This window comes from Numida meleagris, chromosome Z, assembly GCF_002078875.1.
Source record: "Numida meleagris isolate 19003 breed g44 Domestic line chromosome Z, NumMel1.0, whole genome shotgun sequence".
In the NCBI taxonomy this organism is placed as follows: domain Eukaryota; kingdom Metazoa; phylum Chordata; class Aves; order Galliformes; family Numididae; genus Numida; species Numida meleagris.
Genome location: NC_034438.1, coordinates 66030500 through 66310912, shown reverse-complemented (window position 1 = coordinate 66310912; position 280413 = coordinate 66030500). Strand labels below are relative to the sequence as shown.

The window sequence follows — 280413 nt, the reverse complement described above, 5'->3', positions numbered from 1 at the left end:
TTATCACTCAAGCAAACCCAGATCTTTGCAGCTTCTGAGGGAGGTTATGGAAAATCAGTGGGATCTTTTGAACCTGCAGTGTTCTTGAAGGTTAGCCTGTGGTACTTAGGAGGAGAGGGGAGGGAATGGACTTTGCCTAGAAAACAAGAATCAGAGGCATACAGTTCCAAAATATGGCTACAGCACACAGGGACATTTGTTAGAGCAGTCTGACTTGACAACAAGAGATGTATTATGAAGGATTCTGGCTTGTACTTGCCGCATCAAACTTAATAGTGGGTGAGATGTCTGTTGGGTGAGAGTGTGAATCCACAAGACCCCATGAAAAAAAATAACTTAGCTATTCACTGAACACGTTCCCTGTTTTTCTCTCCTGGGCCTGCTGTCCTTTCATGCCTGCTAATCTCCCAGGGGCAACTAAGAGATTTCTTTCATGAATATTGAGATGAAAAGCTCAACCTGCAGTGGAGTAGGGCTCCAATGACCATGCTGACATGAACTTCTGTGGGTCAACTGCCAACTCACAGGTATTGGTTTCCACTGGACTTTGTGCAGGATGGAGCCCGGGCCACCCAGCTGCTGGCTCCTGTTTCCTGTTGTCATGAGTTTAGCTGGGCTTATTTCTTTCCTCCCTTTTATCATACCTGGAAATGTGCTCTTATTTTCCTTCACAGAAGCAAAGGCCATGGTCACAGCCATGTTTTGCTGAAAAAATCAGCACAATGCTTAATTTTATGGAAACAACCAAGTACATCAAAAATGAAGGAAAGTAGTACAGAGGCTCAAAACTGGCCTCACTGCAGTGTACTGATGTCTCTGTGTACAGACAGAAGGAAAGGCAGTATGGAGATTTCCCTGCAAGCATATACATAACTAAATAGGAATGTGATGTCCAAGAGTGACAAGGTTGGTGCCACTGGAAGGGATTTGCCTCTAGAATAATTCAAGTGACAGAGCTGATGGTCTCAGGGAACATGCAAGCTTTTTCATTTGAGTAATTTTGAACAATCTTTGAGTTCAGGGATCAGCTGCTTTATATCAGATTCCTGAAGGGGGTGGAAAGGAAGTCCTGCTGACTACATAGAGATTTGCATGCAAACATTCCTACCGGGGAGGGAAGTGAGTGTCTCCACATGGTATCAGGGACTGAAACCTGCACAGGGTTTCCTACATTGTCCAACATCAGGCCTCAGGGTGGATGCTCAGGATGTCCAGTGGTGCACATCAGTGGTTTAACTGGAATGCACAAAGCAAACCATTTTGGTCCATTTGATAAAATTACTTGTCCATTAGAACAAACACTGTTCTTCAGACAGATCAGTGTTCTTTGGAGGAAAAGAGCATTTCCATTTCATGAAGCCTCCATCAGGTTTGCTGAAGTATTCCATGCAGCACCCAACAGAAGTGAGGATTGTTTCTACAGTAAGATCATTAACTTTTTTTTTTTTTTTTTTTTTTTTTTTTTTTTTTTTTTTTTTTTTGCAGAGACCTGAAGGTGGAATACTCTGTACAAATCAGTTGTTGGAGATAATAGGCTTTAAAATTATACTAAAATAGATCATTCAAGCTGCTCTCAGAAACAAACAAGATGAAATTCAGAAAGTTACTGTCAGTTACTGTCATCCCTACAATCATGATTCTGTCTTATTTCTCTGGAAATATGTTGTAGTTTAACCCAGCAGGCAGCTCAGCACCACACAGCCTTTTGCTCACTCCCCAGAGTCCCCAGTGGGACAGAGGAGAGAATCAGAAAAAAAAGTAGAACTCAATTGTTGAGATAAAAACTGTTTTCTAAGACAGAAAAAGAAGATATAAATAATAGTAATAACTATATATGTGTAATATACATATATATATACACGTATATGTTTACAAAACAAGTGATGCACAACAATATGGCCGTTCCCTCCCTGCCTCTTTTGCACTCCTCCAGCCCCCTTGTTGGCAGGACAGTACAAGAAGTCAAAACATCCTCAACAATGACTAAAGCATTGCTGTGTTATCAGTGTCATTCTACTCCTAAAGCCACAGCTTCATACCAGACACTGTGAGGAAAATCAACTCTGTCCCAGCTGATATCAGCACAAAATACCAGCTGATCATATCAACACCAGAGAAGGGTCATCAGATTTATGTCTATAAAACAAAGTGTGTACTACCCCTGCCCTTTTCAACTGGAAGCTAAGCCTGCCTTTGGTGATATGCAACCTCCGAAAACACACGAACTTAAAAATAAAGGGTGAAGTCTGGATTAGTATCAGGGACAAAGTTCCTCTGTGATGAAGATTTGTATTAGGTTTCTAAGATGCTTCCATGACAGACAGTGATTCCAGCAGGAAGACTGCAGTTGTGACTGTGGGACCCTGATAGCGCTTGGGTGAGCAGTGGTTTTGAGCGTCAGACATGGATTTCCAAATGTCTTTCTCATTACCCTCAAAACACTACTGCTTTTTCTTTTTTTTTTTTTTTCTAATGTAATTTTCTTAGTTTGAAATCATACTGACATAATGGCTTAGGCCTCCAAGGAAAAGCTTTCCACATTATGTTGAACGTCTTGTGTAGAATTATTGCTAATTGTGAGGAAATTTTAAAACTTCGTTACCACCAATAAGAATCCCAAACTAATTGTGCAAATATGTTTCAGAGAATCATTTCCACCCTCATCAGCTCCTACAAACCTGCCTCTGCAATTGGTGGGCTGCTCACGTCATTCCCTGGAGGTTTTCAAGACGTGTAGTAGATGTGGCACTTAGGGAGATTGCTACTGGGCATGGTGGTGATGGATTGATGGTTAGACTAGATGATCTTAACCATCTTTTCCAGCCTTAATAATTCAATGATTCTACAGTATGTTTCTGAGACTTCGGAATCAGGAGTAACAAATCCTTTTAGTTATGGAAAAAACTGGAGCTCTAAATTCAGGTGGTGATCCAGTTGGGAAAATGCCTATTTCTAGGCACATTCTCATCCCTGGAGATTGTCTGGAGAAACAGCATCCTGAAAACAAGAGAATTGTTTGCATTATCAAGGGTAGTTTTCAAAGTAAGTAAAAGTAAAATTAATAACCATTTAGTTTGATATTGGCTGATTTTCACAGAATCACAGAATTGCTCAGGTTGGAAAAGACCTTCAAGATCATCAAGTCCAACCACAACCTAACCATACTACCCTAACTCTAAGAACCCACTGCTAAATCATGTCCCTGAGCACCACATCCAAGACACATCCAAGGTGCTGAGAGCCATTGAGACCACATCCAAGGTTTTACCTGCTCCCTAGTTGGGTATCGAACTACTTTAAGCTGCTGGGAAATGTGATTTTCTTTGGGATATTCCTTTTTCAACAAATTATCTGGCATCCAAAAAAAAAGTGAAGAGGACAACAGCAAATACAGGTGCTGTGTTTGGCCTTCTTGTCCCTTCTTCACCTACTGAGAAAAAGCCTCCAAGTTGGGTCAGCAGCAGGTTGTCCTTGAGAGGTGTCAGCAAAGTTCATAGATCTGCTGAGAGGGAGACTCACTGTGTCATGCAAAAATCCTCACTGTGTCATGAGGTTTGTGATAAGCAGAGAACTGTGGAGTGAGTGGAAAGCTGAAGGAATGGATGGGAGATTACTGGAGGATATGTTTGGCCTTCGCTTTATAGATCAAAAGAGACTTTCTGAAAGAGGAGGGGAATGCTCAGAATTCCAGGCATGAAGATGGGGCTGCCTATAGCAAATACCTAGCATTTTTGACTCCCAAGGTTCATCCCAGTGTATCAGCAGATCCTAGAAAGGTCCTCTTTGCTCCTACAGCTGTAACAGGAGCATTTAGGAGACAGAGCCGCTCTATAACTGCTCACAGCAGCAGCCTCTGACATAAGAAACAGCAAACTCTGACAGGGTGAACAGAAATAAAGTGTCTGAATGAGGCCAGGCTGCTGGAGGTCTTTCCAAAAATGATCCATCATTCATAAGCACAGACATGTCAGGAGTGCTGACTGCATTTCCTATCATTTTGTGAATGAACACCAGCAGCTGATGAGGGAAGACTAGAAGTGAGCTGAGTGATGACTCTCGGAAAGGAACAGCATGATGACACTCAACATACTGAAAGGTGTTAACACCAGGATGGGAGAAACTTTTGGAAAAAGGAAGTGTGGAGGCTGTAGAGAGGAAATGGAAACTGAAAGCACAGCCCTTATGGTCAGAGGGCTCTCTGTCCATCTGATCCAGGGAGTGATGTCAGCACAAAGAGATTTGAGTCCTGTTGCCTTTGAGCCTCCAGCCCAGTGCACACACTCTTTGCAACCAGACACAGTTCTCTCTTACACAGTTGCTTAATACAGACTTCCTCATGATTCCTGAGGAGTTTTCTTCCATGGCACTTGGTCTTACCCTGCCTCTCAGAAAGAGAAGAGTTAGCCCAGTGCTGGATAGTTTTCAAATTCTCATCCTCCATGCTCTGATTAGTGACAGCAGGTGACATGTTCTGGCTCTGTAGGCTTCAGTGGTAGTCAAAAGAGGTAGATATCACACATGTACACCCAAACATCAGCAAAAAATACTGTTGCCAGTCCTTTACCTGTTGGTTTGCTAAAAATCAGTGTCCCCTCAGAATCCTGCTCAGAGCTGGTCTTCCAGCAGAAGGTGCAAAGATAGGTACAAGCAGCTCAGTAGGAGAGGACTTATCAATATCCAACATGAAAAATGTCATTCCCCTTCCTGCTTAATGCACAAAAAAAAAAAAAAAAAAAAAAAGAAGACAAGAGAGGAAGAAGAAGAAACCAATGCTGATAGTGCCATTAGTTTGACTTTCTATGAATAACTGTTTTTATTTTCATACAGGTCTAATTCACAGTATTTTGTGCAATACCATTCAGAATGTAAAGTCTGCAAGCTGGTCAAAAACATCAGCATCTAGGGAGCTTGGAGACTCACCCAGTGCATGTGTGACCCAGAGATTTTATTTCTAAAGGCACACAAGCTGCCTACAGCAGGTCTCACAAAGTCCCAGTGGATGGAAATGCTGTAGAGGTGGTGCAGCACGGAGGACACTACAGCTCCAGGAGCTTCCCCCAGGACGAGGTACTCTGCTGCTCCAGCTGTGTCAGGAGGTTGTGGCTGCACACTGGTCTGTGCCACGCTGTCTTGAGACTGCAGGGCCAACCAACTCTTGTCAGATGCCATCAGCACAGATGCTGACCTTTGAAAGCTGGAGTTCAAGATCTTGAGTGGAAGAAGTAATGCAAAAGGTAGGATTGCTATTCTGGACTTTCAGAGAGCCAATGTCGACCTTTTCCGGGGCCTACTTGGAGGTATCTCATGGGCTAGAGTGCTAGAAGGTAAGGGGGCCCGTGAGTGCTGGGCAACACTTAAACAGCACTTCTTCCAAGCTCAGGATGCATCCCTAGCAGTAGGAAATTGGGGAAGGTAGGCAGGAGACCTGCGTGGACGAGCAAGGAGCTCATGGATAAGATCAAAGGGAAGAAGAAGGTCTATGAAATGTGGATAAAGGGCTTGTCCTCTTGGGAGGAGTATAGCAGTGTTGTTAGGGCCTGCAGGGATGAAGTGAGGAAGGTAAGGTCTGCTGATGATACAAAGCTGTGAGGAGTGGCTGACACACTGGAAAGCTGTGCTGCCATTCAGTGAGACCTGGACAGGCTGGAGAGTTCGGCAGAGAGGAATCAGATGAGGTTTAAGAAAAGCAAGTGTAGAGTCTTGTTCCTGGGAAGGAATATCTGCATGTATCAGTACAAGCTGGGGGACGACCTGCTCGAGAGGAGCTCTGTGGAAAAGGACCTGGGTGTCCTGGTGGACAACAGGTTGGCCATGAGCCAGCAGTGTTCCCTGGAGACCAAGAAGGCCAATGGCATCCTGGGGTGCATTAAAAAGAGCGTAGTCAGCAGGTCAAGGGAGGTGATCCTTCCCCTCTACTCTGCCCTGGTCAGGCTTCACCTGGAGTACTGCATCCAGTTCTGGGCTCCCCAGTGCAAAAAAGACAGGGATCTCCTGGAGAGAGTCCAGCGGAGGGCCCCAAAGATGATAAAGGGCCTGGAGCATCTCCCCTGTGAGGAAAAGCTGAGTGACCTGGGTCTGTTCAGCCTTGAGAAAGGAAGACTGAGAGGGGATCTGATCAATGTTTATAAATATCATAAGTGTGGGAGACAAAGGGCCATGGCCAACCTCTTTTCAGCAGTCTGTGGGGACAGGACAAGGGGAAAGAACTTCTTCACAGTGAGGGTGATGGAGCATTGGAACAGGCTGCCCAGGGAAGTTGTGGAGTCTCCTTCTCTGGAGATATTAAAGACCTGCCTGGAGATATTTAAGATCCTGCCTACCTGTGCAACCAACTTGTTGTAGGGAGCCTGCTTTGGCAGGGGGGTTGGACTCGATGATGTCTAGAGGTCCCTTCCAAACCCTACAGTTCTGTGATTCTGTGATTCTGTGATTCTGTAAATGATGTGTCGGCTGTATTTCCCTGGAAGCAATGTCTGTTTCTGCCAAGGGATACAACAGCAAAACCAATTTGAAAACTTTTTTTTTTCTTTTTTTAAGGTGATAATTCATTGGTTAACATGGGCTGGAGTTAGTATTTAACTCCTGTGCTGACACAGACACAACAACGGTGGTCAGGAAATGCTTGTAATACCATCTGAAACCTGAGTGAGTGACAGACCAAAGAGATGGAAAGCAGGCACCGATCTGTCCCAAAGCACATGTGAGGAGCAATAGAACATGAATGTAGCAACAGAACAACATCGTATCTTCCAAAGTCCTTACACACCTGAAGCACTTGACAGACCATGTGCCAGCACGTCAGCCCTCCAGAACAGTAACGATGACTGACCTTAGCAGGAGCAGACCCAGCTTGGTGTGTGAATGCAGAAGGATCTCGTCATGCACAGCTGTTGTCTTGCTGATGCAGCGGGAATCTGGAAATCTATTAACATCACATATCTTAGCACTGCCCAGAACAGGCAAATTAATCACCTAGTCCATATTCTAAATTATTACAGTGAATCAAAACATGTGTTTCTGAGAAAACTGTCCAAAGCACCACAGGCATGTGAACTGTGCTGTAAAAAGCTATCCCAGAATTTGGGACTGCTCAGCTTAACAAGTCTCTTCCTACATCTGGAGAATCCATATTTAAGCAATGGGAGCCAAGGGATTATCGGAAATTCTTGTGGGATGGATTCTTGCAAGAAGATGTGTTATTAAGAGACCTTTTCTCTCATAAATGTCTAGAGGTGATCTGGAAAATCTGCCTGCCTGGAAAAATATCAAGCCTAAAAGGTAGCCTGACCATTGCAGATGCAAAGTGTCATTTTCAAAAACAGAGTATTCTTCATTTTCCATCATCTGGGGATGTTGATTTCTTCAGCTCTGCTGCCACGTAACAGGCCCCTTCCCCTCTCCACCTCACCTTCTCACCTCTTCTTGACTATGTTTGGAGACAGGCCTGGCTGAACAGAGATCTTTGGCTGGAACTCAGGAACAAAATGAAAGTTTATGATCTTTGGAAGAGGGGGCAAGCAGCTTATAAGGATTACAAACACAGAGAGAAGCTGTGCAGGGAGAAAATTACAAAGGCCAAAGCCCAACTAGAACTGAACTTGGCCACTAAGTTGAAAGACATCAATAAATGTTTCTACAAATACATTAGCAGTAAGAAGAAGGCTAGGGAGATTCTCCATCCCTTGATGGACACAGAGGGGAATACAGTGACCAAGGATCAGGATAAGGCTGAGATACTTAATGCCTTCTTTGCCTCAGTCTTTAATAGTAAGACTAGTTGTTACCTGGGCACACAGCTCCTTGTGCTGGAAGAAAGAAATGGGGAACAGAACAGGCCCTGCATAATCACGAGGAAATGGTTTTGGACCTGCCCCGAAAGCTGGATGCTCACAAGTCCTTGAGGTCAGATGGACTGGACCCTAGAGTGCTGAGGGATTTGGCAGATGTGGTTGCCAAGCCACTCTCCATTATCTTTCGACAGTCCTGGCTAACTGGGGATGTTCTGCTGGACTGGAGACTAGCAAATGTGATGCCCAACTTCAAAAAGGGCCAGAAAGATGATCCTGGTAGCTACAGACCTATCAGTCTCACCTCCGTGCCAGGGAAGGTGATGGAACAGATAACCTCAGGAGCCATCACAGATCAATTAAAGATCAACCAGGTGATCAGGCCCAGTCAGCATGGGTTCATGAATGGTAGATCCTGCTTGACAAACCTGATTTCATTCTATGACAAGGTGACCCGCTCAGAGGATGAAGGTAAGGCTGTCGGTGTGGTCTACCTGGACTTCAGTAAGGCCTTTGACACTGTCCCTCACAACATCCTCAAGGAGAAGCTGGCTGCCCATGGTTGGGAGGGGCATATGCTCTGCTGGGTGAAACACTGGCTGGATGGCCAGGCCCAAAGAGTTGTGGTCAATGGAGTTAAATCCAGTCGACAGCCAGTCACAAGTGGTATCCCCAGGGCTCAGTACTGGGGCTGCTCCTATTTAACATCTTTATCAAGGACCTTGGTGAGGGGATCGAATACACCCTCAGTAAGTTCGCGGATGACACCAAGTTGGGAGGAAGTGATGATCTGCTGAAGGGTCTACAGTGGGACTTGGATAGGCTGGATTGACGGGCCAAGGCAAACTGTATGAATTTCAATAGGCCACGTGTCAGGTCCTGCATTTTGGTCACAATAACCCCAGACAACCCTACAGGCTTGGGGAGGAGTGGCTAGAAAGCTGTCTGACGGAAAGAGACCTTGGTGAACTGATGGACAGTCGGCTGAATATGAGCCAGCAGTGTGCCCAGGTGGCCAAAAGACCAATGGCATCCTGGCTTGGATCAGGAATGGTGTGGTGAGCAGGACTAGGGAAGTCATCCTGCCCCTGTACTCAGCATTGGTGAGGCCCCAACTCAAGTGGTGTGTTCAGTTTTGGGCGCCTCAGTACAGAAAGGACATTGAGGTGCTGGAGCAGGTCCAAAGAAGGGCAACAAGGCTGGTGAAGGGCTTGGAGAATATGCCCTACGAGGAGCGACTAAAGGAACTGGGGCTGTTTAGTCTTGGGAAGAGGAGACTGAGGGGAGACCTTATTGCTCTCTTCAAATACCTGAAAGGTGATTGCAGTGAGAGCGGGGTTGGTCTCTTCTCAGTGGTGACAGGTGACAGGACAAGGGGAAATGGCTTCAAGCTGCGCCAGGGGAGGTTTAGGTTGGATATCAGGAAAAACTTCTTTACAGAAAGGGTTGTTAAGCACTGGAACAGGCTCCCCAGGGAAGTGGTTGAGTCACCATCCCTGAATGTGTTTAAAAACTGTTTGGATGTGGTGCTCAGGGACATGATTTAGTGGTGTATTATTAGAGTTAGGGTACTATGGTTAGGTTGTGGTTGGACTTGATGATCTTGAAGGTCCTTTCCAACTTGAGCAATTCTATGATTCTATGATTCTGTGTTCCTCCTCTCTTAAGCGTTTCCTAACCAAGCAGTATTCTACCTTCTCCCTTTGGCCAGAGCCAAACAAAAAGAAACCTGTCAGGGTTTCTTTCTGTTAGTGCATTTCTCCCATTTCTGGGTTACCTCATCTGCCAAGACAAGAGCTCAAGATGAAATAATAACCGGTATTCTTACATCAGTTCTTTTTAAAATAATTCTCTCTCTGTTTTGAGATCCCATCTCAATCACATGAAGGAAGCTCTCAACTGTAGCTCCACATGACTCAAGCATAATTTCTGAGGAACTTCAGTGTCTTAGCAACTCCTGGTGCTCAAATGCTTAGATAAAGGCAGAGACAGTTTGCATGGGCCAGAAGGAAACAGGCCTGCAGAAGGCTGCCTTCTGGCAGCAAGCTCCCAAGTTCAGGAAAGACAGGCAGCTGCTGGGAAGAGTTCAGCAGAAGGCCACAAAGATGACCAGGGGCCTGGAGCATCTCCCTTATGATGAAAGGCTGAGAGACCTGGGACTGTTCAGCCTGGAGAAAACTGAGAAGGGATCTTATCAACATTTATAAATATCTAATGGGCAGAAGTCAAGTGAATGTGGCCAGGCACTTTTTGGTGTTGCCCGGTGACAGAACAATGGGCAATGGGCACAAACTGGAACACAGCAAGTTCCATCTGAACAGCAGAAAGAAATTCTTTACTGTGTGAGTGAGTGATAGAACACTGGGACAGGCTGCCCAGAGAGGTTGTGGAGTCTGCCTCTCTGGAGATATTCAAGACCCTCCTGGACGCTTTCCTGTGTGACCTGATGTAGGGAACCTGCTTTAGCAGGGGGTTCGACTAGGGGATCTCCAGAAATCCCTTCCAGCCCCTACGATCCTGTGATTCTGTGAGTTAGCTGCACTTATTTGCATGAAAACATGCTTATAGCCCTATCCTGTTCTCTCCACCTGCCACATGTTGCCATTGAAGTGGAGTGAAAATATTCTCTTCCCTGCATGTTTGTGCAGCACTTACTGAAAGTTCAAGCTTTACAGGAAGACCCTAATCACTGCCTAGAATTTCACAGCAACTTTAGATGTGCTGGGTTAGGGCCAAGGGATATGTCATGAGGATTTACTCTGGCATGAATAAATAAAATCTTGGAATTTTGCACCTGTGTAGCAATCACTGCAAAATCAGATTTTCTTCTAAACTAGCCCACCCTACAGGAAGGTGTTCTGCCAATTCCTGTGCACTTAAGGAGAGGAAGACAGGTTGTTCTCAGAGAAATGGCATGCTAAACTCATGAGCTGCATACTTGGTGCTGTGGAGTGTCATGGATGAAGTTCTGTCTCAATCTGTTGCTAAGGCTTTTATAATGCTTTTGGACAAATGTGCAGTTACTTCTCCAAGGACACTGATTCAGTTATAAAACTGTCTATTGGATCTGTAAATATATGAATCAGACCTGATGTTGTCTGATGCTCTGTGGATTCCACAACTTGAAATAATCTTTCTGGAAAAAACAAAGTCAGGACTGTGGGGAGCAGTTAACGTGTGTTTGAGAAGATGCATGATAGATGGTTATTTCCAGGCCTTTTTTTTTCCCCTTTGTTTCCCAGTTCTGTTCATGCACATCAGAATTTTTTCCTTTTCTGTTTCTTATGCTTCCCTCTCTGTAGCTGTGTGCAATCAGCAAAGAAGAAACATCTGTGCAAACAGTCATACAAATACCTTCCCATCTACCAGTCTCATTCAACCTGGTCCTCTGCGGCAGCCTACAGTGCTGGTGTGAGTGGGGCTGAGTGAGCAGGTAAGCGTGATGCAGGTGAGGAGTCCATCCCTGCCCTGCAGCAGGCATGCAGTCACTCCTGCAGTTCCAGCAAAGGACCTTGGTGCACAGAGACTGTGCCAGCAATATGGAAAGCTTTGGGGTTACTTCATTCAGTTAATTCAAGACTATTCCCAGCCCACTTCCTATCAGCAGTCTGGTTAATGAATCAAAACTCTACGAGCTGGCAACTGTTTTCCACAAAGCTGTTCTGGGAGGAATTTTTGGCTAATCACAGAGGCTCTTCAGTCAAAAATTTTCTGAGTGAAGAACTAGTATGGGAATTTTGTCCCTTTGCAGAGGTAAAACCATATGCAAAGATAAAAAAATGTTTCCCAATGTGAATTAAAGAAGGAAAAAAAAAAAACAGGATGACTCTATACCAAGCCTCTTTTTACAGCCACATGCCTTGAATCTTTAGGAAATCATTATCAGGTTTAGTAATATCTCCCATAACCTATAATGGAAAGGTGCTATAACCACAACTCCTATACACCAGCACAGCCTCATCAGTGTCACTTTTCAGTTTCCCAAACCTGGCATACTATCCTGGAGAAGATTAAAGGAAAGTCCAGTTGTCTTACCCTATGTCCTCCTAATGGCATAGATCCATTCTGCAGGATGTTCTGAAAATGTATCCAGACAGGAATGGCATTGTGCACTGCAGAATAGTCCTACCTTGCATGAAAGTTATGTGGGAAAAGATTAATCATAGACGAATGCATGATTTAAAGTTTTTCATGTCTCATGTGTGCCACAGTGGATTTCAAGTAACTTGGAAATAATTGATGGCTAGAAGCAACTCATTGCCCTTTGGACTCTTTAAAAAATCATTACCAGTCACTAAGGAAATCTATTAAGTATCCATGAGCAACCTTTTTAGAATTATTTGTGTATGAAACTCCGTGAAAACTACGACCTACATTCAATTTCTAAACCTTCTTCATCTGCAAAATGCTGCGTTTTCCAGCCAGCTGCTGCCTTTACTCACTTGGAGCTCATGGTATGATTCACCAATTTCAAAGCAGCTGTTCTCCAAGGCAAGTGCAACTTAGACTGACAAAGGATGGCGAAGTCTTTCTCACTACCTCTGTTATTCTAAAACCAGACCTTTTTCCATAGTTTGGAGAAAATTTGCTGCATGCTCACAGGGAGACAGCATGGCAGGAGATGTTTTCAGCCTCTGGCTATGCAGAAGGCAGGACCAGGATGGGTGAGACTCTCTGGCTGCCAGGCAGGAGCAGATGCATGCTCCTCCAGATAACAAAACCACCTGCCCTGCCACTGGAAAAGGCATCTGCATTCTGACTGACTCATTAAACCTAGCCTGCTGTGTTGCTACTCCGCTGCAATAAAGCAGCCTGTCCATCTTCACAGAAGGAAAGAGCATAAAAGAAGGCAGTGAGGTAGTTTTAATGGCTTGGCTAGCCAAGCTAGGAAAAACCCCAGCACACAGTTAGGAACATATTCTGCATTTCAGCTCAGATGATGAACACTCCATGGTGAATGCATGAGAAGATGTCTGGGCGAGAACTAGTTCCCAGGTTTCTGCACAAAGCTGGCTCCCCACAGCTTGCTGAGGACAGAGCAGCATGAACCAAGGCAGCAGCACCTGGGAGGGATTTGAGGAGCCCATGTTTGTGAGTGAGGCATTGGTAGCACAGGACGCAGCAGGGATGCATTTGGGGAGAATAGGTCCCAGGGTAGCAGGGAAGGGAAGGACTGGTCTCGAAGTCCTGTGCTCAGCTAGAGGAGCTTCTGCTTTATACATTGCCTTTCTTTTATTTTCAGCTCAAATTTATCTCCAGAATTTCTTTTTCCCTCTAGTTGGATTTTTCTCAGTAAATCTTCTCAGTGCAATAGAGAACTTGGAAGTGTCAGCGTCTCCTCTCCTCTTTCCCTGCACAGGCTGCTCCATTCCAAAGCATCCTTACCAGGAGGCAGTACATGCAGCCACAGTGACTGTGTGCCCTGTGAATGCTGGGGTTTGGAAAGTGAGCCACTTTCTAAATCTTTCAGGTGGAGATTTAGGTGTCACCATAGTTAAATGCCATGCACTTAGCACCATTTCTTCTGCTGTCAGAAAACAAACTACAACAGCAAGACCAACAGCAGAAAACCTGAAGAGGGAAAAAAGGCAATACACAGATGGGGCCATGGAGTGTGAACCACAGGGCTGCCCAAGATGGCTGTTCCAGCCCCCTGCACTTGATCTGTTTATGGTGAAGCAACAGAGCTTGAGCCATTTGCCATGTGCCGAGACCCAGTGGAATAGCACAGCCCTGTCATTTGGCCTTTCAGCATCTTTCTCCTTCATTAGCTCTCCATACCTTCTCTCTCCTCACTTTTACCTCTGCATTTTGCTTTTCCTCTCTGATTTCAATTTTGTGTACATGAGAAAGAGCAGAGCAAAGCGAAGTGATGCTGAATGGCAATGGCTGCAGAGGATTCCCACACAGAGCCAGTGCAATGTGGCCAGATAGCTGTAAAACTGTTCTCCTCTTTTTTTGGTTGGGGAGAGACTGGGGAAAATGAGGATAGGCTTTGTGTTGTGCTTTTTTTCTTGGAAAACACATGGTAAGCCCCTCTGTTTTGCTAATTGTGAAGTTTCCCAAGCTGCTTAATACATTCATCTTATTATTTTGTAACACAGCCTTCAAAAACTGTCCCTGGCTGTCTTTGCTGACTCTCTTACCCTTTCAGTCAGACCTTCTGGATAATGGATGTCTGTGCTTTTTGCCATTGAAAATCAGAGCAGGGATCCCTTTGTTACTTGGATCAGTGTGTTATTCTGGCCTTTGGCAAGAGACAAAAAAGAAAAAAAATATTAGTTTGCATGCGTGCAGAGACTTTCAACCATTTTTCATTTTCACCCGGAAAATGTATCCTGCTATTTTCACCCTTCTCAGCACTGCTGCCATCAATCTGTGCCTGCTCCCACTTGGCAAATTGAAGACACATCTCATTTTCAGTGGCAACAAGGTTGGGCCCAGAGCCCTGAAAGGCAAGTTTGGACCAGTCCCCTGTGCTGAAGTCAGGACCCACCCAGCACAGCACCAATGTTTTCAGCTTCTCCTGAACTGCATTACATTACGGATCAGAAATAGTTGGTTTCTTTTTTTTTCCCCTTATTTTTTCAGACTTACTTACAATTATTTTAAGTAGAAGGAACAAAATAATTTTTAAGTGAATCTATTTATTTTTTTTTAATTTCTGATTCACTTAATCCTCTGACAAGAAAACAAATGCACATTTCTGTTCTGTCCCAAAGTAGTTATGTCAGCTTTGGTTTGGGATGTTGGGAAACCTCCTTCCTCAATGTTTCACGATTTCAAGTTGATGATTGCTCTGACATAGCTGTTTGTGTGTAATGAATGGTTGCGTAACAGTATAAGCATAACATGAGATGTTTAAGAACTGAGACGGACAATATACGGAAGCATTAAAAATCTGCAGGGTGAAACTGCATCAGTGCTTAAATGCTGGAGATTTGATGTGGGACCAGGGCCTCTGTGCAATGAAGACCATATTTGTTTTACATGGTATTTCTAGAGGTATTTCAGAATACTTTTCTTAGGTATCCAATCTTAGCAGTTATTCCCAACCAAAATATCCACAAGTCACCTTAAAATTAGAAACCATGAACAGTTAAAAACTATACCTCTAGGGCACTTCTGCTGGCTGGTTATTATTCCTTCAGGTCTTGCAACCCTTTCCCAGCATTTTTACATCAGCTGCACGAAAGTTCAGAGCTTGTTTCTGGCTTCAGACAAACTCTTCTATTCAGGGGATACCTGGGATGCAGGCTTCAACAAAAAAAAAAAACAGCCCTTGTTGAATTCGTAATCTGAAGCTGAATGGCAGTGAGCCTACACTTGAAACCAGATGGAGAGAGTTCTTCAGGGGAGAGAGCACTTTTTACCTGCTCCAGGGACAGAAAAGGGAAGCTTTCCCCTTTTCCAGCAAAAGGAGAAAGCAAGTTTTACCCTCCCCACCCCATGTCAGCCTTTCTCACTCAGACCCTTTGTGCTCAAGTCTTGCAATCTGCACTGAAAACTCCAATCTACATTTTGGATCTGAGTTCATTGCACTATCCCCTGTCAGCAGCATCTGTGCAGTAGTCTGGAGAGTCAGACACAAAGACTTCCCTGACCTGACTCATACCTTCAGAGGCTTGTTTACGGACAGATTATCTTTGTCCATGCATTGCTAGAGGTTGACGAAGAGCATCAAAGAGGGCTTTCATAAAGTGCAGGCCTGGGGCAACCTCTCTCTGTGCCTGGTAGATAGAGCATTTATTACTATTTTCTTAAGGAAATAGCAGCAAAACTTTTAAATTTGAAGTTAACAGCACTGCCAAAGCTGTCCTCTCCTGTCTCTGGAGGCATGCCCATAGCTTGCAGTGTAGGCAGTTGTGTGTGGTCCTGAATACTGTCAGAGATGAAGAGGTGTCTATTACTTTTGAAGAATCTTTTCTGACCTCTGATTTCTGAAAAAACACTTTCTCCAGAGCCTGGACACCAGAGCAGCAACACCACAGAGGTGGATGAACTGAAGGAAGCCGGTGTTTAGTATGGAGGCTGCTGACTTACTGTTGCTCCTTGGGATTTGTTTTGGCTCAGCCCAGGCTCCATCTTCCAGTGTCCTGAACATTCCTGCCAGGGATCAGGCCTTATTTTGTTTTCAGCTGACCACAGTGTTTTACAGAACTCCTGGAACATTTCCCACTGACAATATTGTTTAATTGTTTATTTGCAAGCCTCTCCTGGCCAGCGGTCAGGGAGCTGAGGAGCCGAGGGCTTCCAGGGATGAAAACAGAGCAACGTAGCAGCCGGAGCTTTGTAACAGCTTCCATCTTCTGTGGTGTGAAACACAATGTGTGCTCCCCCCTGGGAGGTGTACTTCCTCTGCACAAAAGACATTGTTCCCATTGTTTGGGGCCTGCCATGTCTCAGAGGCTGCGGCCTCCTTCTGCACTGTGGCCACCACTTGACCCCATGTGAGGCCTGCCAAGCTCTACAGGCCCTGGTGCTTCTCTGGGAAGTGCAGGAGCTCAGTGCTTCATGCTCTAGGCAGGGAGAAGCATGAGGAGCTTACATGTACACGTGCACTTCTCCTTTGCCCACAGTTTTACTCCAGCCCATCACTGCAGCATCTAGTCCTTGTGCCTGTCTTGCTGGTGGGGGCACAGTAAGCACAGCAGCAGGCTGTCAGACCTCTGGGGCTGCATTTCATGGGGTTTCATTAATTACATTCCCAAAGTGATTTTGTTTTTGTGTTCTCTCTGTAGAACACAGAATTTATTCCAGCCTTTTTCCAGCACTTACTGGTTATTTTAATCAAACCCAGCACCGAACAGAGCAGAAAAAGAAGCATGGAGGGGATGTAGTCATTTTTGCACTGGGCAGTGCTGGCAGATCTTGTCTTTGCTTTAGGGCAAGGATTTATCTCTCATCTGCAGCAGAAGCTGAGCTGTGAAATTCCTGTGGCATCTTCAATGAAAAAAGAAGTTGGGATGAACTCAACCAGGTATGCATGAATGAAAGGGCTGCATATGTCTTACCAAAGTGACATCTTACTGACACGTGCCTGTTGACAAAGTGGGATGATGTGTATGTTAGATGCACGTGGATGATGGCCTGCAAAGGAAACTTGCTTCATTAAGACAGGAGAGGCCTTAAGAGATCATGTTTCTTAAACAAATCCTGCAGTGCCTCTATAAGCTGTGTGTATGATTTAATTAGGGGAGAAGCAGTGGCTGAAGACCATCTATGCTCTGGGTCTTTTTCTGTTTGGGGCTGTTGGTGTGAGTTACTGGTGCAGAAAGCAGGGGAAAGGATGAGAAAATAAAGGGCTTTGGTGACATCATGTTGTCCTCTAAAGACCATTACCTCTATCCCGCTCTTTTTAAGTCCTTCAACAAAAACAAGCGGCTATGAAATGCAGCTTAAATAGAATATGTATACTTCCTGCACTTGTTCTGTCCTGTGAAGGTTTTCAGTTCACACCACAGCAGGCACTCCTCCTGCTCAGAGCCATGTCCAGATGCATGATACTGCCAACAGCCCAATAGCCCTGGTACTCAGCACTGGGGAAACAGAAGAGATCCAGACAAAGATGGCACGGCAGCTTCCTGGGACCATCTGTGAGCATGGGACACAGAGCTACATTTAATCTCCTGCTTTCTATTAAAGAAAAGAGCTGAACTCCTCACACACTGATCAGCTCCTGCAGGGCTCCTACCGCAACTCGAAGTGGGGAAGTCATGGAGGCACTCTGATGTCCAGGTGTCACAGCAAAGGTTAGCAAAGGCTCTGCTCCAGCAAAGCACTGAAGCATGTTCTTAAAATCAAACAGATGTTTTTCTGTTCTGCTGAGTGGGTACAAATTGCAGAATTAAGGCCAGAGAGGAGAAGAAAGTGGTTTTTTGAAGTATAACAGGTCAGGTTAAGTCATGGAGCTATACAGCATTTTCTTCCTATCAGGATAGTACTTTTATTTACATGTGAAGTAGACAAACATAAGCATGCATTTCAAAAGTTTCTAGTCCCAGAGCTGATTGACGTAGTTTTTGCTCTGCTTATTTGTAGGACCTGACGCAGTACTGATATTAGGCTGTGTCTCCTCAACAAAGTGCTTATCTTGCTTACAGGTATTTCTTGGTTTTGCAAAATATCAGCTGCATTCACCATAGTTCTTCAGAACTTTCATCAGACATCTAGTTTTATCTTTAAAGATCTGGTATTATCTTCCTCTGCCTTTGCAAAAACGCTATGGATTCAGAAGATGGAAACAAGATTGCTGCCTTTCAGTTCAAAAGACTGCTCCCACCAAAAATTGTGTGGGTTTTTTATCTTGTTCCCCAGAAAAATAAATAAATAAATAAATGAGTCCTTGCATATCATGGCTTTGATTTTTGTAACACCTTTCCAGATTTTCTATCATAACTTACATTCTGAAGGAAGATTCATTGAAGAAGCAGCTCCAGATGTGCTAGGTCCCAGCTCACTTCAGCAGCTGACAGGGCACAGAGCTGACAGTGCCAGGCTTTCTGTGCTGCTGAACTTTGCGCAGTCCAGTCCATAGCACACAGCATCTTGTCTGTCTGACTGCATTGTTTTGTTCAGGCCTTTGTGTTCTGCCCAAGGCTAACGTGGATTGGATTGGATTGGATTGGACTGGACTGGACTGGACTGGATTGGGTTGGGTTGGGTTGGATTGGATTGGATTGGGGAACACAAGATGATCCATGTCAGCTCTCTAACTTCCCCAGATGCTGGAGTCCCTTGCCTAATTACTGTGGCCTTTCTATCCTTTGGATTACCGTGCAGTATTTCTGCTTAAAACATTGTGTCATGCCTTGGGATCCTTTACCATGTAGCCATTAAAAAAAAAAGAAAGAAAATAAAAGCTTTCTAATACTTAACACTAAACATTTACAGAAAAAAAATCTTCTTAAAAACAGAATCTCTTTAATTTTAAGGCAGGTACTGATTTTTCCAAGGGTCTATCCTCCAAGTGTGCAACTTGTCTCCTTCAGACAAGGACAGCAACCATCTTGCAGCAGTGAGTTTCTGGTTCTGTGGAGGCAAGCATAGCCCTCAGAGATGTGATTTAGTGTCTGCAGATGTGATTCAGACACACAGAACTCCAGGAAAGATTGGGAGCAAGTCATCACCCAGAGATGTGAGTGCCTTGCTGTCACAGCCCTGGACTGCTCTCCCAAAGGACAATCACCATTTATCCCTTTGGGAGATAACCAACATGGCCATGTCTCCTTGTTAAGAGCAGGATGGCTGAGATGAGCTTGGAGCATTGTCTTGGGACCCTGGAGGGCTCTTTGGATCTCTCCTGCTGGTGCTTGCCCAGGCTATGTGACCTGGGACTTTGACCATCAAATAAGTGTTCAGGCTTGGTTTCTTAAAAAAACAGGAGGTGTCATCTGTGGCAACTGAGGCATGGACTCTGTTGCTAGTGCAGGATGAAGACCATTATTGTACGTGCTCACAACCTTTTATCCCCACGCAACAACCCCTTGGTCATGTGTACAAGCTGGGCACCTCATGCGTGTTTACATCTGTCGTGAGTAGCTGCCGAGCTTGTTTACTCATCCCAAGGTCTTTTGTTCATCAAAGTGAGAATGTCTTTGTTTTCTCACATCTCCCCCTTCTTTATTAGCTTGAACAACAAGCACTTGGTTGATCACCTTATTAATCATGGCTCTAAGGCACAATATAATACAAGGAATACATACCAACAAGCGTGCAAAAACTGAAAGACATATTAACCAAAGCTTCATCACTTTTTGGACCCACGGTCCCAAACCTTGAAACCACCCATTAAACCAACCCCATGAGGTTACAACATGTAGCTTTTGAACCCTTTCCCGCAGCTGTCTAATGCTTTGAAGTACTGACACAGAATAGCATAGTCATACTGGGTATCAGAAGTGTTAGTCTGCCTAATGAGCACGGTCCTCCCATTACATAAGCGGGAGTGCCCTACCACGGACAGTCCCCACAAATAAAAAAAAATTCCCTAAGGTAGTTGTTGCATTGCTTGATGCTGAGAGATTGGCTGCCGTATAATTACATCAAGTGGATCCATAGTCAAGTTGCCTCAGTAAGCCTTCTCTGTACAAGTGACTTAGCTTTTGTTGCTAACGCCACCAGTTCCCACCAATCCTGTTTGAGGGGGACCCCAACCAGGCACGTGGTAAACGGGTTGCCAGATGATGATATGGACAGATAGATGGTGTCTTGGCCTGTGGCGTTGGCAAGTGTATTCTCTATCACCTTTTGTTGTACAGATTCTCTCCACAAGCCCATCCAGATTGCGTGTTGAGTACTTGTCAAAATCAGTTGTGCCAAGCTGTTGCAATCATAAGGACAAAGAGTGTAACTTTTCATAATAGAGCCCAACAGATTACTGGTATAGGGGGAGCCAAGCCCAAATTCAAGGACTGCTTTCCGGAGCTCTTTTATTATTTGAAAGCTTATACCCTCCCATCTGGGGTGCCTGTTAGGTTCGTAAATCACAGGGCAGATGAGGGCCGAATGCAATCTCTGAACCATGTCAGAATCCCCCTCCTGCTCTGCCTCTTTGCAGATCGCATGCCAAATGTCCCCTGGGTCGGGGGGGTACAAGTCTGGTTCCTTCTTTGGAGTCACTGGTTCAGGGTCTAAAGGGTCACTATCCTTGTCACTGCAGCTGTCTGCAGCAGCCCCCACTACAGGAGGAGCGGTGGGCTCTATTGGCGCAGTGGATTCCGCGTGTTTTTTCAGCGACTCAAAAACCGATCTCCAGGGCCCCAAAATGTCTTCAGCCACAGGGTCAGAGTGTGTAGTTGCATCCCACAGCCTCAGTCCTGCTTTGTCCAGCGTCTCTGTGTCATAAATCGTAGTCCCATCTTCTCCCTCTACAATACGAGAGACCAAACCAAAAGTCACCTTAAATCAAAGCCCTCCACTTTAGCATGGTGCTTCTGCAAAATCACTTCCATTATTTGGCAGACCACCTCCTGTTCCTTTGTCATGCTTGTTCCCATTGTTCCCTGTTGCTCACCTCTGTCCTGCAGAAGTGACTGTGTCTGTGCAGCCTGGTTCTGCTTCATTTCAGCAGTCCTGGGTCCTGCTTCTTTTCATCTGCCCTGGGTCCTGCTTCCTTTCAGCAGTCTTGAGTTCAACAGGGCTTGCCACTCGCCAGCTTCATAGCCGATTCTCTCCCAAGTCTGGTTCCTTGATTCACGCTCCCTGTTCAGGCGCCATTTGTGTCAATTGAGGCATGGACTCCATTGCTAGTGAAGGACGAAGACCTTTATTGTCTATGCTCGCAACCTTTTATACCCACACAACAACCCCTTGGTCACGTGTGCGAGCCAGGCGCCTCGTGGTTGTTTATGTCAGGAGCAAGTAGCTGCCGAGCTTGTTTACGCATCCCAAGGTCATCAAAGTGAGAATGTCTTTGTTTTCATATGGCCCCACAGTCATCCAAACCTATAAAAGAGGGAAGGAGGGAAAGCTATTTAGCCCTTCTAAAAAAGAGGTGCGGTTAAATTTTGGTTGAAAAATGCAGTCTCAAGGGTTTGCATTTTCTGCCCTCTTCCAATGTGCATTCTTGATTTATTTGCAAAACTGAGGGAAGCAAGCAGCTTTCCTTGCACTCATAAATGATTTTGCTGGGCAAATACCAGGCTTAGTCAGGCATGCTGAACCCTCTTTTCCAGTATTTTGATCAGAACTGTCTTGCTAATAGCTCTGAATTGCTGCAACTAGCAGTCCTGTAAATATTTATAAGCTAATTCCCTCCCCAGAAAGGCAATGGTTGTTATTTCTGAGACCCCACAGATGCTGCATGTGGCCAGAGCATTCTCAAGTTGCAAGACATTGCTTCTTGCTTGCAAGCAAACACACAGACATAAAACATGCTAGCAAAGAAAAATCCGGTCCAAAAATAAAGCACCAAATGTAAGCAGTAAGCCTCTGCAGCCCTCTCCCAGTGGGGGCACCGGCAACATGAGCATATTGTCTGTCACCCTCTCAAGATGTGCAAGGAGAACTGAACCGAAGGAACCTGTAAAAGACTTTCTGTGAGATCCCACTTCCTGACTTATGCTCTTCTGGCTCTTCTGATTTCATTCTCCTCCCAGAAAAATATGCTGTGCTATCTTTTCCCTCGTGGCAACACTGTCTGCGGCTGCAGTATGAGTGAGCATCATATTTTGGCAGGCCAGCATCCCCCAAGGAACTGACACACGCCCTGCCGAAACTCCCACAAACCTGTTGTCACTGTGCACCTGTGTTGCTCTCACTGCTGTCATCCCCTGCTCAGTCCACTTAAAAAAGCCATGGAGCTCATCAGATACAGCCCCTCCTCCTTTCATCTATGGTGGTGGGTCTTTTTTTGTTTTTTTTTTTGTTTTTTTTTTTTTGTTTTTTTTTTTTTTTTTTTTTTTTTTTTTTTGTGGGGAAAATCATGTCTCTTCCTGGCATTTCTTAATCCCTTCAGTTTTTAACTTTCTGTGTTTCCCATTGATGAAGATACAACCTGAAGCTTTATATATAGCCAAGAGGTAATGTCTCTGCTTGTGGCTCAGCCTACACAAACCTCACTGCTGTTAAATACAAATTTTTGCCTTATCTTGTCCTCAATTCTCCACTGCAATGAAAGAAGGGAGGAGAACAGGAACCGAGCCTGGTTCTGAGAGGTGTTGAGTCACGCACGTTATTGCCTTGTTTTCTCAGGATCCAAAAGGAGGAGAGGAGAGGACATCTCCATCAGTCAGGGCTGTCAAGATTTTGGGCCATCAGCGCAAGAGGTGATGAGCTGATTCTCCCACCCCGGTAAACAAAACCCAACCACAGGGAGCACAGAGGTGCTCCACCAGAAGCTGTCTCTTCTAATGGTGATGCAACCTGTGTGGTCTGAGCCTCGTCCAGCTCCACAGCATGGAGCAACAAATAATTTTGTTCAGTATTTACCAAAACGGCACCAATTTTTGCTCCAAGATATCTACAGAAATGTTATCACTTCTGTGACAGAGAAAGCACAGAGAAAGGGACAGCCAGTGCCAACATCCAGGGAAGTGATGCATGTAGGAGTGAAGGAAAGCAGCAAAGATACTGAACAAAACAGCCTCACCGTCTGTCTTCAAGAGTTTCACAAACACCATTCTAGCACTCATTTAATCTGGCTGATTTAGTGTAGTACCTAAATAAGCTGGTTCAGCTCTGGAAGAAGATGCCCTTGACAGGGAATGTTTTCTGTGAAAGAACTTATCCCACAAAGGTCCAGGCACATGTGTTCTCTTGCACTCCTTAGGATGCCAGCTCCAGGGAAAAACAGTCATCTTATGCCCCTCGTTGCTTTATGAACGCTTGGGTTTGTGTTTAACTTAACTACTGACTTTAATGGAGACTGGATCAGACCTCATTATGCTATGTATAATGAATTGTTTTAATGATGTGCATCATATTTTCATTTACATTTTACCCAAGATTGTGAAAAAAATAATAATGTGAGAATAGGGTGAAGAAAATGGCAGAGCATGTCTCAGAGATATATCTGATCTGTTTGCTACTAGGTTTTTGGTTCCTAGTCATCTGTTTACAGGCAAGTGCTTTTGTCAAATACAGATCTTTTGTGCTCAGAAAGGGATAAACTGTTCTCATCCTTATGGCAAGCACTGTTAGGTATTCTCACCTACTGGCTCCACAGAAATAGCTCTTAGCAACTTGTACAAAATACACAACAGGGATTAATCACTAGCTTGATACTGACCCATTCACAACAGCAGCAGAGCTCTTTGCTCACCATCAGAGAGACCAAGCCCTTTTGTATGAGCCTCAAATGAGTTGGCTGTGGTGGGTCTAGCAACATTTCCACTGTGCTGCTGTGGGTGTATGTTTGATGCATCTGATGGATAGAATCTGGAAAATGTTTTTTAGACAAATTAGTACATCAGTGAACATTGCAAGGCAACTCACTGTGTCCCTAAAGCCAGTTTGCTTGTTCATTCAGGCTAGAGTTGTGATAAGTAAAACTAAGGGTGAAGTGTCTCAGCACCCTTTGTCTGCTGATTCCCCATGGAGTCAGGAGTGCATCTCCACTTCCTTTCCTATTTGCTTTTCTCTTGCTTCAGGGATGAGCACTGTGTCATAAGCATTATGAGGAAGCAAGGGCCACACAGTGTCCTCTCACTTGACATGAGAGCCTCCCAGCATAAACTTGCTCTGGTGTGGGTGGCAGATTGCAGCACTTTGACCACAACAAAACATACCTTTGATTTTCAAGAAGGCAAACCTCAAAGGAGAGGCAATTCCTCATATGAAGGTGTCATTACAACCTATTATTTCAGATGGATGACAGCACCTTGATCTATCTCCAAGGCGAAGGGAATGGAAAGGAAAGAAAGGGAAGGGAAAGTAATGAGTAATTTTCCCTCTCTGCCTGCCACCAAGTGCCTGAGCCTCCCCTGCAGTGAGGCTCCAGAAGCCACACCAGGCTGCTTGGAGCCCCAGCTTGCCAAAAACAAGTATCTGGAATTCACCAAACTCCTCGGATCCCAGCATGAATTTGTTGACAGGAGATCTCTAATTACACGGGAGGAACAGCCAGGGAAGGTCAGGTCCAGGTCACACTTATATAACCCCATCACAAAAATGCAGCAACTCAAAAAGCTGCTGTACATGATCAGAACCATCAGGATTTGCATCAGCAGTGATGCTGTAAATCTTTGTCTTGCATAACCACTGGCATTAGGAAGAGCTTGCTGCTGATGGGGAGGGTGGCTTTTCCAGGCCTGCTCTGAGCAAGCCAGCTTCTATTGCCAGCTGCAAGATCAGTGGAAGGTCAGCCTGCAGGGTGAGCAAGCTGGCATGAGGACCAGAGAAATGGTTTGGAACTGAACTCCTGCACTGGAACAGCACAAGTGCCTTCTGTCACTCCTGGCTCTGGTCCCTCATCCCCTGATGTGTCTTCAGGGCATGCTACTTTCTACCTCCCCACTAAGCATTGAGCCCCAGGTAAATGGGAAGCACGAGGTCACCAGTGTGAGGATGTGAAAGGGCGCTGGCTTCATGTTGTGGGCTCACTGCTGAGGTCACTGGTTTCCTTGGCTGAGGTTGGAGCTGCCTGCCAATCCAGGGAGCCATCTGTAGATGAATCATGGAGTTCCTTGGAAGAGGACCTGCCCTGGGGAGATGAGGCAGCCAGCTGCTGAGATCAATGGCTTCAGGGCTTGGAAGCAAAAAAAAAAAAAAAAAAAAAGAAAAAAGCATCTGGCTGCAGACATTTGAAGTAGAGGGACTGATAGCTAAGAGTGACTGAATGGAAAATGCACTTGCTGAGAAATGCCATTGTTGGTGCTTTACAAATATCAGTACAGCCAAGGGTGCAGGAAGAAAGTGGTTTGGTCCCAGAATGTCTGTGCATCAGATAGTTTCACACAGCAGCTATCCAGAGGGACCTGGACAGCTTGAGAGGTGTGCCCATGCCAGCGTCACAAAGTTCATCAAGGCCAAGTGCAAGGTTCTGCACCTGGGTCGAGTCAATCCCAGGCACAGATACAGGCTGGGTGGAGAATGTCTTGCGAGCAGCCCTGAGGAGAAGGATTTGGGGGTGTTAGTTGATTAAATACTCGACATGAGCTGGCAACGTGCACTTGCAGCCCAGAAGGCCAAGCATATCGTGGGATGTATGGAGAGAAGTGCGTTCAGAGGAGGGCAGTGAAGCTGGTGAGGGGTCTGGAGCACAGGCCTTATGAGGAGCGGCTGAGGGAGCCGGGGTTGTTCCATCTGGAGAAGAGGAGGCTCAGAGGTGACCTTATCATTCTCTATAACTACCTGAAAGGAGGTGAGCTGGGGGTCGGCCTCTTCTCTTGTGTAACTAGTAACAGGATGAGGGGGAATGCCCTCAAGTTGCGCCAGGGGAGATTGAGGCTGGACATTAGGAAACACTATTTTTCTGAAAGAGTGGTCAGGCGCTGGAATGGGCTTCCCAGGGAGGTGGTGGAGTCACCGACTGTGGAGGTGTTAAAGGAACATTTAGATGTTGTGTTGAGAGACATGGTCTAGGTGGATGGTTGGACTGGATGATCTTGTAGGTCTTTTCCAATCTTGGTGATTCTATGAATCTATGATTCTACAAAAAGATGGAGAACAGCCCTGCTGGAAAGGACTTAAGGGTACCAGTAGATGGCAAGGTGGACATGAGCTAGCAGTGTGCCCTCACAGCCCAGAAAGCCAACCATATCCTGGGCTGCATCAAAAGAAGCGTGGCCAGGAGGGCGAGGGAGGTGATGCTCTGTGCTGGTGAGACCTCACCTGGAGCTCTGCGTACATATGTGGAGTCCTCAGTACAGGAGAGATGTGGACCTGATGGATTGTGTCCAGAGGAGGGCCACAAAAATGATCACAGAATGGAACACCTCTCCTACAGGATGAGAGAGCCGGGGCTGTTCTGTCTGGAGAAGGCATCAGGGAGACCTGATAGTGACCTTTAAGAACCTAAAGGGGGCTGTAAGAAAGAAGGGGACAGACTCTTTAGGAAGGTCTGTAGTGGCAGGACAAGGAGAAACTGTTTCAAACTAAAAGAAGGGAGATTTACATTGGCGATAAGGAATAAATTTTTTACAATAATGGCGGTGAGGCACTGGCACAAGTTACCCAGAGCAGTGGTGGATGGCCCATCCTTGCAGACATTCAAGGCCAGGCTGGACCAGGCTCTGAGGACCTGATCGAGTTGTAGGTGTCCCTGTTCATTGCAGGGGAGTTGGATTAGATGACCTTTAAAGATTTCTTCCAAGTGAAACGGTTCTAAGAATATTAGATATTGCAATCTGTTTAAAGTAGCCAGATGTGTAGTTCGAAGTTTTCTTGAAAGATTTATTCCAAGAAATTATTATAATACACTCGACCCCAGAGTCACACCCCTTGAGTATGCGTAGGGCCTCCTGGTGGTTGTCATTGGGTGTTGTTGGGATGAAGGCCATATATCCTCCTACTTGGTACTCTCGACCTTGTCACGGTTGAAGAGGGTGATCCAGCTTCGGCTGGTTTTTCTTCAGGATGTAGTCTCCAGTTAACTTCCAACAATCAGTCAGCAACTTCTAGGTTTCCGTGCCCCATTAACCCACATCCATCTCTTATTGTTTGTTTTTAAACCGTATTTTAACCCTTTCCTCCCTCAGGCCACCCTTGGAAGTTGCCACCATCTGCGTCATCCTCCTCCACACACCTCTCTACCACGTTCAGGCCTCCATCGGCTTCTGCAGAGGTGAGCTGCAGCTGTGGAGGGGCAGGCTGCAAACCAAGCCAGGGGCTCAGGGGGTTTGTACCATCAGCTTCAGTTGATGAGCTCATGAGGAGAAAGCTTAAAGGAAACCTACAAAACAAAGCCTCAGTCCCCTTCGTACAGACAAGTCTACTACGTGCATTCCCCAGTTCATTCCCACCTCACTTTGTGAATTCTCTCGCCCCAGCTTCCCCCGTTCCTGCCTTGGAGCTCACAAACCTGTGAGCAAAAGTGCTGCTGAGCTGACAGCGAGTCTTTGTCTTCCTCCTCTGTCCTGCTGCGGCCATCTCCAGCCTCACAGCAGAAGCACGAGAGCCTAGGCAGCCCGGCTGCTCTCCAGCCCACTTTTGAAGCTTTCTGGGTAAGCAGGCGCACACATCCCTCCTGCTGACGGAGTTTGGTCTGTGCCATTTCAACTAGAGGCCCACAGCCAGCCCCACCCGGGCGGGGCAGCGGGTCACAGTGGGGCCCTTTGTGACCCGTCCCTGGGACACCCAGGGGTAGCTGGCACTGACACGGCGGCCCCGCAGTGTCCGGCAGGACAGCGAGGGGACAGGGCAGGAGTGTGCGGATCTGTCGAGGAGCCCTCACGTGCAGCCCACGTCGTTTCCCTCTTCCTCTAGCAGCCCCACAGCTGCCCCCTCCCCACCCTCAGCCCTCATCCCGCAGGATGGAGGAGAGACCGCCCAGCCGCCCCAGGGTGGCCTGGGAGAAGAGTGGGGCTCCCCAGGATAGAAGACCTCCACCGGAGCCCTACGAGGTGACCGAGGTGCAGCCGCTGCATGCCGGTGAGTGAGGGTCCCCAGCGGGCTGGGCAGGGCTGGGCCAGCAAGTGCCCCCTGCTCAACACCAGGGCCTCTTGTCCTGACAGCCACAGGCAGGCTGTGCCAGGGAAGCGGGCACAGGAGAGGGCAGAGCTCCTTCCTCTGCTCCCGCCTGCCTTTGGCCCCTCTACGGTGCTGCTCACTCTCCTCCTTGGTTAGATGCTGTCTGGGATGCTGTGTACGAAGAGGAAAAGGAGGCCATAGATTGCATTGAAGCCTACGTCAACAGCACGGAAAAGGTAACAGCAACTATCTCCATCTCAGCTGTGCCTGCGTCTCCGGACAGTCCCTCTGGCCCTGACTTCAGGCTGCAGAAAGGCAGCTGGCCGGCCAGAGCTGCTGCCCTGCAGGCGTCCCGCACTGCTCCACACCCCGCAACATTCAGTCCCCCTGGCCATGGCTCTCCCTGCTCACACTCCTTGGTCTCTGTGTGCCTGCCAGGATCTGGTGCAGAAGATGCAGTTCCTGAACAGCATCTGCACACTGTGCAGCAATGCTGGAAACAAGGGCTCGACAGAGGGCCTGGATGTCTTCTGCTTCACAAACAAGCTGGCAGAGAACATGAGGGTAAGGGGACATGGCCCCCAGGTATCTCTACCCTGCGAGGACAGGCTGGGGGAGGGGGAGGCAAGGAAATAGTGCACAGACACCAAGGTGCCCCAGACGGGACTCAAAGTGTTGCTGAGGCCTCAGCAGTGGAGGTGCACGGCAGCATAGAATCATAGCATCATAGAATGGCCTGGGTTGAAAAGGACCTCAAAGATCATCCAGCCTCAACCCCCCTGCTGAGTGCAGGATCGCCAACCACTAGACCAGGCTGCCCAGAGCCACGTCCAGCCTGGCATTGAATACCTCCGGGGACGAGGCATCCACAACCTCCTTGGACAACCTGTTCCAGTGCGTCCTCACCCTCTGAGTGAAAAACTTCCTCCTAACATCTAACCTAAATATCCCCTGTCTTAGTTTAAAACCATTCCCCCTTGTCCTATCGCTATCCACCCTCATAAACAATCGTTCCCCCTCCTGTTTATATGCTCCCTTTAAGTATTGGAAGGCCACCATGAGGTCTCCCCGGAGCCTTCTCTTCTCCAAGCTAAACAAGCCCAGTGCCCTCCACCTTTCTTCACAGGAGAGGTGCTCCAGCCCTCTGATCATCTTGGTGGCCCTCCTCTGAACTTGTTCCAAGAGCTCTGCTTCTCTCTTGTGCTGGGGGCCCCAGGCCTGGATGCAGTACTCCAGATGGGGCCTCACAAGAGCCGAGTAGAGGGGGACAGTCACCTCCCTCTCCCTGCTGGCCGCTCCTCTTTTAATGCAGCCCAGAACATAGTTGGCCTTCCGGGCTGCCAGCGCACACTGCTGGCTCATGTCCAGCTTCTTGTCCACCAGAACCCCCACCTGTGTGCCAGTGCTGGGTTAGTGGCACGAGGGCTTCTCAGGCTCTGCCAACCAGTGCCAGGTTTGCTGGTGCTGGGTGCTGGCAGCTGCCAGGTGCCATCCTGGTTGTGCTTTGCAGGTTCTGTTGTCCAAGGAGCCCATGGAGCAGCTGTGCACAGCACTGCGATACCACACCATGAATGCTATTGCTGCCTTGAGGTACCAGCCCAGCCCCTGGTTTTCCCAGCACATCCCCAGGGCACGATCCCGGTGGCCCTGACACAGCTCCTCGCTGGGTCTTGGCTCTTGTCCTAAAGCAGGAGGCATCAGGACTGCCCTCTGACCCAGGCCAGCCCTGTGGCAGGGCTCCCCATCTCTCCCAGGGAGTCCTGTTCAGGGGTAGACCTGTTCCACCCCCACCTCAGTATCAAGGCACTGCTTCTAGCATCAAGATCTCTCTATTTGCAGCAGTGTGAAGGCACTTTCAGAGGATGAAATATTACGTCTCTTAAACGTGTGCTTCCAAGTTGTCTTCTACCTTCCTCCAGAAGAGGACTTGAACACTTGCCTCTACAACCACGTACGTACTGGGCGAACTACCAGAGACCTCACGCCTCTGGGCTGCCCCTTTGGATTATTTGTGTCCAGAGATTAATGAAGACATTTGTGTGGCAGGGTCTCGTTTCCCTTCACCCCTTCCCTCTCACTCTTGCCATGGGCCTGGCAACACCCTGTGCTTGCAGCCTGGTCTGCACACAGTGGCTCTGCAGCCCTGGGGCCTTCCCCAGACTGTGCATAGATCTGCAGGTGTCTTTCCTTGACTGTCAAAGGGGTTCCTGGGGTGAGAGGGACCTCTGAGAGACTTCCATGTCCCATTGTCCTCTTTGCAGACCCTGCGTGCTATGGACAACATGCTGCAGATATTGCTGGTCAGCCATCCCACCTCCAGCGTCAGTAAGGAGCTGCAGAATATCTTGGAGGTCTGTCTATTGCAGAGCTCTGCTCCCAGAGCACTCTTTGGTAGAAGTTGAGCCCTCTCCATGGAAATAGCACTGGGAGCAGCTGAAGCCAGCAAGGGACCCCAGTGGCAGTAGTCCCATGATGGGCTTGGCTCTAGCTCAGGGGAAGCCTGGATGAATGCTGCGATTCCAGACAGGAGTTCAGCACAGCTGCTTCTGCTGGAGTGGGCATCAGCAGCTCCCAAGCTAACCAGCAGCTCCTCTCCTCACAGGTGCTGCTGCCCTTCACTGTCTCCCAGAGCAAAATTGTGCGTGAGAGGGCCATGGAGCGGATGTGGAACCTTTGTGGTTTCATGGCCAGCACTTGCTGGCAGAAGGTAAGGAGACAGGAACTTTCCAGACAGGCTATCTGTCTCCCCTTCCCTGCATCCCAGAGCAGCCTATAGCTCAGGGCTACCTGAGACAAGCTTGGGCACAGCTGGGAGCACTCAGCATGCTTTTGCCCTGAAGCGAGGGTCTTTATCTTTCCTTTTCCTCCAGTCTTGCACCCCAGACCCCAGACCATGTTCTCTCACTCAGTTTGACACGTCTTCCCTCCCTTCCTTCCTTCCTAACACAGTCACTTGGAAAAAGCCTCCTCCCTTCTCAGAGGACAGACATCATCCTGAGAACCCTTAAGAAAATCATTGAAGACTGCAGCATTAAGGACAAGGAGAGAGCCAAGATTATACTGGATGTGGTTCTGAGAGAGCCCGCCACCTGGCTGATGGATGTAAGCAGTCTGAGGCTGGATTGCCGAGCCCTGCCCTGCTCTCCACAGCTCTTGGGCATCTGAAGCCATTTTAAGCAAGCAAAGAGTAGTGGGAAGGGCAGTAATAGCAGTGGCTGCGGGGCAAATGGCTGCAGTACAGCGGCAGCAGCAATCTCCCTGTGTCATCCAACCAGGTACCCAACATTCTGAAGTTCATCCATAGAAACCTGGAAAGTAACAGCACACCAGTTCAGCAGATTCTCTTCTCAGTGCTTGACGTGCTCACCAACCAGTTTCCCAGGGATGTGCTGACAAGTGTGTTGACAGACCTCCCACAGAGTGACAGGTACAAGCCCTGACAGCCCCGCACGCTCGTTCCATGTGAAGAGTGGGGCTCAGAGAAGCTCTGCCTGCCAGAGCCAAGGAAAGCTGCAAGACATCCCTGAGGAACAGGCCCTCCATCCCACTGTGCTTTCCAGCGCTGGTGGGCCGCTCAGGGCTGCAGCAGCCAACGCCGACCATGGCAGCCCAGAGCCCCCACCAGGCTCCTGCCCTGCCCCTTGGGAAAGGCCATCTCAGCCCCTCCTGCTTGCCCAGGCTGGGTCCCCAGGCCTCCCCAAGCACGCAGGGCAGCAGGGCCGGGGCTGCAGCACAGCCTGGGGCCTGCCAGGCCTGCCTGAGCCATGGCGCTGTGGCTGAGGCAGCCCTGCTGACACAGCATTGCTCTTTGCAGCACTACCCTGGACATCTGGAAGACAGTGTTCCAGCTGACAGAGACTTCTGGGAGGATCTTGGAAGAACTGTGCCATGTTCTCCAGGACCAACAGCTGTGCGGGATCTTTAACAGCACCACAGCGGAGTTGGGCCTCCTTCGCCTGACTGTGAGTTATCAGACAAGGCACCGTGCTCTCCTTCAGGGCTCTCTTTCCCCAGCTCCCTGCCTCCTCCTGCCTTGCCCCCCAGCCCGGAAACCTGGGGTCAGGCAGAGACAGAGCTGGGGCTGGGGCAGGGGCAGGGATGAAGCCATGGCCTCCGCACAGGCTGAGCAGGATGCGGGGCCGAGGAGGGGAAGTCCCCATGGCCACCCAGGTCTGGTGCCGTTTTTTGTGCTACGTTCTGCTGGCCAAACGCTCCTCAAAGGCTGTGGCTGGTCAGAGGGCAAGAGAAGCAGGCCTGTGTAGTGCTAGGCCTGGGGCACAGAGGGACCATCGTGCCTTCCAAAGGCACTGCTGCCTCAGGCCAGGCTGTGCAGCCCCAGTGTCCTGCCCAGAGCTGCCAGAGGAGCCAGCAGCTGCAGGGTGCAGGGAGGCCTGCTGCCTCTGTCTGGCTCTCACTGCTGCATTTGTTTCAGGTGATGCATCCTACTGATGAGATCCTGAAAGAGTTATGTAAGCCAGCACTGCTGCAGAAGTGTCTGAAGATGGAAAGCCTGCCAATACTCTGGCTGGTGCTCAGAGGCCTTGGCCTGCTGTCAGAGAGACCTGAGATGGTGAGCAGGACCTAGTCACATGAAGCCCTGCTGGCAGCCTGGCACTGGGGCAGTGGGCAGTGTTGTGCCTTGGCCTTGCCTGAGACTCAGGAGTTGGGGTGATGGCCATCGTAAGGCTTGGTGGCTGCACGGGGAGATTTCCAGGAGCTTTCCAGATGGGTTACTTGGCGGCCTGTTGGAAAAGGGGGTGGCTGAGCACGGCACACAGTGCTTGCTCACCTGCCCTCCTTCTCCTACCTTCCCCATCCCTATCAGTGTGCCCACGGACACCACCTGTCCAGACTTTGCTGTTGGCATTCCTGTGGCAGCTGCCAGGAAGCAAGGCGTGTGTCTGGTGCTCTTTAATCAGAGCTTTTAGGCCAGGGTGGCCATTGCCTGCTTGATGAAAAGGAAATTGTGTGTTTTGTACAGGCAAGAGAAATACGGGCTCTGCTGCCCAATGTCATGAATACCATGAGGTCTGCCAACGCACACATCACTGTGAAGGCGCTGAATATCTTCAGAAACGTGATGAGTCATCTGGGGAAGAGAGAGGCTAGTGCCATTGCCCTGGAGCTGGCTGAGGAGCTCCTGCCTCTTTTTGATCATGTAAGTCTGCTCTGGGAGGCTGAGCTCTGTGGATGGGTACTCAGCAGGAGGGCCTTCTCCTCTCTCTCTCCACTCCTCTGGGCTCTCGTGGGATGTCTTCTGGGCTCTGCATCACAGCCAGCCTTGCCCCTGGCAGCTTAGTTGTTATCAGCAATGTGAGGCCCCTGTGCGGTGGCCCAGACTGACCCCTGAGCAAAGCACCTTCTGCCAAGGGTTGCTTTCAGACCCTCGAGCACTCCCTTTACCAGGCATTCTCCCCAGGTGCCATAGCAGGGAGGTGGAGGCTAAGCAGGCAGCGTGTGCCCTGGAGGCATTGCCAAGGGCCAGCCCTGTCTCCTCCTTGGCCTAGTGAGCTCTGCTTTGACCTGGTGGTGTGGCTGGGGGAGCACTCTGTGGCACAGGCACCCAGTGCTGGAAACCTGTTGCATTTCTTTGCATGACTGCACAGTGCCTTTGTGCAGAAGGTGACTCCGAAGCTTCTCCCTTCACATCTGCCATGTCTACGCTTGTGCTTACCATGGGCAGCAAGAGTGTGTTGCTGAGGTCCTCCTGTTCTCCTCCCTCAGGTATCAAGTGAAGTGCGAGAGTGTTCCATCCGCCTCTTCAAAGATGTGACAGAGGCTGTGGTGTGGTGGCAAAAGGGAACCATGAAGAAGAACGTACACAGGGGCCTGCTCCCTCTGCTGCTTCACATGAGTGATGAGACCCCGAGTGTTGCACAGGTACGAATTTCAGACCTGACCAATATGCAGGCAAGGGTGTGCTGACCCCTCGGGGTGGTCTGGGAATTGAGGATGAGGGCAGCAAGCATTCAGATTCTTGGGATGTGTGTCTGTGGTGCCATCTCCCAGCATCTGTTCTCTGTAGGCCTCTAGGGAAACCCTAGTCACTTGTGCAAAGTTCCTGAAGTGGAAGGAGCTCAAGCGCCAGGCCCGGGCAGAGAACACTGTGGAGATCAGGGAGTGCTTGGTAAGGACAGCCCCTCCACTGGGGGGAAGGGGATGCTGGCAGAAGAACCTGCAGCAGTAGCTTGTGGGGGTCTGCAAGCCCCATGCCTCTGTGTTCTTCTCCAGGTGCAGAAGGACAGGAAGAGAGTGGATGAATACCTGTGGCAGAGCCTGCCGTACCTGAAGGATTCTCAGGCCTCTTTACGATACGAGGCTGTCAAATTCATCGGTGAGCCCAACCCCTGGGTCCTTCTTTGGGCCCTGCCCTGGCAGCGATGCGCAGCCCTGCAGCCCCCAGATACGCCCTGCCCATGCCGGTAGCTGTGATGGGTGCCTTGCTCAGGTCCCCCCTCGGCCACCTTCCCTGCCTGGGGCACAGGAGGGGAAGCAGCTGGGCTGGCTGGGCTGCAGTCTGCGCTCCTGGGAGCGTGCTGGGGAGCGGGGGTCTGACAGGAGCTCTTTACCTAGGGGTAGTTGTGCGGTACTTCTGGGAAGAAAGTGAGGAAAAGGTGTTTGAAATCTGCAGTGGTGAGTGAGGGTGGTGCTGTGTGTGCTGGGGCTGAGGGCAGGGGGCAGGGCCTGGGAAGTGTTCAGCCATTGCCTTGCCCTGTTGCAAGGAAATGCTGCAGGGGCAAGGGAGCATTCTTGGTGCAGGTGGGGCACTCCTGAGCAGTGGCCTCCAGCTGATCCCTCAGTCTCACGTGCTCCTCCTAGCCAGGAAAAGCAATGGGTGGGGCCAGCATGGTCCGGAGGGGATGCTCGTGGATCTCTGCAGGTCGGTGGGTTTCATCTCTGCTCTGTTCCCCTCTGTTGCAGCCCTTCAGCCTTTGGAAGATGACCCTCATCTGGCAGTCCGTTCCCTGGCAGCTGGGACAATCCTGAGTCTGAAACGTGAAATGCGTCCAGCAACAGCTCGGGACTGGCTCGTACAGCTGTGCTGCTGGCACCACTAAACCACCTCTTCTAGGGCGGATGGCTCTAATCAATAAACTTTGATTACAAAGCTGTTCCCTTGTTGTCCTCCTGTGTTGAGCTTACATGCCAGGTTTCTGTAGCGGTGGGCTGCAAGTGCGACCAGCATGAGGAGAGCCTGGGAGCTGTCCCATAGCAGAGAAGAGCGTGCCCCAGCTGCCTCCAAATGGGACCTGCCCCTGGAGGAGCCCACATAGAAGCAGCTGGATCGGGGCTGAAGGAGGCAGCAGCCCACGAGGAGAACCGTGGTGGTGCAGACTGTCCCTCTGCAGCCCGTGGTGTCAAGAATGGACAGAACTCAGAGGACTGGTCTGGATGCAAAAGTAGAGTGCATCCTCAGCATGTTTGCTGACAAGACTCAGCTGGGAGCTGCTGCTGATCCTCCAGAGGGCAAGAGGCCTTGCATGGGGATGCAGATCCATTGGAGGACTGGACAGTCAGCAACAACATGCAGCTCCACAGAGAAGTTAAAAAAAACCCTAAACCAGAATTCATCATTCCTAAGAACCACGTGGCCTTTCTTCAAGGTCTGTCAAGGCCACTATCCCCTAAGCGTACAAAACAAGACTAACTCACGGCGGGCACTCTGTGAGCAACGTATCTGCTCATTTGGCTGGACCTTTGATTGATACTAAGCAAGAAAGTAATTGTTCTCCTAACTTCTTGCAAAGCGGAAGTGTTGGTCAGTAAAGTCCGTCCTGAAGGGGACAAACTTTTTAGCAGGGTCTGTGGCAGCAGAACAAGGGGAAATGGCTTCAAGCTCAGGGACGGTAGACTGAGGTTAGGTATGCAGAAAAAATCTCTTAGTGAGGGTGGTGAGGCACTGGAACAGTGTTGTGGTTGACGCCCTATCCCTGGAGACTTTCAAGGTGAGGCTGGATCAGGCCCTGGGCAACCTGATCTAGCTGTGGTGTCTCTGTTCATTGCAGGGGGGTTAGACTAGGGGCCTTCACAGGTCCCTTCCAACTCTAAGGATTCTATGATTCTATAATTCCATAATAAAGCTCCTATTTGCTCAGTAGTGCTGTGTGACTAGGCATACGTGTCATGTATAAGAAGACAAATGGGCTTTTATTGCAAGGGGAAGAAAACATAGAATCATAGAATGGCTTGGGTTGGAAGGGACATTGAGGATCATAAAATTCTAATCTTCCTGCCACAGGCAGGGTTACCAACCACTAGACCAACTCCTAGATGAGACTGCCAAGGGCCCCATCCAACCTGGCCTTAAAGACCTCCAATGTCAGGGCCTCCACAGCCTGTCTGGGCAATGTGTTCCAGCACCTCACCACTCTCTCAGAAAAAAACTGTCCCCAACATCTAATGTAAATCTCCCCTCCTTTAGTTTAAACCATTTCCCCCTGTCCTATCATAAACTCCCTTGGAATGTTGGAAGGCCGCAATGAAGTCTCCCCAGAGCCCTCTCTTTTCCAGGCTGAACAAGCCCACTTCCTTCAGCCAGTCTTCATAGGAGAGGTGCTCCAGCCCTCTGGATCATCTTCATGACTCTCCTCTGGACCCTCTCCAAAAGCTCCACATCCTTCCTGTGTTGGAGGCCCCAGACTTGGATGCAGTACTCCAGCTGCAGAGGGCAGAGTAGAGAGGGACAATCACCTCCTTCGCCTTGCTGGTCACCTCTCTTCTGATGCAGCCCAGGGTACCAGTGGCCTTGTGGGCTGCAAGCACATGCTTCCGGTTCAAGTTTAGTTTTTCACCAGCCAGGACCTCTGAGTTCTTCTCCCAGCTTGTATACCTATCTGGAATTACCTCGACCCAAGTGCAAACCCTTGCGCTCTACTTTGTTGAACCTCACCAGGTTCACAAGGGCCCACCTTTTGAGTTTATCAAGGTCCCTCTGGATGGCATCCCTTCCTTCTGCTGTACCAACTGCATCGCTCAGCTTGGTGTCATCAGCAAACTTGCTGCAGGTGCACTCGATCTCATCATCTGTGTCACTGATAAAGACCTTAAAGAGTACCAGTCCCAAGATGGACCCTTGTGGGGGACACTGCTCATTATCAGCCTCCACGTGAGCATAGAGCCATTGACCACGACCCTCTGGCTGCAACCTTCCAGCCAATTCCTTATCCATCCAATAGTCCGCCTTTTAAATACATTTATCTCCACTTTAGAGAGAGGGATGCGGTGGGGGACCATGTCAAAGGCCTCGCAAAATTCCAGGTAGGTGACATCAGTTGCCTTCCCTCTGTCCACTCATGCCATCACTCTAACATAGAAGGCCACCAGACTGATCAGGCATGACCTTCCCTTGGTGAAGCCATGGTGGCTGCGTTGGATTGTCCCTCACATGCCATAATATGTCTTCTAGGAGGATCTCTTCCATGATCTTCCCAGGCATAGAGGTAAAGCTCACCGGCCTGTAGCTCTCCACGTCCTCCTTCTTCCCTTTCTTGCAAATGGGAGTTATGTTTCCCTTTTCCAGCGCTCAGAAACTTCGCCTGATAGTCACAGCTTTTCAAATATGATGGAGAATGGCTCAGCAACCACATCAGCCAGCTCCCTTAAGACCCTGGGAAGCATGTCATCCAGCCCCATGGACTTGTACACACTCAGTCTCATGAGCTGGCCCTGGACTTGCTCCGCCCTTACAGCTGGGGGAGTTTGCTCCCCTAGTTCCCACCTAGAGGTTCAGAACCTCCAGTGAAGAACTCATTAAGTACCTCAGCCTTCTCCACAACTGCTGTAGCCAGTTCTCCTCTCTCATTTAGCAGAGGAGGTATGCTCTCTTTGGGCTCTCTCTTCTGACGTACATTCCTGCAGAATCCCTCTTGTTTTTAACATCCCTCGCTAAGTTCAGTTCCATCTGTGCCTTGGCTTTCTTAATCCCACCTCTGCAAGTCCAGACAACACCCCTGAATTCTTCCCAGGTGACACGTCCTTCCTCCCACTGCCTGTACTTGCCCTCCTTTTCCCTCACTTTGACCAACAGGTCCTTGCCAAGCCATGTCAGTTTTCCTGCCTCCCCTGCCTGCTTTCTTATTCTGAGGGATGGAGAGCTCTTGCACTGTCAGAAAGGCATCCTTAAAAAGAAGCCAGCTTTGTTCCACTCAGTTGTTTCTTAGGACTCCTTCCCTGGAGATCTTGTCCAAAAATTCCCTGAATAACTTGAAGCTTGCTCTCCTGAAGTTCAGGGTCCTGACTCCACTCTTTGCCAAGCCCACATTCCTTGAGATCATGAGCTCAACCAGGGTAGGGTTGCTGCAGCCCAGGCTGTCTCTGATCTTCATATCTTCAGTGATCTCCTCCACATTGGTGAGCACCAGGTCCAGCAATGCTTCACCTCTGGACAGTCTGTCCAATGCTTGAATCAGAAAGTTATGGCAAATGGTGTTCCTTAGGGATCTGTTGTTATTTAACATCTTTGTAGGCAACAAGGACAGTGGGATCAAGTGCACCCTTGGCAAGTTTGCAGATGACACCAAGCTGAGTGGTGCAGTTGACACACCAGGGGGAAGGGATGCTATCCAGAGGGACCTGGACAGCTTGAGAGGTGTGCCCATGCCAGCGTCACAAAGTTCATCAAGGCCAAGTGCAAGGTTCTGCACCTGGGTCGAGTCAATCCCAGGCACAGATACAGGCTGGGTGGAGAATGTCTTGCGAGCAGCCCTGAGGAGAAGGATTTGGGGGTGTTAGTTGATGAAATACTCGACATGAGCTGGCAACGTGCACTTGCAGCCCAGAAGGCCAAGCATATCGTGGGATGTATGGAGAGAAGCGTGACCAGCAGGGCGAGGGAGGTGATTCTGCCCCTCTACTCTGCTCTCATGAGACCCCACCTGGAGTACTGCGTCCAGTTCTGGGGGCCCCAACGCAAGGACATGGAGCTGTTGGAGCAGGTCCAGAGGAGGGCCACGAATATGATCAGAGGGCTGGAGCACCTCCCCTACGAGGACAGGCTGAGAGAGCTGGGGCTCTTCAGCCTATAGAAGCAAACATTCTGAGGGGACCTTATAGCAGTGTTCCAGTACCTGAAGGGGGCCCACAGAAAAGCTGGGGAGGGACTTTTTAGAAGCACATTTAGCGATAGGATGAGGAAAAATGGCTTTAAACTGGAAGAGGGTAGATTTAGACGAAATATTAGGAAGAAATTCTTTACTGTGAGGGTGGTGAGACACTGTAACAGGTTGCCCAGAGAGGTTGTGGATGCCCCCTCCCTGGAAGCGTTCAAGGCTAGGCTGGATGGCGCTGTGAGCAACCTGGCCTAGAGGGAGGTGTCCCTGCCTATAGCAGGGGGTTGGAACTAGATGTTCTTAAAGGCCCCTTCCAGCCCAAACTATTCAGATTATATGATTCCACAGACTATGGGAGTCTCCTGAGTGGCTCATAGCTCTCCATGCTGTCTTGCCAGCAGATATCCCAGCGGTTGAAATCCCACATCAGGATGACAGCCTGTGAGCACGAAGCAGGAAGGCCTCAACAGCAGGTTCCTCTTGATCAGGTGGTCTGTAATAGACCCAACCAGGAGCTGTCCTTTATTGGTCCCACCCCTAATTTTAACCCACAGGCTCTCCACCTGTTCCTGACTGTTTCTCAGACGGAGTGCCTGGCAGTCTATGCACTCCTTAACACAGAGAGGATCTCCCTTGCCGTCCTACCTTGACTAACCCTTATCAAAACCTTATAGCCCTCAATGGTGCTGTTCCAATTATGTGAATCATTCCACTGTGTTTCCATGATGGCAATAAGATCAAAGTTTTCAGAGTGCCCCACTGTTTCCAACTCCCCTTGCTTGTTTCCCATGCTGCATGCATTGGTATAGGGGCACTTCAGCCACGCTTTTGGACACACTGCCTTCCTAGAAAAGCCCTCCCACAAACCTCTGGGACAAATATGAAGCTTTCCCCCACTGCTTCCTAGAGCAATAGCGTTCCCATCTCTTCTCTGTTACTCAGCAGTACATCCCCTTCCCCCAGCAGCTCTACTTTAAAGCCCTTGCAGTGAGTGCAGCTAGCTTGTTGCTAGTATATTCTTGCCTCTCCTGGTCAGTTGCATCCTGTCCCACGTCACCATTCCCAGTTTGTCAAAGATGCTACCTAGATCACAGAAGCCATAGCCTTGGGCATGATACCACTCCTGCAGTCATTCAGCTGGACAGTCCTCCTGTTTCTGCGCAGATCCAAGTCTCCATCTGAGAGGACTGAGGAGAACACCACCTGTGCTCCTGACCCCTTCAACACTTTCCCAAGGGACACAAAGTCCTTTCTGATATTTTTTAATTTCCTGGTCACAGCCTTGTGTGACCTGGCTTGAAAGACCAGGAGAGGATAATAGTCGCCCTGTTTTAACATACCAGGTATTGTCTTCTTGATGTCCCTAAAACATGGGCTCCCAGCAGGCAGCAAACCTCTCTAGAGAGGTCATCCAGATGGGTGCTTCAGTGCCCCTCAGCAAAGAGTCTTCAATTACTAAGATCCTTCAACTTTTTTTCAGTGGCACTGATCGTGATATGGGTCCTCGGCTGAAATTCCTTAATGTCATCACCCCTTTCCAGTTCTAAGCTCCTGTCTGTAACTTCTTTCTCGCACCAGAGCTGGAAATCTATTAGTTAGTGGGACTTCAGTGGCAAGGGTGAGGCTTCTCCTTTTGCCCCAAGCTGGCATGAGAGTCCAGGCACCCTCACCCTGCATTTGTGTCTCACTCCAATTATTGGAGGAGATGGTTCAGTGTAATATATATATATATATATATATTTACCCAGTGGAAGATGAAGGCAGCAAATGAGGCCAAATGTTGTCCAATGATTTCTTACAAATTGTAAGCTACTAAGGGATGTGGGGAAGATGGGGAAATGGGTGATAGTAAAGAGAGGAATTCTAGCAAATCGTTTACAAAGCGGGGATAGTCACCACCAGGGATCCAGCAATGTCTTGTTGGTCCACAGGGAGGCAGCAAGTTGGTCAGTGATGTCTCGTTGACCTGCACGGTTGCAGTTCAGCGGAGGGAGTACCTGTTCTTCCTCAGAACTCTTCAGGTTTTTATCCTTTCCATAGCATCCTTTTGTTACCAAGGGCAGCAGCTGGTTGTCAGGGACACTCCTGCCCTACCTCACTTATCAGGGGCATCATGCCCTGTTCATCACAGTGATGGTAGCTGTCAGGGTGCCCACATTGTGTTCATCAGGAGGAAGAGCACATCTGTCCTCTTACTGCTGTGCTCACGGTAATTAGCCATTAACTTCAAAAGCTTGTTGAGCAGGTTGTGTCTCAGATGGGTGCCGATGAACAAGCTTTGAGCCAAACATTGTTCTTGCTTCTCACAATGTGTTTATCCTGTCTGGTCAGAAGCCTGCTTATCACCCTCCCCTGACTGGGCCCCAAGACAGGGCCGTCTGTCTGCCCATGCAGCCATGCAATACCCAGCATCAATTTTGCTCTCAGGTGGCTGAAAGTATCTCAGCCTGGTGACCTCCTCTCTCAGCTTGGTCAACTGCTCAAGAAGATGATCCACTTGGGCACATCTGCACCCAGAAGACCCCTCACCTACCTAGGTCCCATGGGTGACCTCTAGATTCCACAGCTCTGCGGGGCCAAAGGTCCGAGCAGCCTTCCTGCTACTCGGGAGGTCTGTCTGAGTGCACGTGTCAGCCCAGAGAGGTTGTGAACAAACGGTAAACAAAGAAGACTGAAGACAGAGGTATACAGAGCTGCACAACATAATAAATGACCACCCACAGGATACACTGTGGGCAAAATTTTGCTGAGCTATCCCAGTGGCGATATCCTACTTTGGAACAGAAATTCTTGCTTTGCATCTGCAAATGGACGCATCTGTGACTTGAGCCTCAGTTTCACAGCTCGGGCCTTTTGCAGACAAATCTCAAATGTAAGTTGTAAATGAGCCATCAGAAAGTCAGACACTTGGTATCCTCACTCCAACAGTGGTCAGCAAATATTTTAAGAAAAGAAGCAAGGTAGGTCACACCTACACCTATCCAAGCTGTTTTTTTGCCCTCTATTTCTCACGTTCCTAGAAATAAGCACTGTAAGGCATTTAGACCACCGAGTGACAAATGGCAAGTAACAACCATCAAGCAGCAACCAGCAGGCCACACCTGTATGAATTTTTTGCAGTCTTTATTTTTCCTTTAATTTTTTTTTCTTACGTTTTGTTTCTGCAGCCTCCTGTGCATATAATTATGCCCTGTGTAGATTGTTTCTTCGATTGCTCTTAGCGTCATTGGAGGCCTCTTGAACCCTGTGTAGGGAAAAGCACTGAATAATGGTCAGCCCCACTAAACTCTGAGTAAAATTAGGACTGCCAAAGAAGCCAGAGAAGATCTCGGACTCCCAAAGGAAGAACTGTGGGAGTTTTTTCTCATAGACAGAGATACTTTTATCTCATATGGAAGATTTTGATATATCATTTTTCTTGAGATATTTTAAACATGATTTTGCTAACAGATAATCCTTCGTCTGAAATGGCATAAAAGGGCAAATGCATAGTAGCAACTACTTGACTGTATGGTAGCTGTCCAAAGAAAACATTTGTACAAATCTTGCTGAGTCAGTGTGTGTTTCTAAACAGGCAATGTGTCCCTTCCACTGACAGGATTTATCTCATGCAAACTGAGTCCAATAGTCTGTTGCCCTGCACACTCAGGGAAGAGTACACCTGGGCTCCAAAGGAGACAGAGACCCAGTTTCTTTGTTCAGCATGGAGCACAGGTTCTGTAGTGTCATCTCTGCCCAGTAAAGTCAACTGGCCAAAGTATGGTCCCATCTAGAGCGATGCCACCTGATGCCCAGATAATATTTCAGTTTTTTCATACTAGATTAATGAGAGGACAGACCATTAACATGCTTTGCTATTGCCTTGAAGATCTCGCGTACAAGACATGCTGATACCAAGTCATCTCATCCATCCCCTGTGATCCCCTGCCACCCACAAGGCTGTAAATCAGGCCAGCTTCCCTTGACATAGAGCCCAGAACTGCCTTGTGGCTTGCAGATCCCTTGGCCTTTGGGGCAAGCAGCATCACCCAGACACACACAGAGCGGCATTGCTGGAGGCCTTGGTCTGGACAGTGCACCTACGTGCATTCCTTGGTTTATTCCCACCTCACTTTGTGAATTCTCTCATGCCAAGTTCCCCCATTCCTGCCTTGGAGCTCACAAGCCTGTGAGCAAAACAGTTGGTCCGGACAATGCACCCCATCCCCACCAGCAGCTCCTTCTGAGGCAGGAGCAGCTGCCCAAACACAGGGAGACAAGGCGTGCTCTGCACCCCTCAGCCACTGTGCGAGGGCTGGGTGTGCAGCCACCTCCTCAACAGGAACACAGGAGGCCTGGAGCCAAAGGATGAGCTGTGTATGGTGCTCCACAACAGGAGGGATGACAATGAAAGCTCTGGGATTCAGTCCGAGCCAAACACAAGCAAATCCAGCACAGGACCTGCTATTACATCCCTGGGGAAAACAAGGGTCCTCCAGCAAGCAGTGCAGTATTCCCTGTCCTGTCCATGCAGAGACACTGTGTTGAAGCCTGCCTGTTCTCCCTTGCTGCTGCCACATCATCAGTGCTGCTTTAAATTTAGCAGAGAGTGAGCTCACCAACCAGGGGAATGAATAACCCCCATTCATTCATTCACCAAGTACTTCACCTTTCGGCACAGGTCTTCTTGTCCATTAAGTTGTTTGTTAACATGAATGTTTGCTCGCTCGTGTAAACTCCTGAGCAGAAACATCTCTTTGCTTGAGAACCACGGAAAGAGCAGACACACAAGCAGCCCAACACATTCACTCCTGCCCAGCAGAAATAAGTTGTGCAGTTATCTCAGCAACAAAGTAAATGGAATGTGATTTACAGTGTCCCAGCAGATGGAAGAAAACAGTTCTTCCATAAGCATAACCAATTAACTGATTGGTAGCCTGTTAGTCCAAACCTGTTGTAGAACACCCTGTCTATCAGCTGCTGATTAAACTTCTATTGATGTAGGTTGCTCTGAAAGTAATCCCTCCTATTTATTTTCGTGGGAACTACAATAGCTATAAAAAGCACAATAACACTGTTTGATAGTACAAATTCTCAGCTACAGAACACTTTTTCAACATAGTCACAACCATTTGATATGCATTTTCAACTGCAATGAACAAGAGCCTGCATGCCGTGTAAAATTCTGCACCAGCAGAGATGACCCTCTGTTACACAGATGCTGGATGTGCCAGCATTGCTAGGACTTGCCCATGCAGTCCAACTATCATTTGCCCAAGCAAATGGAAGTCAGAAGGTGTCAAATCCAGACTATATGGTGGGCATGGTAGGACAGTCCAGCCAAGATTGGCAATGTTCTCCAAGGTCTTCAAACTGGTATGAAGACTGGTGTTATCATGTTCAGTGGCTGTCCAGACAATGGCTTATCTATCTTTCACATCACTGAGCATTTGTTGGACTCACCTGGCACAAACTTTTTGAAATTCCAACATTACCACCATCATCTCCAGCCCAGTGAAGCTGATATTCAGCTCTGTACACAATTCCCTGGTTATAATCCACTGATTAGTGTGGATAAGCTAATTGAGACACTCTTCATTTCATGGTGTGACAGCTGTGCATGGCTTTCTGGAAAGTGTCTTTTGTGTTGTTATCACCACTGCTGAAAAGCACCACCCACCTGTCACTCTGCTCACACCCATGGTTGGTCTCCATAAACATTCAGCAAGTATTGATGAATGTCAGTGGGCACCACTTTTTCCACATGGAGGAATTCAGTTCTGTCCCTTTGCTTTATATACATCCATACCAGATGCCATTCTGTCAGACTGCCCCTCTGGTGCCATCTGTCCCACAGCAACTAGATGTGATGGGATATGTGTGGGAAGGTTCAGCCTTCACTGCCATACCACCAACGCTTGCCTCTGACGTCATGGGCCAACATCACAAAAGAGGAGCCATTACTTTCAGAACAGCCCTCATACTTACCCCTAAATTGTCAGGTCATCAGAAAGTGAACAGAAAGAACGTACTTCACATTCTCCCTGTCTGGTTGTAGACAGGATGTTTGGTTTTACTTTCTGATTGTTAAGTACTTGCAAGGACTTTTAGAATAGGCAAAACGTCAGCAGAGTTGATGGGGGACTATTGAACAAATTCACACTCAAGAATCACATGCAGGTAAAGGAGCTGTAACTTTATTTAAAGACAAACACATCAGTGACAAGCTATTATCTCAGCTGTTCTCTACAGACAGAAAATCCAGTTCCCTTCTGATTTTATACATCACTTTCATTCCACTTTTTTTCATTTTGGTGTGGGAGTCCAGGCATAAGGACCAGCAGGAATCGAGAGTGGAGCAGATGCCATTCCCACCTACCTGAGACATCCTTGACATTGCTGCAACAAGGGAAAACATCCAGGAGCTCCACCCTGCACTGCTGCAGTGATGTCTTCCTACTTCTCCTCCTCATGCCACTGGCCTCAGGATGGGGACTGCCATGCTGAGAGTTCAGCGCTATCCCGTTCCCACCTAAATGCTGCCCTGCAAGAAGCCTCCTCCAGCACAACCTGAGCAACTTCTTCTGTAGTGCCCTGTTCTGTTCGTAGTGCCTTGATGCATCCCTACAGCATGCAATTTAAATCACTGGTGTACAAAAAAGAATGCCTTCAAGGGCACCTAATAGGCTAACTGCAGCAAACCTTGATCTGAGAGCCTCTGCAAACATCTGACTAATCTCGTACAGTACAACCATCATGATATTAAAGCAGTACTACAGCTTTTCTAATAAGATGAAATAGATCAATTTTCAGTAATAAATCCAGTGCTGGTGAAGGAAGAGAAGAGAGAGCTCAGGATCAGTATTAATCCTTTTCTGATATCTCTTTATTATATAAAATATTACACACATGAGCTATGCAGGTGGAGATAGGAAGAGTTATACATCTCTGCTTGAGGCATAGTTCAAAACCTTCATTCATGAAATGTGTAACAAACAGCAAAAGAGGAGCAGTGACTGTATACCCTTGGAGTACTGAAGCCACTGAGTATTTGAGAGCAGCTCCTCCAAACCAAATTTGATCACATCTCAGGCAAATCAGTGAGGGAATTTATGCTTTACTGCACAATTAATGCAACTGTTAAGAAATAGGAGAGTATTGCTATGCTGTTTGGTTGGTCAAATTGTCTTAGGATGCCGCTCAGGATAAGTACTGCAGATGCTCAGCCAGAATACTCAGAGAGGGAGCAGGTATATCAGCTGTGCTGTAAATTCTCTCCTTCTCCGCAGGATTCTCATCCAGTGCCGCTGACTGCAAGGTTCCTTCTGTCATTGGTGGGAAGGGGAAATGAAGTGCCAAAATGCTTTAGTTTGGTACAACCTTTCCCTCTGCATGAACCTGTAAATACAGCCTTGACACTGCGAAATATTCTCGCTTTCAAACAGTTTTTTGATTTACGTATTTTCCTTTCTTTCTCCTCTCTCACACTCGCATTACTTACTCCCATTCAAAATAGTTAGTTGTGTGGTAGATATACAGAACTGCCTATAAATCTCTGCAGTAGCACAATGTGTAAATCCACAGAGGAAAGCAGACCTCTCAAACCAAGGGAGAAAAAATAAAGGTGTGAAATAAGCCTCCAGATTTCATCAGTCTGGACAACAGGAGGACAGTAGGACAAGAAGGAGGAAACTCTCAGGGCAAGATCCAGACACAAGCCAGGGCAGCAGAAGACCTGTCTACCGTGTAATCCTCAAAGGACACTGCCATTGGGGCACTAAGCCCTCCAGCTAGACTGCACTGCAGACGCAATTATCGTCTTCCCAGAGCATGCTACACAGAGCTGCTTAGCAAGGTGATCTTGAAAAGATCTTTTCTCTTACAACAGGTGAAGCATTTTCCATCCTAACTTGCAGTCACTAACCAACACAGGTTTCAACACACGTTTACAATGCAAAGAAAAACAAGCAAGGAAAACCAGATTTTCCACTCCTGCGATGGCAGGCCCACACTGGCTGCACAGGATGTACTGAGAGAAAAGTTTGGCCAGGGAACTGCAACAAAAAGTGTTGTCCTTCCATCTGCAAGTGTGTCTGCTCAGACTAGCAGGTGGCAAACACTTCACACCAACATCTCTCGACTTTTTCTTGGTGTAGGACATCTTCCATGTAGGTAAGGATCCATGTAGGATCCTTCCATCCTTGTGCAGGAGCCACACCACTCTCTAGCCCAAGGCCTGATCCTGCTCTCTCTAAAGAGAATGGCCAAATCCATGGAAGGCACATGTTTTCCAGTTTTGAACTACATAATGGTTGGCAAAACTTTCCAAACTTATCTCTTAGGAACCAAGGCTGCTCCAGGCAGCCCTGTGGACAGCATCTCTCCTCTGCTGTTCACTGAGTGAGCTCAGCCAAGGTGTCCCAATTACAGATGACACACCAGCCACTCAGTCACTCGTGCTTGTGTTCTGTGGAGAGAATGCTCATCCCCATTGCTGAGCCTCTTTCTGGTAGCAGTGAGGCTGAGATACTTGCTCCTCAGTGCCCAAGGAAGCAGACAGTAAAATGTGTCCTCAAAGGAGCTTGATTTCCTCTGGCAGTGATATATGCATTATGATTTAGATAACTTTTAGTAGAGAAATGACATATGGTGTTTGCAAGTGGGATGAGGACCATACATAGAGAGGGAGTCTCATCTCTGACCTGTGAACGGGCAGACTGCAACACTTCATTTGTTGAAGAGTGAAGTCCTCTTTTAGACACGTGTCTCTGGCTGGCAGGTTGTCTCTGAAGGCCACTAATAGTACATATCACCCTGACTTCCTTCTGCAGCACAAGAGGCGGTGTCCAACAAAAGCTGCCAAAGAGCTTACAGGGATAAAGAGATTCTGTCAGAAAAGGAAAACCAGAAACACAGGGGAAGGACCAAAAGGGAAATACATAACACAAGCTGACATGTTTCTGCAAGGGAGGAGGATGTTTTCCTGAGGTATGGCACGATGTCTGCTGATGGGTCTTACCTCAAAGGAGGAAACAGATCCTAGCCTATGAGCTAGCAGGGCTCATTGAGAGGCCCTAAAACTAGGTATGAAGGGGGGAGGGGATAGAACCAGGCTCACTAGAGATGAGCCTAGGGGAACTATGATGGTCCTGGGGGTGAGGCAGATGGCTCAGCTGAAGTGCATCTACACCAGTGCATGAAGCTGGGGCAACAAACAGGAGGAGCTGGAAGTTATCGTTCGGCAGGCAAACTATGACTTAGTTGCCATTATGGAAACATGGTGGGATTACTCCCACAGCTGAAGTGCTGCAGTGGATGGCTATAAGCTTTTCAGAAGGGATAGGCAAGGAAGATGGGGTGGTGCCATGGATCTCTATGTTAGAGAGCGTTTCAATGTCACAGAGCTGAGGGCTGGGAATGATAAGGTTTAGTGTCTACAGGTAAGGATCAGGGGGAGGGCCAACAGCTGGACATCCTGGTGGGGTCTGTTATAGACCGCCTAACTAGGATGAAGAGACAGATGAGGTGTTTTACGAGCAGCTGGCAGAAGCTGCACAATCACCAGCCCTTGTCCTCATGGGAGACTTCACCTTCCTTGATCTACACTGGAAATACAATACAGCCCAGAAGAAGCAGTCTAGGAGGCCAGCAAAACTGCTACCTTGGACTTCTGGAATGTGAACTTTGAACTGTTCAGGACACTGGTAGCGAGGATCCCTTGTTGTTCAGTCCTGAAGGGTAAAGGGGTCCAGGAAGGCTGGAGACTCCTACCAAGGAAGTTTTAAAGGTGCGCGAGCAGGCTGTCCTCCTGTGACATAAGATGAGCCAGCGGTGAAGAAGGCCAGTGTGGATGAACAGGGAATTTTTTCCTGAGGCTTCCGGAGAAAAAGTGAATGTACCTCCTGGGGAAGAAGGGACAGGCAACTCGGGGAGACTACAAAGAAGTTGTTATGCAGGGAGAAAATCAGAAAAGCAAAAGCCCAACCTGAACTTGTCTGCTGGGGTAGAAGAGAACAAAAAACTTTTTAAAAAATATATTAACAGTAAGAGGAGGGATAAGGAGAATCTCCACCTTTTACTGGATGTGGCTGCGAACATGACCACTGAGGATAAGGAAAAGGCTGAGGTTCTCAATGCCTTCTTTACATCTGTCTTCAAAAGTCAGACCAGTTATCCTCGGGGTACTCTACCCCCTGACCTGGAAGTCTGGGTTGGGGAGCAGAATAAACCCACTACAATTCAGGTGCAAATGGGTAGAGACCTGCTACTCCATCTAGACTGCAACAAGCCCATGGGGCCAGACGGAATCCACCCAAGAGTGCTGAGGGAGCTCAGGGAGGTGATAGCCAACCCACTTTCCACCGTCTATCAACATTCCTGGTAAATCAGAGAGGTCCCAGAAGACTGGAGGCTTGCCAGTGTGACTGTCATCTACATCAGGCCCTGCCAGCAGTGATTCACAAAAGGCAGGTCCTGCTTGACCAACCTGATTTCCTTCTATAATCAAGTAACCAACCTGGTGGATGACAGAAAGGCTGTTGATGTGGTCTACCTAGACTTCAGCAAAGCCTTTGACACTGTCTCCTACAGTATTCTCCCAGGGAAGCTGGCAGCCCATGGCTTGGACAGATATACTCTTTGCTAGGTAAAGAACTGTATGGAGGGCTGGGCTCAGAGAGTGGTGGTGAATGGAGTTAAATCCAGCTGGTGACCTGTCATGAGTGGTGTGCCCCAGTGGTCAGTACTGAGGCCTGTCCTGTTTAATGATGACCTGAATGAGGGGACTGAGTGCACTGTCAGTAAGTTTGCAGACAATTCGGGAGGAAGTCTGCCTGAGGGTAGGAAGGCATTACAGAGGGATCTGGACAGGCTGGATTGCTGTGCTGAGGCCAATGGGATGATGTTCAACAAGACCAAGTTCAACAAGATCAAGTTCAACAAGACCAAGTGCCGGGTCCTGCACTTTGGCCACAACAACCCCAGGCAATGCTACAGACCTGGGGCAGAGTGGCTGGAAGGCTGTGTGGAAGAAATGTACCTGGGGGTGTTGGTCGATGCTTGGCTGAGCATGAGCCAGCAGTGTGCCCAGGTGGCCAAGAAGGCCAATGGCATCCTGGCTTGGATCAGAAATAGTGTTGCCAGTAGGAGTAGGGAAGTGATCATCCCTCTGTATTCAGTAGGAGTGGTTAGGTGCTGGAATGGGCTGCCCAGGGAGGTGGTGGAGTCACTGTCCTTAGAGGTGTTAAAGAAACATTTAGATGTTGTACTAAGGGCCATGATTTAATGGGGAAATATTGGTGATAGATGGACAGTTGGACTGGATGATCTTGGAGGTCTTTTCTAACCTTGGTGATTCTATGAGTGAATGAATCTATGTTTTTCCCTGATCTCAGCATGGTGGGCACTGTGCTGCAGGCAGAGGGAAATAAACACAGCTGAGAGACTAGCTGGGTGCAGGACTGGGCCTTTAGGATTAATTTGTCCTCTAATAACCAGTGGCTTTGTTGTAGAAACTTCTGGTGAGATCTTAGCAAAAATTAAATGACCCTCAATGTGGACTTCCCTCGTTTGAATATATAAATCCTAGGATAGGATTTTGTTTAACATGACATACTGGCTACCACTTGTGGTCCTGCAGGCTCTTGATTTGCCTCTGTGTTGTGTTCATGAGCAACAAACAGAAAGTTAAAAAGTCAGTGGACTATGCCTTCAGCAATATCCTTCCTCTACAAAATGAAGTGAGCATGCGAAAATAAAATGGTAAGCAATATCCAAAAGAGGATTGATTTCTGCAATCTTTTTTTTTCTTTTTTTTACAAGTAGTAGTTGAAGACATGTAAGGAAGGGAAAAGGAAGTTAAAAGCCAGGTGCATAAATGCAGAAGAACAGGGAGAAAACTGGTGGGAAGTTCCCCCAGGAAGAGGTTGGTCTGCTTTGCCTGGGGAACTCTGTGCTCCTGGAAATGACTAAAGCAGGTCCTGAGCTAGCACAGCCAGCTCGCCAGCCAACCCAAGGAGCACCAGCTTGGTGGCTGGGAGCTATCCCCATAATCTGGGAGGTATAGTCCACCTCAAGGAGGTACAGTCCACCCCAAGGGGGGTGCAGTCCACACTCCTTGCTTGGTAGAGGAACAAGGTGTTTCTCCTCCCTCTAAATCAGAGCTCTGAGCTCAGGAGCCTGCAGTTGGATAGACATGGGGGCCTCCTCACCACATCCCTCAGACCTGTGGGGAGGCCACGGCCCTCTCATACATGCGCTCCAGGATGCGGTGGATACTGGCAAAGCTTGGCCGGTCAGCTGGCAGCTTGCTCCAGCAGAGACGCATCAGGTTGTAGAGCTCCAGAGGACAATTGTCTGGGCAGGACAGGATGTTCCCATCCCTCACATAGTAGATGACCTCCTCATGAGCCATCCCATAGTAGGGCTGCATGCCATAGGAGAAGATCTCCCACAGCACCACTCCATAGGCCCACACATCAGACTCTGTGGTGTACCGGTTGTAAAAAATGGATTCGGGTGGCATCCAGCGGATGGGGATGGCATCATTCTCATTGGCTTTGTAGTAATCAGCTGAATACATGTTCCTTGAGAGGCCGAAGTCAGCAATTTTGACCACCATGTTCTCCCCCACCAGGCAGTTCCTGGTGGCCAAGTCCCGATGAACAAACTTGCGCTCAGAGAGGTAGGCCATGCCTGCAGCCACCTGCTTAGCAATGCAGAGCTGGCTGGTGCAGCATAGTGCCAGCGGATTGGGGAGGCAGGCCCGTCCCTCCAGGCCACTCTGCACCAGGCTGCAGAGGTTGCGGGGCGAGCGGTCGCGCAGGTACTCGTTGAGATCACCATAGGCCATGTACTCAAACAGCAGGCACATGGGTTTCCCAACAGCACATACACCTGGAAGAAGATACATGTACCATTCGGGTCATTTGTAAAGAAAGAAGTTTCTGCTGTGGCAAGACCAAAAATATCCAAGAATACATAATACAAAGGGGAGATTCCCAAGAATGCATGTGGGGACAGAGGAAAATGTGAAGCATGCAAATACCATCAGATTTCATCAGGTTTCTTTGTGTCTTCGAAGCTCCTTCAACAGGAATCTAAATCTGAGGTCTGTGAGAGACACTAACAAGTCACTAACCCAGTCTGATGGGCAGGCACATGCTAGGTTCTACACCAGTTTTACCTGGGACCAGCATGAGTAGAGGACTCTACTCCCACATACAACAGGATTTAATGTGACTCAGTTGCACCATGCTAGTCTGTAGAGAAGCGTTCACCTTGCTTTGTCCAAAGTTTTCTAATGATCTACTTGTGTGTTTCAGATCAGACACACCAATTAGATGTACGTAATATACATATTTTAACATGAAAATTTTGTAATAGAAGAGTCTCTACTGCATTAGTATTGTGAGTGCGGGTAAAGATCACCAGTTTATCACATAAATTCCCAAACCTAACTTTTTAACCAGATTTACAGAGCACAAAGTGACATTAAGCCAGTTAGAGAGATAAGCAAAAACGTTTGTGTGCCTGTTATTAACTTGTCAGCTAGTAAAAGCCAGCATTTGAAGTGTATGTGTTTTGCTTCCTTAGGGGCATTTATTTAGCAAATGGTGATCCAAGTTACTGTGAAATCTGAACTTCATGTTGATGACCTAACATATGAATCTTTGAGAAAAAGCAGATAGCTGTTCGCAGTGTGATAAAATCAGGATCTGACAAGCATGAGAATCGTGTGTGAGAGCTTTATCGTCTAAGCTGTGGTCAAAAACATGTCCACTTTCCCCACACTCCCTTAATGTGAGGCTAGTTTGTTCCTGTACCTTTGCCCTTTGCTGACCTATAATGTGTTGACAGTAAATATAATGTTTACTTGAGATTGGGGCATTTCCTGCTGTTCTTTTCTGTTGCCAAAGTGCTTATGTCAACCCAATTTTCCCAAACCTGGGGTTTATGCATTTCCAGATTTTGTGGAATTTCCTTTTGAAATAAATTAGGATCTTAGCTGCTTTTTCACAGGGATCAGGTCTGCCTACAGCAACCCTGAGTGGGACTGCCAGGTGATGGTGGAGAGCATCATCCACTTCAGTCAGAAACTAAAGATTTACTGAAATAAACTCCGGTTGGCAGCTTTCTGTGTAGAGGAATGACCTATTAGCCAAACTGTGGAACCAAGTCTTTCTAAAAAACCCAAGAAAACATAGTTTTGTTTCAGCTGTGAAGGGAGGGGAAGGAAGAGACTGTTGTTGTGGTTGGCTTTTTTGTTTGTTTGTTTCACTTTGTTTTTCTAATGCTGGTGAATGTTCAGACATGACAATAGTAAGCGGGATCCATAAAACGAACAAGACATGTGCTTGTTTTTTTTCTTAAGTACCCGCAAAATAAATCACAGCTTCAGGAAGCCCATGTCTTCCCTGTAAGACATCTGCCCCAGTGTTATGAAGCTGGAAGCAGATCTAAGGAGCAAGATGGTCAGCAGCTGGCTCTAGCACAGGATGAGGAGGCTTTGTTATGAGGTGCTGTCCTGCTAAGGCAGCTGCTTAAGACCCGTATTTCCAGACCTGTTCAGGTGAAGAATTTAGCAGAGCATGCAGTGACTCATAGCAAAGCTCACCCCTTTTGAACAAGCTATTTTCTCTTGTAGAATAGTCCATCGTCATTCAGCACTGGTCATGCATGCGGGTTCACCCCTGCGCCCCTAGCAAAACTCCAGCAGATTTGCAGGAGGAGGTACCCCCATACATGGACACCTCGTTCAGATACCTAAGAGCTTGACAATGTTTGGATTGTCAAATTCAGCCATGAGGGCTGCCTCCCTCTGGAAGTCGGCCTGCATGTCCGCTGATGCTTCCTCCTTCAGCATTTTCACTGCCACCATTGTGAAAGATTCATACGGCAGCAGTCCTGGGGCCCTGGAAGAGAGGGAAGTATCGATGAGAGTTGCATGCACACTAAACACAGGCTGTTTCTGATGAAAAATGATGAAGCGCTGGCTCAAAAATAAACATATTTTATATAAAAATGTTGAAAGAGCCTCCTTACAATTTTGTTCCTCGCCCTGCACACTTGTGGCACTGGTATATCTAGCTACTATCAGAGAACAACAATTACAGTAAGCATGTTCCCTGGGATTTTTTAGGAAAATAACCCTTTGGCACAGCTCAGGGGACAGGCAGAGAGGTACACCTCTAATTTAACAAGTTTAAAGCCCATTAGCTAATTTTGGTTGCATTTAATGGAGTGGAGCTGAGGTCTGGCAAGTAGCAATGCTCCTGCAAGCGCTGTGGAAATAGGTGCCAAGTAAGAAGGAAGAAAGCACAAATAAGCCCTGTCAAGAACAAGCTTATGCACCAATACACTGTGTTGAACACTGAATCTTCAGCTTTGAGACAGAAATCTGTAGGAAGTGGAGCTTCCTGACTTCGAGCAGTCACAGGCTCATTCTGTTTCACTATCAACAGGTCAGTCTGCCCTCAGCAAGTTTAATTAGGCAGGCTTGCCAAAGACCCAGGGGTAGTGCTCCCAAAACATGGCAACTTTCCATGCTTCAGATGTGGGTCAAGCTTCAGATATGTACTTTGTTGCCCATGCCTCCTCTTTCCAGGGTCCTGCAGTTAAAGCACGCTCCTTAGAGGCAGCTAGAGCCCATGAACAGTGGCACCCATTTACAATTTGTGCTCCTGCCTGACTGCCCTCCCACTGCTCAAATGCCAGGTTACCTTACTGCTCAGTAGTCACAAGAGGAGGTTCAGATTTCCAAAGCAAACTTCCAGTTTCCTTGTCGTCTACTCCAGACATATGGTAGTTGCAACAGATGCACTCAGATGCTGTAAATGTCAAATGTCAGAAGATGGCAGAATGCCCATCTAGAGAGGAATCTCACAGGCGGCCAGATCACAGCTGAAGGGCTTGGACAAGGAGGAGGAGCTGGCTCCACATTTGTCTACTACTGCCTTTGCTCTAGCAGAATGTCCTACTTTTTTACCCTGTGCTGGCAGCAAAGTTCCAGTATAGTAGGAGAGGAGCTATCTTTTAATGCACCCACTGCTTCCTAATTGCAGCACCTGAGAAAGTCAGCAGCAATACTCCGAAGAAACCAGCAGAGCAGTTAAAAGGAGAAAGAAGAGGGCATTTATCTCTTCCAAGCAGCCTCATTGTAGATTACCTCTCATGACTGGCTAGCAGACTAGCACAGCAACAATAGCTTCATACTGCGTGCTTTGGTGAAAGAATCTCACCCTGGGCCAAAGCCTGAAGTACCCCATCCATCTGCTCTCCACTGAGAGTATACACTAACCTAACTGTGTCTTAAGTGAGATTAAGCTGCACAGAGCTTTTACTGGGCCTTCTTCAGCCCAGTTCTTACAGATCTACAGAAACTGCACTGAACAGGGAGAAAGGCTCTGTCACAGTCCTGGCTGGCAGCTGTCGAAGTTGAGACCCTCAGTGCCCAAAAGACATCGTGAACAGAAAGGGATGGAGGGACACATGTAGGGAAGCTCCTGCTTCAGAAATTAAACAGAATTCAAGTTCTAGGCTAGAGTGTGCTTTCTACAAAACAGTTTGTTTTCTTTGAGATATAGGAAACATCAAGAAATTAGTCTGGGTTTCCTCTCTAAAAAACTCCCGACATGCTTTAGGTGAAATACCTCACTGTTCGTGCACAGGACAGACAGCAGCTGTCCTCACTTTCTCCACTATCATTGTATCTCTGCAACACTGTCAGCGCTTTAGGTACCAGCTGTGCAAGAAGAGATTTTGTCCCCATTCTACCCTTAGAGGACACCTGGTTTCCAGCCAGACCTTCTTTCCAGAGCAGTAACTGTGAAAAAATTGTGGAGCTGCTTGAATCTGTATTTCAGTTTGTGTCCTGTCTGCGATCTTCCCCAGTGCCATAGCTGGGTAGCTTTTGTGAGGCCATTAAGTTGTTCCATTAGCATACACTGAGGGGGGTGGAGACCCACCTTTACCCTCTCTACAGGAGAGAAATTTGTGTGGGAGCAGAAAAGTGTTTTGAATGAGTAGGGTATTGTTTCTTTGGGTTTCTTAAACTAACATCTATGCTGTTTTTCATCTGCATTTGAGACAGCAGATCAAATACCCTTTGAACTTGAAAGAACATGAGGAGATCTGTGAAAGAGGAAATCTTCCCACTCTGACCTCTGACCTGCCCGCGACCCTATCCTGGCCCTTGGGGCAGCCTTGTCTCCAAATGAGGCCTAGTCAGGATGGGCCTGTGCTGAGTCCCACATTTTGTTTTAAAGACATCAGGAAACTGGTTACTTCCTCAACCCCTTCAGTGAGTATGAGCCCTTAGTGGACATTGCAGCCCTTCAGGAGGAGCGGGTAAACGATAGCCAGACACTTCCTGTCCTAACATGTTGCTTGACCCAGGAGTGAGTAAACACTGAATCAGGCCTCACAGCAAGCCAACTGGCAAAGGCATCACTGGCACTGCATACAGAGCTGTGTTTACAGGAGCAGGAGAAATATGAGACCAGGAGAAGTAAGAGGGCTGCTAAACTTAGCTCGAGATGTCCACTTAACACATGTAGACAAGTACATTTTACTCATCTGCGACGGCAAGGTAAAGGTTTGATTCATGATGGCGCTCGTGACCTGAGGGATGCGCAGCTGGTGCTGCTGGATGTCAGCACATCAGTCTCTGCTGGTCTGAGAGCTGCGCATAGAAATGCCACAGGCTGAAATTTACCCTGAGAATATAATGCTTCAGAAGGGCTTCTGATGGAGAAGTAGTATTTCTGCAGCTTCTTCCCTGAGCCACAAAGTATCTCTGAGAGAATAGCACTCTGCACATTGCAAAAGCTAGCTAAGAAGACTGTGTTGCTTTCTTTTTTCTTTTGCCATTTTCCACTGACAATAGCAAAAAGGTTTAACTAAAAGGAATTCCAGCACTGGGGTGGATGAAATGCAAAAGGAAGCTCTTTACACCACTTTAACACTTGCTTCTCTCGACACTTCAGTGACATTCAGATGCCCTTTGAGAGGTCCTGCTCAAGGTGGGTGAGAGCCCCTGCTCAGGAGGGCCTGGGCACCACTGCACTGGAGCTTCAGTGCAGGCAGTGTTTGGCAGTAGGACCGCTGCCCTGCTGTCACATCCATGAGAACGCTGCAGATGATGGGACATCCTCAACACTGTGCCATGGCTCTACACCCAGGCAGCAGCTGTGACGCAGTCCTCACTGCTTTGTTCTCAGCTCCAGTTCAGATGTGTTTGGCTCAGCCATCCAGGCTAACAATCAATCACAGGCTAAGTATCTGCGATTTTCCCACTGCCTGCCCTTTAAACTGTTATTTTTAGCTTGCTCTATATTAAAGAAAAGTATGCCTGCGTTTCTTTCATATCCCTTCACTTGGAAAAAAATTCATCACATCTATTGAAATTGTTTTCTCCACTCTAACAATGATTTAACTTGTCCATAACTCATTTCCTAGTGGATACGTCCACAGCATAACTATACATGTTGAAAGTATCTGCACTTATGGCTGCTTTCTGCAGAGTCCTTCAGCTTGGAAGTCACTGCGAGCAATTCCACCAGGCAGGTCATGGATCCGTTAGTCCCCGATAGCTTTGGTCATATGCTACTCCAGACAGTGCAGTGACAGAGTCAGCTATGTCCCAGAGTCATTAGCTCTATGGCACAAAGAATACTCACCCTGAGCAAAAATGGAACTGGACAGTGTGTCTATCTTTTTTCAGGAATTTGGAGGGGGATTTTCTAAGAGCAGATCAGCCAAAGGCTGTCCTGCAGGCATTACAGAATCTGTCAAGTGTACAAGATGCCTTCCATCCACCCCAGTCTGAGCAGGATTGGGTTCAACTCTGGGTCTTCAATGAAACGTGTTTTACATATGAAGAAATACATGACCTCACTTCCCACGAGATTTAACAGAACTGGGACCTCATCTAATTCCTTAAATTTAAAACAGGCAACAATGGTCATGAATTCCAAGAATAAAGACTGAGTAAGTAAGATGCACATGCACACAAAAAGGATGTTGGATCAAGTAGGCTGGGGTTTTAGGGGATTTTTGGTTTAGTTTGGTTTTGCCTCTGAATCAAATGGAAACTGGGTCAGGATTTAACTGCATCATGACACACTGCCCTCTGTGGTAAGTACTGGCCAATGTTGACTTTGTAAAGGACCACACCAGTACACACTGTCAATTTGCAAACACTGGGATATGCAAGCATTTCACAATAGGTCACATGTCACAGGCAATATTCTTGGAAAAAATATAAGGATTATAAATTTAAGCTTTTACACCAGGCTTTGGTATGTGAGTATGACACAGCGTCTGCTAGAGAGAAGAACAGGAGGCTCATTTGTGGCAGTACTGTAACAAATATCAGAGGAAAAAAGTAGCCACAAGAAACAGTTACTCAAGCTTGAGTTTAACTGTTTGGGTCTTCTACCAGTTTTGTTTTGGGTAAATGAACAAAGGATTTCTTGTGTCCAGGCAAATGGATGCCCAGCTGCTTATTTTTTCCAGGTACCTCCAGATGGAGAAGACTCACACATGGATGGCTTACCTTGCTTGGAAAACTCTCCCAAATGCTCCTTCCCCAATATCTCTCACATATTCAATATTGTTCCTGGGATACTCCAGGCTGAGTAGTTTGGGATTGAGGAGAAGAGGCATCCGCTGGTACATGGGGTTAGGGTGCAGCCGGTCCAGGAGGAGTTCAGAGGGCAGAGTGGTGAGTGTCGGTGTTTCTGTCTCTCTGAAACAACAGAGCAGTTGTTGGTCAATGTGCATGGCTCCTGATCTACATCTGTACCTTGAAGCTGGATTTCTCCAGGATGGGAAAGAGAGGTGTGGCAGGGCTGCTGAAAGAACCTTCCAGCAGTCTCACATCATTTCCCCAAAAAAGCCACCAGGCCACCTTCCACAGAGAGACTCCTCAGAACTTGCGCTGGTGCTGCCATAGCATTCTCCCTCTTGTAGGAGTTTGCAGGACTCAGGCAAGTTCTGTTTCAAAGCAGCATTTGTTGCCTTGAACTGAGTCCTGGGCTTTACCTTTTCTTGTTTTTCCACTGCTTTCGGCGACGGCAGCAAACAAGTGTGATAATGCTGAGGATCACGATCAGGGCAATGCTGGAGATGATCGAGATGATAATGTTCATGGAGTATGTGGGGGAATAAGATGAAGGAGGGGGGAGGTTTGGTGTCTCTCCATTTGGTTTTCTTGTTCCTAGCGATAACGATGCTGTAATGCAAACAAAATCAGAAGATGATATCTGTTCTATTAGGGATGGGTCTTTCTCTCAAGATGTACTTGTGTACAACTGACTAGCCTGTTGTCCTGATAATTACTAACATTACAGATACAACAGTATGACTGTATGAGAGGATCATACTAGAGAACTTTTGTATACAGGAAGAAAAACCCATTTCTGCTTAACAAATGTGAAAGTGCAGGGCCTAGTAAAGATGCAGTTCCTGTAGAGCTAGGAATCTAGTTTTGATAAGCAGTCATATAATTTGCAAGAATTACAGGTGAAAGATCATATCCAATGGTCTCAAAGTGTTCAAATAAGCTGATGGCTGTACTGGGAAGGAACTAAACTCCACAATGTGGACCACAATGAATCACATGTCCTAGAAGGATTCTGCAGGTAGGAGCGTCAGCCCAAGGCAAGTATATGGTGATATTTTCCTGGACCATTGTCTTCCCTTCAACAATTTTGCATCTCAGCGACTTTATGGGTAAAATATGGTAAGCTACTGTAAAATTTCACTCTTTTTTTAGGGGAAAAAGGAATCAGGTATCCCTCTACTGGTTGTTTTCTGAGCCATTCTAGAAAATGGTTGAGAACACCAGTAAATTTACATGATATTTTTAAGGCCGGCTAAATTGATACTGACTTGAGTTCCATTGACTGTACAGCATCTCTGTTCTCTGTGCAAGCAGAATTGTCTTGTTTCCAATCCCTGAGATCCTAAAACTTGGTGAAATATTAAAAACTTGTATCTTTGATGACATATGTTTCAAAAATTGTTCTTTGAACAAAAAATAACAGCAAGGCTTTGATTCAACTCCACAGAGTGAAAATGTTTCCATCTTTTTCAGATTTATTTTTAGATAGAAATGGTTTCTTTTAATGTTGAAAAAAAATCACCAAAAGCAAAACAGCTTTGGAAAATTTGCCATAATCTCTACTTTTTCCTTAGAGCACACTGTAGCCAACCTATCCCTCATAATACCACAGGAAATCTGATTTCATCTTTTGGCCTTATTATAATCTCCGGCAAGGTGCTCAATTTCTCTGTCCTCATTTTCCCATCATTAAAGTAGGTATTACACCTTCAAACTGAAGATGCTGAGTGCATCTACGCAAAGAACCAGCACTGGATGAATCTAGAAGACAGAATGAATCAGTGAGGCTGCGAGACCCATGGTGTGATGGTCAGCACGTCAATGCTTTACCAACACTTCCCAAAACAAGCACAATGACAGAAATCATAAACTGCAGTCACCTACCATCTCCACAGGGAGACACGCTGCAGTATTCCCAAGTGACGGATGGGTCTCTTGTGTAGCACCAGGGACGTTCATTTTCGCCTCCTGGGTTGCGGCAGTAATTCTCAGCATCAGACAGCTCGGGGAAGACCTGAGGAGTCCTTCTGTGTAAGTGGGGAGCCTTGGAGTAGGAAACCATTTGGATTAGTGTTTGAGAACCATTTTTCCTGCTGGTATTAACAAAACAAAGGAAAAAAAAAACAGAGACAGGTAGAGGTAAAACAGGCTTGCAGTAGCTTGCAAGAATCACTAAGAAAGAATCTGGCAATGGGAAGGGGAACTCGCAGATTGAAATATGAAGCAATCAAGAATGAAGGTGAGCTGCCATATGCCCAGCCCTTCTGTGGCTCAGGGCTGCCCAGCTCTGGGAAACTTGCTGGAGAAGAAGTCCCCATTTGGCTGATCTCATACTGATGCACACCTGGTCGCTCCACTTCTGGCAGGGGATGCCGGAGGCGGTGATGTTGGCCCAGCCTTGGTAAAACTGGCCATTGCCACTGTAGCAAGTCCCTAGGCAGGAAAAAAAAAAGGAACAAAGTGGGGACAAGCACTGGAGACCATGCCCTGCAGTGAGTAGTGACAAGTCGTGTCCTTACACAAGAGCCAAAACAATTAGCAGCAGATCTGAAGCACACAAAAGGACCAGTGACAGTCACAGAAGAGCTTAGCTTTCTGTTCACACTGAAATAATGGATTTTGAGCTCTGTACATAGGATTACATCTGGTAACACCCCAAGGAAGGGAGTGGAGCTTTCCAGACTGAGAAACAGAGCCATGTGTCTGCGGCTGTCGCTCTGCCCCAAAACCAAACAAAGCAGCACGAGCCCACAGGGATGCTGCAGAGCCAAACCATTGCAGAAAGCAAACTGCAGCGCTGGCTGTGTGGCTCACAGCCTGCACAATGCCAGGGGCAGCTGGAGTGGGAACAGCAAGGTCCTGCAAGGAGCGCTCTCTTGCTGGCCTCTGTGCGGTGCTCGTCGTCTCAGACTGGATGCTTGGGACTGTGGCTCCCAGCATGTGTGGAAACCACAAGCTAAAGGGAGCTACAGATCTGAAGCAGTGGTATCGGCACAAAGCACTGTTATTCATAATGAAGAATGTGCCGTTGACTTCACATACACAAAGCTTACTGTGGCTGCAGAAGAAGTCAGCAGGAAGTCTAGAGAAGATTTTTACTCCCAGAGTAAGTTCCCAAAACATAAATGTGGGCATCACTTATCCTCAGAGGAGAATTTAATGCATGCTGGCATAATCCAGGAAGTAAGAGGGACAACAGAGGAGATGCAGCCTTACATATGTAGCATGTGCTAGCTAATTGTGTGGAAACTGCTGACCATGGATTAGCATTCTGGTTGATGGCATGCATTAGGGTCCTCTTGTTAGATGCTGCATTATTAACCTTATTAAATAAATTAGTAAGTCAGCAAACAGTGCTGTCATAGCTTTATTTTCAGTTGTGTTGAAGTTGCAGCTCATAGAAACTAACACAGGAGGAAAACTGTCTCATTCTAAAACAAAGATTTTTTTAAGCAAATGTTTTTCCACTTCAGTAAAGATTTGTATGAGGTTTGATCTGGGTTTGAGACAAAGGCTACACATTTTAATTCACTCGAGCAGATTGCCCTGTTTCTCCTGTAAGAGAAACTTAGATGATTAATTTTTCCAGGGCTGTAGTTCTAACGAGATGTTTGTTTAGAGCACCTGAGCACTTCAGTAACGACTAGTATAAACAGCAGTTCTCGAGCACATCATGATGGCTGCCTGCTCTTTTTCTCTTGCATCATCCACTCCACACATAATTGCTGTTTCAGAACCTCAGCTTTCTGCACATCCATAGGTGCCAGGCTGTAACCATGGGCAGCAGTGCACCACCAGGTTTACTGTAGGCAGGTGACTTCAAACACAAGGTTGAGCCCCTGTAGCCCAAGATATGGAAGTACCTCAGTTTAGAAATGGCTGCAGACTCTGTAAGAACACTTGGCTCATCATAAGACCAAGGTAAAATGCTGTAATTTGAGCTTCTTTGGCTGGTACGTAAGCTATTTGCAGTGCCTGTAGCACTGCAGAAGTGTAAAACCTTGTTGAGCTGCCCTAAAACACAGGTGTGTGCCTGAGCCCAGAGTTTTCAGTGTTGCCCATTAAAAGGCAAGGAGAGCAATACCTGAAATCCATCTGAACTAGTAGCTGACATGAAAAAAAGCCTTTTTTGCACTGAATGTGACATCAGTGTGATGCAATGTGGAGAGTCTTATGGCACAAAGGGAAGCATCGCTGTCCCCTTAAGGGGCTGAAAAATACAGAGGTCTTATAGGTGGACATGCTGAAAAAGGAGAGGCTGGAACTGCCGCGTGCTCCTGGCACCCTCCTCATGCTCTATCCCCCATGGAGAGCATGGGGCTGGCAGAAGTTGCAGCAAGGGATGGCTGGGATTCAGGGGTAGTTTTGGAGGGATGTTAGAGAAATGGCTTCAGGGACACATGGAGGCAGCTGGATGTGGCACTGGCACATGTTGCCTGGAGAAACTGTGGGTGCCCCATCCCTGCAGGCGCTCCAGGCCAGGTTGGACAGGGCCCTGTTCTGACCTGACCTGCTGGGTGGCAGTGCTGCCCATGGTAGGTGCTCAAGGGTGGTTTGGCTTTGAGGTCCGCTCCAACCCAACCATTCTGTGGTTCTGTGATTCTATGTTGGTAACCACATCAATGACAGCATGTAAGGGTGGGACTGCCCTAACTGCAGTCTCAGAAGTTCCAAACACAGCAAAAAGAGAAAGAATGGGTAGAAAGGCAGGGTAACAGCTGGAGGGGATCTAAAAGCACCATTACTCTCTAATCACCTTCAACAGCTACCAGCCCAAGCTCTCCCTAAAACCTGTGCAGCTGGAGATGTGTTTCCCCATGCCTTGGATGTGAGAGTTCAGTCATCCTCTGGTAACAAACTGAATCCAGCCAGCAAAGACTAGTACAAAACACTAAAAAATGCTGTGCAAGCTGCATCTTCAACAAAAATGCCATGCCCACCCTCTTGAAGAACAGATCCTGGAGAAGTCTACTTACTGGTTATATTCTGCTTCTTAAAATCTGTGAAAAGACAAGACAAGGTGTAAGGAGGAATTGTGACACAGCCAGGTGCTAGCTGCAGAGGCACAGGCAGGATGGTTCCCACTTAGCACACCACATCTGACCACAGAACAGCTACTGAGAGGCTGTCAGGCCTTCACATTGTCTGCAAGTCATGGGTGTCACCATGCCCTCCTCACCAAGAAAGCAGCCCTGCAGATGATGGGCAGCGCAGCCCCTTACCAAAGAAAGGGATGTGGGTGCAGGCGCTGGGATCCTGGTGCAGGCTGGGCAGCCTGTTGCACTCGGGAAGAGCGAGCAGCATCAGCCCCGGCTTGTAAATCCCCCGCTGAGAGTTTTCCTCCATTGAGAGCCATTCCTTAAAGCAGTAGAGATCCTTTACAGCAAGGCAATTCTCTCTACATTATTTTGCAAAAAACAGTGAAATACAGCGGTCAATGGCTTGATAACAGCTGCTGCACCTAGCGGTGGTGTGCAGGGCTTATACAGGCTGACAGAAAACCATTAGTGGGGCTACGCTTCTTTAAGCCAGTCTGTCTGGCTCATAAACCATAAAGGAAATTCTGCATAAAATGTGATAGCTTCCTTTAGGAAACCCACTAAGCTACATTTTTAATGAAGCAGGGTTATGCACAACACGAAACACACGTCACAGACTGTGAAGAGTTCATTTCCATCATTTCCTAGACATTTACTGCCATCTTCTAATAACAAACAGCATGTCTGGGAGTTATCTTAGCATTTTTGGTACATTCTGAAAATCTCACCTGTTGTTCATAAATTTTGTACAAACATGCCATCTGTTCAAAACAAGAGGTGAGCTGCAAATCTTTATCTTTTCTAAGCTAAATATTTGCCTGCATTTTTAATCTCACATAACCAGCTACCCAATTACCTTTTCTCTGCCTTTCTCTTCCCTCTTTTATCTGCCTGCTATCTGCAGCAAAATCTTCGCAATGCTAGGTGAAATAAGAGACCAAACTGCCTCTTACCTAATGTATTGCCTCCCTAACAATGTGAAATATTCACTGGCAAGCCATACTGTGTATGTTTAAGTGTTCCTTAGATCTGAAGCTGCTTTGTGGAGAAGGCCAAGGCAGTAATATCTAGGAAAAAAAAAAATCATAAATGTAACTGTGCCATACTGGAAAGTTTGAGTGTTTCTTGTATTAGTTAATTTGTTGGTGATCTGTTTATTTATTCACTTATTCTTGAGAGCCTGAGTTGCACAACCAGCTTAGAGATAATGTACAGAGATGATTTTTGCTGAACTCAGCTGCAATCCTTTGAGGATGCATGTCCTTCCTGACCACCACAGAATGACACAGTTATGCAGGAATACACTGCTGGCATCCATGCTGAAGGCTTCAGCCAATTTCACCACCTGGCTGGCTGACGCAATTTCGTTACTACCAACAGGTCTGGCAAGAGTAGAAGGTCGTGAGCTTCAGTGAAGAACACCTTCACTGCAAATCTTCTGCAGCACCAGAAGGATGGAGGCCTCTGGGAATTCTTCCAGGGTGACAGATCTTTTGCAGTGGCAGTGGACACTCTTCACATCTGCAGGCTGAAGCTATTGAAGACCCAGCTACCTTGCTCTTGGTTTTATCCACCTCTGGTTGATTCCTTCCTCCACTTTCTGTTTCCATTCTCCATTCAGAGGGAAAGATAAAACTGTTTGCAGATCATGAGTTGTCCCTTTTTGCTCTCTCTCTCTTTTTCTGTTTGTCTCGGCAGCATCTTGTCTTCAGCATTAGAGTAAGGCCTTCAGTTTTTGGACACTCTCTCTCATTTTATTTGATTTATTAGCCTCAATACCAATTATATCGTATTATGTTGTGTGTCATGGTTTTATGATTTTCAGTTATTGGTACTCCACATCATAACATCATGTAGTGAATGTACCTGGCTCTCAGAAGAGAAGGACTACTACATTCCCCACAGCACTTTGCTCCTCTGTTACCATTTTCCAGCCGGAGGGAAAAGATAAAAGCTCGCAGTATAAAAACTTGCAGATCACAAGACCTCGTCCCTTTTTTCCGCCGTCTCTCGTCTTTGCAGCACCTCGCTCTCCAGCCGTCTTATCGTCGGTAGTAGAGTAAGGCCTACCTTGATTTTGGGACGTTCTCTCTCTCTGTATTGGATTTATCAGCTTAAATTGCAATTATATTGTATTATAGTGCATTGTTTTGCATTCCAATATCTTATTTAGTAAATTAGTTTGTTTCTCCTCAGATTGTTGCCGCTGTTCTTTGCTCTCAGGGCCATCTCCCTACCCTTTTCCCCTTTCCCCTTTTCCTGAGACGTGGGCCCGTGGGTCCCCCGTCCCCTTTGTCACGGAATCGGGCCTAACGCCCGTAAACCGCTGACAGTTGTGTTATTTTACATTCCAATATCTTATTTAGCAAATTCGTTCTCCTCCTCAGATCGTTGCCGCTGTTTTGTTTTTAGGCCCATCTCCCTACCCTTTCCCTTTTTCCTTTTTCCAGGGGTGTGGGTCTGTGGATCCCCTGCCTCACTAGTCACAGAACCGGGCCGAACCTGCCCGTAAACTGCTGACACTAGGAAAATGGGAAAACCTGGCATCTGAGGTGCTGACACTGAGAGACCTGGACTGCATTAGCTGCCTTCACTCCTGAAGACAGAGCATCCTTGAACAAGCCTTGTATGCGAAGTGCAGCTGCAGAAAGCCAAAGACCTGCAAGACAAAGACCTCTGCAAGTCTTTCCACTGCCTCTTTAGAAGGAGGTGGTCCTCAGCCCCCATCTCCATGGCTGCTTGTAGGGGAGCATGGCAAGGCAGCCAGAGGGAGGAGCAGTCAGCCTCCTGCAGCTGAGATCATGCCATTGTTATAACGCTTAATCCCCAGCAGCAAGACCTTGATGAGATCATATGCAAAGATTACTTTGGAGTATTTTTAGAAGTTTTATGTAACGTGACAGAGAGACAAAGACCAGGAGCAGCCGAGAAGGACAGGTGGGGCAGCAGCCCACAGGGGGAGGGGACACATGGACCTGACAGAAGTGAAGGATTTCCCAACGTGAGTTTGTGCCCCATCACTTCATATCAGCAGTGACTGAAATAGAAGTGGAGGGGCTTTCTCCTAGTATCACAGAACAGCCCATGGTAAAAGCCAGAAGTAATCAAGAATTATGAGATGAAGTATCACTTTTCTTAAAAGTAGGAAAACTCTTACTCTAATCAATTTGCATCGAATATATGGAAAGTAAAGTTTTTCCCATGTTGTTTTCTTCTGTTTCACTTCATCTTGTTTTGCCAGCATTTATTTTTGTAAAAGTCTTGCTCAGTTTGTTCTAGCTAACTAGCTTCCAAACCAAAACGAACAACAAAAATTACATAGGAGAGAAGAAATGGCACAAAGAAGAAGTAAAAAAGACAAAAGCACATGAAAACATACCAAGAGAAATCCGTCCCTCAAAAGCGAGGTGATTTCTACAGCCTCTGGGACAATTACATTTTTACTCTTGTTGCAGTTCAGCTGAAAGCTGGTGTTGTCTAGACAGTTCAAGCAGAGAGATATAAAGCTATCAGTAGAAAGCAGATAAGATAACTGGAAAGCAACCAAGACTGCGCAAAATGCATTCGGGAGCCCCCCGAGGTCTCAACTGTTCAGAAGGACAGATGATGTCTGAGCTGTCAGACAGAGCGTGGGGCTAACTTGTCCAGCCAATGGGCTCTGGGAACAGGAAACCAGAGGAACGCTGTCCCAGGGCTCTTGTCGTGAAAGAAGCCACATTTAAATTCACAATAAAATCACTGAGAAAAACTCCTGAAGGAAAAAAAATAAATGGATGTATCTGCAGATTGTCTTGTGGATTTGAAGAAAGATGGTGCCAGGCAGATCTGTTAGGATTCAGACACACTGGCATAGGCTTTGCATGCTAGTGGAAGGCCCTTTGGAGACTTGCACCGCCCAGCAGTGCCCCAAGAGGGCAAGTCTTCATTCACACCAGTTCTGATCCCTGCTGGGCCACCCATGAACAGGGTGAAATGAAGCCAGCGCCTTACCCAGCCCTCAGTGACATGTCCTGTGGAGCACCGTGCAAGGTCCTTCACTGACAAATGTGTCGCGCTTGTGTGGCTCAGATATAAATACTGTCACACATCTTGAAAATAGGCAGAGAGATCGTGTACTAAAGGGCACAATGACAAAGAGCAGCACATCAAGGCAGAGGGGAGGAGTCTGCCAACAAAAAGCAACTTCAGCACTTGTCTGCAGGATTATTTACGGATACTTGCAAATACATTTCTTTCTTAGGATACATGTGCTCTGACTGAGGAACACCAAGCAGCTCAGGCAACCAATGGAGAACACAATGCACTGTCAGGCTCCATACTGGTGTTTTCCTCCATGCCTTTGTTTCAGACTTGTGGAAGGAGAAGAGATCAGAAAGGCCTTGAATGCAAAGACAGTGTGCTATTTACTGTCCTAAAAAGCCCCTGCATAACTGGAAAAATAATTGCCACTAGACTACGTCTGGCCCACCTCCAGCTGTCAGAGCGCTGCCTCTGTTCCTGCCGTGTCTGCAGACAAGATGTGCATTTCAGTCCAGGCACCAGAAATGGAGCCACTCTCCTGATAAACGCTGATCTGAATAATCTTGTTTCAGGATGCAGTTCATGAGAGACAAGAGCTGAGCGCTGCATTTAGGCAGGAATGTCAGCTGCCCAAACGTAGAGCAAAGGGCAACCAGACAGCAGTCCTTCACAGACCCGTCATGCTAGACAGCAGTGCTAGGGAAAAGGAGAGCATTGGCCCAAAATATCCACGGGGACTGTTCTCTGCAGCACAACAGGCAGGCCCTGTGCCATCATGGGGAGAAGTAGCATATCCACAATTTTGCTACATATATATGTAGTTGTCACAGAAAAATAAGCTGCAAGAGATACAGAGGGTTGAAAAGCAAGACCTACAGAGAGAGCTTTTAGAAAGCTGGTTTATTCTAGGCTGGGGAAGGCTCATTTATATCTTGCTGCAAAGAGGAAGGAGGAAGCTCTTCTCAGTGGCTGCTGGAGCGGACAGAGTGCAATAGAGAGGGCTGCCCAATGGGCTGCACAGACTGTGTGCCTGGGACGTGCCACACAAGCACCTGTCAGCAGGGGATTAGCTGCTGCGTGAGATGCTTTGGACTCCGCGGGTCCTTGCCAGGTCCGTTTGACTGCGCATTCCTCTGGCCATGAGAGGATACGTGTGCCAGAGGGGAGGTTTGGTTCAGCAGGTGCAGTTACGCTGACACTGTCTCCAGTGCGGTCTTTTTCAATTCCATCGCTGCGGTGGTGGGAAGTGCTGAATGATCAGTGTCCCGCCCTGGCCACATCTGCTGCACGCACTGTGTCCATATTTAGTCAAAATTCCAAACAAGCACATTTTTGATAATAGTAATGAGTACACACTGACCTAGCAAGATCTAACTGGTGGCAATATGTTAATTACTTCTATCAACAATGTCATTCAAAGGGATGTATCTTTTCAATGTCTGCCACCAAAAGCCTGATATAGCACAAATCTCTGGGCCTGAAAGTCACCGCTGAACACTGCATCAGGCCCTCTCTGTGCATGCCGAAGGAGAAGAAAGGAAAAAACACACCAATCCAGAGAGCACAATGCTACTGTGTGGCTGGGCAGACTCTAAACAGCCACATGCCCACAGAACAAAAGTGAAAGAGGAGCACGTTGTGTTTCTTTACCTGCATATGGGTTTGGGGGCTGGCCCCCCTCCCGAAGGCTTGCACTCCTGGAAGATGTAGTTACACAGCAAGGACTCGGCGGCCGGCTGGCAGAACGAACTCACCATTTTCAGCTCTGTCCAGGCAGTGTGAACAAGCAGCTCTTGGGTCTCCTCGGGGTCAGCATAGGAGGAGTTGAAGAAAACAAGAGCATTCCTTGACAGGATGGCACTGCAGACCTCGCCTCTGTAGGTGCTGCAGTAGCCTGCATCACCCTTATACAGTTTGCTGTCAGCGACAAGAGCAAACACGTAGGGTAAACCCACAGCCCTGCACCAGAGGGGAATGGAGAGGAGAGTGCCAGCAGGGGTTTGCGGATGCACTCAGGTCAGGGGGCACTGCTGTGCAGTAGGGCACACCTGGGAAAATGACCCCCCCTGCACCCAAACTGGTGGGGGGAGCTGGGGGTGCAGCTGTCCCCATTGCTCACCCCACCAGTGTAACTGGGGTCAGGGATGTCAGTTCTCAACATGTCAACCATTTGGAGCAGTCAGGAGAGCTATTTGTAACCTTGCCTTTTACTTCTCTGTCCAAACAGTCTCCCATTGTCAATGCTCTGGGGCATTCTTGCTGTTTTTCTTAGGAAAACAGGACCTACATGGGCAACAGAGTACATAGCATGCCCAAATTTCTGCTTTGCAGATGCTGCAATCAGCAGGTGATGCTTTCTGCCCTCAGTTTAGCTCCACTGTTTTGCGGTCAATATTAATCTTTTTTTTTCTTCCTCTTTTTTTTTTGCTCCTAGGTGGCTTCCACACAACAATCCCCACTATGGCAGAGGGCACACCACACACGCTGTCCTGGTGACACCCCATGTGCCTCCCATGCTAAGTGCATCCTTCCTATACCTGAGAGGCAAGAGAGGGCACAGGGCTGAATAGAACAGCTGTGCTGCTGGCTTTGGTGGGCTGTAGCCTGGCAAGGTCCCATTGTTATCAGCACACCAGAGTCAGTATTATGTTTCCTTGCTTTTTCACCATCTGCAGACACAGTCTGCAGAAGCAATGATGTTTCTTGCAGTGCCTTATTACAGAAAGAGGATTTTGTGCAGCAAATGTCAAGAACAGTTGAGAGATAAGGGCTGAGCACTGGATCACAGTTCTTGCACCTGTCACGCCTACACAGGTGAAGGTGCAAGGCATAAGTCTGCCATCATTGCTGGAGTCTCCAAATCCTTTGCAAACGCCCTGAACCAGGTGTGCCAGCAGATTAGCTGAGCCATTTTCTTACATTTCCTCAGGCTCTGCTCTTCGTTCTGAGCACTGCCAGGTCTCAGCTAGCCTTTCCATTTTCTTTTCAGACCAATTTACCCACACCACATGTAGGAATATGCTAGGGTTCTAAAAATAAAAAGTCAGACTAATTGTTCAGCACTCCAGAAAGTAACTGGCAAAAGAGCACCTCTGATCACATACAAGAGGCATTCCTCATCTACAACTTTGCTTCCAACAAATATCTAAATGCTTTTTGCCTTACTCTAGTGATCATTGTACAAAAATACATTTATTGGCTCTGTGTAGACAGGAGCGTAACACACAGCTAGACTTTTGTCTGTAAATTTACAGTGTCAGTCAAGTCATGGGCACATAACTGTGATGTGTGCTCCAGTAGTGGCTCAGTGCAGAGGCATCATTATCTGATGGGCCCAGGCTCTGTTCATGCTTGCATAAAGGATCCCAGTGTACCTTCCAGTGAGTCTCACCCGCATGCTTGCCATTCCAGCAATCTACCCCTTTCCTTTAAGCAAAATTCACCAAATACCCTTAGTTCATCATTGTTACCCTCCCTGACCCACAGGATCCCCAGGCAGACATAAAGCCCATCCTTACCTCCACTCTGCCGGGGAGGCACCAGGCCCAGCAATGGCGATGAGTCAAAAGAAAGAAGAAATGGAAAAGACATCACTGATCTGTCATTGTCACATTTGTGGTAGCTAAAAGTTACGTGGTAGGAAATCTGCCTTAATCTTTGGGCCCTACACAACCACCAGACACTGTCCTCCATTCGCAAGGTGGGTGGCTGCAGCTGCTCCCCCTGCTCGTCCTCTCTTTCTCCCATCAAGAGATGGGGTGGTAGGAGAGATGCAGCCCCTGAGAAGCTTGTGATCTGAGGAAAGCTATTTTCACCTTGCTGTTAGGTGACACCAATGTTGGGCTGCAGCCATGGCTTCCTCCGCATGGATGGACTTACCAAGCACTTCTGGGACACAACGTACAAGACAGCACCAGGCATGCAGGAAGCGACAGCTGTGCCAGTCTCCCGGGTGTAAGAATATATGAGGAAAGAGCCCAGCGGGGCAGGCATTGGTACTGAAATTTAGCCCCCTGTGAACTATGAGCTCTCCAAGGCCTTCCCTCCTCCTCCACCTCATTTCCCAGTAGGAAAGCCAGGCCTGCAGGGAAGGGTAAGTTGTTAACAACCCTTTCCTTCCCAGCATACCTGAAACACTGATGGTTGCGGCGGCTTTGGCGGCACCAAAGGTTTTGCTGTGTTTGTTGGTGGCGAGGCAAGTGAATAGGCCGGGTCGGGTGACATACACCTGCAGCCTTGAGTCAACCACTCTGTCCTTCACACTTTCTGCTATAGACCCTGCAGAAACCTAAGGGAATGAAAAGCCCACTGCAATGGCATTTCCAACAAAGGCAAACAAACAAACCACGAAAAAAACCCCAAGAGATTCACCACTTCACAACAAGCTTGGCAGAGAAAGATGCAGCAAGCAGATGGAAATGGCAGAGAGCTGGAGCTGCTGGCATTATTTTGCTGTTTTCATAGCTTTCATGGACAAAAGCAAATGTTTGAGACTTCTCCTAGTCCATACTTCAACAATACTCTTGCAATTAATTTTCAGTTCCAAAGATCTCAGTTTTGCTCTGACTCCAGTGCTCTAGTGGATACTCCATACATGTTCTTCCCTACTGCCTGGAAATGTTGAAGCAGCAGCAGATGTGGTGGCATTGGTCAGGTCTTTCCCCAGGGGAGAAATTTACAGGTGAATGAACTTGGAGCCTGCTGATTTTGGCCAGTCAGACCTCGTTTTATCTTCAAGCCTTTCCTACCCCTTTGGCACTCGTTAAAATCAGGCACAGCACATCAGGACCATGCTTTGCAAAGGCAATAGCATAGAGCAGCATTGCCTGCTCTGTTCTTCATACCAGTAGGAAGCATCGAAGGGAAAAGTGGCCATCTGTGGACCCCACTGGTATGTCCTGGCCCTAAGGACAGTGAAAGTCGTGTGTCTGGATCTATCTGAGCAAAGTGCTCTATCTACACATCTAGCTGAGAGGTGAGATAGATTAATCTGATCACCCTGGAAGTTAGTGGAAACATGTTTCAATGGGATCTGTGTCTGCTTCCAAAGTTATTATTGGTAATAACTGAAAAGCAAGGAGGAACACATCAGTGTTGCATCTTGTCTTTAGGAAGCACATTGTTTTCTCTCCAAAAAGAAAATACAAAAAGTAATACATTTGTTCTGTCCCACTCTAGCTTGACTCAGATGTATGGAAAGGAGATTTGCGGGGGAAGAAATGACTAAATCACAAGACTAACACAACTATTGTAAATATTTCATCTTAAATGTGTGGCAGGCTGGTCACAGTGCAAAAGCAGGGAGCAGCTTTTTGGCATTATACTATCAAGTCAATTCAGATGAATGAGAACTCAGGATATTTTTTCATGATTGAAGAGTTTCTCTTTAACCGTAGCACTGGTCAGATTTATTTTTACAATTTTTTCCTCCCAGAACCTAGCCAGCACTGAGCAGTATCTGCTGCAATCTGAAATGATTTCCCTGCCTTCATCCAATTTGCTGCTCTTCTACAGATTCTACCAGAGCCCCAGGTCCAACCTGGGACCCTCCACGGGATTTTGCACAGCAGAGGCCTCTCAAGCCAGGAAACCTGACCATGGAGAGCTGAGATTGTTCTTCTTGGCTTGGTCCAGGAAGTGAAGAATGCTCCATGTCAGCTGATGGAGTGAATGCAACATGAACTATGCTTTCACCAGCAGTGACACATCAACCAGCGTACAGCTCTCTACAAGACTCATGCACCAATGGGAGGTTGGCATAGCAGGGTCCTCCCAATCCCACAAGTAGGGAGCCATTGAAAGCAAGGAAGTTGAAGAACTGGCTGTCCTAAAATATAGGTCCTTGAAGCTCTGAGGACCCTTGCTCTTCATCGGCCCTCTGAAAAGAGACCAGTGAATTCTTCATCTTTCTTGTTTCCTCAGCTGCTCTGAAAACTGCCAGCAAGAGCATGACCTCTGGAATAGTCACTGGCAGGAGTGGATAAAAAGGGTCTGGGGGACAGGCATTGTTAATCCAGAGGCCATGGCAGTGGCCAATATGGAAATCTGGAGGATGGACACAAGGGAAGGGACTCATCTACCAGTCTGAGCACAGAATATAACATAGAATATAATGTAGCCATATTACAATAGCTTTAATATGGAAAATAATCATATAAGACTGGAAGACACAAAAAGTGTTCGTGGAGATAAAGAAGGTTAGACAGCCTGCAGAATAGCCCGAGCTCCTTAATGACATATTTTAATAGATGGAGAGAAGAGATATGGAGCAGGACAGGAATAGCATCCTGAAGTAAGAAATTTAAGTGAGAGGATCCTTTGGTCCTGTTGGACAAGCAAGCCAACAGGAATGCCCATGGCCAGCCAGTGCCCAGAAGGATCAGTGAGAAAGAGAAGAGGCAAATCACTGGTATGCACACAGCTGCCTCCACAGCACTGTGCTCCAGGCCACACAACTTTATGAAAACTGTTGGAAGACCATGGAGAATATATAGCATGGCCATTACAAACACGTGAAGGCTGGAGGAAATCCATGTCAAAAAGGGTGTTGGAAGGAATTCATTGTTGCACCTACTGGAGAGCTGCTGTGGTTCTGGCATGCATCTTCACCCCTGAGGGGCTATGCTGGGTGTCAAAGGACTCTTCAGTCCAGCTGAGGAGCACTGCAGTGGCTTACATGTGGACATTAAATTGGGTAAATGCAAAGGAGGCACCCACATTAGATGGCCAGGATGATTAATCCACAGATCGATTTCCTGTGAGCACCAGACGGTTTTCAAGTCCTGGTGCTTACAGCATATTATGCCTCAAAACAAGTTTGCTTTATTTAACTGCCTCAGCTTTTCTAATTTTATCAAGTAAGCCATTTTGTCATGTTATTGCCATCACACTAGGAGAAAGGCCAGGAAAGCTGGCTGTAGAAATACTTAAACTCATAATTAAGTCCTCCTAGACACCCAGGAGGATCTTGCAAGTATCTCACGCGTCCTTCATCTCTGGCATTCCAGATCCTACCCAATTAATCCATGCGACGCTAAGGGACAAGGCAGAGCGTTTCACAGAACTGAGCACTGCAGAGGGGAGATGAGACTGTCTCAGAGTGATTGAACAGCAAGCACTACAAAAGGCAGAAACAGGAACTGGGGACAGAAAAGCAGCACTTACAGCTTTCCCGTTTTCCAGCCAGGTGACAGTGGGAACTGGAGCACCTGCTGCTGTGCAGCGCAGTGTCACCATGGAGCCAAAGGTGATGTTTTGGGATTCAGGACCCTTCAGGATTCTGGCAAAAACTGTGGGAGAAGATAAAGACACTGGGTTGAGTGGGTGCTTATAGCTGAGGCTGGTCTGATGCAGGGGTGTCTCCTCCCAGCACCTCTCCAAACAGGCCAAAGCCTCTCAAAGAAAAGTGAGCAGAGACTAGTGAACAAAAGTTTTAGGAGAGGGACAAGGAGAAGAAATGAAGTAGGCAGTGTGGTCAAATTCCACACATTACAAACCAAAATTTTAGCTCTGGAAATCTATACACAGCCCTTGTTCAAAGGAGGTAACATGCAAAAACCACCCAGATGGTTTGCAGTGAATAGGAGGCATATTACAATTTGAAACCACTGAGGGGACCACCATGGTGGAAGAGGTTAGGGGTCAGATAAGCTCATCTGTGTGATTGCAGCTATTAGGACTCACCACAGAGAGCCACAAACCCTGTTATTTTCTGTGCCATGACAAGCCTGAGTGGTAAGTTTCTATCGCTGAACTATCGGGGCAAGGCCAGCAAAAGCTTTGGGAAGCCAAGACTGCACAGGGCAAGAAGGTTTTGGAGTCACTTTTTACCTCCACAGCTTCTTCTGTGGCAATAGTGTTACTGGGCAGTCTGAAGCCAAGGACTTCCCCCCTCCAAAAGGGTTGTTTTACTTTTTTGATGAGAAGATCTTACATACTTTTGCTGAAAATATGTTTTAATCCAGAAACACAGATCTGACAGGCCTTCACAAGCTGTATTTCAGCTGCAGCGTTTGGACTGCGTAGAGGAAAGCAGAGAAGAGAGGCATTTCCCATGTGGAACATCTGAGTTTCGACCCAAAAATTTTAATGGAGATGCCTGAATGTCTGTACAGAAGCAGGCTGGATAACTCTGTGCCATTTCTTACTCCAGTTTCCCATGCTTAGTGAGCAGTGCTCACCCTCTACCTTCTGGGCAGCACAGCAATGACTAAAAATCTCCATCAGAAATTTTAGTAAGTAGAGGAGTTTCTCTTGGCATTCTTAGGCGAGCATTATATTCTGTTTTCCACTTCAGCCATCCATGTACTCCCCTTATCAAAATATCTGACTGCATTACAGTCTTTTGCTTTTCTGTTTTCCCATTGCCCTTCTTGTCATTGGCCACTGTTTTCTCCCATTTTCCAAATGCATACATCCCAAATAGAGCAGTAAAGAAACCAATAATGGTCTCGTGACACACATTGAATGTTCCTCCTGATAGAGACTTCTTCTATCAAGAGCAGAAAAGCCTTAATCTGCAAAATTTCAATGGGACAAAAAAAGACATTTACTTTCCACATAGTTCTTCCATGCCTACCTGGCCTGTGCAAAGGCTGTGCTTTGTGTTAACAGCGCACCTAAGTCAGTTTTGTTCACAGATAGTCAACAATAGGAACGTATTTCCCACTCTAGGGGCATACCCAATCAGTGGAGTCCCGGGCAGGGATTTTTAGGAGGATTAAATTCAGCATCGGTTGAGCGATGGGGCAGGAGGACACGTGTTGAACTCTCAGCTCCCCCATGCTCCCTGAGCAGTGCCCCATGGATGCTGCTCACAGGGACTGGCATGGGACACAGTCCCACTGCTGGTGAGCAGAGCCGCGGTGCCTGGCCAGGGACTTCTCTGAAGAGTAAGAAGTGAAATTAAGCTTTTGCCCAAGGTTTTGCTCCAGGCCATTAGTATCAGATGGTTGTTAATTCCACCCTGAGCACCACGGGCCAAGCTCATGATTACTTACATACTTCTTTTGAATAAATACTAAACTTTTGGGCCAGTCCTCTGGCAGCAGCTACATGCACATGGCTCCTGCTGAAGCCAGCACTTAACTCCCAGAGCCAGAATACAGCCCTTCAGGCTTTTCTCATGCTGCTATTACCTGTGCAGCATGACATTGGGATCCTGCCTGCACAATAACCCTGCCACCCTGATCCACCCTTGTTAATGCCAGAGCAGCAAATTAACAGCATTACATTAGCTATCGTCAAACACAGGCATTTGTACCATCCCCTCTACCCACTGCTCTCTCAAAATCTGTATGGAACCTTCAGACAGGAGAAAAAAAAAAACACCTTTCAACAGTGGTGGTGGCATGTTCATGGTTAGGGAGCAAAGCTCTATTCATGTATAGGGAGCAAGAACAAGAGCTCCAAGTGCCTCTGGGAAGGCCAAACATCTGAAATCAGCTCCCCTGGCTCCCCAGAGTGCACTGAGCACAATACTTCCCTCAGCAGCAATGGTTCTGTTGGCTTGAGCACAGCAAAGGCAACATGTCAGGCTATTCCAGCCTAAACTACCAAGTATGGGGAGAGAAAACAAAGCGACAGATACGTATTCCTGTATTTCTGGTGTTGGCTGCTCACCAGGGCAGGCTGTGTGCAAGTAGCTAGGGTCACCATCCAACAGTGCAAGCAGGGGCAAGGCCACCAGGGCAAGCTTGAGGTCCATGCTGGCAATGGCACTGGTGACAAAATCTATCCTCGAGAAACCCAGCCCCCCAAAATATGATTTTTTTTTTTCCATTGTCTTACACGATGAAATAGAAGAAGTTAAGGGGAGAAAGAATCAAAGACCTTGATGGTGCCAAGCTAAGCAACCAGGAGGCATAGGGAAATGAAAGACAGGAAAAGGAAGGAACAGGAAATGGCAATAAGTGTTTGTAATATTCACATTATTTGCTGGGCTTAGGACATGGTTTTGTTCTCATTTTACTTCAGAGCGAAAATCCCCAGCAGTCAGATGATTTCTGACACCTCCACTACAAGTCCTCCTTGTCCAGATATTCCCAAACATGGGTTTTACCAGGACTTTCCCTCATTTGGAAGCATCATCACAAGCTATCAGCATCCACACAGTGACCTTGGTGGGGTAAGCAGAGTGGGAGAAGAGGGCTCTGTTTATTTACTTATATATTTCAGCAGAAAATGAAACAGAGTGCCTCACTCAGAGAAGCTGGAAATGAAACCTTGCCAGCTCAAAGCCCAGCCAGCATGCTCAGTTTCACTCCCAAGCCCCCCAATAAATGTCCTTTCTTTTACAGCCCTGCTAAATGATGTGCTGCAAGCCGCAGGGCTTGCTAGGAGGCATCTGTACCACAGCCAGCTGCTCTCATTTCTGAGAATTAGGTAACATCATCCAGTCCAAACAGTAGGGCTTTAACCCAGTCACGAAATTTTTTGTGCTATAAAAAGATTAAAGCAGTGTCCCCCTGGTTCGAGCAGCTAACTCTTTCCAGGTGACTTCACCCTCCCCCTGCCTTTGGCTGCGCTGTCATTAACAGGAGATTTCGGCCGGATCCTGCCAATCCTGCTCAGGCCTGTTTCTCCATGAAAGCTGGCTGGATTGGGCTCCTGGCACCCAGCTGCATCTCTGGAGGGCTGTGGCATTCAGGGAAGGGCCAAGCCATGCTCAGAGCCCCACAGCCCACAGAAACCATCAGCCCCAGCCCCACCACATCAGAACACCTGTAGTGGGTGAGTTTTGCAAGTTCTGTCACTGGCTCTGGTGCATTAGGCCCTGTCAAGCATGGATCTGTGGTGGGGCTCTCTTCACACCTCCACTGGTGTTGGTTGAGCCTTGGCTTCCAATAGGACACAGCCGATGCTTGCTGGTACACGTGAATTCACCTCATTGGTGAATGTGGACACAAGTTCATGCTTCAGGAGCTTGCTTCTGGTGCTGGTACACTGTAAAGCGTGCCTGGCAGTCCAAACTGAGACAAGGCCACAGAGAACTTGGCTCTGTCAGCAACCACACAGCAACAGTAGGTGCTGGCTCTCCCCACCTCTCGGCCTCGCTGAATCCACAAGCAAAACCTGCTTCTCCATGCTGCTGGATCCAACATCCCAGCCTTCCCCACCTCCCTGATAGTTCTGTGTTTATCATGGAAAATAGCCTTCTGGATCAATACGACAATTACATGCTGGAAGTTTTTGCCAGCTAACCTACACAATGCAGTGGGCGAAAGCAACTGCGGTGTGTTGGGAAGTGGTGCTCTGTGCTGCTGAAAAAACTGGCAAGTACACATCACCTCAGGAACCTCCCCTCGGCAAAGCCTTTGCCCTGTGCACCAGTCACGTATTAGCTGTTGGTAACTAGTCTGTAAGCATTTCTTAATTCGTGTTTCACAGTGTTTTGGTAGCTCTTTGGTACCTGCAACATGACAGATTTATATGGCTCCTTCTCAACAGAGCTGTTCTGCAGGCTGGGACTTCACTTGCAAATCTGCATGAAATCATTTATGCTTGCTACCTATATGCTCTGAAGGACCATAAACTTCTGCCAATGTGTTTGCAGCCTTTGCCAGTAAGAAGTCCAGCCATGCAAATCCCCATCCAGATCTATTCCTTTCACATCTGTTCACTCATCCTGACAAATCTAAACCAGACGGCCAAGGAGAAGAGCTAAGCAGAGGTGCTATGGTTTCCTTCCCACCAGTAAGAGATAAGGGGAGATCTGAAAATACATTCATAAATACATAGAAAGCTGCAACACTTGCATTTTCTGACATTTCAAATGAATCCCTGTAAAATCCCAGTGATTTCTGAAAGACGAAGCCTCAAAATCCACCACACATCCGGCTCAATGATGAGCATGTGTGCTAGTGGCACATCAAGCCCCAGGCTAAGCAAGCCAGGCACAGGCCCGGCAGCTGGCATGGTGGGGCTGGATCACAGCTCAGAGAACAGGTTCTTCAGCAGGCACCACAGCAGATCCAAAGGCAGGCTCTGTGCACAGCTCAATGCATACCTCCATGCAGAATGGCTCATGATGTACCTTGGCTGCTGCTCACACCCTTCCAGACACTCCCAAAGTTTCTTGGGTGATGATTAAACCATGAGATAACTGTGAGGTCAGTTTTACTTTGATCGTTGAGTAACTCTCACCAAAACTGCAAATTTTACCTTTTTGCAAGCCTACCAAGTAATCACAAAGAGGAGAAAATTCCCACAGGCAAAGTTGGTATGAGACACTTCTACATATCTCTATCAAATTTTTACCTGTTTCTATTTAACACTCATCCAAACATGCTTATTGCAGAGAACAATGCACATATAGATTATCGAAAGGAAAAAAAATAGATCAAATGTTGTAGAGAATGCATACCACCTCTGTATTATTTCTAAAGGAACAGGACTACTAAGCATTGGCCCTAGACAAGCAGTTTGCAGTGAGCTGTAGGCAAGTGGTCCTTCATCAGCTTGTCCCCTTGGTACCGCTGTCCCTCCGCTGACTATCATGCTAATCTGGAAGGAGAACAAGATTTGAATTCTCAACACTTTCTACAAATCTCACAAGCTCCAAAGCCCTTCTGGCTCTGGATGTGTGATTTGAGAGGTTTGGGGCTTTCATTAGGTCTAAGACCTGCCTAGAAGAGCACAGCACAGCAGTATATATTTACAACCTGGGGCCCGAGGCTGTACAACAACCCTGTGAGATGACAGCCAGAACAATCCAAGGTCTACATGAAAGGGAGGTGGAGGAAATCACATCATCTCCATCCTAAAGCATATGCCTTCAGATTCTCAGCTCTGGTGTCTAATATCAAAGCAAGTTTTTCTTAACCGGGCAACAGCTTTCCAAGGTAACCTTATTCTAGGGAGAGCTCCAGGATTTATGGATAGTGAGACAATTTGCTTCAGCAGAAGGCCTCCCTGAAAGCTAAATGCTCAGGTCAACACTGGAACTTCTCATCTGTGAAAGGCTTTGCATTGCTTGTAGATGGCTCTGGAATCCTAAAGCAGATCCTGCAAATATGCAAAGCTATAATAATCAGGAGTAAAATGTAAATAGATAGCTTATATCCTGTGTAACTATATAAAACCTGTTCTGTACGAGTGTTCATTTCTATATACAGAGCAAACACCAGATTCAAGGACAAGTGAGGATAACATGTTCAAATTACTTCCCAAGGAAATGAATAAGGAAATTCTTTTCATGTCAGTGCTAGCCTTATAGATGTGTAGTACTTCCTTTTGTCCGTTTCAAAATGCTGCTGCAGTGGCTGCGAGGGTTCTTCTTGCACAGGGGTAATAGCTAGTGGCCTGTTTCCTGCTCACCTTACCTATGATACTCATGATCACTCCTCCTTCTGTTTGCTTGGTTTTCAGTGCTGAAAACTCTGCCAGCCCATCATAATACAGGTTAATCTCATGTCCTTATTCTCAACTTCTAATTTGAGGTCCTTTTCAGTTTTGGAGTTGTGCAAGGACTGTTCTTGTCCAGTGGAACAACAGCAAGCACTTTCATTGTGTAGGCACCCTAGAAACATTGTGTGACAATAGAAGTTGTGCTAGTGCTAGGACAAAATCTAGCACCGTACCATTTGGAAGAGCAGTTACAGTGGAAAAAAAGAGCAGGTTATTCATCTCCCACAAGGTTCCATGAACAAGAAAGGTGGGAGAGGTCACTGGGAGATGGGGGGCAACAGCCTTGAGAAAAAAGGATATTGGCCCAAAGGTACCTTACCAAAAGTGTGCATTTAAAGAGATCATATAAAATTTCCATATTACTTGGAAAACCTAACTTCCCATAAGTTCAGCTGTATATTGGTTTCTCATTTTGAAAAGGCAGTCACTCAGGACAGCCATCTCAGTTTGCTCTGGCCCCCTTAGCCTCACAGCTACAGATATTCTCTGTCCTTGACTCTCTTTGTTGTTGTACGGGAAGCACATGCTTCCCAGCTACCCAACATAGGCTAGAGGGAACCATAATTCTTGCGATTACATAAGAGAGAGGTTTTTTTTCAGGAGAAAGAAGAAGCAAGCTCAAACGTCCATTAAAGAAGAACTGATGCTAGGAGTCTTGTGCTTCTAGGAGCACTGCCTTGCATCTCATCAGCACAGGAGGTCATCAGCCAAAAGCACAGGGAGGAACTGGGAGGCACTGTGAGGCACCTTGTGCCCATACTACACCAGTGCAGGAGCACACTGGATGCTTGTGCATTGCTTTCCAGGAGGTCTAGGGCTGTTTTCTTTCTCCTGCGGCTTGCCCCTTTGCCCTGTAATTAGGGCTATGTATCTGCACCATCTGAGAACCTCAGGATGACGATGGTGACTTCAGTAGGCAGGAGGAGATTTAATGAGATATTCTAGGATTTCAGTTCTGCCCATTGTCACCCTGCTGAGACCAGTCAATTACTCTGGTGTAATTACAGGCAAGCTCTGTTCTGTTTTCTTTCCCTACAGTGCTCTCTGCCCCCAAACCCTACGCAATTTTTCACAACGACCTGCAGTATACTCCACTTACTGACACAGGACCCTGCCTGCAGGCTCATGCAGCTACACCACTGCCAACAGGCAGGAATTATTCTCCCTGGCATGGCCAAACACTGCTCACTGTCAGTACTGGAGCTTCCCCGAGGAAACTGAGCCTGGTGCTTAAGTGCAAAAAAGCAGGCTTGTGCTGTCAGTCTGCTTCTCAGCAATGGATCCATTTCCATCTCATCCAAAATGTTCCACCTTGGAAGATGGCACAGACAAAAAATCAGGTTTCATGGCAACAGCCAACATGTGGGCATGACCACAAGAGTCAGGGTAACAGCGCTGACTAGTTGTCACTGTGATCCCTTGGTACCTACCTTTCCTACCTCGTGTATGCAAAGAAGTGCCAAAGTACACAAAAATGCAGAAAACTTGCTGCATGATACATTCGGGGGCCATTTTCATATGAAATTAGACCTGTCTCTGGAACACGGTCCATCCAAATTGACAGATACACTAAAATGCATACTTTCTTTCTTATGACCAGAATTACGGTGTGACTTTCTTTTCTTCTGATTTATCTGTGATGCAAATTTGTCCCAAGACTCCAGAAGATGTTCATAAAACAGGTAACACTTACTGACATTAGCCAGTAATAGTTAACCAAACAGCTAAGGCACTGTTTCTGCTATCCTCTGGTCTGCTGTCCCCACAGTGTCTCCAGTTGTACAGAACAATCTAAAAACATTAAATATCTAGACTGAATCTACTCATACACCGGTAGATCCTTTTCTTTGAAGGGATGATTCTCCAAGGAAGACTTTCCTATTTTTAAGGCTGAGGCAGTTCTCACAAGTGCCTTATAGAGGAACATTTCTGTGGTCTGTGGCAGAGTATTATTTTAGTAGCTAGTAATAAGCAATAAACTTTGGGCAGGAAAAGACTTCTATCTACCAGGACTGGAACGCTAAAACAAACATCTCAGTCAGAGTAGCATGAGGAGCATAGTCTCTGCTCTTGTTATGATTTGTTTCATTTTTCTGTTGTCCACATAGTGTGGCAGAGGAGGAAGTCAAGTAGGAGCATTTCAACAGAGGGATGAATGAAACTGTCTGGATAAAGTAGCTCTCAATCAATGCCTGTGTTTAGCCAACTGGAAACTGCAAGGAAAATATCGTCCAAACATTTCATTATTATGAAATCCCTGGAAGATCCAGTTAGTGTCTTGATGAGAACACTGGATCTTCAAGCACTTGTCCTAGCTAATTTTTTTGTTTGTTTCTTCCTTTCCTGACAGATTTATGATTGTTGATTTCCAGACTTGCCTTTGCACTGTGATGACTTCAAAACCAGGGCTTATCACGTAGTATGCTTCAAAACTCCACAACTCCACAACTCTCTAGTGCCACAGGCTGGAGATCAAGTTCAGCTTCATGTAAATCAAAACATGGAGGTGCATCTATCTCAAAACACAGCCAAGCACGTACTCTTTCAATTTACACCTTTATTTAAATTACACCTTATTTATCACCTTTTTATTTGTTATTCGGGATATCAATCTAAAAATACATCACTGGGCAAACTGGGAATGGTGGGAGTTTCATTAACTGGGTGCAACATCTAGAAAGACACAACATGAAGGTTGTTGCTCATCTTCAGGAGAAGAAAATATCTTTTTTTTTTAAGCTAAAAAGCAAATTGAACAACCAATATTGTTTTCCTACAGCAGAGAACTTACACATGCTACTCTTGGGGTGGAACGACACATCTCCAAAGGGCATTTGACCTTGAATTCTGTTAGTAAATGACTCACCTCAGCCCTTTGTACATGGTAATGGCAATTACACCATTCACTTCCAGAAAATGGCTTTTCCATAGTAGGTGCTATAGAAATAAATTATCCTGTTTCAGGAGCATAAGGTTTATACTTTTATACCTCTTCTATAAACATCTGTTACTTCTTAACTCTACATAATTTGTGGCCAGTTTTCAGTATTTTTTTCTGAGACCTTTTCGTTTTGAAGAATGGAGACCATATGGGGCAGAAGTCCACTCTACCTATTCATGAGGTGGCACTTTGTTTCTCCCAAGGAGACCAGGAAGCATTCTCCAAAACAGAACAAAAAAATCTGCCAGAACACAGAGCCCTGATCAGGTGATCAGGCTTGTAAGTCATCACGAAATGAATTGTTTTCCTGCTGTTTTGCAAAACGAACTTCTTATTTGATGCAGGAATTTGGTATACTTTGTATACTGGTTATAAGAATCACATCTGAAAAAGACAGCGAGAAGAAAAACCATCCTGAGGAATTTTTTCCATGTTAAAAAAAAAAGGAAAAAGATAAGACAACTGGACAACTTCTCAGTCTCTCAGAGCTCTCTCAGAGCAACAAGTGTGCACAAAGTGCAAATATTCTCATGCTTCTTACTAGGCAATGGTTTGTAGCTTCAAATTTATCCTTCAAATGTCATACAATTTATACACAAAGAGTATGGAGAATGTCGCTGTTACACATGTCAAGCCATGGGAACTGCCAAGGGCAGTAAACCTAGAAGCCAAACCTGATCAGCCCCTGTATAGCTTTTGTTGGACTGGACCTATTAATGGCCCAGGTCGGTGCTGCAGCAAATACCAGTCAAAACTGAATATTCCTCCTGTTCTGCAGTTTCTATTACACAAAGAGCTGTGTACTGCATGAAGGGAAGAACCTTGGACATCTCACTAATGTTGCCTAGCACGCAAACCCCACAGATTTCAAATGCTCAGATGAGGGCCAAGAAATACATTCTTGGCACAGCTCAAGGGCTTTTACCCGGCCCACAGCTTCCACTGACACCATTGGGAATATTTGCACTTGAGAGCAGCCCTCAATGTTACTGAAGACAATATCCCTTCTCCTATTCATTTCCAAAGCAGTGATCTTCAGGCACATCCAGATGCAACTCCTTCGCCACCATCTTGTCAATAAGGTTTGCCCTTTGAACATATGTAGGATCTACAAATCACATAAGCAAGTAAAAACTTCTCCCAGAGCCCTGAATTTTGAATTCATCCAGCAGTCTTTCAGCCATAGATTCACTTTGTGCATTGGTATAACAATCAACAGGAAATTTGTATAGAGGTTGACTAACGCCTTGGCAAGCTACTACTTCACAGGGTATATAAACACTCTTCTAGGGCTAGCAGAATTTTTGAAACTGGAAATGTAGTGATTAAACTGCTAGTTAGCAAAATTATTAAGATAGAAAATGAATACAAAACTGCTGTTCAGAAACGCTATCACCAAGAAATTTAAACCACATTTCTTGGCAAGCACGCAAGATGATAATATTGTTCCTCTGTCTCAGTGGACATAGTACCTTCCTGTAGCCACCACTGAACGCATGTGAGTAACTGGAAGTCACCCTCTCTTGCTAACTTTAACAGGATCAGCAGAGGGGCCACTGTTCACTTCTTTGTCTTTGCAGAGCAGTGTGCAGAAAGCTTCCCCCATCCTTCCTCCCCTCCCTGCTCCCTGCTGTCAGCAGCCAGCTCCGTGGTGATCATGTTTCTGTCCCTAAAGGACCATGCATTTTTAAGGGGAGAAAACATTTCACGGGATCATGGAATCATTAAGATTGGAGAAGGCCACTAAGATCATCGAGTCCACTTCCAACTCATCCCCGCCACGCCACTAACCATGTCCTTCAGAGCTACATCCACACATTTCCTGAGCACCTCCAGAGTCAGTGACCCCAGCACCTCCCTGGGCAGCCTGTCCCAGTGCCCAAGCACTCTTCTGGAAAAGAAATTTTACAAAATATCTAACCATCCACCACCACTTATAAAAAAGGAAAATGGGTTTGCCTTGAACTTGGAGCAAAGGAAGAAAAAAAAATACAATCTGGATGGACAGGCATCTTCAACCCTTTTCATTAAAATCATGACCCAGTTCAGGGTATTAAGGCTCATTAACTGATTAGAGTTCATAACATGAACTTTGGAGCCTGAAATCTGAATCTGGCAAACTGAAAATAGTGGCCTTTTTCTGAGGTACCTGTATAAAGGAGCACGTCTGTGTGCAGTCCCGCAAAAGCTGGATGCCTCCGTGCTTTGAACTAATTGCAGGACTAGTGTCAAAAACATTAAAATGCGACAAAAAATTAGAAACCTCATTCAGAAATCAAGACATGCCTGATCTCGATTTAGCTAGGCATAAATATTTGTACTGCTCTTTGAATGGACATCTTCTTCAGGATTAAATATTCACAGCCATGCCTAGTCATTTTATTCTATTAAGCTACACTATGCATGGTGGTAACTCCAGCAAGTGGTAGCACCAAGTTTTAAGGAAAAACACCGTTATGTTACTGCAGTGAATCAGCAAACAGAATGTTTTCATGAATTTTCTGAACACCGAGCTCCAGTGAATGCTCAGAGAAGGCCATCTAAAGTGCCATTTTCTCTGAGTCATTTTAGATTATTATTGACTTGGATCTATCTTAACTTGCTAGCACTGAGAGGGTAGGAACACTAAAAATAACAATAACTTGAGTGAGCTAGGCTATAAGAGAAGCACGAACACGCATGCATACACAGGTACATGCACACGTCTGTATGTTAAATATTCATGAGAGCTGATCTGAAATACTGGGAGGGGACGGGATCTGTGTACACAGCAAGCTGCAGTCCGGATTATTACCTTTGGATTTTGGGAGCCAAAAAAGTAAAACAAACATTCATCAGACTAGTTTGGGTGGCAGCCTGAAACAAGGTGTATTATATGGGTGCCCTACCAGAAAAACCAAGGCGAGCCTGGAGAACAGCATTGCTTTGTTCACACAACACATGAAGGGAACATGAAGGGAGAGGCTGTGCAGGAGCACTGAGCTCCCATTCATTAATTAAGAGCTAATCTTTCTGCTTTTAAAAAGCGCATACACAGACTCTCCTTTGCAAGCAGTGTATTTGTAGATTAATTTGCTATTCCTTGAATTAACCGTCAACTGTATAATTCTGGAGACAGGGACAAAACAAGGTATCAGCCTTAACGGCCCAGATGTTGGTGCAGTTCCAGCCCATTTTTAGGTTCCCAAATGTTCTGGTAAGTCTGAGCAATAAAAACCCAGTGTCTGAGGCTGTTTGCATGAAGCAGGAGGGTCTGCAAGCACAGCACTGAGCATCGGCCTCAGTCAATATTTGGTGAGCCTTGGGCTGCTCCATCAGCAGCAGGGCCAAAGCAGAACCCAGTCCTAGGCCCTGTTCAGCCAAATCTTCGCCTTGCGAAGACTTTCATCAGGAGCTGCACAGCTCTGAATCTAGATTAGAAATAGCTGCCTTCCTGTTTTAAAGCTATTTAAGGAATTTCTAACATACTTAAGTCTGCACATGTAAATATTATTTTAAAAAAAAAAGGAAGAAAGAAAATGATTGCATTTTTTAAGAAAACAGTAATCCTGCAGTAATTTGTAGATAAATCTAATACATCTGACCTCCTTCCGGAAGACAGTCAATGGTCCCTTTAGAAACAGGATTGTACTCTGAATAACCTCTGATAGTCTCAGACTAAATGTAACCTCGACAATCTTTTGGAAATTGGACAAACGGATGGCCTTCTCTATATTTTGCTGTACAGATTATTCAGTTCTGAGTACAAAACAAATGTGAGCTCTTCTGCTGTGTCATCCATCCCTCTCCCTGCTTTGCAAAACCCTGCTTAACCCAGATTCTCTTTTAGGATCCAGGAACACTGAATGCTTCATTGCCTACATTTGGGTGCCCCTGCAGCCCACTGTTCTCAGCACTGGGAAACTGGCTATGATTTATACCAGAGGGCAAACACCTTCTGTAAATAAAAGAAGGACACAGAACACATAAAGACTAGAAACTGAAAAATCAAATCAGTGTTGGGTTTAGTGGGCAGAAAATGTGCAAGTCCTCAAAGAGAACAGCTCTGTTTAGCTGAAAGAATCAACCAATTCAGATGGAAAGTCAAAAGGAAAAGGGAAGGATGTACACATAATGCTGCAAAATGCTGCGCTGCAGCTGCCTCCAACCAGTTTCTTTACAGTGAGTTTCCAGAGCCATCAGCTTCCTACTTGTCCATCTCCACAAATCAAAGGGTACAGCCCAGAGTGCATCAAGGGCACCTTCCAAACAAGAAACAAGCTGACCTCTTGGAACATGTCGGTCAGAAGGGAGAACCAGTTCCTACTCAGACCAATTCCCACCAGAGCAACAGCAGCTGTGGACCATGACTTCTTCACCATCAACAAGCACTGAGCATGAGTGAGGTCAGAAATCCTGTTTCTCACCCCACGCTCCCTTCCTTTCCCTTCCCCCGCCTCTTTGGCCATACTAGGACATTTTTGTCGACAGCGGACTGGAACTTCAGGTTAACCCAAGTTAGCTGTGTAGGCCCATGAGGTCAGCAGATAGAGCTGGATCCCAATGCAAGGGCTACTCACGTTCCACGACCACTGTTGCAGGTTTTGAATAGGCTGTGCCCAGGCTGTTTTTGGCTACACATCGATACTGTCCCGCATCTTCTCTCTGAACATTGTGGATCCTCAAATTCCCTGAATCAAGAACAGCAATGCGCGCATTCTCCTGCCGGAGGAAGGAGAGACTGAGGTGAGAGCTTTGCATACATCCTGCATACAAGTAACACGAATGTCCTCTTGCAAAGTTTGGGCTTACATGCATAGAAATGACTTCTGCTGCCCTGTAACTAAAGAATCTGTGCTCAGATCTTCCTGTTCAGCACTGTCACAACACACTCATGCATCGTTATTTTTGCAGTTCAGTGAATTATGGCTTCAAAAGGGTACTCAGTATTAGCCAAGTGGCTCCCCAGATCCTATTTAGGAGAGACTCACAATGGTATTTTGCAGCATTTAGCCATGCTTAGTAGTAATAAATGAAATGTAAAGAAAACAGAAAGGCAGGATTATTGTGAATCAAAGCATCTATAAGATGAGCCAAGGTTTTTCTAAATGCTTTCTTCCTAGAATGAAGAATTTGGAAATGCTGTAAGTGATGTTAATATTTAATCACAGTAACTTTAGCAAATAGCAATAGCTGATAGAAATAGTGAAATTTCATTCTTTATTCACCTTTACTACTGTTTCTCCTTTGATCCATGAAACAGAAGGTTTGGGATTCCCCATTGTAGTGCATGGAAGAACAGCCTTTAAACCTTCTATGATTTCCACATTTACAGGTGGTCGGGTTATTTTGGGTCCTAAAATTTGAAAAGGCAAATTTTAAACTTGAACTGAAGGTAAGAGATAAAAGAACAGGACAAGTTCAGAGTCATGCCAACAAAATTCCCTGCTGCTTTTTCTTTGCATTGCTGTAGTTAAAAGATAGATCCTTGGTAGGGCATAAGCTGCCCTGGAAAGTAAAAGCTTTCCTTAGTGTGGCAATCAAAGTTGCAATTTATGGACACAAAAACAGCTGTCTTGTGTGGGTCCTTTGTTTTCAGGAGTGGAGTTTGACAGCCATTTGAAGTAGGACCTGGGGCTGAAGTCCAGATCCAGGTAAGAGTATTTCCAATATTGAAGAATGTTTGCATTCCAGGTTCTGACATTCTTTTTTTGCATCAACAATGCCTTGTTTGAAAGCTCAGATCTGGAGTGAATAGATTTTTAACTGATTCAGCCTTGTCTCTAGCTCAACAAGAAGGGCATGTAACCACAATTTATGGCCCTAACTGAAATATTTGTGACCATGTCAGTAGAAAGGATAAAGGTTTCTTAAAGAAAAATAAAAAAATAAAAAATATATTCTAACTCCCTCAAAGGTAATGTGGGGCAAATTTAAACTCCTTTTGCCCAAAGTAAAGACATAACTTAGTCTGCACTCACTGGCAGGAAAAAGGATCTCCTGCTCACCATTTTGGGGGATCTGAGTTTTCCTTCCATGGTGCATCACCGAGCCAGCAGAAAAACATCACCAACTGCTGGCTCCAACCTGTGGGCAACTGGGGGCTGAGAGCTCCTCTGCTTTCCCACTTACGCATTTTGACTTGCAGAGCCCCGCAGCTCTGGGCGGCTGCGCCGACCCCGTTGTCTGCCGTGCAGCAGTACACCCCGTCATCACTGTCCTCCACGCTCAGGATGGTCAGCAGCTGCCCGTTCCTCTGTATGCTGTACCGGGTGTCGAACAGCCTGTGGGGCACAGCACAGGTGGTGAGGAGGCTGTGTCTATAGACTGGCGACTGCACTGTAAGAGTCAATCAGTTGTACTTCTGATTTTCAACATCTGGGGACAAGGAAAGGGACTGAAAACATCAAGATGGGCATTAAGATTTGGCTTGGGCCTCACTGAACCACAGAACCATTAATCATAGAATCAGTGAAGTTGGAAAAGACCACTAAGATCATCTAGTCCAACCACAGATCGTCCAGACCATGCAGATCCTGATGGTGACCAGCACAGTGGCAATGCTGCATCCAGCAGGCACTGGTAGTTGCCACTCTGTCTGTCCAAGGAGAGATGTGAGCACCAGTAGCCCTAATGCAGCTGGGTCCTCTTTTAGGTATAATCACCCAGTGCAAGAGAAGGGCTGCCTACATAAGAAATACCTTTGGCTGAAGCTTTTTAAAGAAACTTTATTCTGATTTTTTTTTACCCACAATAGGTATAATTTACTGGAAATATTTTTATTGTTTGTAAAAAAAAATACAACCAAAAGCCAAGCATTTTTGTGTCTGTATCCAGGTGTGGCTTTGCTTACTTATTTGAAACTGTGAAAGTGTTATTTTTACAGGGAGAAAAAAAAAGAAACATTGGAGAAAATAGAAACATCCAAACACTAGAGAATGTAAGGTTAGCTATAGTTTAATGACAGCAGGATTTAACCCAGGGACCTCAGATAAATCCAGAAAAGCCATGAAGTCAGAGCAGCAAAGGTTTGGGGTTTTGCAGAGAAATCTGTAAAGCAGAGCCAAGTTGTAAAGGAGAGAACATTGCGTGTGAGAGAGAGAGAGAGAGAGAGAAGTACAGACAGTGAAAAAGCAGAGGGCTGCTCTCTGATTTTCCTTGCAAAGCTGGAAAAATATGGTAAAAACTTAGAGGATGATTTGCATAACATTTTGTAAGTTTCTCCAAGTTTGACTTTCATGCTACCATGCAATTCACTCCAACAAGTGGTAGCAAAATGGATCTGACTGGAGGACTGTCTCCCAGTCTGCCACAAATCCCTGAGTGGGCTGCTGAAAAATGTACTCCAGCCACTGTGCAATCTGACTGTGCTGCTCATGATGTTACAACCTGAGCTCAGCCCAAGACACATCACTCTACTTGCACAAGTTTTTGACACCAAAAGGAACATGTAGAGGATCTTCCAGAAGAATAATGCTGACAGTAGGCTCAGTCCTGGCACTTTTCCCATTGAAGCTGCATGTTTACATATTGCTTTGTTTTGAAGGTTAGTTTAGCTGTCTGTTCACAGTACTTCGACCTTGGCAACAGAAGAAAATTTCGTAAACAAAATAACCAATATTTATTGCTTGCTTTAGCTGGCCCCTTTGAAGTCTGATACACACATACTCACACATAAATATACTTTTCTTCAGAAAAAAAGCCTATGATCTGATCCATTTCTATTGTGCAAATACTTTAATCCATGTTCTTGGAAAGTAACAGAGATATTCTCAGCTCGCCTATTTCCCTGCCGCTGGGCCCAGCTTTTGTATCCACTAGCACCAACTGTTAACATCAGTACGGATTTGGGAAAGCGATGCAGTTATTGCTATTGTTGCTTGGGAATGGAGTTTCAGACAGGAGAAAGTGTTAACACAGCAGCTGAGCTCTGCAACCTCACAAACAGATCTTTTTGGACCAAAATTTTCATTTTTGGTCAACATTGTGGGGAAGGCATTGTGTCTCAGAAACAGTGGGATGGTTTTTAGAATGGTGTGTTTATCTTCTGAAAACCAGAGGCAAAAAATGGCCTGTTTTTCTTATGCTCTTATGACCAAAAGAACAAAAAGGTATGTCATCTCCATGGTCCCACATGAATGACTTCCTCTGCCAGTTTTGACTCTCAAGCATGGTGTCACAAGTGGGAAAGGACTTAGGAGAAAGTTGACCTGATTTGGAAATAACAACCATGGAAAATCAGACCTCCACCCTGCACGAAGGGCAGTCAGAGAGTTAGGAGAAGGGTTTCAATGAGGTCGTTTTGCAGGTGATAAATCAGATTTCTAAAGGCAAGCATTGGTACATGTAGATATCTATTTTTTCTCATTCTAAAATGGGTTTCCTAGCAGTAAGACCTCTTCCTGCTGCTAACTTGTCTGGAGTCTTCTGAGTCAACAGATTGCACATGTCTTCAATCTCCAATCCCAGCAGCAAGAACCATGCTGAAGGAGACTATCTGCCTAACATGGAAATCATCCATGGAGAACAGGTCCCAGCTGTGCTATACAGAGACCATTCTGCAGCTTTTCATTACAGAGACAGTCACTAAATAAAACAAAAAAGAGAAACTGGTGTGAAGGCATCCAGTAGGTATGATGTGATTCCAGACTTGGATAACTGGATGGAGTTTACTTTGCAAGAGCCTGTCCACAGCAGTGGGATTATAATAACAGTAGTCATTTCCATAACATGGTCCCAGGGTTGCCTTTTTCAGATGCACCTTGATGCTTCATCTTTAACATATGACATGCGCAACGCAAATAATTCACCTACCATCAGGTGCAGAAGTGAACAAGAATGGCTTGTTGCAACCTTTTCCATGCAAAGTTTCTCAGCATAGTGCAGACGTTCAGGCAGCAGGCCTGGTGAAGCTCTATTCAAATATATATCATACTCCTCTGTCAAGGAGTGAACTGAGGCACAGAGAGAGAACTGCATATTTGTAGCTGGAGAGCAAATTCCTTGCATTACTCACAGCAGAAACCAACCATCTCCAAGCGCAATGTGTGAAGCTGTAAAAGATAGATTCTTCTAACATAACAGAATGAGATTCAAAGAAAATTCATATCCACACACTACCCTTACCAACACAGATTCACTGAAAACAAGAAAATGTCCAAGAAAATGGCTTTCCACATTTACTTAAGAAAGCACATAGCACAGCAAGAGGTTGGACTCCCTGCTCTGAGTATTGATAGCATATTTCTATTTCTGTTGTGGCCAACCACACATCCAAGCAGCACCTGGAGTGCTCCTACCGCTCCTTAAGGAACACAGATTCACAAATAATTACAGCCACACTCCCTGTTCCTCACCGCAGACCCCTTTGATGCTTCCAGATGTCACACCTTTGTTGCGAAGGAAAGCCCTGGCTGTAGTGGAAGGAGGCCCCAAGCAGGCCAAGGAGGCTCCCTACCTGATGGGAATGCTGTTGCGTGTCCACGTGATCTCTGGCTCTGGGTATGACTCCACCACACACACAAACTTGGCAACATCCTCCACCAGTGCATCCACAGTTTCCAGAGGAGTGCTGATAAAGGGGGCTGCACAAAGAGAGAGAAAGCATGAAAAAATCCCTGTGCTCGCTGGAGAGAGGCGGCCAAGAAAGTCATGCCCTGCCAGTCACCCTGTGGCTCTTTGCCTTGCTCTTTGCCTAACCTCATTGAGGTTCTTCACACACTCTCCCCTCTGCTCTCTCTACTGGGCACAACACAGATCAATCTCTTATACAAGACTGATTTTTTCCAAAATGAGGCTTTTAAAGGCCCATCTGCTCTTCCACACTTGTGGTGTGACTGGTGCACATCCTCTCTTTTTCTCAGCTTTTCCAACCAAGTAGCACTGGAGTTAAAAGTGCAATACCTGTGTCTGACGCTTTCATCGCAGAGTTGTGATCGCATATTATCTGAATGTATCTTTAGAAACATTTTCCATCACCCTGGTGAAAGTCTCTGTGAAGTGGTTGATATGTCTTGTGAATTCATTGCAGCCTTTGCATCCCAAGGCACACGAATGACTTTAATGGTATCACTGTGTGGGACATACATCTGATATTTGCTGGGCTGCATTTCATTGACAGCTATGCTGAGATGAACTAGTTTCACGCCATGTTCTTGAAACATCACCTTGCAAATGTTCAGCAGATGCATAAATCTTCCTGTTCCTTGCTTCCTGCAGCAGTATCTGGCAAACTGTTTTTTCACAGGAAAATACTTCTCATATTTTATCTGCTGACTCTCCTCAGTACAATGAGATTTAGCTACATGCCAAAAAAGCACTACCAAATTCTCACCTCTTCCTAAGAAACTAAAAGGTACTCCATCATAAGAGACTGCTAATAATAGAAAGCATTTACCCTAATGCTTTTTTAATTTACATAAGGGTAAAAACTAGGATGTCATTAGAGTTCAGTTGGAATTAAAGTAGGGCAAGAAAGGATCGACTTCCACCACCAGTTTTATAAAAATACCCTGACGCTTTATAAATGTCATTAGCACAAAATTACCTCAATATCATTTCTGGATTATATGACTTCATATTGCATAGCTGGTATGCTGTATTTATATAGAAAGAAGATCTTAAAAATACAGTGAAGATAGTGCTAAATATTATATTATTAAATGTTAATTAAAACACATCTGCATCAGATTTGTTCTTGAGATCACGACTTCGAAGTGTATCAGGTTTCCATGTATTGGGTCACTCTAGGTCATACTAAATAGAAGTAATCATCCACATGGCATCCCTGGATGAATCGCACCTCAGTGAAACCAAGTGGAAAATTTTCAGAAAGCCTAAATTTCCCTACTGCTAGCAGCTGTCCTAGGAGAATAACTTCCACTGATGGTTATCCTGTCTGCCTCAAAGGAGATGCTGTTTTTTCATGACAGAGTTTATGAGGTTTTGATGGAATTAAGACTCACTGAAATAGAGTTTTATTATCCACTTTTATACTGTACGTTTTTACTGCTGTTGTCCACATGCCTCGATCTCTGAGATGATGCCTTTTTAACCCTTAGAAATGTAATTTTTGCAGTAATGAAAATTCAAAGCAGCCAGTTTTGTAATTGCATTGTCACAATGAAAATGGCAACATGATGAATAACAAAGACAGATTTGCTGTATGTATAATGAGTGTTTTGTTCTTTCAGCCGAGTGAGGCTGTCAGTTTTATGTAGTAAATAAATTCATTAGCAACAGATAAGTACTTTCACCATTTCTCCCTAATTTTACTTATGACACAATTACTCTTAGCAATGTTGTCCACCTGGCATCTCCTGACAGCAAACACACAACTCTTGGAACAGAATCCAACCCCCTACTCACGGAGAATGCTGTCCAAACTGGCCATACATCACCTATGGTTAGAACAGAAAGGGAATTTTTTCTATCTTCCTAAACTCTACAGCCTCAGAGAAGGATCGTGAGAACAACAGCGCTGTGTAGTTCTCTTGTTTGTTCTTTTTATTTCCCATACTAAAATCAAATGGAGGGCCAGCAGGGAGGGTGACGCCAGTACTCCTTTCACTGAGGTGAGAAAAAAGGGGACACGAGCCTAGAAGTCGTGTAGCCTATCTTCAGGATGTAGGAAGCAACGGAGCGCGCCGCCATTTTGTCAGTGTGTAGCAAGAGAGCCCCAAAATGGTCGAGATAGTGCCTTCTTACAAAAGCCATCCAAAAAGCTAAGGTATCAGCATCACTCCAAGCTTTCTAAGGAAAGCAATCAAAACTTATGATGCCTTTATTACCAGATTTTAATGTGGGAAAATAAAATCAAAACAGTACAAAATATGTATTTATCAGTATAAAGAAATGGCGTCATGTGCATGCACTGGAGCTCTCTGACATTTTTAGGTAACCCTATGGGATTAGGTAATGCTGAAAATCCGTTAAGCTGCACATCTGCAAAGCCACTCTGGTGCCATTTTTCTGGATGTCAGCTGTAGTTTCCCAAGATAGCAAAATGATCCAATGGCAGTCACGGGGCCCATGGGAAAGCCAAACCCCATGTTGCGCTCACCCACCAGAAGCTACCAGGCCATTTGGGTGTGGGTAATGCAGCCACCCACCATGTTTTAAGAGCGTATGCCTATTTCCTCACTGCACTGTGCCACCAGCCTAGGAAGCAATCACATTCCTCACTGGTTCTCTTGTCCATCTGATCCCATCCTATCAGCACTTTGAAACAAAGTGGGGTTCACTAACTTACACTACTGCCATCACAAAAAGTTGACATTTTGACTTTAAAAATTTTCATTAAAAGCAGGTATTCTTTCCACATTTTGAAGCCAATCTGAGTTCCATTTGTAATGGGTGAAAGCAGCAATCTTGGCCTCTCTGCTGACTCCTGGACTCCTCCTTGAAGTTCATCTTGCTTTTTTTTTTTTTTCCCTGAAGCTGCACAGCCCTGAATGCTTCCTCGTTGTCACTGTGGAATAAAGCCCTTTGTCCACAGGGTTACTGGATGGTAAATCCTGAACACCAGTGTTTATGTTGGCACCTAAGGGACTTTTATGAGCAGATAATTTTTCAGTTCATGCATTGGCTGAATGTATGCATGTGGGCAAGAGAGGAAGTCAAGGCAGTAACTCTCTGCTTCATGTAGTGGACATGTTGGACATTTGTATCCACATACACATGCTTATGCAGACCTCAGAGTGCTATCTTTAAGCCGTGTATCCCCACAGGTGCAACAGTGCTGGCCCTGTGCTCAGCAGCAAGCTCTGCAACAAGTCACATAGATCCCACCCAGGCTGAACCCAAAGCCTTCCTCTTCCCATTGCAACGAGATTCACTGCTATCGCTCCTCCTAGACACAAGCTATTCTCACCACCCCTCACAACAGCAGCCAAGCAACTACTCAACAGACAAAAAAAGCAGTAGATTTTCACCCATTTTTGGCAACACAGTCATGCTGTCCACCCCGCTGTTGCTAGAGATGCCCTCCCCTTTGCGAAACCCCCAGTTGGAGTAGAGCCCTTCCAGCAAACCTTTCTGAAGCGTCTCGGCCAGGCTGAGGGCAGCAAGGGTGAGGACGTGCCCCAGGGGCACCACCAGCAGATCTCTCATCTCTGGTCCGGAGAGCGCCTGGCACCACGGGGCCAGGCCAGCACGGCCCTGGTCCCACTGCTGCACGTCGAGCTGCCCTGCTAATGACGGAGCAGGCTCTGTGGCTCTAAGTATAATCAGGAATTCCGCGTCCCAGCAGCAGTGATGGACGTGGCCAGCTGGTGCGTATCCACTTTGGGCAGCGTGGAAACGTGGGGCTTGTGAAACAAGAGAAAGCAAATCCCTCCTGAATTCCTTCTAAGCAAACAGTGGGGAGGACAATGGGCGAGTGCGTCGCAGGGCCATACCCGACCTCAGAGCTGGGAAAGCAGCAAAACATTTTGCTCTGTGCTATATAAAAGCAATGGAGGGAAAAGTGCTTTCCATGGGACTTTCCTTCAGCTTTGTTCTGCTCTTTTTCATTTTTTCCTCCCCTCCCTCTTGCACGTTCTCTCTCTGTCACCTTCCATGATTCGCTGCAATATACCACCTGTTCCCTGCTGGTGGCCTTTCTTTTCTTAACAGATATCTTTGCTGCAGCAGGAGGCTGGCACTGGGGAACCGAAAGAGCTCTACCAAAGCTGTCATCAGTGTTTGGAAACTGCTGCAGCACAAAAAGGCAGAGTCTTGTCCTGAAACAGACAGAAATGAGTGGGTACATTCACAGAAGGAGTGCTTCACTTCAACATCAGTAGCTGGGCACAGATGAAATACACACGTTGGGTGCCAGTGTTGTTAATCCCTCAGAAATACCTTAAGGTCCAACTGATCTCTGTTTAAAGCAACAGACTGACAGTCAGAGCTTTCTTCAGAGCTCTATGGGAGCACCGGGCTTGAGGGCATCTCCTCACTCAGTCTGCCTCCTCCTGTCCCACCAGCCTGCATCACACGATCTTTCTCAAAAACGTCAAGTCCTTTTTGGTCCCTGCTTCTCCTTTGTAAATATTTATACGAACAGCTTTTGCAATCAGTCTTACCCATGTGGGGACAACATCTGTGTGAGAAGGGGGAACAGTGAATACTTAGCTTGAGAGAATCAGATTGATGGTGATGCCCTGGGAACATGACTCCGGATACTTTTCATCATGTTATCAGCAAAGTGGATGTGAGCTTGGCTCTGCAAAGCACTAAAAAGCCACATTTGAGGAAAGGGAATGTGCGGTCATAACATATCATAATAAAAGGTACTTGGAGATCTCTGGAATTTCCTTTATTTGCCGAGCCTCTCCATCTCAGCCACCTATTAGCAGTCATTTCTGCAAAGAATGTGCACATCCAAGTGATGGTCCCTCTGAGCAGCCAGTGGAGCAAGGCTGGACATGGCTAGGGGTGTGACAGTCCCAGAGGTTCAGCACAATGTGATGATGGCAATGTGAGTTTGGGCTGACTGGGAGCAAAGGCCCCCAACAAGTGATCTCTGTGCGTGGATAAAAACAGACACACTCGATGAACATATGTTAAAGATCTTCCAGGAATTCTGGAACTAGCAACAACAAAGCAAAACAACAAGGCAACAACGAAACAACAAAAGTCCTACCAGGGAACAGAGAAATCCTGACTTATGGCTGAACTCACAAATATTTATTTTGTTTTGTTTAAGTCCAATCACATGCAATTAATCTCCTCAATAGAAATGCAACTTGGTCTTTTAGGGTAAAATTCTCTCCAAAGAGCAAACTGACCAAAGACCTCTACATCACTGGATTCCAGTCTGCACTGTGTTACAACAATTTTGAAGATGCATTACCCTATAGAAGTCCAAGAATTGGCCTTTCTCTTTTATTGGCTGATCAGAGCATTTAGATGTGACATTGGCTGCAATGGCAGTTAAATATAAATAGTACTTTGGCATTTTTAGGATGATCAGATTGCTGGTAACCTCTCAATTCCTCTGCTTTCAAAGATTTTATAAAGGACTGCAGTAAGCTAAGCTGCTCTAAATTGGAAATATGCAAATTTACACTGTAAACATGAGCAGAGAGCATATTGCTGTGGAAGGTAGATTTACTTTGTTCTCCAGCTATGCATGTGGGATGGCTGATGAGCAACACATACTGCAAGCTGCTGACCATCTTTGTCCATCATGGAAAGAAGCTTCATCTTTCCACAAAGGTGAGATGTGTTTGACTTGGAACTGTATAGAGTGAAATCAGAGGAACAAGAACAATGAGAAGACCAGATTTCCTTTGATTCCTAGCTGTTTTCAGGCTTAGCTTCCCAAAATAAATGTTCCTTAACATTTTACACCTAGCAGTTATTAATGTGATATTTTGTTGTCCTTTTTTTTTCCCAACAAAGCTTAGATTCATAGAGCAATAGAATCATTAAGATTGGGAACGACTTCAAAGATCATCGAGTTCAAACACCAACTCACCCCCACCATGCCCAAAACCATGTCCCTCAGTGCCACATCTACATGTTTCTCGAACACCTCCAGGGACAGTGACTCCATCACCTTCCTGGGCAGCCCGTTCCAATGCCTCACATATTTCATTGAGATTCATACAGTTTAAAGCTAATTATTGTTGCTGTTTGTAGACATGACTCCAGGTCTCTACTAAAATGAGGCTCTCAACAGCTCGCAATGAGAAGCAATCCCTGGCTTGCTGGAGTTGCAATCCAAGCTGTGTTTCCATCAGCTAAGCTCTCTGCACTGCAAAGGGATGCACAGGAAGTCCATGCATGAAGTCCCGTGTGCAAAGGTAAGGTGTGCTGGAGAATTCATTGATTTTTCTCTTTGCAGATTGTTTGCCAGGATATTTTTAATAACACACAGTACTAAATCACCCTACCCAGTCTTCATTTCAGTGCAAAGTCATGAATTACACTGGTGGCCACCTGAATGAGTAAATACAGGGGCCATCAATGCATGTGATAAAGAAGTAAGTAACTCTTTGATAGTCTGGTATATAAGCAGTAAGCTGTACAGTGCAGAGGAAAATGCCTGAAAAGGACATGTTTACATTGTTGAAATAGGGGCAGCAAATGGGTAATAGATTTATCCCTAAAATGAATAATTGGATCTATCTATTTACAGATGCATGCCTATCTGTGTATGGATGCAAGCTTCCACGCCGTGGGCTCTGTTTTTCCTCTACTGCTCACTATAAGAAATACATTGAGTCCCTGGAGCATGTCCAGAGAAGGACAACAAAGCTGTGAAGGGTCTGGAGCACAAGTCTTATGAGGAACAGCTGAGGGAAGTGGGATTGTTCATTCTGGAGGAGGATCAAGGGAGACTTTATCACTCTCTACAAATACCTGAAAGGAGGCGGTGGCAAGGTAGAGGTTGGTCTCTTCTCAGGGGTAACAGTGATAGGACTGGAGGGAATGGCCCCAAGTTGCACCAGGGGAGGTTCAGGTTGGATATTAGGAAAAATTTATTCTCCAAAAGAGTGGTCTGGCACTTGAGCAGGTGGCCCAAGGAGGTGTCTTGAACATCCCTGGAGGTGTTCAAGAAACATGTAGATGTAGTACTTACAGACACGGTTTAGTGGGCATTGTGGGGATGGGCTGATGGTTGGACTTAGAGGTCTTTTCTAACCTTAATGATTCTATGATCCTATGATTCTATGATTCTATGCTCTGGCAGCAAAATGAATAAAGCTACTCTGTGACCAGCAGAATGAAGCATCACCACATTGTCACCACAAGGCAAGGCAGAGCCTTGGTCTTGATGGAAAACTGGAATAAACAAGAGCAGAGGCTATTACAGGCAGTGCTGCCTTCAGTGTGGATCGAAAACAATTGCTGGAATGCACAGAGTGGCTGGGGATGAAGCCTGGTACCAGTGATTTTTCTGTACAGTGAAGGTGTTCTTCATGGGGAAGTACACAAAATGCTGCTTCTTTGAAGGCACTGCCTTGTAAATTGGGCCTGCAGGGTGGGTCATGGTTGGAGGCCTCTCTGGTTAGATACAGATTTTGCAGCATGCATCAAAGCCTAACTTGGAAGTAAATAAACCAGGCATACTTCTGCCACCTGCAGTACTGTAGCCTACAAGTAAAGTACATAGATCAGTTTTTTCACTCCTGCACCATTTTTTTTTTCCTCTGACTAATCAGAATGAATGACTTTTTTTAAAAGTCCTCTAAGAAATACAGTCCTAACCCAACTTCTCACATGTCAGTTGCAGGTTTTCAGGACCACTTGGCTTGGGCATTGCTCTCAGCCATCTGAACCAGCTTCTGATCTCCTCCCAGTACTTCTACACTTACTGAGTTCTGATGTCTGATTCCAAAGTATTCCTCCTTCCTTCTCTACATATTTTGGGGATATTGGGAAATCTAAGATTTCCATTCATTTCTTGCTGTATTCATACTACAATATTTTCTGGAATACTTGACTACAGATTTTTTCTGGAATTTTTCAGCTCAAAGGATCTGCTCACACTGATCAAGGCCAATCTAATCTGGTGTCCTGTCTTGCAGTAGCATAATGCAGTGCAATTAGTGCAGTGAAGTAGTGTAAATACTGTAACAAAAGGGGAAGACCCATTGTGATGCAGCTAGCTAACTATGCACCAGTGCTTATGGCACAGAGAGTGAAGAATTCTTTCTCAGCCATTGTAATTGGTGAGCAGAGTGAAATAATGAAATTTTACAGGAACAACTGACTATAAAAAACATAAGATTATTCCTCCACTGTCCATCTTACCTGTTATCATAGACTGCAGCGTCACTTCTGTAGTAATGCTATCATCCATCAGTCATGGTGGCCTCTTGCAGTGTTGGGGTTCAAGGTCAGATTCCACAGAGAGGAAAAAGACTTCCTTCATAGCTGTCTATGTCAGCTTGGTGACATAGGAAACTGCCTTTCATCAACTTATTCAGGCATTTCCTTATTCTTTATCCCTGTGTCAAGTAAAAGAGAGAAATTCAGTCATTATTCTTGGGCCATTCATGATGCAGAACAACTCACACATCATCTATCCCCCGTGGGTCTCTATCTGCAGTGTCTCATTTGCCATCACAACACTGGGTGTTTGATGATGTTCCCCAGCCTCTAGTGTCAGCCTTGCAGACTTAGGACACCATCAGGGGAGTGCAGGCTGCAGAGTCAGTGCTTGATTTCCACCTCTTTAAAGCAACTAAAACTAAAACCAAGGAACAGCACAATTATGCCTTGTGTGTGAGACTGAAAAAGGGCTTTCACTGTTGGACTGTTATGACTTGTTGTTCTTGCTTGTTATTTTGGACTGCAGAGGAGCCAAAGAAAAGAAGCAGGATCTTACAGTTGAGCCATGAGGAAAAGCAAGTTTGGTGTCAAAAATACAGCATCTAGTGCTTTGAGTGGAAGATTGCAGGGTGCAGCAGAGATAAGTTTATCCACATGACTTGTACTCAGAGCCCCACAGATACCTTCTCACCCATTCCTATGGCATCTTGGAAAGGTGGCAGCATCTTTCTGGAGCCAGACAGGATCTAGGAGCTTCTGTGGGACACAGGTGTGACATGAGGAAGCATTCAGGTGTCAGAAGGATCTGCCTCCTTGCAGCAGCTTGTGTACAATATGCAGCATTTGGGGGCCTTCAGCTATATGCATTAAATGCAAGGTACTAAATTCTGTTCCAAGTTAACCCCAGGCAACCCCACTGACGTCAATGGAGTGTAACTGAGAGCAGAAGGTTGCCTGTGATCTTCATTTCTCAGGAGTTCACCTGCTGCTCACTTGAAGCCGTAATCCTTGGTGACATCCCATTCATTTCTATGGGAAAGAGGCTTGAAATGCAGAGACCAGGTCTTGCTGTGAACTCTACCCAATGCAGCGTTTATGGCTGCAGTGATTTGCATTAGCCCCACGCCTATCTGTGACCATAGTCTCACTAGCTGTCATTAAAGAGATGATATTTATTGTCTGAAAGCACCACAATGACCAGGACAGCATGTTTGGGTATGTCCCACTGGGAAAATGGCAGGTTTCTAGCTGAAAGTCACATCCAACACATTCAGCCTATTGAACAGCAATCACTGCCATTGTGATATACACCTGAATGACTGGTGTGAGACAGGAAGCAGGAGTAGAACCAAAGACACGGGCTCCAGGAAAATGTCCTTAGCAATGCACTGCTTCCCTCAGATGATGGATACTCCTGCTTCCTGCGGGAACTACAGGAATTTGCTGTGCCCCAGCAGCAGAACCATGCTTGCACAGCTACCTAAAGCTTTTGCAGCCCTGAAACCCTGATTGCGTGGCACAGAGGGTGTTCACAGAGGGGATGGCCCAGGGAAGCTACACAGGAGGGTTAAGTGTGTGATTTGGCTCATGCCTGGCAAGCCTAGGGAAGACTAGACACCAAGAGGAAATTTCTACAGGCTTTGCATCGCAGGTGGCATTTACAAGCACCCATGGGATATCATGCTGTCCTGCACCACATTTCTAAATATTGGCCAGTATTTTTCCATAGTAATTGGTTTGTTCCTAAAAAAGACGCAGAGCATATAAGGCTGGGCAGAGAATGGACAGAGAGCAGCCCTGTGGAGAAGGACTTGAGGGTGCTGGTTGATGAGAAATTCAGCATGAGCCAGCAGTGTGCACTTGCAGCCCATAAGGCCAACAGTATCCTGTCGTTGCCCGCCACTCTGCACTGGTGAGGCCCCAGCTGAAGTACTCCATCCAGACCTGGAGCCCCCAGCACAAAGAAGTTGTAGAGCTTAGGCCAGGGTGGGTCCAGAGAAAGGCCATGAGGATGATCAAAGGACTGGAGCACCTCTACTATGAAGACAGGCTGAGGGAGCTGGGCTTGTTCAGCCTAGAGAAGAGAGGGTCTAGGGAGGCTTTATTAATGCCATTCAGTATCTAAAGGGGACTACAAGAAAGCTGTAGTGGGATACTATATCAGGGATTGTAGTGATAGGACAAGGAGGTATGGCTTTAAACTAAAAGAGGGGAAATACAGAGTAGATAAAAGAAAAAAAATCTTCACTCAGAGAGTGGTGAGGCCCTGGCATAAGTTTCCCATAGAAGCTGTGGTTATCCCATCCCTGGAGGTCCACAAGGCCAGGTTGGATGGGGCCCTGGGCAGCTTGATCTGGTGAGCGGCAACCTGCCTATGGCAGGGGGTTGAAACCAGATGATCGTCAAGGTCATCTCCAATCCAAGTCATTCTATCATTCTTTGATAAGATCTGGTTCAAAACACTGACAAAAACTGGATTAGTCATTTTAACTTGTGAATTTGGCCTGATGCTCCCTTCCCTGCCTGCTGTCAACATATTACCATTAACCCTGTTTGAAGCAAGGGCAGTGTTCACAGTTTGTGGCCCTGGCCTTGCAGCCCAAGAGCTTGGTCAGCATGGTGTCCTTCTGATGCTGAAGATACTATGAATAATTGATGAATGGTGGACCAGCAGTACAGCTGGACTGGAGATAATGCAAGAGGCTGCACCAAAATCTAACATGAGATTGTTTTGTTTCTAATTGTTTCACATGCAACATTCAATCTGTTGGTGAAAGCGCATCAAAGGAGAGACTTTTCTTTATGTTGTGAAAGGAAAGTCATAAAGTACTTCAGCTCACAAACCGTAGAGCATGGAAGCCACCCTGGATAATGCCGCAAGATGCTGAGACTCAGAAGATGGCCTCAGAACTATCCTGAGAGCAATGGCAGATGCTCTGGTGCATCACTGATACGCTGCCCCCTGATGTGCATGGATCCTTCCTCCCCTTGACCTCCTCTACTCCTCCCAGATTGAGAGGAGCTTTCTGGACACCACTTCAGCATGTTTCCACCCTGTACCACTTTGCCCAACCAGCAGCAGATTTGCTGAAGGCAGGTGATCTCCAGGTGATAAATGGAAACCTACGCAGATTTAGCAAAGTAGATGTTCTAGGAATGGTAGGATGCTTGAGTATCTCTGAAGTAGCAACCAAAGCTCCACTCTGTTCTAGCCACCACACTTGGTAAGTGCCACCAATCTCTCCCCAAAACAGATTGAGATCAGTCATTTGTAAATCTCAGCTTCCACAGCAATCTTTGACTAGAGAGTTTTCAGAATAGTTGCCTTTTTTTTCCATACTAGTGATAGCTTATGATTGTCTGGATAAATAAAAAGTGCATTGGGCCAAAGTCATCTCCAAGGTGTCTTCTCCAACTGCAGCAGGCGTAAATCAAGGCTGGATTTTCCCCTCCCCATGGTAAATCCCACTTTTCCCAACACTGAGAGACAAATTCCTACTGCTGTCAAGAAGACTGTTGAGGATGCAAAGCAGAAAAGGAAGGATGGGCTCAGATTTCCAAAGAACGTCTGCAGACTTCCAGCTGGTGTAAATTGTTATGATTCCCTTGGCAATAGTGGAGCTGTGCCAGTTTGCTCTTGCTGTGGCACTGGGTCTGTGTTTCAGACTCAAATAGCATCACTGAGACTTCAGCTGCTTGTCTTATCTGCACATCAGAAGCCCTCCATGCAGCTGCTATGGTCTGTATGCCATTTGGCTCTCCCATGCCTTACCTCCAGCTGAATAAGTAGTATTTTACCACTTAGAGGCAATTTAAATTAAGCCTCCATGAAGACTTATGCCACAGAGGTGGTGTAGCAACTTAAGTACAGCTCTAGTGGATGTATCCTCTTGGATGTATAACCAAATCATATCAGAAGCCAGATTCTGCAATCTGAACGTGAAGTTTCTACGGAAAGTCTGAATCTTTTGTACAATGTTATTCTCCCAAGTGAGGCAAAATGCCATTTCTCTTCACCAGTATGTAATAGCAAGCATCACTGAAATAAAAATGTAGGGACCAGCCCACAACCCCACTGCTGAACCTGTCCGCCGTACAAGTTGGTCATTTCTCAATCATGCCAAGGACCATGATAAACCCCAAACCACTATCCAAACAGGAGAAAGAAGGAGACAGACTCTTGAGCAGGTTCTGTTGTGGTAGGACAAGGGAAAATGGTTTCAAACTAAAAGAGGACAAATTTAGACTGGATATAAAAAGGAGGTTTTTTACACTAAGCATGGTGAGGCACTGGCAGAGGTTGCCCAGAGAGGTGGTGGATGCCCCGTCCCTGGAGACACTCAAGGCCAGGCTGGACCAGGCTCTGAGCACCCGATCGACCTGTAGGTGTTCCTCCCTTTTCATTGCAGGGGATTTGGACTAGATGACTTTTAAGGCCAATGATCCTTCCTATAGTTGTTGGAATTTGCATCTTAGACAAAGTTTCATCAAGGAAACAGTGCCAGAAGTTATATATCTAGCCACATTTTTCTCTTTTTTTTCCTTCTTTTTTCTATATGCAGACAAGCATGATTTTGAAACTGTAAACGTGCTGTAGGATATTTGTTACAGCACCTCCAACAGCAGATGCGTGACAGAGCTCCCTGGGGCTTGCTCCTGGAATGTCAGAAAGACATGACAGAGCTGCAGCATTCAAAACACTTAGGGAAACAAAAATCCCTGAATTACGCAATGCTGTCAGAGTAACGAAATAAAAAAATCAAGCTCAAAAGTTGAACAAGAGTTTCACTTTTGAAAATACACTACAGCGTCCCTCAGGCACTCAAAAATCATGAGTCAGGTCTTTAAAAAGTTATAGCTGGCTTAAATATGGTGGTGGGGGGAGGTGCTAGCAACTTCGTATTTACTACGTTAAGGGTCACATTTCTGAGTTGTTCTGGAAAAACTGGGAAAAGAACTTTATTTTGTAATAAAATAAGAGATTCTTACATAATTATACCACTCTAGGGGCTGAAGCATTAAGCGGAACTTCAGATTATGTGATAAAATCCCAATGGCTGGAAATACTGGAGCAGAATCTAATTTGTGTAGTGCTTGCAGTAGGTCTGGGACCTGGCTAAGCAGCCCATATCCAAGATTAGCCCGCTCCAATGGAGGGATTCACAGCCATCCTTGTTCCAGGCTGCAGTCTTGGGATGGTGACCATCAGAAGAAATGCCTGGCACATTATAGCCCAGTTCTAGACAATGAAAAAAGTCCCTGTGAATGGGAAAAAAAACTCAGAGGGGTTGAATTCTACAGTGACAAATTAACAAGCACAGCAAAGCATAGTGTTTCAAAGGGCCTTCTGAGCTTTTTCAAGCTTTACTTGGGAAGAAAGAGTCTCACTGTACCTCAGGAAACGCATATGGTTCCTATCACTCTTGTCCCCCATATATCACATTCTGGTGACACTCATATGTAAGATGAGGTTTGATATTAATTAATTTTCTAACAATTTGGCTTTTAGTGGTGACATAAAAAGGTGTGGTTCAAAAACACAGAAAAGTCTCTGCTCCCGGCCCTTTCACTCCCCCCTGCAGTAGCCCAGGCCTCCCGGCACAGATGGGAGCTCATCTCACCAGTCTGCTTTGGGGTTGGGGGACAGTCTAGGAGTCCTGGGTACCACCGAGACAGTGGGAAGTGGACCTATGACAAGTTCCCAGTTCTTTAAGATGTCACTGTGCATTTTGCATGGGGAGAAGAAAATCCCATATTTGGCTCAGGATGATTCCACACGTGACAACACTTCCTTATTTGAGAAGCATTGACTTACCCTGAGTGTCCTATTCCCCCAAATCTTTTTTCTGCAACACAGGTAGCTGTAACCATCTGACAGACCTTTCATTCACCAGTTCTTAGTTAATTACCATATGTCACATTGTCTTCCTGGAAAACTCACAGCACGTTTTTCAGAATTTGTACACCAACATTTCCAGCAAGTGCATTTCATTACAGTTCCTTTGCCAAACTATGCTGCATCTGGCCACAGCTCTGTTACAAAAGATGGAGTACATATCCATTTGCTAAGAAAAGGGACTTGGTTCTTCCTCACTATGCTTTGCCTTTAAAAGCAAAGGTGCTGCCAACACAGCACTCTGTGCTGAAGCCATCCCCATCTGCTGCTATCTGCCTGTTAGAAGCACAAACTTATACAATCTCTCCTGTGTGGCTGGCATCTGAGGAACTGTGGTAATGTCTAGACTATCCTCACTCTCATGTGAGCTCCAAGAACACAGGCTTTGCCCAACCCAAGTTCCTGCGAAGCCTGATAAAAGATTTGTGGCCCTTTGGTTGTTCCAGACAATACCTTATGTCTGTCAGCTCTTTTTCCACCTCCAGGAGACAGGGAAGGGGAAGTAATGAGTCCTAAAAGACCTGCAGTTGGACAGGGGTGTGAAGAGAAACAGAAATCTGCACTGAGAGATGAAGACACTTAGCAGATTAGAGATAGTCTCATAGAACCACAGAATACTCCAAGTTGGAAAGGAGTCATAAGGATCATCCAGTCCAACTCACAGACCAAGGAGGGCCATGCTAATGGATGGGTCAGTGGTAGGGGATGTCTGGCTGAGCAAGACTTGATCTGGCTACCTGACCACACTAGGATACGCAGCCTGCTTGCTGTGTGAAGAAATAGCCTCCCTGCTATGCAAGCAGTCTTACCTAGGCCTTCCCACCAGCTGGTTTCACACCTCACATTTCCAATGCTACCTACACAGGCCAAGGTCAGAAGTTCACGTTGAATGCTACTGTCAAAAGAGCAGCTTAATCTCTTTTCAGCGAAAATTCAGCAAGAGATGAAGAGACTTCCTTTGTTTGATAGAACCACAGAATCATTGAAGTTGGGAAAGACCACTAAGATTGCCAAGTCCAACCACCAACACATTCCCAACATGCCCACTTACTCATGTACCTCAGTGACACCTCCACACATTTCTTGAACACCTCCAGGGAGGGTGACTCCACCACTTCCCTTCCTACAAATTGAAAAGTGTACATGGGCATCTCAGATGAGAAAGCAAGGGCCAATCAAGGGCATCTGAAGTCAATGGAAAGTCCATTAGATCAAAAGCAACAATATTCATAGTGCCTTTCTAATCATCTTTCTGTTGGCAGCCTGATGCTCCCCTTCTACTGCAGCCAGTGAGCACAGTAATGCTCTATAAACCATTAATCTATAAGTATCTATGTCAGCCAGTTGGCACCAGCAGCAAAGTGCCTGTGCAACCGAAGAGGCAGTGACTAAGTTTTGCCAAAATAACAGCTTATCCACTCATTATCCATAGCTTATCTACATTTTAATGCTGGACAGAGAGCAGGGAAATAGAAATCTTCCCAGAATCCCCTGGCTGCTGCTCTCCAAGGTGTGAAAGTATCTCCCTAATGGTACCCAGCACCTATGAGACAACAGAGCCAAAGGTCATGGTGAACGCCCATCACATGATGGAGCATCACTGAGAACTGAGATTTTAACTCTGCTGAAGCTAGTTGGTAACCTGGAAGCCAACACGGGTGGCTTGTTCCTGCTGTGGGATTTTCTGGGGGCCACCCTTCCCACCAGAAGTGTGGCCACAAGGGCACGAAGACCTGCAGTGCTGCCCAGTATTAGAAGATCTGTACTGCATACAAAGTAGTACCCATAGTAAGCAAACCCTGATGCTTGGACAGTGGGGAGTATTTGTGGATAGTTCCAAAACAAATGCCAAGATATTCGAGAGATGCATCTTAATTTTGATGTTGTCATTCATTATCAGCATATTCAAAAAGTTAAGAAATATATGTTATAAAAAATGTTATTTGTAAGTGGATTATGAAGATCTACTCCACTTCTTTTGCAGAGATATACATTAATGTCTAAAGCCTTTGAATTACAACAGAAAGTCATTTAGAGAAGTTTTACCTGCAGAGGTATTTCTATACACTGAATATTGGTCCTGTATATCCTCACACGGGGAATTGGCAGTGAAGAAAAATGAAAGAAAAGCCATTTGATTGGCTCCTCAGTTGGATTCTAGTCAAGTCTTCAGATAATCTTTCCTTAATACTGTGTGAAGTGTGTGATCTGATCTAAAAGCTATTACTTTTTGCAAGTCAGATAATAGGGATCATTGAGCACTGCCAAGTTAAACTCTCCCAAACACCAGGAAAAATAAGTAAGGCCTTAAAAAGAAAAATGCAGTTTGGAAGTAATTCCCAGGAGATTTTTGGCACACTAAGCCTCTGTTAGATTCAATGTGCTGATAATTCTTAGGAGTAGGCCATGGATAATGGTCCTTTGATTTAATTATGGTCTGATTCATGGTAGTTCAAATCTAGCTGAGATTGAACTACTCAGACATCTGCAGTGGGGTTTGGGTTTGAAGAAATGCAACAAGAATGGGATTCTGTGGAGTGGTGTCCATTTGCTGATATGAATAATACCCTTACTTGGTACCAAATGCAACATGCCTTGTGGTTTCATTTCAAAACTTAACCCCCAGCAGTAGCAAGTGTGAACTGAAGTTCAGCACTGAAGTGACTCACTCTGAGCACCGCAATGAGGCAGCACTTCAGGCACACATCTGAAATAGTGCGTCCTGCCTCATTCAGCAAGACATTTTTGTGGTTGATGCTATCTGCATTTCTAGAGATAGAGGCACAAGCAGCCCATGAAGCAGTGTGTTGGGGAACTGCAAGTTATTGAACCAAATACCATTTGAAGGAACTTCGAGGACAAGTTTCAGAGGTTGCCACCAAGTCAAAAGTAGGTGAGAAGTTAAATTGTGCAATAAGGTTACATCCTGTCTGTACCCAAAAGGAGTTTTGTTATTTGAGTTCTCATCTGTGTTCCCATGTGGGCTAAAGACATAAATGCAAAATAAGCTATTTCTTTTGAACACGTTCTCCATGAAAAGGACAGAATTAGTCATTTATTATTATTTAAAATCATTATACTCCTGGACAGCAGGACACACAGTTCCAAAGGAGTCAAGCCTGAGCTCCTTGAAGATATTTCATAGGGAACTCTGAAGCTTAGTCTCATTTTTGTTCTGTGTTGAGGACTGCAGCCTTTTAGAAATAGCATTCTATGACATGAAATTATATAAAGTCTGGTGTGAGTTACAAATTCATATTTTGAACAAGCATTCTTAAAACTCCACAGCTGTCCCACACTGGAGCTCCAGTTCTCAGCCTAAAAGCACTGCCTAGAAACAACCATAGAATTATAGGATCATTAAGGCTGGAAAAGACCTCTAAGATCATCTAGTCCAACCATCAACCCATCTCCACCATGCCCACTGACCTATGTCAGTCAATGTCACATCTCCACGTTTCTTGAACACCGCTAGGGACAGTGACACCATCACCTCCCTGGGTAGCATGTTCCAATGCTTGACCACTCTTTCAGAGAATAAATTTTTCCTGATTTCCAGTCTGAACCTCTCTTGATGCAACTTGAGGCCACTTCCTCTCAGCTTATTGCCATTTAGAGAAGAGGCCAATCCTCACCTCCATCTGGAGGCTGGGTAACGTGGGGGCTCTTGGGATAGAAAAATTAAATCAGAACTATTGAGATATTGGTCTGAGGACATTTTGTGTCAGAACTGGTCGTTATTACAAAATTCCATGAAGAAAAGTATTTCTTCCTATGACAACTTCTTTGTCAGGGCATGTTCTGTTTGACGTCTTGTTGAACAATACCAGATACTCTGGTATGAAACCACAAGAAAATCTGTCTGTGGGATGCTGCAGATAACTCTCTTTCTCGCAGCTGCAGAACCAGAGTCAGAGTACTGGTAGCACATAAGACTGTGAGAAATTAAGGCAATTCAACATGCACAACAGGAGAGAAAAAATCTTGACTGGTGGGGCACCAGTTCCTATATTAACAGTAAGAGGAGAGAGAAGGAGAATCTCCATTCTTTACGTGATGTAGCAGGAACACAACCACAGAGGAGAAGGAAAAGGCTGAGGTTCTCAATGCCTTCTTTATTTCTCAGACCACTTATCCTCAGAGTACTCTACTGCCTGACCTGGAAGTCTGAGATAGGGAGCAGAATAAACCCAACATGATTCAGGTGGAAACAGTTAGAGACCTGCTACTCTATCCAGACTGTCAGAAGTCCATGGGGCCAGATGAGATCCACCCAAGGGTGCTGAGGGAACTGGCAGTGGTGACTGCCAAGCCAGTTTCCACCATCTATCAGTGCTCCTGGTCAATTGGAGAGGTCCCAGAGGACCGGAGGCTTGCCAATGTGACTGTCATCTACAAGAAGTGTCATAATGAGGATTTAGGGAACTACAGGCCTGTCAGCCTGACCTTGGTACCAGAGGAGGTTATGGAACAGCAGAGGGGCCAGGCTCAGCCAGCATGGGTTCACGAAAGGCAGGATCTGCTTGACCAACCCAATTTCCTTCTATGATCGAGTAGCCAATCCGGTGGATGAAAGACGGGCTGTTGACATAGTCTACCTAGACTTCAGCAAAGCCTTTGACACTGTCTCCCACAGTATTCCCCTGGCAAGGCTGTCAGCCAATGACTTGGACTGGTACACTCTTTGCTAGGTAAAGAACACAGTGGTGAACTAAGTTACGTCCAGCTGGTGACAGGTCACAAGTTGTGTTCCCCAAGGGTCAGTACTGGTGTCTGCCTGTTTAATGGTCAGTGACAGGTGCTAGAATGGGCTGTCGAGAGAGGCTGTTGAGTCACTGTCCCTGGAGGTGTTCAAGAAATGTGTAGATGTGGTACTAAGGAACAAGATTTAGAGGGCAATATTGGTGGTAGGTGGATGCCTGGACTAGATGATCTTAGAGGTCTTTTCCAAACTTAATGATTCTATGATTCTTTCCTGCTAGTCTGCCATGATGAAGGCACACGTATCCATCTGAAGAAAGTCACCTGGGCTGGACAGGCCTTGCTGGGGTCCTGCTCCTGCCACCTCTGCCTGCAGCCTGGCTTGCAAAGCAAGGCCATGGCCTTTTTGACACTGGACACGCTGCTGTGAAAAACCTTGCACAAGTCCTCACTGGGGTTTTTCATGAGTTGCTTTCAGATCTGCCTTCCTCCCTGATTTCCTTCACAAGGCATAATTCCGTCATGGGCGCAGGAAGGAAAAAAAGTCCATTCTTTCGAAAGTGGATAATCTGGTTTGTTTCTATATTGGTGTTTATTTTATGACAGTGTAACAAAGCCTGTAAATGTTGTTAAGCCAGAGTCAGTATTAGCAATGGAAATAATTACTACCGCTTTAACTGACGTTTTGTTAATGTTACTGTAGCACTGTCTCATGAGTCATGACAGGATGGAAATTAATTTGTCACTGCTGTAGGTCTCTTTCTCTTTACTATAAAGCCAGTTTCTCTTCTTACATTCATCTGCTTGAGTGTCTGTAACAGAACTAATAAACCAAAAACATGCTTGAACATCCTTGTACGTGCTGCCGACTCCGTGGCCAAGGCATTTTAAATGTCATTTAGCTTAGGTAATGGAACAGTTGTGTGAAAACAGCAGCCCTGGTGAAGGCACCTCTGAAATTCACAGAAAGGCTCTGGACTCCTTCAAGCCAAGAAAAGGTGTATTTCTATAGTTTTGTAAAGAATTTTCCTTCTGAGGGCTTTGTGATATAGAAGATGTGTTTGCTCAAATGCTGAGCCCATTTTCTACCGTTCAAGGCAAAGCCAGCTGTCCTTTGTCCAAATTACCTGCCTTGTGACAGTGCATGGTGCTCACAGGGTTCTTTGAAGTTCTCTTCACACCCTTGTATCTTGTCCAGGATTACTTCCTCTTCTTATTCCGTGGCTTTCTTGATGAAAAATTAAAACACAGCAGGGTAATTAAACAAAGAAGCAAAAAGCAAGACATATTCTCCTTGGTGACCACAGGAAGTCCTTGGAATGCTTGGGGCTGGGGCACAGGGCATGTAAGGAAAGGCAGAGGGTGCTGGGCTGGTTTCGGTTTGCTCCACTCCAGGATCATGGCCCAAGGGGAGGCAACAGAGCACTGGGAATGGGGCCACACCACCAGGGTGCACTGGGAATGCCCTGCATCCTACCACAGTGCCATCAGCACTTGGGCTCTTGGTACTTTCAGCACTTCTACCCCTGAGGGTCTGCACTCCCCTGTTCTCCTGGTCCAGGGATCTGTCTCCCCTGGAGATTCCCCTCCAGCCCAAGAGCAGACACAGTCCCTTCTTCCCATGATAGGATGAGAGGTGATGGCCTCAAGTTGTGCCAGGGGAGATTCAGGTTGGATATTAGGAAAATTTTCTTCTCCAAAATAGTGGTGAGGCACTGGAATGGGCTGCCAAGGGAGGTGTGGAGTCACCATCCCTGGGGGTGCTCAGAAACGTGTAGATGTGATTGATACTAGGGGACACGGTTTAGTGGGGAAATATCAGTGGTAGGTAGATGGTTGGACTAGATGATTTTAGAGGATTGATTCTAGGAAATATTCAATATTTGACTGCATAAGGCATAGAGCAATGTGCTTTAACAGGAAATGCCTTGTGTAGGGGGTTGGACAGCCAGAAGTTCCTTCTCACCTTAGCTGTTCCTTGAGTTAATGAACTCTTTGGAAGGTTGGTTTGTTTGTTCACTTGTGTGAAGTACAGTCTTCTGATCCCAGTTCACGTTCTCTGCTCTGGGTTTAGCAAACTCCCAGTGTTTCAGAATCTCTGACTGTCTTCGCACATAAGGGCTTTTTATTCCTATTTATTTAAAAAATAAAATCCAACAGGAGAAAATAGGTAGGTTATCAAGGAAAAAAAAAAGAAAAAAAACAGCATTAAATTGAAAATCCCTTTTTACTTTTATTTTACCTTGATTGGGGAATTCACTCTATTTGTGCACCCATTTTGCCATTATACGTGGATGTGTTTGGCCCTTTATGCAGTACACTCAAACTTCAGCAGCCTGCTCAGTTCTCAGACAGTGGCATAACCTACACTTCCCAGCATGGATTATTCTTGAGCCAGCTGCAAACTTCGCTGACTTCATCTGGCACTCTCCAGGTTTGCTTCCAAACTCTCTTTTTAAAGGTGAATAAGGAGGAGTGCCAGAGCCAGACTGTTTCTACTGAGGAGCTGTTTCTTATTTTCAGAGCTCAAAGAAGCCTTTCTCTGCTGTTAAACAACTTTATTTTATATATTAAATTTAGCCCTCACTGAAAGTTGAATTTGTTTAAAGTCAGAGGAGCCTATTTTGTGAAGTTTCGTGATGTTTTTAATGTCTGAAAGTGACGCAGTCAGAAAAGCTGGAAGAAATTATACTTGTGATGAAAAATGTCTTTTTTTTGAAAACAGACTCCAGCAGTGAGGTCTGAAGAAGCCTGGGGCTCTCGGCCACATGTGCAGGAATCTAGCTTTGTCCCTGGGAAAATACGTCTGCTTTCTGCAATGAGCAGTGAACCATAACCAACACCAGTCCTGCACTGTACTTCAAGGGCAAGACATGAGCCTGCAGCACACCTCCGTCGGCTCCCCTCACTCAGGCTTGGGCACTGCTCCATAGCCCTGGCACCTCTGGGAAGAGGATTGATCACTCTCACGGCCACTTGCATCCACCCGTGTAAGAGCATGCGGACATCGGAAACGTCAGACCTCATTTCATTGCTTCAAACACATACTTTAATGCACAAATGTTTCATTATCCCAGGATGTGCTTTGACAATGCACAGAGGAAATAACAGTGGGTTTTCCATCTCTGCAAATTCCATATTTTCAGGTGAAATTTCAGCTCTTGAAACCAGATCCTATTGTGAAACTCCTTCCAGAGGGCTTCCTGTGAGACTGATGCATATTCCATAAGCTGTGAAACAATACAATATCCCCCTCATGACATGGATAAACCACACTGTTCCCCTCCTCGCACCATGGGTGTCTGTTTTTTAGCACTGTAGCAATACAGGCCCATATTTAAGACCTGAGAAAACACAGAACATTGATTGTTAGCACGGTACATTGATGGACAGTGAGGCTCTCTCTTCCACCAGACAGAGTAGATTTATGAGAGAAGGACTGGAGGAGAGGAAGACAGACTGGAACATGGACCTACAAGGCTAAGAGGGGTTGGCTCGATATCCTGTCCCAGCAGCAGTTTTGTTAAACACTGTTCTGTTGGAAGACATTTTGACCTGGAGAGTTGTTTCCAAACCTGCTTAAGATTTCTCTAACCGCTGCCTGAGAGAAGTGTGACCGCAATGTTAGGATATTATCCACAGCTTTCATAGCACCCACAAATTAAGACCAGAAAGGCATTTTCTTAAATTAACTGAACAAGATGCCAAGTAGTAGGTAGAAAACTTGAAAAGCAGTCGTTTCCTGGCTGTTTTATGTCTCTTCCTCCACCCTTCAGACCTTTGGTCTCTTGACATGTGGCTTTCACAGCAAACACCTGCATATTGTTTCCTAAATGAATGGATCTAGCAAAACAGTTCATTGAAAAAGTGGAGGAAAGCTGAAAAGTTATTTCTGTAAATGGTGCATTTTAGCATCTGGACACATCACAGGTCAAATGCTGTGTTACTGTGGCAATGGAAGCTGACAGTGCACCTCCACAAGCACAGGAATATTTGCTTAACTAAGCATAATGAAAAAACCTATATTCTTCAGAGGATTTCTGTTGGCTTGGTCTGGACTGCAGCAAAGAGTTTTAAGACAAACAGGATTTGACTCCTGATGGATTTTTTCAGTAATAGATCATCTTGCTTCCTTCCAATACAGAGAGGTTTAGCCACTCTTTTAGAATCAAGCAGTCAAGCCGAGCACAGTTCAGCTAGACATTTCCTAAAGCTCTTGAAGCATCCTTTTTCAGAGGGGCTTTTCTTTTTCTCAGGCTTATATGTGTTTTCATTGAATTACATTTTTAAAGCCATCCAGTATATGATTCGCAACAAGGAGAGCACTCTTGCAATTTTGACTAGGCAAATAACTAAGTCCTATTTGTCAACTTTGATCTGAGTACCTTAGAAAATGTTCTCCCGATACATGAATAAGTTCTGAGATTGTCTTTGCTGCTTCTTTAAGCTGCCTGTAATTGAGCAGCTTGTTCTTTTTGACCACCACTTCTTGGTTTCTTAGAAACACTTGTTTTGGATGTTGTTAGCAGCACTGATTTATGAGATGGGGGTGCCTGTTCATAAGCAATTGCACGGAGATTACCAGCCCAAAGGCCAGGAAACACATGTCAAATGCTAACTATATTCCAGCTATAAAATCTGAGACTTGAGAGCTAGAGATCTAGAGGTCATGAACACTTTCAGTAAAGCCTAGCTCTCATTTCCAGCCCTTTTGTTTTTTCTTTATAAGCAGCCCCTTCACTGAGCATGAACTATAAAGGGGGAACAAAGGGTTGTGTTTTGGAAATAGGATGGTCGCTGCCTGACCTCATACATGAGCAAAACACAGGTGCAGGCATTCTCGTTGTTTCCCTGTGTGAATATTGAACAATTTTAATTCTCTGAGAAGAATCCTTCTACTAATCCATGTCATATATCAAAAACTCATCCAAATATTGGGCTCTCAGTGAAGGCTAAGCATCTGTTCTTCAGAGTCTTCTACTCCTCTTAAAAGCCTACCTCGCACTGTTCTTTATGAGCATACTGACATCTACTGGTTACATCTGAAACTGTGCTACAAGGAAATATTAACTAAAGATGAATTTCTGCAAGAGATACTCTCATTTTTTACACAAAATCATACTGGTTTAGCTTATCTTAGGAAGGTAGACCACTGAGGAAAAAAAAAAAAAAAAACAGATAAGAAGCTTGAAATGCAGCAGAGGTTTTCGAGTTCACTGTTTCTGAAGTGTCCAAACAGACTCTGAAGGATAAAGTTCTCTAGTCCACCCTTTCACAAATCCTGGCACAGCTACCAATGGCAAAACTCAAATCCATCTCCACCATTCACTTCTTGCCTTCAGATGGAGATAGGTGAAGTAATTGCCCAGAAGATGCTGATTCAACGTGACCCCGCCTTCTCCCCAGACCCTCGCAAACATATTTAAATGTGCACCAGCCCAGACCACTGATATGACTACACATGGCTAGGAAATCCATTTTGTTCATATCAGAGTGCATATCCAAAAAGCTGGCAAAATCAAGACAAAAGACAGCTACAACTGAGTGACACATGAAATCCAGGCTGCAAATGATCCCTTTTGCCAGTACTTTAATTAAGTATATGTTTGGTGTTTAGATAAAAGTTTTTTGGAGCAGGGCTGCTTTTAAGAGGTTTCAGACAAAAATTAAACTCCTGATGTATTTTGATTTAGGTAACGGAAATACTTTTTGTGTACCAGAAAGAAGACAGTCAGGTTTTTTATTCTTTCATTTTCACACTGCTCATAGTAGAGCTCTTTCTGAACTTTAACTGCTTGTTTGATAATAAAAATGTATGGATTTTTCAGTGTCTCTATTATATTGATTTATGTCACTAGTAAATACACTTAGCTTTCTGATAAAGCATGGCTCATGGTTAAACCTTCTAGCTATGCCTTACTTTATTGAGGTTTTTGCAATTCTAGTCAAAGAAATGCTGTTCTTACAGGGGAAAAGAGAAGGAAGTTTGGAATGCCACTTTTTCAAAACACTCATCTCTGCATGTAGGGTAAATCGCCTTTACTGGCGATTTCCAAGCCATTCTGCGTAAGATATAAAAAGCCTAAACAACATCTGATTCTGAGCTCCACCTCAGCATGTGAAGTGCTCCCTGGTGAAGGGTGCTATGGAAAGTCTTCCTGTATATAACTTCCATTAATAAGTCTGTTTCAAGCTAATTCAACCCACGGTGCTGGTCATTTGTCACATCCTCTTTGACATGACCGTATCTTCCTCCTTCACAAAGAGCAAAGTCAGCAGAGCCAGGACACTGCAGATGGCTGAGGAGGGCAGACGGAATTATTTTGAGGCGGTGTTGCAGGCAGCTTTTTCACTACTGACCTAAAAAGGGAGGCCTGGCTAAAAGCCTCTGCAGATGCCATTCTTGGCTGTGGAAGTCATCCACATGCTACTGGTTTATCACAGAGGTACTACAACTCAGCCAAACGAGCTGTTACTCACTGGCTTCGTGCAAAGCATCATTTATCTCTGACAACAGCAGTCACATGGAGTGGGAATCGGCAAAAAGCAGGAAAACATGTAGGCGAAATTATAAGGGGTGGGACATTTGGATTGTTTGAATAAAGGAGATCTGGGAGACAAGGAAAGTAAACTATACCATAAACACCAGTCTGGGAAGAAAGTCTAGCAGGGGGAGTTCAGGAGATTATACTGTGCAGATATGTCCATCTTTTGGGGGGAGTGAACAGTAGAGGTGGATAAACTGCTTGGCTGGCATTCAATAATCCTCTTTTTCAAAGAGAAGACAGGGTCATTGCTGATCAGGGCAAGGAAACTATTACTAAGAATGCTGACAAGGCAGCGGTTCTCAGTACATTCTTCACCACTAGAGTAGCTGGAACTAGATCACAGGATCAAGTAGATAAGACAGTTCATATGCCAGCCTTCCAGTACTGGAGGAAGGGCTGGTCTGTGGCCTCTAGCAAGAGCCCAACCAATAGCAAACTGCAGGCCCTGCCAGGATCCATCCTTGGATGTAAGAGAAGTGGCTGATCTTTTTGCAAGGTCCTTGTCTATAATCTCTGAAAAGTCATGCAGGTCAGGAGGACATCTTTGAAGACCAGAAATGTACAAATGTCATACCCTGCCACACAAACGGCGCAAAAGAGGACCCAGGAATCTCCAGAATCATTAATTTCAATCCCTGGGAAAATAATGAAACAAGTTTCCTAGAGACTACTACAAACCAAGTGAGTCAGACAACTAGGAAAAGCCATCACAAATTTAACAAAGGCAAGTCATGCTTGACTAAGGCAATCACCTTTGATAACAAAATAACATTTTCTGTCAACACGGAGAGAGCAGTAGATATGGCTTACCTGGACTTCAGCAAAGTGTTCAACACATTTTCCACAGCCTCCATCTATACAAATTGGCAATACTCAGATTGAGCGGGTGGTCTGTTAAGATAGGCAGAAAACTGGCTAACATGGTTGTACCCAGAGGGTGATGACGGATAATTTTTTCTCAGGCTTGCAGTTTGTCAAAGCTGGGGACCCTGGGGGTCAATACTGGGTCCCAAGCTGTTCAATATCTTCATAAATTACCTGGATGGAGGGGCTGAAGACAGTCCGAACAAGTCTGCTGATGACACAAACCTGGGTCATCACTAAGTGTGGTGGACACATCAGAACAGAGTCACCTTTCATAGAGACCTTGGCAAGCTGAAAAGAGTGGGCAATCAAGAACTATATGAAGTTTGACAAAGACAAGTGCAGGGTTCTGCACTTGGGACAAGAGCTAAGTATAGGCTGGGATCCGAGTGGCTGGGGAGCAGCCTTGCTGAAAAGGGACATGGGGTTGCTTGTGGACAACAATCTGAACATGATTCAGTGGTGCACTGCTGCAGTAATGCAGGCAAGCAGGACCCTGGAGTACTTGGCCTAGTCCTGGCACACAACATTGGAAAAAAAAAGTAGGACAGACTGAAGAAAGCCCAAAGTTCTGCCACAAAGGTCATCAGAGGGTTGAAGAATCTGCTTTGTGAGGCAGGACTGATCTAGTTAGGACTTCTTACCCTGGAGAAGTCTTAGAGGGGACCTCATCACAGTATCCCAGTAATAAGTGAGTGGCTATGAAGAGGACAGAGGCTCTCACTTCATGAGGAGTCATATGGAGAAAGACAGTGGGAGAGGCTTCATCTTGATACAAGAAAGGTTTCAGAGCAAGAACAATTCCTTACTCAAACAACCTCCACAAGAACATGGTAGAAACCTCATTACTGGAGGATTTCAAGATGCTTTTGGACACAGCACTAGATAACATCATCTAGGCTACCTTTTTCAACAAAAGTTTGGACCTTGGACATCTTTTGATGTCTCTTCCAACCTGGACTATTCTGTGATCCTATGATTCTATAACCTTTTAACAACAACTGGTATGTCTGGACATCTGGTGAGCTGCTGTGGCCGAAGGCCAAGCCTGGGGAGCCTGCAGCCACCCACCATGGTGCACAGTGCCTCCATCATGGGTCAAGGTGACACACAGACAGCCACCTTGCCCTCCTCTGGCCAGCCTCCATGGCTGGCACCCCAGAGAAATGGCATTTGAATATATATAAACCCCAAAAGTGTTCATCTAGGGACAGGCAGATATTTCTAAATCCTCTCTCTTGCTTGAGACAGGGGGAAGGTATCTTCCCCCTGGGGGAAGGCCAGAGAGCAGGCCTACAGGATACTTCAGTACCTATATTTTAAAAATACAACATTAAATGCTGTTTAATGGCTGCAATATGTTTCAAGCTCCCTATGAACAGCACACTGGTTATCAGATAAAAACTAGTGTTGAATAGCGTATTTATTACCATTTGTCAAAACTCACAGGAACTCTGTCTAAAGCCAAGCTGGCTTTGGTAGTTAAGAGGCGAGGACAGGTCTGCGACTCAGGCTGTAATTGTCACTCAGTTCCCTATAGTAACACCTATTACATTGTAGCTTAAATTGTATCAGAGAGGAAGGACTGTTAAACCTTTCATTAGCTAGAGGACATTCTCTCCCTTCCAGAAAAGTGCATTCCAGCAGGGCAGAGATAAAAGTAACTTTTCAATGTTTAAAAGCTCAACATGTTTGTTGCGAAGAAAAAGCTGTACATTGTACTTCTGGTCTTACATGATAATGTGCAGGATGTACCTGCCCCAGCTCCAGCCTTTCAGAAGCTGCAAAGAGTGTTTTTCTCCAAAGAAGGCCCGTGGTACAGACCTCAGCTAGGGCTGTGCAATGCCACGTGTCACCTTGGGTCTGCTGAATTTTAAGTATTTCGTGCCAGGTTTTCCTAAGAGCACAAGAACTCACAGGCTTGGACAGAAGATGTGAGCAGTGCTTGGAGGACAGGGAGGTTTCTGTCAAAACCATGTGAGACTTCACTGTTTACAGTCTGCATTTGTACACGTCATAAAATCCACATCAGCCCCTCCTCCCGGCTCTCCTCCTCAGCCTGGCCAAACCTTAATGGTGCCCACACAGATGAGGCCTTGGCAGGACCCGTGGCCACCCACGGAAAGGTGGCCATGTGTGGGCTCCTTTGATCTGGGTGACGGGCATATTTGTGACAGAGGGAGCAATAAGCAAATGTCAAGCGGTCAGCCCCAGCCAGAAAGAAGCCCTGTGGGGATCTGGTACTTGCTGGGTGAGGAGGAGGCCCTGCAAGTTCTGCCTCCCTCAGATCCCTCAGGTGCTCTCCTCACCTTTGTAATGCTCCCTGGGTGACCTCAGAGACCTGAAGGGATCAAGGCTGGGCCACCTCCATGGCTTAGGTGTGACACAAGTGATCATGGATCCTGGAACTTGACAGTCAGATGGGGAGATGAGAAAAGAGATTGGCACAATATCATGTTCCAGTTCACAGTTTACTCTCCTGACATCCTGAAACAGAGAGAAAAAATCCTGAACTTCTGAAAAACAGTAATATTGGGCTGAAACAGAAATAAGATCTCACTGATATTTAAAAAGAAGTGATTATTTAAGGAGTCAGACTCCATTTGGATAAACATACTTTTAAAAGTACTGGACATAAAACAGCTTGCAATTGCTAACAATGGGTGTTTCTAAGGAGGGTGTGCTACACCACCTAACTCCTTGCAGTCTCAAAACAGACTGTTCTTTCTAGAAAAATCTTTGTCAGAAAAACACCACTTTTAGTTGACTACTGGTCAGTGCAGGGCTCTTTCCTACCTCCCAAATAACAGAAGACATGAGACTGGACTTGCAGGCAGAAGTGCATGGCTGCTTGGCTTACTGACTTCCTTCTCCTTTGTGTTGCTTATTTCAAATCACTTCTCGGTGGAAGAAAATTCCCGGAACACTTCTGTAACTTATAGATGCTCAGATTCTGCTCAGAGACTTTGGGCACAAGAGTAATTTCGAATTTCAGCACATCTGAAGTAGGTAAATGTATGAATAATTTTATTGCTGACCTTCTTGGTCTAACATGCATACTTGAAAAATGCCCTTTTTGAAGATATATTGCAAAGCATAGCTCTGAGTCACTCCTTAATCAAGCTTCAGCAGCAGCTTCAAGCATGTCCTGTTCAACAGAACCAGATGTCTGACAAAAAAAAAAGGTTTTCAGGTTTTGTTATTGCTTTCAGAAACTAGCTGTGTTTGTGAATCAAAGCAACCACCGCTGCCTGCGAGCTGCCTGCAGTTTCAGCAGAGCATCACCAGGGGGAAGCAGGAGGCTTTGTTCTAGCTGGTGCTCCTGATGAGCGCCGCAGCAACTGGACTGATTCCTGTGCCCTGCATTCATTTTCTCGATCCACAGGTGATGTTAATTTACCGTCCTTATTCTTTTGAAAGACAACATGGCGCTAAAATCCCCATCAGATGAACCTTAGTGCTCTCACTTGTGCAGGAGTTGTTCAACACTGCTCAGATTCAGTGAAAACACTGGCTTCACTCTTCTCATCCACTAGCAATACCGGTTACTGTTTTCTGATATTCTAGCTTCAAGAAATAGAAACTGAAATAGGAACTTGTCTTCCGTACTTTTCACTGCTGCTTGCATGGAAAGCAATTGATGAAAAGTTAGTTTACAGGATGTGTTTTGCCCCTGCTTTGCACAGTTACTTCTTGAATGTGAGCTGGTGCAGGTCCCTGGGCTCATACATCAGAATTGTTTTCCTCTTGGCAGTGATGATCTTTGGGGATCTCTGAGCTAAGACCAAAGTGCTTCTATCTGAGAAGGAAGTGAGCAAAAGAGAGCCACATGTATCTCCCAGGTGCACTTAAAACACTTCCTGATCTTTGGCAAAGTGATAGACAAAAGCAAAGTTGGTAGGTGCAGTGGCATGGGTTTTCTTCACTGCTGCCTTTCAGGCTTCATTTCAGAGTGTACTGGAGGCATCCTGCAGAGAGTACTCTGTGGAAAGACAGGATAACCTCAACCGAAGATACACAGATGGTATAGCAGCTACTGTACTCAGCTGCGTCTGGCTTGGCTGATCCAAGTTCTTGGTCCTGCTGTTCTTCCTCAGAAACCTTTTCTCACTGGAGGAAATGGGACAACACTGTAAGCCTCATTTAAAAAAAAATAAAAAAAAATGGTGTGGGCACAAAGCTGGATCATAGAACCATTAGCTGAATCATTTCAGTACATTTCCTCTAGATGATGCTGTAGCAACTACAAGGAATAGAGGCTGTAAAAAAATCTACCCTTCATTTCAACTACATATTTAACCACAGCGCTGTTTCTGCTCATCAGTTCACACTCTAGCCCTACTTCTCAGTATTACCCTAAGAGGACTCTTAACAAGATATTTTCCGTGCATGACAACAGAGGTTTCAGCCCAGGTGACCACCCAGCTGCTTAACACTGAGGATAGTCAAGCCTGGGAGATATCAGACTCCCAGAGCTATCCTGCAGCCCCAGCCTTCATTTATCCATCTCCTCCTTTCTTCTGCATGGGACGTTATCTAAAATATCCCAACATCAGACTTTGGTGGTCTATTTCCAGCAGCCAAGCAGGGCAGGTGTCCAAAATTCCTGCTTGAAGCTGAAATTACTTTTCTGATAAATCTGTGATGTGGTAGCAATGGGGACCATAATTTCTGGAAAGCAAACACAAACTCTGATATTTTATATTGTAGCGGTTCAGAGAAAAATGAGAATGTTGTGCACACATCCTCTGTGGAGTCAATTTCTTAATGACACTCTCATTCAGAGTGGGTTCTGAAAAATGCTGTTTATTTTTGCTGTTAAATGTCTGAATTTATCACAAGAAACTCGACTTAAAAGTGAGACTGCTACTCTTCTGCTTACTGAGTGACACAAAGTGTGAGAAACAGCCTGCCTATGGCTCCATCAGGCAGCCCATTTCAGTACGACTTCCCAGAAATAGAAGAATACTGTGCCAAGACTCCATTTTACACCATGGTCTCCCTCTCCTACTGACTTCCCATGGGTGTAGGGGTGCAGAAACATGGCTGTATCATGGAGAAGGCTTTGCTTTATAAGACTTATATGATGACTTTTAATCTGTGGAGAGAAATAAGGCAAAAATCTTAATTCAGCCCAGCTTGGCTAGGTACTGCCTAAGACTGGGTGAAATCAGACCTGAATGGCAATAAAAATGAATGTGGGGGGCACATGAAGCTAGACAGTAGGCAGATGGACTAGAAAAACATGAACAAGAGGTACACCAGATTAAATTAATCGTGGTCACTTCCAGCATCATGAAATGTGTTAGAGGCTTTCATGCACAGTGTTCATGGGCTCTTGGAACAGCAGTCCATAGTCTCACATCCTGTGATTGCTGCCTCCCTCTACAGTGATCTGATCACTGATCAGTTAGTATTGGTGATATTTATTCTGCCTTCACTATCAGGAATGTGTTTTATCACACACATTTAAGTCTCAAACTGCTTTCTGAAGAATAGGCTCAAATTAAAGTTTCTCCTCTGAACTAACCATTCCTTGATAAACTGATGACAAATGGGAAGGAAAAACAGTAATTAAAAGCTATGAATGTAACAGGAAAAGTTTAGTATTGCTAGGTGAGCTCAGGTTCCTCCACATGTGGAGCCAAAGTGATGCTCGGGAGGCTACTGGCCTTCTCTATGCATTATGTATGTCCCAAATAACACCACCCAATTTTCCCTCTGTGCTTGCTAGTGGACAGATGTCTGTGGATGGATGAATGATAGGAAGTAAATATTTTGTGCCTGCCTTTCTCCACTTGACCCCATGGGGAAGGAAACCACTGTTTCTGTTCTGCTCCTTCTCCACCAGCCTGACTCTCTTCTTTAAGAAGAAGGAGCAAGGAAACTGCATAAGCCAACGTATTAAAGCAGAAAATTCCCCTGCTCCAGCTTTGTCCTTGCAGTCAGCAAGGCCATGTACACCTGTCATACAGGCTAGAGCAAAGAGAAATAAATATCTGCATGCATCTGCCTTGAGTGAATTAAAACACACTCTGCATGACACGGATTTTATACATGGGTGATTTGTGACTCTGGTTAGCAGTATTGCCACAGTTCATACAATGAGTTGCTTCACAAGCCGAAGAGCAACCACCCCCATGCTCCGCATTTCCCCAAGGGAAATGCCCATTTCCAACACTTTGCACTTTCTGTTGCTGGAGGTTCCTACTGTGTAATTTGGTCTCTCTAACATCCAGTAAATGTTAAGCTTGTACATCTGACTTTCCCTACTAAAGTGTGGCTCCCTGCAATGTCTGCCTGTCCCCAGGAAGTGTACAGTAGCTCAGAGTCTGCTGGTTTCTTCGAGATTCTCTCATACTGTCATGAAGGGTTGCAATTCTTTCCCAGGTTTGAACTTTATATGGGAAGCACACACTGTGCATCCCCCTGCACTTAGTTTCTGTATGCTGAAAAGGTGATAAACGCATTACAATTATTGACCTGCTAATAACCGGAGTTTGGTTCAGCTCCAAAAGCTTTAAAATATGCATATACGTGAAAACAACCTGGTCTGACTTCAAGTCTGTTTGCAACAGTCAAGGCTACTTGACTGTGAGTTTTGACTGGAGAGCTTACCATTGGGTAGTAGCCTGAGGTGGGACATGGGAAGTACACAGAATGGAAATCACCTGATTACTAGTGAATTTTTTTAACATAAGGCTCTGACTTTAGGTTAGCAGCCCCACTAAACCCAAAGTTTCTCTGCCTGAAATTGATAAAAGTGGTTGTGATTTGAGGAGAGGTTTGCAAGAGACTCTAGATTGTTCTTACAGCTAAAGAAAGCAACTGGCTCGCCAGCTGCCTTGCTTGGGTTGCAAATGAAGGGGGCTGAACACACTGCAGCATAGTAGCCCTTGATTCTCATCTTGGGTATTAACTGCATCACAGTCTTAGAAATCTACGGGATTTTGCACAGCCATCCTCTGCCTTCATGCTGCTAATGCTTTCTCTACAAAATCCTTGTCAGCTTGACAGAAAGAGCTAATTCTATGCAAAGATACTTTCTGATTTAACTGACACTAGAATGGTGAAAATCTGTTTGTTCTCTGGCACCTCGAAGTCTCTAAGTCGGGCCTTGTGGCTGTGATCCTGTCAAGCATTTAGCGTGAATGTGCACTCTAAGCACATGCACTGTCTTATCAGATGCAAGCAGTTGCATAATTAAGAGCTGTCATAACAGAAATGCATTGCATCCTTCAGAAGGATGTTGAATATCCTCTTTGCATGTACTTATCGTTGTTGCTCATCCTTAATAGAGAGCTACTCTTAAAAAATGTTTTGCAATCAATGAACTGAGAGTGAAGGAAAACAGATTAAGAAATGCCCCTGCAAATATGAACAATGCCAGTTTCAAGTTGCTGTGAACTTGTACACAGTCTGTACAAACCTTTCAGAAGTTTGCATGCTGAGGTTTGCGCTGCATTATTTTTGGAAGCTGAGTGGGGTTCCTCCTCTCTTAGATATTTCTAGATTTCTGTTGCACTCTGTACAGGGCTTTCAGGCTATCCCATCTCCTGGGTGGTATCATTAGGTTTGTCTGCTGTTCCAAGGCTCTGACCTAAACATGGTTATGTTTAGACAGTGCCTCTGGGAGTGAGCTCTCCTTCTCAGTCTGTCTTTAAGATGGGTGGGAAACAGACATCCAGCTCTCAGATATGCACAGTGCTCTGTTTCTGCTGACTGTCCAGGTTTGCATGATGCGCAAACACACTCAGGGACACAGCTTCCACAGTGACAAGCAGACAAGGCTTACAGCAGAACACATCCTGCTGCATTAGCAAGTGCCTTGTTCTTTGATAAACTGCAAAGCTGCTCTATCATGTATTTGTTGTACTTTGAGGCACCTGAAGGAAACACAATTTTCCATCCTGGCCCTGTTAACAGCCATGATAAAAGTACTGACCTGCTGACAAGTGGGGGAAACATTCCAGCTATGTAAACAGATGGGAAATATTTCTTCTCCAGCATTCCTCGAGTAAGCTGGCTTTAGCTTAGTCCACAACTTCTGTGCATGATGTTCCTACTTCTGTCTCCATGCACACAAACTGGTTTCTTCAACTTCATGAGCTGTCAATCACAGAAATAAGTGCTTCCACCACATACTTGTAAAGCCTGGCAAAATGTTTTGAGAAGATATCCAGTGACCAGTTATAGAATGCATATCCATAGGATGTAAAACCACCCCACACTGAGTGTGGCCAAGTGCCACTTTGAGCAGCAGCTCACTTCCAACAGTGGCCACCAGTGACAGCTTAAGATCGCTGTGCAACTGGACAGGATAAAATATCTCCTGGTAAACTGTCTCAGTTTCCATCATCCAACAGCACTAGAACTCTTTGTAAAGTGTAAACGTGAAGTGTACACCTGAAGTATTCATTAGTGCTCAATAGCGACACTTAGTTCTCCTCTGAATCTACTCATCCCATTTTAACCCAGTGATATTACTGTCCTCTAAAACAGTCCATGCTAGTTGAGTTCCAGAGTTTAATTTCCACAGTGTGTGTAGTGAGGAGGATATCAAAATAAAGGAGACAGAGTTTTTGTCTTATTTTAGAAATTGGCTGCCTCAAATTTAATGTCTCTTGCCTTTAGTTCTTGAATTATTAACAACAGTATTTTCTCCATCCTCCACACTTAAGCTCCATATAGTTCTGTTCTCAGTCAACACTGATAGAATCATAGAACCATCTGAGTTGGAAGGAATCATCTAGTTCAACTCCCCTACAATGAACAGAGACACACACAGTTACATCAGGGTACTCAAAGAGCAAGCAGAGCTCCCAAGAGCAAGAGTTATTTCATGAATTTAGTGCTTTTTCTATTATTTTGTGTGGTTTGACTTTGAGATGAGGCAAGAGAACAGATATCTGATAACAATGAAGTGGCTACATGAGAGGTTTATATATGTATTAATGTTTGCAATGCTTTTTATTCTGGTCTCTATCTGTACCTGTAAATGGAAGCTGAAAGGATTCCTCTTTTTTTTTCTTTTCAGCATATACAGGGACTTGAAATTCATGAAGTGTAAGAGTATTCTCACAGTACAATGTATAGTGGGCTCTGATATCTCCTCATTTAGATTGGGTCCATCTGGACCACAATAGTGGAAGACAGGTGGAAATTAAACTTGGTGTAAAAACACACATCTGGTAGTTTTCTGGATTCTCATTTCTCCTACAGCTCACTCTCAGTTCTTTGCTTACTCCTACAGGAATGCTGCATTCAATGTATGTTGCAGCCAGTCCAGTTCTAAATCCCACTAAACTGATTGGACTCTGCTAGCAAAGGTTTCATAGATTTGCTGGTCCACTGGCTTTCAAAACCCACTATTAATGAGTAACTGCTGGACTTCTAATCTGGACAGCACCTACTTCACCTTGCCTTGATTCTTGCAGATGCATTTCAAACAAAAACGAGGGAGCAGAAGAGACAGCTTGATTTACCTATTTGCTAAGCAGCGTCAGCATGGTCCTCAAAGCTAGGCTGCTCTGGCCAGAGATAATGAGAGCCCCACATAACTAAACAAACATCTCAGAATAACAAACCAATCCAAACAATTTCCTGCATTGTCTCCCTGGAGTCAGTGGGCTCACGAGGCTCCTAAGACAGCAGGGAAAAGACAACCAGCTCAGCCAAATCCAGCGCTACCGCCATAAAACAAACACTCCGCAAGAGCTATGTCAGCTCAGTGAGTGCTATTTCACCTTTTCAACCTGTAAAAAATAGAGAATACTAGCAGTGATCCAAGAATTTGGATGTATGGGGGTGTCAGACCATGCTCAGAGGTTGTTCTACTTGGGATCCAGTGTCAGAACTTCTACACTGTAAAAAAATTGCAGGCCGTATGAAAACTTGCTTTTTTGGTGCAGACCAGAATTGCATTTGGCAAAACCATGTAGAAGCGAAAGTCATGCTTTCAGGTGTTGAACACTGTACCGTAGGCACAGAGAGCTGCACTCAAGGGCACACTACTTTCTGTGAAGGACTTCTCTTCTGGAGCTTACCTGAGCAGCATATAGCATTATATATGCTCCTGTCTGCAGTAATGACTGAAAATTCACGAATTTGTGGAACTGCAATGAGATGCTTCTTCCCTATGTACACCTGCTGGATTTTCTGTTCAAAATAATAACACAGCAAAAAAGCTGATCCCTTTTCCAATTTGGAGCTGAAGTCTGATGCTTTTTTTAATGAACAGTAAATGATCACTTAGTCCAGTGTGTTTCAGATTTGCCTGTAAGACAGTAAGCCTGATTCAGCATACCTTATTGAAGATACTGCTGCCTTGTTCAGTGAGAGCAGTTGCGTCTAAAGGGTCAAACCCCTTAGCCATGTTATTTCTTAGCTTCTGACTTCTTGCAACTTGAACGGATCCCTCAAACTCTTCAAGCACTCTTAAATATAGAATTAAGGTAGCAGACAGAGACTGCATGTCTCCAGTAACTCTGGAAAAATGGTGTGCTAGACACAATATAAATTTAAAAATATTTGGAAGGCAAAAGTAGCAGAGCCTGCCAGATGATTGTTTCACAACAGCTCTTAAGGTTTCAAAACTTGTTTTCAATGTGTGAGAGAGGAAAAACAAATCTCTTCAAAAGCTTTCAGGAAGTGGAATCACAACAAAATGGCCCTCCCAAGACACAGAAGTCCAGGGTGGACACTTTCTACCTCTTAGCAGCAAATTTGTCATGTTCATTTCAAGAATCCTCTTGCATTTTATCTAAGGTTTTCTCAAAAAAAAATAAGTTTTATTAAATGAGGATGGATTTTTTCCCATTTAAAAAAACCCTTGGGTAAACCTAACAGACCTATCTGCTCTGAACTTTATGACCTTGTGACACAGAAGCTGAATGCTCCACCACACAAGCCTTGCCTCAAAGCCCAAGATGATAATAGCAACATTCATTATCACTTTTCTAGGCTATGAATTCTTTTTTCTTCTATTAAATTCATACCCCTACCTTCATAGCCTGAATGTAACACTCCCTGCTCCCCTTGCTCCCTACCCCACCAGAAACCCTATGGGAGGACAGTGTGTAGAAAGTCATGTCAAAAGAGAAGAGCTATAAGCTTTGCAGAAAGACACACACTGTTTGTGCTGCCTGTATTGGTTTTTGAAGTGTAGGAGCACAGTGCAATTTGTATGTTCTGTATGTTCATACGTGACATGCCAGAACCTCTGCTGGTGAAGTAAGTGTCTTGCCATTTAACCTTTTGCCACAACTATGCAGACTATTTAGCAATCCAAGCCCAGGAAGTTAAATTTTATTAGGCAGTTTGTGCAGTGCTTTTAGCATTTTAACACGTAAATAGACAAATACTCCCATATTCAAAGCCCAGAAAAATAAATGATCTTTCCCATTATGTTTCATATGACTGTTTGAGATTGTTTTATGAAACAATAACCAGTGTGATTTTCCAAGGTCATGTGCATGTTAGTGACAAAATTCAAATATAAAATGTCAACGAACTCTTAATTAGGTCAAGATGTCTAAGCAAAATTCCTTCTGTCCGAAGTGTAATCTTTTCCCTGTGTAGGATAATTAAAATAAATGATGCCCATGAGAAAAGGCATGCTTTAACATCAAAATCCCATTTATCTAGATAAGCTTCAAATCCCTCTTTGTTTTGTTCAGATAAAGTTCATCTGTCTCTATTTGCAACTGATCTGGCTTTTCCTAAGCTTAGCGTAGTGGGGGTTTTTTTTCACCTCTTTAGCCTCCACAGTTAGGTTTGCATAGTTGAAAAAAAGGAATCCTTTGCCCTTTCTGTTTTCCAGCTGTCTCAAAGCTCTTTATCTTAACCATTGTTTCTGATCTTGGTGGCCTACATATTTGGCAATTGTTAAAAAACAAAATCCAACAAACCACCAACAGGTCCTTCTTCACCCTAGTGCTATAGGGTGAGACAATGGTTAGACGGCAGGAAACCACACTTTTCTCACACAAGTAGCAGTGGACAGCCCATTTCACTCCAGTTATGCAGGGAGAGATGACTTGAGACAGTAAGTCATGCCAAAGACATTGGAAGAGGATGAATGTGACTTGAAATGCTCCAGTATTTGTTTTTGTAAAAGATATTTCAGTTCTTTTTCTTCCTTCCCTGTATTTACATTAGAAAGTATCTCCAGGCCTACTCTTTTTATAGGACAGTTCAAGAGTCGTAATCATGTCCATACATATTAGTACATTCAGCACCAAAAAAGACAGTTGGCTCTAGCCTTTAAAAACAGAAAAGTAGCCTCCCTTCCTTCCGATCATTATGAGTGAACAAACTAGCCTCTACACTTCAAGGCAGCAGTTTCCCTTACCCCTTCACTCTCTTCTAGGAGCTCATCATCTTTTTTCTGTGTTTTTCTGAGATGATCTCTTTGGAGTTTTTCCCAAAAACATTATCATTCTAGAAACCTATACTGTTTCTGCAAACTTGTAAATGTGCTTGCAGTAGAAAAGAGCAGAAGTAAATAGTGAAGGTGAAGGGATGGATTAAACAGTAAATTACACTTACTTATTTTTATTTAAGGGAGAAAGAAAAGAATATGAGCGCTCAATAAGAACATAGCTACATTTGCTGCATTGAAAGACTCTTGCTTGCTGGTCTAAAACATACACAACCTGAGACAAATTCATAAAATGAGGATATGAAGTTAGCAAGTTTTAAATCTTAAACTAACTGCTTTGCAGAAAACAACATCTTTGTAATTCTTCACCCTTTCTTCAAGGACAAAAAGCAGTTTCTACTTTTACCTCCCCTCTAGTTCTGCAAGCTTTATTCACAAAATTGGAACTTTTCACTTTTTTTCTAAATCCAACTTTTTAAGACTTTAGTGAGAATCTGAGCTGTCACTGAACTTGGCTTTGATTTAAAAGAGCGTTTTTATCACACAAGTCTTTCCTGACCAGGCAGGGTTATATATCTGAACTGGAGCATTAAGTGAGTGTGTACATAACAATTCCTACATTACTTTCTGTGGGCATGCTGGCAACTCTCTTAGCAGTCAATTCAAGATTGCATAAGATAGAATAAAGAAAAGTAGCCAAATTGAAAATTTTGGTGTTTATAAATCACCATACCTTTAAGAAACATGTGCAGAACCATAACTTATTTTTTTTTAAGGACACCACTGTAGTAAAACTCGTTGAGAGAGTTCACGGGACATTAGACTCTCTTCCTCTTCCCTCCTGTCCATAAAACTCTCTCTTCAGTGTCTTACAAGATCACAGAATTCTTTAAAAAGCATGTGAATGTATTTTCTGCTTCTGTTTTTAACATTAAGCACTTCTCAGGCCATAATAATTTTACATTTGCGTTATATTGTACTCCTTTTCCTTTTCCTTGTATTTATTTAAATACATAGCTAATCAGTTTATTCCTGCAAATAGAACAGGAAAACTTGCAAAAGTAATGGAAATTGTAAAATTCTTTAGAGAGAACAAAAGATTTTGAGCTTAGCACTTCATTGAAAGAAATATTTAGGGAGAGACAGATTCTTTTATAGGAGTGTGTAAGTGATCTGGAAACAGTTTGGCACTCACTTGTCATTTCTTTCTTCCTGTCATTCCAAGCAAGTGGGATTTGTTTTTTTTTAATCCAAATCACCTTGTTTCCTTGGAAGTTCAAATGCTCATCAACTGTGAAGAGAGAGAGAAAAAGAGAAAGAAAGTAAACTTTTACTAGCATGGCTGTAGCCCATGGAAGATGAGAAAAAAGAAGTGAATTTATATATAGTAAAAATCACCATTCTGCGACTATGACGTCCTAGTAAACCTGGTGTGCACTATGTTTATATGCATGGCTAGATATTATGGGTACCAACTCAGGGTATCTGTTACCATTGTAAATCTATCCATTTTTGAATATAAAGACATTGAAGACTGTATATGCCCCCACAGACTAAGGATTAAGTAATAGAATCATTTCTGAAAATAACTCTTTTCAGCTCACACCTTATGCTGTGATACTCACTGTAAACACCTTAACCAGATATATCAATCAAGAGTAGCTCATGGGTTGGCACTTGTATATGCACAAACAATACAATGTAGCATACAAAAAACCCTAATAAATACGTTCCTGGTGGAATAATTTTGCAAGTACCTGCAATTAATTGTTCATAAATAGGAAAACTATGTATATAGCTTTCAGTGCAAAGGACAAATTTAAATTTGGGTGAGATTATCTGAGACATCCAGCATAGTTTCACAAAGGGCAGATCGTGACTGACCAATCTGGTGGCCTTCTATGATGCAGTGATGGCATTGGTGGGTAAAGGTGGATCATCTACCTGTACTTGTGCATGGCCTTTGATACAGGCCCACACCACACCCTTATCTCAAAATTGGCATGACATGGATTTGAGGGCTGGACTATTTGGTGGATAAAGGATTGGTTGGATGGTCATATCCAGAAGGTTGTTGTCAATGGCTCTATGGCCAGGTGGAGGCTGATCACTAGTGGTGCCCCCCAGGGGTCTGTCTTGGGACAGGTGTTCTTCAATATTTTTATCAATGGCATAGACACTGGGATCGAGTGCCCCCTCAGCAACTGATGACACCAGGCTAAGTGGTGCAACTGACACAACAGAAGGAAAGGATTTCATCCAGAGGAACATGAACAGGCACATGAGAACCTAATGAGGTTTAATAAGGCCAAGTGCAAGGTGTTTCACTTGGGTTGGGGCAGTCCCAGATATGAGTACAGACTGGGAGAAAAACTTATTAAAAGGAGCCCTGTGGAGAAGAACTTTGGGTCCTGGTCAGTGAAAAGCTGGACATGACCCAGCAGCATGCGTTTGCAGCCCAGAAGGCCAACATTCTGGGCTGCATCAACAGAAGGGTGGTCAGCAGAGAGAGGGAGGGAATTACTCCCCTCTCTGTTGCCCTTGAGAGGCTCCATTTAGAGTACCATGTCCCAGCCTGGGGCCCCCAGTAGAGAAACAGTACGCAGCTGTTGGAATGGGTCCAGAGGAGGGCCAAAAAGATGATCAAAGGGCTGGAGAACTTCTACAAAGAAAGGCTGAGCAAGCTGGACTTGTTTAGCTTGGAGAAGGCACCAGGGAGAACTCACTGTGGCCTTCGAGTACTTGAGACCTTACAAGCAGGAGGGGGACCAACTTTTTACAAAGTCTGATAGTCGCAGGACAAGGGGAGTGGCTTTAACCTAAAAAGAGATTTACGTTAGACGTTAGGAAGAAATTCTTTACTCAGAGGGTGGTGAGGCCCTGGCACAGGCTACACAGAGAAGTTGTGGATTCCCCATCTCTGGAGGCATTCAAGGCCAGGCTGGATGGGGCCCTGGGCAACCTGATCTAGTGAGAAGCAATCAGAACAAAAAAGATCTCCTGGAAAGAGTCCAGCGGAGGGCCACAAAGAGGATAAAGGGTCTGGAGCACCTCTCTTATGAGGAAAGGCTGAGCAACCTGGATCTGTTCAGTCTTGAGAAAGGAAGACTGAGAGGGGATCTGATCAATGTCTATAAATATCGAAGGTGCGGGAAGCAAAGGGACAAGGCCAGGCTCTTTTCAGCAGTGGTGACAGGACAAGGGAAAATGGCCACAAACTGAAGCATAGGATGTTCTGCACAAATGTGCATAAGAACTTCCTCACAGTGAGGGTGACAGAGCACTGGAACAGGCTGCCCAGAGAGGCTGTGCAGTCTCCTTCTCTGGAGATGTTCAAGACCCGCCTGGACGCCAACCGGTGCAACCTGGTCTAGGCAGCCCGCTTTGCAGGGGGGTTGGACTTGATGATCTCTAGAGGTCCCTTACAGCCCCTACAATTCTGTGATTCTATGATCCTGTGACCTGAAGGAGCTCTTTGAAAGGGCTGAATGAAATCTGGTTAGTGTTCAAGGTATTGAACCAATATGCTTAGAGGAAGGGCAAAATTAAGAGCATATGCTTTGTGTATAAATACAAATCATGAAGAGGGAAAATGTAAACATTAAGTTTGGAAGGAGAACTGAAACCACAAACGAATAAAAAGAAAATAGCAAGAGAGCACCAAAGTACCTCTTTCCATACAGTGTATGATTCAGGGCCTTTTGTCTCTACCTCATTACTACTGAGCTCTGGTGCTTCCCCTCCAGTGCTTGAGTAGATATTTATGAATTCTATTTATAGCCTTCTGGATATAAAAACCATCCCCACACAACACTAAGTGATTCCATCCCATGTTTCTAGTAAAAACAGGTGCTTAAAGCTTTGCTCCTATGATATTAAGAGGTTTGATCTAGGTTAACTTGAAGTGATAGATTCTTTAAAAAGCCTACAAGACTTCTATAAGAATCCACCAGGCTATTAAAAGTCATGTAGAAAATGGGGCTGAAACTGATGATGAACATCGCAAAGCTGCAAGCAGCACTACGTTCTAGTTGGAGTTGAACTTGGTCATGCAGCTGTGTTTAGCACACAGCCCTGATAACAGCTCTGTAATTTAATATGGCCAGGAGTGAAAAACTCTTCAAGCATAATGAAGGTTTGCACTACTGGCTGCCCGCATCCAAAGCTCTTCCAAGCCTCTTTCCTTCTCCACAGTGCTCAACACAGAGGCAGTCCTTGCCTTTACTAATGACAAAGAACACAATATAGTAAGAGCACAGAAAACCTTCAGTGAAATATATCCCAAAGCCTGGTGTCTAATGCAAAGGAAAACATGGTTGGAAGTTGCATAAATTTGAGTGAACATAGGTCTGACAACCAAAATGAAATCACTGTTTCCTGTAACAATAGTTTCAGTTAAGCATCCTTGTAATAAGAACAAAACACCAAGTACACATAAGTAGAACAGCTTTACAAAATGGAGGAGTACAAGAATTGAGTTAGATGGACATGACTCTCCAACATGCCTTAACAACTGCATACCTTGAGCAATTTTAGGAGAAAAAAAATTCATTAATTCCCAGTGATAACAAAAACAGATTTTGTATAGGGTACACTAGAATATATTCACCATATTTCTTTGATGTCTTTTTCCCAAGTTTCATCCATGGGCAGTGATTGCACTATAAAGTTTTTTAGTTTCATAGTAGTAGTTCAGCTTTTAATGCCAAATGTCCATTGACAAAAACTGCACAGCTAACCTTGTATCATACACTACACATAAAGATGTAGCAATTAACTTGTTTGCTTTTCCAAACATTACTATCCTTCATACATTTCATGAGAAAGGATGAAGTCTACTTCTCATATTAGGAAAAGTTGGGGGTCATGGAAAAAGAAGGATCTGAATGTCATTTAATGAATATTATAAGAAACAGAAGTATGCCGGTATACTAATAATAATATACATTAACACATTTGTCTGGAGGCTGGAAATACAACCCCCTAGGAGTCCTTTCCCTCTATCTTTTTTATTAAACTATAAAAGTCATAATCTCCTTACAAATTAATTTCCAAGTTATACAAGAGTTCATGAAAAAGCTGGTAATAAAATATTTTTAAATGCACTTATTTTCAATAGAATATTAAAAAATACATAAAACAAATATTGATTAGCTTCTTATTTCAGCTGAAAATCATGCTTTACCTCTTGAGAAAGTTCATCCAACATCAAACACAACAGCAATGAGAGCACAAGTCAACTGAACGATGTTTGTCTAACTGCCACCACCTGCCCTAGTTTCTCTGAGGACACAGGGGCTGTGGTGGGGTACTCAAGACCCCTACAAAGGATGCCAGGGATCTCTCAGTATTGGGGCCTTCAAGGCTGGTGGAGAAACCTGGGCCAGATGCAAAAGGCTCCTAATAGGAAGCAGCAGGGCTGGGGGTGGCCACGGGGCTGTCCTCCTGCCGTCCTGCAGCACGGACATTCCAGCAGTCCTGCAGTCAGTAGATTTCTGGGCCATACAGGGCTATCAGGATTTTTATGAGCCTCCTCACACTGGCTACAGCACCTGCAGCAATGTACACACACAGGAAGCCCACAGCAGTGCCCTGAATGACAAGCACAAGCACCTCCCACCACTCCTTGCTGGAGAGCCCCTCAATCTCTTGTTGGAACCACTGGAGCAGCGATTCAAGATCTCCTGGATATTCTTGGAAAAAGGCAGCCCTCAAGTGGGAATTTGTGTTCAGGAGCCACAAGCAGTGGCTCTGCAGGCCCCGGCTCATCCTGCAGGCCATCATCTGAGTGTTCTGCTGCTGTGGGACAGAACAATCCAGATTATCATTGTCTGATCTCACCCAGTATTGGATGGTCTCTATGTTGTCCCCTCATAGGGCACAACTCAGCTTCTTCCTCACCCACCAGAGCACACAGCTGTAGCTGTGGAGACGGGATCACATAGGCGACATTGTTCCAGCTATGCCCATGGATGGGGCAAGTCCAGTCCAACACCACCTCTGTGACCCCAGGCTGCGCAGTGGGCTTGGGAGAGCCGAGCTCGTAATGCTGCTCCCCTACTCTGGTGCTTCTGCTAGCAGAGGTTGCCACAAAGTACAAAAGAGAGATAGGCCACAGTCACTCCAGGGCTGGAAGCAGCCATGACCCAGTCCCTCACCAGGAAACCTGCCTGTCCCCTGCTCCCCACCAGCTGCCCAAGGGACCTAGCTGTCCCCACACCACTCACCTCTGCTGCTGTGAGTGTACTCCTCAGGGCCCGAGCTGCCTGAGCCAGGCAGGGCTGGGGGAAACAAGGTGATGCTGTGTGGATGGGTACCAAGAGCACCTGCTGGCAGCCCCACAGCACAGCACAACCAAATCCCCATTCAGTGGTCCAAGACTCACATACAGGCTCAAAGGGAGTCCAGGCATGAGCCAGGCTGCTCTCTGCAAAGGCTAGCAAGGTCACAGTCATCTCTCACTCATATCGTAGTTCCTTGATTAATGACCTCACAACACATCATCACATGTGTTCAGGCAACAGCCTAAACTTCCATCACTCTCCATCATTCATTGATTTTCCTTTGTAACGGTGATATAGTTGGGAAACAAAAATTATATGTTTACTATCTCCACAACAATCATCTTCCATGAATTGTTCAGACTTTCTGAAGACACATTTTTCCCTGTTCTGGTCTGGATGCAATACAAATTGGTAGCAATCTCTATGTCAGGGTTGCTTTTTTTTGTGTTTGTATCACGGGAGGATGTTTGCTTACACTTTCTTAATGCAGGGAATGTGCGTTAGCAGGGGTATTGGACTATATGATCTCCAGAGGTGACTTCAAACCTATATGAGATTCTCTGCTTCTTTGTAAATTCCATGTCCTTTGTGATCACACAATACCTATTCGCTGACACAGCCACAAGCAAATCTTTGTGATGAGACAAAATACAAGACCACAGAAAAGGTAAATAGCAGGATACAGAGCAAGCAAGGAGAGAGGCAGCACACAAAGCAAACATTTTGCCACAGTGCTGATGTGTCTTCATGCACCCTAGGGCCATCAGCCACACATACGTGTCTTTGTGAAAACAAAAGGATCATTATTTAGATAATTTTCTACAGATTCAAATTTGAAATTCTGAAATGGTGTCAACTGTCAAGTTTCCATTGGTTTCACGATTTCCAGAAAAAAATTCAAATGTAGGGGTCTCTTTCTTCCTTAGCACTTGCTTGGGCAAAATTCCTATCAGTAATGGCTGGGAGTTATGCCTGAATATGGATGGAAAGATTAAGCCCAGAACACTCAGCCTCAGTTTGAACATCCTGATGTTGTTTGTTGGTTTGGTTTGGTTTTTTGGCCGAAATTTTAGTATTATTTAGCTTAATCAAACAGAGAAGGAGACACTCGGGGCAGTTAACAGTAAGAGGACATACCCTAAATGTTACTTCAGCCAGAAACAGTCACATGAACAAAATGGATCAGACTACTAAAGGAAGTCGTAAGTTCACTTACCTTTCTGGTTTAACTGCCACAAACACATATATCTTCTAAGTGTGATTTCAAGTGGGCGAGTGAGCTTAACCTAAGACACAATGTGTCCTCCTTTCTGTTTGTCTTTACTCCTGATAGGCTGCTGAAGAAAGGCTGTGAAAGTTCAATCAAGGATTTGTAAACTCTTGAGGAACTAGGAGTACCTCCTGCTCGGACAGAAAGGATGCAGCAGATGTCTAGAAGAGGAGAGAAGGGAGGTGGATGCTCTCCCAGTTCTCTCAGTGTTGTGACATAACTGCTGGCTGGGATGTCCCAGTAACGTCTCCATTAACACATAAAGGAAGAGGTCATTGGACCTTGCCACTGCTCTTGCTCTCATTTCACTACTTTCCTGCTCCCCCTCTAGCACACTGAGTTCAGTGTTGATTACTCACATTTTTTTTTTCTTTCTGTAGGCTCACACTACCTCTTCAGCCTTGTTTATTTTCCCACTCCTGGCACCGCGGTTTTGAGGGCTTTTCGTCCTAATTTCTACTTTCATGTCTTCAGCCTTGGTTTGGCTTGATTTCAAAATAATATTTTGAGTAATATGCATACAAAATCTCATTCTAAGGGAAAGTGGGCTGGTATGAATGCAACGTGAACCATGCCAGGATAGACTAAGATTCTGCCTACTTTTGAATCCTCTCTTCAAATGCCACATTTTACGTAGCAATTTGAATCCAAGCAAGTGTAGTTAACACACTCTCAAAATCTGGGATATGCAACTCCAAGATTTCAGAGATGGAAGTGATATATTTGCAAAGTTGTAAAGCTGTGGATGGACTTTTATTCTGCTGATAAAATTTTAAATAATTAAATAATAACAAGAAGTTGTACCTTAAATTATTTAAATTACTGTTCTTCTTAACGTAAAATTCTGGTGTCCACTGCATTACATGGCTTGGAGTTCAGCTGCTTAGGCAAACACTGTTGTGAGTAGCACCTCCTGAATCATATTCTTGACATTTTCACATAAAGACACTTAATCTTTGCATTGGAAGCAATAGTGGAATTGCTTCATATCAATGTCTCTGTTTCTCTCGTGACTTCCTATCCACCATACGCTTTTACCAATCATATCACTTTTCAGTTGATCATTTTTCCAGGCTAGAATCACTTCCTGTCTGAGAGTGGTATTTTCAAGAATATCACAACATCATAAATGCACATCTAACAAATTTGATCTTCCTGGGTGATGATGAAAGTCATACAAACTTTAATGAGGAAGCTATAGCTCTGGAGACTCGAGTCCTTTCTTACCCATAGAGAAGTTACACTTCTCAACTTGTAAGCTTCAGTTCTGCTAGAAAAGAACTGCTCCACACACTCCAAACCTTTTCTCCTTGACTCTCAATCTTTGGCAATGCTGGAAATAACAGAACATAAGTCCTTCTTCTGAAAAGAGAATTTAGAAATGTATTCTGATTCTTCTACAGCAAGGTCCTACCTTACTGGGTTAGAGGAGAATAAATACCATGTGAAGCAGTCAAGTAGTAACTGCGCACCTTAAGTAAGTGAAGCATAAGTTTGCCAGTGCTTTTTTGTTTCAAGGTTATATTATGCAGCAAGAAAAAGCAACTTGGAACAGCCTGTCTACCAAAACTGCTTTTAAAAGTTGTTAACTTATTTGGGAAAAAAAATAAAGCTCCTGAACAGACTTAATCCTACAGACTTTGCCTGGATCTGTCCTGCTACGCTAGAGCTTTCGAAGCCTCTAGTTTCCCTGCACCTGAACCTGTCTTTTATGACCAAGGATGCCTTTCATAGTTTTCTCATATTTAGAATCTGCTTGGATTTTTGCAAAAATCATGCAACTCATACTTTCGGGTATAGAATATGCTAAAATGTAGTCACTTCAGCATGAAAGTCCTGACTTTGTGTTCAACAGGCAAAGTATGTTTTGTGAACTCTCATGAGCCTAGCCTAAAAGTGTATTCAACATCTGCTGTACAGACAAAGACTAGCAGATGTTTTAATTTTGCCTACCTTTTTTTTTTTTTTTTAATCTTGGAAGCTAGTCATATTATATTCTCTGTGTGCATTGGGCTTGTCTACAAGTGAAGATGAAATTCATTGTCTGAATACTGCAAAGCAATATGAATCTTGTTTTTCTTTTTTTGTAGCTTGAACTAATAACCCATTGCCTGGATCGCTCAAGTGCTTGTTTGCTCTGCTGAAGACTGAAACACCCATCCCCTTTACAGACCTCTGCCTGAAAGCAGAAACTTTTGGCAGACTGACTCTTCTCCGCCTACGTAATAATCCTTTTCCAAAGTCATGCGGACAGACACTTTGCCCTCATTTAAGGGCCACGTACTCTCTTCAGACTGTATCAGAACTCCCAGAGGTGTCAATGGGATCTGCATGCATAAATCAAATCTGACTGCTCTCAATTTGTGTGTGTTTAAACAGTTTATGTGGGAAGTCTGAACTTCAAGTTTCTAGTACTGAACAATTAATCTTAAAATAATTAAAGCCAGTGAGTTTTTGGTATTTGAAAGAATTCCAAAGTATGTATCTATCCTAGCTTTTTAATGATAAAACAAGTGATAATTTAACAGATTAATCTCTCTTATTTTTTTAGAGCACTATTACTCTCACAGAAAAATAGTTAATTTCCTCCAAGCAAGTTGCTCCATATTCTGCTTGAGCCAAGAAGGGCCAAAGCCTAAAAGTAAAAAAAATCACTCACTTTCTATTACTGAGACATGTATTGCCTACTATCAATATCTCAGTTTTAAATGTAAAATACATCCTGATCTCTTCTCTCTACTCGTATCACCATTGCTACTAAAAAAAAAATCCAGTGATTAGAAACTGCTGAAGCAATTTGTTCCAGCAATACAACCCACTGCAGAGAGCTCCCAAGGGCAGATCCTGCTCTTCGTCACAGTTTGGAGACAGCAAATGAAAACTGTAACTAGGGCTGTAGGTAGGCAAGCCACTGGCAGCAGTGCCGCTCTGGAAGAATGTTTTAGGGCTGAGGAGAAAATACGCCTTCCAGCACTCAGGAGCTGGACCTGTCCTCTCTGCCCTTCCTCTCAAAGCTACAGGAGGAAAGAGGAAGAAGTGACTTCCCATAGCTCCTTCTTCCTCTTCCACCTCCTTTCCAGGAAGACTTTGGGCACCACCTACCAGAAACTGCCTCAGGGCACTTCTTCCCTATTACAGTGTTAATGGATCCCCAGTAGGCAGATTTCAGAGGTCATTTTCTAAGAATGCAAGTAGTTCCCATTTCATAGTCTATTCCTGCTAGTTTTACTCCTCATGCAGAGTTTTCAACACCTCCAGATGAAACACTGCCGGACATCTACAAGGGAAGTGGCCAGTGCAGGTTAATCCCGTGCCGTGCCTACAGCTTTTCATCCTTAAGGAAGGACATCTGGCTCTGTTAGCTCCGTATTGTGTGAGGTTTCTTCAGATGGATGCTCTGATGAGCACAGAGGGAGACTCAGAATAAGCTTAAGTAACATCAGGTTCTTATTTCTGTTTGAAAACTCTCATTTTATCTCTAGCTTAGATACAGTTTAGAATGCTGCAAAGTTCCTGCAAATGATGTAATGTTTCAATTGCAGTTGAGTTTCCACCATGGCACAAAGTCACTAACAGAACATCTTCACAGTAAAAACAAAAATGACCTGCATTTCTCCAAAAATTGTAGGGTATGTAATACTGCGGCATTGCCTCTGCAGGCATGAATTCTGCGTGGGTTGAGCACGGGGATGTATTTCATCCAGCTGTATTTGGGGGAACATGAAGGGGGGGGAATATAATGCTTTCCTTCTCCATATTTGGAAAGATGGTTGGCCATGTTTCATTGAGCAATTCAACCAAGAAGCTATTTGGCTAAAGGACAGCAGTCCTCAGACAGTTTGTTTGCAGAAGGGCTTTTAACTGGGGGGTATAGATTTCCCTTTTGTTTAGTAAGCAGGGTGGTGTTAAATGACCATATGATCTTGAGGGGAGACAGCAAAGAATTACTGGAATTTGTGAAGTCTGTGGATTTTAATAAGATAATTAAAGAGATACTGAATGTGATTGTAAGAGTAGCTGAAGTTCTGCTCTTAAACAACCCCTGTCAGGAAGTCAGTTCTCTTTTGTTACATGACAAGGGCACTTTATCCACAAGATCTAGTGTTTTTTTGTTACCTGCTGCTTTGTAATGAAATAGTCGCAGCCCAACACCGCCTTCTCATGCACACTGTCACCACAAAGCCATGTGAAATCCGTACTATCTGTTTAAGTAGTGAAGCCCATAGGAGATATCTTGACCTTCAGGGACACTCAAAGTGGCAAAAAAATTCCTTCTGCTCTCTACTTCCCCATCTGCTACAGATCAGCATGAACCAAAGCACAAATAATATGCACAAATACAACAGGGAAAAGACCATCAAAAGCAGAGGGCTTAAGCATATCAACATGGAAAGGATTTGTAAAGAACTGGCAGGCAGGCTTGGAGAAGGCAATTTCATTACAACAGAGATTTCTACTGGAAATTGTGCTTTCAGAAAAGCTTAGTGAACATACAGTGAACACAATTCTACAGCTCACATGCACACAACCTCATGCTCTGTCACTGACAAGACAAGCTTTTATTTTGCAAGCAAAATCCTTTGGATAAAATACCTTCCTGAGGATTTCACAGCCTGCATCTAAGACTTTTAAAATTCAGTTTATTCCAGAATTTATTCTCTAGTTCTCTCAGCTCAAATCACAATATGAACACACTGGAATACTTTGGACACTGTCCCCATTCTTTCCCCCCTACTCTCGGATTGTGCATATTACAAATGCTAATGCTTCACAGTATCATATAATGCTTTATTTAGGGTCTCCTCTGCATTGCAAGGTTGAGTCCCAATGATTTTAAAGGGAGCTACCTGCGCCATACATGTGGGAGAACACACAAAGATTTTTTACCGGTTACAGGTCACTGATTCTTTTAGAAGTCTTTTGCAATTTAATTATCCACAAATCTAAAGGAAACTCACACTCACCACTTCAAGTTTTGTATCACTACCATGGGAGGGTCTCAGTCTTGCATCCAGTCAGAGCTTTGCTGTTCACCTATTTACTCATTTTTGCTGTGAACTGACTATGTGACTAACATGTTTACATCTTTAACTGATGACTTCACTTTGCTGCCCTTACATATAAGGGCATCTCATACAGCATATTCAGCTTTCTGCTGAACAAGTAAGAGCCTCAGTACAGAATGCAGGACTTGTGTGACCTACGAGAACAAGCGTTTTCACAAATTATGTGTGTATCAAGCACTAATTTATAACTACTCTGTTATTTTGGGGGCTTTCAGTACTGATTAGATCGCTGATACTGAAACTAACTGCTGTACTTTCAAAGTTAGTCCTACCTAGTTGCAGTCTCTCACACTAGCAGTACAGGTGGTGCACAGGGAAAATGGCCACCAACACGAGTTTTTCTTCCTTTGCTAAAAATGTTTCCAGTTCACCCTCCTTTCCTTTTCTTCTGCGTCCTACAATTTATTAAAAATTTGAATCCGGCTAGTGTTACAAAAACGTGGGGGAAAACAAGGGAACTGACAGTTACCTTGCCAACAAACAAAATTGGCCTACATCTCGATTGTGACCTGAACGTTCAGTGTAAAGGGAACATGTCATAACTGCAACTATTCACCTTCACCTAGGAACACCTTGTAGAAACCACTCATTTCATCCACTTTCACCTTCTCTTCTTGGCTACAACTTCCCATTCTGGGTTCTGCAAAGATTGGTATGATCTCTAGCCTGGTACACTGCAGATGAAGAATGCTTCAAGGTACTGCAGTGCCGTTACTCAGCCCACAGTGAATGCAACTCAGGCATCACTTAGTTAATCCCTCAAACGCTAATTAGAGCAAGTCAATTTGCTAGGGGAGGGGAGTGTTGTAGAAGCTTCCAACTGCCCCTTTCAAGGCAAAATGTTGCCTGTCACTACAGGGGCAAAGCCAAGCAGCCCAATGCTGCAACACTTCACTGTCACATAAACCAAGCGAGATGAACTGATTCAACTCATCATCAGCATACGTCTCAGTACCAAAACTCCACTCCACATACACCTCTCTGAGCATGTCCAAATGCTATTTCCATTTCAAGCACCATGTGGCAAAAGTACACCTAACAAATGTATTTTTGTGAAGTACTTAGACATGTTGGAACCACATATCAAATGCATCACTTCCCTAATTAAATGGTATCTCCCACAGCCCCTCGTCAGCTGCAGTGGAATTTGAGTATTGCTGGAAAGCCAAAGGAGCAGCACTGGATTTTCCATCAGCAGTGAAGAAGGACTAAGTAATCCCATTAAATATAAATGCGGGGTTTGACTTGCAAATGTACCACCGTGCACACCATGGCACTGCTGAATGGCAACAAAAGTAAACAACAGCAAAGAGATGGGCTGGAAAATGAAGGCAGGAGGGAGAAATACTGAGGAAAGAGCTGCAATCAACAGGTTTACCTGGCTGATCAGCGCGCTCCAAGGGGATTTTCCTGAGACTGAGCAACTGCTTGAAACGGAGCTGACCAGCTAGAGGGATGGTTAACAACAAATTAGGGAGTGAAATGAGCGGCAACAGCTTAGATAACCGAACCTGCGCAGCAGCGGGCAAGAAGGGGCTCCGCATCGGGGCTGCGGGTGGCCGGCCGCCCCCGGGACTCCCGTCCCTCCCCGCCCCGCCGCCGGGACCCATCGGGGCGGGCCGGGGCGGGCCGGCTGGGCGGGGAGGGAGCCGGGGGTGTCGCTCCCGAGCGGCGAGGGGCCGAGAGCGGGGCGGGCACCTCCGCCGGGGGGGAGGCGTCTGCGGCGCGGCCCGCGGGGGGATTAAAGGGCGCGGGTACCTGCGGGGGCCGGCGGTAGGGAGGCCGCCCCGGCGACGAGCGAGGAGGCGGGAGGTGGGGCGCCAGGGGGCGAGCAGCCGCCAGCCGCCGCCGTCTGCCCTCGCCCGCCGCCCCGCGATGTGGCCCCTGGTGGCTCTGTGTTGCTGGGGGGGACTGTCCCTACCGCTGTCCCTGGCGCTGTCGGCGCCCCAGGGCCGGGCGGCGGCCCTCGCTTCGCCCGCCCTGGCCTCGCCCGCCCCGGCGCCGCCGCTGCCCGACACGACGGAGAGCAAAGTGGAGAAGCTGGGCCGCGCCTTCAAGCGCCAGGTGCGGCGGCTGCGAGCGCGCAGCGGGCGGCTGGAGCTGGTCTTCCTGGTGGACGAGTCGTCGAGCGTGGGGCCGGCCAACTTCCTCAGCGAGCTGCGCTTCGTCAAGAAGCTGCTTTCCGACTTCCCCGTGGTGCCCGCGGCCACGCGCGTCGCCATCGTCACCTTCTCCTCGCGCAGCAACGTGGTGCCGCGCGTGGATTACATCTCGCGGCGGCGGCCGCAGCAGCACAAGTGCGCCCTGCTGGGCCGCGAGATCCCCGCCATCGCCTACCGCGGCGGCGGCACCTACACCAAGGGCGCCTTCCAGCAGGCGGCGGTGAGCGCGGGGCGGCGTGCGACGGGCGGCTGGGTGCGGGCGTCGTGGGTGTGAGCCGTCGTGCGGCGAGGGGCCGGGCTGTGGGCCCCTGTGCTGGAGCGGGGGGTACGGTCCTCCGTGTGGAGGTGGTGTGGTGTGTGATCCTGCGTGTTGCGGTCTGCGAGGTCGGCCCTTCGTGAGGGGGGGTGTTGTGCCGTCCTTCGTGTGGTGCGTGGTTCTTTCTGTGGAGGTGGCAGTGTATGAACCGCTGTTTGGTGGTTGTGTGGTGTGTGAGCCTCCCCTGTGATGGTGTGCGTGTGGAGGTAGTGGTGTGTGATCGTAGGATCAGAGTCCTTGGAGTTGGAAGGGACCTCTAAAGGCCATGCAGTCCATCTCCCCTGCGATGAACAGGGACACCTACAGCTCCATCAGGTGCTCGGAGTCCAGTCCAGCCTGACCTTACTGTCTCCAGGCATGGTGCATCCACTCAATCTCTGGACAACCTGTTCCAGTGCTTCACGACCCTTATTGTAAAAAACTTATTCCTTATGTCCAGTCTGAGGCTGCTCTCTTTTAGTTTGAAACCATTTCCCCCTGTCCTACCACAAGGCACCCTGCTAAAGAGTCTGTCCCCTTCTTTCGTCCAGCCCCCTTTTAGGTACTGAAAGGATCTTCTGTGTGGTGTGGGTCTGGTGTGTGATACTTTGTGTCGAGGTGGCAGTGTTTTTGTTGATGGTCTATGTAGTGTGACCCTTCACGTTTGGTGGAGGTGGCGTTTGAACCTTGTGTGGTGGTCTGGTCTGGTGTGTGATCCTGTGTGGTGCTGATCTTCCATGCAGCGAGGGTCTGGTGTGTGTCTCTCTGGTGGTAGTGTGGTGATGTTTCTCCAGGTGGTGATGGTGTGTTTTGAGGCTTCATGTGGTGTATTGTGTGGTACTCAGTGTAGAGGTGGCACTGTGTGAATTTCTGTGTGGTGGCAGTGGTGCATGCTGTGTGATCCTCTCTGTAATAGTGCTGGGGGGTGTGTGGTGCTCTGTGTGGAGGTAGTGCAGTGTGAGCCTCCATTTGGTGGTGGTGTGGTGTGTGATCCTGTGCGTGATGGTGTGATTCTGTGGTGATGTTGTGTGTGATTGTTCATGTGGTTGTGTAGTTTATGGTCCTCCCTGTGGTGATGGTGGTGGGGTGTGTGGTCCTCTGTGTGGAGGTGGTGTGGTATCTGACCTTCCCTGGAGTGTGGTACTGAGGGGCACCAGGCTGTATGGTGGTGTGGGATGTGGTATAGTCTGGTCAGACAGAGCAACTCATTGTCATTGTTCCATACCGCCTGATCTTTCGGCTCCCCTGTTTTCTGCTGCACTGAAATGCACTTAGAAGGAGCGTGGAGTCAGTGACCTGGTTTCAGAAGTGACAGAGATATAGATGTGAGTCAAGTCTGGCATCTGCCTTGGCTCTTGGCAGCAGAATGTGGTTCCACAATAGCTGTCAGCAGTCAGGGATATCTACATACTGTCGCCAGGTGACTGTTTTAATTGCGAATGACTGACACAGGTGCACTGAGGCTTTGTGTCATGTACCAGTAAATAGAAGTGTGTGTCCAGGAATGCTTCCAGGCACTTGGAATGGGATCCTTTGTGGTGGTATTAAGCAGTCCTATGGCCCAGCATTGGCTGGGCAATGCCTGGCATGCGCTGGCATTTTTGTGTGCTGGAGAGGTTTCCCTGTAGATAGTTGTGGACGGGTGGTCTGCTCTGGAAGCTTTTTTACTAGGGTAGACCTGGCTGTTCCTTGCCACGTGGCCTCTGTGTGTCTGATTTCTGGTAGCGAGCTGTAGCTGAGCACTAATTGTGTTTATCTTCACAATCTTCGTCTTATGCAGTCTCATTTGGAGTTGTTGAGTGAGCTGCAAGATGTCTGTCAGTGTTGGGCTTAAGATGTTGGCAAAGATATTCTTTTCGGCAGGAGGCAGCAATACCATTTTCCATTGTGCTCTAGGTTCCAAATGGAAAACCTTCCTTAGGAAGACACATCCCTGTGTTAGATCTTCAGTCTAGAATCAATATTTGATGTAGATACATCTCAGGGATGCTGTGTGAAAAAGTTAATGATACAAGCTAAAAATACCCTTATGAAAAAAACTAAAGTTGAAAAGATAATGTTTTCTTGGATACACTCTTGTCTAATCGTTCATTTCAGATGGAGTAAACAAAAATTCAGTTCAGAAACCTATAATTTAGTTTTACGAGTAAGCTGAATCTTGTGGGCATAACAGCATTGCTGTAATTTTACACTCTGGTCTCAGAAGAACATGGGAAGAATAATATTCACATGATGGCAGAGAGCATTCGAGTAACAAGGTTAAATTTTGCTTGGTTTGCTGACTTCTTGTTGAAGATACTGTCCTGTGGTTTTGTTCAGTGTGTCTTCCTCGTCTAAGACAAATTACAGCCTCGGGGAACACTCTCCTTTCTAGGACTCCTCAGAAAATGAGTATTGTATGTTTAAAATACCACTACTGGAATAAATTTACAGAAGTATTTTGAGTATAACAAAGTTGATGTTCCCTAGGGACCCTTGTGCTGTTGTCTTTTGTTTTTAACTGTCTTTTGTTAAAATAGTAATTATTTTTTCTTTCACTTTCCTAAAATGTCTCAGTTTTATTCTTATGATTTAATGTGAAGTTTCTTCTGCTTCAAACAAGAATTTTTTGCTTTTTTTTTTTTCCCCGAAAACTAGAAGCATCTGCAAGCCACGACAAACTCCCAGAAATAGTAGCAGTTAAGTATTGTAGTAACAGAAAATGAAGGAAAGCATGTTGTTACAATCATAGAATCATTAAGGTTGGAAAGTTCCTCTAAGATCATCCAGTCCAACCATCAACCCATTACTGCCATGCTCACCAATCATGTCCCGCAGTGCCATATCCACATAGCTCCCTAACGTAATCCTAGCACTCAAGGCTTCATGCAGGTAGGTAGGTCCCAAAGTGATTAACTGAACTCTATGGCAGTTTTATGAAAAGGTGAGGCACAGACAGATAAGTGAATTCTGTAACATTATCAGGGCACTCAAGTGGCTGACCTGGCAGAAGGATGTAGTAAATGAAAGGGAGCTAGATGTACTTATCATTTACTGTTGCAGAAACTGTGGCAGCAAAACTCTGTATTTAACATCCCCTGAAAGCAGAGCTACTCGGTTTCATTGACTGTTGCGTGTCTATGCAATGTCCGTCTTCTTCATAAAGGAGTTCTCACTGGCTCTGCAATTTTGCATCCTCTCCAAAGGTGTTTTGTAGAAAGGTCTCTTGCAGCATTTCTATGCTTTGTCAGAACTGTCCATGCTTACATGTGGACCACACTTTGACGTTTCTTCCCAGCAAATAAAATATGAATCCTACAAGGTACATGGCAGGACAGCAGGCAGGAGACAGTACCATGATAAGGAAGGCTGAACTGCTGTCAGTGTCTGGTTTTGCACCCTTGTTTGGGATTTTACGTAAACTGTGAGCTAGCAAGTGTAAAGTACATTTGCTGGTGTAAGAAATACTAGTGTTTGTGTTACTTTTCTCAGTGATCAAGATATCAGTGTTTCTGCTGCGATAATCTTTGTTCTAGACATCCAGAAGCTGGGCTTAATTGTAGGTATGGTAAAAAACAATCCATTTTGCTTTATCTTCAGTTCATCTAAGAGAGAGATTCATTATAATTACAGTTTTACTCTTAAAATTTTGTTCTCTGCATCTGTAAGAAATATAGTTACACCTTACTATTAACTTGTAAAGTTTGTTGACCTCCAGGCTAACCTTCAGATGCTGTGACTTTGTGTTATTATTTGACGTCTGCTCTTCAGCTTTACAGGTTTCTGGTTTTAGCTTCACTTTAGTATGTGAGGCAGGAGTACAGAGGAAACTGGGTACCAAAACTAGACCTTTGGAGAGTACTGGTCAAAACTCATGTATCCTGCTCCTGAAATTAGATGGTGACGTGACATCTGCTTTGGTATAGCACAAGTTCTACTTTATGAGATTGGAGTTAAGTAACAACTTCGTGGGAGATGCTTGTTTCTGTGTCTTGGATTCCCAAGATGTTAGCACTGACTGTGAAACTGATGATACAGTCCTCACCTTACAGCTGAAAGCTGTAGCTTGGGTAAAAGTGTAAGCTTATTTGACAGTGTTTCCATGCAATAAAATCAAAAATGGCTTGCAGTATCGATATGTCTTTTGTGATACATAGAGTAGTTAAATTAAAAATGGGGAAAGAGTTATAGCATGAAGTCATTCAGAACTCAGTGCTAAGATCCACAAACTTCCTTTGAAGAACATCAGTACTGTGGCTTGCCAGTATTACTATTATTTGTTTAGATTGTAGATCTTAGGAAGAACAGATGTAGAGTTCTATAGAACATACTGAGCATAACAAAATATAGCAGTTAGTTAGAGGTATTAACTTAGAGTTATGAACTCATGTGCAGCAGTCTTTCCGCTAATGCATACATCAACAGAAATAGTGTAAGGAAGGGCAGGAAACTAGATATTCTTTCAAAACTCTTTGGTCCAGTTTTTCACATAGTTGATGGGACAGCACAACCTACGTCCAGTAGATGTTATGCAGATTGCTTACTGCACATTAGACAGCTGTAGAGCTGTTACAGCAGTGAAGAATAGCTGAAGCAGAACTGAAAAAAGTAGGCTGAGGGAGTGTTGTTGCTGCTCTTTGGGGGATACATCTAAAATGAAAATAACTTGGTGGAATGAAGTGCTGAGTTTCCCAGGTGTAGGTACCTGGGACTGTCTATTCCAAAATCTCAGCACACTGCAGGATTAGATAAGAAATTGTATTTCAGTTGGAGCTTTTGATCTTGAGAGGTAACCACTGCCAGCAGCGCTCCTAGCACCTTTTGGGAGCAGTGTGCATCTCTTGCCAGATTAATCGTGAAATAGAAATGAGGCACTGTCGTACTGGGGTAGAAGTTAATGATACATCTTCAGTGCTTGAGAGTCTAACTGTAGTCACCGTTACATATGTGCTGGCAGAATAAAGAGTGCTCCATTGTTATAGATGGACAGTTTATATGTCCTGAAGCTGCACTGATCGTTATGGACTAAAAAAAGATGAAAATACAAATTTAAAGTACTCCATGTAGCAGCCTGTTGACAAAATAATGATTGCTGCTTCTAAGAAGACAGGCTATATTCTGTCTTCCAATGTAACTGAAATAGGATTTTTTTTTTTTCAAAACTGAACTTGGAAGTTGTAGGTTGCAGTGCTCTTGAGTCAGAGTTAAGAAAGGCATAGCCCAACTTAAACAGACAAGTTAATTGTTCTCAGCAGCTTGGCAAAACAGTAGGTGAGGAAGGCTTTGGGAGTTGCTCTTTGTTACTGTGATAATTGCTAATTAAAAAACTAGGTAGGTTTTTTGCCTTTGTAGTTCAGCTTCGCACCACTGAAGTCAGTGGTATATGTAAGTGGAAGGTCTGTCACAGCACCTACAGACTCATCTGACACATTTTCTGACTGTATCTTGTCTGTACTAATAAAATCTGGCTTTTGTATCTAACCTGATCTTGGGGGAGCATGATAAATGGCCAACCAGTATGTCAGATACAGCCTTCTGTTATCATCCCATTAACAAACATGAAGAAAATGGCCCTCAAAAGAATGTAAGCACATATCAATTTAGGGTAAACACTTTTAATGCTTATTTAATGCTTGTTTAAATATGTCATGGTGGCTTTGTTTATTCTATATGTCAAAAGCACAACACATGACATTATTACCCTCTGGAATGGCTGGCTTAATTCAAATGCATTTTCAAATTCAGTATCTCATTTTGAAATTAAGAAAATGTTGAAGCAAAAGAAATCGAAAACAATTTCTTACCATGTAAGTTGGGTACATTTTTTATTTTTTTTTTAAAAAAAGGGTCATTGCACTGAGAAGATGTGCATTTACAGCCATGTGTGTTGAATATTTACTCAAAAATGAGTTTATGGTTTTAAATTCCTGTGACCACTGCAAAATCAGCAGCTAATAATGAGAGAGCAGGAGATCTAGTCTGCCTCTGACAGTGTTCTCCACGTATCAGATGATGGCTTTGGTCAGATGGAACGGATGGACTGTTTGACAGGGGTGGGTCTCTATGGGTTCCGATAACAGCCTTGGAGTCTGTGTTAAAGGTTACAGTGAAGAAGACAGAAGTCAACCTGGTTTACCTCTCTGACCACTGGAGCCGGTTGTTAACAACTGCTGCGCAAATTGGGAGTGGAGTTCCTGTCAGCCATCGTTAGCATCAGCTCTAACTCTGCTTTTAATCTGTGTGGTGGTTGTGAAAAGTAGTGGTTGTGCATGCTGCAGTCTCACATAGGTTTTGCTGACAAGACTAAATGCAGCAGGGTCAGAGGCAGCGTACACATCCGCACGTGGTTCATTGTTATTGAACCTAGCTAAAATGGGAATACCTTAAAAATTTATGAAGAAATTCATTTTTTCTCTGGCTTATTGGCCAGGACTGGCAGAAGGTTTTGTGTAACATCATATATCAGACTAAATGGAGTAATTATTTTCTCTGATGGAAGACTTTTTGTGAAATTGGTCTACTTGTCCTCCCAGGGTTGTCTTGCATTTTGGTCTAAGCGTGTGATTTGGAAGTTTGATATTTAGCAGGTTAGCAATTTATTATCTTCAAATTAAGAGTAATTTTTAGTTTTTAAAATGTTAAAATACGTATCTTAAAGACACACTGAGGGATCTGAAGGATAGTGCTGGATACTATTTTACCTCATCAGCGCAGCAGGGAAGACTAAATTGATTGATGTAAGGTGTAGAAGAGACATAGCTTGCCTTCAGGCAGACTCCAGATTCTCAGCCTGGAGTCTTACGTCGCTGTAGAGATGGGTTGTTCCCATGCACAGCACTTCTGTATGGCAATTCTAGGTCAGGATCTTTATTCCAGCATCTCTCTTTCTCTATTGAGTGTAGGGCGCTGCAGATGCGTAGACAGACTATGTAACTCCAGACTCTGAAGTAAGCTCTTATGTTTCCTCTCCCTTATTCTTCATGGTCTTCTTCCTTCAGTGTCCCTAGAAGCAACAGGTTTGGTAGTTCTGATGGAAAGCAAAAAATACTAGTGAGTGTTCTTCAGTTCTTCATTGCTTTTTAAAGAATTGGTTTTCATGGTGTGAAAATGTCGGCTCTTCTATTCTTAGAATTGTGTTCCTTCCCAAACCACAATTTTTATAGCATTGGATATTCTCCAATAATACATTAATATGAGTAGTAGGGTAAGTAATAGCAATGCAGAACGTTATGTATAAAATAATTGTTATCAAGTGGAGTGACTTACAGTATTTTAATGCCATGTTTGTGCCTTAGTAAAATCTGGTTCAGAAGTTTCCAAGTTACCATCCATGCATACATTTTTGCATAACGTTTGCCTATACATTTGCTTATTCCGCTTTTTCTGAGAATGGCAAACCAATCCACAAAAGAACTAGAAGATGCAGTTCCTTTCTTCTTTTATTTTGAGATGCTTGTTGTGGCGCATGATTTATTGCTTGTTGCACTACTCTGAGTTTGGCCAGTGATACTCAAATTTATGTTTGTGGTTATAGACAGCGGAAATAAGAACTTTGAAGCTGCATGAGATGTACTCTAAATCATACTCTCCATGCAAATCTTGAAGTTTCATGGAAAATGCATCAATTTTTACTAGTTTCCAGTTGACTGTGTTTCCTGAATGGTGTCCTTAGACTTTCAAGTCTAAAAAGACCATTACAAGTGTATTGTTTCATAGAGGGTTTAATGACTTCCACCTGTAAAGACCTAGTGATGCTATGTGGAGTAGGGTTGAATCATGCAGTGATGGGCCAACACTTTCTCATCTGCTTTGAGTAGGGGACTGTGTACACTGCCTTTCAGACTTGGGGAAGCTGTTACAGTGTTTAAGAAAGTCCTCCAGCAGTTGTACAAACGGACAGGCATATTTTAGTAGCGGGGTGGGTTTTGCTGAGGTGATTGAAAGTAATCATCTGAAGTCTAGTTTTTGTCCTCGTGAGAGATGCTTTCACCTGTTCCAGCAGTATTAGCATATTTTACTCTTGATAATGCTCTTGAGGTGTTATATACTAAACATAAAAAACCAAGAAAAAATGACTTTCTGTAAAAAGTGGACAGCTGTAGGAGAATGTGCTCATTTAATCACAAAGGAGGATATTTTGTCTCTTCTTGCTGGATCCAGCAGGGGACTGGCCTCTACCAGTAGGGAAGCCCACGTTACTGAATAGATGTTCCTTGTCTTGCAGCTGTGAGCCTACGTCAGCTGGCTTTCCTGTGCTACAGATGCTGGCCTAACTGTAAATCTTGCAGTGTCTCATGGTCAGATCACACCTAACAATTTTCAAGGCTTTTACCTCTTGAGAGCTAAAATGGACATTCCTGCCTGGAAGGACCTGCACAGCGCAGTGTTCAGTAGGCATGTAAATGATAGCTAAATGAAGGATCTTTTCAAGTAGTGAAACTCCTGCATTTTTTGTCTTTGTAACATTTAGTCTTTACAAATCCCATCCAAACCAGGTATAAAATGAAGAAAACTCTAGTTCTTTTCTAACAAACTGGACAGCAAAAAGTAGTAGCTCTTTTTTAAAAAATTTATAAGAAAAAAGAAAAAACAAGAAACAATGTCTCTCGACGCTATATCTAAACGTTTCTTGAACACCTTCAGGGACGGTGACTCCACCACCTCCCTGGGCAGCCCATTCCAGCGCCTGACCACTCCTTCAGAAAAGTAGTGTTTCCTAATGTCCAGCCTAAATCTCCCCTGACGCAACTTGAGGCCATTCCCCCTCATCCTGTCACTAATTACAAGAGAGAAGACGCCGACCCCCAGCTCACTACAACCTCCCTTCAGGTAGTTATAGAGAGCGATGAGGTCTCCCCTGAGCCTCCTCTTCTCCAGACTGCACAATCCCAGCTCCCTCAGCCGCTCCTCATGAGGCCTGTGCTCCAGACCCCTCACCAGCTTTGTCGCCCTCCTCTGAACACGCTCCAGGGCCTCAATGTCTTTTTTGCAGTGAGGGGCCCAGAACTGGACACAGTACTCGAGGTGGGGACTCACCAGGGCTGAGTATAGAGGGACAATGACTTCCCTACTCCTACTGGCAACACTGTTTCTGATCCAAGCCAGGATGCCATTGGCCTTCTTGGCCACCTGGGCACACTGCTGACTCATACTCAGCCGAGCATCGACCAATACCCCCAGGTCCGTTTCCTCCACACAGTCTTCCAGCCACTCTGCCCCAAGCCTGTAGCGTTGCCTGGGGTTGTTGCGGCCGAAGTGCAGGACCCGGCACTTGGTCTTGTTGAACCTCATCCCATTGGCTTCAGCCCAGAGATCCAGCCTGTCCAGATCTCTCTGTAGGGCCTCTCCACCCCCAGGCAGATCGACACTTCCTGCCAGCTTGGTGTCGTCTGCAAACTTACTGAGGGTGCTCTCAATGCCCTCATCCAGGTCATCAATAAAGATATTGAAGAGGACAGGCCCCAGCACCGACCCCTGGGGAACACCACTGGTGACCGGTCGCCAGCTGGATTTAACTCCATTCACCACCACTCTCTGGGCCCGGCCCTCCAGCCAGCTCCTTACCCAGCAAAGGGTGTACCTGTCCAAGCCACGGGCTGCCAGTTTCTCCAGGAGAATACTGAGGGAGACAGTGTCAAAGGCTTTGCTGAAGTCTAGGTAGACCACATCAACAGCCTGTCCCTCATCCACCAGACGGGTCACTCGATCATAGAAGGAGATCCGGTTGGTCAAGCAGGACCTGCCCTTCACAAACCCATCCTGGCTGGGCCTGATCCCCCGGTTGTCCTGCAAGTGCCGCGTGATCTCCCTCAGGACAATCTGCTCCGTAACCTTCCCTGGCACCGAGGGCAGGCTGACAATCCTGACCTTGAAGTTCAGCATCTTTTCTGACCTGTATTCTGTCAGCCAGCTGAGTAGGTGAGGAGGAGGTCTGGAGTTGCAAAGAGAGAAAGGTATGCCAGCATTTGCTGTGTTGCTTATTTGCTAAGACAAGCCTCTTTTAGAAGGCACTGTTATTATTTTTATCCTGGTATCACAAAGCCTTTAGCCATTTCCTGGTTCAACACACAGAGGCAGAGGAAAGGTGAGAAACATAAGACATTGTTGTGGGAATTAACACAAGTCTCATTGATACATTAGCAGAAGTAACAAGGCAATGAAATAAACTTTTCACCACTATAGTATCTGGATTATTTTTTTGGTAAATGTTTCAAGAATAGAGTTAATTATTCCTGAGAAAACCATTTTCTGTCCTTCTCTCTCATAGCCTTTGGCAGAGTGGCCCAACACCTCTGATCCTCAGTCCTTAAAGTTAGCATCTTCACGGAGAAATATGTTTGTTTTATCATGTTGTTTCCTCCAGAGGCACAAAGCCAAGCCAGAAGCATTATTAAGTAATTCATGAGTGTCCAGCCGTTTAGCTTGCCTGGGCAGCTTTGAGTGAAGAGGGATTGTCTTGGGCCACATATACATGGATCACTCTGAAAGTAATGTCTCCTATTTATTTCCATGGAAACTACAAGAGATATGAAGGGCACAGTAACACTTTTTAATACAGCAGGTTCTCAGCTACAAAACACTATTTTTCAACATAGACACCAACATCAACTCTGCGTTTTCATCAGCAGTGAACCGGGGCCTGCATGCCTCGCTTGTAACAATCTGTGCCAGTGGAGGTAGCCACTGTCACTGTTGCCACTGCTGAAATGCACCACCCACTGCCTCACTGTACTCACATCCACTGTTTGGTCTCCATAAACGTTCAGCATTGATGAATGGAGGAGTTCAGTGACACACCTTTGCTTCAGCTGCACTTGCATATCAGATGCTGTTCTGTCATAGTGCTCCTCTGCTGCCATCTGTGTTGTGGCAACAAAATATAACAGGATATTGGTGGGAAGGTTCAGCCCCTACTGCCATATCACCAGCATCCACCTCTGATATCACAGGCCAGCATCATAAAACAGAAGGCATTACTTTCAGAGCGGCTGTCATAAAATGTATAATACAGTTAATGTAGCTAAGTAACAAAACGTATTTTTAATATTTTTTATTAAAAAGAGCAACAAAGCCGTAAAACTAGTGGGATATGTGACCTTGTGTTTGTGACACTAATGCATCAGTCTGCTTCAGTGGACATAACTGCAATTCTTAATGAGCTCTCAAGGTGTTCATTGGAGATTTTTGATGAAATTTTATTTTTCCTGTGCTTCACCCTTGAAAACAGTTGTTCACCAATAAATATACTTCCCAAAGCGATAACATGAATAAGGTGTGACAGTGAAGAGAGGGATATTTCTCTCTGGTGAGAGGGGGATTATGAAAGTTCAGTAGAGAGACATGATCAGAATTTTCAGTTGAGTATCTGACTGTAACTCTATACATTCCATTTGAAAGTGTGCAGGTTGTGTGTTTATGTGGAGTGAAAATGGAGTTGCAGATATACAAAAAAATTGATGCACTTTTTTGTAATCTTGAAACCTGTTCTCAGATTCCTTTATCACAGCAGAAAGCACGGCTGCCTGTTTTTTGCTGTTCACAGGACTGTGTTCAGCCAGTGTATCAAAATATATGAACTGACTTCCCATCACTTGAGTTGAGTAATTTGTTCCTCAGACTGAGAAGTCCAGTGATCATAGTTTGGAAGAGGTCAGAATGAAAGTAATTGTTTTATTTGTAATGCTTTCTTCAGCCTTACAAGAGGCCTTTCCAGCAAGACAAAAATATTATAATATTATATGTAGTGATACTTCCTGATGTGAACCTCCATATTAATATTCAGTCTGTAATACATTTTGCATATTCTGTGACACATTTTTGCCTCTGTCCTCTAGTTTCATTTGTTACTGGAATTTGAGCATTTTGCATGCAACACAGAATGCTTATGGCTCAGAATTTTCTGACCATGCTAGTTCTGGAAATTAGAGCAGTGTTGCTCTTTAACTAACAGCAATAGCAAACTTGAACAAGAAAAATGTGCCCTTAACTAAATCTGAAAGATGTTCTGATAACAGAGAGATGAGGTTGATCAGAGTTGCTATTTGACGTTGTCATTGTCCTTCCTCCTTCTTCCCAGTGTCTTTCTTGGTAGAAAGACATGAATTAAGACCAGCAGCAAGACTGGAGTGTTAAAATTCTCAAACAAAGCCTCTTCACGTGACCAGGACTCTATTCAAGTTTTTGAGCTACTTCTCTATGAAGTAAACACAATTAAAAACAAATCATTGTGTTAAAATCATGGTATTCCCACTGGTTCATAGTCTCTCTGGTGAGCCAGAAAGGTGGAGAACCTCCTTGAATCTGACAGGCAGCCTGTAAAAAGCTTTGGCATTTAGGCTACGTGATTTGTTAAGCAAACACAAACAGTGAAGTGGGGTGTCCAGTTGCATGTCCTTTTTCTGTACCAAATACTCCCACACATCCCATTGGGCTGAGACAGCTCTTACAAGTGATAGCCATTTGTTCATGTTCCTTGATTGTAGCAGTCCTGGAAGAAAATAAGATATTCAGAAGATTATTGATCAGTGACAGCTGACAGTAGATGAGACAGGTTATGAAGGGTGCTTGTTGTGTTGGTATTAATTACTCCGTTCAGCCTTTTTTAGAATAATGAATGCTTAAAACAAGCACAGAAGAAAATATATATTTGGCAGATGCACCAATCAATAGTGGTGTGAATGCTTGGTCGGAAAATACAAGATTAATTATGTATTCAGTGAAGTATTTAAGAATCTATTTTTTATTACTGGTGAAAGGCTGGAGCATACCATGGAAATTTAATAACATCTTGGTTATATTAATAATAGCAGTTGCTCAGAGAAAAAGAAAATTAGGATTTTATGTATTTCAAATGAAACTGAGGCCTGTTAGCAAGACAGTGTTTTGAATATAACACACAGCACAGGAGCATATGGAGCCTGCAGCAGCTGTTCACATTCCTGAGTAATTTGCTGATAAATTTTATACAGCACCAAGAGCTGAGGAAATAGCTGTGTATATAATGTCCTCAAATGTCCAATTCAGAAGACTTCAGTGTGATGTGTTAGTTGTTTCCTGGAAAATAGGTGCATTCTGTTTCTTCTAGTTTGGAACTCAAAACTGCAAACCACCTAAATTTTCAAGTCAGCACACCCAACAGTCCCAGCACTTGTGTGGAGCTGAATCTGGGTTAAAGTAGTATGTGGTAGCTCCTGTGATTGTGAAAGCAATGGTGGTTTGTGGGTTGTTGGTTTGGGTTTTTTTTTTTTTTTTTTTTTTGGATGGTAGGGGGAATAAATAGCCTTTATGCAATCTGAATATGATTGTCTTGAAGTGAATAGCTTTGCTGACTGAGATAAGAGGGATTTTTCCATTTTTAAAACTGTATGAAATGCATGAAATGTCACTTTTAAACTGTGCAGTAGTATTTGAAGAGTTGAAAATGCAACACAAACATTACAGGCAGAATCCATTCCATAAAAGGAGTAAATAAGGTTAGGTTAGTAATAAACACTAAGAACTGGAAGTCAGATATTCTTCTCATATCACTAAACCACAGAATCACTGAATTGTTGTGGTTGGACGGACCTCTGGAGACCATCTGTTCCAACTTCCCTGCTCAAAGACGGAATGAAATCAGATTACTCAGGTCATTGTCCATTTGGGTTTTGAATATATCCAAGGATGGAACCTATAGCCTCTTCCAGTGATTGACCACCCATAAGAACTATTTTCCTCTCTGTAAGTGGAATTTCCTGTGTTTCAGTTTGTGACTATAGCCTCTTGTTTGCACCTCGTGCTGCTACTGAGAGGATTCTGGCTTTGCATTTTTACAAAGATATATGAAAGAATACAACTTACTTTCTTAGTTAAGATTCTTGCACTGTGTTATTGGCAAAGCGTTGGAAAGTTCTTTCTCAAATACGTAGAAAACACATTTAATTTGGAAAAATTTGAAGGATGAAGGAAGATGGTTACATGCAGTGAATATAGCATTGCATAAAGAGAAGATGAAATTTGAAGATGTGATGGAAAAGAATAGGAAAGATAGAAAGCTACATGGGTAGATTATGGACATGATTTCGTTGTAGAAATGAATCATGAGAAAACAATTTACAGAGTTAGTACATTGTTTCTGAAGTACTGTTACTGAAGTACTGAAGTACTTGTTACTGAATTAGAAGTCGTTGTAATGCAAGACTAGACCAGTACAAAGTTGCTGCATTTTAAGTATTTTTTTTTAATTGTTTTTGTTGGTTATTCTTTTCAACATCCTTTTAGTTGCAGTACTGTTTAAATACACAGATTCACTCTATATGCAGGTCTTTTCCCTAAATTTTGAATGCAGTTCCTGGTAGGTGAATATTCAGAGAAAATTCCTCTGTTAATTTCTTATATATAAGTAACGGCTCATTCTCTAGAGTTTATGTAGCACTGCAGAAGAAAGTGATGAAAGGGGCAATGAATGTGAATAAGTGATCCTCTGGAAAAAAAGAATCACCTAGTTCTATTGAGAACTCATCCCGTGGCTTGTAGCTTCTCTGTAATTCCTGGAGTGACAGCGCATTCATTGTAAGTGGTTTATTGGTACAGCAGAGATAAATGGCTCAGTAATGGAGGGCTTTCTTTTTAACTTCTGAGGTACAGTGATGGATCTTCCTGGCCTACAATGTGTAACATTCACTTTGTAGGCCTTAGGTTATTCCCTACATGGTGTACAAAGAGCAGTGTAGTTAATGCTTGGATAATGTGATTTTGAGAGCTAGGTTCCAACTTAAACCTTTTAAGGCAAGCTCCTCCTGGCAAGGATACTGGGGCTGACTAATGCTAGCAGTTGGCAGTGGCTTAGTTTGTGGAGTGAGACAGATTGACCCATTTCGGTTTGTTTCCCTGTAGACTGATATATGAATTGCAAATTCTGTATGGTCAAAATCCTCTTTAAAAGACAAATACTGAATAAGAACAGGGATTAGGCACAAGATCAAATGTTTATGGATTAGATGCAGAACATATAATTGAGGCAGTAACAAAGAACCTTGACACTGTCATTGCTGTGGCACTTCAGTGGCTGACAAGTCTTTGGTTGACGAGCATGGGATGCTGCTTATCCCATGATTTTGCATTACAAACTTTATACCAACATTAGAAGCACAGAAGTAGGAGTTTTAGATGTTTTTGTGGCTGTACTGCCGAGAGCTTAATTTTGCGTTGGAGTAGTGAATTTCTAGAGCAGAATTTTGTACAATAACTTTTTATTGCACAAGACTTCATTTTTTTTAATTTTAAAGGCTGTTACTGGCACAGAGGAAATGTCAAGTCTGCCAGATATTTGTACACACTAAACAGAGATTGAATGCATTACAGATGGTTATAATGCTAATGTGAAAAGGATGTTTTATTTGAGATCTGCACGAATTGCTGAAACTGACTGACTCAATCCTGTGAGGGAAGTGTAGGCAGGAAAACAGGTAGTAAAACAGTCAAAGAGGCTGCTAGAAAAGCGGCCCAATGAATTACTTTGCAATTATCGAGACCATTGTTTTCTTTTGTTTGTACTTATCCCTTATTATTAATTTATAGTCATGATCAAATGGGCCGTGTTCTCAATTAAACAGGTCATTCAGCACTTTATTTTCATTTGTGGCTGGTGCTTAGTTTTGTTTGATGTTAAAATCAGAAGCATATGTGGATCTTCGTACCAGAGAAGCAGGTTATTAGGATCCTTTTAACTTCCCAGTACTGTTCAGCGGGTTCTTAAGTTTTAATTATTGAAGAACTTGAGAATTTTTGAAAGGACCGCAAAGCCTTGCCATGAAAAATAAATAAATAAATAAACAGCTTTATGTAGATACCATCCATGAAGTTGATGGGGACTCGGTAAATACATAGAATCATTTTTGTGTGTACTTGCAAGTTGAGAGGTTAAGTGAACAGATATTTTAAAATAGATTAAAATTCTGGGGGAAAAAAAAAATGGCTTTCAGAAGGACTTTCTATAGAGGAAAGGTGTTTCGGAGTAGAGGAAATTGAGTTGAGGTCAAAGGAAGCAAAACATCAGAGAGTCATAGAACATCCCGAGTTGGAAGGGACCCACAGGGACCACCGGGTCCAACCCCTGGCTCCAAACAGCCCCACCCAAACCCAAACCCTGTGTCTGAGAGCGGCGCCCAAATGCTCCCTGAGCTGTGGCAGCTCGGGGCCGTGCCCGCTGCCCTGGGGAGCTGTGCCATGCCCACCGCTCTCTGGTTAGCCTTTCCCTAACCCCCCACCCCTCCCCTGACATAGCTCCATGCCGTTCCCTCGGGCCCTGTCGCTGTCACAGAGAGCAGAGCTCAGCGCTGCCCCTCCACTCGCTGTGAGAGCTGCAGCCGCCATGAGGCCTCCCCTCAGCTCCCCTGCTCTGGGCTGAGCAAACCCAGGGGCCACAGCCGCTCCTCGCACCTCTTGTCCTCCAGACCCTTCTCCAGCTCTGTAGGTCTTCTTGCCACACAAATACAGAGAGAAGGAGCGGACTGATGCAGCTCTGTTGTGACTGCATAATGCTAAGACTTTTTAGAAGGTTTGTGTCAACAAGCTGTTATTTGGGTTGTTAGCTACTCTGAGTGGTGAAGTGTTCTGTGTGCCACTGTAGTTTCGCAGGAAGTAGCAAAGCTCTAACTGGGCCACCAAAATATACACAAGATATAAAAATAGATGCTTGTATCTTTTTTTCTCTTTCCTCAAATGTTGGATGGTTCTTTCTTTTGTTCTTTTCCTCAGCTGTTGTACAGCAGGGATTACGTGTCTGGAGTTACAGCTGCAGCAGTTGAGGGCCAAGCTGTTCAGCAGCCTGGATTTGTTTTGCTTACTAGGGTCAATGTGTAGCAATCCTGTCTGTCTGTCTGTCACTTCCTGTGCTCAGTTCCTTCTTCTCATCTGTAGGTGCCCACATATTTGAGTAGCTCAGGTACCAGCAGAACAGCTTCACTCCCCCTTGCCCACCAGCTCTGCTTGTTGCATTTGACGGAAGTGCTGCCCCAGAGAAGGAGTTGCCCTTTCAGGTGCAAAGAGCAGAAGAGCTATTGATTTCTTCCAGATTCATATAGCTTAAGAACGTTTTCCCCTCAAAAACAGTATTTTCCTGATACTACCCATCTAATGATTGACCCTTATTTTTTTAAGGGGGCTTTGGTAGGCTGTTGTTCATAGGACCTACAGCCAGGGAAACTTTCTTGGTCTCCTGGAAAGACACAGCGGGTTTGTGTACTTTTCACAGCAGTTTCTGGAGGCAGTCTAGTTTTGTGGAGCAGAGATTCTTGCTAATTTACTGATAAAAAAATTAAATGGTCCTTTCTGACATGTGTGTTACTTTGGCTAGACTTCTAAGAGTCCGGCAACTAGATTGCTTATTGACCATGCTGACATGTCCCTGAATTTGTGGTAAGTATGGAGATTTGGTTGCTACCTATTATGAGAATGACTTGATGAAGAAGGAAAGCCATATGTAATCCTGGCCACTACTTTCATATGCAGTTTGTGCAGCTTTGTTCTATGCACAGAGGGATACTGTGCTGAAAGGTTTTTGATGAAATTGCGAAGACAGGTCCTGCCAAAATGAAGCTTTTTTCCCTCTTTAATACATGTTCTGACATAATCATTAGTTGAAGTGATATTCTGCTAGAGCAAGCTGCATACAGGTAGGATCTTCCAAGAATTGCACTGGAAGTCTCCAGAATGTCTCTTAGCCCTCTGCAATTTGTGTTTTTTAACTCAGTTCCACCACTTTCAGATCATGGAGTGTTTTGTTTTTTTTCCCATGGTGTGGTAGAAGCTACCTTTTTATCATGTGACTTGCAGATTGAAAATTCATTCTGCTCAGAGACACTACGGTTGCAAAAAACAAGTAAATGCAGTTGGAACATATGTTTTTCTTCATCATGTTTTCAAAAATAAAAGCCATTTATACTGAAACAAACATTGTACTTGAGACAAACATCCTGGGAGGAAAATTTCAGCCTGAATATTTAACAGATTGATAGAAGCTTAAGTTGCTTACATTCTAGTTTAAAATAGCACAACTAATAATAAAAAGGTTAACTATATGTGTTAACTTATAAATAACATTCTCCACCTACAATGCTGCTTATTTTAGAGCATCTATTTCAAAACACATAGTGACATGAGGCATTTGTATTTCTTCTTACTATTTAGCCTTATGTTGTCTTTTCCTCGATCTTTATCTTCCTGATTCTTTTCATTCTGGTTTTTCACTTATGACTTAAACAACATGGAGAACAGTGGATTTGGTTTGCAAAGGATTTTGTCTGGAAGAGAATTTGGCTTCATTTCCCCTAGATTTTGCATGCAACCAGTAATAGAATGGAGCCCAGCTGCAGCATTTTCTAGGCAGTGTTTCAGACCACAGTGCCAATGGTTTCTGCTTTGATTTATGGTACATGTTGTTATTCTGTCTTTGAAATCCACCTGAAATCAAGGAATTGCCAAATGAAAATCAAGCTGTTCTGAAATTCGGCCTGGCTTAGTGATAAAGATTGTAAAATCTCTGCAGGTTGTTTGGACTGGCCTAGCTGATCTAAAATCCAGACAGGTTTTATTTTATAAGTCTGACTTTAAGAATTTGTTATGAATCTTAACTCAGTTCATGCCCCCTTTTGGAATTTGTAAGAGTTGCTTAAATACACTTACTACTCATCATAAATGATGACATGATTTTTGGAATCTACTATCAGTATCATAGGAAGGTCTATCAGATGTGGTGTGTTTTACTGATCATAGAACGGTACAGTCTTACTGAAACTAGTAATATACATGCTACCAAGTTGAAAATCTTTTCTCTGTAATTTTACATTCACAGAGAAAGGAGAAAATACACCTTTGGAATCACATACTTAATGGCCACAGACATTCACCAAGAGGAGATCAGTGATGGTCCCATATTTACTTACTCTCTGGGAGTCTGTGGCTGACTACAAGACTGCTATCTCCATAGGGTGATTTCTGGTTCATAGCATATTAGCATAGCATTTTTGAAGGTGCTCTGCATGTCATCGAAAAATAAACACAATAGGTGAGTAATTACCATTAGTGCAGTCTCAGACTGAAAGGATGAATTGAGCTGGAATCTATGGGGCATGTCCTCACTCAGGCACTACTGAGTATTGTCACAGTCCTTTGTACGAAGTATTAGAAGGAATGGTCCTTATATCTGTACATAGCAACGGGGTGACATGGACTACTGGCAGTTTTTGAGGCCATGAGGGACAGGCGAAAATCATACTGGCAAACTATGGTGAGAGAGAAAGAGACAATGCAGCAGAGACAAGTAGAGTTATGCTGGGGTCAAAATAACCAACAATCTAATGGCTTGTTGTGGAAAGACTAGCAATAAATCAGAAGTGGACCTTAGAGTTTAGTGGATCAAAACATAAGATGACATTAAAATAGGCATTTATTACCTCATGCTAGAAGGCAAAACAAAAATATTCCACCAACGGAAAAGCAGTCACCCTTATTGGAGGTACAGATGGAAGGATTTTGGTCTTTTAGGAGCAAGCAGCTTGCACAGTATAAAGCAAAGTGAGTATTTTTTTAGTCACATTTGTTTCTCTTCGTTTAACAGGTTAGCTTGTGAACCTTTGATTTAATGTTCAACTCCTGAATATATGATGCTATAGGAAACTCTAGTGATTATTGTCACTTTGAAGGTTTTATCAGTAAAATTATGATTTCTTCAGACTCAAGTTTCCTAGTGCAGTTAGGTTGGCAGTGAAGATTCAGAACCTTAAAGAGCATGCTGAGGGTGCATTTAGGGAAGCAACCTACCTTGTAGATGGTCATTCTTTTGCAGTAGATACACCAGAATTCTTTTCATTTGTTAATTATTAGCCTAACAGTGACTTACGAACTTGTTTATAGCCAGTCCTATGTTCTTGTCTGTTTCTGAAACTTCTCTACAAAGAGGGAGGCTTATGAAGCCTCATCAGGTATAGGTGTATTTTTGCATTCTAGGTCAGGTATCCAAGATGCTTTATTTTTAGGACTGTTGTTCCTATTGGTATCACTTTAATTTCTCCACCTTTTCTGTCTTACCCATGTATGTGTGTGCACATGCTCTGTGATGTGTTCTGTGTTGATGTTTCTACACTGTTAAATTGCTTGTGGGCTTACTGGGTATAAGTCACCCTTTTCTATCTGCTTTGTGTAAGAAGAGAATGACACAGTCACTGTTTTGTTTTCCAGAAATTCAGTGGATTTCAGTTTTTAGAAAAGGAAATGGTAGAGGGAAGGTGGGAATGAGTATGTATAGAGACAAAATTTCCAGTGGAAGCTTTAACCACTCACAGGTTGTTCAAGTGAAAAGTTTATGTTGTATGTAAGAGATCTTTTCAAGATCTATATATATGCTTTTGATCCATTCTTTGACTTTTGCTGATATGTTCATCCCTACAATATTTTTTTAATATGTCGGTGGCTTTTTTGAGCCAAATAACCCTTAATAAAAACAAAATTGTTTCTCTTAGTTATCCCTTATGAAGGGATTTGTCCATTGGCCACATACTGAAAGCCATGATAATGAGAATCTTTATGGTATGGTTTGAGTTTTTCTCTTCCCTGTATGGCAAAACTGGCAAGCTTGGAACCAAGTGGCTTTTGTGTGCCAAACAGAAAGATACTGACCAGCTTGCCAGCTGATATCCACGTCCCCCCCATCCACATCACTGCCATGGCACTGAGATGGCTGTCAGCATCTGAACTTTTGTCCTTTGGGTCTCACACTAGGTTTTCAGTATTTTGTCCATTCAAACTACAGACTGAACCAAATTGCTGAAAGACTGATCAGGATTGTTTTTGTCTGATGCATGGTTGACTTGACCAATCAATGTGAAAGTGTCTCATTTCAGATCATGTCATGATTTCGCAGTTGTGATAGGACAGACTTGGGCCATCTGAAGTGTGAGTCAGTGTTTAACATTGTCTAACCACAATCTCAACTTGTAGATGGTTTTTCTTTGCTATGGTGAGTAGTCTTGCAAAGACTAAAACTAGCTGCACAAGCCAAGTGAAAGGAGCTGAATTGTTAGGAAGGCAGTATTCAACTCAGCGGCTGCTAACACTTTCCTGAGGTGTGCCATTTCATTTTCTCTTCCAGCAAATACTGCGACATGCCCGCGGAAATTCCACAAAGGTGATATTTCTCATTACTGATGGATATTCCAATGGTGGAGACCCAAGACCCATTGCAGCATCCTTGCGTGAATTTGGAGTGGAGATCTTCACCTTCGGGATATGGCAAGGGAATATCCGAGAACTGAATGACATGGCTTCCCATCCAAAAGAAGATCACTGTTACCTTCTTCACAGTTTTACAGAGTTTGAAGCTCTGGCACGCAGGGCTCTTCATGAAGGTATTAACTTCAGAAGTCCTACAGAGAGCATAGGGCTAAATGTAAAGATCTCCGGTACTGTCTTGTAACTGCACTTCATGTAGTGTAGATTCCTTTGTTTTTTTCTGTTCTCCTCTAACTTTCAAATAGAGATGTTCATTCTTCAGGTAAAATGATGAACTATTAGTTTGACTAACTCACCATCAACGAAATGTGACCTAAATGCTCTTCACTGGTATATCTGTACTTCCATCCTACTCTTCATTTTGTCCAAGGAAGAACACACTATGGTCTTGGCCCAATGTAAGTTTTGTTTGACTAGATGAACCTTGTAGTTAGCTACATGATTGTCAAAAAGAGGCCCTCAGTACATACCTTACGGCTAGCCTTACTAGTTTTGGTGTTTTACATTCCAAAAAAAGCTAGCTTGTTGAGAAAAAGATTAGATTCCTATGTATAAAGGTAAACATGATCTGTTTCTATGGCCTTACATATTCAATAGCACTGGAAAGAGCAAGAGATGGAAAGAGTTTGAACTAACTTATATCCTTTTTGAAAATACTTTATTCTGAAAAGGCCTTTATGAAAAATGGAAGTTTAGCAAGTGAGAACACTAGTAGACCTTTGCATGAGAGCCAGTGCTGCTTGAATGAGACATGGCACATGTGTCAGACTAGCTGCTGTATTTATTTGCTGTATTGAATTTTAAAAAGAATGCTAGTTTTACATAAGTAGTGTGCTTTACTGCTGTTCTGTTTGTTCCAGTTAAAGTTCAATTGTTTTTTGTGAATGCAGGAAAGGAAAGATTTATTCTTTTTTATGTGACCAACTAGTTATGTATTCTGTGACCAAATACTCTTCTTATGCCACTGAGAGCATCCACCAGGACAGGCTATCTCAGCAGCTTCTGTATGGAGTGAGACTGTCTTCTGACTGTGTTAGAAAACTTGAGAATCTCTATACCACTGGTCTCAGCAGGCATTTTTCCAGAATAAGAACAGGTTTTTTTATATTGTGCAATGGTATATTTTATGCTGCCATCACTAGAGCTTAGAACTTTTGCAGAAACATTACACTAATTACATAACGTGATACTCTTAGGGAATTTGGGATTGGAGTTTTTAATTAATAAATTGGTATTATTTCAGACCTGCCTTCTGGTAGTTATATCCAAGAAGATATATCACACTGTTCATATCTCTGTGAGGCGAATGAGAACTGCTGCGACATCATGGCAAGCTGTAAATGTGGCACTCACACTGGCCAGTTTGAGTGCATCTGTGAAAAAGGATACTATGGGAAAGGACTACAGCATGAGTGCACAGGTGAGTCTTCTCTCTGTGCTTGGGTTTCTCTCTGTGCCCTGGGTATATAGCTAATCCAGTCTGGGGAGGTCTGTTTTTTTTTGAGTTAAGATTATGAACCTGAATCAGAATGCATTTGTAGCTTTTGGATAACTGTTTCTGGCTAAAGATGTAGAAGAGTTGTAGTTGTCAAACTCAACCACTATTTACCCTGAGCAGCAGCCAAAAGAGGTGCACAGAGAACACAAGAGTCGGGCAAATGTTCTGACATAGTAAAACACCCCTTAGAATGGTAAACAGCAGAAATTTGTGACTTCAGATTCACTGAATCTGAGATTGTATCTGCTGCATTTAGGAGCTCTTGGACATATTTTCAGGCATTAATTTTACTGATTACTTTCTGAACTTGCACAGGCTTTTCTTATTTGTAGAGGGGCTGACTATATGGATCTTTGCAGAACAAATCCTTAGTGAATGCTACAGTCAAGTAAACATCTTTTAACTCTCTCACATCAAAGCTTATTTGCTAAAGAGGAAGAAGGCATTTCGGTCACTAAATACAAATTTGTTATCACATTTTGCTAAGACCGTTCTTATTACTGCTTTTGGACCAGTCCTCTTAATAATATTCAAAGTCCACAGTTGACGTAAACCTGCAGTTTACTGGTCTTTACTGCATGTTAGAGTAAAAACTTGGAGGCAAAAAGCATAGAAGTCTGGCTCTCTGAATTCCCTGCAAAGTTGTTCATAGCAAAAATGAAAGGCTATATTACTAGACAGAGGACTGGATTTATTTATTTTTTTTATTAATAGATACAATTTCCTGGGGAAATGCAATGGAAAGCTGAGCCACTGGTCTTCAGTGGAGTTGTGTTTCAGCCCAGTGGCATACTAGATGTCTTTGTTTAATAAGAATATAGATAGACAAATAAATAACAGGTTTCAGTATGCAGTTTCCTTTTACGAGTGTTTATGAATTCGCTTGAAAGTCTTCATGCAATCAATATAAAATGATGAAATACATATTCACATAGTGCAGTGATTGTAAGTGAAGGGAAGCTTGGTTTATAGGAACATATATGCAGGTTTTCTCCAGCTGTTGATTTTTATGGGACAAAAATGTCAAAACTCAATATACCTCAACTCTATTATATTTGTTCATGAACTGGATAGAAGGAATAAAGTAATTCTCAACTAGGAATGAAACACCATTCATAGCAGTCTTGCTTTTGTCCTCATAATCTCACTTGCACTCTTCATGCATCATCACTATTCTCATCAGATGTTTCCTCATGATATGCAAGCCATTTGTTGGATCGATGGATCGTGGTTGTATAGCTGTTTATGAGGGCTGTGCTGGTTTGTTGAATGCAGTTTTTTTTGCGTGTAGAGCATCTATTGATGTAACTAGCAGGAGTTGCTAGATCTGCTTAAAGGATAGTCACAGACAGGTTTGTGACTAGGAGCTGAAAAATGCCTTCAGGGGATGGTTTAATGGAGACTGCAATGGCTGTTTTTCTGCACTAAGAGTAATAAAACAATACAATAGGGGAATCAAGATTATACCTAAGCACAAAGGTATTGTCTGCCACCAATGCAAGAAAGAAATGAGATACTACAGTGTTTGCACTGGGAAGTTTATGAGTTATGTTATGCTCTTTGTTGATTATCACAACTTGAGATAGTTTACCTTGTGGCTTTGGGGCATCTTTCCTTTGATTTGTATTAAAAGAGAAGTAAGTAAATATGCAGGACTTGATAGGGTTTTGATTGAAAGATGCATAGAGGGATGTAGTGGGGTCATTGAGGCATTGGATCGGAATGTTATTTTATGTCAGTGGCAGAGCTTCCTTGTGTCCTCACTTAACTCTTAGCGAAAATACAGTATTGCATTTTGTTTATTTCCAGATGTTACTCAATTTTTTTTTAACAAATTAAAATTTTCATCTTTATTTTTCTTCTGGAATACTAGTCAATTTCCTTCACCTCGGTTTGAATGACCTAGTGACCTACTGAACAACATAAACTCATAATTTCTGTCTCTATCAATAGTCTGTATTATTAAAAAATATTTTGAGCTATTCTTGAAGATAGAGGTACTGACATTTTAGAGTTAATGCTACTTTTCCTGTACGAAAGGAACTTCTGATTGTTTGAGCTTATCTTTTGAGTGTCATCAGAAATGTTAAAAAGTCTAACTTCTTCGAGTATTTGACAACTGCAGAGGAAAGTTTCACTTCGACATAATCATCAGTTGTTTGTAAAGTGAGTTTTAAAAAGGAGTTGATAGTAGATACACCACAAATAAACTGATGATTGCAGCCATGTGCTGTATATGTGAAGGTAATGAGAGATGCATACATATATTTTAGGGAGAATTTGATCTGAATAACTGTTAGGCAGAATTTCACCTGAATAACTGTTCAAGCCTGTAGTTTTAAATGTGTCTGCTGTGTTCAACTGGAATCATAGAATTACAGAATCATTGAGATTAGAAAAGACCTCTAAGATCATCTAGTCCTACTGTCTACTTACCGCCAGTATTGCCCATTAAACCATGTTCCTTAGTATCACATCTACATGTTTCTTGAACACCTCTAGGGATGGTGACTCAACCACCTCCCTTGTCAGCCTGTTCCTTCCAGTGCCTGACCACTCTTTTAGAGAAGAATTTTTTCCTAATGTTCAACCTGAATCTCCCCTGCTGCATTCCCCCTCATCTTATCGCTGTTACCAGAGAGAAGAGGCCAAGTCCCGCCTTGCCACAGGAGTTGTAGAGTGCAGGAAGGTCTCCTCTGAGCATCTTCTTCTGCAGACTAAACAATCCCAGTTCCCTCAGCCGCTCCTCACAAAACTTGTGCTCCAGACCCCTCACCATTTTCATGGCCCTCCTCTGTACACATTGTAGGGCCTTGATGTCTTTCTTATAGTAAGGGGCCCAAAACTTAACACTGTATTTGAGATGCAGCCTCGCCAGAGCTGAGTACAGCTCATCTTTGAGGCAGAAACACAAAGCAACATGTTCTGTAAAGGGAAAAGAACATATTTTGAAATCTTCTATTCTGAAAAGGATTCCAGCTCATTTTTTTTTAACATTTCCCAGCTGAGGATTGCTGTGGATTTGTAAGGGAGAAGGAATCTTAAGAATGCCTCTTAAATTTTCTTCACTATGTAGTGTGCAGGAGGACTCCTGGAGACTTTACATTGACAGAGCATATTTTAATTGGACTGCTTTTAGCTTTTGATTGGTTAATCATGCAGATACCATACTAGCCTCTGTCTACTTAATGCAGTGAGGACTTTTAAGGATTTTTCATTAGTGTAGGAAATTGTTCTCCTTCTGCAATCTGTTCCTTTTGGTATTTTGGTTATTTTCTGTTGTTATTTTCTCTATGCCCTTGTGCTTTTGCCTCTTGCCACTTCATAGTTGTTTATGGTTTTAAATGTGAGACACCAAGATAACTGTCTACAAGTCATGACAGTATTGTCTTTCCTGATTACCTGAGAACACCCTCTAGAAATCTTCCATACAGTAAAATAGGAGCCACTTGTTTTGTGCTGTAGAGCAGAAATTGGCTTCAGTGTATCCCTCCTGTTCTTTGTAATATTGTTGATCATGTGCCACAGAAAGTAGAACAGACTGACCCTTCTCTACTTTATAAGAAAAAAGACAGAAGCCTTTTGGCGCACATAAGGAACCTCATACAGCCAGGGATATCTGTGACAATTAAGAGAAAAGAAGGGAGGAAGAGGAAGAACAGGGGCAGTATCAAAAGCAGTCCCAGTTATTGTAGAGTATATAAATACCTTTTCTTCATTATGCCATCACTTTTTTTTTTCTGGCCTTCATTACAAAAGTTTCAAGCTAGATACAGCCAAACAATGGTACTGAGGTCAGCAAAAATAAATCTGTGACTTCCACTGTCTAAGGTGTTTTTTTCCATTCCATCAATAAGAGGGTGAGCTATTAAAGGCATCTGCTTTTTCCATGGAAAGCTAGATCAAATGTCCAGATCTTCATTTGCATCTTGTCTATCTTAGGGAGGTAAGTAGTATGTCTTTTCCACAGCCTTTTTCCACAATTTTTTTTTCAGCAAGTCTCTCCAAAGAAAGAGGTTCTTTTTTTTGTGGCAAGTGGGATGTTGGATTGGATGACCTTGTAGAGTTGTGATGGGACAACTAAAACCCATGATGCTTATCTCGTTTTTTACCTCCTAATTAGAACCACAGTTATGGGGAAAGATTCCTTTCATCAAACACATGGACCCAATTTTTGCAACACAGAGTATCCATGAAGACGACGTACAGTTGGCAGGGCAGAACAATTAATTGAAGTACTTACGGTCTTTGCTAGTTACTCCATCTTGTTTATTTTTGATCTTTTGAATACAGAAATCTTTTGATTTTTGAATACTTGTGTATAATTACTGAAATGTAGAATTTCATTGCATGTATAAATGTTCAGTAGGTTGCCAAAGCTTTGCAGTTTTCATGAGTACGTAGCGGTATCAGTTACCATTGGCATAGCCACCAGGCCAACGGTTTTGCCTACATAACAGTACATCGATTAGACCTGTGAAGAGCCTTTCCAGTGAAGTGTGAAGTCATGTGAACACCAAACATATTCTCTGAAAAGAGTGAAAATTTTGAAGGAACGTAATTCCAGCAAGGCAGGGGGTAGGGGATTATATTTTGCGTTTTATGGTTTCTTGGATTTTGGACCCAGTTTTCATCTGAGCTTTTTTCCCCGTGAGATGTCCAGGATTTTTTCTTTTGAGAATGCAAAGCAAAATCTGACTATCATGAGTTGGACAGCTTCCTAGGTTAAAAAGAAAAAAAAAAGTTTTGTGTTTAATGTATTGCTAGCAGTGCTCTACTTAGTGAGACAGGAAGATCTGTAATTCCAGTGGTGACTGGAGTGGCCTAGTCACAGCAAAACATGTGTTCTGCTACGGTGCATCCTTCTTTTCCACAGGTGCTTCTACCTGCATGAAAGCTGGGTCTCCATACACCTTTTTGAGAAGTGGATCTTTAGCTACTTGGTAGGAGGTCCTGGCTGGCTGAAGTTTTGTCAACTGTTTTGAATTTGTCACACTGTGTTTGGAAACTTTCTTTAAGATTACAAGATCTTTCCAAATGATTAGGCATCTGTACTCAGCGTCACAACAGACGTACATAGTATGTTCAACATGTATACAACATACACACTTGAATGTGTAACTATCATGGGATCTGGAGGAGAATCACTAGCAGCACTCTGAGATACTGCTTGGTAATTGACAGTGTAAGAGAAAAGGGAGTCGGAAAAGGAGTGTGAAGAGAAGATTATAGGATATGTCTCTAGCCACATTAAAGTATCAGGCTGAATTTGCCTGTTGAATTTGAAAGGCTGGCTTGGTTCACAGAACTGTAGATTTTATGGGTCTTAGAATTTAGTTTCTTATGTCTCGTAAGGCAGTGCCATTTCATGCTTGCGTGCATTGAATCTATATCTTAAAGCAGGGTAAGATTTTGTTCTGGTTTCTTTTCTGTCCTTTGTTTTTAATTTCTAAATCAGAAAAAATTCTCTTCAGTTCTAGCTTAGCTCTCACTGAAAGGCGGCTTCTGCTGCCTTCTTCAGACATACTGAAGAAGGAATATCTCATTAAGGAAAATGCCAAATGGTTGCTGTTGTGTTTCCTTGTGCCATACAAGCCTTCAAATCTTGATACACAAAAAGCAAAAAAAGCGAATAAACATTTTAGACTAGATAAACTGGAAAAACTGGGATTACAGCTGGATAAGGAAGTTGAGACGTACATGCCTAATGAAGCATTAATTAATGTTTACAAAATCTGGACAGTTTGGAAAGAATTGGCGCGAGACTTACCTAGAAACAGAACAGCTTGCCTGACGAGTCCTTTCTCCTAGTGTAACAGCTGTCTACTAGGAATACGCTCCTTTAATTATTGCATTGCAATTATGATACCCTTTCTGTCACCCATGGGAGATGAGATACTTTCTTGTATGTTAGTCTTTGACTTGTAATCTATTCATTTTAAAAAAATGATTCTCCCAGTGGAGCCTTATGTTATAGTCTCTTTAGTGGCTTTTTGCCTTTTAAAATACACAGGGGATCTATCATCTATCATCTATATTCATCTATCATGAATATACTGTGTTAACATCTGTCATGAAAGGAGAAGAGAAAACAAGAAGGCAGCAACCTAAACCAAGGAAAAGATGCAAAATACCAATGACTAAGTAACAGTAAATTGATGTTTAATTAATACTGGCAAAACCATTCCTCACTGTCATTCTGTATACTTTTTCTTATAAATCTTGTTTGGCTCCTTACGAATTACAGTTTGAGCATAACATCATGATGGATAGGTACAAAAGAAATGTAAGTGAGTTTGTTTTTCTAGTGAAGGTATCATAACACCGTGATGGGTAAGTACAGAAGAAATCTAAATGGATGTGGTTGTGTCGTGTGTATGCTGAAAGGTAAGTGGATGAGAAATGCGGATTAGGAAATGACAAGTACTATCAGTAATGGTGTGGAAGTTTAGTCTAAAGTCAGTTTTCTTCAAAAAATGTTTACGACCATATAAATGAATGTAAAAACACTCATAATTATTGTTCACATAAAAGCTAAAAAAAAATTGCCTTAATATATATTTTGTTTGGAAAATAAAACTTCTGGAAGCACGTAGTTCTGTTCTTCCAGATTTTTTACACTGAAATCCACTTTCTCAAAAATTTGGCTCCGGTAGCACAGTTTCCTGCTTGCTTTTGGAGTTTCAGATACAGATTCTCCTGTTTGTGATGGTAGGAAGAAAAGCAAAGAGTGAATAAAATAGAATGTGGATATTCTAAGATGTCTCAAAATGGAGCACAGAATAGAGGTACGTTCTTTTTAGTTAATTAAAAATCATAATGCCAGTAAAATCCTCATAGAATCCATGAGAAACACCTCAAGGTGTTTCTTTTTGTAGGAAATGACAAAGATGAAAAGTTCCTAGTGTCTAGTTTTGCTTGCATTTTAAGTGGTTTCCAGCACCAGCTAGTTTGTGTGCCGTGCACCCTGTACAGCCTGCTTGATGAAGGTTGGACATTTCTGGTAGAGGAAGGTGCTTTTGCTGAGTTTACTTCTCAAAGCCTTGTAGCCTTGTAATTGCAGGGTGATGTAGAAAATGTTCATAAAGCACAGTGCATATGAAGTCATAACAGGTTTGCTCAATTACTGAATTGTTTTTTATAGCAACATAAAACCTCTCATCTGCTTTCCCTATGCATTTGAAAAGAAACAGTAGGAAAACCATTTTTTTAAAGTAAAAAATGTATAAATAAAAGTAGGGAGGGAATGATGAGGTTGAGATTTTATTTCTTTCATTGGGGATCTAATTATTCACAGCTGAGATGGGTCAGATCATACTTGCCTGGGCTTTTCCTTTAATTTGGTGGAAGATTGCTCTTCTTTTTAAGGTATGTGAGCCTCATCGTTTCCAAAATTGAATTTTAATCTATCTTAAATCCTTCAGAAAAACTCTTTAAGTCAGACACTGGGCTTTTTAAACCATTGCAGAAATGTGAGAATGTTGACATCTTACCAATGACTTTGACAACTGTAAAAATAGAACTTTTATTGATCAATTTGCTACAAGCTTTCTCAGTGAAAAAAATAACCTGTGCAGCTACTGGTGTTTTATAGCCATATTCAGAGATTTTATAAGACCATGGAAGTGAATAGGAGTATTACCAGTAATGTTAATGAAGCTTGGATCAAGTCCTTAGAGCTGAGTGACTCATTTTTCTCTCTTCCCCAGGCCTTATGTACCAATTTGTATGCATCTTGTGTTCCAAAAGTAAAATGGTTATGTAACATAATAGCTAGCATAGACAATGGTGTTTCATTGGTAAGGAATTCGTATAATTCTACAATATTTAGCTTGTTTCCGTTGCATTTAAAATTGAACTGTAGCAGGGAAACAAAACTAAAAATAACCAAAACCCACAAACAGTAAATTTTTCTCTGTATACCTGCACAATTTCTGAGGGAATTCTTTAAAAGCAAAGTTGTAGGGTAAAGTTGAAGACCCTCTACAGACCAGAAAAAAAAACAGAGGTGTAATTTTTAGGTTTGCACACGGTATTATAAATCTATCGTCCTGTCCCAATGTTTGTCATCTGAAGCTTTAGAAAAAAACTTTCAGTACCAAAACAGACATAGGTGTGAGAGAAAACTGGGAACTGAAGCACAATTTACCCTTTTTTTCTCTTCTCTTGGAAATGTCTTGTCCTGGTCACCTTGGAGTGTCAGGCAAATAAAGCCTCTGGCCAAAGTTCATATGTGCAATTAGAGGAGAAAAAGCTGCCATCTGGAGGCTTGAAAGATGCAGAAGCCACGCTCTGAATAGAAATAGACACTGACATAGAAATGAAGTCCAGCTTTCTGTGCTGACCTGACTTGGGCTGCTTCTGGAGTGCCCGAGCTGTCCTCTGGCCACAGTATAGCCATTGCAGGTGGCCATTTCAACAAAGGCTGCAAGTGTAAATACAGCACAGGTAGTTTTGGCTTTTTGTGAACTGACTGTAGAAGTTTTCATCTTAAGCCTGAACATGGCCTTCAGTCCATAGGCAGGATAAAAAGCAGGCTGTCTTACCTCCAGTGTGATTTTACGCGGTTGGAGTTTTTATGATGAGAAAACATCCTTCTCCAGCTGTACAGTCCTAGGTTAAATGATGGTTTGCAAACTTTGTGTTGACCACCTTTAATTGCCTGAAAAATTCATCAGTCTCCATATTTTGACACAGTTTAGGCACATACAGTTCTAGCGTAGGCATTCGATAAGCCTCTGGCTTGTCTTCTAGATTTGAGAATCACCTCTAAGCAGAGTTAGGACTCGCACCATGCCAGGCATTTAATTATTGGAATAATTAAAAGGTCTTCACTGCAACATTATTCTGTTACTCATACGGATTACATGGTGTCATCTTGCCTTAAACACCTTTTCAGAAACACATAGCCAAGATGTTTTCATAGGCGCAAATACATGCACACGTATTGCTGAACTTGCGCCAGTCTTGCAGATGGAAAGCAGATACTTTAGCATTCTGTGAGCCTTTAAGTAGCTTTCATTGCAGAAGAAAAAATGAAAATTCCTGAAAGAGTGCAGAAGAGATAGAGGAAGATGGCAGTATGGAGCAAAGATTGTTCATTGTTGAAGTGAGGAGAGGGATGAAAAAACTTTGAATTTGATTACCTATTTTGTGCCTAGTGTCTCCCAGCTTTAAGTACTTAAAACATTCCCAGGGCTTAATTTGTGCTATAGTTAGCACATAAGGTTTAGTCTTTATTTTTATGCCTGTGAAGTTGTGACAAGGTGTTGGAATTCCTAACGTCATTAAGTTGCTCTCAAAGCTTTGTCAAAGCTGATTCACTTAACCAAACTGGAGCATGGCTCGTAATGTGACAAAATCAGGCACTCAGTGTGTCTCTGCATCTGAAATTGGATGAATTGTACGTGGTTCATTCATCACTCAGTCAAAAGGTGATACAGACCTTTCTCCTGCTACCTTTTCTCTGACTCCCACCCGTGTAAGAGAGGAAATGCAGCAGCAAGAAGGAACAGATTGGCTTTCCTCTTACCTCTTCTGTACTCTGTTTTCTGGAGCTATGCTTTGGACTTCTTCCCATTGTGCCCATTCTCTGTTTCTTCAGACATGGGAGTGCAGAAGTACATCACACTCCAACAAAGACAATGAGCAGCAAGGAGAGTGTGCTGCAAAAAAGACCAGGATGAAAAGGGGATTAAAACCCACTTGACATGGAGTAGGGTTAGGGCAGGCAGGTTGCAGACATGTTATAAGGTTAATCTGTCAGATACTCAGCAGTTGGAATGAATGGGAACAGTTTAATTAGCTGCCTTGTAAGCATCCTTGTTTTCTTCTGTCACCCTAAAATCTACTGCAGATGGCCCAACCTTCTCACCCAGAAGCAGTGCAGACTGTATGGAGGAGTGTGGTGAGGTCTTTTGGGATTGAGAAAGCAACAACACAGATCGGTTTCATCAAACAGGAAATTGATTTCTCCTGGTTTTGTTGGTGTTTTGCTGAATGCAGAGATCAGGACGCTCCACAAAAATGGGAGCCTCTTCAGGCCAAAACCTTAGGGTTTCATTTGTTACCATGCAAAACAAAGCCGGACCAGCAACGCGTACTTCCAGTGCAGATGTTTTAGCTAGTCTCACATCTGAAGGTAGTGGGAGCAGTTCATTTTTATCTACCCAATCTGCTTTTTTTTCTTTCAAATTAAAAAGTGTTTTCCTCTGTTATTTTCATCCACAAGAATGGGAAGAATGAATGGATATTTTAATGGTGGGAAGCTGAGGAAGATTTAATTTTACAGAAGTTGGTATAATATAGTTAGCTGTATAATCTAATTGTGTTCTTGTGGTTTAGTGAAACTGGCAGGTTTGAAAGACAAAACAACATCATTAAGTACTACATTGTGGTCTTACATTATGAATAGCAAAATCTCCATCTGTGTAGGTGTATGCAGCTGTACTGATCTTATGCAAAGCTGAATGCTTTTGTGACAACTAAGATCTGGCTCCTTCTCCTGGCTATGAGGCAAATCTGCTAGTTTTATTGTTTTGTTGTTTTTTCTTTTTTCCGTGAGAACAAAAGAAACACTCTGAGGAAAGCTAAAAAATAAGTGAATCTGAAACCCATAAAGTTCAAGCAAAGGGTGTTCCCTTATAAATGCCATAGTAAACACCCATACAAAGCTTCCATCTCCTTGTGGTGTGTGGTTTGTTTCTCAAAGAATGCCAGCAGATAAAGTACAAGAAGTTTCCTACGTTGTGGCTGTTAATTCTGCATGTTCTCTTTTTCACAGAGATTGTTGTTACTAGTTCCAGTCTGTTTGCTGGCTAGAGCTGAACGGAATAGTTGATAGCATAACACTGCTGTTCATGAATTCAGGCTTCCCTTCAGATCTGTTTTTTATGGTTTTATGACAGAAGAGAGCTTATTACGTTCTGACTCCCCCAGAAATATTCTTGTCTGGAAATGCACACAGGTGGTATTAAAACCTGTATCTAGGGAGAGACAGGAAAAGTCAGTATTATAGTGGATCATAAAAACACCTAGATCTACATGGACTGGGGACACCCTTAAGTAGCATTAATTTGAAGGAATATATTTATATTCTGAGTTTAATGTCTGTGTAAAAACCCTGGGAGCTTTGGAGGAAAGTGTTGGCCTCTTCCTATGTTTTCTCTACCTGTCCCACATTTCATGCTTTGCCCCTCTGCTGGCTGCGAAACATCCTCTGAAACATGCATAGGCCTAGGAACTTCAGCCTGTTAAAATCTGCTGCAATAACTTTAACGCCATAGAAGACAAGCCCAGAGCATGTTATTGTAGAGGATCCTTTATATCCAGCAGACAACTAGTTTAAACCTTCTGCACCTTTTTGGCCTCTGTGACACGGTGATGCCTTTGTCCTCAAGTCAGAGAATATGGAAGAGGGGTTTGCCTACAAGAATATGAAGTGCTACTGAAGTTTCTTTTCTGAGTTACGCAGTTCACAGAACAAGAGAGTGGGAGGCTGGGTAGCCTTATTCTGAGAAGTCTTGAAGTCAGCATAGAACCTAAGGAAAATTTGCTAAACGTCATGGTTATTCATCAAAACTGCTACATGTAGTTGAGTGGGTGTTTCTTTTGGACTTCCATTAATACCTCATGGAGTCTTTGACTCGTATACCTAAAAATGCTTTGGCCCTCTAGTCCCATTTATTTTGTCAGTTTGGTAAAGAATATTGCCTTCTGAAATGCAAATATTTTATTTCCTTCTTTTCAGAATCTAAGCTGTTGCCCAGTGTAGTGAGGAACAAGTTATGCAGTTGTTTCCAATCCCTTTCTCTTCAGCTTTTATGTTGTTGAGTTGCAGAGAAATAAAACTCTCATGTACAATTTTACTCTCAATTATTGCTGAATAGGAATTCAAGATACACAGCCTTGCAAAATACAACAGCATTTTAAAAACAAAGTGCTTCTGTGAGTATCCATATTTTTCCCAGTTGGCCAAAGACACTTGACAGAGCTCCCCCCCTTGCAGTGCAGGTGTGGTGGCTATGTCATGGCACAGAGTACACGAGGGCAAAGACACTTGGTATTCATTAGTGTCTGGATTTTAGCAATACGAGCAGCCATGTTCCTGTTCACACAAAGCTTTCTGAAGTGAGTAGCCCTCTTTGAGCCCACAGTTCAAACCCATGAGAACAGAAGTAAAGTGACCACGAGAAGTCTGACTGGGGGAGAGCATACCAGCCTCAGACAGTGAGGTATATTACGTAGTTGAGGGTTACCTTGATTCCTGTCTATTTCAGTACATGGAAGTGATGCTCTTTTCCGTTCTTATCCCCAGTAATGGCAGTCTAAGCCTGGGTACCACTAGCGTTTTCCTGGAAGCAGTAGTGGGTATTCTGTGGCCCCAAGAACAGTTCGCATGGCCCTCAGTTCTAACCTAACATTTAGGTCTTGTGCTCATGCAAACTCCTGGATTTGCTGCTGTTTTCACTTACCCAATTACTTCACCAGCATGAGCAGTATTTCAGCAGCAGCCTTGACTGTTCCCTGTCATGGCAAGAAGGCATCTAGCACCCCAAGAATGTAAGGGCCCTCTTCCTGTCTTCTTGTCCCCCCAGTTACTACCTGTCCTTCAAGATGCACAAGATAGATGACAGCAGTTATGTATCTGGTTTTTGCCCCTGAGACTGAAATACGACATAGTGCTGAAGGTAGTAAGTCCAACGTCTGTGACTGTGGTACTTCACAAAGCTAACTGTAAGGTCTTATTCACCCTCACTGATGTTAGCAGTTGATTTATTCCCATTACTTTTAGAGTCACATTAGGGAGGATTCCTACATTGAAATAATGATTGCAGTGCCTCATGCATTCCAGAGCCTAAGAGGTGGTTTGTCATCTTTTGCTTGCATCTGTCAACTGTTTACATTCTGCAGAAGTGCAAGAAGTTAATGCAGAACACTGGGCTCAAACACACGGAAAACAGTAGGGTATTTGTAGACAGTATAAATTATTTTGTGAACTTAATTAGAATAAATTGCTGTTTAGAAGTAGATTTTCTATTTTTCTAACAGTGGTTTAAATTCTAAGTCTTATTTGTTCCATTAAGCAGCAGTTTATCATTCTTAACCGTTTTCTTTGCTTCAGGTTGCAGCTATGAACATGTTCATTCTCATTCTCCATTTCTGCAGGTATAGATAACCTTGTCTGTGGCTGAATAAAGCTCAATAAAGGGTGTGCATTAAGAATGGGAAAACCACAAGTGTGGTCCACCAGAAGTGTGGACCAGATCATTTTATTCTTAAAACATTCAGATGACCTTGCGGTCCTGAGCAAGTGATTCTGCATCTTTGAGGTGGTAAGAACACTCTTAAAACTGACAAGAAGCTGAAGAAGTACAACACAAAGCTCAATTTCACTTTCATGTACAGAGAGACTGAGCATCAGGCAGTTTGTGAAAGAATCTGTCTGCTCCCAGCTCCTTTTCTGACAGCAGCAGCAGGCTGTCAGGCTTTTACAATAGCTTTTGTGGTGTTAAAGCATACTTGGTTGTTAGGGCACAGGACAAAGTACTTAAAACACATTGGTTCAAATCTGAGGTGACCCTTCTGCTGCATCTGACTACTTCAACAAGAGTCAGATACATCCTTAAGGAAGAACTTTGTTTCTATCTTACAAAGAAACAAGAAGGGAGAGGGACATGGAAAACTGGGGGAAACAGAATGAGAAGACATCTCTTCTCTGAATACTTTCTGAGCAAGCATTAGCTAATGCTGAGCAGATTGATCTGGTTGTTCTCTCAGCACTCTTACATTCCACAAACAAAACTCTTTATTTTGATCTACATAGTTCAGATCATTTTAAAAGAATGCAGGGGGTCCTGTCAGTTTTCCTAAGAATTTTGTGTGAGGAATGGACAGTGGGATTTATGGTATTTTTCACAGTAAATCATGGGTGTCCATAATGATTCCAGGAATTTAGTAGAAACTCTGACATCAAGATTACTGCAGTTTACTGAACTCTACACAGGGATAGCTGGGGTAGTTTCACAATATGTGAAAAAATAATTGGCGAAAGCACCACTTTTTATTGTCTGATTATTGGCCTGAGCCATTGCTTGTGCTTCAGCTCTCTTAAGTTAACCAAAAACTGTCTGACTCTCACCCCAGGCTGCTAAGTAAATAAACATGGAATTAGTGACATATGTTCTCCATCTGCACAGTCATGTGCTGTATCTTCAGTGCTCAGAAATGTTACTTAATAGGAGTATAATCACTGTTGTTGAAAAGTATATTTAAATGATAAAAATAAAGGGATGTGGAAAACAGGCCAAATTTGGCACCTCACGCGGTAGTGACAGTTTATTGAAGGTCTGGCAGAAATGGCTTCACTTTCCTGTTTATAATAGCTTTTACTTGATGCATTCCCCATCTGTGATTCAGCAACTGGAGCTGTGCTGATCCGCAGAGAAAGGAGACAGAAATAGGTGTGTATCTTTTTCTTAGTGATCTTATGCACCGTCAACCACTGGAATTGGGTGCTGGAGGCAGCAGCAAATGTGGAACATTTCAGATTGGGCTAGTAAAACAATTCTGGACTCTACCAGATCCTGTTAATGTTTTGCCGGATTAAATCCACAGGTTTTGCGTGAATGAGGAGGAAACCTGAGGATGTGGTATCTCCAGCTCCTCCAGGGTCCCTCATACAGCTTGCTGCTCATAAGAAAGCCAGCTTGTGCATCCAGTTGGAACACAGAATTATTTTTTTAGTTACACTCTTAAGTCCCAAGAATATCTAAATATAAATCTGTCATTTTCTGAGCAAATGAACACTATGGAGAATGGATCTTTTAACCACCAAAGATGTTGTCTCTACAGAATCATACCAGTACTGTGAAACCTGGGTAAATTAACAGAGGGTGGAGTGAGTTTTCTCCCCACATCTGAATTGAATCCCACTCTGCAAATATTTCTTGGCTGTCCGTTTTTTTCCTTCCCGGCCCCAAACCCTGTCTGTCAACAAAAGCAAAAAGGAGAGTTGCTGGAACCATTTTACAATGGTTAGATCCAAGCCTAGGGAAAACTGAGCTTCCACTGCCTTCAGACCAGAGACTACATTTCTGAATCAGTTTTTTGGTCATCTGTGCATAGCACAAACTAATTTAAATATGTTTGTTTGTTTCCTTTAATGGAATTTGGTTTATTTCAGCCTCTTCATTTTTTTTTACAGATTTGTAAAAGGAAAAATGCATCTTCGTAACATGTACATTAAAATGGCAAAAAAGTGCACCAAGGACAGGATGGTGATGTTCCTTTCCAATGTTTATTCATTTAAATAGTAGGAAGCTATCCAGAGATCCAGGGCACTTGGAACACAAGTATTTACAGTAGCATGTGCTCACACATCAGCAATGATAAAGGTTACTGAGGAATGTGTGTCTGTGATTATGTGAAGACTGTGTCCAGAGAAGCCTGCTGTAGTAGTTCTGTTCTGAGCAAAGCATTTTCAAAACTGCTTTTATCTTTCCTTTTAAGTCTGATTGTATGCAGAGTTTTGGACACAGAGACTTCATTTGCACATAACTAATTTCATAAATAATCCTCATTTGCATGGTAAACTTTATGCAATCAAATATAACTTCTCAGTTAGACCTTTTAGCACTTCTGGGTTTGACTGTACAATTTTAACGTGGCATATGTTAGAAATATTTGAGGGCATGATGAAGTAAATCATTGTCCAAGCTCTGGAAGTCAAAAGTGCTTGGCATGGTCTGATACTCATACTTAGTAGCCGTGTTTGTATTTGCTTTTTGTGTGTCCTCCAAAAGCATCACCATGACTATTTTGATGTCTGTGCAAATGGCAAACCTGTAAGCACTGTCTGAAATGCCACTGAGATCTCAACCAAAAGAGCTTAATTTTACTACACAAATGTCATTTCTATGTGTAGTTAACCAGCAAAGTTCTGTGTTTCACCACTAGCTCTACCTTACCTTTGTGATCATAAGCTCCCAGTTTTGCTTCAGTAGATTGTAGTGTTCTGGCCCTTCACTAAATGCTGTCTTCTATGACTGCTAAATCAGAGCTGCCTCAGTTCAGGTAGTGTCACATGCTGGTGACTGCTACACACTCTCCCCAAGCCTACCCAGGGATGCTCAACAAAGTTGTGGCCCAGGGCCAGACCTCCCTGAGGAAGATCCTTGCAGACATCATGGCTTCTACAAGGTATGATGTAGCTTTTAAGCTTTTATTCTTCAACAGGGAGATTGTTCCTCCACACCATTTATGCTTAGGACACTGAGATGTGATGCTCACTCAACGATCTGCATTTCCTTTCGGGTAACTTTCCCGTTCTCTTGCCCTGTGGGAGTGTGTCCAAGATTCTCATTTTTATTGTGTACAGGTTACTTCTGCTAAGATCTAGAGCTAGGTCATTCCAAAGTTTCATTCTCAATGCTGAAGCCTACTTGGGAGTGCAGTATTGATTTTTTTATGTCTTTAAACTCAATGAAAAAGTTTGAATCAACTTGTCCTTTCCCTATTTATGATATGTAAAAGTAGCTGAACTTAGGACTTGATTCAGCCCATTCCCTCAGTGAAAGGAAATCTATAAATCTAATAGAGAAGGAGCAAAATACATCATATGATAACAGAGAAGATGTCTACCTTGCTGAAGTGCTGATCATATGGCTATGAGAAGGGATACTTAAGAAACACTGACAAAGAGCAGATGGATGAACAGGTTCAGTGCTGTCTAAAATTAATGCAGAGCATATGCCAGGAGGCATTAAAGAGTTGGAGAACATGGTGGGACTTATTAGAAATCCTTCTCTGATCCATACACTTAATGGTAAGCACAAGGTTTTTCTTTTGCAGTCTTTATACAAGTCATACATGTCAAGTGTTTAACTGAAGCCACTTCCTCACATATTTCTTGTAATCCTAGCATGCTCCTCGCTCATGTTTTTTATGACACCATACATGTTGCATACTAGAGAAAAGAGGATTAAAGTATCTGCCAAAGATTTAATTTTTTTTTCTCTTCAGCTTTGCAAATGCATTTCATGGGCACGAAGTGCCTGTTTTGACATATCTGCCATATACTGCCACATAAGAGATTAAAAAAAAAAAAAAAAACTCTTCCCACATACATAACTTAAATGTGACAGCAAAAGCTTCAACTCTTTGAGAAGCAGGGTTAAAGATCTCTCTTCAAATATCTGAAAGGTGATTGCAGTGAGAGCGGGGTTGGTCTCTTTTCACAGGTGGCAGGTGACAGGACAAGGGGAGACAGCCTCAAGTTGTGCCAGGGGAGGTTTAGGTTGGATATCAGGAAAAACTTCTTTCTGGAAAGGGTTGTTAAGCACTGGAACAGGCTCCCCAGGCAGGTGATGGAGTCACCATCCCTGAATGCATTTAAAAACTGTTCGGATGTGGTGCTCAGGGACATGATTTAGCAGTGGGTTGTTAGGGTAGTATGATTAGGTTGCAGTTGAACTTGATGATCCTTAAGGTCTATTCCAACATGAGCAATTCTGTGATTCTATGATTCTGTGATCTTTATGTGTAGGTCCAAGGAGGTATATTTCAGTGTATGGTGTAGTCTGTTTTTCTGCATGAGGGTTCAGTGAGATGGGGCCTCAATTGCTCTGCTGCAGCAGCAAGTGGGAAAGCATCAGAAAACATCCCCAAGCCAACTGGTGCCATTGATTTGGCAGAAGGAAGGCATGCCATCCAGAGAGACCTTGATAAACTTGAAAGGTGGGCCCTTATGAACATAATGGGGTTCAACAAAGTAGAGTGCAAGGGTTTGCACTTGGGTTGAGGTAATTCCAGGTAAATACACAAACAGGGAGAAGGATTCCTTGAGAGTAGCCCTGCTGAGAAGGACTTGGGGTCCTAGTTGATGAAAAACTGAACATGAACCAGCAGCGTGTGCTTGTAGCCCACAAGGCCATTGGTATCCTGGGCTGCATCAGAAGAGAGGTGGCCAGCAGGGCAAAGGAGGTGTTTGTCTCTCTCTCCTCTGCTTCATAAGGCCCCATTTGGTGTATTGTGTCCTAGTCTGGGGCTGCTAACGCAGGAAAGATGTGGAGCTTTTGGAGAGGGTCAGAGGAGAGTCACAAAGATGATCAAAGGGCTGGAGCACCACTCCTGTGTAGACAGGCAGAAGGAGTTGGGCCTGTTCAATCTGGAGAAGAGAAGGCTGTGGAGATTCCTCATCATGGCCTTCCAATATTTAAAAGATTATGAACGGGAGGGAAATGAACTTCTTAGATAGATAGTGATAGGACATTGTGAAATGATTTTAAACTAAAGGAGGGAAGATTTAGATAAGATGTCAGTGGGAGGTTTTTCACTGAGTGAGTGGTGAGGAACTGGCACAGGCTGCCCAGAGAGGCTGTGGATGTCATGTCCCTAGAAGTGCTCAAGGCCAGGTTGGATGGGATCCTGTGCAACCTGATCTAGTACTTGATCCAGTGGCTGGCAATTGTGCCTGCTGCAGGGAGGGTGGAACTTGACGATCCCTGAAATCCCTTCCAGCCCAAACCATTATGTGATTCTGTGAAGTCTGGTGTGAAATGGGAATTTATATTCTCTCTGTGAAGGTTGAATTGCAGTCCAAAGCAGCCACTTCCTTCATTTTCCACTTTAAGCTGACACCGTGTATGTTTTATTTCGCAAGCCATTGTCATGGGACATATGGCCCTTCATTCTCTTTGCTTCTTCTAAAAGAGGGTGTGCCTGGGCCCTAGGCAAATCGGACTACACAGCACTTTGTCATGATGAGAGATAAAGGTATCAGTGTTGAAAGATTCAACATATGATAGTATACTTTTTAAAATTCTTTATACTGGCTTCCTTCTGAAAGTTTAGACTTCTATTTAGTAAAATAACAAAGCTGAATAGGGAGGCCCATTCATGGTGCCCAATTTAAAACACAAATAATGGCAAATTCCACCACAAGCACTCGTTTCACACACATTAAAGTCAGGGAGACATCTTTTCTAATTTTCATATTTATTTTGATGTTGCCAAGGCACAAGAATCTTAAATTCAGTAAAGCAGAGAGAGATAACCCACACCTTCAAGCTGTAGTTCTCCTCCAAAGTCGTAAATGTGAGTTAATTTGCGTTTTGGTTCTCCTGATGTTGTGGACTGTAATTCAAAGTAATTCTAGGCACGTACTAGATATTTGCTATTACTTCTAATGAGAATAAAAATGCAAGACCTTGCTTGCCAGGTCAAAGATCCACATAACCAAAAATCTCCTCTCCACGTATTTTCAGTAAAAAAAGACTGAGGCAACAGGATAGGAATCAAATACAAACGTCCAGTGATAATTGTTGAGAGATTATGTGACATATGATTTTATCATTTTTCATAGATGATGGCAAGCCAACACTGGAATAGATGTTCATGAAATAACCTGACTCTGGTACAGATTTGTTACATTGAAGGCATTTCCATAAAATCAGTGTCATAAAAGTAATTGCAGGGTATAAAACCAATTTAATTAAGAGGAGAACTAGACTTTTTTCATTTACAAAGTTTGAAGATTGAGTTAAATACGTTTCTGTATTTGTGATTTGCATCTAAGTATTATTTCATTTAAGCTTTACACATACAGGGAAAAATGAGAACTACAGACTACAGTCAGCACCATAGCAGTGTACAAATGGAGCTCAGGTTGATGCAGGAGAGAGCAGGATATTGCTTAACTGATTCCTGCCATATCCTCTGGAGATAAACCTTTAATCATATCCTTCATTAGCATCAGCTCTGGAAAGAACAGCTCGTGCTAGAGATTACTGACTAAATGTAGTTAGTGGGAGAAATTAGGAATTGAAAGAAATGGGAAATCCCTCGAATTAATCTTTGAAATATGTGGAGTTCATCTCTCTCTCACACCGGGTTAAATCAAGAATAATTCCATTTCAGTGACTTAGATATATAAGTGTAATCGGAGAAGAAATTGAGCTGGCCTGCACTCACAGGATTTAAAAAGATTTGCATTTTTAGGCAGAATTATTTGCCTTTAAAATTTGCACTCATACATTCAGGGGAAGAATACAGATCTCCTTCAGTCCCAGCTGTAGTCTTCATGCCATTCATTACCAGTTGGCTTAAGTTTGCCCACTGTATTAATATTTTCAGTTTAAAGCCAAACAGGATAATGCATGTTAAGTGATCGGTAAAATCTCTGAAACATAGTTTGTTTTATGTTGTTGTTTTTACAGCACGAAATTCTTGCTTGAAGATTAGAATATCAGGCTGGTCATTATTATATGCAGGCAGAGCAGAATTCATATTAATTTGAAATTCTCTCTTCTGTTTTTTTTTTTTTTTTGTAGATTTCGCTAACTTTCCACATCCATTGTTCAGCTTTAGGCAGTGTTTTCACCTATATTTATGCTGTCCATGCATATGCATTGACTGAAGTGTTTTTGTTCCTATCCTGTGTCATATTTGCTTTCTGCTAATTCTCTTCTACATGCAGCTTAATATATTTCTTGTTAGATATGTAGGAAAGTATGTTCCATTGTTAGCTTGAGAAGGCATCATGCCCTGTAGTATTCGAAGCCAGAAGAAGCATGCTGGATTACTATTTTTTTTCCTTTTCAGTTAATTGTATACCCCAGGAGAGTTTAACTGAGGAGGATAGTGCAGGAGGCATGCTGAAGTAAGCACGTATTATTTCACTCTTGTTTCCTATTAGAAGATGAATACACTGTCAGTACCTTGGACACTAGAATCTGAATGAGTATCATTGGTGAATATTCACCATTTTATGAAAGCAAGTTGCTATTGATGGCAGCTTCAATGTGAGCGATCTTTGTATGCTTGGAAAGTTTAGGACCTGTGCTTATTTGAGTTATCACACTAATCCCTGCTACTAGGGATACTAGGATAGCAAATTCATTCCTGTTAAAAAAAAAAAAAAAAAACCTAATCCCCTGGCATGACTCATTAAACAAAAGACATTTTCCTACTCCTTACCTTTATTCTTGAGAACTAACAATGTGATTCCTATATAGGTAATATTTAGGTCATTTATTGAGAAGATCGTGCATGGAAATGTGCACATTTGATGAGTATCCTTTCTCTTTAAAGGCTGATACTGTTAAAATCACTTCCCTATTTTTAAAATTTCTGGGGGTTTTTTTTGTTTCTCTTGAAAGTGTCACATTTACAGATCTACTGGGGCTTGTCCACACCCTGTTTTTAGCCTTCTTCCACAGATGTGGAAAGTGTTCCACCACTTCGGTTTTCAAGGGGAAGCAATCTTTGAAAAAAAATTGTTTTTACAAATTAATGCTGGAGAAAATGATCTCTCCCTGCAGGTAGCTTGTGTGGGTATAGAAGGCATATCAGTGAGAGCAGAATGGTGATCCGAATTTTGCAGAATTTGGCACATCTTGATTCTCAGAAGAGTCCTCAGAGAGGCATGTGCGATCAGTCATGGCTGGTCTTCTTCAGATGGGTTTTTCTCTTGCTTGTGAATGCATTATTGTGTATGGACTTGGGCCATGCTTCTGTGCTGTCAGTAAGGAGGGCATGGGTCTTCAGGCTGGCTGAATCAGGCATGGGCAAGTCCTGTCTGCAGGAAGCAGCTGAACTTCTGATATTCCACAGCTGACTGTGTGTGGTTTTAGCTTAAGCTCAGGCCAGACTAACTTTTGTGGCTTTGATGGAAGTGCATGAAATGCATACAGGTCAGAGTGCCTGTGCTCTGTTCTTAAACCATTTCTTGGCATTGTAAAATAACTGCCGATTACACACTTGGAAATAGCTCTGTAAGCAAGTATTATGTTGTGGAAGTTTTGAACATAGCTCATGTGGAGTTTGCTAGCTGAAGGGGAGATGTGGGATCAATGAACAATTTAGGGTATGAGGCTTGGAGAAAACTCTACATAACAAGCCAAGGTAAGATATAGTTCAGCTTTTCTAAAATGCAGTAGCAAGCAGTTTGAAGCATTAGAAATTGAATCAGGGCCTTTGAGGAATGCATCTTTCCCAGTACAGACCTTAATAACCACTTCAACAGTATTATTTACCTCCTGCATCTTCGTTGGTAAGAGCTAATTCCAAGTGTAATTTCAGAATGAACAATTTGTGTCAAAGCCAGTCTGACTCAAAATTATAAGCAGATTGCTGGCTTTGTTTTTTAAAAGTGCCCATGCTGTAGCATGGGTACCTATTTTCATCGTATAGTTCTCCAAACAGAATTAGAATAGAGCTGCTGCTTTGTCATCTGGGATGACCTGAAATGCAAGAAGACTTCTGCTCAAAAGAGAGGAAGGAAACAGTAACTGTCCAAGAGGCATATCTTCAATTGGAAAAGTGGGTAAAACATAGGAAGGAGATTTTTTTTTTTCAAAATGCTTTCCCAAAAGTCCCAAATGAAAAAATGAAAAGTTCCCAGCTCTAATTCTGATTAGATACTTTTGCCCTATTTGCCTCCATTTCATTTGCACATACACCATCTATTGCTTAGGAGTTTTCATTGTCTTTTTAAAAGTGTATGCGTGTAGGTTGAAGCCAATCTACAATGCCCAACATTACCTCTTAACGGGTAACCATTTTGATTGCTTTCTTCAAAATAAAATTACAAATTTTTCTGAAAATGAGACAGAAATATTATCTCTGGAAGCCATTCAAGACAGTGCTTTTCTTGGAAAGAAGTGCTAACTTTTCATACAGGTTGATTTTTAAAGGCCATAAGATTTGACTTTGGAAAATTAAGTATCGCTTGGCAAGTCACAGAAGAAGAGGCTAGGGTTTCCTTTGTGTTTTTTTGGAGCGGGGGAGGTAGGTTTTTTCAGTTGCCAAGGGAGCAGGAAACTGTTTTATCTTACTGCATAAGGTGGAAAACCAGAGGGCATTTATGATTGGTCTCAGTAAACTGAGAGCAGCAAAGCCAAGCTGTCCTTTGCCCTGTACAGGTCTCTGTACCATGCAGAGCTACATCAGATGGTACAGAGTTACTGTGCTGAGGGCAGGAAATGAGGGGCTGGTTTACTTGCAGTCTGCATGGGAAAGTATGACCATTAGAAAAGTGTACTGATAATAAAAAATCTATTGTATAATTTACTCAAAATACTTGCTAAGCTTTCATAGAGTTATTAAGGTTGGGAAGGACCTCTAAAATGATCCTTAGCACCACATTACATGTTTCTCAAACAGCTCTGGGAACTGTGACTCAACACACCTCCCTCAGCATCCCATTCCAGTGCCTCACCATTCTTTCAGGGAACAAAATTTTCCTGATATCCAACCAGAACCTCCACTGGTGCTACTTGAGGCCATTTCCTCTCATCCTATTGCTAGTTTCCCAGGGGAAGAGACTGACCAGCACCTCACCACAACCTCCTTTCAGGGTGTTCTAGAGGGCAGTAAGGTCTCTCCTGAGGCTCGTCTTCACCAAACTGAACAATCCCACTTGTGCTCCAGTGCTGTCAGCAACTTCATTGCCCTTATCTGGGCATGCTCCACAGCCTCAATGTCTTTCTTGTAGTGAGAGGCCCAAAACTGAACACAGTACTCAAGATACATCCTCGCCAGAGATGAGTTCACAGGGATGGTCACCTCCCTGCTTCTGCTGGCTGCGCTCTTTATGATATAAGCCAGGATGCCATTGGCCTTCTTGGCCACGTAAGCACACACCTGGCTCATATTTAGCCAAATGTCTATCAGCACCCCCAGGTCCTTTTCCTCAATACAGTCTTCAAGTCGCTCTGTCCCAAGCCTGTAGTGTTGCCTGAGGTTGTTGTGACCAAAGAAAGCGTAGGACTTGGCACTTGATCTTGCTGAACTTCACCCCATTGGCCTCAGTCCTGCTATGCAGCCTGTCTAGATCCCTCTGTAGGGCCTTCCTCCCCTCAGGCAAGTCAACACTTCCTCCCAACTTAGTGTCATCTGCTTACTTACTGAGGGTGCACTCAATTCCCTCATCCAGATTGTCAGTAAAGATATTAAATAGGATGGGCCCCAGTACCAACCCCTGGGGAACACCACTTGTGACCAGATGCCAGCTGGATTTAACTCCATTCACCATCACTCTCTGGGCCTGGCCCTCCAGACAGTTCTTCACCCAGTGAAGTGTGTACCTGTCCAAGGCACAGGCTGCCAGCTTCCCCAGGAGAATAGTGCAGGAGACAGTGTCAAAGGCTTTGCTGAAGTCTTGATAGACTACATCAGCAGCCTTTCCCTCATCTGCTGTGCCGGTCACTCAGTCATAGTAAGATCACATTGGTCAAACAGAACCTGCCTTTTGGGAACCCATGCTGTCTGGGCCTGATTCCCTGCCTGTCCCGCAGCTGCCATGTGGTGTCACTCAGGATGATCTGTTCCACAGCCTTCCCTGGTACGAAGGTCAGGCTGACAGGCCTGTAGTTCCCTGAATCCTCCTTATGACCCTTCTTCTAGGAGGAAGACACACTAGCCAGCCTCCCATCCTCTAGGACTTCTCTGTTTTACCAGGAATGCTGGTATATGATGGAAAGTGGCTTGGCAGTCACCTCCGCCAGCTCCCTTACGTGGATCCCATCTGGCCCTATGGACTTGTGACAGTCTAGATGGAGTAGAAGGCCTCTAACTTTCTGTCAGCGGTTTACAGGCAGGTTCGGCCCGATTCCATGACTAATGGGGCAGGGGACCCATGGACCCACACCCTGGGAAAGGGAAAAGGGAAAAACATTAGGGAGATGGACCTGAAAACAAAACAGCAGCAACGGTCTGAGGAGAAACAAACTAATTTACTAAATAAGATGTCAGAATGCAAAATAACACGATATAATACAATATAATTAAAATTGAAGTTAATAAATAAAATGAGCGAGAGTGTCCAAACACCAAAAAGGCGTTATTCTAATGCTGGCGGTGAGACGCTGCCAAGAAGAGCAGGAGGGGAGCGGGAGCAAAAGGGAACATCTTGTGGTATGCGAACAGTTTTTATCTTTCCCTCTGAATTGAAAATGGTAACAGAACAACGCAAAGTCCGGGAAATGTATTTCTTCTCTTCTGAGAACCAGGTACCCGGAACTATCCACTATCCATGGAACTGGAGCATTAACTCTTTAACTCCCAGTGCACTACATGATGTTAGGATGTGGAATACTGATAACAAAAATCATAAAACCATGACACTTTCTCCACCTGAATCGTGGGTTTATTCTGCTCTCCATCCCAGACTTTAAGGTCAAGGGGTAGAGTACCTTAGGATAACTAGTCTCCTTTGCATCAGGAGGTATATTTTTCAGCAGCAGAACCTCTGAGTTCTGTTTCAGGTGACAGTCTGATGAATTAATACTTTATCAGCCCTTGGTGATAAGTCCCCCCTGTTCTCTGATCAGCTTTGTGAAATAAATGAGGATAATTGTTGTAGATTCTTGAAGAACAGAATTAAAAGTAGAGGGAGAGATTAGCTCAGACTTATCCAACCTTTGTGAAGTTCTCAGATCAGAGGTCACTTTTCCCTATCCTTTCCCCTGCCTCTGAAGATAGATAAATGATGCATCTCTTTAAGACTTGTGCATGCCCATACACAGAGTTACAGATGTTAAATGGGATGTAAATGACTGCCAAAGCTGCCAGGAGCAGTTAGTTTCATTAATTGCTTCATTGTTTGTGGTTCATACACTACAGAAAGCATGGCGTGTTGTTCATCTATAAATCATAATGTGTAAATCAAGAGCACGGGGTTTTGTGAGCTTCTTTTGCTGTCTTGGCGCTAAGAATCTGTGTGCATTAAACTTTGTGGTAGTTCTGAATGAATTTTATCTGAATTAATTTGGTACAGCTGTAAATCAATGTCTTCAAAAGGTCAGTGAAGGTCTGACTTGTCTTCTGGGATTGGGTATTGTTTGAAGAGGGTAATTCATGGACTTCATTGCAGTCCTCAAGCTAATGCTGGAGAGACCTTCGGGGAGTGGGGTTTAGTTCACCCTATACAACTCTGCAAGTACTATAAGAAGATAACGTTCCTGCCTTAAGTGACACTGACTGTATGAGGAAGAATGGAAGAATGTAAAACATGTAAAGCAACATACTTGAAGTGATGCTAACTGTGAAATGCAATATCCTGAAACCCTTTCCTTGTTTGTTTTGCTCAACAGCTTGTCCACCAGGAACATACAAGCCTGACAGTTCACCAGGTGGAATAAGCACTTGCATCTCATGTCCTGATGAGAATCATACTTCTCCACCAGGAAGTACTTCCATTGAGGACTGTGCATGCCAGGAGGGATATCGTGCTGTAGGCCAAACTTGTGAAGGTAAGTGTTTCTGGTCAGAAATTAAATTTAATTAAACAATGCAGTGCTGGGACAGTTCCATTATTCATCTTTGCATGGTGAAAGACAAATTGCATGCAAGATTTTATGTATCATTCCAATGCAGCAAAACTACTAAGATGGAAGTGGAGTTGGAAATGAAAAATACTGCTTTCCTTCAGTAGACTTTTACACTCCAGCTGGTGTCATAACTCTGTTGTGGTTGTTTAATTATTTAGTTGTTCACTGCCCTGAATTGAAGCCCCCTGAAAATGGTTACTTTGTCCAGAATGTCTGCAACAATTACTTCAATGCTGCCTGTGGGATCCGATGCAAAGCAGGATTTGATCTGGTGGGAAGCAGCATCCGACTTTGTCAGCCAAATGGCCAGTGGTCTGGATCAGAGGCTACTTGCAGAGGTATGGATGTGGGCTTGCAAAGTCTTCTCCTGCAGGGTTAGTTTATTCTTAACAGTGGTTTCTCTGCTCATTACGTAGTAGACTGTGCAGATCTGCATCTTTTACCTCTTAGGTTAAAGAATGTTCTAAATGCCAAGTTCCACCCCAGTCATTCTGCTTACCTCCTTTCTGCTGGGTGTGGGTGTATGTGATTTTCCTTTAGCTGGGAATTTGTCTGAAAAGTGAGGGAAATTCTGCCTTGAGATTTTGTCTTTGGAGTGCTGGAAGGGTGTATTTTTGCCTTTCTTGTGCCTCTCCATCATCCTGAAGACTTCCCATTAAATACATTAAGAAATCCTACCTTTACATGTGCTGGATCTGCTCGTCTCCATTCACTCAGAGTATAAAAGGGAGTGAGATCAAAGCCGCAGTTTATAGCTGCCTTGTTAATCCCAGGAGTGTTTTGTCGCATAAATTAGGAAGGGACAATCCCTTGGCACTGCTTTGAATTTTGACATTAAATGTTCCTCAATTGCTAGCTAAAATCTGCTGTGCTATTGGAAAGCAGTTAATGCAGTCGTGTTTTGCGATTAACTGTGACCCGTGAAAAAAAGCCCTACAAAGTGTGTATTTAATCCAGAAAAAAATGTCTTAGGAGAAAACACAGAGCAAGCAGAATATGCTTTTGTTGTTGTTTCACTGACATTATGGAAATATTTATTGATCCTGGAAAATGCTTAATTGACAAGATCGGTTTGCATTTAAGACGTGAAACCACGACCAGAATAACATGGGCTCAGCTCCCAGTTTTCACCAGGGGCATACTGAAATACCAAAGAAATCTGAGCCCTGAAACACCAAGGAGACAGGAGCACTGCAGTTACAGTGTCTTATCAGAAGAGATGACTAGATTTAATAGGTGATGGAAAGGAGTTGGGGAGCACGTTCCCTATAGACATTAACATTGTCGACTTCCTCCTCAGTGCTCGAAATTCATTCAGGCTTCATCAATAATAACCACAGCTTGGTAGTACCTGCTTCCTCTAGAAAGGCTTCCGTGGAAGCAATAAAAGAGAAAGCCTCTTCTGTATAAAGCATGTATGATTCAGCTATTAAATGTCTTTCTTATTCACTGCAATGCAGTTAGGATACAGCTTTTTAGAAGGCTGCTCAAAAGCTCTCATTGTCACCTGCAAGATGAAAGTCTCAAGATCTTTTTTATTCTCTTGAATGCACTTTCTGGTGAGCTCTGTACATCCGTGCATGAGAGGAGTAATATTTTCAAAGTGTGAACATGAAACAGTGATAATAGAAGGATGTGTCAGATGCATCTGAGTGGCTTTTTTTTTTTTTTCATATCCAAGGTACCTACATTTTGCTGCACTTGGGTGCCCCTATAGCTTTATCAAAAGACATAATTTCCTGGTGTATTTTTGTAGTGTTGAGGAGTTTGTAGCTATTACCATTTGTACAGATGATTTCATTTGAAAGAGTGCTCAGTATATCTGCCTGTTTATTAGTTTGAAGGGGGTTATCATCTATTATCTATCAGTCCACATGCATGTCTAGTTGGAGGCATGTCCTGCATCATCAGTATAAACAGTAAACAACTACTGGGAGGAGGAGAGAAAGTTGCCAACTTGGCTTACTTTCAGTTGCATTTGGAGATTGTGGTTTGCCTCCTACCAAGCAGCAGCAAGGATGGTTTTCTTGGTAAAATCTGTATTCTGAGAAGACAGAGAAGTCATCCACAGCTGTGAAGTCGTACATCATCAGAGCTTGTCCACCGCATGCAAGTCAACAGAAGCTGTGGAAACAGTCCTGGGAAAACAACAGTTTAGGGAGCTGCAGCCTTCTTGACTATATTTTTGAGTAGTCACATTGTTTGCCCTTGTGTATGTTTTTCTCCCACTGAAGACTTCTGAACATACTGACCAGTACCCACTGGCTTTGGCTGAGAACAGTTTTCAGTGATATATGTTTTCCACAGGATTTGGAAAATCAGCAGCTGCTTAGGGAAGAGAGGTTTGAATTCCTGAGGAAAAAGATGCAGTAGGACCCCAGCAGGCATCTACGCATCTCAGCTTGTTGTCACCATGTCAACATGTATATGTCATCATCACATAAATCTGTACAGCTTAGGTGTTTGACAGAGATGGACCCAAATCCAGGCAGGATGTACGCCAAGAGGGTTGCAAGGGAACAAAATGAGAAGTGTAGGATACTGGCTGAAGAGGAGAAGGGCTGGAGGCCCTGCATAAAAACAAGGTCTTATTAGAAGAGCTTAAAGACGGTGAAACAAAGGAGATAAATTAAAGCATTACCAGCTACTATTTATTATTATTATTATTATCTTTCACCTGTTCAGGGATTAATCTGCAATGCAACATTGCGTTAAACTGCAGCACCAGGATTCAGTAACAAATTCATAAGACAATCTGAGGATCACTTGTCATACCCCACTTCCTCCTCTGCGCGCATACCCTGCACAGTATGGCCTTCTCCGTGGTGTGGTGCTGCTTGCAGTGTTTGGAAGCTGTGGCAGGAGAAAGGCCTCTCTGCAGGGCAGCAGCCAGGGCTGCTCCGCTGGGAGCCCCACACCAGAAGAGGTCTGTTTTGTCTCAGCAGCAGCCTAAGTTGTGGCTTTTCTTCTCTCATGGTCCTGCTGACCATGAATACCTTGTCTTCCTTCTTCCTCTCTCTCTGTCTTACCATGAAGCATGTCCACTAGTCTGATGTTTGGAGTCTGACACTTATTTGTGCCTGCATCAATAAACTCAGCAGTGCCAGAGCATGTTCCCAAGCCAGTCTTTTGCAATATTAAACTCTTAGCCTCTTCTCTGACGTGCCTTCAGTCCATACTAGACAGCCAGTTAGAAATTTCCCGAACTCTCAGGCATGGCTGAGGAATTAGAACCATCTGAAGACCCAAATTTTTCCATAGGATTGCATTTGCATGCAGCCATATCATCTTGAAGGCTTGTAGACTTCACTGTCACAAGTTGCACAGTGCTAAATGTCCGAAGGCTGGGAACTTTTCTGAGCACAGTTAAACTACTAGCCTTATGTCAGAATTCAGGTCAGTATGTGCCTAACCTCATATGTGCTAAGACTCTCCTTCAAGAAAAGCAAGGCATTAATCCTTTGAAAAACTTAGCCTTCTTCCAGCCCTGTTCTGTAAATCTGTTCCAGCTACTGTAGTAAGTGTACAATCCAGTACCTGTCCAGTCCCGTAAAACCTGAATGGGCTACAGTTGCTCCCCAGATTCTCAGCGCTGCCGAGTGAACTGATGTTTTTTTCCCTTTGCAGTTCGAACATGTCCCAAGCTTTGGGCTCCTGAGAATGGACACATTAATTGTTCAACAGCTGATATCTCCTATAAGACAGAATGTTTTGTGACCTGCAATGAAGGCTATGAACTACAAGGAAATGCCAAACTGACCTGCCAGGGAACCTCACAGTGGGATTCAAAGGAGCCCAAGTGCGTGGGTAGGTATCTGATCACAGTCTGTTCATGTCAGAATGCAGCCTTTCCTGACATGCTGTTACATGTGAGAAACACTATCAATTTTAGTATCTGATGAAGCCTAGATGATAAGAATGAGAATTAGTTTATGAATGTTTCATACTAGTCTTAAAGCTGGGGAGGAGCAAAAGGATTTTTAAATGGAGTAAATGGACAAATTAACATTGAAATTCAGCACAGGCAATCAATAACCGAAGGTGTTAGATCTGATGGTTCATTGTCCCATAATATATTGTAGGAAACGCACATCTTGTAAGCTTACAATACAGATTAAATGTGAGCAGAAATTTGAGTTACCCTCTTGAAGCTAACAATGGTCTCCAACCAAAGACTTAAAGTATGCTAGCCAGGGATTGCTGGTGCCAAGTAGGGTTGTGGCTGCTTAGCTCATGGCAGGAAATAAGGGACATTAGAGACTGAAAACTTCTATTGTGAGGTCTCACCAACTGTGCAGCAGTGGTTGGGTATACATATATTGCTGTCCACTATGTTTTCTGTTACATTTAGAAATAAAGGTTTGTAGATTTCACAAGAAGCCATTTGAGACTACTGACAGGTACCTAATTCATGTAGAAATATAAGAGGAGGAAATAGAGTACTGCAAGAAAAACAACATAAGCTTGAAAGTCCAGCATTCCAGAAACTGATCTGGTACTGAATAAAGTTAGTGGGGAATACGTATCACCTGGGCACAGTTAAGGCAATGCTTTACTGTTCACCTGCAGGCTTGAGAATGTGAACTTTTCATGAGACAAGAACAAATTTGTAACTGTAGATATGTGTTTGAAAATTATCCATAAGTATTAACTTATCAGGAGAGTTCATTAAAAGGTCCTAATCTTTCTTCTGAAGTCAGTGGAAAAACTTCAATTAACTTCAAAAGGAAGAGTCCCTGAAATCCTCTTGGAAGGTTATAATTGGAAGATTAACTATATTCATCAGCTGAATTCATCCTTCCTAGCTTAGTGTTTTGATTATTAAAATCCAGCTCTACCCTGTATCAGATTTCTTCACACCATGCAATTTCACTTCAATTTCTGGATTACCCTAGGCAATGGCTTATTTTTTGCTGAGTCTGAAAATCCAGTATGGGAGTTAGCTTTAGTTGTCCCAGAGGAAAATGTGTGAGCTAGAAGCAGCTCCTGCCATCAAGCTTGTTGAGACTCTTCCCTAGTGAAGACGTGTGGCATTTCATTCTGGGGAGGATACAAATTAAAAAAATCATATTGCATGTTCTCCTCAAAAACATCCTTTGTACATCACTTCTAACTATTATTTGTCATCTGCCAGATGAAAGATAGCAGAAATCCTTCATTATTTAGGCATACGTACTTGGTAATTTATCCATTTCCATCTCTTGTTTGAAAAATGAAGTGAGATTAAGGTTCACTATCTTGCGGTCTCAGGGTACACTCCTAGATGTTTTTCTGAATGCTTTTCAGTTTGAGGGGACACTACTGCAAAGTTTAATGTATTCAAAAGTTAGATCTGTAAGACCATCGTACAACCACCTCCAACCATAACTGCCACTGTGTTGTAACATAATCTGTGTTGCAACATCATTGTATACAGCACTTCTGTGAGGTCTGTTGTCATATGCTGCTTTCTTCAAGAGAGTGGAAGTTAATGCAAGTTTGGCAATTAATGTGTATTTTTAATTCAGATGTTTTTCATGAAAGATGCTGTTTGGAAAGAGTTACTTTTGCATAGGTTACGTTACATTATAAACTGATCAAAACGTAAGTATTTACTAAAAGAGCGTCTTTGTCTATTGTCCGGTTTAAAAAAATATATTTCCACAATCATATTCTGGTGTTTACTTACCCACTGGTGAAAAGTTAATAACCAGCACATTAAAATTAATGAAATTTGCAAGATACCATTCTCCTTGCTTTGTTCAGGCATTCACGAATAAAGGTAAAAATCCAGAGGGCATCCACAGTGTTGATGCCATCTAGTGTTAGAAGGGTTAGTACTGCATAAGTCTAATTGCAGTCAGCCAATTCTTTCCCTGAAATGTGTGTGTAAAAGGGTGGAAGGAAAGAAGCGTGACTTGGTTGGTGGTGTTTTTTTTAGTTACTATGTTAAAGCTCCTCTTAGAATCAGGGAGCATCCTACATTAAAAGTGACCTAAAAAGATTCTACCACTCTGCTCCTCACAGAGCCCAGGCTTCCTGGGTCAGCTTTATCAAATTGTTTAACTGTGCACAGATAAAAAAGCTTTTTTTTTTTCCTAGTAAAAACCTGTGTACTTTTAAAAGATTCCCTAGGGCTGGATACACCAAAGATTATCTGAATGTTTGATGTTTCATTATTTTGCTTTGCTGTGATCTTGCTGGTATACTTGGAAGCATCTTTATCAGGAGGATTATTACCACTTAGCCAGATAATAATTTTTTTCTATTTCTCATGCCTACACCTTTCACAGACCTTTTTCTTCTTGTGCCCTGAAAGCAGCATGCATTGTAAAGCTTTTTGTGTTTTCAAACATTGTTTTTCCCTGTTTCTGCTTTCTGCTATTTGTCAGTATCCTTCCTGTGGTGACCAGCCAAAGGTTAGGTTTTTTTTTCTGATGGAGTTGATCTATATTTCATTGCCAGCAGTATCTGCTAGAAGTGAGTGTGTTAACATTTACAATCTCTGCAACCTCTTGAAATATCTGTTCCAAAACTGCAGCCTGTTGCAGTTACTAATTGCTTAGACTTGAAACATGTTTTCAGTATCGTAAGTTTAAAGGGCAGGAAATACTTAAAATTCTTTGAGTCTTTAAAATTTGTTTCAAGAAGAGCCAGTTTTCAATGACTTGCTGCATATTTTGGAAGAGGAAAGAAAAGGGACATGTTGTGTTTTAATACGAATCACTTCTGTGTCATTAAACCATTGCTAAGAGATGAATAGCACTTTGCCTTCTGTAACTATGGTGAGTTGTTCTTTGTACATGCCCTTTGTGTAGAGACTTGTCTACTTTCTTCAGTAATTAGCACAAGAGTTACAGTTCTTCTCATTTGCTGTAATTAATGAATCATTTTTCTTGGGTGTTTGTCCATTAATTGTTGTAAGAACAATTACTGAAAGTCTGCCTAACTGAATTAATGTGATAAACATTTTTGCCCTGTTTGTTCATGACTGAATATTTGCAGTGGAAATAGCTTTATCTGCTTCACATGGTAAAAACAGCAGCTCAAGAATTGAATGAGGTTTTTGTGACACTTGAACCTGGTTTTGCACACTGTATTTTTTGGAAGTTTACACTTCAGTGCAAATGTTCTTCAGAACTTGTAATAGATTCTAGTAATAAAATAGTTCAAAATCTTGATTTTAAGCCTTAAAGTAATCAGCAGCCCTTCCTAACTTCGGGAGGTATGGTCAGCTGCCATTTATAGTCACCTTGAGTTTTTGCATCTGGGTTTGAACGTATTTAAGACCAAGCGTAGTTTCATTCAATTTGGGGTGCAGTAGGCAAAATCAAATGCCGTGTGCCTAATCTAAAGTGAGCTTATGGCAGGGTTTCCTTTTCTGTCTCTCATTCGTATTTCTTGAGATAACGTAAAAGCTGTACAAAAAGGCAACAAATGCAAGACTGTTACTCCTGTCCATCTCTGAAGATCTGGAAAGCAATGGAATGCTTTCAAAAGCATACATGAAAACTAAAGTTGTCAAAAAAAAAAAAAGGGAGAGAGTAGAATATAGCGAAGCCACAGGAAAAATACAGTGTTTCTGTCCCAGCAAAAAATGTGGGCATGAAGATCATAGAAGCACACAATCTTGGAATGGCTTATGCTGGAAAAGACCTTTAAGACCATCTAGATCCAACCCACCTGCAGTGGACAGGGGTGCCTTCCTCTAGACCCTCTTGCCCAGGGCCTCAACCAACCTGGCCTTGAGTACTTCCAGGGATGGGGCATCCACTGCTTCCCTGGGCAGCTTGTGTCAGGGCCTCATCACCCTCTGAGTAAGGTGTTTCTTCATTATATCTAAACTATATCTCCACTCCTTTAGTTTAAATCCACTGCTGCTTGTCCTATCACTATACTTCCTGATAAAGAGTTCCTCTCCTGCTTTCTTGTAGGCTCTTTTAGATATTGAAAGGCCACAGTGACATCTCCCTGGAGCCTTCTCTTCTCTGGGCTGAGCAGCTCCAACTCTCCCAGTCTGTCTTCACAGGCCAGGTGATCTGATCATCTTTGTGGCTGTCCTCTGGACTTGCTGTAACAGGACCTGATGTCTAGGGGGCTATTTACTTTCATTCAGCACTAGAGTACAAAATTTGAGTGTTTTCTATTGTTTTTATGCACTCACCATGCATGTATACTCTTATGAAGTCTGCGTATTTTATGTTCCCTTAAAGCTGCCATATGGCTTTACTTGCAGATTTGTTTGAATGTATATTTTCATGTATGTCAGTTAAAATGTGTGCCTTACTGCTCTCTTGTAGAAATGCGTTGCCCCATCTTCCAGAAACCAGCAGGTATAACGATTCTCCCTCCAAAATGTGGGCTGGAACCAGCTGTTTTTGGGACTGTGTGCCAACTGAGCTGTCCCCAAGGATTTATCTTATCTGGAGCTAGAGAAGAGCTAAGGTGCATTTCAGCTGGGAGATGGAGTGCAAACATCCAGGATGCCCTGTGTAAAGGTAGAGACCAGCACAAAATCGATTCTGTGTACGCATGCAGGACTGGAGGAAAGTACATAGGAAACAGCTAAATAAAGACAGATTTGAACTGCGGAAAGGATGATTTGAGCAGTCTGTAAGAAGGATTGTCTGTACCACTATAGCTTGGCCCTCATTTATTTGTAGTATGTAATACAAACGTGGAATTCAGAGGTTGCTTGAGTGCTATCTTAGAACTATTCATTGCTGGCGGTCTCTTAAGTCTGTTGTTGGGAAGCTGCCTGCTAAACGGCTTGATGTGAAGATAAATTTGAACTTTCAAAGGAGAAGTGAAAGCTCTTAGCTTAAACATAGCCAGTGTGGAACCCACAGTCCTATTAAAGCAGCAGTTATAAGTAATGCTACTTCTACTGGTTTAGCATAGATTTATTCAAGCCCTGTAGTTTGAGCAGACCTATTAGCCCCAGGTGATACACAGGGTGTAGAGGTATGGTTCTTTTCACTTGGCTCTGAACTGATCACAGCTGTAGACCTGCACAAGAGTAGCAGCCTCACAAGTCAAAACCTAAACTGACTGACGCTGTGCACAGTTTATAGATGAGCAGAAAGTGGTTGTGTGCATTTGAAGGGTTCTGGCATGTTTGCCCACCTCTTCTAGAAATGTAAGGTTATTTATTGTCTTACATACATGCACAATGAGTTGGAATAAATTTGGCTTTGGATCATAGGATGCAAGTGAAAGTGCAGTTTTCCTGGGAATATGCTGTTCACCTCTTCATGAACCATTGTGCTCTTAGAATTAATGCTTCCACCTCACATGGAGGCCTTTACCAGCCCCTGCATGAAAGAACAGTACAGAAAACAGTTATAGCAGTCATCATGCCAAGTCAGTACAGATACTGAGGTGGGAACTTTTTTCTCTGAAGTGACCAGGGGGATTTTATCCTTCCCTTTAAAGATATCATTTCCCACTCTGTGATGTACCACATTGTTTTCCTGAATCTAGTTGTAACCTGTGCCAAACCACAGTTTTTAATTTTTGGTGGGATCCCAGCGCATGGCTACAAGCTAAGTGTTTGGATCAAGATAAAGTAGCATGGCTTGGATTCAAGGTTTTAGATATTACCAGTCCATAAAACTCTAGAGAGAAACCAAGATTCTCTGAATGATATTATTCCCTAGTAAAACTGAATATTTGCCTCTCAATTGCTTTCATTTTTGGTACTTTCTCTATTTTGCTGCCAAAATATTTGGCCAGTTCACACTAGCCGTTTTCTTTCTGACTTATTTATTAGTTTTTCTACAAAATTTCTTTTTTAAATGGAATTTGCCCCAGGCTGAGGACTGTGGTCAGGCAAGTGTGATTCATAACTGGTAGTTATGAAAGGGGTGCACTTCTAGTAAAATTTTCATCAGAATGAGTTCAGAGGAAGACAAAACCACTTGTATTTATTGCTTTGCACTCAATTACAGGAGTTTAATTGCCTGACTTATGTCTTTACTGGAACTATGTAGTAATAAAATTGTAACTGATATCAGTCCAGAGTTGTTTTAAAGCCTCTTGGGCATGGATGAGTTCAGAGCTGAATGCCTTTGTCCTTGTCTCATGAGTCTAAAGCCATTTATCAAAAGATACTACAACAATAAAATAACCTGACCGCAAATGTTTTGAGAGGCCCTGTGCCTGAGAGAAGAAGTACTTTGTCAGAGAAACGTGATACTTCAATGTTGGTGGTGGTTACCCATGTTGTACCACTAGTACTTTCAAACCATCCAGCATTGTCACATATGTCTCAAGAAGAGTCTTAGTCCTATATTGTAGCTTTCAGTAGGCATTTGTTCAAGAACATTTCCAGTCACTGGTGCCAGAAATCTTGTCACTGCTTCTTTCAAGTTGCTGTGCTCCTGGGCATTCGAGATTGACTAATGTCTTGTTCATGGTACATATGTCATGTCATAAATAATCTTTTTTAAGTCACTGATGACAAATGTTTACATCTGCCTATGCCATACGTGTGGGCAAGGAAAGGATAGAAAAACCGCTGCTTCTTAGTGAGTAGGTATGTGTGATGAATAAGTGCATAATAATTACATAACAATTAATTCTCTCTTATTTATGCTTTGTTTTATGGTTGTATGTAGAAACCAGAGTATCACTGTGCTATGTGATGTTCAAAAATACAGCCAAAAGCAATCCTTTCTCCAAGATAATTTACTGTTTATGTATGTGTCTGTAGGCAAGAATAAAAAAGAGGCAGAGATGGAAACTTTGCAGAGGCATGTATATATATTCCAGGAAGTGCCAAAAAAGCAGTGCTTATAACAAATTGAAGTCTAATCATTATAGAGGTTTTGTTTCTTTAATACTATATATAAAAGTAGTTTGTATTTTTCTGAGTCAGATATTGAAGCTCCTCAGATCCACTGTCCAGAAAATATTGAGACTGAGACTCTGGAACATCAAAATTCTGCTAATATCAGCTGGCAGGTCCCAATAGCTGAGGATAACTCTGGAGATGAGGTAAGTTAAAATCTATGCATTTGACTAGGTGCTGTCTTTTTACAGCTAGTCCTTTCAAGTAGTTTTCTGAACCACTAGAATTTGTTTCTTCTAACAAGCTTGAGTAGAAGAAAAGTCTGCTGAGAACTTTTTATATTGAGAATTGAGCATTTTCTGTCCTGTTTAGGGTTACGCAGTCACAGAACACCCTGCATGGTTTTTAAGCGCATAAAATCTCATACATTTAATTTATGTAGTAAAAAGAAGGAATGTGCCCTTGTTTATAAAGTGGAGACAGCTGCTTTAAAAATGAGCTCTTAGAATGGGAAGAAGTTTAATAAATGCTTCTTAGAAGGAAGTAAACCAGTTCATTAATCTAAAAGGCTAGCAAAAGCAGACTGCGATAAGGTAAAATGCACTTCGGCTTCCCAACCAAAAAAGAAAAATGCCATTTTCTTATCCCATGCAACAGTCAGACATATGCCTTTGGGTACTACGTGTATCAGAGGTCTGAAAATGCACATTATAAGGAAAATTTGCTCAAGAGCTGTTTTGTAAGGAGTAATGTAAACCTAGTGGGTCAGGCATTATCAAATTACAGCAACTGACTGCATTATCTTGAGTCAGCAGAAGAGCGTCTGTATGCATTCTCTGAATTTGCTGCAAACACAAAGGAGTTTTTCTCATTTGGAAACTGCGAGCAATGTCTGTAAAAGTGGTTTAAGTTTATACTTTTTGCTGCTGCACAGCCTTGATCAGATACTACCACTCTGCTGACACAGAGTCATTTGCTGACCTGTAGAAATGAGGTGCCTTCACTTTCAGTTGTAGCAGATTTATCAAAGCCACAGTTAAACTGTTTTGCTCATGTGAAGCCAGCTCTCTTAAAGAGAAGTTTCTTAACACAGTTCTGTCCATACAAGAGAGCTGTGGTCCACATGTAGGTGTAATTTACTACAAATGTAGGTTTCTTTTGTGGTGATGGGATGTTTTTATGTGTCTGTGTGTTACTGACATACACAATATGTAGATTTAAACTGGGTATTTGAATGCTCATGACCCATAGCTGTCTTCTCCACACGTTTCCCACATCTGCTGTCCTTGCAGCTGGAGACATGAACTGCAGACAAAGCAGTTTTGAGCTAGCATAGCTTGTGTGCAGTACAGTAAGGCAGACAGAAGTCAGTCTCAGGTTGTTTTAATGCACAGTGCTGTAATGCAGCAGATAGGGTCCAAATCCTGACTGAGTAAACCCTTATTACTAAAAGGAAAGTAATCCTGAGCAGAGAAGACAGGCACTCTGTTGCGAAGTCCACCCTCATTATTTGAAGAGGCTATAAGCATCAAGTAGGAGCAGAATTAACATTAAAGGATACTGCTTTATGCCTGTTTCTTGAATCATGTGTCATGAGTACTAGCCTGTTTTCCCTTTTAAGTAACAATTGTCTTCCTATAAAAGGTCTCAGTGCACGTTACTCCAGCTTTCATACCGCCATATCTTCTCCCAATTGGCGAAGTTGCCATTACATACAGAGCGGTTGATAAATCTGGCAATGAGGCAAGCTGTACATTCAGTGTCAAGGTCATTGGTAAGTGATCTTAGAAATCACTGGGGAGGAGTCTGTCGTGGTTGAAATATTCCTGTTTTGTGCAGAAAGAGACTGTGAATCAGTGTGACCTTTATTGTGTGCTTGGCTAAGCCCAAGAGTAATGTCATCTCCATAAATGCTTGGCTGATCTTGGGCCACAGTTCACACTGTGTGCAATCATTGCTCCCACATTTTCTTGTTTTGTTCTGTCGTTTTATCTGAGTGTTAAGAATCCTCCTTATACTGATAGATGAAATGCTTCTTTGTATTGTCACTTAACTACGTTTATCATATACATCTTTTTTTTCTTATTGAAAAACTATAAGGATTTACTAAGTTCCTGCGCATTGCTGATGCATATCATTGTTCAGGACTTTCTGCCAGACAGTTTGGGTATTCAGCAGTCCTGTTAAACAAGGTTTGCTTTGGAGAAAGCAAGCAGAATGTAGAAATCATGAGTGCAGCTGAAGAATTTTTTTGTGTGTTAATGCCATGCCATTCACTTGGTGTCTGCCAGTTGCAACAGTTCTATGCAGATGTACTCCTAACTTTATTGTATCTTCTGATGCAAATTTAAAACTCCTCTTTACCTGACTTCTTATGATTATAGATTTCATGATTGTAGCTGCAGCTCAGCGATCTAATGTCATGCCAACTTTTCAAATTCTGTAGATGCAGAACCTCCTGTAATTGACAGATGCAGATCTCCACCACCCATACAAGCAGTAGAGAATGAATACCCAGCAACATGGGAGGAACCACAATTTTCAGACAATTCAGGTAAGATAGTGTACCCCTAAACACGCGCAGAACAGTGAAGAGTAGAGAGTTCCAACCTACTCATCCTTAATCCCTTTTAGTTTAGGATTTTGTCTTTTTAATTATTTGTTTTTAAGAACGCGTCATTTGGAAGACATGCCACAATTTCCTTCTCCACTTGTTGTGATTGAGTATGAGCAACCCTTTGTAGCTCATTGATGTTCAAGGTTGTCTTTTAATTCTTCTAGGTGCTCCTCTGACTATCACTAGGAGTCATGCACCTGGAGATCTCTTTCCCAAAGGAGAGACAACAGTTCAGTACACAGCTCTGGATCCTTCTGGCAATAACAGGACATGTGAGATTCACATTGTCATCAAAGGTTTGTTGTCTTAACCTTGTTGCTGCTGCTACAGTAAAGTAACACATAAACCATGGTGTGATACTACAGCTTGATATTCTCAGACCAGGTATATTGTTTTGTTTTAACTGAATGTCTTAAAGGTTGCAAGTCTACACCACTTCTGTGTTCAGATATTCCCAGTTTCTTAATTAGATATTTCCAGTTTTGATGGAAGTAACTTGAAGGCAGTCAGGATATCAATAAATTTTCTCAGACTGAAGCAGTACAGCGGCAAATTTGGCTCTATACATTCAAATTAGGTGTAAAAATGCTGAAATTGCTATTCATTAAGCAGTAAAACTTTTGGTAGTTGATCCATTTTTTTCTCAGTGACAAATATGATGTGAAATGAATTAGTAGGTGTTACCGAAGTCAAACTTCAAATCTGTTCTTGAAAAGGAAAACTTCATGGAAAAATTTTTGTAATCACCTACAAATACTGCAGCAGATACTAGAACACACTGTAGGTTTTAGAAGCAACCTGTACCTATTCTTACACTCATGCATTTGTGTTGCTTGTATAGATACCTTTTCTCTACAGTTTAACTTCTTCTTTAAAGGCTAATCAGTAATCTGGTACATAAAGAATGAAAATTGTATACTATCTCTGTCCTCTAGTGCTTAATGTCTCAGTTGGTTGTGTGTATAAAGATATGTTAGTGATAAATTAGAAATGGTTGTGCTACTTTCTGACTTGCTTTTGTAAATCTTAGCAAGAATACGACAATTCTTAGAATTGATATTATTTCAGATCTACACCACTTCAAACTTTCTGTGGCTTTGGTGCTCATGAGATAATGTTCTCAGATGTTCGCAGAGTCTTCTTGTGGCGTGTAAAATAGATCATAACTGAGATTTTATAGACAGTCCCTCCTAAGGTTATTTTGACAAGTCTGTGTGCTGCTACAACAGTGTAGAATGGATAATGCTTAGTTTCAGAGTTCAATATGCAATATGGTTTACTATAATTCATTGTAGGAAAATGCATGTAAAAATTTTAATTAATTTTTTGTATTATTTTAGTAGGTACATACTTGACTGTGCACCTTTGAATAAGAAATACAGATGGGTTTGAGCCTTGCATTTTGGAGGGTTTATTTGATTTCTCATATGTATCACATTTTTTTTTTGAACCTTCACATTTATGGTTTAAAATTCAGATGGCAGAGTTTGTGAAGAATTTAGTAGTACCCTCATTCTGTTTTTCTGGACAAAACAAGTAATACTTACACAGACTTCATATGCAACTCTTGGAAGTCCTGTCAGTACTGTTTTCCTGATACTTATTTAATTCTCCAAATTAATCAGTATATGACTGTAGTTACTTCTTTGTGTCTTTGTATTTTTCTTAGGTTCTCCCTGTGAAATCTCCTTTGAGCCTGTGAATGGCAATTTTACATGCACATCAGATGAAGCGGGTGTTAATTGTACACTGCACTGTGCAGAAGGTTATAGCTTCTCAGAAGGATCAAGTGAAAACTACTATTGTGCATATGAGGATGGTATCTGGAAGCCACCTTACTCTCCAGAGTGGCCTGACTGCTCTTGTAAGTCTTAATGTTAATATTTTTAGCCTATGTTTAGTGAAATGAATCTGCAGCTCATCAAATAATGCTCTTAATGAGGAATTAAATAAAAATATTTTAGAAATTATGACTGCTGTATAATGATAATAAATCTCTCACTCCACATTATTAGAAATATTGCAAGTGAATACTCAGAAGTCCCTAAAGTGTTATTTGAGAAGTCATCTGAAATACAGAAATAGTATTCAATTTGTATCCTGGGAAACCAGCTAGAAAAGATGGCAAAGCAGACAAGGCCTATCATTAGTTTGAACTGGCATTTGAAATATGTTGTAGTTTGTCTGCAAACACTCAGAGTGCCTTTTCAACAGGAATTTCAATAGTATTCGCAAATGAAAAGTTGTAAAAGCATAATTACATTTCATATTACATGTCTACTTATCACCAGATCAGAAGCTTTTATGTATTTCCTTTGAGGTGGACAGTAACCAAACTTATCTATGGACTTTCCCAGCTTTAGTGACATTTTAAAAATAGAAGTGTGAGAGCTACTTGCACAACCAATCCTGGCACCAATTTGCACCTTCTCTCATCAGATTGGATTCTTTGGTTTCAGCAAAGAGCAATGTTTCAGCTGTGAGCAAATTAGAATTACATCTCAGAGCTATCTATCAAATCAAAACCCATAACTTGGATACTTAGGAATTTCGTTTTATTCTGTACTTAAATTCTGGATTTTTCATATTTAGTCTAGCAGTTGCAGTAACAGGACTTTCAATACCTGATTCTCTCTCTGTAGAAAGGAAGTGTGGGGTTTAGGATTATGACAGCTCAGAAGTTTTTCTATTAAGAAAATGCTAAAATAGATACATAACAGGCATTTTTTTTTAATATCCATTAGCCCTCCCATTAAACTATTGTGAAAATGTAATGTCTGTCAAGGGGTATTTAGTCTACTTTCATGTTTGTCTGAATTGTCTGAGAAATGAATGTTACATTTTAGGGAAAAATAAATGTTTTCTTGTATGTAGTGCAGGGAATTTGGGTTGTTGATTTAAAGACAGTGCTTCTTAGCTTGGTATAATCCAATTTTAGCTAGTCCTCTGAAGCTATTGCACTGACCAACAAAAATTTCGTTCTCCAACATTTTTCAGTAAATCGTTTCGCAAACCATGGGTTCAAATCCTTTGAGATGCTTTACAAAGCAACACGATGTGATGACAACAGTCTTCTAAATGGCTTTTCTGATGCCTTCCAGAGTGCGCTCGGTAAAATGGTAGGTTAGTAAATGCTACTTCCTTTTACGTACTTTTTAAAAAAGTACAACTTCTTGTTCCCAGCTAACTATTTTCATACGTGAAAAACAGAACAGCAACTTGGAAATGGGATTTTTGCTTTTCTGGAAGATGATTATTCTCCTTTAAAAACAAAACTGATGCACTGACATTTTAATATATCTCATTTTAGTCTTCAGTGTAAAGTTATTTAGGGATAAGATTTGAAGGAGTGTCTGTATAGCTTAGGGACCTGATACTCACAGATTTTTGGTAGGATTTTAAAGAGAACTATGCAGTTTTGAAAATCCCAGGCAGTTATGCACTAACCTCAGTGTTGTTTGTGAAAGTGGGATGTAATGATAAAGTATACTCATTTTACGTATAGTATATGTAATATACATTTAGGTAACACAGTGAACACACATAGATACAGAGAGATAAAATCTGCATTTGGTGCTCAGGTCTAAGCATTTATATCCCGTGGTAGTGATTTAAATACTTTGCTCAGGCTTATTGAGTTTCTGAGTTCTAATCAGTAAAATCTGCACAGCAGTTTATTTGAAGGAGTAGCACATTCCTTCTCTGCAGTGTCTCTTGCTTTTATTTTCATTTCAGTATTACCATTTTCCCTCTTAATCCACGAGTCTGTCCTCAGCTGTGAAGCCGAAGAGGAAGGCCTTTGTGTTGTAGTCTAAGGAGCTGATGCTCAGGCCCCATGTGATGGTATCAGAATCACAGAATTACTCAGGTTGGAAAAGACCTTCAAGATCATCAAGTCCAACTGCAAACTAACCATGCTACCCTAACTCTAACAACCCACTGCTAAATCATGTCCCTGAGCACCATGTGCAAATGGTTTTTAAACACATTCAGGGATGGTGACTCAACCACCTCCCTGGGGAGCCTGTTCCAGTGCTTAACAACCCTTTCTGGAAAGAAGTTTTTCCTGATATCCAACCTAAACCTCCCCTGGCACAACTTGAGGCCATTTCCCCTTCTCCTGTCACCTGTCACCAGTGTCACCAACCCCACTCTCACTGCAATCACCTTTCAGGTATTTGAAGAGGGCAATGAGGTCTCCCCTCAGTCTCCTCTTCCCAAGACTAAACAGCCCCAGTTCCTTTAGTCACTCCTTGTAGGGCATATTCTCCAAGCCCTTCACCAGCCTTGTTGCCCTTCTTTGGACCTGCTCCAGCACCTCAATGTCCTTTCTGTACTGAGGCACCTAAAACTGTGCACAGTACTCGAGGTGAGGCCTCACCAGTGCTGAACACAGGGGCAGGATGACTTCCCTAGTCCTGCTCACCACACTATTCCTGATCCAAGCCAGGATGCCATTGGCCTTCTTGGCCACCTGGACACACTGCTGGCTCATATTCAGCGGACTGTCCATCAGCACACCAAGGTCTCTTTCCGTCAGGCAGCTTTCCAGCCACTCCTCCCCAAGGCTATAGGGTTGCCTGGGGTTGTTGTGACCAAAATGCAGGACCCGACACTTGGGCCTACTGAAACTCACACAGTTTGCCTTGGGCCATCAATCCGGTCTATCCAGGTCCCTCTGTAGTGCCTTTCTACCCTCTGGCAGATCAACACTCCCTCCCAACTTGGTGTCGTCTGCGAACTTACTGAGGGTGTATTCAATCCCCTCATCAAGATCATTGATAAAAATTTTAAATAGGAATGCCCCCACAAGCCCTAGGAGACGCCACTCATGACTGGCTGCCAACTGGATTTTACTCCATTGACCACAATCCTTTGGGCCCGGCCATCCAGCCAGTGTTTCACCCAGCAGAGCATATGCCCATCCCAACCATGGGCACCCAGCTTCTTCATAAGGATGTTGTGGGGGACAGTGTCAAAGGCCTTACTGAAGTCCAGGTAGACCACAGTGGCAGCCTTACCTTCATCCACTGAGCGGGTCGCCTTGTCATAGAATGAAATCAGGTTTGTCAAGCAGAATCTGCCGTTCGTGAACCCGTGCTGACTGGGCCTGATCCCCTGGTTGACTTCTAATTGATCTGTGATGGCTCCTGAGATTATCCGTTCCATCACCTTCCCTGGCACCAAGGTGAGACTGATAGGTCCGTAGTTACCAGGATCATCTTTCTGGCCCTTTTTGAAAATGGGCGTCACATTTGCCAGTTTCCATCCCCAGTTAGCCAGGACTGTCAAAGGATGATGGAGAGTGGCTTGGCAACCACATCCGCCACCTCCCTCAGCACTCTAGGGTCCAATCCATCTGGCCCCAAGGACTTGTGAGCGTCCAGCTTTCGGAGCAGGTCCAAAACCATTTCCTCATGGATTATGCAGGGCATGTTCTGTTCCCCATCCCTATCTTCCAGCACAAGGAGCTGTGTGCCACTGGAGCAACTAGTCTTACTATTAAAGACTGAGGCATAGAAGGCATTAAGTACCTCAGCCTTATCTTGATCCTTGGTCACCGTGTTCCCCTCTGTGTCCAACAAGGGATGGAGATTCTCCCTAGCTCTCCTCTTACTGTTCATGTATTATGAAATATTTATTATATATATATATTATATAAATATTATGAAATATTTATTGTTGTCTTTCACCTTAGTGGCCAAGTTCAGTTCTAGCTGGACTTTGGCCTTTGTAATTTTCTCCCTGCACAGCTTCACTACGTATTTGTAATCCTTATAAGCTGCTTGTCCCCTCTTCCAAAGACTATAAACTTTCATTTTGTTCCTGAGTACCAGCCAAAGGTCTCTGTTTAGCCAGACTGGTGTCCTACCTAATTGGCTCGTCTTCCGTGACTTGGGGATGGTCAGCTCCTGCACCTTTAAAATAACTTCCTATTGTTCCAGAGTACAGTACCTAAGATTTCTTATGGGACAAGGCCTGTGTGCTAAAAGCTTCACTGCTAACTGAAAAGCATTATTAGCACATATAGCTACTGGACAGACTACCGCAGCTTGGGAATCCCTGTCAGCAGTTCTGGTCAAAAGGCTCAAAGCTCAAATAACACTTGCCGGCAATCTTTGACACTTGGACCTGAGTACGTTACTTTCTTGCCTTACTTCAGGTTTGTTTTCTTCTAGCAGAAAAATCTTGGCTTATTTTATTTCCCTTCTTTTCCCTGAAGAGCTTATTTATCAACTACCACTAGGTTTCATTGCTTAGGCTATTAGTATAAGCAAGCAAATGGGAAAATAAGAAAAAGTGTTCAGTGACCTGCTCAAGAAGTTACACCAAAATGCAGCAGTCTAGCAAAAGAGTTACAAAGGCTGTTTTGAACATGTCTGTTCCTATTCCCAATAATTTTTAACTATAATAGAGATAGGAAAAAGGGCAGCATATCAGCCAGAGCGATCTTTCCATTGAAAAAGCAATATGGAGAAAATAAACCAATCCCAAATTAAATCCTAGAGGCCAGCTTCTTTGAAATCAATCTAGAAGAAGCAAGAAAGAGAGATTTTACAAAATAATGCATTTGTCTGTTCTTTTCTAATGTCCATTGCCTTTGTGGAGAGAGAAAATCTATCAATGATGGTAAGTTTTCTGTATTTTTCTATTCTGTGGTTTCTGGGCAGACCACAGTGAAAACTCAACAGCAAGAAAGAGCAGGCCTAAATTACTGCAACTTCCTACCAGCAGAACTCATCAACACAATGATGGAGAGCCACACTTCTGTCCTGTGAGTTGTTCACTTGGCTAGAAATGCTTCTTCACTTGTTAGCCTGCTTCAGGAGAAGCTTTTCCGAGGCTTTGCAATCATTTTTGAATTACAGCCTTCATCTTGTGGGGCAGCATGCAACTGTTGCTGTTCCAGACTAAGAAATTAAATAAATCACTTGCAGGGATCCAGGACGTGCATCCTCAGCATCTGCCATGACTATAACAGATGTGAAAGGAGAAATCTTGTGTCAGAGGAAGTACAGGGCCAATGCTTTACGTTGTAACACAGCTTTTTTAAGTTGGGGGTGAGCTATGTAATTTTGTATTTTTAATGCTCTTCTTCTTTATGTTGTAAGGTCCCATCATTCTGCAATGACGTTGATGATATTGACTGCCGACTGGAAGATCAGACACAGAAACATTGCTTGGAGTACAATTATGATTACGAGAACGGATTTGCCATTGGTAATTACTGATTGCAGAGATCATTACCCATCCAGGTTTAATGTAGTGTAATTCCTTTTGTTCTGAAATACTGCAGTGCGTTTTATGGAATACTTTAACAAAAAATTAGAGCGTTCTTAAGATACTGTACAATTAAGCAACACATTTTATTATGTTATTGCTTGCTCTCTGTTTTCAGTTGTGCTTCCTGTATAGTGCATATGTGAAGGAAAAGTTTACTGAGATGTTTCGTGATAGGGAGGAAAAAAAGCATGCGCATGCACACATACTTGCTGAGTGCTACTGACTTGCTTGGTTAGCTTTGAAGAAAGCAACTTTTTTAAACATAGCATTTTCAAACCAAAACGCTGCAAAAGCACAATGATATTTCTGGAGATTGTTAAGAAAATGGGGACCCTTTTCATCCTTGGTCATGGTTTCAGTCCACAGTTAGCCCTCACAATATTCACGCAAAGCTTAAGTTCGCCTGTTAGCTGTGAAACCTCCTGTATGCAAAGTGTCATGGGTTAGACAGGAATAGAGTTAGTTTTCTTCACAGGGGTTTGTATGATGCCATGTTTTGGATTTTTGATAAAAATAGTGATAACATACAGATTTTTTTAGTTACTGAGTAGTGCTTGCACAGAGTGAGGGTCGTTTCACCTTCTCACGCTGCCCTGCCAGCAAGCACCTGGGGTTCACAAGGAGCTGGAAGGGACATAGCCGGGACAGCTGACCCAGACTGGATAAAGGGATATGCCATGCTGTATTTTATCATGCTCAGGAAGAAGCTGCAGGAGAGAAGGAGAAAAGGGAACATTCAGAGAGGTGGTGTTTGCCTTCCCAACAAACCCTTATGCATGATGAGCCTGTAATTAACTGAACAGCTGCAGTGAATGAATTCCTTTGTTTGCTTTGCTTGTGCATGCAGCTTTACCTAGTAAACTGTCTGGATCTCAACCCATGAGCTCTTGCACTTTTACTTTTCCCATTCTCTCTTCATCTCAGCTGGATGAGTTGAGTGTCCATGTAGTGCTGAGCTGCCTGCCAGAGTTAAACTATAACAAAAAGGTAGTTTTTTGTGAATGTTGGGGTGAAAGTTAGGCAGCCCTGTTGATTACTGCCACTTTGCTATATGCCAAGAAAGCTGTCATTTTCAGTCCATTTTCAAACAGATTATCATCAGTTTTCTACTGCTGTTATCCTTGGCATTTCTTAGTCTCTTGGGGTTAAGTAAAGCACAAAAGGTAAAAACAGACTTAGCATGAGGCATTTTGGCAGATCAGCATCAGGATACTTAGTCTTTAAAAGAACTGTGGCTCCTTTCTAGGTTCATGTTGGGATTGCTTCGGTACACGTGCTTATTCTCTCACCTTTTAGACATTCTTCACTGAATTTAAAAGGACGTTTGTTTGTAATTGAACATGGGGGACTAGAGGCATAATCTGTGAATTGTCATCAGAGGAAGAGTGAGTACTGATGATAACTGGAACTAATCTGTAAAGTCACTTGGAGGAAACGGTATTGAGGAAGTGAGATACAGGGCTCTATTCTCTTCTGGTTCATGTCAAACTCTTTTCAGAATAATCTCGTTGCTGTTTTTCTGGAGTTTGTCATTACTTTACACTGGGCAGGTTGGAGAGGAAAACTCTCCTCAAGTTAAAAGAGACAACAACTTAGAAGATTTGTTATGGAGTAATTACACAGTATCAGCCCCAAAGCTGTGAGGTTAACTTGCCTTATTTCCACTGTAAGCTATAAAATAGATGACTTAACCTGGTAACTGGCAGAATTTTTTTATGCCTTTATGTTATCTGAAAAAGAGCTGGATGAGTGAAATAGACTGTGTACCTCTAATTTTAGTGATGAAGAGGCAGATTACTTACAGAACAAGCTAATTGAAAGCATGTTATAGATGAAGAACGTTATACAGAGTGAACTTAAATCACGATATGTAACAAGAAATGCCTGTCTGGGAGGACCAAATGCATAGCGTGATGTTACCAGCCTTTTCTGAGAAGGAACGTGATGGTACAACTCTTCCAGGAGTTGTGAAGAAGAGATGTTTTGGAAATGCTGCTTAGGGCATGTTAGCTGCAGATGAGCAGGAAGAAGAGAGATCAATGCAGAATTGTTTCAGATATTGCCAGTAGGTGAGGGCCCATGCAAGCTTGAGGGGAAGATAATTGCTGCTTTTATCAGTACCTTTTTAGAATAGATTTCATATCACAATTTCTTTAAGGCTTTGGCTAAGTACCCAGGTTTCAGGAGCTCTGTGGTATTGAGATTTTTTTCTTTAGTCACAGTCATGGTGCTGTAGGCACTTGTGCAGAGACAAAGTCAACACATACTGTTCAGAGTTTCAGTCCGGCCCCATTCTATTAGGGATGTACTTCAGAAATAAGTGCTAATATGACAAGCACTATTTTCTACATGATTTTGCTTCTCTTTTTTTTTTCTTTTTTAATGTCTGACAGGACCTGCTGGTTGGGGAGCAGCAAACCAGCTGGATTATTCCTATGATGACTTCTTTGACTCTGTGCAGGAAGAAGGCCTATCCAAACATCTCTCTGCTTTTGCAAAGGCAGCACCTACTCGAGTCAAAAGACATAAGAAGCTGAATGTTCCAATGACTGACCACAAAATCAAGTTAATATTTAACATTACAGGTGAGAGAAGTCAAAATAGCCTCCTTCTAAACCTTCTTAAAAAAAAGAGATATTTCTAATACATTCAGCAAGACTGTGCATTCAATTCAGAAAGCCTACTGGAGATGCAGATGACCGTTTTCTGGAGATACTCATTGCCTCATTTTGCACATGGCCAGCATTATGCTTCGAACTGTTGCACTCCTGATACACTTCAGAGCAAACTGTACGTGCTGACCCTAAAATCTTTGTGCTTATTGTGTTCTCTTTTTAAATCCCAGCTAGCGTGCCACTGCCTGATGAAAGGAATGATACACTGGAACTGGAAAACCAGCAACGACTTCTTAGAACTCTAGAGACGATAACAAACAGGCTGAATAGGACTCTCAATAAGGAACCTATGTATTCTTTTCAGTTTGCATCTGAACTCATTGTAGCCGACAGCAACTCATTGGAGACGGAGAAGGCCTTTCTATTCTGCAGGCCTGGTTCTGTGCTGAAGGGGAGAATGTGTGGTAAGCCAGAGGACTTGTTCCTTACATATATTTAGAATCTTTTTGAAAAGCAAGGTTTTAGAGGATATTTGCAGAGAGTAGAGATTTGACACAGTCCAGGGCTTGCGGTCTCCCAGAACAATAAACTGCAAAAATACTTTGCACAGTTTGACTTCCAGAGGATGTTTATGTTCTTAACCAAGGCTTGTGGAAAAAGGACGCTTTTGTACCCAGGATTCCACTCCCATGGGGAAATGTGGCGTATCCACACAGTGGTGATACTCAGGAAAGCAGTACTTGGTATGCAGTCTTTTAACCCTGTTTGTTACTCTTGTGGATGGGATAGGGAACTGGATTCCATTTCCTGTACACACTGAAATATTCACTATGTTCCAGACAGACAACTCATGCAAGCCCATTTGCTGAGGAGCAGAGTTACATTTCATATAAACAGGGATTGATTAGATGGGAGCTCCAGAGGCAAAACAGATATGTATGATTATGCGTTCTGAGGGAACCTTATGTTTCCAATGTTACAGTCAACTGCCCTTTGGGTACCTATTACTCCCTGGAGCATCACGTCTGTGAAAGCTGCTGGACTGGATCCTACCAGGATGAGGAAGGGCAGCTGGAATGCAAAAGTTGTCCATCTGGTAGTTACACTGAGTATCTACACTCCAGGAGCATCTCAGAATGCAAAGGTGAGAACTTTATCATTTTCAGACAGCCACCTCTGACTGCCTAGTGCCATCCCTTGGTCCTCATACAGGAGTGAGATTAACCTGTGAAATGAGAATCAGTCCTAACTGACCGCTGATGATATATCTAAAGAGAAAAGGCCCCATTTTCACAACTGCTGTAATATGCAGAAAGTCCAGGTCCATGGCCTTTAGAGTTTTGTTTTGTGAGATTTTGAGCCCATTTTGCATTGACTAATACACTTAAAATAATGCCATTCTTGTCCTTGCCAACCTCTCTCCGTCCTACGGTGATTGTAAATGAAATTTTTGCGTTCCGCACTACAGTACTCTGGCTTTGGGCACCTCAGCACCCCTATCTATTTGCAACTTGTTCTAAAAAAGAAGTTAGTAGTTTCATTTGCTATTTATTGTTTTATCATTCATTTTGTTGATAAAAAGTGAATAAATGAGTTTCAGTAAATCATCTGTGAACTTGATTCGATAATAATTCACAAATATATTACCAGTGACTTAGCACACATCCTTTTTTTTGTTGTTCTTTGTATGCGTGAAATCCTTCAGAGTAAATTCTAGAAATAAAAAGTCTCTGTGATGTGTTTTATGATTTCAACATCTTTTTCAGAGGTTAGGAGCCATGTTTCCTATTTGGACATTACTTACTTTTTATGAATTCTTCCACCTCATAGCTCAGTGCAAGCAGGGAACATATTCGCCTAATGGTCTTGAGACCTGTGAAACATGTCCACTTGGCACATACCAGCCAGCATTTGGATCCAGGAACTGCATCTCTTGCCCAGAAGATACCTCAACAGTAAAAAGAGGTGCAGTAGATGTCTCAGCTTGTGGAGGTGTGTAACATATAGGTCAAGTAAATTTCTAAAATTAAATTTTAAAACATTTAAAACAGTGTTTGATCATCAGCTACTGTAATTTAATTTATCTACCTGAAATTTAAGTCAGCTTCTGGTAAAGTGTGGAGCAGTGGCATTTGCCAGCAAAATCACAGGTGATTTCTTGATATCTTTTTTTTAATCCCCTTCCTCCTAATTTCCAAGATGGATTCTTATGTAAAGATGAAAAGAATGAGATCTGTAGTGGTTAACTATATGAAAATAAATCAAACCTTTTTCCTCACAGAAAAGAAAAGGAATGAAAGAGTGTTTGTCACTGTTACTTCAGGAACAGCTTCTCCATTTTCTGAAAAAAAATTCTATGTTTTAAGAAGTTTGTATCATTTACTTTTTGAAAAAATTATCCTTGGCTGTCTTCGAGAAATTTTTCCAGAAAGATCCACAGAAGCAATAGATTGCAGGGAATAATGGTACAAGAAATACTGTCTTGTTCTTATGCCTTGTTGAAGAAAAATAAAACAAGATGTGAGAGAGAAAAGGGAAAGGAGGTTGCACTGAAGGCTGCCTCCACCAGCAAAAGAGATAGAAAGAAATACTTCCCAGATGTTTTCATAGTTCTTTGAGAACATCTTTTCACCTAATAGCACAATGAAATAAACATCTCTTAGGGTTGTTAATTCCCCATGGGTTTCACCCTACTCCTTAAAATCTAAGAAGGAGCTGTGAAGGAAGGAAAGAAAGTGACCAGAAAGGGTGCAGGATGGAGGGTCGGGCAGAAGTGATGTCTCTCAAAAAAAATGTCCTTTTGTTCTTGCAGTACCATGTCCTGCAGGGGAGTTCTCTCGTACAGGTTTGACACCTTGCTACCCTTGTCCCAGAGACTACTATCAACCAGACCCAGGAAAGTCCTACTGCTTGTCGTGTCCCTTTTATGGAACAACAACAGTCATTGGTGCCAGATCCATCACAGATTGTTCAAGTAAGCCAAATTATCTCTCCCAAAAAAAGCAAGCAAAGGGAACATCTAAAGGATGGCCAGCAGTAGTCTTAACAGAAAAGATCCTGTTTTCTTTCTCAAATTCTCAGAACAAATGTAGAATTTCCCATTCAGGCAGTGACGTTCACTTTTATTTTGGCATACTGGTGTTGTCTCTGTGCTATGTGGAAGGAGTAACTGTGCTATGTACCATGGCTTAATAACAGCATATGGGTATACAGAGTATGTATGTATGTATATGTATGCATATATATACACATGTGCACACAAGGTATGTGTAAGTGTGTATATGTACAGCGTATATATATATACACATATATGTACGTATATGCAATGGGTGAGCAAATGGCTGATGGGTTAGGCCCAAAGGATTATGGTAAATGAGTTTACGTCTGTCTGGTCATTAGCAGAGATCACCAGTGCTCCATTTTAGGGCCAGTTCTCTTTGATGTCTTCATAAATGGCTTGGATGTAGGACTAGAATGTGTTTTGAGCAAGTTTGCTGACAGTACTAAATTGAGAGAAGCTTTTGACTCCATTGAGGGTGGAGAGACCTTGCAGAAAAATCTAGACAATCTCCAACAGCGTGAAGTTCAACAGGAGCAAATGCCAGATTCTGCACCTGGTAAGGGGTAACTCTAGCTATACATACAGTGTGGGGGATGAGACACTGGAGAGCAGCCCCCTGAAGGAGATTTGGTGGTCCTAATCTATAGCAAGTTGATCATGAGTCAGGAGTGTGCCCAGGCAGCCAGGAAGGTCAGCTGTATCCTGGGGAGCATCAAGCTTGGCATTGTCAGCTGGTTGAGGGAAGGGATTGGCCCATTGTACACTCCACTGGTACAGCCTCACCTTGAGTACTGTGCGCAGGTTTGAGCATCACAGTACAAAAGGGACATTAAACTATCAGAGAGTGTCCAAAGGCAGGCTATGAAGATGGAGAAAAGTCTGGAGGACAAGAGGTGTGAGGAGTGGTTGCAGCCCCTGGGTTTGCTCAGGCCAGAGCAGAGGAGCTGAGGGGAGGCCTCATGGTGGCTGCAGCTCTCACAGGGAGCGGAGGGGCAGCGCTGAGCTCTGCTCTCTGTGACAGCGACAGGGCCTGAGGGAACGGCATGGAGGTGTGCCAGTCGAGGGTCGGGGTATTAGGGAAAGGCTCTGCCCCAGGGTGCTGTGGGCATGGAATGGGCTCCCCAGAGCAGTGGGAACATAGAATCATAGAATCACCAAGATTAGAAAAGACCTCCAAGATCATCCAATCCAACCATTCACCAGTTTCCCAATATACCATGTCGCTTAGCATAACATCTGAACATTTCTTGAGCACCTCCGGGGACAGTGACTCCACCACCTCCCTGGACAGCCTGTTCCAGTGCCTGACCACTCTCATGTAGAAGAAATTTTTTCCTAATATCCAACCTGAACCTTCCCTGGCTCAACTCAAGGCCATTCCCTTTAGTCTTACCTCTAGTTACATGGGAGAAGAGGCTGAACCCCACCTCACAAGAGCCTCCTTTCAGGTAGTAGAGAGCCTTAAGCTGCCAAGTTCAAGGAGTGTTTGGACACTGCATTTCATTTTGGGTGACCCTGTGTGGAGCCAGGATTTGGACTTGATGATCCTTGTGAGTCCCTTAGAGCTTGGGATATGCTACGACTCTATGATTTTTATGATTCTGTGATGCTATGATGTGTATACAAAAGAAAGTATGTATGTGTATGCATATATAAATACATGTGACGTGTATACATGCATATGTATCTTTTAGAAAACTTCCAAATACTTACACATTAAATATGTAAATATAAGATGCTACATGCTTGCTGTGAATTTGGGGTTTTATTCCCATAAATTCACTTTTTTCAGACTCTCTTTAGATGCATTACTAAAATGCACTTATGATGCCCTCATGGAATATAAAATTTACCATCTAGTATTATTAACAATATATTTGTATCTTTCCTCCTTAGGTTTTGGCTCTACTTTCTCAGCTGCTGAGGAAAGTGTGATGATGATACCAGCCTCTCCAGAAAATATCAGCAAACAGTACAAAGTCAGCAGTCAGGCAAGAACAAGATATGTTTTCTAGTACTACCTCTAATAAAAGAAGCTGCACGTCTTGTGTCAGCAGTAAATGAATAAGGCTTTTTTAAATGTAATTGTTATGCTGACTGCATTTCCTGAAGAGTTGAGAGTGATGATTGTTAGGGGAAGCTTCAAACCCTCTTTCTGATTATAAAAGCACTTCTGCTGCATAAGAGTGGCCACATCAGATCACTGGCAGTCTTAAATGTTGGACTTGAAGCCTTCACCTGATGTATGAAATATTTATCAGGCACATATGAGAAATGTGAACTCCATGGAGAGGGTTCAGCCAGTTCATGAAAAGTAAGTTGATCATACTTGGTCATTTTGTGGCTTCCACATGCTGGATTGTAGAAGTGACTACCAGGAATCTAAGTCCCGGTTGCAAAATCTTTGTTTTGCTTATTACAGTATGGATATACTTGAGGGGAGGCAAGCAGAGTTCCTTTCTGCTGTGAGTACTGCTTTTGAAATAGAGGCAAATCCTCACATAATAGAAACTACTCTAGTGACAGTATGTGCCACAGATGCTGCCTTACCCATCACCCAGCCTGTAACTCAGGGCTGCTTTATATGAATCAAAAGTGAAGATAATGTGCTACAGGAGCAAAGCTGACTGATCATAAGCTAAAGATGTTAAATCTTTAATGTTCCCATTAGGTGACAGACTTATCTTCCATGATTGTATTTACCACATACTCAATTTTCTGAATTCAGGTTTGCAACCTGAGAAAAAATAACGCCATACACTGAAGCCCACCACCAGTTCACTTAATGACCAGTAGCAGGAAGTGATTAGCCTGCATAAAAGGATGCAAAGCAGAGAACTCTCATATAAAATACAGCATATTATAAAATGTCACCTGTCAACCACAGCTCAGAGAGTTCTAGGGGAAGAGCCACAGTGATCATGTTTTGGTAATTAAAAATAGTAATCCACATTCTTCTCTAGAAATAAAAAATGGTTGGTGTGTAGAGGAGACAGAGAGGAAAGTCTAGAAGTTAATGCCAGGGATGTTTTTATTCCCAGCTTTCCAAAGTGATTATAGAGTGTGCTATTTAAAATGAGAATATTTTGTTCCACAGCTATTTCCACATTTACTGTAATTGTATTATTATTGCCTGTGGCAGGTGTTTCATGAGTGTTTCCTGGAGCCATGCCGCAACAATGGGACATGCAAACAGTTGGGAAGTGGATATATTTGCATATGTCCAATTGGATATACAGGTAAAAAATGTGAGAAGCAAAGGGAGAAGCTAAGATGGCTCCAGACCTTTAACATGAGCAAAGACAAAGGAGCGGAACATTTCAGTGCAAGAGTATAGGCTAACTGCAATGTCTGTCATGGATATATCATGCATAAGTTTTAAAAGAAGAGAAATAGTTCCTTATGTTTTTGCTGAATTATATGATGTTTGGTAAAAGGGGATTTTGAGTGGTATTTCTTTTAGTGGTATTAACAAAAAATCCCATGGAATTCAGTGAGAATGCATTGAGCAAAGCTTTGTGGATTTTAAACTCCTTTGCTTAGTGATATTTATGATTAGTAAAACCTGGAAGTTTGCTTTGTGAACGGCTAATTCCACCAGATATTCCTTTTCTTCTTCCTGTCAGCTTAATGGTTGCTCCAAAGCAAACAGATGACTTGTTACCAAAAAGTTCCTCGTCTGTTAGTTGTGACAGAATATTAAGTGAGACCACCTGGAACTAATCGAACTATTGTCTCATATTCTTCATAGTTTTTTTAATAGCATTTTGTCTCAGGTCACTGTTAAAATACAGCCTTAAAAAAAGATAACTCGAATATCTAGTAATGTACACAATTGATAATCATATTTTGCTACATCAAGTAATCATAACTTCTGTAGTTTTGGAGCAATTTCCTGTTTTGTTTCCATGTTCTCAATCCTTTATTTTGCATTCTAGGCTTGAAATGTGAAACAGAAATGGATGAATGTAAATCCTCTCCTTGTCACAATAATGGAGTATGTAAAGATGGCATTGGGACCTTTGTTTGTCATTGCAAGCCAGGCTATTCTGGTAATTTAATTGTTTCTTCTTCAGAAACCTATTACTTCTGTGCTGGGTAGATAACACAAAACAACAGGGCAGTGCTAAATAGAACCATCACAGGAAAGCAGACAGATCTATAGGCTAGAAGAAAGTTGTACTGTACGTGAATAACTTTTAAAATAAAAAGGACAGTGACTCTGAGAGCATGTGCTTCTGTTTTGTGATATTACTTTTCTGATGAAAAAAAAGGAAATAAAGATTGAAGATTAGGGAATTAGTAATTCATCACAGGGAAAATGTGTGTGAAACTGAGTATGGCTTGATCAGACAAAGCATTTATGCAGTTGCTTTACTGCAGCCTTGTGAGTTAGTGAATAGCTTTTCTCTTATCTTGTTCCTCGGTCTTTTTAACTGTCACCTGCATGCATGTCAAAGATGTTGAAATATGTGGGGAAACTGACATGCTTAAGTACTTTGCCAAAGTACTTAATTTCTAAATACAAAAGTAAACTATAAGAATACATCATTTTGCAGCAGATTAAAAAGAAGACCTAGTGTTTTCCTCCAGAAATGGACTTCATTAAGTTTATGGCTACACATGTGTTGACAGCAACACTTGCTGAGTGTTTTTAAAATGTTATAAAGACAAGCCATGGTCTTGGCGTATTGCACATCCCGTCAGCTGAGTAGTACAGATGATCGCTGCAAATGTTTTCAATAGTGCAATCAAACGTGGAGTTTATCATTTGATGTCATCGGGCCTTTGTTATGCAAGGGCTGCAGTGCAGCTCTGCCCTCTGTGTTTGAACACCACATCATGCAGATCTTGACTGTGTGTTGATTATGCCCTTTTGCTATTTGAAGGTCTCTTGTGTGAGAAGGATATAAATGAATGTAACTCCAGTCCATGTTTGAATGGAGGCCACTGTGTTGACGAGAAAAACAGTTACCGCTGCACTTGTGCAAAAGGATTCACAGGTACGGTATTTCTTGTGTGAGCCAGATTTCATTCTTTCTAACCCAGAAAGATGTCTTCCTACCCTGACCAAAGTATTTCAGTCTCATTGCTATGTGTTACATATGTGGTATGTTGATTTGGGTGTATTAGCTTCCACAGGTTCATGTAATCTCTAAAAGTCCCTGTAGTGCAATACTGTGGCTTCAGAAGACCTACTGGGTGATTGGTCTTCTACTCCAGACTTTGCCAATAATTTCCTGTGTGGTTGTTGAGGAAAGAACAACACAATTAACATGGATTGAATTAATGTGTTAGAAGTAAAAAAAAAGTAAAATCATGTGCAGTTTATTTTTCACAGCTTGTAACACAGAGCCTTTATTTCAGCAGAAATCCTCAATTCATGTCTGTCATGATTTTTTTTTCATTTTTCACATTTTCTAATTATTTTTAAGGTTCAAACTTAATATCTTTTGTAGCAGCTTTTCATCAGTTGATCAGAATAGTTACTCTGATTATTTCTGGATTCAGCCCAAAGTACTCATACAGTAGGCAATATCCATTTGGATTCCTAACATAGACGTTAATTTCTGCAACTGCAAAGATGATTCCTGTAATGTTTCTGTGCCCAGTTTACCTCAGATAACGGAGTAAATCCTAGTCCTGCTACTCCAGTGTTTGCTACTAGAAAGTAGGTAACAGTCCTAAGAAACCAGGAATGGTTTGGTGACCCTTTTTCAGGTTAAATCAAAATGCAGCTGTGACTTTGTTCTTTTCTTTTTAGGTGTTCACTGTGAATCAGAGATCAACGAATGCCTTTCAAACCCATGTCTTAACAGAGCTGTTTGTGAAGATCGAGTTGGCGGTTTCTCCTGCAAGTGCCTCCCAGGTTTTACTGGTGTCTTGTGTGAAAGAAACATCGATGAGTGTCTCAGCAGACCCTGTAGGAATGGGGCTACATGCAAAGATGGTATCAACAACTTCAGGTGAAAAATAGATCATTGATGTATACAGTGTGGAAAGTCAGGTCTGTTGTGGTGCTTCAAATGTCCTAGATTTCAGCAGGGGTCCCTTTTTGGACACTAACAGAGATTTTAAAAGCAAAGATAAATCCTAGTGTCCCCACCCCTTAATTCCAAGGTAGACAGCAAAGAAAATCTGCAGAGCTTGATGTATAAGCATGTTAGGATTGTAACGTGGTAGGGTGAGAGAGGTTCATTGTGGTTTAATCCCTGCTGGCAGCTAAGCCCAATGCAGCTGCTGGCTCACACTCCCCCAGTTGCTTAGGGAAGAGAAACGGAAAGGAAGAAGTATGAAAACTTGTGGTTTAAGATAAAAAAAAGTTTGATAGGTAAGGCAAAAGCTATTCGAGCAAGCAGTGAAATGTAAGGAACTCATTCACTGCTTCCCATAAACAGGCAGATATTCAGCCATTTCCAGAAAAGTAGAGCTTCATCCTATAATAGTTTATTGGGAATACAAACACTGTAACTCTGTAATGCTCCTGTGCTTCCTCCTTCTTTATCCCAGCTTTATTTCTAAGCATGATGTCATAGGATATGGGATATGCCCTTAGTCAGTTTTGGTCAGCTGTCTTGGCTGTGTCCCCTCTGAAATTATTGTGCTGGCAGAGCAGAATGAGCAGCAGAGAAATCCTTGACTCTGTGCAAGCACTGGTCTGCAGCAAGTAAGGCAACTATTTCCATAACAAATCCAAAACATGTCACAGTAGTAGTTAATGTAAGAAAGTTAATTCTATCCCAGACAAAACCAGGACATGTTTAGGTACTCTTATTCCAAAAGAATTATACTTTTCTCAAATCTCAAATGTTTGCTTCCTTCTAGAGTAACTGATGGTGGTATATGTATCTGATGATACTACCTTTCTGAAGCCTACATGACACGGAGAGAGCAAAAAGATTAAAATACTAACAATAATGGAATCTTTCAAATACTTCTTAATGTTTTAGGGTAACTGAAGTCAGATCTGTTATGAATACTGATAAGAATGTCCTGTCGTGAATCACAGCAGGACAAATCAGCTAGTATTGTCTGTCTTCAGCAAGCCTTTCCGTCCCCAAAGCCCCAGAAGTTTTTGTACCTTTCAGATATGTTAGTTTCCCGCAGTGGCAGCATTTCTCTGCCTGGAAGGTCAATTACCTCTAATCTGTAATTCTCTGGACTTGAGAAGGCATGCTTCTCTCATGGGAATCCAACAATAAAGTCTCCCAGTTTCATGTGAAGAAATGCAGGCATTGGATTTAAATATTATATTGTCCCTGTTAAGAACTAAAATGCTGCAGCCCTATCAGCTGATAGCATACAAGTATACTTAAAAGGAACAACCAAAATGAAACTACATTTATTCTGTAGTATACTTTCTGCTCAGTTTTCAGTGCATGACATTCCCATTTGCAAACCTGGCCTTATCGCTGGAATTTTTTTACAACAACCACATTTAAAGTGTGTTCTCTTTTCCTCCGCAGGTGTCTATGTGTGACAGGTTACACAGGACCAAACTGTGAAGTGAACATCAATGACTGTGCCTCCAACCCCTGCTTAAACCATGCCACCTGTGTGGATGCCTTGAACTCGTACGTTTGTAAATGTCCTCCTGGCTTTACAGGCAGCAGGTGTGAAACAGGTACACAGGACCAAGTGTCAGAAAAAGGTGGCTTGCCTAGCCTCTGGGAAGAATTTGCACTGGCTGAATTGATTTCATACTGCTTCCTCAGAAAGCAGATAGGGTGGTGGGAGTCTGAAAGGCTGAGTGGAACCTCTGTGACTGCTGTGTTAATACATATAATTGCAAACAAGTAACACCATGTGTGCTAAGTCATATCTATATGCGTTTCTTTTCTAAGGCACAGGTCTATAATTTTAAGACCCTTTATGTCTGTCAAGTGTAATTTGTATGTGCTGTGTGTATTTGAGCTAATTAGCTCTTTGTTTTTCTTATATTTCTTGCAGGACTTTACATTGTAGAGGTAGTGACTAGGGCCCAGTAGTCTCAACTTTAGAAGTACTATCAACTTTCCTACAGTCTGCTAAATAGTGTCACATCTGGTGCAGTTCCCTGGGTAATGGTGGAGTTACACCACACAACCATGACGCTCAGCTCCATTTGTCTTTTAGCCAAACCATGAAAACTGTACTGTTTTACTAGTAGTTGGTGAATCTTTAAACGGTAGTTGAGAAATCATGTTGATATTGCAAAGATAGCAGAGAACATACAGATCTTTTAGACTAGATCCTGTGTCTGAGTTTAAGTAACACCTAGCTTTCAGGAGAACTCCAGATGGTACATTTGCATGTAATATTCTCATAATGCATGCCACTCTGCATTGAATATGTGCAACACAGAAGCGTTCTACACCAGTGCAGTGTGTTTCAGTTCAGAAAAAAAAACCTTTTTGTTCATTTGCTGTTTTTTGTGTATTGACTCCTGTGCATGAAATGGCACAAGCTGATCACACCTTTTTGGGTTGTTGGATGGCAGATGGTTATGTCAGTTTATTGGCAGGAGATTGAAAAGCATACCCAGTGCTGTGCAAGGTTCTTGTTCATTCTTTGTTAGATTGTCAGCTGCTTTTTCAGTTGTATTTCTTCCAACCTTTTGTGTGTTTTAGTTGTAGAAATCTCTGTATGCTGGCTGAGGCCTGACTGCTGTATGTTCTTTCTCACCCTGACCAACTTAAAGGGAATAGTTTTTGTAGATGGGTTCTGTTCCATTTTCTTACATTTGATTAGAATTCATTCAGTACCGTTTCTGGATTTTCTGGAATGTAGCTCTGAAAACTCTTTGTCTTTGTTGCAGAACAGTCCTCTGGTTTCAATCTTGATTTTGAAGTCTCTGGTATCTATGGGTACGTTATGCTTGACGGTGTTCTTCCATCACTTGGTGACATCACATGTACATTCTGGATGAAATCCACTGACACCACCAACTATGGAACTCCCATTTCTTATGCAGTGGAAAATGGAAGTGATAATGCATTTCTTCTGACTGACTACAATGGGTAAACCACTATTCTGCTTTTCTTGGTTTGCAAGATGTCTTGAACTGATAAAGAAAACATAGCCAGCATAGCCTTGAATTTCAGCTTTGCCTATCTTTCGGCATGCAAACTTAACCTGGAGTTGCCCCATTGTTTTGTTTACTCTCTGTTTTGTTTCCTCCATTTCTTGGTAAGTGTAAAAGTAATGTCAAGAAAATGTTGAAGTTTAAAAAGCAGAATGTTTTTGTCTGGACTACATTTAGATCATTTAAATGACACCTTGAAACAGTGATTGAAAAAAATTCAAGCTTAGCACTTAGGTTGTGATGTGATGCCAGAGGCAAAAGTGGATCCAAATGAAAACTTTAGGATGTGTGCACATATGTGCATATCATAGTGGTTCTCTCAGACGGTACAAATACTTCTGGAGAGATTCCTTGTGTGGTACAGACACCTTGTTTAGCAGACAGCATTTCTTTGAGTCATGTGGTACTGGCCATGTTCTTCAAGTTGCTGCATGCAAATGAGTCTGCTTTCATCTTCCTTCCACACAGTTGGGTTCTGTATGTAAACGGAAAAGAGAGAATCACAGACTGTCCTTCAGTGAATGACGGTAATTGGCATCACATTGCCGTCACATGGACATGCATGGATGGGGCATGGAGAGTGTACATTGATGGAAAGCTATCTGATGGCGGCAGCGGGCTCTCCGTTGGCTCAAAAATCCCTGGTATGCTTTGTTTGTGTTACCCCAAATCTGTTGCATAATTTTTGTTTTTCTTGGAGAATTTTCTGCACCTGCAAAGAAATGATCATTTTGGTGTTTTAACATGTTTTCAACATTTAGACAAGGATCTTCTTTGCTATTCTTGTTCATGAAGACAGTTCCTTCAGCCTTACTGAAGACCAAGTACACAGTTCTGTGCTAAAGTAGTAGATAGCTTCTTTTGAGAGTGGCACAGTTTAGTCCACAAAGGAGCCTATGTTGAGCAGGTTTTGGAATGGCTTTGAGAGAATATGCTTCTCACACAAAAACTTTAAGTTAAACTGGCATTTCCTGTAGAAATGTGTGCTGAAAGTTCATCATATGAGCCTTCTCCTGTTTGTTAACTCTCAGATGTCTTCCTAAAATAACGTTTGTACTTCGTCCTGTCAAGATGGGTTTTGCTATTTCATTGTTTTCTGTGCTCAGTAGTCTTTCCAGTAATATCAGAAGACAGGAAAAGGAGTACCTTCAGCATCAAATTGCTGTGAAAGGCTTGGCATTAGACTGCTGCGAAGAGATGTGATTTTGCTAGTGTTTTCATACCCCCACCTTCAGGATTTACAGACTTTTGAAAAACTTCCATACCAACAGAAAAAAAGCAAAAAAAAAAAAAAGGCAGTATGTTAGTCTGTGCACATTGTGCTTTTCCATTACTTTCCAGTAACACTGAAGTTATGTCTAGAGGCAAGACTCAAAATATGTAGGCTCCATTACTTTTTGCCCATGTTCCACACACTCCTGTGGCTTACATAATGCACATCCGTGTAATCTGTGTGAGAAAATTTAATTTATGTGGCATGTTGCAGTGTTGATTCTCTTCTAATAATCTGTGCACTTCTCAGGGTTTGGATTCAAATTTAATCTAAGATTTCCTTGAGGCAGGAAGTGCAAGCTGGCACTGTGAAATATGCCCCTCCTGCTCAAAACTGTGTTTTGCATTGCACTGTAATATATTTCACAGTAAGTGCTGGCTAGAAACTATATCCTAGAGCCAGCTCTGTAAAAATCTTAACAACATAGAATAGCCAAATTTTGCATTGTTGTTCGTTCTTCCTGTGGGGATTGCTGCTTTAAGATATTGTTTCCTGTCCCTGTTCCAATCCTCTCCGAGATTAGGTGGTGGTGCACTTGTGCTGGGACAAGAGCAAGATCAGAAGGGAGAGGGATTCAATCCAGCTGAATCTTTTGTTGGCTCCATCAGTCAGCTCAATATCTGGGACTATGTCCTGTCTCCACAGCAGGTAAGTCCTTACTGCAATGTTTGGGAACAGTTATCTAAGCACAGGATGAATCTCTGAAAAGGCGTTCAAGGATCTGGTTCTCTGGGACCAGATGAAGTTCTGTCTTAGTGTAATAAGCTTAGAGTAGCAAGTAGGGCAGCTTTAAGAACAGATAGAGTAAAATCAACACTGAAGTAACTTTCTGTTTTGACTGAGCTTTTCTATGCTAAGGTTCTTTGAAAGAGAAGCCGTATACAAAGGCTAACAACTTATTAGCAGAGAGAGAAAACCCAGTGAAACGATATCAGGACTTGTTTTACCAGTTCCAGTTCCCTCCTCCTGCTGTATAAAGCCACATTAAAACTTCACATGGGAGGCATCGTAATTTCAATTAATGCATTAGACACTGTGAAAAATCTTTGAGCTATATAGACCAAGGGAAAGTCTAGATGATCAGTAGAACTGAATATTAGGCTGCATTTACGTAGGTACCAAAATACAGATTTGGCACTAAACTTCGACGGAGTTAAAAAATCACAGTGGATCAAAGGATGTCTCCAAGGACAGTGATCCTGGAACCTCTCAAAGGGGCAAGTTTCAGTGCTTGGTTATCCACAGAGTGAATATTTTTTCTTTAAGTCCAGCTGCGACCTCACAATTCTTCGTTTTGTGGCAGCTGTGTCACTCTGGTGTGTTCTCTGTGGTATGATGCATGGGGATAATTGCTCTCTTGGTTTTCTTGCTGTTATCCTGTTCACACAGCAGGGATACTGTTATCTCCGTTACTGCCAGACACTGGTATTTCATGCCTGAAGGTCAGACAGGAATTATAAGTCACTTGGTAATACTTGAGTATCAAAGACTAAGTTCAAAGTCAGAGGCATTTTGTGGAGGAAGGGGCTCTTTTCATGAAGTAATCTTAACATTTTTACCATTACTTAGTGGTTTATCACTCTGTTTTATCAATGATTCAAAATAATGATATGAGCAGGAAATAGAAGAAGAAGCAAAGCCAAATCTTTGCTTCCAGCATCCAAATGTCATCACTGTTTCTTTGTCCTTTTCTTTACTACTTTAGCTTTCTGCTGGGCTCAGAACTAATCTGTTGCTATTCTTGGCCTTTGAGATCTCCATGTGATGCATTGCCAAGTCAAATCTTAAAGATTTTTTGCACTAGCAGATAGGAAGCTAAAGAGTATACATGTGATTTTATAAGACACACTGGTGAAGAGTTTAAGTGGGATTTTCTGAGTCTTTCTCAGTGTCCACCTCGCTTTAATGCTATTGACAGACTGGGTAAAATTCCAATTTTCTTCAAATACAGTATAGCTGTAGTTAAGAAGAAAGTCCTGCCTGTCATTTGTAGTATCTGTATTACTTATCTGAAAAGATGAGAAACCTGACAGGGAACTAAGCCAAAAATGCTTCCTTTGAAGTTTTTACCTCGTTCCTTATAAAGCATTATAAAGCATTATAAAGTGATACTAGATCACTACCATTATCTTTGCTATTATCAGTTTTGTACTAGCCAGCTAGAGCTATTCACTAAGTCTTATCTTCCTATTCTTGGCCATTTAGGAAAGTGGGGTGACAGGATATGTTGTGCTGTGAATACCAGAAAGGCTAAGTCTGTTCTTTAAGATTTTTCTTTGTATGCTTTAGTTGTTTATCCACATGCACATTTATTTTCCATAGACTGGTTCTTTTCCTGGCAGATGCTTTGCAGCCCTTGTCCCTTGCTGTTTCCATCAGTGCAGACTGTTGAAGTGAGGTATTTGAAATGGGCTCTGTACAAACAGGGCAGATCACAGTGTTCTCTAGCTAAGCTTGCTCTAAACTCTAATCAGCCTATCTGGAGTTCAGGGCAGGAGTAATGTGAGGAAAAATTCAGTATGAGGTTCATGACACACCTTCCTTTCTCACAAAAACAAGCAGTATAATACACTGCTTTTGGTAGTTCTTTTCATCTGCTTGAGACTGGACAGAAGCTAGCAATCCTTCTGATAAAGGCAGTTTATCCAACTGTTCACCAAGAACTGGTCACACCTGGGGTTTTGAGTGACTGGCTGTGCCCTGAAGCTACACCGCATGAGTTTGCTGGCAGTGCTGAGATGTACCCAGGCCACTGGGCTGCTCATCTTTGCTCTTGTTAAATCATTTTTTCATGGTGCTAAAGAAAACATTGGTTTCTCACTGACAGAGAATTACTGGAATAAGCCACCAGCGCCGCAGAGACAAGGAATAGGAAGTAGTCTCGGTAGCCTAATTACAAACATGTTCTCTTAATTGAATAATCATCTTTTCTCCACAGATCACTTTCCTCTTAAATATCTTAAAAGAACAGGAAATCCTTCATTATCCTTCTACTGCATATTTGACCTCCTCAGGGCTTGGTTTTTTTTTTCAGCAGTTCTGTGGCTTAGATATTATTACGTCTGCCCTGGTAGGGAGAAAGGTGGTGGATAGTTGTGTGGCAGTAATACAGCTTAATTCCAGTCACACTCTGGAACTATGTTTCCTTTTTGCTCCTCGATTTACTGTGAGCAAAGGTAATGGAGAGTGAATTCAAAGCCCTTATCTTTCTCTGGCACTTTTTTCAAGAATCATTTTTTATACTTGGCTTGTGTGACAAGTACTCCTTTAGGTATTACCTCTGCACCTGCCTATCCACAGCTAGCAGGCTTATAAATATGGAGTAACAATTAATTATTGTGCTAGGAGAGAGTAACATGACTCATTCAATGATTTGTTCTAATGTTGCATACAGACATGGAAGATACTTCTTTTTTAATATTCTTCTTTTACATGTTCCTTAAACAGCACCTAATCACCTGTTTTAAATCCATAGGTAAAATCTCTGGCTACCTCCTGTCCAGAAGAACTCCAAAAAGGAAATGTGCTAGCCTGGCCAGATTTCCTTCCAGGAGTTGTGGGAAGAGTGAAGATAGATTACAAGAGTATATTTTGTGCCGGTTAGAACCTTTTTTTCTAGAACCCTTTTTTTCTGAATAATGTTATAAGACTATTTTATGAGGTTAAATATGCTAGTTTGCAGCTTTTGTCCTACAAACCTTGAATAAATTATTTTGATAACAGTTGGAACATGCAGTCCTTCATTCCTCAAATTCCACAGTTTTGTAACAAAAGTTCATTGGCATTTCTGACGGAGATTTATTAGTTCCTGAATTGAGATGAGAAAGAGTGAAGATGGTGGTTGGTCAGAAGGAGTTTTCTTTGTCTTTTCTTATAAAAATAATTGGACATTATTAAAATAGCTTCTGTCTTCTCACTTCTTTTCCTGCAGATTTTTTTCCTTATGTTGTATTTTGATGATTCTCAAAACTGTTTGAATCCAAGTAGGATGTAGCTTAGCATAACACTTCCCCAAACTTTCTCCTGGATAAACTTACACAGGATCAAGCAGTCAGATAAAAAATGTGCTCCTTTCAGTGCATAGATAAATCTTTTACTGTATGCATGCATTTTGTCCACAGATTGTCCATCTTTGCAAGGATCTGTACCACATCTGCGTGCCTCTTCATCTGATTTAAAGCCAGGGTCAAAAGTCAGCCTTTCCTGTGACCCAGGCTTCCAGATAGTGGGAAACTCTGTTCAGCACTGCCTTAACATGGGACAGTGGACGCGACCCTTTCCACGCTGTGAAAGTGAGTTGTCTCAGTGGGCTGACGGGATTAGGAAACCCAGACTGCTGTTTGGGCCCTAATGATATTCATGATCTCTTTATCCCTCCAACTGTGACATGGTTGAATCCATCCATATTGCAGCATATACATACATGCTTAAAGCTAAACTCAAGTTTTACCAAGCAGGAAGTACACTGTGAATTGATTCTGGCACTTTTTTAGTCAGTTTCTAATGCCTGTGGTGGAGATGAGTCCATTTGGATTAGCAAAATGATACTTTGAGCTTTCATTCCCCATAGTACCAGGAAATGTGGGAGATGCACAGGAAATACTAGAGAATCTGTGAGTTTCAAGTGTCAGAACTTAGTAGACATTTCTAGAAGACACTTCTAGAATGTCTTATAGGAAACTAGGCTGCATACATTGTTCTATCTTCTGCTTTTTTTTTCTGCTCTTTTGTGACTGCACATGTGACTGTAGTTGCATACAGTGGAGATGATTGTATTTCTCTTTTCAGCAGAACAGTAAATTAGCTCCAGAAGCAGGTTATTGCATGATCCCAAAACTAATCAGAGATTTGGTCATAAATCATCAATTTTTTTAAAAAATACCTTAAAAGTAGCTTGGTCTGGATTGTGTTTGGTTTTCATGACTTCTCCTCTATTCAGTTGTTCATAGTACAAATTCAGGATCTGTCTCCTCTTTCGCCTGAATATTAGCATGTTTGTGAGGATTTGCCTAGAAGGAAGTCCTCTTCAGTAGAACATAATTTCTCTTGCATAGAAAGCATTGCTTTTTCTTGGTGTGTTAGCAATGACATGGTGCCAGAACTCTGGTAGTGTTGTCATCTGATTTCTCTGTTTTGAGCCAGACAGTTTTCCACATTGAGCAAGTAGCTCCAAACAGAACTGCCACAAGTGCGTTGAACAGTTGAGGGCCGGGCTTGCCCACTGACTTTTCTCAATCTGTTCCCCAAGAACTTAATTTGTGAAAGTGGGATGAAGATAGCTATTTCCTGGTTAAAAAAAAAAACAAACTAAAATATTTTATAGTGGACAGTGTGGTACAGGCCTAGTCAGTATAGACTCTTGTACTGCCTGCATCAGGCTCAGTGTAATCACTGCCTTCACCAAGCAAGATCCTTTTCTGCTACCAGACTTCCAATGCCATGGGCTCTAAACACTTCACAGTGTCTTACTGCATGGTCCTTGCAAAGGTCTGGGGAATTGCTACAAAAGAAATTGCTACAGTCCTTGTGGTTGCAAAGATGGGCTCTGTAACCACTAGAATAAGTTTATCTCGTTTTGGTTGATAGGAAGATGTGAACAGCTCTGCTGGAATAAGTAGCAGCCTGGAGCAGCCAGGTAGAGTGACACCTTCTACAAACACAGCTGGGATCGGGAGAGATTTTTTTACTACACTCAAAGTGATGCTAAGGGTTATATGTCAGGAGTTCCAGTCTCACTGTGGTCTCAGTTTAGTGCTGTGACCTCACAGTAATTGTTTGCTGATTTTGCACTGTTCAATCACAACAACACTGAGCTTGTTTTTCAGTAAAGGGAAGTAACAGGAACCTCCATGCAAGCTTAGTTTTCCTTTTTCCCTAAAACCCATTAAAGATTGTTGATTATCAGGGGAATTGTGACAGAAAGACATCTGCTGAGATCTTAGTCACAGATTTCTCCTCCAAAGCTAGCAGAATGTCAGGAGCTGGACAGACTCTGATTTACAAGTGCCCACAAAGCAAGACCCTGCTGGACCTGTAATCAATCAGCTACTTCAGAAAAATTCTGGATCTTCTTATGGATGGGTTTCCACAGTTGTTCCAAAGAAAGGTCTCTGGTGGTGGCTCCAATGTGAAATTATTCTGAAGTCAATTAGTGTCTGCTCTGCTAATATCTGTGCCCTCTTTTCACACACATTGCAGGAATTAGCTGTGGAGTCCCTCCACCTTTAGAGAATGGCGGTTATGCTGCTGAGGACTTTTTTGCTGGCAGCACCATTACCTATCAGTGCAACAGTGGATACTATTTGTTGGGTGACTTTGAGATGTTCTGCAAGGACAATGGGAGCTGGAGCAGCATTTCACCATCATGCCTTGGTGAGACATGCCATACATACTGCTGCATGGACTGGCAATCTTGTACTAATCCTGTGCTCTTGGGTTTGGGTGTAGTTTCATTCTGAAATTGTGAAAGCTAGGCAGAAGCTCAGAAATCACATTCCAAAATACATTTCTGAAATCCTGTGTTCAGCATTATATCAAGCCAGGACTGCAGTCTGGTACCTTTCCTTCTCAATCCTGTTGCAAGTTCCAAATCCTATACTCCCTACCTGATAAGCCTGCATTGCACTCCCAGCCTCTCTACTTTCAGATTCACTTAGTCCTGGAGTCCTTGCATTCTCTGCTACTGACCTCTGCATTTCCCTGCTCCTCAGCATGCCTGTCAGCAAGCAGCTGCACCATTGAGAAAGTTGGCAGTACAGTTGTGGACACAGCTCTCACAGTTGCCACACCTTAACTTCCTTCCTGGTCAGCTGGGTCTGATGTACCAGATGTAGATTTAGGGGCTGAAAGATGAGAAACCAACACTCTGCTGCGTACAGAGGGGAGGGATAGATGTTTCTTCTTGTAAGGCCATGTCTCCAGCGGATGCCCCCTGGAATACACTGACAAGCTGGATTCAAATTGCTGCTGCCTCACTTGTGTCTAACATGAATTGCAGAGTAGTAACCTGGCAACTTTTATGTTTATGTTTGATTTGATGGGTTGTTTTGTCCAAATGTTTAAGTACAAAACTTAGGTGTGGGTTTTTTTCAGTCAAAATGAGCAAAAGTCAAGTGAACAGCCTTCTAGTTCTGCCAAAATTCTCTTTGGAGCAGGATCCATCTTGTTTTATAGCATCTAGTCCTTTGGGACTCTTAAGAACCTCCAAACAGACCATCCAGTCTGTTGTTCTTCTCTTTAATCAAAGGCATAAACATGACCAGACTCAGAATAAATGTTGCAAGGCTGTCCACATAGTTCAACATCTCTGCAGTACAAAGAATAATTTGGGAAGGAAGTTCCCTGTGCTTCACCTTCCAGCATGTTTTCTCTTTCATAGAGAAGAATAGATGCGGAAAATGAAAACAAGAAAAATTAAATTAAAACCCTGGTCCATCCTTTACCTCTCTTACTCACTCTCAAGGCAGGCACTAACAAAGCCTGACACATACGCCATACACCTATGCCCTAGGGTATTCTTTTGCTCTGTTATGGATGACTCAGTGTCCTTCCAGACTTCCTTGTCGTAAAAGAAACTACGTGAGAAGCAGTCATTCATGTTCTGCTGTGGTAGTATTTTGCATGATCTTGATGCTTGTGTAATTGGCAACAGTTTTGATTTTAATGAACCATTTTCATCCTGCATGTCAGAGAGAAACTCTCTTTCTTTTTGTAGCATGGTTGGCACCTTTCATGCTGGCCAGACTCCTTCAGCAGTGAGGAGTTAACACACTGATTCAGAAGATCTTGTTTTTTTAACTGTATTGCTTTTTCTTGCCTCGAAGGGGGCAAAGATCAACATCTATCCTGTAGAAGAATTTTGAAATGAAGAGTTGTTCTATCTCATAATGGTCTGGCTTATAGGAGGAATAATCCCTGTCACTGCTGTTTTTCAGTGAGATATTTTGAAATTCATCTCTTGCAATTTATGACTCATTGTTTTACCAAGAACACTTCTCTTCAGTCAGGATTTGAAATCTCATATGAAGTAATTTGGACTCAGGGATTTTTTTACTGCACAGTACCAAGTGACATGAAGCATAAATTATCAATTGGCATTTCTAGACACTGTTATCATATAAATAGTTAATTATAATAACTGATGTATTTTGAACTCATTTTAATTTTCCTGTCAACTGCAGAGACTTCTCATTCCTAGTCTAGTGTAAGTCTCTTCAGCAAAGATGGGACTTTTCTGATGTTTTATGGTTCAAAATGTTTCCCCCATTGACTAAGTTTCCTTGTGTTAACATTTGGGAAGTTTGAGGTGTAAAGGATTTCTAAATGTGTGTTTCATGCAAAAGCTATCCCTTTTAGTGTCTGTCCAAACTAGTAGACAGCAGCACATGAGTTACGATGAATGCTCTTTCACTGCTTTGAAACAAAATATTTTTGTGGAAGCACTGATTGAAGATTAACAGGAATTTTTCTTCAGTTTTCTCACATTTTACAGTATTTTATAGTAAGTTACCTGGAAAACTTAAATACTAATTTAAAAATTAAATCTTTTTACTGAAGCATCAAAACTGTGATTGAAGTAAACAGTTTTTAATTATACTAATTAAAGCGATTCCTTTTGACAGTGAAACAGAAATCTAAAGCAAATGTGTATTACAAATACCATCCTAAAGATACTCAGTTATGTTTCTTTTTTGTAGATGTTGATGAATGCGCTGTTGGATCAGACTGTGATGAGCATGCATCCTGTCTCAATACAAATGGATCCTATGTTTGCACTTGCATCCCTCCTTACACAGGAGATGGTAAAAAATGTGCAGGTATGGGAAAGAAAAACATTACGTTAGCCTTCCAAGATTCTCTATAGGTCACTGTCTTGGGCTATGGAAGACAGCTGCCATTAATTGATTGTAGGGAGGTACAAGAGGAAGCATGCTCTCTGTTCCTAATCACTTTGGCCTGAACAAGGCTGTGATTAAATGTCTCCACTATTGACAAAATTGTCATTGGATTCTTTCACAAGACACATGCCCTCTTGCACATGCAGCACATATGCTGGGGATGGCAGTGTGTGCCAATGTTTGGAATAAAGCTGTGTAATGAAGAAATACTTGCATGGAGGCATTTTAGTAGGGGTTGAGTTGCCTGCAGGAACATTAAGCAAGGTGGCCTTGAGTAAAGATGACTACACAGCGGCACAGGTTGGAATAAAAGGTGACTGAGCTGATTTCAAGTTGAGGACTGGGCACACAAGAGTGGGCTTTCTCTCATGGAGGGATAAGTGACTGCTAGATTTATTTGATTCTGACAATGAATGCGAACAGCCAGAGTGCTTATGCTCAAACTCAGAAACAGAGGGCTTTATTAAGATTAGCTTACTTGCATGAGTCTTCAGTTTCTGTCACTTACAGAGAGAGCAGGGAAAAGCCAGCAAACCTGGAATTGGCTTGTGGCTGTTTTCCATGTGTTCTGCTTTCTTACCTTGGAAAATTCCCGCGAATATCTCCTAAAACTTTTCCTTAAGCCTCATACTTAGTGAAGTTATTAATAGCTTTCTTTCTTCTTCTTCAGAACCAGTGAAGTGCCGAAATCCAGGAAATCCTGCAAATGGTCATATGCATGGGAACATGTACAGTGTTGGCAGTCAAGTAACTTTTTCTTGTGAAGAAGGGTTTCAGCTGGCAGGAATGACTAAACTTACATGCATGGAGTCTGGAGAGTGGAGCCACCCAATACCATATTGTGAAGGTGTAGTTCCTGGAGGGAATGCTGATTGTAACATGCGTCAGTGTAGAGAAGAAAGAGGGAAGAGTAGTAGTTTAGAGATTTCAGAGACCATGACAGCTAATGAATTTTTTTTTCTAGCAGTCTTGAGTCACAAGATTGAAGTTTCTATTGTTTTAAGCACCAACTAATGTTTTTCTGACAGTTTGCGTATTCACAGTGGCGTGCTTCTGCAGATTCTCCTAAGTATCAAAGATGTAGGTTCATCTCATTACCTTTTTCTTAGTGTAAGCTTTAAAAATGTCTTTCTTTTCCACCCAGCCTCCTGTTTTCTAGCAGCTTGTGGGAAAATAATGTCTTTAAAAATATTAACAGTGTTGCAGTGTAAGAAGCAACAGGCTGGTGCACATAGACATACATGGCATAATTGTGAAAATTGTTTTAGAAAACCAGAACTAATGAGGTGAAGCAACTGTGTAAAAGGAAGGTGTGGCAAAGAAAAAAAAATGATTTTGTCCTTAGGAGGAGGTGGAGATGAAGTTCTCTTGATGGTAAAGTGTATGGTTTGTGGAACAATTCCAGCTACCTATTTCCAGTTAGTCAAATCTCTCCATAAGTTGAATACAAATGAAGAGCCCTAAGTGTCAGCTATCAAAGAACCCAGTTTTTCCAGGGGGTTTAGATCTCTTCAAACCTATTTAGAGAAAATAAATAAAATTGTGGTTTTCTGTGGTTTTTTTTTTTTTTTAATTTATGTTACATCAACTTCTCTCATGATCCTGTCTTTTTAAAGCTATATCCTGTGGTCGTCCTGTTATTCCAGAGAACAGTGTCATTTGGGGCTCAAATTTTACATACCGCAATAAGGTGATATACAGGTAGGAATTTAATGTTTGATGTCTCATGTTAATAATTAATTGAGCATCTGGCAACAGATCAGAAAGAGCACGTCACAATTCAGAAAGTGTTTGAAATAAATGGAGAGGAACAAGTTGGGGTTTAAGTAATCAAAAGATACTTGCTTATAACTGTGGCTGTTCAGTAGCAAAGCTGAATGTTTACTTGCATACTAATTTTCTATGCCCTATAGAGAAAGCTGGTAAATGAGGGTAAATGAGTAATGAAGGCTGGAAAAGGGTGGCCAGTTAGAGGCCATAAAAGTTCATAAAAGGCTCTCTGTTTGATGGCAACTCTCTTTTTCTCATACAGGTGCAAAGATGGGTACAGCATAGTGGGTGAAAAGGAAATTCAGTGCCTTGCTAGTGGTGTTTGGAACCATCCTCCACCCTCCTGTGAAATGGTGACATGCCCTAGCCCACAGGATATTAGCAATGGAAAATACACACTCACTGGCACAACCTACCTTTCCTCTGTATCATACACTTGTGACAATGGATACAGGTAAATGTTGGAACATTTGCTGGAGACAAATTTAGGCAGCATGCTTTCAAATCAAAGAAAATTGCTGGAAGATCTCTTTATTATCTGAAATAAACAAGTCTGGGATGATTGCTCAGAAAGTTAAAATATTAAAAGAAAATGTAAGAAGACTTCTTTAAATCCTGGAAGTAGTTCCTGCTTTTCATACTGAATTTTATCAAGGTCATTCAGATTCTGCCACACACGTATATATATGCATGTATGCAACACTTTCATTTACCATCAAGCTCAAATACATATCTTGAATATTTGGAAATCAGAATGCATTATTTTTGTAGGTTCTCATTTGTCTTTAAAGATTGTCATTCACCTAACTGGCTTTGGAGCATAGGCAGTATTATGTTTGGTATTGTTTTGCAGTGCCTGTAGTGAAATAATCTTCTGTTATTCATTCACTCCTCAAAAGCTCTGCAGTAGTAGTTTATTGAAGTCTTTTACTCTGTTTTACATTTGTAATCAAATATATCGAAAACACATTTTTCATAAACTGCAATTACAAATGAATACAGTCATGCTATATTCAAGGATATGGTGTTAATTCCAAGTTACTGCCTGTCCTTCATATTTCCTTATACTTAGCAGATGTACTTTGACAAAAAATGGCCTCATATGGACCTCTAGGTCTGATTATTTTTTTGCTTTCTCCTGCTGCCAGCATTCCCCTGTCCAGATGCAGGCAGGTATGTGAGGTACGCTCATCTGGTAAATGTTTAATCCATTCACACTCAGTTTTCTGAGTAAATATAGTGTTTAAGTACCTGAGCAAATCAGGTCTCAGTCTAAGGTGTGGTTGCCAGTCTCAAGATAGGCACAGTGTTGATAGTATACAGCTCAATCATCAGAGGAACACATGATCATAGAATCCTCGAATGGCTTGGAAGGAGCCTTAAAAACCACCCAGCTCCTCTCTGCTGTGGGCAGGGCTGCCTCCCACCAGATCAGGGCCCCATCCAACCTGGCCTTGAACACCTCCAGGGATGGGGCACTCACAGCTTCTCCGGGCAGCTGTGCCAGGGCCTCACCAACCTCTGAGTGAAAAATTTCCACTGAATGTCTAATCTAAATCTCCCCTCTTGTAGTTTAAAAGCATTCTCTCCTGTCCCATCACTATGAGACGATGTTAAAAATCGATCTCCTTCCTGCTTGTGAGCTCCTTTTATGTACTGGCAGGCTGCAGTGAGGTCTCCCCAGGGCCTTCTCTTCTCTTGGATGAACAAGCCCAGTTCCCTCAGCCTTTCTTCTTAGGAAAGGTGGTTTATGCTTAAATAAATATTTAAACACCCCATGACTTTTTATTGCTCAAAAATGGTCAAAACTACACCAAAGGTTAGTGTGTGCGTGCAAAGTACATTGAGGTCCCACATTAATTCCAACAGCTTTCTCTTCAAAGCGTTCTGAAGACCAGCTTTCAGATAGCATCAACATTGTGTTTTCTTGAATAGAAGGTGAGATTCTGAACTCTGCTGAAGTCAGTGTCTCCTTGGCTTTGCTGGGGCCAGGAAATCAGAAGGAAAGCCCTCATGCTCTCTCTGTTCACACAGCCTGAAGCAGCAGCCTTAATAATGATTTTTGTATCTTAGCCTTCAGGGACCCTCTGTACTTGTCTGTGCATCTTCAGGGAACTGGAACAGCACACCTCCAGCTTGCAGCATTGTCTCTTGTGGATCTCCTCCTGCCATCAAAGATGCAGTTATAGAAGGAAATAACTTCACTTTTGGAAGCACGGTCTCCTACACGTGCAGGGAAGGGTATGTATTTTAGTACTACTGGACTAATATTCAGGATGAGTGAAACTGTTGCAGGCCGTACAGCTTTGTCCTCTGCTGCTTCACAAGTCCTAAATAACCTCTCGTAAATTATTTTGTCACTGCTTCTGTCTTGCCTCCCCAGGAATTAAATATGATAGAGACTTAATGGGCTGTTTGCTTAGTATGGGACACCAAGGCATTTCCCAAAGCGGTCAGCTGCATGACAGCTGAATATATCCTGGAAGAGAAGAATGGAAAGGATTCAGAGGGCAGGACAGATGAGTTTCTTTGCGTTAGACCTAGTACTTCTCTGGTAAACTCAAGGCTGTGACCATAAAGAATTCAGCATGTCTCATCACGCTAATAAAAGTGCTGTTTTGTTTTGAGAAGTAACGCAAGTGTTCTGGTGTTCTAAACTCTGCTTACTTAGAACTGTATTTGTTTATTGAGGTGCAGTATTTTTCTTTGATTTCCATCTGTGCATTGTAGTGATCTTTCAGAACAAATTTCATGGCTCCATTTTGATGGTCAAGCATGAATGTAATGGTGGTCTGAGATACTTGAAGAAGCTGTGCACATGGATATCTTTGCAGCTAATGAGCAGTCCCTTTGAATTTCTTGAAACTGCTCTGTCCAAAATACAGAGCAGAATGTGAAGGGCTTTCACAAGGTCAGGCTCTGAGTTACTTGGAGGATTTTGTGCTTCTTGTTGATGATGAAAAGGTAGATTAATACACCAGCATATTGTTTTCAAACAGCTTTGCAATATTATTTGTAACAACATTGAAATAAATCTTACTCTGTTTTCTTGACTGCATTAGGATTCAAAAAGCTGCTTCTTTTTGGTATGCAAGTTTTTTTTATGGGATGGGTTAAGAGATTTAAGGAGAGTCACTGCTGACTACATGACAATGAATAGAATTGATAATAATAAACATTAGCACATAGTAGGCTCTTTTTCTGAAAACATACTTTACAGACAAGGCAAAGCACTTCTACAGAAGTTGCTATCAAAATCTGAACAACTGGTTTCCAGCCTGCAGCTGAAAAAAGTTACTGGGACCCTTCCACTAGGTATTGTTTATTTGCTTTTTGTAAGAGACACCACAGAGAATTTAAAACTGAGCAAAGAGATGATCAGAGATAACGTTTGATTCTTAAGCAGCTGGAGTTTAAGCAGGTTGATGAGCAGTATGGAGTAATGCCTGTAACTGCATCCCAGATACAGAGTAAAGAAATGTAACTGCACTAAGAGTAATCATGTTGTAGAACTTTATTGTAAAGTATAATATTAAAAATATTTGCTTTTATATTGTTTTTTACAGTGGAGTTTTAAGATCTTACAAAATCAATACATGCATTATTGGCAACAGCTTTTCTAGGTAGCTTGCTAAGAAGCTTCTCATTGTTTGCAAGTGTGAAAATTGATGCAGCTAATACAGGAAACCAAAAGACTTTTTTGGGCTTTTCACCTCCTTCTCCCTTCAGTTCTGCTAAATGGGAATGATTTCTGGATGGGATAGTTTCTTTGAGGAGTGGATAGCCTATCCCAGCACAATACTTTTTTTTTTTGCAGTAGCAAAGTTTCAGTCAAAATGGAAGTTCAGGAATTGTAATCGGATGGACAGATCAGAGTGTTGTGTTCTGCTCAAGGTATTCTAGGATATCTGTTATTGTGACATCTCACCCGTGGGTGAGTTGGCTTTGAGGTTTTTCATTTGAAAGTGGTGGTAGCTGTTGTAAAGGATCCTATTTGTCTTCTGGAGTGCTAACAAGCTATACCTGTGGGGTCTTAAGAAACTGTAGGTGGCATTTAGCAATGCTTTATTGACTTCCTATATGGTTTCTTATCCACAGTTACACTTTAGTTGGCCCTGCAACCATAGAGTGCTTAGCTAGCGGCGAGTGGAGTGTGAGCCACCAACAGTGCCTGGCAGTGTCCTGTGATGAACCACCCCATGTGGAAAATGCATCACCAGAGAATGGCCACCGTCTCTATGGCGATATAGCTTATTACTTCTGCTCAGATGGCTACAGCTTGGCTGATAACTCTCAGCTGTTGTGCAATGCAGAAGGGAAGTGGGTGCCTCCAGAGGGCAGGAAGATGCCTTACTGCATAGCTGATTTCTGTGAAAAGCCGTCCACGGTCTCATACAGCATCCTGGAGTCCATCAGTAAAGCCAGGTTTGCAGCCGGCTCTGTTGTGAGCTTCAAGTGCATGGAAGGCTTTGTTCTGAATACTTCAGCCAAGATTGAGTGCCTTCGAGGAGGACTCTGGAATCCCTCTCCTTTGAGCATCCAGTGCATTCCAGTTCGCTGCGGAGAACCTCCCAACATTAGCAATGGCTATGCCAGTGGGACTAACTACAGCTTTGGAGCAGTGGTGGCCTACAGCTGCAACAAGGGGTTCTACATCAAGGGAGAGAAGAAGCGTACCTGTGAAGCCACTGGCAACTGGAGTGGCAGTTTGCCCACATGCCACCCAGTGTCCTGTGGAGAACCTCCCCAGCTTGAGAATGGTTTTATTAAGGTACAAAATTTGTTTTCTCATCTGCCTAATAGCGTAGCAAATCGAATATATCTATCTTCATAACTGATGCTATTTTTTTCTCTTCTTTTTGGCTGTCTTGTTGAAGTTGAGAAAGTATGTGATTGGGTGGAATAAATAAACAAAAGGAACAGCAGTTGGATTTGTAGCAGAATCATGTCTGAAACACACGGATACTTAAGTGGTATTTTCTGTCTTAAAAAGTGTTTTCATTTAGGAGACTCAAGGTGTAGTATGACAATCAATTGATTTCCTTGAGATCTCAGTCTTCGCTTGTTTAGTCTGTGAGTGACTTTCCTAGTGTCATCTGGAGATGTGTAAAGTACTACTGCCAGTTCATAAGCCTTACTCTTTTTACTGCTGTGAAAAAGAATCTGCTTTGAGTTAGATCAATAAGTGCGGGATAATTTCTCTGTGTGCTTTGGATGCAAGCATATTTCCTTGCTGAGGTCAGAAGTTGTCCTTTCCCTACCAAATTGCTTTGCAACAATGCCTGAGGTTAAAAATCTCCTTGTGGCAGCCCAAAGCTGTAACACCTGTTTAATCAGTGTTGCACTGAGGGTAATACTGCGGTAAGGAAGATCAGAAACATTTTTGTAAAGTTTAGCTTTGAATTTCTGTCGCGTTTTTCTCCTGAACATTTATCTTCTTTCCTTAAGTCTAGCCACTAGGGAGTCTACATTTGCTAAGAGTTGTGGTTTTTTGCATTCCAATTCCTATATGAACTTCTAGCAACAATTTCTGTTCGGACTTCCGGACATATACATCCTCTAATTAAAGCATATTGTTCGGTAGTGTCTTCCCTAGGCAGGCTTACTCCTCTAGGTGTTCCTTCCCATTAGAGACATTTTTTAATATCTCAGCTCTGCAACTTTGATAGGCTTCTCGGCTGCCTGCTGAAGACTCTGCAACTGCACATGGGACACTTATAAAAGTCCCCCAGTAGTAGTGCATCTGAAGACTCCAGCTTTGGATACACATGTAAGCTAAAGAACCGTAGCAATAATAGTCAATTTTCTGGCAGCTTCTCTCAATGTATTTCTTTTCTGTCTTTCATTTTACGTATCTTTTGATCTCACTGGTCAAGACAGGAGAATGCAGAAGGAAATATTTTCTAGATTTACTCTCTAAACCTTGAATTTTCTCTTTTTTTTTTTGGTGGTGCTTTCAGATTTCCTGACAGCAGAGTGCATCATTTGAGGAAAGACATGCTGTGTCTGTGATTTATGTTCATTTCTTTGCAGACAGCCTTGTCTGCTGTCTGGAATTCAGCTAAAAGCTAGATCAAGAGAACAAAAGTAATGCAATCAGACTCCCACTGCCCCAGTCTTACATCTTCATTTCAGATACGTCCCTGTCTTATCTATTTTACAGGAAACAACTGGACACTTCTTTGAGAATCAGGCAAATTATCAGTGCGAGTCTGGCTACCATCTGGTTGGGAGCTCAGTATTTATTTGCCAAGCCAATCGGCAGTGGTACAGTGAATCACCTCCTCGCTGTGTTCCCCTCAGCTGTGGAAAACCACCACCCATCCAGCATGGCTACTCCAAGGGAGAAACCTTTCATACAGGTTCCAAAGTTGAGTTTTTCTGTGAAGAGGGCTACGAGCTGATTGGAGATGTTTCTTGGACTTGTCAGAAATCTGGGAAATGGAACAAAAAGCAAAGCCCAAACTGTGTGCCAACAAAATGTCCAGAACCACCCTTGGCAGAAAATCAGCTGGTCTTGAGGGAAGTGACTAATCAAGTTGGTGTTGTACAGTTCTCCTGCAAAGAAGGTTATGTCTTGCATGGCTCCTCTGTACTGAAATGCTTGCCCTCTCAACAGTGGAATGATTCCTTTCCCTTCTGCAAAGTTGTGCAGTGTCCTGCACCTCCATATGTCCCCTTCAGTGACACCTTGACTTCATCCCTTTATTTTGGTAGCACTGTGAAGTACATCTGCGTAGATGGGTTTTTGCTGAAGGGGCAGCCTACTATCAGATGCCAGGCTGATGGCTCATGGAGCTTGCCATTGCCAGAGTGTATTCCTGTGGAGTGCCCCCAACCAGAAGAAATTCAGAATGGCATTGTTGATGTGCAGGGCCTCACCTTCCTCAGCACAGCACTCTATACATGTAAACCAGGTTTTGAACTGGTGGGGAACACAACTATTCTCTGCGGAGAAGATGGCCAGTGGCTTGGAGGTAGACCAGTTTGCAAACCTATTGAATGCCCAAGGCCCAAGAAGATCCTCAATGGCAGATACTCGTTCACAAATTTCCATTACGGGCAGACCATTAGATATTCCTGTGACAGAGGTTTCCAGCTCCAAGGGCAGGAAACGCTGAGCTGTCTAGAGACAGGAGAGTGGAGTACAGATGTTCCCTCCTGCAAGGCCATAAATTGCCAGCCCCCTCAGCCTATTGAGAATGGTTTTGTGGAGGGTGCAGATTATAGCTATGGGGCCATGGTTATTTACAGCTGTGTGCCAGGCTTCCAGTTGTCTGGCCTTGCCATGCAGACCTGTGAAGAATCAGGCTGGTCCAGCTCTACTCCTACGTGCCTCCCAACAGACTGTGGCATGCCTCCTCACATTGACTTTGGAGAGTACATGCAGGTTAGACATGGGGAAAAATGTTCCGACAAGGAGAGCGTGACAGTGAGTCCCTCCCTTTCACGTACATTACTGGGTGACAATTTGAAGGACTTGAAAAGTTCTCCAAAGGAGAACAGTGCAATGCAGCTGACCACTTTCTTATTTGGAACTATCATTTTATACTCATGTTATTCTGGCTATGAGCTCTTGGGAAACCCTGTCCTAGCTTGCCAAGAAGATGGGGCCTGGAATGGCACTGCCCCCTCCTGCATTTCAATAGAGTGCACCTTGCTGTCGCCACCAGAGAATGGATTTTTACATTTTGCTGAGAACACTCCTGGTAGCATGGTGCGGTATACCTGTAAGCCAGGATTCACACTTGTTGGTTCTGACACACGACTGTGTTTACAGAATCGGCAGTGGAGTAACACTGCTCCACACTGCAAAGTGATAACATGCAGCTCACCTACTCAGCTTATGAATGGGAATGTAAGAGGGGAGAACTACACTTATGGGAGTGTTGTCAACTATGAATGTGATCCTGGCTACCAGTTAAATGGCCCCACAGAGAGGAGGTGTCAAGAGAACCAGAAGTGGGATGGAAGTGAACCAATTTGCATTCCTGTTTCCTGCAGCCCACCACCAGTTTTGGAGAATGGTCAAGTGACTGGGGAGGAATACACATTCCAGAAGCATATAGAGTATAGCTGCAATGAAGGTTTCGTGTTAGATGGGGACAGGAGTAGAGTCTGCCTTACAAATGGAAGCTGGAGTGGAATTACTCCAGTTTGCAAAGCTGTGACCTGCCCTGTGCCACTGCCTCTTCCCAACGGGAGGATCAGTGGCTCAGCTTTTGGATTTAGGAAAGAAGTGCAGTATCACTGCAATGAAGGATACAATCTGCAAGGAGTGTCCACCCTTACCTGTCAAAGTGATGGTAACTGGGATTCAGAAGCTCCACACTGTGAGCCAGTCATTTGTGGACCTCCTGAAGACATCTCCCACGGCTTTCTGAATGGCTCGGACTTTTCCTATGGGGAATATGCACAGTATGTGTGCTTTCCTGGCTATGAGCTGCATGGTAATCCTTTACGGCAGTGCTTGTCCAATGGCTCCTGGAGTGGAAGCCTTCCATCTTGCCTCCCCTGTGAGTGTCCTACACCACAGGTTCAGAACGGGGTCGTTCTTGGTGAAGATTTCAGCTGTGGGAAAATTGCCCAGTTTCAATGCCTGGAGGGCTTTAAATTGCTAGGCCCTTCTGAAATCACCTGTGAGACCGCTGGCAGGTGGAGTGCTGGGTTTCCTCGCTGTGGGCAGATTTCCTGTGGCTCCCCACCCGTCATCCCCAACACGTTCATCAATGGGAGCAGCTCTGCAGATGAGAACACTGTCTTATATACCTGCTTGACAGGTTTTGTCATGCGGGGGAGTCCAGAACTGACTTGTGGGGAGACGGGTGTCTGGAAAAAGCCATATCCAAGCTGTGAGCTTCTAAGCTGTGGCCCACCACCTTCTGTCCCAAATGCAGAGGTTCTTGGGAACACCCATACATATGGGAGCAAGGTCCAGTACAGGTAAGAACACTGTTGCCATGATATTTCTGTAAAACCATTCTGTTAAAGAATGAAGATGGAAAGTTTATGCACCCTCAGTTTGTACAAGTTTTTAGAAGACCTGGAAGAAAATGTCTGCTTTATCATGGTATAAGTAGACAAAGCCCACATTCCCATGCATTTGCAAAATTTTATTTGGACCACTGATAAAACTCCAGCAGGATATTTCAGCAAGGTATTTCTTCCCCTGCCTTTGGTTTCTTGTTCCTCTTTGTCTTCCTTCTCTCCTCTGAAACGCTGCTCTGCAGATGTAGCTTTTCTTAGCAGGTAGCAAGAACAGTCAGCAAGGCACAGATTATTTTCCCCTTTTGGCACCCTGTTTACCTCTTCGTCCTGCATCAGTTTCATGCTGTAACAATACAGAGAGGCTTATCCCCTGTAGACCCATCTTCTGCACTGAAACACTGCACTGTCAGTAAGTGCTGTTGATGCACACTCTTTTTCACAGACAAGAAAAAGAGGTTTATGTTAGCTTATTGGAATGTGCACACTGCAAATCTCATTCTCCAAGGAGAATAATTCCTTGGCAGAAAGGGATATGTTGTTTTGGAAGTAAAAGCAAATGGTAGAGGACAGAACTGTGAGAGTAGCATGTGGATTAATTTAACAGAATCAATCATTCCACTGCGTCTTTAACAAGGTGAAGGAGATGTTTGTGTTTGCCTGCTTACAAGTAAATCCACTGCTGGCCAGATCCTACAGGCCAGTGGATTTGATGTTGATGAAGCACTGTGTGGCACAGGACAAATCGGCCTTGAACTTCTAAGCAAACAACCTATGGTAAACCTAAGGCTTGGTTTGTTCTTGGAAGAAAGTAAGATCAGCTTTAGAATTGCTGGAAGTTGCAGATCGGATATTCAGCATTGGGCAGTTGAGAAGCTGTAAGAGCTCTTGTCACTCTCTCATTGTTTATTTAACCAAAAGCCCTCCTTGCAAAAGGAAGGGCAGTACAGGAACTTCACTAAAGCACTGAATATTCTCAAAGCACTAGTCACCAACTCATTTTCCCTTGTGGTGCTGCAGCAACATGAAGCAGTTGAAGGTGAAGTCTGAAACTTCTGGCTCTTGCAACAGAAGATGTTTGGTATAAGCATGCTTCTTGCAAGGTGTGCTTATGAACAGCTAATGCTGAAAAATGACTGTCTTTGTAATGAGCAGATCAGTTCACCCCTAGCTGTGTCCCTGTGGTCAGATGTTTGTGCTCTGTTGCAGATGCCTGGAAGGCTACACGATGGTGACAGAGGTGGATGTATGCACTTGTCAGGAAGATGGACAGTGGTCTCCTCAAAGTATTTCCTGTTGCCCCAGAAAGTGTCCCCTCCCAGGAAATATCACCCACGTCAAAGTACTTGGGGACAACTTCACTGTGAGCACAAACATCACTTTGTCATGTGTAGAAGGCTACACTCTGGTGGGAGCAAGCACATCTACATGCAAGGTATACTGTTAGCTGCACTGTTCTATTTTGCAGGCTTTGTTGAATTCAGGAGTCCTCTTTTTTGCCTAGTTAGCTTTTGGCTTCTAATTGCACACACACAAAAAAAATGTAAAGCATGTCCTGCAAAATATAATATGCCTTCTTGTTCTCCAGTAGGAACAGTTAATAGTTTTCTTTGTGTAGATTTTCAGAACTGGTAGTTAACATTTTATTCTTCTGTCGAAAACTAATGCTGTCCTTATAAAAGCATTCCTTTTATCACATTTCAGAGAATAAATCATGTACTTCTCTAACAAGAAGTACTAGTCCTGTGAGAAGGTCTGCTCTTATTTTGCTCTTACAAAGATCAATTGAAGTAGGAGTTGAATGTGTTTGATAATTTTCTGTTCAGGTATCAGACTTCCTTTGGAGGATCTGCGTGTGCAGCTGAAGCACTTAGTCATCATATTAAACATTCAGACAGGAGGAAAGTGCAGGACATGAAACTGGGCAGCTCTCATTCTCATTCTTCTCCTGTTGTGTTCCCTGAGCTGTTAGGTGACCTTGTACAAGGGAACTTGCTTTTCAAGGTTCTTTTTCTCAATTCATACTTTGTTCTTCCTGTCTTTTAAGTCCAAGCTGAGCATTCATTCCGAAGCTAAGCTCCAGCCTGTGTTGACCTTCTAGAAATGTTACTTACGTTTATGAGTTTTGTTAAGGATTTCACAGATAATATTACTTTAACCACATCTGTAAGCCCACAGCTCTTGGATGTTTCTGCTATGATTTCCCTAACTTTTTCATTTAAATATGAATTTAACACATAGAATGATGCTTTCACGCTTTTTTATCACACTTATTTTTCAGGAGAGTGGCATTTGGATGCCAGAGTTTTCTGATGACATTTGCATTCCTGTGTCCTGTGGGATCCCAGAATCTCCAGAGCATGGATTTGTGGTTGGCACCAAATTCAATTATAAAGATGTGGTTCTTTATAAATGTGATTCTGGCTATGAATTACAAGTAAGCAAACTCATTCCGTAGCTCTCTAAACTTATAATTGTCCTTTCCTGTCCTTATGTGATGACTGTGAGAATATATTATGCCTGCTCTGCATTAATGTATACCCTTAGCTGCTACAGAAGTTCAGTATCTGCTTTTAGTACTGTATGTAGAATGCCCCTGGTATGTCTAGGGTATTCTTTGAAATTGGTAATGAGATAACTGAAGCAAGTGTAAGCATCCTGCTCAAGGATATGTATTCAGCAAATACCTTTTAGTGCTACTTTGTAAGTGAAGATTGTTTCAGCCTTCCAAAAACATAACTTTTTTATTACTTCTGTGAACAATGATACATATTTCTGACATTAAGTCATGGGAGAATTGATTTTTTGCATGTTGCTCTCATACTAGCTCTCTGGTCTCAGATCATATTTTTCCTTAAATTTCATAACATTCCAAGCATTACATGTGCTGCATTGTGAGTTCAAAAGTCAAAGCTCCTGATAAATGCTACTGCCCTCAGTTCTGTGGTATTGCTAAATGGTGTGGAAATTATTTCTTTTTTTCTTTCCTTTTTATGAGATGGATTGCAGTTTGTTTAATGGCAGCCTTATACACTCATGGAGATGGGAACACCTCCATTTTATTTTTATTATGAGCATTGTGCTATTTCCCCTATTACCTCTATCTGAGCTCTGGAGCACCTCTGATATCCAGTTACCAGGATGCATGCTAACTACTTCACAGTTCCATCACGTGTTTTCAAAAGCTGCAGTGAATTCCGAAGTAGGTCTCTGAGGCACAGCGTGGCCGTCATGAGCCCCAGGTGATGCCAGAATACAGGACACTCAACAAGGGGTCTTCAGGACAGCCTGTCTCTTCCTGCTATGTTCCATGTATACAAGCAAAATTCAGTGTCACACTTCTCAACACTGTGGTAACAGCAATGATAAATATAAACTTTATGCACTCAGTCACTCAATATTTATAAAAAGGAGAGTTTAGAGAGTGCATAGGTAACAACAAATCTAATTTGCATTGTGTTGCCACATATGTAATAACACTAGGGATGAAGGATTGGGTTGATATTTAGATAGATAGGTAGAATTGCTGTTAAATGTGTTTTTGGTGGTAAGAGGCGAGCTTTTGTACAGGAAAAAATTGGTCCATGCTTTATATACGAGCTTCGCCACCTAGTGTCAATCTGTTTTCCTCTGTTTTCTTTTCCTCTGGAAAGCTCAGCCCAGTGGGTATAGTACCATACAGCACTTAATTCAGACAGCTGCCCTTCTCATTGGGTTTGATTTGTAATTAAAGCATAATACTTCAAGGGTAAAATTTGGATGTTCTTCATATTTTGGATTAAAATAAGAAATGATTAAAATGAATAAAATATGTACATAAGAAAGAAATAATATTATTTGTTACCAAATTTAAAGCAGGAGTGATTGGGACTTCATGAAAGTCCAAGCAGTGTGTTAACAAACCACAGACTTGAATTGTCATTGAAAAGATTGCAAGTTTTAAATTTTCATTAAGAAAGTACTGGAAGGAGAAGATGTGCCATGGTAACACATTCCTAGGAAGAAGAATGGCAAAACTGACAGAAGCAGTCATACTGCAGGGAGAAGAACAGGGGAAATGACTAACTGACCTCAAGCAATTCATCCGTAAACAATAATCTGCATTTTCCCACTCTGCTTGAGCTGTAGCATTCAACTCCCTGTTTATGTGGGTTGCACATGGAGAGAAAGTTCACTGGGCTTGCTGGATATTAAAGGGAGAAAAAAGGTCACTAGGTAAAATTGATTTTTGAGTATTGACTCTTGTTTCATAGGGTGATGCAGAACGGACTTGCCAAGAAGACAAGCTTTGGAGTGGCGCAGTGCCAACATGCGGAAGTATGTTCCATCTGAGTTTGTCACTTGATGCATGTGGTCAAGGGTGGTTTTAACCAGAAAACACAGTGTTTTATAACTGATTTATAACTCACACTGTCTTCATATGTCTAAAAAATTTTGGTAAGTACCACTGATTACACCCTGGGAGATGTCCAGAATTGCTGGTGTATACAGGTAACAGCTTGAAGGAAATCACTGCACCTTTCCACCTCTGTGCCTCCATGCCTCTAAGAAAGCTGGGCAAACAAGTTTCAAAGCAGCTGATGTTGAATACTTCCACTTTTGTGTGCTTTGCTTCAGACACAGGGCTGTGTGCCCCAAGGAGCGTTTGACGTTCTTTCTGCTCTTTTGTCTTTGTGCATCTTCAGATAAGTCAAAGGAAAATTATTAATGATGTAAAGTAGTTTAAATGTTTTGTATTAACTTAATGCTTAAATTGGACGAGAACAGTAGAATTTTTCTGAAACTTGAAACAAAGAGTATCAGTGACAAACTGGAGGGTAGTATTCCTTTATCAGGTTATTGATACAAGAAATAACTGTCGTATTGCAGATTGTTATCTATTTTGGAAGGGTGGTGTCTGTAACAAAAGCTGTTCTGCCACTTTGAGGTCATAGTTTCTGGGATTTCTAAGGTTCTCTGACCACCTTAGTTACCAACAGCTGCAGCTATAATTCTATGGATACTGGTTTTCAAGGGTTCTTAGATTCTGTGGGATGGCTGATTCCCTCTGGCTGCAGTGCCAAAAGAGGAGCTGTCTACTTAAATACTTACATGGAGTTCAGCTGTTGACTTTAGGTGTCAGTAGTGTAATTTCCCAAGGCTTCCTGCCTGTACAGCCACAAATGGTTTTGTCTTTCAGCAGTAACCGGGAGCACCAAGCATGATTCTGCTACTGTTCTGCTACTCAGGAGCAAATATCTGGGAATGCCCTTATAATCACTGTGCTCTTCTTTCCCTCTTTCTCAGAGTGAAAACTGGAGAAGCTGTGAGCAGGACAGGCTGTATGCTGTGTGCACTATGTCTGGAGCATATTCCTTATGTTACAGGAGCATCTTGTGGGCCCCCAGAGGTGATCGAAAATGGATCTGTTCAAGGAGAAGAGTTCCTGTTTGGCAGTGAGGCTTTTTACAGCTGTGACCCTGGTTTTGAACTACAGGGACCAAGCCGAAGAATTTGCCACGTTGACAAAAAGTGGAGCCCCTCTGCTCCTTTGTGCAGGCGTAAGTAGCAAAGGAGAGCAACAAGTTGGCAGTTCTCCAGAAGGAGCTAACTGGCAGAGTGCTTTGGTTGGCTTCCACCTGGTCTCCCCCTCCAGCTGGAGGGCTGTAACTGGAGGAGCTAGAGGAAAAGCTAACTGAGGAGTTCTCATTGGCAGTTTCTCTGGGCTCTAAAAGGAGCTCGTTTTACCATATTAAAACAGCACAAGCGTAGTGCTATGCTCAGGTTGCTAGAGGAGGGATGTGGTCTGTTGGATTTTATTTACCTCACGTTAAGATGTGCATGGCCTTGAACATCACGGGCTGTGGTGGTTTGACTCTGCAGTGCAGAGGCTTATATATCCTGGCCCATTTGCATGTCTGGAGATCAAGACTTTTCTCCTTAGAAATAAATCTTGGTTCTGTGCAGCAGTAGACAATTAATTGTACAAGCATGAAAAGAAGAGTTTAAGACTTATTTCATACAGGTTATAAATAAAATGGCCAGATTTCATTATCTCTACCAGTAAGTTATTTTCCATCTTCCTGTGATGAGGTCCTATCATTTGGATTCTTCTCTCTTAGCTTTGATGAGTTTGCCTTGTCTCCACTGTAAGGCCAGTCAGGGGTGCACAATCTTTCATAACTACTCTCATTTTTCTTGGAGACATCCTTAGACCATCTTTCACTGTACAGGGAGCAGAGGAGCCTGAAAATGCAGCCTCTGGCTTGTTCACAAAAAATGTTCTGTATCACTATCTGATTGAATGTATCTCCTACCTTACAACACTGTCAGATGCACTACGGCAGGTTCTCTGTCTGGTGTCTGCAGCCTGAGCCCCAGGGGAGAGAGCAGGCAAGGCATTGTATAACCCTTCTCCATATTGTATTTCCCAGCTTCTTTCTTCCCATTTTTCCATTAATTCAGTTTATGAATAGAGCTGTCAGACAGGGTGTACAAGCCAGACAGAATGGGCTTTATTGTTCGTACAATACCAAAAACTTTCCTTCTTTTCTAGGAATTACTTGTGGGCTGCATCCCTCAGTAGAAAAAGCAGAAGCCATTTCTACAGGAAACACATACAGAAGTAATGTAACCTATGTGTGCAGCTCTGGATACCATCTTGTTGGACCCCAGAATATCACGTGTCTTGCCAATGGGAGCTGGAGTAAGCCATTACCACTGTGTGAAGGTAAACATTTGGGTTTGTAGCCTGGCATGCTCTAATCTGGCATAAGGAATAGCTTCCCTGGCATGCATGTGTATCACATGGTCCAGGGATTAAGCTGCTTTTTGGAAGCAGTTCAGTATATGTATTGAAAATGGCACCTGACAAAATGAAGTGTATTGAAAAGAACAGTGTTTGTTACTAAATCAGAAGGTGACTTAGACATCATTTTTCCCTAATTCTTAATCTGCAATTTTATAATCTTGGTGAGAGATGACATTGTTTACAGTCTCAGAAAGTAAAAGCATTAACAAGAGGTAAAGGACTCAGAGGCATGGGACTTCTCTTGGCAACCTTTTGAAGTCAGTTGTCACATTAATGTTGTTTCTCTGAATTTTGGGCCCCAAACCCAGCAACAGGATTGTGTTAAGGACAGTATCAGCAGCTCAGCCTTTAGCCTTCACAATCCTCTTTTGAACGAATACTGTGAGTGCATGACATACCAGATTGCACATTAGTGCTTTCTGATGGTCCCTTAATAGACCCTGCTGCAAGAAATACCTGTGTCATATGGATTGGGCAGTAGTGGGTAGAAACTAGGCTTTCAACACAAAAACAGAAAAAGAAGTAAAGTCCCAGATATGAACAGATAGACAGTGTTGTTAGATGACATTGTTCAAAATACAAAGTGTATAGAAGCATAGTGAATTTGAATATGATTAACTTTTAAGTGTGAATTTTATCCTTTCCTGGCCTTTTAGCCATGAAATGATAAAGTCTGTCCTTCACACTTTTCCTTTCAGAAATACACTACTCCTTTTTTTGCCACTGCATTTTCTTTCAGGCTGTTCCTGTCCCTGCTGCACATGCTTTTGGTCTCCCAGACTAGACTGTAACATTCTGGTTGTTTGCCTTAGTTTCCTTTGGCATTCTCCCATGGAGCTGACTTGTTGATCTCTCCACAGCCAGCTGCTCACACAGGTTCAAAAGGGACCAACGTGCATGTGACAGCTTTACCCAAGTAAGACAAATAATGATCTTCCACTCAAGGCAGGTGTTAGGTTCCTGTCACCAGAGCCATGAAAACTGCATGAGGGCTAGGGATCATCAGATGCTGTGTTGGACAGTCACACAGTACACAGCTCACTGTGCATTACAGTTCTCCAGTGCTCTTCATACCTTACAGAAGCAATCTGCAAAGTTGACAGGGGAAGTTCTCATCAGAGAAGAGGTCTCAAGTATCTTAGGGGGCACCTAAGAGAAGTCACCCACTAGCAGTGCTGAAATAAGCAAGACGTCAAGAAAGACCCACTTGAACAAGGTTGAGCACAGCCACTTCTCCTAGCTTTTCTGTTCCTGCTGCCTGACTGCCTTGTGTCTGCCTTTGCTAGTTTAATCTTAAGTCATCCTATTATTCTGACCACTCAGGAGAACTGAATGGCAAATGGGACATAGAAGAGAGTCTGTTGTGTAACAGCAGTAACCCAACCTGGGCTGCCTGCCTGCTGGTTTCAGAAACACAGCTGAAAATCTACAGGGGGACAGTTAGTAGCTTAAGTGTCAGCATCTTGCACCATCCTGCATTTCATCTGGTATTTCTTGTCTATCAAAAAGGAATTTGCGAAGGACTGCAAATTTCTGAGGTAATTCTTAGTAGTGAGAAGGAACCATTTCCATGTTCTGCCCTACTTACCCCAGTACAACGTCATAAATATATCTGCCCCAGCACTGCCAAATTTTGCTGACCTGATAAACATGGCTGTAGCATTTATCTGTCACTGGGAGGAGCTCCTTTCCTAGCTTGTCTGCAAGTCTGTACTGTGTCTGCTAAACTCTCTCAGTGATTTTCCTGATTTATTAGCCTGTGGCTGCTACTTTACTGTGTGAGTAACTCAGGAATTGTTGCAAGTCCAGGTCTACTATCAAGCTGCGTTAATGAGATCTCTTTCTTTGCAGAGACCAGATGCGAAGTTCCACATTCTTTGCTGAATGGGAAGGCAATATATGAAAATAATACAGTTGGCAGTACTATAGCATATTTCTGCGAGAGCGGATACAGCTTGGAAGGAGAACCTGCAGCAGAGTGCACAAGGGATGGAAGATGGAGTAATCCTTTGCCTCTCTGTAAACGTGTGTGTTTGCTTTGTAATGAAAAAGTGATCATAACTTGCAAGCATTAAAGGCTAGGTTACTCTTAGTTTATGTTGGTAGTAATTGAGAGCAACTGCTGCAGATACTGGTAGAGATGTACTGTAGTTTTCTCTTGGAGTGGCCACGAGCAGAATTTGTCATTCATCATTTAAAAAATCAGTTTTACCTAGGTTTGTAGATTTGCTGGTGTGGATCATGTTTTTACAAAGGAACAGAGGAAGCAGTCACTGAGATACACTAAAGCATTATTTTGTCTGAGTGCATTTGCATGACAGTAGAAGAACAAGCTGTATTCAGTCTAACTCCTTTTAGTTGGAAAGCTGTTATCAAATAGAGTCAGTTGGATTCAGCAACTTGATTTATGAGGAGCAGGTGAGAGAAAAGTGCTTGTTCAGCCTTTGGAAGAGAAGGCAGTGGGGACCTCCTTATCTTTGACTAACTATTGGCAAGGTGTTAATAAAGACAAGCCAAACTTCTTTCAGAGGTGCATAGTAGTAGATTGAGAGGCAATGAAATCAGGTTGTAACAACGGAAGTTCCAGTTAAGTACATGAAGAAACTTTACACAATGATAGCAGTCAAGCACTGAAATGGGACCAGAGAAGATGTGAAATGTCTGTCCTTAAATATGCTCATATTTCAGCTGTTCAGGGCCCAGAGAAGCCCAACCTAGTTGGTCCTGCTTTGAGAAGATGCTTGGACTTAATGTCTATATAAATTACTCTGTGATTTTATGAAATAGCACCTTATACACATGTCCACTGTGCACGCACACCTATAATAGCCATCCCTGTTGTTGTAACTACCTTTAAGATCTAATGTTGTGGCAGGGTAGTAATTGAGGCATTATAGGTTTTATACAGTAACAGGCTCATTGGATATTTGTTTTATGAAGTTGGATTAATCTCTGCTGTATATATAAAGTCCAACCTTTTCCATGCTCATGATGAGATCAGTAGACTATAGAAAAATAGCTCGGCAAGTTTACAGCCAGTAGCAAGTAAGATTATTATAGAATTTTTAAACTCTAATGTCTGTCCTCAAGGATCTGGATTTTGTGCTGCTCTGTATTGGTCCAGGCCCACAGATAAAGGAATGGAATGAGTCTGACTCTTTTTTTAAAATGGAATAGGTCTGATTTTTTTGTACTAACGTTATGAGAAGCAGGAAGGAAAGAGAGAATGGTGTGATTGTAAAATGGAAGATACTTTTCACTTTAATCCTTATCTGTATCTTCCATGGACTTCATTAGAGTATGGTAGCAAGCCTTGTGACTGAGGAGAATAGAAACTTTTATCATTATTTTATAACCCAAATCTCGTAACTTTACAGCAAATTAAAAATGAGACTTGTGATTAGCATCCATTTCTACTGCTCTTCATATGATTTGAAGTTGAAATTTGCGGAAATTCTTCTAAAGTTCCATCCCTCTCTTTTTCCTTCTTTTTCCTCTTCCCTCACTCCCTTTCTTTGAACAGCAAACCCTTGTCCTGTGCCTTTCATAATCCCAGAGAATGCCCTTCTTTCCGAGGTGGATTTTTACGTTGGGCAGAATGTGTCCATCAGGTGCAGGGAAGGCTACCAGTTGAAAGGGCAGGCTGTGATCAGCTGTAATGCTGATGAGACTTGGACTCCAACAACAGCTAAGTGTGAAAGTAAGTACAGTACAGCACAATACAGTAAGTACAGATCCCTGCGGTTCCATAGGGCTGTTGACAGCATCTGTATCACACAGGAGAGTGACAGCACAAACCTGTTAGCATAGCTGTCTAGCTGCAGTTACTCAGAAAGGAGGGAGCTTTTATCTGCATACAGAGAGCTGGTTTGCTTCTAGAGAACCTGGCACATAGAAACAACAGCTCTACAAAAGAGCTGTTTTTTCCTTCTAACAGTTATTTCAGAGTATGTTTATGAGTTGATGCCCACTCATACTACTCTCTATTAGGCTCTACTATCGTTTTCTTCTCAATTTACTTTTTGCAAGCACTGCAGCCAGATTTGCTTGCTGGATGCCCTGAATACCCTGAGAATGCCTGTGAGATTATGGTGAAGCAAGGGCTATAGGGATAAGCAGTCTTTTATTGTATTTATTGACGCTGATGGTAAATCCTTTTTTCGGAAGATGACTGAAAGGTTTTTGGCTTCTTGCAAACAATCTTGGCTAGTGCAGTGACATCACCCTGCAGACTCAACTTCATGTGTATCATAGGACCATCTCAACGTTTCTACTACTGTAGAATGGTTGATTCTACTGTATATGGTTGATTGCTGTGTTACTTAAAACTGCTGTTACTGGTCATCTCCATGTGCGCTGCTGTTCATGTGACACAGGTTTGCCCTGTGAGTGTGCACACTGTGAAGCCCCACTTAACTGCATTTTTATCAGAGGTGTCTCAGCATCTCCTGAGTCCTGTGGGTGAAGCACAGTGTCCAGAGTTGGAAACCATATCATGCAGGCATTGTAGCTCACCAGACTATGGGTGATTTCTTTTGTTTAGAGATATCTTGCGGGCCCCCAGCTCACATAGAGAATGCTTTCATCCGTGGTAGCTTCTATCAATATGGAGATATGATCACCTATTCATGCTACAGTGGTTACATGCTGGAGGGGCCCCTGCGGAGCATTTGCTTAGAGAATGGAACATGGACAGCACCACCTACCTGCAAAGGTAAGTCTTTTTTTGTGACTGAAGTATTTCTTAACTAGCCATGGGTATGAAGGAGTCATCGTAGCTGCACTAGAACAAAAGCCAAATTTTTTATGATTTCAGTGCAGCTGTGATTTCACCCAGGGCATTTTAAGTGCAGATTATTGTTTTATTTCCACATGAAAGAGAGAACTTCCCCAATTTTTCTCTCTAGTCTTTGCTATTCCTACAGTGTTGTAACCATCACCTTTGATCCTTTCTCTCACATCTTTTGTGAGAAAGTGACAGAACCAGTCATGTTACTGACGTACTGGGCTGCTTCAAATAAGCACTGCCAGTCATTTTTTTCACAACCAAAGATCAGGCATTGCAGAAAACAAAAGTAAGAGATGCTTAGCCTTTCACTGTGTTTAGAGCTTGGCAGTTCCTGAAAATTCTTTTACAGTGAAGTACTTAAGGATAAGTTGATACAGCTCACTAAGTAGTGCACACTAAGTACTGCAGAAAATTTGTGATTTTAACAAAATACTGAGGTAGTCTTAACTTTCTAACCTTGACGTGCCAGAATGAAGATGTCACTTTTTGATATATTGAGCTAAAAGAAAAAGTAGTTGTTTATATTTCAGAATTAATTCTTCCACAGAGAAGATTCATGTAAATAATCAATTTTGAACAGAAAAATGGAGGAAACCAACCAAAAATGAAGGTGACAAACTAATCAGTTAAAAACAGATGTACGCTTTCAAGCACTGTCTTAAAAATGAGGGTAAGGCATAGCAAAAGAGTTCCAAGGTCATCGAGCTTTTTGACTGGAGAAACCTTGCCATGTACCATTTCCCCTCACATTCCTGCTACCAGATCAATATATAGCTGTCTAAGTTAGCTGCATCCTGAAGTCTTATCTGAAATGCTGTAATAGCCACCGTAAACTGAGCCTCAGATTTTTCTTCAGAAATGTACTAAAATCAAAAACCTTAAGACACATCAGTGGTAACTCATCAGCAGTGACATTCCCAGAGCTCAAGAATTCATACAGAAGAGGAAGGGTGCTGGAACAGTGATCTGGGAACATCGGAGCCATAATCAAAGTTGTCAGATCTGCCTCTCTCTTGCAAGTGTCTTAGCAACCCATGTCTAAAATAGAAGTAACAATACTTCCTCCCTCAATTACCATCATTCTGTTTTGATGAGAAACCCCTTGGAGCTAGAGGTTTCTGTACAGAATTGAGCCTGACTGACTCATCAGGGTCTCTTTGTCAGTGTTTTTGGTTTGGATTCTGCCACCAGAACATTAAGACCTAGCTAATCTTAATTACCCTACTGTGCGAAAGCAGACATTCTTTTAAAGTTCTGGATGCAGTAGTTAAAATTGCCTTGCCTAAAAGTAACAAGTCAGCAGATTGTTTTAAGGAGACCCAGGGGCAGAGAAGTGGACTTTTAACTCATGAACATTTCAGGGCTAGTGAAGCTGCCTCTGAAAACCATGTTTTTCATAGTAGTGCAATCATGGCTCGGCACTGCCCTGAAGAACCAGCTGTTGAGCAGCCAAGCAGAGGATGTTCATGGTAAAGGCAACTGAGTTATTTCAGATGTTGATAGGTATCCAAAAGTTATTTTGAAAATGTGCACTCGTAAACCACAGAACCCTTTCTGAAAAGCTCACCAAGTAGCTTATTATTTCTTTGTATAACATGGTGGCTGCAGAATTCAAGGGATCTCAGCACAACAGCTACTCTATGTAAGCTAGATATTTAGCAAAACTTTGTGATGCTTTCTCTACATTGTAACACTCTGGATTCTTCAGCTGCCTACTTTATATCATTAGTTTTACTTCTTATTCGTACTGTGTCAGAACACTACCTTACACAGAACGCTTAGCCCTTACTCAAAGGGCTGTAGTCATCTACTGAAAGAATTTCTTGCCACTGGTAGCCAGACAACTAGAAGGGATGATATGCAAAGAACTGTCAAACACATCCTGTTTCCAACACTGCTGAATCCTTGAGACTGTTCAGAGGATTAAGTGTTGGGGTTAATTATTTTGAAATGCAAAATGATGAAGGGGACCAATGCTCAGAGAGTAGTGTAATAAAACAAAGTGGAAAAACCTGCCTTTGGGTATGCTAAGGGTGGGAAATAACGATTTCCCCCCTTCCTTTCACCCAAAAGTGGAACTGGAAAGGACCAAAGATACTTCTGGGAGGACCAACGTGTTTTTGTGACACATGTCAAAATAATCTTTCAGAACTGCTTTATAATTCATTTGAGGGATTTGCCTAACAAAAGGGCGACAGGACCCAAGCCTTTGTGGTCTACATCAGAAGCAACATGAAAGCACTCTTTGCAATGACTCATGCTGCACTTATTGTTTTTGGCTCTGTGAGTTGATTACTAATGTGTCCTAAGCCCTCTTGAAACATTCTGCCCCGGTTGAACGGGTTAGTTAACATAAATATTGTAATTAAAAAGCAGATTTCATTGGCTTCTATGGGAGAGCTGCAACCACAGCTGCAGTTGCCTGAGTCACTGCTGGCTAAAGATTGCGGGGCAGATTCTGATCTGAGTTTCAGGGGTGAGAAGTATTAGGCTGGGTCTGCCAAATGCGAACACCTGTGGGACTCAGCAGACTGCACAGATTAGCACAGCTTGTCTAACTCCTCTCTCTCCTCTCTGAAGTGCTCTAAAATCTGTCAGGTATTTGGTCTCTGCCAGCATCATGTTGACAGGGAGAGGTCTCCTGCTGTGGAGATGTTAGCAAAAAAATTGATGCCCAGCTAGTGAACAAGCTTTCTGAGTGACAGCAGAGGCCTTGGGAAATTGGTCACTTGCTACTACAGGGAAGCTTTTTGGCAGAGTTGAGAACAAACACCAGGAATCTTTTCTGACCTTTTCTTGCCCCTATTTGTCTTGCAGAAGTGTTACCACTTCTGTGTCCTGTGGAGGTAACTGTCAGGTATGGGTTTGTAAGGGGTCTCAAAACCAAAGGTCGGTACTGTGGGTGTGAGGTCTGCTACCAGTAACTGTTGTTTCAATTAACACTACCCAGCAGGTCAGGACTGAATTGTCCTGCTTGCTTTCACTGTAGCAAAAAAAGTGAATGAGATCCCAGCTTAGTTTACTGCCCCAAGCCTTTCTCCACTATTGTCTGCTGAGTGAAAAATAATCCTCACAGCTACAGACATACAGAGTCTCTCCCTGTGTAAACTGATGTATAACAAGCGCACACCTAGGGATGGTACAGTCTTAGTTATTCAGTGTTTCATAACCAAGGGCAGAAAGCCAGGAAAAACATACCTCTGACTGAGATCCTGAATTGCTGAGCAGGATGGAGCTGCCATCCAGAGCGACTTCAGTAACTAATGAAATATCCACATCTTCTCCATCAACGGAGTGAGAGAGAATTCCAGAAAACATTTTTATTCAGCTTTGAATTTAACTTGGATTGTAATTTATATACAAGTCTTTTGCTTACTATCCTATTATACATTAAAGGAATATATTTTCTGTGGAGCAGATCACACACAATTTCAAAACTTTAAATGTATTTTTATTCAACTTACGTGACTTTTCATTGCACAATAGAAATGTATTTGGCACACTATTCTCTTTAGCCAACACCAGAAACAAACTGTCTATGTATTCGTAGATATCTTTACAATAAAAATTGTTTAAAATACCTTTTTAAAATATTGCAACTTCTGTTAACTCGTCCCAGTCTCATTATCAGCAGACATTTAATGGTAAGGCTCTGAAGTTTTATAGAAAGGCAAAAGCTTTGGCATCATTTCAATGGGCTCCAGGCTGTAACTTGCAGCATGGCATGGCTTAGTTGCAAGAGTGACTCAAGTCCAGCTCAGTCAGTGAAAGATCTGCATTCTTTCCAATGTGGAGCTTGGGTCTGAACCAGTGTGCTAAGCCAGTGTATTTAATACTAACACTGAACAAGATTTGAAATGCTTTCAAAGCCTAAACACATATTTTACTCACCTAGAAAATAATTAAAGATAGGATGCAATTAACAGTTCAGACTGAGTTTCCTGAGGTTACTCTGTGTTGATGACTACCACTAATTAGAAGTTTGTCTGATAACTTATTTGTCCTGTAGTACCATCTAGAAGCCACAATTTTTTATCTTATGTGCATAGTGTGTTCACAAACACAAGAGGGATTTTACTTGCTCCAATAATCTTTTAAGTCTAATATGTTTGCACTTAGCTTGCCACCCAGTTCTGTAAAATAGTCCTGGTTTCCCTGGATATATTAGCCAAGATAAAGTACAGTGTCATTCAAAGAAGTCCATAGTCTGTTGAGTTCAGGCAACATGCTGGAGTAGCATGATAGAAAGTGCTTCAGATTCCTCACTTTTATGAGCAAGTGTTTATTAAGAGGTATGTGAACCATGGAGCACCAGTCAGCATGAAAGCTGAGGGAAGTTTATAATCATACTCTGGGTTCCACAGGTAAACACTTCACTGTGCTGATGCTACACCATCGTAGCACTGCTGGTTGCTCTGGATGGCAGTGCAATAAAAATGCCTTCTCCTACCGCACTGTCCTGTCATTCTTTCAACAAACCCTGTGTTAGGCCAGACAGCATTGCTTTGTTTCATCCCAAGGTTAGAAGAAAACTTGATTTTATCAAGAAGAAAAAAGTGGATAATAGATGCTGTTTGTTTTTTTTACAAAAAAGAAAAAATAGTGGGAATAAACAGGGAAAGCACAATGTCAGCCTTTAAACATTGTCCAGGTAATTTACCGGACTGTCCTAAAAATGTAGCATTTTTCTTTCTTGCTGTTGCTCAAGGACATTTTTGGTTGTCTTAGCAGTTCACTGTAAGTAAAGAGGAAAGTATTACATTTTCTCAGCACTGTGCTCTTGATCACCATACCTAGTCACTTGCACACAGCTAGAAAATGATGCAGATATTGAAATCAAAGCCAAGTTAAGCTTGTGAATTGTAGTATGTTCTAATTATCCTTCTTGTGTTGGTCATGAAATTGTTCTGCTTACAGCTGTCTGTCGGTTCCCATGTCAGAATGGTGGAGTCTGTGAGCGACCAAATGCCTGCTCATGCCCAGATGGCTGGATGGGGCGTCTCTGTGAAGAGCGTATGTATATCATCCTTCATGTATTATTTATCAGGATGTTGTAGGTAAGACAAGTCAATTTTCTGCAGTGAACTGAGTGCAAAAATTAAAGGTATGAGAGCCAAAAATGTAAAAATCATAATTTTATTCTGCTTGACAAATTAGAATAGAAATGACTAAGCAATTGCTTGTTCCTAGACAAAGGGCCATTCTTTGATACCTCCCAGTAAAACACTTTTAAATCGATGCAGGGCTGGCTTTTCCTGGCCTGGACCCCTATGTAATTGGAGAACTGGATCTGTTCTGATTGTGAACAACCAAATCTGACTTCTGAGCCTGTCAAAAATTCTCTGGGTGGTGTTGGAGGTGCCGGGTTTTGCCATGTTTCCCATTTCCTCAGTGGTGGTCTTAATGCGAGGACTTGGTGAGATCTAAACCCTTCATGCTGGCAGTACCACCATAGTGCAGACTCAGCCCTCTGTGTCTAATATTTTCAGCTGGAGGGGGTTGAGCCCTGTGCCTGGCAGAATTGTGTTTGGTATGCCACAATTGATTTCCTCACCTTAACATTAATAACAATACTTAATGTGTTCTTTAGGACCAGAAGACAATTTTTATGCCCCAAGATGTTTTAATCTGTCATCCCGGTTCTGAACTTGTTTTCCTACGTGTGGAAAATGAACAGACAGCTGACTAGCTAGATTACAGTTTGTGCAGACACAGGCAGTGGCCTTTTTTTTTTTTTTTTCCTCTTTACTTTGGCATAGGCAGTGAGAGGCAAGGTGAGGGCTTCCCGCAATTAGTTAGTGCCACCTTGATTGTGCAGTGTTGCCTGTCTCTCAAGGTACACCAATCAGCAGAAAAGATAGGTTTAGTCTTTGGTTCTGAGGGCCTGTTCTGGAAGTCAGATGGACTTTTGAGTGCTAGCATTGAGCACTGATTTGTCAGGGCCAGGCCACAGGTGAGGCTGCAGAGCTTTGAAAGAATTCAGTCATACATACAGTGGTACATTCCACAGATGACAGGATGGGTTCATCATCCTTAGAAAGGCCTGGCTACCTTAAAAAATGTGCAAAGCACTACTTAGTTTAGTGATACAGACAAATCTTGGTGATATGGATTAATCCTGTGAACTAGAATTTCACTGTTTCTTTCTTATTCATGCTGGGTGGTCCCATCCTCCCAAAGTAAAACTCCCCTAGAAGTGCCTCTCATGGTTCCACATTTGAGACCTAGCTCAACTCTTTCTCATACAAAAGCTTGTTCACACAATCACTCCATTCAGTTAGAGCGGAGGAGATGGTAGTTTTAGAAAGGTTCTTAGATCACCAGCAATTGGCACATTGGACCACTTTGCAAATCTGCTCACAGGAGCAGCTTAGGTTGATTCGTAGGCCATCAACTACTTGGTATCATGGGGCAGTTCTCTGGTTTCTCTTTTCCCCAAAGCTCTCAGCTGTGATCAGTGTGTTGCACCCAAAATGCCTTGCATTGCTGGAGCTGTTTGTCACTGGGAGGCTTGTGTTGTCACCTGTCTCGTTGTATTTTCACTGGTCCAGACCAGTCCTTTCCTATAAGCAATGCATAGTTTCCTTGTTTTGGATCTTGCACTGTGGGACCCAGGGAATCCAGAAACAATCCAGCTGCTTGTGACTAAAGCATGAATTGATTTTGATAGCCAACCTCACAGAAGTGAGCATTGTCTAGGGATATTACAGGTGAGAAGCAGGAAAACAGCCCTCGCTCCTTTCCAGTGAGTGCAGAGCCCAGAGGCATCTGAAGGACTCCAGAAATCACTTGTTTGTCATCATTCCTTCTCTTTTCTTGCCACCAAGCCAGTGGTATTTGCTCTGCATGCCTTCTGGGTAGATCATTCTCAACTCCACTTATACTGTGTACAAACACTTTGAGTCTCTAGTTAAATGTAAGAGTTTTTTTTTGTACACCTTCCTCCTTCGTTTGCAGAGGTGATTATTATTTTTACTGGTTCTCTTCCCTTCTCCTTAGCTATATGCATTTTGCCGTGTCTCAACGGAGGTCGCTGTGTGGCTCCTTATCAGTGTGACTGCCCCCCTGGATGGACTGGGTCGCGGTGCCATACGGGTAAAACTCCTTCTACTTGCATTTTTTTTCTTTTTGTGATGCTGCTAGCAATACCTAGCACAGTTCACTAAGGACTGTGTAGCAACTACCACACTTCTCAGTGGAAAACCCAGCCCTGCAATAAAATTCCCAGAGCATTTGCCATCCCCAGATGCAAACTATTTGCAGAGTAGTTCCTGGTGCATCTTAACAATCCTCAGAGAACCTTAGTCCCAGAAAGGACAAACAGCCTTCAGAAGAGGGCTGTCTGCAAAAGTCACTATCGGGGGGAGAATTTCCACGGAGAAAAATAAAGCTAGGCTGTCCACTCCAGAAGGAGTTAGTTTCACTTTCAGCTTCAACATGTGCAGTGCACCATCGAACTCAGAAGCAAGCTGCTGATTCTTCTAGGGTTTTTCACAGCTTTGCTGGGGGATTCCCCCTTGGTGCCTCAGTGCAAAGACAGCAGATATGACAGAGAAAAGCAGGGATGTGTTTAAGGATGGTTAAATTTAATGGGTATGTGGATGGCTTAGGTATCATCTAAGTTCTCTGAACAAACACAATATGCATGATAGACCTGTTCCATGTACGTAACTGAGTTTCAGCAGCGTGCAGCACACCAAGGCAGCCAGGGGAGTGATTCTGAGGTGTCAGATCTGTGTCCTGGCAAGTCAGTTTGTCTTAGGTGAAGCCAATTTACAGTGAGGGGTAATACTTGAACCCAGGTTTGGCATACTTGTTTTCTCTACAAGGCTGAACAAAAGGCAGCTTTTCAAAGCCTTGTCATAGTGCAGATAGCCAGTAAAACTTGAAGTGATTGAGTGACCACTGAAAAGTCTTTCAGTCATTATTGAATCTCAATCATTAATAAATGTTAACCTTTTTTTAAAAAAAAAAATCTTCCAGTTTGTTTACTGCATTTTTGTCATTCAGGTGCAACTTAACTGAGTGTTAATAGGGCCTTAACGTGAAAGCCTGTGTTTGCCTTCCTGCATGTCTTTCGGGTGGCTGATTGGGCAAACTGCAGGAGGAATTTGTGCTGTTTATGGGTATTCATTTTACTTGTTCAGCTGTTAAGAATAGTGAGTCTGGGGGATAAACTCCATACCCAGCCATCTCTCAGCAAGTTAAAAATCCAGAGTGGCCTTTTTAACTCTCAGCTGTTGTTTTTTGAAGCAACACTTGCCTAGCACATAATGCAGAATTTCACAAACTGTGCAGCTGCAACAGCATAGGTAGTTGAGGAGAACAGATGGCTTCTTTACTCGTGGGCCAGCAATTCAAATCTGTTCAGGCTGACTTGCTTTTCAAATAGCTCAAGTAAAAAAATCTAGTGGTCAACTGTATCTGTGCCAAAATCCATTCAAAAAAACATATAAGCACTGTTTGTAAAGTTACTCAGTTCAGGTTTTACTTCCTGGTCATGATATCCTGTTTTGTCAGCTGACAAAACAAAACAGAGCAAAGTGAAATGGGAAATACTTGGATTAACTTCTAGTCTCACAGGAATACTTATGTGCATAAAGTGAGAGGTAAAGATGTTTCATTCATATTTTTCATTCCAGAATCAAAAGTCATTTTGAACGTGACAAACCTGGCTTAATTGCATGAGGGTAGTCCATCTCTATAACGTCCTGCTATTGTTTGTTTGTGTTTTGGCCCAGAGGAATCAGAGTAGAATATTTCCATTGCCTTTACACATTTCTGTGACTACACATTTCCATTTCCAGTAATCAGTGTTTCCAGTTGTCTTTACTGATGTCTATCCCATTAATATAGCATCGTCTGCTAAAAATAATTGATGTTTTTTAGCATCCTGGTATTAGAAATGTTTATGCTTGAAGCAGCTCATCAAGTGAGTCTGAATCTGTTCTGTAAATTGTGTGTTGCTTTATCTCCTAATGACAAAACTGACAGGAAGAGTTACCTGTTATCCTTCGGTTTGGTCATCACGCAAAAGGAGGTGCAACTGTTTCTCAGCCAACCCTTCCCTACTGGCTGAGGCAGGCAGTAGTTCTCCAGTTCACATGCACCGTAACACCACACCTTTATAGATACCTAGTCTCTTTAAGGAACTTGCTGTCATTCCCTGCTCCCTTTCCTTGTGTCCACACTGGTGCTGTTGTGTGAAGTCTTGCCGGCTGTTGATGTGTAAATGGGTTTTTGACCTTTAACTATCTGTTCTGCCTCTTTCTGGACTTTTTACCACATCTGGTTTCTGCTTGTTCTGGCTGCTGTTCAGCCATCACATTCCTTTCAAATAAACATCCGTGTTTTCTTCATAGAAATGAAGCCTATTCTTCATGGATCTTATGACTCTTGTCATCTAATTTCTCCCTCTGCTTCCGCTTGTATTCCTCTTCTGCCTCAATTCAAGGCAAAAAAAGAACATAATTTTTAAGGCAACAAAAAATAATACACTGACTCTTCCATGCAGCTCATACACTACAGCAAACAGTAGAGAGGTTGGAATCACACTTAGCAGAGATGAGCTTCTAAGGTTGCCCTTTCCAGAGCAAACTGTCTTTTACAAGAAACTCAAAGCTGACATTTAATGCTGTAGTTTTGAGAGCAGTCCATTTGTAATGGAATAACGCAGGCTGGACTTTCAGCATGCTGTTCCTTAACAGCTTGGATTGGGTTTACTCATTAACACAGTCTCTGTGTGTGCATTTGTATGCAGCTGTTTGCCAGTCACCGTGCCTAAATGGTGGGAAGTGCATACGACCAAATCGGTGTTATTGTCCCTCATCATGGACTGGACATGATTGCTCAAGGTAAGTGTTGCTGAGTGCTGTCCCATGACTAAGCTGAGTGGCTCACTACTGAACGGTATCTCTGAAGAACTGTGATTAATTTTGCAGAAGAGCATCTCTAGATCCTGTAAATCAGTAGTCACCAGGCAACTCATAATTTATGGACAATCTGGAAAGACCTTAGAGAGTACTCTGTCTGATGGTTACCAAAGGTATAGAAATCCCAGGAAGTGGTACATCTGTGCATGAGCAGATAGGAAAACCTGCAAGGTTTAGCCTTAGTGTTAATTCTGAAAGTGGAGGTGTTTGTTGTGGTACAATACAGAGCATTTCCTAGGTGTTCATTTTGAACTGTGTATACTTCAACTGGGTCCAGGTTCAAGATGCAGGTAATGCAGCAGAAGCTGTAAATGACAGTTCTTCTTACACCTAGCATTGGGTAGTGTCACTATTTAGAGTGAAATATGGTGCCTCTTAGTCAGGTCACAGTTCAGATTGCCTGACAGTGTCATCACCATGCGAGGCAGTGTTTACAAGTCTTAATGGTAGCTTTGTTTTTTAAAGCTAAGTTGGGCAGTTCTGCTTACATGGAAGTTTGAGCAGGAGCCAGTTTATTTGTGGAAAGCTACCTTGTTTCATGCTGCTGCTAAGAGCCATTTACAGCCCTGAAGATGGAAGGCAGGTGGAATAGTGATGATGTTGTGGGCAGAAATCAGATATAATAACAAAACATACAGCCTGAGTTATCCTACTCCCCATATGGAATATTAATGAGGGCCATGAAACACATACCAGCAAAAACACTTATACTTCAACTCCTCACCAGACAGTTAATGAAGGTGTCTGACTGCTACTGACAGACTCATTCTGAATGCACTGGTCATTCTCCTGGAGAGCTAAACAAATACCATCTGAATATCAGATTTTCCTTTTTTTCTCTGGAATATAGGCAAATCCAATGCCATTGTCTTACTTTTTTATTCTTCTTTCTGGATGGATATAAACAGAGATTCCTGTCTGTCTCTCTGATATACCATTCATCTTAAAGTTCCAGAAAAGGTGCCTGTTGCAAAACCATGTTATCTAAAATGAATGGTTTTCATTTGTAATTATGTATACGCAAGTGAAGCAGCCTATACGTGCTGTTAAAAAATAGTGTCTGGCATTAATCTGAAAGTTAAACATAAAGTCTGATAATATTTTCATTTAGGATATGAAGCGGAGAACCCCAAGTCCACTGGACTTATCAGCCAAAAACTCTGGAATTTATCTCCGATGCAAAGCAGATTTTCAGGCTTTTAGCAAACTGGACTCTTACTGGTTTTTGTGTTTGTTTTTCTTTTAACTTATCCACAGCTCTGTGCAGCATTGCTGACTCTGAGAGATGGCAGACCATTGGTCCTGTGGGCAAGTGGTCCAGCTGCTTTTCCCATCAAGGGCTGTTTGAGAGGAGACTTCCCCACGCAGAACTGAGGGGGCTGAAGGGAGATGACAGAAACAGGCAGTGAGATCTCTTTTGTATTTTGTTAAATATTGGCCTCAGTCTGGTGGCTCTTCGCAGTGCACAGTACAGTGCTGAGGATTCAAAAAAATACAGGCAAGACAGGAGTAAGTGCCATGATAGCAAAGATTTGCTGTTGCAGGTTAGCTAGGTGTGATTTATTAGGGGAAGTAGGAAGGGCTAAAGGCTTTTATCAGCATCCAGGGATTTGGATTTGGATTAGCTCCAAAGTCTGTGATGAGTCACAGTTTGCATTAGACATCAGCTCACTCGCTCTCTTCCCCTCTCAGTGTGCCATCTTGAGCTTGGTGCTCTAAACTCGGTACAGTCTCGTTCACCTTCTCCATGTGCCTCACTGTTGATCTTGCTGTGTATTTTCACCACTGCACTGACTTTATTTTGTTTGTTTTGTGTGGTGTTGTTTGTGTTTTTTTGACACAGAAAACGGAAGGCTGGATTCTACCACTTTTAACAGCAGAGCAACAGTTTTACACTCAGAAACCTTTCTTCAGCCTAGACACCAGGGCTTGGAATCTAATGCATTGTAAATCACATCCATTGCTTCCCTTCCCCCCAGCTCCTATGTTTTGTATTTTATTTTGTGATATATTTTTTCTATACCTTTCAATTTTTAAAGAAAAACTCTGTACTTTCCATTTACAAAAGTATTATCAAATATATGCTGCTACACACACACCATACACATACAATGGTGAAGATCCCTACTGTTCACTGAGGAAGTGGCTGTGTACGGTGAAGTCCCTCCCATTTCTTACACCCAGTAAGCTAATTAAAACATGCTATACTGCCAACCATGATTAAACAGAATGTTTTAATTCTGCTTATCATCTGCCAAAGCGTATTGAAATCCATCAATTTAATTGTAAAGAATAATTATGTAAAGCTAACTGAGCGACTGAACTTTGCATTGGGCTTGTGTCTGAACTTGTGGTGATATAAATTTGAAGTACACCTGATGAAGTCCAAATTGTAGCCAGAGTTCCTGCTGGACATAAGTAGATTCTGTAGTGTTCATTATGCGACACTAACATCATTAGAAAGTGACTTAAATGGAAGGCAGTGGCAAGAATTTTAGCGATTGGTAAAATATTCAAAAGCGTGAAAGAGTTGAGAGAATGTCTAGGCAACAACAACCTCTGAGGATTTTTGGTGTGCAGGCAGTTTAGGTGTCCCGCTTAGTCTGGATAATCCAGAATGCAGCAGCGGACAGTACTGACCACTGAAAACTTCCCCCTGGTAATGGAACTCACCACTACTTGCCTGCAGCCAGCATCCCTTTCCTGTGTGATGATGAAATACACATCCAACATCTGCCTGCCAGGCAAGTGGTTTTGATTCATGGGGCTTGGGTCCCAACGTTTGGCCCTGCAGTAGGGAGAGAAGGCACCAGCTGTGTGTACAGGTGAAGCTTTGCTGTTTGCTTACAGAAAAGTGGTATTTTATGTTACACAGAACCCTCAGAGAACTGGAAAAGGCCTCTCTTGTGTACACGCACAGGCAGAAATACCTAGCTGAGTAAGAAATACTGAGAGCACGCATGCTGTCAGATTACTCTTTTGCATATTGTTGATCCCACTGCATCTGAGAATCACACATGCTTGAGTGCTGTCATTAAGTCATGCTCTAATGAACTGAGATGCCAAGATTTACCGATGGGTAAGTGGTATGGCGGAATTACAAGGTGGAGATCACATGCATATGTTCAGGTCAAATGTTTACTAATTATCATCAGATAGTACAAAGTCTAGTCTGTGAAAGAAGATGTTAGAGTGAGAATTGTTGATCAGAAGCTCCATTTTTCCCAGTAGCAGCAGAAAAGCATGACTGGCAGCCCATGCTAGGAAAGAAGGAATAAATTCTACACTCTGCAGCATTACTGCGTAGTTACCCTCTGGGTTATGAGTGTGCACACATTGCCCCCACTTCCCCCCCCTTCCCTCTTCATAAATATACATTCCCGTTATGAATGCATGAGAGAAATGTGATAGGACACAAAAAGGAGTTAATGGAGGGACTAGGGCACTAGTAAAGACAGACACATAGCTACTGGCTGTTAACCCAAGACCAGAAATGGGGAAGAAACAGGTGAAGCTGTGAACCAGGAAGAGCTGGAAGAAAAATAGGTGAAGAATATTTGTCACGGGACAAGCTAAATTCGAATGCAGATTCCTTCCCACTGGGAGCTGCAACCGGCTGAAGAGTTGTTCTTTCAACTCCCTTAAATATCTTTTTCTGATGGATTCTGCTGACACGTACCAACAGCCATCAGTGTTTACAGCTTTGGTTCAAGTTAGTGTTCGGTAAATAATACTACATTTCAACCCACGGTCGCCACCATGTGTAGGCACTTTGTTCCCTGATCCCTGCTGCTGTGCACAGTGGGTGCACAGATGCTGTAGCAAGCAGCTCAGGATATCTCAAGGAAAGAGTGCATCGGTGGGAGAAGCAGGTTTTTATTTATACATCATTCTCATGTTTTAAAAAATAGTCCCATTTTCAGTGTGCTTCTCACATGCCCTCACTGCCCTGGCAGTCTCCAGAACAGAGCAGCAGTGGTTTGGAAGGTGCACAGGGCTGGCAGGACACTGCTGAGCCTTGGGGCAGAGGGCTGGCTTTTAGCACTGCAGCTTCACACTAGTGACTAGTACATGGAGTTTGGGGATATACTCAGTCAATATGTTTCATAAGCTGATGTGGTAGGAAGAGTAGCTGAAACTATAGGCTGTTAAATTAGTGCTGTGTGTGACGCTTTGGTACTTGCTGGAATATTTTCCCTGTTCTGTGCAGTATTGTCATTTATGTCACTGCTTGTTGTGTGTTTTAAAGGACTTCTGTGTGATGCACTTTACACTGTAAATAAAGTTGCACCCTGTTTAGTACCTATATAGATGCAACATGGCTTCTTTTTTTTTTTTTTTTTTTGGTAACACTGAGCAACAGAAGTGCCTTCTTACCCTTTGGAGTCTGCTGGCAGAGCATGTGTGTCAGGGAGATGGGGCTCTGCTCAGGGGAAAAGATGAAATAATTGCCAGTAATCTCAGAAGAATGTGCTGGGTTATTCCACATCCTCAGATAAAAATGCAGTTAGCACTTCATTTTTCAGATTCCTTCTGCCATTAGAATGCATTTTAAAACCTGTAATGGCCAATTTATCCTTAGCATAAACAGATGCATTGAAACCTACCACACGCGCTGCTTACTAGAGGTGGGACTTGTTTTATTCTGCACTAGTACTAGAATTTTTAAAGCTGTGGAGCTTTCTGTACTCAGAAACAGTAGGGGTTAAAAATGTAGCATGACAAAGAAAACTCTGTGACTCAAATACCGCCCTTCCAAGAAGGAGCATATATAACAAAGCAGTCAGAAGATCAAGGGTGTGGGTTTTTTCAGGGAATGTTAGTAAGCCTTTCCGTGTTTCAACATATGGGCTTAAGTGGAGATTTCTGAGTGCCAAAGCCATGTTTGAAAGCCTTCCCCTAAGCAGCAGCCCAGAAGGTGGCACGAGGCTGCAGATAGTGCTGCTAGTGAAGCCCTGAAATTTGCTGTTTGTCTGATAGAGGCAAATTTGCATGCAACAATACTCGTCCAAATACTACTAATAGTGAGAACAGACTGTCACTGCTCCTCCCATCCTGACCATACAGAGTACAGCCCTACTGGAGAGGAAGAGCGGTCAGAGTGGGTCTCTTTCTCTGCCATGAGACTCAAGCTACATTGCTGAAGGGAGTGTGCTGATGGTGGAACCTTCCTGATCCCAGGAGTACGGTGGGAAAGGTGCCAGCATCGCCTCTGGTCCCACAGGCCCTTGAATGCCAGCAGGTGTTGCAGTGAGGAGCTGTGCTGTCACCTGAAGGCTCATTCAAGCAGTGGTCTCTCTGCAGCTTGGTACAGGAACAGCTTGTGCACCTCAGGCTCATCCTACGGCAGTCCATGTCCTCACTGCAGAAAGATCCTGCTGCTATTACCACACTGCAGATGCTTTTCTGGGAGAGCAGACCCTGGCCGGGAGTTCCCAGCAGCAGGAGCAAGGCACTGCAGTACCCAAAGGCATGTGGAAGATGCGGCACCACTGTTGCAGTTGGACTTGATGATCTTGAAGGTCTTTTCCAACCTGAGCAATTCTATGATTCTGTTGATCTCTTTCCTGCAATTATCTCCACTCATGCACACAAAGCAGAGCACTTCACATATCCATCCCATTAACCACAAGCTCCTCTCCCAGGACTGCGTTTCTGTTACCTTGCTGACATGTTGCTAGGGCCGCAGTCATTGTGGCGCTTACAGCTCTCGGTGCAGACCAGGCCTGCAGGCGGGCTGCGTAGCTGCCTCGTCCTCTCACATCCTGGGCGTGGGGCCTGCTGGGGAGGCTGCAGAGCTCCTGCCTGCCATGGCAGCTGCATCACCGCACCTGAGCCAGGTCAGCTCTTCTGGAGGCTTTGGTGGATAAAAGCACCAAGAGTTCAGCTTGTATTTTTGGTGAGTGGGTTAAAGCACAGGAGAGAACTTGTTGCAGCTCACGTCACAGGCTGATGGGGACACAAACATGAAAGGACACAGTAGAAACATAAAATCACAGAACCACAGAATGGTTGAGTTGGAAGGGACCTCAAAGCCCACCCAGCCCCAACCTCCTGCCATGGGAGCGCTGCCACTCAGCAGGTCAGGTCAGAACAGGGCCCTGTCCAACCTGGTCTGGAGTGCCTGCAGGGATGGGGCACCCACAGCTTCTCTGGGCAGCTGTGCCAGGGACTCACTGCCCTCTGAGTGAGGAATTTCTTCCTAACATCTCACCTAAGTTTCCCCTTGTTAGTTTAAAGCCACTCCCCCTTACCTGTCACTGTCATCAGACTGAGTAAGAAGTTGGTTTACCCTCCTGTTTGTAAGTTCTCCTCAAATACTGGAAGGCCACAATGAGGTCTCCCCAGAGCCTTCTCCAAGCT

The 280413-nt window shown here is 43.3% G+C and overlaps 3 protein-coding genes and 1 long non-coding RNA gene across 8 annotated transcripts; 2 read left to right on the top strand and 2 right to left on the bottom strand.

Moving 5' to 3' along the window:
- Positions 27548-34961, top strand: LOC110390253. 2 transcript variants are annotated; one of them, XM_021381506.1, is made up of 17 exons: positions 27548-27818; positions 28014-28093; positions 28296-28421; positions 29368-29447; positions 29697-29808; positions 30119-30208; positions 30460-30564; positions 30807-30959; positions 31133-31284; positions 31672-31819; positions 32290-32427; positions 32839-33015; positions 33582-33737; positions 33883-33984; positions 34089-34191; positions 34431-34490; positions 34779-34961. In XM_021381506.1, the coding sequence occupies exons 1-17, from the start codon at positions 27701-27703 to the stop codon at positions 34913-34915; spliced, it is 2037 nt and encodes a 678-aa protein (XP_021237181.1). In that variant the 5' UTR covers positions 27548-27700; the 3' UTR covers positions 34916-34961. The 2 variants fall into 2 exon arrangements, with proteins under 2 accessions (XP_021237181.1, XP_021237182.1); XM_021381507.1 differs by lacking the exon at positions 34431-34490.
- MUSK (muscle associated receptor tyrosine kinase) lies at positions 50219-98081 on the bottom strand. The gene is made up of 17 exons (XM_021381537.1): positions 96926-98081; positions 93352-93478; positions 90027-90178; positions 89123-89250; positions 88475-88616; positions 74732-74856; positions 71696-71855; positions 71086-71092; positions 69218-69484; positions 63731-63906; positions 63485-63508; positions 60853-60941; positions 60393-60552; positions 58928-59117; positions 58440-58631; positions 53648-53796; positions 50219-51778 (listed from the first exon to the last, which is right to left on the bottom strand). The coding sequence occupies exons 1-17, from the start codon at positions 97002-97004 to the stop codon at positions 51102-51104; spliced, it is 2844 nt and encodes a 947-aa protein (XP_021237212.1). The 5' UTR covers positions 97005-98081; the 3' UTR covers positions 50219-51101.
- On the bottom strand, positions 112555-146246 carry LOC110390285. Of its 2 annotated transcripts, none has more exons than XR_002433662.1 (6): positions 146050-146246; positions 133247-133342; positions 127615-127778; positions 121979-122156; positions 114224-114388; positions 112555-113485 (listed from the first exon to the last, which is right to left on the bottom strand). It is a non-coding gene; the product is annotated as an uncharacterized LOC110390285 (long non-coding RNA). The 2 variants fall into 2 exon arrangements; XR_002433663.1 differs by lacking the exon at positions 146050-146246 and adding an exon at positions 138811-138891.
- Positions 146376-278367, top strand: SVEP1 (sushi, von Willebrand factor type A, EGF and pentraxin domain containing 1). 3 transcript variants are annotated; one of them, XM_021380246.1, is made up of 50 exons: positions 146445-147053; positions 168235-168490; positions 169618-169794; positions 195966-196124; positions 196361-196540; positions 199830-200009; positions 204482-204679; positions 207061-207179; positions 208618-208747; positions 209420-209527; positions 209755-209886; positions 211260-211454; positions 212588-212709; positions 216703-216811; positions 219268-219459; positions 219720-219953; positions 220472-220633; positions 221320-221481; positions 222302-222463; positions 224447-224541; positions 225693-225789; positions 226489-226602; positions 227440-227553; positions 228315-228516; positions 230017-230174; positions 231348-231549; positions 232083-232258; positions 233411-233535; positions 236363-236486; positions 237009-237179; positions 239086-239259; positions 241584-241703; positions 242455-242631; positions 243401-243485; positions 243817-244008; positions 245628-245795; positions 247653-248325; positions 249718-252497; positions 253749-253974; positions 254821-254976; positions 256793-256856; positions 257906-258079; positions 259075-259248; positions 261181-261354; positions 262853-263029; positions 263873-264043; positions 269036-269131; positions 271118-271213; positions 273879-273972; positions 275894-278367. In XM_021380246.1, exons 1-50 carry the CDS (start codon positions 146547-146549, stop codon positions 275922-275924), a joined length of 11064 nt encoding a protein of 3687 aa, XP_021235921.1. In that variant the 5' UTR covers positions 146445-146546; the 3' UTR covers positions 275925-278367. The 3 variants fall into 3 exon arrangements, with proteins under 3 accessions (XP_021235922.1, XP_021235923.1, XP_021235921.1); XM_021380247.1 differs by lacking the exons at positions 262853-263029; positions 263873-264043; positions 269036-269131; ... (1 more) ...; positions 273879-273972; positions 275894-278367 and adding an exon at positions 260653-260867 and having other exon boundaries at positions 146376-147053; positions 261181-261348; XM_021380248.1 differs by lacking the exons at positions 257906-258079; positions 259075-259248; positions 261181-261354; ... (4 more) ...; positions 273879-273972; positions 275894-278367 and adding an exon at positions 257826-257872 and having other exon boundaries at positions 146376-147053.

What these genes read in the sequence shown, in the direction of transcription:
- LOC110390253 (XM_021381506.1), top strand. Translation starts at nt 27,701, where the DNA reads ATGGAGGAGAGACCGCCCAGCCGCCCCAGGGTGGCCTGGGAGAAGAGT. An exon ending in AATGCTATTGCTGCCTTGAG is followed by an intron (nt 29,448 to 29,696) that starts GTACCAGCCCAG and finishes CTCTATTTGCAG; the next exon opens with CAGTGTGAAGGCACTTTCAG. An exon ending in CCGCCACCTGGCTGATGGAT is followed by an intron (nt 30,960 to 31,132) that starts GTAAGCAGTCTG and finishes TCATCCAACCAG; the next exon opens with GTACCCAACATTCTGAAGTT.
- MUSK (XM_021381537.1), bottom strand. Translation starts at nt 97,004, where the DNA reads ATGAGAGATCTGCTGGTGGTGCCCCTGGGGCACGTCCTCACCCTTGCT. An exon ending in GGCTCTGCAAGTCAAAATGC is followed by an intron (nt 89,251 to 90,026) that starts GTAAGTGGGAAA and finishes TTCAAATTTTAG; the next exon opens with GACCCAAAATAACCCGACCA. An exon ending in AAGGAGAAACAGTAGTAAAG is followed by an intron (nt 88,617 to 89,122) that starts GTGAATAAAGAA and finishes TTCCTCCGGCAG; the next exon opens with GAGAATGCGCGCATTGCTGT.
- SVEP1 (XM_021380246.1), top strand. Translation starts at nt 146,547, where the DNA reads ATGTGGCCCCTGGTGGCTCTGTGTTGCTGGGGGGGACTGTCCCTACCG. An exon ending in TTGTGCAAAAGGATTCACAG is followed by an intron (nt 227,554 to 228,314) that starts GTACGGTATTTC and finishes TTTTCTTTTTAG; the next exon opens with GTGTTCACTGTGAATCAGAG. An exon ending in TTGAGAATGGTTTTATTAAG is followed by an intron (nt 248,326 to 249,717) that starts GTACAAAATTTG and finishes TCTATTTTACAG; the next exon opens with GAAACAACTGGACACTTCTT.